General features: G+C 40.4%; 2 protein-coding genes and 1 pseudogene across 5 annotated transcripts; all 3 read left to right on the top strand.

Moving 5' to 3' along the window:
- The first annotated feature begins 33047 nt into the window (after nt 1–33047).
- On the top strand, nt 33048–226276 carry JADE3 (jade family PHD finger 3). Of its 4 annotated transcripts, XM_064278193.1 has the most exons (13): nt 33052–33179; nt 111877–111979; nt 122825–122881; nt 123602–123681; nt 146069–146191; nt 164245–164402; nt 178784–178974; nt 181929–182140; nt 187986–188153; nt 192364–192480; nt 218299–218772; nt 220667–220784; nt 223229–226276. In XM_064278193.1, the coding sequence occupies exons 3-13, from the start codon at nt 122833–122835 to the stop codon at nt 224134–224136; spliced, it is 2598 nt and encodes an 865-aa protein (XP_064134263.1). In that variant the 5' UTR covers nt 33052–33179; nt 111877–111979; nt 122825–122832; the 3' UTR covers nt 224137–226276. The 4 variants fall into 4 exon arrangements, with proteins under 4 accessions (XP_023413691.1, XP_064134265.1, XP_064134263.1 ...); XM_023557923.2 differs by lacking the exon at nt 111877–111979 and having other exon boundaries at nt 33048–33179; XM_064278194.1 differs by lacking the exons at nt 33052–33179; nt 111877–111979 and adding an exon at nt 33294–33468.
- LOC104846639 (transcription factor Dp-1-like) lies at nt 122855–146055 on the top strand (annotated as a pseudogene).
- A 13880-nt stretch (nt 226277–240156) lies between the features above and the next one.
- On the top strand, nt 240157–251193 carry RGN (regucalcin). The gene is made up of 6 exons (XM_023557922.2): nt 240157–240576; nt 243565–243747; nt 245144–245359; nt 247374–247505; nt 248038–248192; nt 249086–251193. The coding sequence occupies exons 1-6, from the start codon at nt 240414–240416 to the stop codon at nt 249134–249136; spliced, it is 900 nt and encodes a 299-aa protein (XP_023413690.1). The 5' UTR covers nt 240157–240413; the 3' UTR covers nt 249137–251193.
- Nucleotides 251194–288358: the final 37165 nt, after the last annotated feature.

Genomic DNA, 288358 nt, shown 5'->3' on the forward strand with positions numbered 1-288358 from the left:
GTCCAGTCCCTTTCATGTCTGATGAGTTGTCTTCGGGAATGGTTCCTGTCCTGGGCCAACAGAAGGTTTGGGGACCATGACCGCCAGGATTCCTCTAGTCTCAGTCAGACCACTAAGTATGGTCTTTTTATGAGAATTTGGGGTCTGCATCCCACTGATCTCCTGCTCCCTCAGGGGTTCTCTGTTGTGCTCCCTGTCAGGGCAGTCATCGATTGTGGCCGGGCACCAACTACTTCTTCTGGTCTCAGGATGATGTAGGCCTCTGGTTCATGTGGCCCTTTCTGTCTCTTGGGCCCTTAGTTGTCGTGTGACCTTAGTGTTCTTCATTCTCCTTTGATCCAGGTGGGTTTAGACCAATTGATGCATCTTAGATGGCCGCTTGTCAGCATTTAAGACCCCAGACGCCACATTTCAAAGTGGGATGCAGAATGTTTTCATAATAGAATTATTTTGCCAATTGACTTAGAAGTCCCCTTAAACCATGGTCCCCAAACCTCCGCCCTTGCTCCGCGGACCTTTGAAGCATTCAGTTTATCCCGGAAACTTCTTTGCTTTTGGTCCAGTCCAGTTCAGCTGACCTTCCATGTATTGAGTATTGTCCTTCCCTTCACCTAAAGCAGTTCTTATCTACTAATTAATCACTAAAAAACCCTCTCCCACCCTCCCTCCCTCCCCCCCTCGTAACCACAAAAGTATGTGTTCTTCTCAGTTTATACTATTTCTCAAGATCTTATAATAGTGGTCTTATACAATATTTGTCCTTTTGCCTCTGACTAATTTCACTCAGCATAATGCCTTCCAGGTTCCTCCACATTATGAAATGCTCCACAGATTCGTCACTGTTCTTTATCGATGCATAGTATTCCATTGTGTGAATATACCACAATTTATTTACCCATTCATCCGTTGATGGACACCGTGGTTGCTTCCAGCTTTTTGCTATTGTAAACAGAGCTGCAATAAACATGGGTGTGCATATATCTGTTTGTGTGAAGGCTCTTGTATCTCTAGGGTATATTCCGAGGAGTGGGATTTCTGGGTTGTATGGTAGTTCTATTTCTAACTGTTTAAGATAACGCCAGATAGATTTCCAAAGTGGTTGTACCATTTTACATTCCCACCAGCAGTGTATAAGAGTTCCAATCTCTCCGCAGCCTCTCCAACATTTATTATTTTCTGTTTTTTGGATTAATGCCCAACCTTTCTTGTTGGGGTGAGATGGAATCTCATCGTAGTTTTAATTTGCATTTCTCTAATGGCTAATGATCGAGAGCATTTTCTCATGTATCTGTTAGCTGCCTGAATATCTTCTTTAGTGAAGTGTGTATTCACATCCTTTGCCCACTTCTTGACTGGGTTGTTTGTCTTTTTGTGGTTGAGTTTTGACAGAATCATATAGATTTTATAGATCAGGCGCTGGTCGGAGATGTCATAGCTGAAAATTCTTTCCCAGTCTGTAGGTGGTCTTTTTACTCTTTTGGTGAAGTCTTTAGATGAGCATAGGTGTTTGATTTTTAGGAGCTCCAAGTTATCTGGTTTCTCTTCGTCATTTTTGGTAATGTTTTGTATTCTGTTTATGCCTTGTATTAGGGCTCCTAATGTTGTCCCTATTTTTTCTTCCATGAACTTTATCGTTTTAGTCTTTATGTTTAGGTCTTTGATCCACTTGGAGTTAGTTTTTGTGCATGGTGTGAGCTATGGGTCCTGTTTCATTTTTTTGCAAATGGATATCTAGTTATGCCAGCACCATTTGTTAAAAAGACTATCTTTTCCCCAATTAACTGACACTGGGCCTTTGTCAAATATCAGCTGCTCATATGTGGATGGATTTATATCTGGGTTCTCAATTCTGTTCCACTGGTCTATGTGCCTGTTGTTGTACCAGTACCAGGCTGTTTTGACTACTGTGGCTGTATAATAGGTTCTGAAATCAGGTAGAGTGAGGCCTCCCACTTTCTTCTTCTTTTTCAGTAATGCTTTGCTTATCCGAGGCTTCTTTCCCTTCCATATGAAGTTGGTGATTTGTTTCTCTATCACCTTAAAAAATGACATTGGAATTTGGATCGGAAATGCATTGTATGTATAGATGGCTTTTGGTACAATAGACATTTTTACTGTGTTAACTCTTCCTATCCATGAGCAAGGTATGTTTTTCCACTTAAGTAGGTCCTTTTGAATTTCTTGTAGTAGAGCTTTGTAGTTTTCTTTGTATAGGTCTTTTACATCCTTGGTAAGATTCATTCCTAAGTATTTTATCTTCTTGGGGGCTACTGTGAATGGTATTGATTTGGTTATTTCCTCTTCGATGTTCTTTTTGTTAATGTAGAGGAATCCAAGTGATTTTTGTATGTTTATCTTATAACCTGAGACTCTGCCAAACTCTTCTATTAGTTTCAGTAGTTTTCTGGAGGATTCCTTAGGGTTTTCTGTGTATAAGATCATGTCATCTGCAAATAGAGATAATTTTACTTCCTCTTTGCCAATCCGGATGCCCTTTATTTCTTTGTCTAGCCTAATTGCTCTGGCTAGGACTTCTAGCACAATGTTGAATAAGAGCGGTGATAAAGGGCATCCTTGTCTGGTTCCCGTTCTCAAGGGAAATGCTTTCAGGCTCTCCCATTTAGAGTGATTTTGGCTGTTGGCTTTGCACAGATGTCCTTTATTATGTTGAGGAATTTTCCTTCAATTCCTATTTTGGTGAGAGTTTTTATCATAAATGGGTGTTGGACTTTGTCAAATGCCTTTTCTGCATCAATTGATAAGATCATGTGGTTTTTGTCTTTTGTTTTATTTATATGGTGGATTACATTAATGGTTTTTCTAATATTAAAGCAGCCTTGCATACCTGGTATGAATCCCACTTGATCAGGGTGAATTATTTTTTTTGATATGTTGTTGAATTCTATTGGCTAGAATTTTGTTGAGGATTTTTGCATCTATGTTCATGAGGGATATAGGTCTGTTATTTTCTTTTTTTGTGATGTCTTTATCTGGTTTTGGTATCAGGGAGACGGTGGCTTCATAGAATCAGTTGGGTAGTATTCCGTCATTTTGTATGCTTTGAAATACCTTTAGTAGTAGTGGTGTTATCTCTTCTCTGAAAGTTTGATAAAACTCTGCAGTATAGCCATCCGGGCCAGGGCTTTTTTTTTGTTGGGAGTTTTTTGATTACCATTTCAATCTCTTTTTTTGGTATGGGTCTATTTAGTTGTTCTACTTCTGATTGTGTTAATTTAGGTAGGTAGTGTTTTTCCAGGAATTCATCCATTTCTTCTAGGTTTGCAAATTTGTTAGAGTACAATTTTTCGTAGTAATCTGAAATGATTCTTTTAATTTCAGTTGGGTCTGTTGTGATGTGGCCCTTCTCGTTTCTTATTCGGGTTATTTGTTTCCTTTCCTGTATTTGTTTAGTCATTCTAGCCAGTGGTTTATCAATTTTGTTAATTTTTTCGAAGAACCAGCTTTTGGCTTTGTTGATTCTTTCAATTGTTTTTCTGTTCTCTAATTCATTTAGTTCAGCTCTAATTTTTAGTATTTGTTTTCTTCGGGTGCCTGATGGATTCTTTTGTTGCTCACTTTCTATTTGTTCAAGTTGTAGGGACAGTTCTCTGATTTTGGCTCTTTCTTCTTTTTGTATGTGTGCATTTATTGATATAAATTGGCCTCTGAGCACTGCTTTTGCTGTGTCCCAGAGGTTTTGATAGGAAGTATTTTCATTCTCGTTGCATTCTATGAATTTCCTTATTCCCTCCTTAATGTCTTCTATAGCCCAGTCTTTTTTCAGGAGGGTATTGTTCATTTTCCAAGTATTTGATTTCTTTTCCCTAGTTTTTCTGTTATTGATTTCTAGCTTCATTGCCTTGTGGTCTGAGAAGATGCTTTGTAATATTTCGATGTTTTGGATTCTGCAAAGTTTTGTTTTATGACCTAATATGTGGTCTATTCTAGAGAATGTTCCATGTGCGCTAGAAAAAAAAGTATACTTTGCAGCAGTTGGGTGGAGAGATCTGTATAAGTCAAAGAGGTCAAGTTGGTTGATTGCTGTAATTAGGTCTTCCGTGTCTCTATTGAGCTTCTTACTGGATGTCCTGTCCTCCGAAAGTGGTGTGTTGAAGTCTCCTACTATAATTGTGGAGGTGTCTATCTCACTTTTCAGTTCTGTTAAAATTTGATTTATGTATCTTGCAGCCCTGTCATTGGGTGCATAAATATTTAATATGGTTATATCTTCCTGATCAATTGTCCCTTTTATCATTATGTAGTGTCCTTCTTTATCCTTTGTGGTGGATTTAAGTTTAAAGTCTATTTTCTCAGAAATTAATATTGCTACTCCTTTTTTGCTTATTGTTTGCTGGATATATTTTTTCCATCCTTTGAGTTTTAGTTTGTTTGTGTCTCTAAGTCTAAGGTGTGTCTCTTGTAGGAAGCATATAGACAGATCGTGTTTCTTTATCCAGTCTGAGACTTTCTGTCTCTTTATTGGTGCATTTAGTCCATTTACATTCAGCGTAACTATAGATAAGTGTTTTTTTTAAGTGTTTAGTGTTGTCATTTTGATGCCTTTTTATGTGTGTTGTTGACAATTTCATTTTTCCACTTACTTTTTTGTGCTGAGACGTTTTTCTTTGTAAATTGTGAGATCCTCATTTTCATAGTATTTGACTTTATGTTTGCTTGGTTTTTAGTCATTACGTTTTTCTTGGTTTGTATTTTGAGTTATGGAGCTGTTATACCTCTTTGTGGTTACCTTAATATTTACCCCTATTTTACTAAGTAAAAACCTAACTTGCATTGTCCTATATCGCCTTGTATCCCTCTCCATATGGCAGTTCTATACCACCTGTATTTAGTCCCTCTTTTTGATTATTGTGATCTTTTACATATTGACTTCAATGATTCCCTGTTTTGAGCATTTTTTTAATTAATCTTAATTTGTTTTTGTGATTTCCCTATTTGAGTTGATATCAGGATGTTCTGTTCTGTGACCTTGTGTTGTGCTGGTATCCGATATTATTGGTTTTCTGACCAAACAATTTCCTTTAGTATTTCTTGTACCTTTGGTTTGGTTTTTGCAAATTCTCTAAGCTTGTGTTTTTTGTGTTTATCTGTAAATATCTTAATTTCGCCTTCATATGTCAGAGAGAGTTTTGCTGGATATATGATCCTTGGCTGGCAGTTTTTCTCCTTCATTGCTCTGTATATGTCATCCCATTGCCTTCTTGCCTGCATGGTTTCTGCTGAGTAGTCTGAACTTATTGATTCTCCCTTGAAGGAGACCTTTCTTTTCTCCCTGGCTGCTTTTAAAATTTTCTGTTTATCTTTGGTTTTGGCAAGTTTGATGATAATATGTCTTGGTGTTTTTCTTTTTGGATCAATCTTAAATGGGGTTCGATGAGCATCTTGGATAGATATCCTTTCGTCTGTCATGATGTCAGGGAAGTTTTCTGTCAGCAGATCTTCAACTATTTTCTCTGTGTTTTCTGTCCTCCCTCCCTGTTCTGGGACTCCAGTCACACGCAAGTTATCCTTCTTGATAGAGTCCCACATGATTCTTAGGGTTTCTTCATTTTTTTTAATTCTTTTATCTGATTTTTTTTCAGCTATGTTGGTGTTAATTCCCTGGTCCTCCAGATTTCCCAGTCTGCATTCTAATTGCTCGAGTCTGCTCCTCTGACTTTCTATTGCGTTGTCTAATTCTGTAATTTTATTGTTAATCTTTTGGATTTCTGCATGCTGTCTCTCTATGGATCCTTGCAACTTATTAATTTTTCCACTATGTTCTTGAATAATCTTTTTGAGTTCTTCAACAGTTTTATCAGTGTGTTCCTTGGCTTTTTCTGTAGCTTGCCTTATTTCATTTCTGAGGTCATCCCTGATGTCTTGAAGCATTCTGTAAATTAGTTTTTTATATTCTGTATCTGATAATTCCAGGATTGTATCTTCATTTGGGAAAGATTTTGATTCTTTTGTTTGGGGGGTTGTAGAAGCTGTCATGGTCTGCTTCTTTATGTGGTTTGATATCGACTGCTGTCTCCGAGCCATCACTAAAATATAAGAAAAAAAAGATATAGTAGTGATTTATTCTATAATTGCTCACTGAGTCTTATCTTGTTTTGTTTTCTTTCAATATACGTGGATGGGCTACTAGATTGTGCTGTCTTGTTTGTTGTAGCCCTTGACTTACTTATGACCTATTACCAGCTGGTTTGGGCTGTTGCCAGATATATATGCCTGAGTCTATTCACTATTCTTGAGTAGAATCTGATTTTGGGTTATCAAGTGTGTGCTGCATCCTAACACCTATCCACCTCGAGAAGTAGTGGTGATAGTTGTGTGCACCAGATTCTATTAGCAGCTGGGGTTCATACTCCGGGGGGGGCAGGATGCTGATAGGCTTCCCCCAATTGTCAGTGAGGTAGGTGTGTCTCTATTCCTATAGCACCTGTGGGAGGTCTGCGCAGCTGTACCTTAGGCCCCCAATGCAAGTACCTCTACTGATTGGTAGGTGTCACCCTCCTTAGACCCCTAAGGCAAGAGGCTGGTCTGGGGGGAGCTTCAGCCCTCAGTTCCCTGTTGTGGGTCAGTTAGGGCTCTGTTGAATAAGCAGAGATATCAGACCTGGGGAACTTGTTTTTCCAGTAAATCCGCTAAAAAAAAATGCAGTCAGATCCCTGTCAGAACTGCCTTTGCATTATAACAGCCACCTTGTTCCCTGTAAAGATGAAAGCCCGAGATTTGGATCATATATGCTTGGCTGGAGCTGGTTCTGTGTTTTTAGTCCAATTAGGGAAGGATTTTTGGTCCCTGGGTTTTTTGTGGTTGCTTCTCTCAGGTCGGAAGAATGGGTTAGGAAAAGACCAAAAAAAAAAAAAAAGGGAACAGCAAAGCCGCAGAGCCAGAGCCGTTCTCCCTCTGGCTCAGGAAATTCCGATGTTAATGGAGCCGCCTGGGAAGGGGAGGGTAGGGTTCAGAAAAACAGCAGAGAGTAGCACCCCGGAATATAGCCAAAGTTGCTTGTCTTGCTTGGGATGACTATTTTATCTGAGATTCCCAAGGGGCGTGTCGCCTATGTGTGCTGGCTTTGTGGAGATTGTCCCCGAGGGTCTGGCCCGCTTAAGCCACGGTCAGATCCTCCGCTGCCAGTCCAAAGCCCAGCGTCAAGGTTCCCCTGCTGGGACGCTGCACTCCCGGCTCCAAAATCAGTCGCTGCCTCCCGGGAACTTTTCGTCCCGCCAGCCGCGTCGCCGCGCCGCCTCCGTGGTCTGGCTGGGCCCCCTCCCAGGGTTAGTTCAGGGGATTAGGGCTGCGCCCCGTCTTTGTGCCGTGACCAGATGCCACGTTCAGCTCCCTTGTGCCCAGTCCAAAGCCCGGCGCCAAGGTTCCCCGGCTGGGATGCTGCACTCCCGGCTCCAAAACCAGTCACTGCCTCCTGGGGACTTTTCCTCCCACCAGCTGCGTCGCCACGCTGCCCGCGCAGACCAGCTGGGCCCCCTCCCAGGGTCAGTTCAGGGGGGTAGGGCTGCGCCCCATGTTTGCGCCATCACAAGATGTTGTATTCAGCTCTCCTGGGCCCAGTCCTAAGCCCGGCGCCAAGGTTACCTGACTGGGACGCTGGCTCCAGGCTCCGAAAACAGTCGCTGCTTCCCCGTAGTTGTTCGTTCTCCGTCTCTGTCACTCAGGTCAACCCTTTAAATCTGTGTTTGTTGTTCATGGTTCGTAGATTGTCATGTATGTGATCAATTCACTTGTTTTTCCGAGTCTTTGTTGCAAGAGGGATCCGAGGTAGCGTCTACCTAGTCAGCCATCTTGGGCCCCTCTCCTGTGAAACATTTTATAACATGGAGGGATCTGGAAGGCATTATGCTGAGTGAAATTAGTCAGTCCTTCAAGAACAAATATTGTATGAGACAACTATTATAAGAACTCAAGAAGAAGTTTAAACACGGAGGAAAGTATTCTTTGATGGATATGAGGGTGGGGAGGGAGAAGGGTATTCACTAACTAGTAGACAAGAAATATTTTAGGTGAAGGGAAAAACAACACACAATACAGGCGAGGTGAGCACAACTGGACTAAACCGAAAGCTAAAACTTTCCCGAATACAATCAAATGCTTTGAAGGCCAGAGTAGCAGGCATGGGGGTCTGGGGACCATGGTTTCAGGAGACATCTAGGTCAACTGGCAAAACAAAATATATTAAGAAAAATTTCTGCATCCTACTTTGGTGAGTGGCGTCTGGGGTCTTAAACACCAGCAAGTGGCCATGTATGATGCATCAATTGGTCTCAGCCCACCTGGACCAAAGGAGAATGAAGAACTCCAAAGACACAAGGTAAATATGAGCTCAAGAGACAGAAAGGACCATATAAACCAGAGACTCCATCAGTCTGAGACCAGAAGAACTAGATAGTGCCTGGCTACCACTGATGACTGCCCTGACGGGGAATGCAACAGAGAACCCCTGATGGAGCAGCAGAGCAGTGGGATGCAGACCTCAGATTCTCATAAAAAGACCAGACTTAATGGTGCAACTGAGACTGGAGGGACCCCAGAGGTCATGTCCCCTGGATCCTCTGTTAGCCCAAAACTGGAACCATTCCTGAAGCCAACTCTTCAGACAGAGATTGAACTGGACTATGAGACAGAAAATGATAGTGGTGGGGAGTAAGCTTCTTGGCACAGGTAGACACATGAGACTATGTGCGCAGCTTTTGCCTGGAGGCAAGATAAGAAGGCAGAGGGGGACAGGAGCTGGTTGAATGGACATGGGAAATACAGAGTGGAGAGGAAGAGTGTGCTGTCATATTAGGGGGAGAGCAGCTAGGGTTACATAACAAGTTGTGTATAAGTTTTTGTATGAGACACTGACTTGTATGAGAATGACGACACATTGTGGAAAACGTAACCAATATTGCTGAACCGTTTTTGCAGGAGTTGTTACATGGAAACCTAATTTGGTGTGTAAAATTTCACTTAAAACACAATAAAAAAAATTGTAAATCATGTATGGGATACCAAATAGTGAAAAATTACCCTAAAGCAAAGATGAGAATGTAAAGGGGCAGGAAAACTAGAATACTGGAAATGGTACAACCAGAACAGAATGAGGGTGATGACACATTGTGGAAAATGTAACCAATATCGCTGAACAGTTTGCGTAGGAATTGTTAAATGGAAACCTACTTTGCTGTGTAAACTTTCACCTTAAACAAAATAAAATGTTATTTTTTAAAAAGTAAAAAAAAAAAAAGTATACACATATTTTTTTGTGACATTTGTTGCAATCCCTACATGTGACAGCATTCTCCCCCTTTCCACCCTGGCTTCCCTATGTCAGTTCATCCAGTTCCTGTTCCTTCTGCTTTATCGTCTTGCTTTTGGACAGAAGTTGCCCATTTGGTCTCATATACTTGATTGAACTAAGAAACATGTTCCTCACGTGTGTTATTTTTTAATGTACAGGCCAGGCCTATCTAATCTTTGTGTGAAAAGTGGGCTTCAGGAATGGTTTCAATTCTGGGTTAGGAGAGTGTCTGCGGGCCACAGTTTTGGGGACTCCTACAGAGTCTGTCAGGCCAATAAGTTTGGTCTTTTTTCGTGAATTTGAAATCTGTTCTAAATTTTTCTCCTGCTCTGTCTGGGACTCTGTTGTGATCCCTCTGAGAGCAGTCATTGGCGGTAGCCAGCACCATGTAGTTCTTCTGGTCTCAGGTTGGTGTAATCTCTGATTCATGTGGTCCTTTAGTCCTTTGAGCTAATCTTTGCCTTGTGTCTTTGGTTTTCTTCATTCTCCTTTGCTCTGGATGGGATGGGACCAGTAGATATATCTTAGATGGTCGCTTGCAAGCTTTTAAGACCCCAGAAACTACTCACCAAAATGGGATGTGAAATATTTTCTTTATGACCTATGTTATGCCAATTGACCTAGATGTCCACTGAGACTATGGTAGCCAGCCCCAGCTACTCAGTCCCTCAAAGTGTTTGCATATGTCTAGGAAACTTCTACGCTTTTGCTTTGGTGCAGTTGTGCTGACTTTCCCTATATTGTGTGTTGTCCTTCCCTTCACCGAAGTTGACACTTGTCTACTATCTAGTTGGTGATTTCCCCTCCTCCTCCCTCCCCACCCTTGTAACCATCAAAGAATGTATTTTTTCTGTGTAAACCTTTTCCTGAGTTCTTGTAATAGTGGTCTCATACAATATTTGTCCTATTGTGACTGACTTATTTCACTGGGCATAATGCTCTCCAGATTCATCCATGTTGTGAGATGTTTCACGGGTTCATCATTGTTCTTTATCGTTGCATAGTATTCCGTTGTGTGTATGTATTATAGTTTATCTATTCATCTGTTGATGGACATTTAGGTTATTACCATCTTTTTGCTATTGTGAATAGTGCTGCAATGAACATGGGTGTGCATATATCTATTTCTCTAGGGTATATTCCAAGTAGTGGTATTGCTGGATCTTATGGTATTTCTATTTCTAGCTTTTTAAGGAAGCACCATATTGTCATACAAAGTGGTTGTACCATTTTACATTCACACCAGCACTGCATAAGAGTTTCAATTTCCCCACAACCTCTCCAGCATTTGTTATTTTGTGTTTATTGGATTAGTGCCACTATTGTGAGGGTGAGATGGCATCTCAATGTAGTTTTTATTTGCATTCCTCTAATGGCTAATTTGATGCTTCATGCATCAAATTAAAGGGAAGCATCAAAAGAAGATGGAAGGAATACACAGAGTCACTATACCAAAAAGAATTCATTCATCTATGCCAAGAAATTTGGAAGACAGCTACCTGGCCAGCTAAGTGTAAGAGATCCATATTTATGCCTATTTCAAAGAAAGCTGATCCAAATGAATGCACAAATTATTGAACAATATCATTAATATCACATGCAAGTAAGATTTTACTAAAGATCATTCAAAAGTGGCTGCAGCAGTACATCGACAGAGTACTGCCAGAAATTCAAGTTGGATTCAGAAGAGGATGTGGAATGAGGGATATGATTGCTGATGTCAGATGGATCCTGGCTGAAGGCAGAGAATACCAGAAGGATGTTTACCTGTGTTTTATTGACTATGCAAAGGTATTCAACTGTGTGGATCATAACAAATTATGGATAACATTGCAAAGAATGGGAGTTCCAGAACGCTTAATTGTGCTCATGATGAGTCTGTACATAGATCAAGAGGCAGTTGTTCGAACAGAACAAGGGGATACTCTGTGGTTTAAAGTCAGGAAAGGTGTGTATCAGGGTTGTGTCCTTTCACCATACTTATTCAATCTGTATGCTGAACAAATAATCCAAAAAGATGGACTATATGAAGAACAGGGCATCAGGATTGGTGAAGACTCATTAACAATCTGCATTATGCAGATGACACACCTTGCTTGCTGAAAGTATAGAGGACTTGAAGCATTTACTGATGAAGATCAAAGACTACAGCCTTCAGTATGAATTACACCTCAACATAAAGAAAACAAAAATTCTCCCAGGTGGACCAATAAGCAACATCATGATAAACAGATAAAAGACTTAAGTTGTCAAGGATTTCATTTTACTTGGATCCACAGTCAACACCATGGAAGTAGCAGTCAAGAAATCAAATGACTGATTGCATTGGGCAAATCCACTGCAAAAGATCTCTTTAAAGTGTTAAAAAGCAAAGATGTCACCTTGAAGACTAAGGTGGGCCTGACTGAAGCCATGGTGTTTTCAATCACCTCATATGCCTGCAAAAGTTGGACAATGAGTAAGGAAGACTGGAGAATTGGCACCTTTAAATTATCGTGTTGGTGAAGAATATTGAATATAAATGAACAAATATGTCTTGGAAGAAGTACAGCCAGAATGCTCCTTAGAAGTAAGGATGACGAGACTTTGTCTCACATACTTGGAGAAATACATCATGCTTGGTAAAGTGGAGGGTCAATGAAAAAGAGGGAGACACACAACAACATGGGTTGACATGGTGGCTGCAACAATGGGCTCAAGCATAAAAATGATTGTGTGGATGGCACAGGACCAGGCAGTGTTTCGTTCTGTTGTACGTAGGGTAACTATGAGTGGACAGCACCTAACAACAATGGCTAATGATCGTAAGCATTTCCTCAAATATCTGTTAGCCACCTGAATCTCTTCTCTGATGAAGTGTCTGTTCGTGTTCTTTGCCCATTTTTAAACTGGATTATTTGTCTTTTTGTTGTTGAGTTGTTGCAGTATCTTGTAAATTTTAGAGATTAGGCCATTGTCAGACATGTTATAGCCCATTTTTTTTTCCCAGACCGTAGGTTCTCTTTTTACTCTTTTGGTGAAGTCTTTTGATGAACTTAAGTGTTTAATTTTTAGGAGCTCCCAGTTATCTAGTTTCTCTTCTGGTGTTTGTCCACTGTTAGTTATGTTGGTGAAGAATATTGAATAAACCATGGACTGCCAGAAGTATGAACAAATCTGTCTTGGAAGAAGTACAGCCAGAATGCTCCTTAGAAGCAAGGATGGTGAGACTGTCTTATATACTTTGGACATGTTATCAGGAGGGATCAGTCCCTGGAGAAGGACATCATGGTTGGTAAAGTAGAGGATCAGTGAAAAAGAGGAAGACCCTCAACGAGATGGACTGACACAGTGGCTGTAACAATGAGCTCAAGCATAAGAATGATTGTGAGGATGGTGCAGGACTGGGCAGTGTTTTGTTCTGTTGTACATAGGGCCGCTATGAGTCAGAACCAACTCTATAGCACCTAAAAACAACAATTTTGCTTATATAATTCTTGGTTGGCAATTTTTTTCTTTGAAGGTTTTATATATATTATCCTATTGCTTCCTTGCCTGCACGGTTTCTGCTGAGTAATCAGAACTTAGTCTTTTCAATGCCTCTTTGTAGGTGATCTTTCATTATTCCCAAGCTGCTTTCAGGAGTCTTTGGTTTTGGAAAGTTTGATTATGATATGCCTCGGTGTTCTTTTATTGGGATCTATCCTGTATGGGGTCCATTGTTGTGCTTCTCGTATGGTTATCTTCTTGCCTCATTTAGGGAGCTTCCTGTCAATATATCTTCAATGATCCCCTTTGTGCTTTTTGTTGACTCCTCCCCTTCTGGGATTCAGATCACACATAAGTTACTCCTCTTGATGGTGTCCTCCATAACTCAGGCTTTCTTCGTTTTCCTTCATTCTTTTTGTTTTTTTATTGTTCCTTGAACAGATTACCATCAAGGGATTGGTCTTCTGTTCCACTGATCATGTCTTACATTTTTCAATTCTACTCCTATGACTTTCCATTGAGTTGTTAATTTCTGCAATTTTACTGTTAAGCTTCTGGACTTCTAATTGCTGTTTCTCTGTCATTTCCAATTGTTTATATACCTTGTCATTTTGTTCTTGTATTGTTTTCCTGAATCCTACTAGTGTTTTTTCTGTGATTTCCTTGGTTTTGTCTGTGTTTTCCTTGATTCATTTGAGGACCCTATACATAAGCGTTTTGAATTCCTTATCAGGAAGCTCCGTTACCTTTTCTTCCTCAGGGAGGATTTCTGGTTCTTTATTATGGTCATTTGCTGGAGACACCTTGCCCTGCTTCTTTAGGTGGTTCGGTATTGTCTGTTGTCTCTGGGACATGAAGGGTTTGTTGTATTTATTTTTTATTTGTATAATTGTTTGCTGGGTCCTGTTTTTTGTTTTGGTGACTCCTGGCAGGCATGGCTGGAGTGGTGCTCTGGTCACTGGACTGGCCATGCTGGATCACTCCCTACCTATCTTTCGGGCAAGTGGAGTGGTGGGTAGGTGTGGGAGCTCAGGTCTCTGTTTACCGTTCTTGAGGGGCAGCTGAGGGTGGGTTTTTTGGGTTTAGGCCTCCATCTGTCTTTGGTTTGGTGGTCAGGAGTGGGGAATGGTGATTTCCATGCAGGTGGAGCAGCCAATGTGGTGGGTGAGTGGAGACGTGCTTGTCACCTCTCACTGTTGGGAGGGGCAGCGAGTATGGTAGAGGGGGCAGCAGGCAGACATTCACAAGTCACTCTACTTCTGCCTCTTTCTGGACAGGGGGTGGGAGGAAAGGATGGCAGTTGGATGTTCACTTAGTCTCACTGCATCTGACCCTGAGGCAAAGAGCTGCCGCTCCTGATCATCTCCGGTTCTAGATCTGGCATCCTCCCTGTCTCTGCTTCTTTCCATGTATGCCTGTACAGGTTCTATGTCCCTTTTGGGACAGTTGTGAAATTGCCTTGCTGTTTTCTTCATCCAGGGACACTACCGGTTTGTCCTAAGTTAGTCGCAGTGGGCTGGGACTATTGACTGAGCTCCATTCTATGTTACTCCTCTTCTGCCACTTATTCCTTCCAATCAGTGCTCAGTTCAGTTCTTAGACCTTCTTTTTTGATGTTCAGGGTTCTTGGATTGTTATTTGCTTCTGTTTCACTTGGTTTATTGGGTCTTTGGGGCAGGGGGACCTTATGGTGCATGTGACTAAGCCACCATCTTGGCTCTGCCTCCTTATCCTTCACTTTAGAAGGAACATCTTGACAAGCCCTACACCATTGGACCCCTGGAAATTTCACTGAGATAGAAGCTGCCTGAATTTTTGTCAGATTAATTTCCTACCCTCTAGAAAGCAAATGTTTTACCATAAGTCCAGAGTCACTGACACTTCTTCCTTACTAAGTCCATTTAGCATAATGTCACCAATGTAATGGACCAGTGTGACATCTTGTGAGAGGGAAAGATGATTAGTGTCCCTGTGGACTTAATTACGACCAAGGGCTGAAGAGTCGATATACCCCTGAGGTAGGAGAGGATCTGTTTTTTGCACAGGGCAAATAGGTGAGTTGAATGAGGATGTGGTAGAAATCACCACCCCCACATCCATCAAGTCCTTGATGGTGGCACTAATCTGCGATCCCTCCATGAATGCAATTTTGCTTTTGGTTTACTATTTTCCTAGGTAGGGGCAGATCTTATGGCTTCCACTTGGCTTTTCCTACCATAATATCCCTTACTCCACTTGTCAGGGATCCAATGTGGGGTCCTGCCAGTTGCCGAGCACATCTATTCTAATTATGCATTCTGGAACTTGAGAAATGGCTACATGATGTGTTTGGGGACCCACTGGACCCACTGTGAGCCAAACCGGAGCTAAGATTCCATCAGTAATATGACCTCCATACACCCCACTCTGACTGATGGGCCACAGTGACATTTTGGGTCTCCTGGAATTAGTGCCAGTTCAGAGCCAGTATCCAGTAATCCCTGAAAAGTCAGATCATTTCCTTTTCCTCAATTTAGTCACCCTTGTAAAAGGCCATAGATCCCTTCGGGGAAGGCTGGGAGAAAGATTAACAGTATAAATTTGTGGCAGTGTAGTGTGATCCTTCCTCAAGGGGACCTGGCCTGCCCTTTATTCAAGGGGTTGTGGGTTGTAAATTCCCTCAAGTCTGGGGTTTGATTGAGGAGCCGTGACTATTATTCTGGCAATTCAAGTTAGACTGATGTTCACTTGACCTAGAATTCTGCTTGTAGAGATAGGTAAATATTTAGTAGATTTCCAGTCTTTTTCACTCCTAGGGATACCATGACTAAGTAGCCAATGCCAAAAGTCCATACAAGTCAGACTATTCTGATTACCGCTTTGACTCCACTACCCATTATGGCAACCATTCCCACCTTGTCTTTGTTGACTGAGTGCCGCCACTTGGCCCCTACCACCACGGGGTCCAATCAGCCCCATTGTAGTTAGGTGTCTTAATTCAGTTAGGGCAGTTTCCACTGTCAAATCTGACTTACATAAAAAATAGCAATCACAGCAGTCTTCAAGGATGCTGGGGCTCCCTTCACAAATTTGTTCCTCACCATTGTGGTAAAAGGTGTGTCTGCTGGGCATTCCATGTGTGGGCCTGTGAGTCTAACCTGATAAATCCACTCTAACATGCCAATTTCCCTAAGCCTTTGGATTCTTTCTTCTACTGTATACCAAGGCAGTTCTGGCACTTCAACTTCATTTAGTGTGGGCCACTGCGTAATCCATGCTTCAGTGAACCAAGTAAATGATTAGATCCTTTCTTAACCTCTTGAGCTGAAACACTGAATGACGGATCTCTGCTTAGTGGGCCCATATCAATAAACTTGGACTGCTCCAACTTTATGTTCTTTGCACCGTTATTCCACACCCTTAATAGCCATTCCCACACATATTCCCCAGGTTTCTGTTAGTACATATGAGAAAACTCAAGTATTTTTTTTTTGGAGTGTAGTGTACCTCCTCCTGGGTCACACTTTGTACTTCACTTTTGGGGGCTCACTGGGACTTAAGTCTATTTATAGATCTAAAAGCAAAAATGGGTGGTATGGATGTGTTTTGAGAACATTCAGCAACGTCTTGTAAGGCGTCTGCCTCAAGCAATGCCCCAGGCAATGACTCTGACAAAGGCTCTTCAGACACACCTCGGTTAACCTCATCAGATGGGGGTGGAGGCGCTAATGGTTATACAGGGGAGGATGGTTTAGCAGACAAAGATGGAGTATACTCTTCAGATGGGCGTGAGCAGGCTTGTTCTGTTGGCACAAGTGATTCACTGGAATTTAGGGGCTCAGTGTCCCTGGCTTCCTGATTATCTGCCCATATGTTCCCATCCCAAGTTTCAGGACCCAATTTCTTCCCAGTCAACGCCCTCACTTTAACTTCAGACACGATTCAAGGTTGGCAGTTCAACTGGCGTTGGTATTCAGCCACTCTTATGATAAGCCTCTCGGTTTGGTTTTCAGCAATATCAGCTCTGTTACTACAAGAAATAAGGCTTTCTTTCAAGTCACAAGTGTAAGCTTTGAGGTCATTATGCAGCACTTGAGCTGTGACTCTGAAGCCCTGAGGTCATCTCTTTCATCACTTTGTCTAGCAAAAGTAGGATCAACCAGCCAGCTTCATTATACTTCCCATTCTGACAAAATTGTAGAAAGGTATCAAACATGTGATCACCCAGAGCCTCACCTCTCACCAATACCTGATCTATTGGTTAAGATATTTTGTGTATTTCTATTGCCTTCTCACACCATGAATTAGCAGTGCCCTCTTTACTACTAGAAGCAGAGTCATCAACATCTTTAAGACTAACCAGACTTGAGAACCAATTTAGAAAACTTTCTTATAATTTTGTTCCTTTAGAACCACTCTCAGTACCAAATATTTTAGGCTGGGCTCTCTACAGAAGCAAAACCAGTGAAGTGTTAAATATATATATATATATAGAGAGAGAGATTTATATCAAGGACATGGCTCATGCAGTTGTAGAGGCTGGAAAGTCGGAAGTCCGTGGGTCAGGCTGGAGGCTTCTCCTGACTCATGGAGCTGCAGGAGCTGGTGAACCCAAGATCAGCAGGTCAGACTGCAGGCTTCTGGCTCACAGGCTGTGAAGGATGACAAATCCCTAGATCGGCAGGTAAGCTGCTAGCTCAAGTCCCAAGAACTAGAGGTCAGATGAACAGGAGCCAGCTGCAGGATCCAGAGCAAGTAAAAGCCAGTGAGCTTGGCCAGAAAGTCCACCTATATTGGATGCAGGCTACATCCCCAAGCAAAATCCCTTTCAACTGATTGGCTGCTTATAACAGATCTCATCATGGAGGAGATTATATCAGATCTCATTATAGAGGTGATTACATTGTTACATAGCTGCCAAACGACATCATAACTGCCAAACCACTGAGAATCATAGTCCAGCCAGGTTGACACGCAGACTTAACTATCAAAATCACGTTGAATCTGTAGGTAGTTTTGGGTAGTACTGACATGTTAACAATATTGAGTCTTCCGGTCTATGAACACTGGATATCTTTCCATTTATTTAGGTCTTTTTTAATTTCTTTCTGCAATGTTACAGTTTTCAGTGTAGAACTCTTTTTAACCCCCTGGATGAATTTTTACTAGGTATTTTATTCTTTTAGCTGCTTTTGTAACTGGAATTGTTTCCTTAATTTCCTTTTCAGATTGCTCATTGGTGGTTTATAGAAAACCCAGCTGATTTTTATGTGTTGACCTTGTGATCTGCAACTTTGCTGAATTCATTTATTAGCTCCAGTACCTTTCTTGTGGTTTCTTTGAGAGTTTCTCTATACAGGATCATGTCATCTATAACTAGAGTTTTACTTCTTCCTTAAAATTTTTTTTTTCCTGATTTAGATTCCTTTTATTTCTTTTTCTTGCCTAATTGCTCTGGGTATAACCTCCAGTATAATATTGAATAGGACTGGTGAGATTAGGCATCCTTGTCTTCTTCTTGATATTAAGGGGAAAGTTCTCCATTACTGAGTATGAAGTTAGCTGTGGGATTTTCATAAATGCCCTTTATCATATTGAGGAATTTCCCTTCTATTCCTAATTTGTTGAGTGCTTTTATCATGAAACAGTGTTGGATTTTGTCAAATACCTTTTCTGCCTCAATTAAGATGATCATGTGGCTCTTTTCCTTCATTATACTAATGTGATGTATTACATTGATTGATTTTCTAATGTTGAACCACATTTGCATTCCTGGAATAAATTCTACCAGGTCATGGTGTATATATAATCCTTTTAATAGGGTGTTGGATTTGGTTTGCTAGTATTTTGTTGAGGATTTTGCATCTATATTAATAAGGGATATTGGTCTGTGAAAGGGCCCTGGTGGCACAATGGTTAAGTGCTCGGCTGCTAACCAAAAGTTTGGTGGCTCAAGCCCACCCACTGGCTCCACAGGAGAAAGACCTGGTGATCTCCTGTAAAGATTACAGCCATATGGGGCAGTTTTACTCTATCACATGGGGTCACTATGAGTCAAAATCAACTCAACATCACCTAAGAAAAACAACATTCGTCTGCAGTTTTCTTGTTGTATCTTTTGCTTTGGTATCAGGGTAATGCTAGCCTCATAGAATGAGTTAGGAAGGGTTCCCTTCTCTTCCTTTTTTTAAAGAGTTTATAAAGGACTGGTGTCAATTCTATGTTTTGTGGAATTCTCCCAGTGAAGCCACCTGGTCTTGGACTTTCCTTTTGGAGGAGGTTTTTGATTACTGATTCAAGCTCTTCACTTCTTATGGGTTTGTTGAGATCTTCTATTTCTTCTTGAGTCAATGTAGGAAGTTTATTGTATCTCGAAATTAATCCATTTAATCTAGGTCACCTAATTTGTTGACATACAATTGTTCATAGTATTCTCTTATAATCCTCATAATTTCTGTAGGCAAACTTGTAATGTTCCCACTTTCATTCCTGATTTTAGTTCTTTGCATCTTCTCTCTCTTTTTATTTGTAACTCTAGCTAAAGGTTTGTCAATTTTATCGATCTTTTCAATCAGCCAAATTCTGGTTTTGTTAATTCTATTTTATTTATGTCCACTCTAATCTTTGTTATTTCCTTCCTTTTGGTAGCTTTGGGTTTAGTTTGCAACTCTTTGTCTAGTTCCTCAAGGTGTAAAGTTATATTACTGATTTGAGATCTTTCTTCTTTTTTAATGTAGGCACTTACTGCCATATTTCCCTCTGAGCACTACCTTCACTGCATCCCATTAGTTTTGGTATGTTGTGCTTTAATATTTATTCTATTCTATTCTAAGTATTTTTTTTATTTCTCTCTTTGTTTCTTCCTTGACTCATTGGTTGTTCAATAGTATGTTGTTTAACTTCTACATATTTATGTATTTTCTAGTTTTCCTTTTGTTATTTTAATTTTTATTGTGCTTTAAGTGAAAGTTTACGAATCAAGTCAGGCTCTCATAAAAAAACTTATATACACCTTGTATATGCTCCTAGTTGCTCTCCCCCTAATGAGACAGCACATTCCTTCTCTCAACCTTGTATTTCTATATCCATTGAGCCAACCTCTGTGCCCCTCGGCCTTCACGTCTCCCCTCCAGACAGGAGCTGCCCACACAGTCTCATGTGTCTACTCGATTCAAGAGGGTCACTCCTCACCAGTATCATTTTGTATCTTATAGTCCAGTCCAATCCCTCTCTGAAGGCTTTGGGAATGGTTCCTCTCTTTGGCTAACAGAATGTCTGGGGACCATGACCTCCAGAGTCATTCTAGTCTCAATCAGACCATTAAGTCTGGTCTTTTTATGAGAATTTGAGGTCTGCATCTCACTGTTTTCCTGCTCCTTCAGAGATTCTCTGTTGTGTTCCCCGTCATAGCAGTCATCATTTGTAGCCAGGCAACATCTAGTTCTTCTAGTGTCAGGCTGATGTAATCTCTGATTTATGTGGCCCTTTCTGACTCATGGGCTCATCATTACCTTGTGTCTTTGGCATTCTTCATTCTCCTTTGCTCCAGGTGGGTTGAGACCAATTGATGCATCTTAGATGGCCTTTAAAACCCCAAACATCACTCCCTAAAATGGGATGCAGAATGGTTTCTTAATAGACTTTATGCAGAATCGACCTAGATAGTCCCTGAAACCACAGTCCCCAAACCCCTGCCATCAAAGCATTCGGTTTATTCAGGAAACTTCTTTGCTTTTGGTTTAGTCCAGTTGTGCTGACCTTTCCTGGATTGTGTGTTGTCTTTCCCTTCACCTAAATTAGTTCTTGCCTACTATCTAATTAGTCAATCCTTCTCTCCCTTCCTCCCTCCCTGCCCCCTCTCATAACCATCAAAGAATATTTTCTTCTGTGTTTAAACTATTTCTTGAGGTCTGATAATAGTGGTCTCATAAAATATTTGTCCTTTTGCAACTGATTAATTTCACTCAGCATAATGCCTTCCAGATTCCTTCATGTTATAAAATGTTTCACAGATTCGTCATTGTTCTTTATCAATGCGTAGTATTCCACTGTGTGAATATACCATATTTATCCATTCATCTACTGATGGGCACCTGGGTTGCTTCCATCTTTTTGCTACTGTAAACAGTGCTGCAATAAACATGGGTGTGCATATATCTGTTCATGTAAAGCCTCTTATTTCCCTAGGATATACTCCAAGGAGTGAGACTGCTGGATCGTATGGTAGTTCTATTTCTAGCTTTTTAATGAAGCGCCAAATCGATTTCCAAAGTTGTACCATTTTACATTCCCACCAGCAGTGTATAAGTGTTCCAGTCTCTCCACAGCCCCTCCAACATTTATTATTTTGTGTTTTTTGGATTAATGCCAGCCTTGTTGGAGTGAGATGGAATCTCATTGTAGTTTTGATTTGCATTTCTCTAATGGCTAATGATCACGAAGATTTCCTCATGTATCTGTTAGCTACCTGAATGTTTTCTTTAGTGAAGTGCCTGTTCATATCCTTTGCCCATTTTTAAATTGGGTTATTGTCTTTTTTTTGTTGAGTTTTTGCAGTAACATGTAGATTTTAGAGATCAGACACTGATCAGAAATGTCATAGCTAAAAACATTTTCCCAGTCTGTAGGTAATCTTTTTACTCTTTTGGTGAAGTCTTTGGATGAGCATAGGTGTTTGAGTTTTAGGAGTTCCCAGTTATCTAATTCTCTTCTGGTATTTGTACATTTTTAGTAATGTTTTGTATACTGTTTATGCCACGTATTAGGACTCCTGGTGTTGCCCCTGTTTTTTCTTCCATGATCTTTATCGTTTCAGATTTTATATTTAGGTCTTTGATCTATTTTGAGGTGGTTTTGTGCATGGTGTGAGGTATGGGTCTTGTTTCATTTTTTGCAAATGGATATCCAGTTATGCTAGCACCATTTGTTAAAGAGACTATCTTTTCCCCCATTTAACAGACTTTGGGCCTTTGTCAAATATCAGCTGCTCATATGTGGATGGATTTATGTCTGGATTCTCAATTCTGTTCCATTGGTCTATGTATCTGTTGTTGTACCAGTATCAGGTTGTTTTGAAAACTGCGGTGGTATAATAGCTTCTAAAATCAGGTAGAGTGAGGCCTCCCACTTTGTTCTTCTTCAGTAATGCTTTACTTCTTTCCCTTCCATATGAAGTTGGTGATTTGTTTCTCCATGTCATTAAAAAATGTTGTTGGAATTTGAATCGGAATTGCATTGCATCTATAGATCGCTTTTGGTAGAATAGACATTTTTACAATGTTGAGTCTTCCTATCCATGAACAAAGTATGTTTTTCTGCTTATGTAGGTCTCTTTTGGTTTCCTGCAGTAGTGTCTTGTAGTTTTCTTTGTATAGGTCTTTTACATCTCTGGTTACATTTATTCCTAAGTATTTCCTTATGGTTTTCTGTGTATAAGATCACATCATCTACAAATAGAGATACTTTTACTTTTTCCTTACCAATCTGGATGCCCTTTATTTCTTTATCTAGCCTAATTGCTCTGGCTAGGACCTGCAGCACAATGTCGAATAACATTGGTGATAAAGGGCATTCTTGTCTGGTTCCCGTTCTCAAGGAAAATGAATTCAGACTCTCTCCACTTAGGATGATGTTGGCTGTTGGCTTTGTATAAATGCCCTTTATTCCGTTGAGGACTTTTCCTTCTATTCCTATTTTGCTGAGAGTTTTTATCATGAATGTGTGTTGGACTTTGTCAAATGTCTTTTCTGCATCGATTGATAAGATCATGTGGTTCTTGTCTTTTGTTTTATTTATATTATGGATTACATTAATTCTTTTTCTAATGTTGAACCATCCCTGCATACCTGGTATGAATCCCAGTTGGTCGTGGTGAATTATTTTTTGATATGTTGCTGAATTCTATTGGCTAGAATTTTATTGAGGATTTTTGCATCTAAGTTCATGAGCGATATAGCTCTGTAATTTTCCTTTTTTTGTGCTGTCTTTACCTGGTTTTGGTATTAGGGATAAGCTGGCTTCATAGAATGAGTTTAGGAGTATTCCGTCCTTTTCTATGCTCTGAAATACCTTTATTAGTAGTGGTGTTAACTCTTCTCTGAAAGTTTCGTAGAACTCTCCAGTGAAGCCGTCAAGGTAAGGGCTTTTTTTTTTGCTGGGAGTTTTTTAATTACCTTTTCAATCTCTTCTTTTGTTATGGGTTTATTTAGTTATTCTGCCTCTGTTTGTGTTAGTTTAGATAGGTAGTGTGTTTCTAGAAATTCATCCATTTCTTCCAGGTTTTCAAATTTTGAGTACAGTTTTTTGTAGGAATCTGATATGATTCTTTTAATTTCAGTTGGGTCTGTTGTGATATCGCCCATCTCTTTTCTTATTCAGGGAATTTGCTTCCTCTCCTGTTTTTCTTTTGTCAGTTTGGCCAATGATTTATCAATTTTGTTAATTTTTTCAAAGAACAACTTTTGGTCTTGTTAACTCTTTGAATTGTTTTTCTGTTCTCTATTTGTTCAAGTTGTAGAGTTAATTCTTTGATTTTGGCCCTTTCTTTTTTTGTATGTCTTCATTTATTGATACAAATTGACCTCTGAGCACTGCTTTAGCTGTGTCCCAAAAGTTCTGATAGGAAGTGTTTTCGTTCTCATTGGATTCTGTGAATTTCTTTATTACATCCTTAATTTCTTATATAACCCAGTCGTTTTTGAGTAGGGTATTGTTCAGTTTCCAAGTGTTTGATTTCTTTTCCGTTATTGATTTTTCTACTTTTATGGCCTTCTGGTCAGAGAAGATGCTTTGTAATATTTGGATGTTTTGGTTTCTGTTAAGGCTTGCTTTATGGCCTAATATGTGGTCTGTTCTAGAAAATGTTGCATATGCACTGGAAAAGAAAGTATATTCAGCTGCTGTTGGGTGAAGTGTTCTCTATACGTCTATGAGGTCAAGTTGGTTGATGGTCGCATTTAGATCTTCAGTGTCTTTATTAAGTTTCTTTCTGGATGTTCTGTCTTTCACTGAACGTAGTGTGTTGAAGTTTCCTACTATTTATTGTGGAGCTGTCTATCTCACTTTTCAATGCTATTAGGGTTTGTTTTATATATGTTGAAGCCCTGTCATTGGGTGCATAAATATTTAATATGGCCTCCTGGTATATTGTCCCTTTAATCATCGTGTAGTGTCCTTCTTTATCCTTCGTTGTGGACATAACTTTAAAGTCTATTTTGTCAGAAATTAATACTGCCACTCCTGCTCTTTTTTGGTTGTTGTTTGCTTGATATATATTTTTTCCATCCTTTGAGTTTTAGTTTGTTTTGTGTCTCTAAGTCCAATGTGTGTCTCTTGTAGGCTGCATATTGGTGGATTTTTTATATCCATTCTGCATCTCTCTGTCTTTATTGGTGCATTAGTCCATTTACATTCAGCGTAATTATGGATAGGTATAGTGCTGTCATTTTGATGTCTTTTTGTGTGTGTTGTTGAGAGTTTCTTTTTCCCACTTAATCTTATGTGCTGAGTAGTTTATCTCTATATAAATTGTCTTTTCTTCTTATTCCTTGTTGTTGTTTTAGCTGAGTCTTTTTTTTTCCCGAATTGTATTTTGATGAGTAGGATTGTTAGTCTCCTTTGTGGTTACCTTAGTATTTACCCCCATTTTTCTAAGTTTAAACCTATCTTTCATTTCTTTACATTGCCTTGACTTCCTCTCTATATGAAAGACCTATGAGCGTATTTTTTAGTCCCTCTTCATTGTTTTAATGTTGTCCTCTTTTATTTAATGACACCACTCTTTCTGTGTTTTGACCATTTTTTACCTTGATTTTTTTTTGTGTGATTTCTGTATTTTGTTTGACATCTGTTTGCTCTGTCCTGTGTTCTAGTGTTGGGTTGACATCTGATGCTATTGATTTTCAAACCAGGGAACTCCCTTTAGTATTTCTTCGAGTTTTGCTTTGGTTTTTACGAATTCCTTAAACTTCTGTTTATATAAAAATTTCCTAATTTCGCCATCATATTTGAGAGATAGTTTTGCTCGATATATGATTCTTGGCTGGCAATTTTTTTTCCTTCAATGCTTTATATAAGCCATCCCATTGCCTTCTTGCCTACATGGTTTCTGCCGAGCAGTCCAAGTTTATTCTTACTGACTCTCCTTTATAGGTGACTTTTCGTTTATCCCTAGCTGCTCTTTAAATTCTCTTTGTATCTTCAGTTTTGGCAAATTTGATTATACCTTGGTGACTTTCTTTTGGGATCTACCTTATGTGGAGTTCGATGAGCATCTCGGATAGATATCTTCTCATTTTTCACAATATCAGGGAAGTTTTCTGCCAACAAATCTTCAACAATACTCTCTGTATTTTATGTTATCCCTCCCTGTTCTGGCACTCTAATCACTTGTAGGTTATTTCTGTTTATAAAGTCCCATATAATTTTTAGGGTTCCTTCGTTTTTTTTAATTCTTTTATCTGATTTTTTTCAAATATATTGATGCCAAGCGTTTTATCTTCATTCTCACTATTTCTGCCTTCCACTTCCTCAATTTTGCTCCTCTGACTTTCTTTGTCTAAATCTGTAATTTTATTGTTAATCCTCTGAATTTCTTATTGCTGTTTCTCTATGGATTCTTGCAATTTATTCGAGTTTTCATTATGTGCTTGAATAACCTTTTTTCATTTCTTCAACTGCTTTATTTGTGTGTTTCTTGGCTTGTTCTGCATACCGCCTGATCTCCTACCTGATGTCTTGAAGAGTTCTGTATATTAATCTTTTGAATTCTGCATCTGGTAATTCCAGGAAGGCACCTTCATCCAGAAGATCCTTTGATTCTCTGTTTTGAGAGCTTGTTGACATGATTATGTTCTGCTTCTTTTAAAAAAAATTTTTTTTATTGACTATTGTCTCCGAGCCATCTGTATTTTATTAGTTTATTTTATGTTTGCTTACTGTATCCTAGCTTCTTGCTTTGTTTTGTTTTGATATGCCCAAATATGCTGCTTCAGTGAGCTAGCTTATTTTTGTCTTTGAAGTTCTAACATCCTGTCACCACATGGTTAGAGCTGCTACTAGGTATATGAGTCTAGGCGTCCATCCACTTTTCTCGTATGGATTCAGCTCAGGTGTCCAGGTAGTTGGTCATCAAGTGTGTGGTACAGGCTCTGTTCTACAGTCTTAGAGGGGCAGGGGTGATTGTTGTAGGTACAGGTATCTGGTTACAACAGGGGGTCATGCTCTGAACAAGGCAGGGTGCTGAGAACTGTCCCCTGTGTGTCTGTAAAGAAAGTGCATCTCTGTTCCCAAGAGCACACAAGTGGGTGGGTTCTGCAGCTGGTCCGTGGGCACCCAGTGCTTTTGATTGTAAGGACTGAGAGGTACCACTTCTCCTTGGACCCCTGTCATGGGTGGGTAGGTGATGTGGGTGGAGCCACCAGTCCTTAGGCTCCTGATGTGGGTAGGTGAGGACCCTGTTTAATAGTCAAAGCGTTGTCAAACATCAAACACCCACCTCTCCATTGCACAGCTGAAACAGTTGCAGTCTGCCAACAAGGGCCTAGTCTCCTGAAATAGGCCTACACGTCCATGCAGGGGTGAAAGGTATTCAAAGTCCATGGATCTTTTGTATCTGGACAGGAGCCACTTCTGTCCTGAGCTCCCCAGCTTAGTGGAGCTGGCAGAGTATCTTTTCCCCCAATTGTGAACTTATTCCTTCTCAAAGGCTGGGGAATGGCTCAGTGCACGCTGCAGGACCTATCTCAGCCCCATGGACATTGACAGCCACTGGAGCTGGCTGGGGGGCTGTGGCCATGGTAAAATAAATGCAAGTACTTAGCTGTTTCTGAGAGTGCCATTCTTGTCTGGTTCCAGAGGTGTGAGTAGGCTACGTGACTCACTGTCTCTCCCTGAGGAAACCGCATCTGGAATGCTACTACCAGCTCCACTGAGGTCACTCCAGGGAATGGTGCCTGAGGGTTCCCGGCAATTCAGGTCCAGTAACTCCTCACCGCTTCTGAACCGTCTCTCCCTCCCCCTGCTGCTTAGTACGTTTTCCAACTTTGCCTTTGATGTTCAGGGCACCTGGCTTGTCATATATATAATTGTTTCACTTGTTTTTTCAGGTCTTTGTTGTTAGAGTCTGACTACTCCACCATCTTTGCCCCGCCTCTGAAGCCAGTCTATTTTGAGATATATAAGACAGAAGCGAGCAGAGAGACACGGAGACTTCATACATGAAACCAGCACGGGGAGCAGAGCGTGTCCTTTGGACCCAGGGTCCCTGTGCTGAGAAGGTCCTCAGCCAGGGGAGGATTGATGACAAGGGCCTTTGTCCAGAGCCAACAGAGAAAGGAAAGCCTTCCCCTGGAACTGATGCCCTGAATTTGGACTTCTAGCCTACTCAACTGTGAGAGGATACATTTCTCTTTGTTAAAGCCATCCACTTGTAGTATTTCTGTTACAGCAGCACTAGATGACTCAGACAGTTTATATCCTTTCACCATACTTATTCAATCTCTATGCTGAGCAAATAATCTGAGAAGCTGGACTGTAAGAAAAAGAACATGGCATCAGGATTGGAGGAAGACTCATTTAGAACCTGCAATATGCAGATGACACAAATTTGCTTGCTGAAAGCGAAGAAAACTTGAATCACTTAGTGATGAAAATCAAAGACCACAGCCTTCAGTATGGATTACACCTCAACATAAAGAAAACAAAAATCCTCACAGCTGGACCAATAAGCAACATTATGATAAACAGAGAAAATACTGAAGATGTCAAGGATTTCATTTTACTTGGATCAACAATCAATGCCCAGGGAAGCAGCAGTCAAGAAATCAAACAATGTACTGCATTGGGCAAATCTGGTGAAAAAACCTCTTTAAAATCTTAAAAAGGAAAGATAACATTTTGACAACTAAGGTGTGCCTGACCCAAGTCATGGTATTTTCAATTACCTCATATGCACATTAAAGATGGATAATGAAAAAAAAGGGCTGAAAAGAATTGGTGCATTCGAGTTATGGTGTTGGCAAAGAATATTGAACACATCATGGACTGCCGGAAGAATGAACAAATTTGTTTTGGAGGAAATACAGCCAGAATGCTCCTTAGAAGCAAGGATGGTGAAACTTTGTCTTGCTTACTTTGGACATGTTATCAGGAAGGACCAATCCTTGGAGAAGGGCATCATGCTTGGTAAAGTAGAGGGTCAGGAAAGAAAGAGGAAGACCCTCAACAAGATGGATTGGCACAGTGGCAACAACAATGGTCTCAAACATACCTACTATTGTGAGGATGTCTCAGGACCAGGCAACGTTTCATTCTTCTGTTATACATGCAGTCACTATGAGTTGAAGCTAACTCAACAGCACCTAAAAACAACAACAACATCTTTTTCCTCCTGAGTTGTTTTCAATCATGTTAGATTCTTAAAACAAAAATTATAACACCTTCTGATGTTGGGATCAATGTATGTAGAAGAAATAGATAAGGAAATTATATTTTAAAGTCACTCACACGAAAATGGATCAATGTCCTAAATATAAGAAACAAAACCATTAAATTCTTAGAAGAAAACATAGGGGTAAAGCTTCAGGACCTTGTTTTTGACAATGTATTTTTAGGTATGACACCAAAAGTATGAGCAACAAAAGACAAAACAGATAAACTGGACTTTATTAAATTCCAACTTAACATTAAAAACTTTTGAGCATTACAGGACATTATGAAGAAAGTAAAGAGACAACCCAGAGAATGGGAGAGGCTACTTGGTAACCACATATCTAATAAGGGTTTAATATCCAGAATATGTAAAGAACTCCTATAACTCAACAACAAAAAGGCAACCCAATGAAAAAACAGGCAAAGTACTTGAATAGACATTTCTCCAAGGAAGATATACAAATAGCCAATAAGGACATAAAAAATGTTCAAACATCATTACTCATTAGGGAAATGGAAATCAAAACCACAGTGAGATACCAGCTCACACCCACTAGGACGGCTATTATCAAAAAGAAAAAAAATTGGAAAATGACAAGTGTTGGTGAGGGTGCAGAGGAATTGGATCCCTGTAGCATAGTTGGTAAGAATGTAAAATGATGTAGCTGCTGTGGAAAACAATTTGGTGGTTCCTTAAAAAGTTAAACATAGAATTACCATATAAATCAGCAATTCCATTCTTAGGTATATACCCAAAAGAATTGAAAGCAGGACTCAAATATATACCTGTATACCAATGTTAGAGCAGCATTATTCATAATAGCCAAAAGGTGGAAACAACCCAACTGTCCATCAACAGATGAATGGATTAAAAAAAAAGTTATATATATACACACACACTGGAATATTATTCAGCCATAAAGAGAAATGAAATTCTGATACATGCTATGACATGGATGAACCCTGAAAATATTATGTTGAGTTAATTAAGTCAGACACAAATGGACAAATGTTATTTGATACCAGTTATATGAAATACGTAGAATAGGTAAATGCATACAGACAAAAGTTTATTGGTGGTTACCAGAGGGCGTGGGGAGGTGAGAATGAGGAGTTATTGCTTAAGGGGTACTTAGTTTCTGTTCGGGGTGATGAAAACCTTTTGGACACAAATAGTGGTGATGGTTGCACAACATGGTGAATGTAATGAATGTCACTAAATTATGACTCTGAATTGTGACAACCACTTAAAATAGTTGAAATGGCAAATTTTTGTTTTGTATATTCTACCACAATAAAGTTTTTTTTTTTAAAGAAAAATACAGTTTGAGGGTAAAGGGACCTAAATAAAAATAAGATTTCTACACTTTAATGGAAGTGGTAAAATGTCAAGAACAGTAAGCTGTGATAAATTCCATATGTATATTTTAATACCTACAGCAAACACTGAGAAAACTATACAAGGTGATTGTCTTAGTTATCTAGGGCTGCTATAACAGACATACCGCAAGTAGATGGCTTTAACAAGGAGAAATTTATTTCCTCACAGTAAAATGGGCTAAAAGTCCAAATTCAGGGCTTCGGCTCCATGGGAAGGCTTTCTCTGTCCACTCTGGAGGAAGGTCATTGTCCTCAATCTTCCCCTGGTTGAGAAGCTTCTCAGATACTGGGACCCCGGGGCCAAAGGATGTGCTCTGCTCCCAGTGCTGCTTTCTTGGTGATATGAGGTCCCCCGTTTCTCTGCTCCCTTCTCTCTCTTACATCTCAAGAGATTGCCTCAAGACACAATCCAATCTTGTATATTGAGTCCTGCCTCACTAACACAACTGTCACCCATCCTCATTAACATCATAGAGGCAGGATTTACAACATATAGGAAGATCACACAATACTGGGAATCATGGCCCAGTGAAATTGATACATACATTTTGGGGGGGACATAATTCAATGTATGACAGTGCTATTCTCAAAAACAGTATAAATAAGTCAAAATGAAATTCAGAAAACGTTCAATTAACCCATGGGAAGGAAAGAAAAGGGAAACAGGAGTATAAAAAACAGGGGAAACAAACAAAAAACAAATAATAAAATATCAGACTTAAGCCCGAACACATCAATAGAGCTAGGTGAAGATTTCTTTGTTATGATACCAAAAGCATTTTGCATTTTCATAAGTGCAAAAATTGACAAATTGTACTTCATCAAAATTATAAAATTTTGGTCTTCAAAATATCTTAAGAAGATGAAAAGACCAGCTACATACTGGGAAAAAATATTTCCAAAGCACGTATCTGAAAGAAGACTTACATCTATAAAAAAAAAAAAATTTCATCTATAATATATAAAAAATTCTAAAATGTAACAATAAAAAACAATCCAGTTAGAAAATGGACAAGCTACATGAACAGACATTTCACTGAAGAGGATATACAGATGGAAAATAAGCACTTGGAAAGATGTTTAACATCATTAGCCATTAGGGAAATGCAAATATTACTACACACCTATAAGTACGGCTAAAATAAAAATATAGTGATGATACCAAATGCTGGCAAAGATGTGGAGAAACTGGGTCTCTCATACATTGCTGGTAGGAATGTAAAATGGTACAGCCAGTCTGGAAAATTGTTTGGCAGTTTCTTATAACACTTACCATATGATCTAGCAATTGCGCTGCTGGACATTCATCACAAAGAAATAAAAATTATATTCACACAAAAACATGAATGTTTATAGCCACTTTATTCTTAAGCCAAAAATTGGAAACAACCCAAATGTCCTTCAGTGGATGAATGGTTAAATGAACTGTGGTACATCCATACCATGGATAGCAATATAAAGGCATGAACATGCAACAGCTTAGGTGGATCTTAAGGGAATCACCCTGAGTGAAGAAAAGCCAAACTCAAAAAGTTACATACTATATGATTCCATTTATGTGGTTTTCTTGAAATGACAAAATTATAGAGATGGAGAAATGTTAGGGGTTGCCAGGGGTTAGAGAAGAACATGGCTGTGACTTAGGGTAGCAGGAGGAATCTTTGTGCTACAGGAACAGTTGATTGTGGTAGTTACAGAAATCTACACATGTGATAAAATACAGAAACAGAAATGAGTACATGTACAACTGGCAAATCTGAATAAGGTCTGTGGATTGTACCAACATCATTATCCTGGTTTTGATGTTGTATTAAAGCTATGTAAGATATTACAATAGGGGGAAACTGTGTGAAAGGTACACAGGACCTCTCTGTAATATTTTTTGCAACTCTCTGTGCATCTATAATTATTTCAAAATAAGTTAAGTACAATGAAATGAGGTAAGTTTGAAGGACTATATTTTAGAACAGACACATTTGTGTATTATGAAAATAAAATTACATCTTTAATATGGAAAACAGGCAAAATACAAGAGCCTTGACATTATTTATCCTAGAAATGTAAATGAAATTGACTATATGAATTAATCATAACTGCACATAATATATTTCCAAACCCAGATAGGTAAATCAAGAAGGTCTGTTCCTTAAACATTTGCGTCAGGGTTCAACCAGAGAAGCAGAACCAGTAGGAGATAATAGAGAAATGTGATTTTATATATATCCCAAGCCCCTATACACACACGCATATATGAAACCCTGGTGGTATAGTGGTTAAGCACTACCGCTGCCAAAAGGTCGGCAGTTCAAACACACCTGGCAGTTCAAACACACCAGGCGCTTCTTGGAAACTCTGTGGGGCAGTTTTACTCTTCCTATAGGGTGGCTATGAGTCAGAATCAACTGGACGGCAATGGGCATATATATATATATGCATATATATTCATTCATATATTTATATTTATTTAATTAATTTATTCATTGCAAGCTACTGGTTTACACTACTGCGGTGGCTGGCTAAGCACATCCAAAACTTGTAGGGCAGGCAGGAAGGGAAGATCACGGGCAAGTTGTAAACCCTGGGCACAGACCAAAGCTGTCTGTCATCCATAGGCAGAATTTCTTCTCTTTTGCTCACATTCTTGGAAACCTCGCCCTGCTTTTAAGGTCTTCCAACTGATTCAGTCAGGCTTACCCAAATTATCAGAATACTCTCCCTTACTTTAAAGTAATTGATTAGGAGTTTTAATTATATCTGCAAAATACTTTCACAACACCTAGATTAGTGTTTGATTGAATAACTGGGAACTGTAGCCTAGCCAAGTTGACACATCAGAAAGCCACACAATATCATAAACCATTTGTACTTGTTTTATTCTGGTAAAAGCAACCTTGGCTGTATGATTATAGCTAATTAAAGCTCAAACGACCTAAATCAATAGTGGCTGAAAATAAGTTTCATATATGAGAGTCCCACTTATAGAACTTTAGAGCTGGGGGGGATGGAGAGCTGCGCTCGTATTTCAACACAACCAAAGCACTTCCACGCCGTGCTACAGCACGCGCAGCAGGAAGGGAGAGGAACCTACCTGGAGCATAGCGGAGCGGGTGCCGGCTCACAAAGGGGGCGGAGCTTCGAGACCCGTGGCGGTCGCCGTGGCGCCTGGCCCGCCAGAAGAGCGCCGCCCGCAGCCGGCGAGAGCCAGTAGCGGAGGGTGAACGCCGCCGCTGTGGGAGGGGGAACGGGGGGGGTGGCGAGGAAGGAAAGGGAAGAGGCGGAGCGTGGGAGCGCACAGTGTCAGGAATACAATAGTGCTCCGCGCCGCCTCAGCTGCCGCTGCCGCCGCCGCTGCCGCCGCCCAACGGCCAGCGCTAAGGCCCTGAGGGGCCGGGAGGGCGAGGGCCTGAGGGCGGGAGCTGAGGCGCGGGGGGCGGCCCCGGCGGATCAGGCTGCCGGGGAGGAGGGGAGGGGGTAGGGAGGGGATTAGGGGGCAGGTGCGAAGGAGGGAAGAGAAGAAAGCAAGCGAGTAGGGGGGCGGGTACCACCCTCACCAGACTCGCCGGCACATTACTGGCCCCAGCGAGGAGACGGGAAGGAGCCGCGACCCAGCTACGCAAAGGTAGGCGCCACAGACGCCGGACGCGGTGCCAGCGGGTTTGTGGGGCGTAGCGTCGGGCCGGCAGCGGGAGTGGAAGCGGCCGGAGCGGAGCGTCCCGGCCGGCCTCGCAGCCGCTCCAGCTCCACACTGCTGTCGCGGCCGGCGTCCCCAGTGCCCTCGGGCCGAGAGCGTTCGTTACCAGGATAAGGTGCCTGGCGGCCCTTCTCCCGGCCCGGGCAGTGCCTGTCGACCGGCGCGGGGGCGCGGAGGGAGGACGCTCGAGCTCGACCGCAGCCCCTGACTACTCCCGGTAGGAATTGAGCGCCATATCTGTTGTGGTTCCCTCCGGTGCTCCCTCTCGCGCCCTCTCCTTTCCTGCCCTCTGCCGGCTTTCAGAGCTCACAGGGTCAAACCCCCGGCGGGAGGACCTGCTCTGCCGGCCGCGCTGGGCCAGATGCTCTGATAAAGCCAGGGAGGACCGCCCTGGCTGTTTCGATATTGGGAGGCAGGAGGAACCGACTGCCTGGAGACGGGCGGACTGGTGGTGCGGGGAGCGGGCGGGGCCCCCAACGAGGCCCGGTGCCTACGGAGCGGGAACGCGGGCGCCCCGAACTTTCCCTCCCCCTCGCGTCATTGTTCGGACGCTGCCGTTCGGCTGCCGCCGCTTCCGCCGAGCGCTAGGCGGTCCTGGGAAAATCGTGAGGGCTTTCCAAGTCTTACGTGAAATTTTCCCACCTCTGGGCACGGCAAAGTTGTTAACTTTTCTGCAGCTATCAAGTTAGTTTTATTCCTTCTTCGTGGGGCAGTTAATTAAAAAGAAGAGCCTCTCTTCAATCTTTTTCTCTCGCCTTTTTTTTTTTTAAGTTGGATTTAAAACGCACAGGATAACCTAGGTTCATTATTTGTGAGGTGGGAAGGGGGCCGGATCTCGAATGAGTGACCGTAATGGTGGTATGTGAAGGCACGTTTAAAAGTTGATATTATTGTGTAACCCTGGGACATATGTAGCTCCTAGAGATTTGGCAGTATACTTGTTTGGCCGCTTCTTTGACTCAGAAGAGTTGCAAGGAAATCCATGGCCTTAGGTGTGCGTGAGCTTTTCTTGATGTGTGATCGGTTATCTGAAGCTGAGGATGAGACACCACCACCACCTCCGCCAACCGATTGTGTGAGAAATCAAAACCGTGTTGATGGTGATTCCAGTGGCTTGGAGGGAGAGGCGATCTCATTCCCTGTATTCAGTCTGATAAAGATGACTGTCTCCTCTAAACCCTGAAATTAACGAAAAATGATTTAGGTAAAAGCTGGTTGCACAACATCTTGGCTTAGTTTGAGCAATCCCAAAATTCACTTTCCCAGAGTAGTTCTTGTTTTAAATACCTTCCCTGCAGCCGCTTCTTGTCAGCCAGAGGGAGAGAGTGAAAGCGTAGTTGGCCTGAACAAAGCATTGCATTTTTATTTAGTTTAATACTTTCATAACATCTGTAAACAGAGGGAATGTGAATCCTGGCCTTTGTATCCTTCGAGTAGAGTAGTTCTCATGCTTTTATAGAATCATGTGATTACTTTTTGGATGAGTGAAAATAGAATTTTTCTTTTTCGTTTGGCCTAGGAGTGTTTTATCTCCATAACGTATCATTTTCTCTCTCGTTTAAGGAGAACTCTGAGCTTAAAAAAAGATCCCTGGGGGCACAGTGGTTAAGCGCTAGGCTGCTAACTGAAAGGCGGGTGGTTGGAACCCACCAGCCACTCCGCAGGAGAAGGATGTGGCAGTCTGCTTCGGTAAAGGCTACAGCCTTGGAAACCCTATGGGAGCAGTTCTACTCTGTCCTATAGGGTCGCTGTGAGTTGGAATTGACTCGATGGCAACAGGTTTGGTTTTTGGTTTTCCAAGCTTAAGTACCTGAGCTGTAAAAGGATATGACTACATGAGATCTTTGGGAAGTGCTTCTCGGTGCCGAGCACATACTAAGCTCTCAGTCAGCGTTAGCTCCAGTGATTGCCATGTTTTCTTCAACTTTGCTCTTCTGCACAGTTTTGTTTGCTAGAGAAGAGCTCTTAACCTAATATTGTTGCCTTGAAACAGCTCCTTGCATACTCCCTCCAGTCAGTTCTGGGGTGCAGGCCTGTTCTAGAATCCACACTTCCTATCTCCCCTCTTTTATGAGTCATATTGCTTTGGCAGTGTGGTAAGTGCCTTCTCACCTGTTGTTAGTTGCTGCGGAGTGGATTTAGACTCATGACTGTGACCAGTCTTGGTCACAGGTAGGGGAAAGTAGAGAAGGGCCTCCAACTCCTCCCTAAAGTGTTTGTGATTAGCTGGGAGCCAGCAGTGATTTGGAAGCAGACTTAGGGATGCCTGCTTTTGGGCCTGTAGAGGAGATTCCCAGGACCGGGACAGGTGATGGTACAGGGCTCTCATCATAGCTGAGAGCTGTGGATTGCAGAGTATTAAAATAAAGAACAAAGGATGTTGAAATGGGAGGTTGAGTATGATGCTCTCCTTTGATAATGCTTGTCTTTTCCCTCCCTTGTGATCCACCAGCCATAATGACCCATTTCTCCCCAAACCTGTACAAAGTCATCTCTTCTTTTTGCCTACTACTTTGAGGTCTGCCTGGATCTGGGCAGGTATTTATTTTTGGGGGGTGGAGTGGAGGAGGCAGGAGGCATCAGTGTTTGTGAAGACATAGCATTATAGACGACTCTTTCAAGCCTTGATCAGGGGTACAGAGATCAGGGCTAAAAATGAGGTTGAACATTATCATAGGACATAACACATCTACCTCCTCATCTACACCTCATGAAGCTCCCACAAAATAGGAGCAGAGGAAGGTAGAGGTCATATGCTGACTTATACTAAGAAAATCTCTCACTAGGGGATAAATTACCCTGATCTTTTTACTAGGTTAAGGGTAGGTGTTGGATCATGCACGTCTGGAGTGCTCCTGAAATAGCTTATATGGGGGGACTTGAGTGGCTCACAAGTTTCTCCCCGTTGTTTCAGTTACAGTGACTGGGAATGCTGAAGTATTCTGGGTTGGGGGGTGGGGAGGATCTGGGATGAGTGGGTAGAAGTCACGAATAAAAGGGTGCTAGCAAGTGGTCATTACAGACCAAGTAACTACCACTTTGAGTTTTCTGTTTTCTGGAATCTTTGTGACTCCCTCCTGGTTATTTTTGCCTCCTCTCTGTAGATCATTCCATAGACAATAACAGCAAAGCTCTTACCATCAGAACTACCTTTGTGCTTGCCTTGGGAAACAGCAAGAAAGAAAGGTCCTGGGGAGACCTGGCCTGACCCTATAGCCAGGCTTGGAAAAGGAGCCTTAAGCGCTCAGAGGACAGCAGACTAAAGAAAGGGGCCTGGTGTGGGGAGATGGTACTGGGACTTTGATCAATAGGAGACACCTATGAGTTTATGAATACCCTTTAGGCAGCAAATTAATCTCTGCCCCAGCCCAGAAGCCGTGCTGTGCCCTGCTACCCAAGGAGCTTCATTTCCACTCATACTAGCTGATAGTCAAGAAGTATATTTTTTTGGTATGCTGACAAGAGAATTATGATACAAGTATGGCCAGTAGACCAGGCCCTGTTCCTTGGAATCTTGGGCAACTTATTATTCAGGTTTTTAAAAAACTTTTTATTCTGGTATAATATTATAATTATAGAAAAATTAAAAGAATGGTACAAGAAACTTCTGTATTCCTTTTACCCACGGTCACCAATTATTAAGTTTGTTCCCATTTGCTTTATCATTTGCTCTTTCTGTTTCTTTTTCGGAACTATTTGAGAGTAACCCTTGAGAGATTGGTACTTTTCAAGGGCATCCTGTCCTGAAGAGTGGCTCAGGTGCAGCTGCCAGGCGTAACAGAGAACTGGGTGGTGAGGCAGGGCCCCAGAGGAAGAGCAAGTCTACCAACGTAGCTGTAAAGCACACATTAGTAAATCATGTGGAATCTCTGGTGCTGGATATAGAAATCATTATCAATTGTAAAAATGGTTAAAATAAACCCTCCTTTTCTTACTTTGGAAACCCTGGTGGCGTAGTGGTTAAGGGCAATGGGCTGCTAACCAGAAGGTTGGCAGTTCGAATCCACCAGATGCTCCTTGGAAACTCTATGGGGCAGTTCTACTCTCTCCTGTAGGGTCGCTATGAGTCGGAATTGACGTGACTGCAGTGGGTTTGGTTTGGTGGTTGGGTTTCTTACTGTTGTAAAGCTTGTTCCTACCTATGCCAAACTTTAATACTGTTATGAAAATTTACTCCACTGCACTCCCCAACGTTGCAGCCATAATACATTCTGCAACCTTTTCATTTGATTCATTAGAAAAAAAATACACTTAGTGCCTCCTATTTGCTAACGGTATAAGAGGTGAAAGATATCTGTCCCCTCAAGCTCCAAGTCCATTGGAAAGGAAGTAAGGAAATCCGTCACCATAATCGGGGGAAGAGTGTTGTGCTGAAGGAGTTCACAGAGGTGATGGAACACTAGCCTGGTTAAGGATCTAAAGCGTAGGTACCGGGGAGTCTTTTGAGATGGATGTAAATGTGAAGAATCATTTTCTCTGAGGCCTGTTCTTAGATGACAAGATTCATAAGTTAGGGAAGCCTTTGGTGTCACATACCCATCACATTCTGTGGGGTCAGGCCAACCTGGATTCAAATCCTGGCTCTACCACTTGATCTTGGCCAGTTACTTCTCTGTGCCTTAGTTTCCTCATCTGCCAAACCACATATCTGAGGGTGGTAATGAGAATTAAGGGGCTTTGCAAAAAGTCTGGTACATAATAGTTGGCTTGTAAATGTTGAGTTCATCTTTCCCTCCCAAAACGGAGTATGTGGGGAAATAACATACAGAGTATTACTAGGTCCTAGGGTGGGATCAAAGGGGGTTTCTATTTTTTTCAATAAATAAGTACTCAATTGCCAGTTAACTAAGAGCTGTGATGGAGATGACCTTATGGGATAACAACAGTAACAGCAGTGATAATTCATTAACCATTTCCTGAGTGCTGGGCACTGTGCTAAATGCTTTTACATAGGATATCTCTCTGAGATGTGAGGCTTAGAGAGGTGAAACAAAGGTAACTTGCCCAAGGTCATACAGCAAGTACGAGGGAGACTGCCTCTGTGAGGAAGACCAACAGGGTGCCCTGGGAAAAATGATTGCCAGGCAGAGGGAACAGCAGGTGTTGTGAGGGCACTGAGGTGGGAATGAGGTATGGAAAAGACCCACAGAGGTTTGGCTGGGGCCTGCGGAAAGAGAGCTGAGGTAGGCAGGGGCAGATTGACAGGGCCTTATGGGACCTCGTTAAGGAGCTTGTATTTTATTCCAGGGACAATGGGAAGCTACTACAAGATTTTTTTTTTACCTTTCCTTAACCCATGTGCACGTGTGTTGTATGCGTATGTGCATGCAGGCATGCGTGCGTGTTTAATCCAGAAAACCATTTAGTGAGGCCTAAACAAAAGTGGTTTTAAAAAGTCATTTCCCCTTTAGTGTCTCACCTTGCGATCCAACAGAGGCAACGTTGCTGGTGCAAATGTGGTCTTAAATGGTTTTTGCTGCCCACTATTAACATGACTAAAAAGAGTTGCTGAGATGCTGGAAAAAGCTGGTCCTGCAAAATGCTTCTAAAAGGAGCATATATAATACTCACATAAATGATGCTTTTTAGGCTGCATTAAGGGAGCTCTTTCAGCTTTCACTGAGCCCTGTCCAATGGGGAAAAAATAGAATTGGGAGAAAAAGTAATTCCTAGAAACTTAAGTTAGAAATGGAACTGTTGAGTGTAAGACTTTGGTTTAAATATATCCTGATAAAGATACTTCAGTTACTAAGTGGAAATTTTTTTTTTCTGTGTGCCATACGTGATGGCAGACAGTGCGTTTGTGATAATCTGGGAAGACTTGAGCATTTTTTAATACTTACGTATTTATTTATTCTTATCCAGGTATGAGCGGTTTTTATGTTTGAAACTATTTCTTATGTAGAGTGTAAACTTCATGGGAGGAAAACCAGTGTTCTCTTCCCCTTTGGATATGTACTGAGCTACAGACATGTTTACTTTAAAGTAGCTTTTGCCTGGTAGCAAAATACCCTGTTACTAGATTAAAACAACAACCATTTTCTTTGGCTCATGATTCTGTGGGTTGACTAGGCAGTTCTGGTCTGGGCACTATGCTGTGTTGGTGGTCACTTGGGGGGTGATGGTTAGCTGGTAGTTGGATGATCTAGGAAGGCCCAAATCTGGTGGCTTATCTTAAAAAAAAGAGAGAGAGAAAAACCCAAACTTATTGCTGTTGAGTAGATTCTGACTCATAGCAGCCCTATAGGACAGGGTAGAACTGCCCCCATAGTTTCCAAAACTGTAGTCTTTTTATTTTTTTTATCATGCTTTAGGTGAAAGTTTACAGAGCAAATTAGTTTCTTATTCAACAATTAATACACAGTTTCTGTGACATTGGTTGCAAACCACATGCTGTGTCAGTATTCTCCCCTTCTCTTCCTTGGGTTCCCCGTTTCCATTTGTCCAGTTTTCCTGTCCCTTCCTGGCTCTCATCTTTGCTTTTGGGCGTGTGTGCCCATTTAATCTCATGTACATGATTGAACTACCAAGCACGTTCCTCACGTGTGCTATTGTTTGTTTTATAGACCTTTCTAATCTTTGGCTGAAGGTTGAACTTACGGAGTGACATCATTTCTCAGCTGAAAGGGTATCCAGGGGCCATATTCTTGGGGTTCTTCCAGTCTCTGTCAGACCAGTAAGTCTGGTCTTTTTGGTGAATTTGAATTTTGTTCTACATTTTTCTCCCACTCTGTCCGGGATGCTCTATTGTGATCCCCGTCAGATCAGTTGGTGGTGGTAGCTGGGCACCATCTAGTTCTGGGCTCAGGCTGGTGGAGGCTGTGGCAGTTGTGATCCATTAGTCCTTTGGACTAATCTTTGCCTTGTGTCTTTGGTTTTCTTCATTCTCTTTTGCTCTAGGTGGGATGAGATTAGTAGATGTATCTTACGTGGTCACTGGCAGAATTTTAAGGCCCCAGACAGTACTCACCAAAGTCGGTTGTAGAACATTTTCTTTATAAACTGTGTTATGCCAGTTGACCTAGATGTCCCCTGAGACCATGGTTCCCAGTTCTCAGCCTAGTGACTTGGGCCCGCAGGGGATTTGGATGTGTCTATGAAGCTTCTGTGACTTTGTCTCGGTCAAGCTGTGCTGACTTCCCCTATGTAATGTAGTGTCTTTCCCTTCACCAAAGTTACCACTTATCTACTAGCCAGTTAGTGATTTCCCCTCCCCGCTCCAAAGATTGTTTTTTTTTACTGTGTGTAAATCTTTTTCTTGAGTTTTTTAATAGTAGTCTCATACAGTATTTGTCCTTTTGTGACTGACTTATTTCGCTGAGCATAATGCTCTCCAGATTCATCCATGTTGTGGGCTCTGTTGCAGATTTGTCATTGTTTTTTATCTTTGCATAGTATTCCATTGTATGTGTGTACCATAATTTTTTTATCCATTCATCTGTTGATGGACACTCGGGTTGTTTCTATCTTTTTGCTACTGTGAATAATCCTGCAGTGAATGAATATGGGTGTGCATATGTCTATTTGTGTGACGGCTCTTAATTCTCTAGAATATATTCCTAGCAGTGGGATTGTTGGATCGTATGGTATTTCTATTTCTGGCTTTTTAAGGAAGCGCCATATCATTTTCCAAAGTGGTTATCCCATTTACATTCCCACCAGCAGTGCCTAAGAATTCTAATCTGCCCGCAACCTCTCTAACATTTCTTATTTTCTGTTTTTTTGATTAGTGCCAGTAAAGTTGGGCTGAGATGGTATCTCAGTGTAGTTTTGATTTGCATTTCCCTAATGGCTAATGATGGCAAGCATTTCCTCATGTGTCCGTTAGCTGCCTTAAAAAGTCGTCTTTGGTGAAGTGACTGTTCATATCCTTTGCCCATTTTTTAATTGGATTGTTTTGTTGTTGTAGAGGTGTTGGAGTATCTCATAGATTTTAGAGATTAGACCATTGTCAGATATATTGTAGCCAAAAATATTTTCCCAGTCTGTAGGTTCTTTTTACTCTTTAGGTGAAGTCTTTTGATGAGCATAAGTGTGTAATTTTTAGAAGATCCCAGCTATCTAGTTTATCTTCAGGTGTTTGTGCATTGTTAGTTATGGTTTGTATCCTATTTATGCCATATGTTAGGGCCCATGGCATTGATCCAACACTGTAATGTTTGTGGAAGCAAACTGCCACATCTTTGTTCCATGGAGCGGCTGGTGAATTCGAACCGCCCAATCTTTCAGTTAGTAGCCAAGCCCTTAACCACTGTGTCACTGGGGCTCTTTGGTGGTGTTTGGTCTAGGAGGCTCTAAATTGAGATGGCTCATCTCCACTCCTCTGTTGTCTCCTCCTCCAGCACGTCTGGCCTTGTTAACATGGTGGTCTCAGAGTTACAAAGAGTAGCAAGTGAGGGCAAGCATCAGTGCACAAGTACTTTTCAAGTGTCTGCTTGTGTCACATCACCAAAACAGTTCTACAGCCAAGCTCAGAGTCATTGTGGGAGGGAACCATCCAAGGGTGTGAATATAAGGAGTTCTACAAAAGTGGGGGGCATTACTGCAATAATTTCTAGTAATGAAAGTAAATGCTTACCTTTGGTAACTCTTGTTTAACACCGTTTCTCAACGTAATGTATTCTTGAGACTAAGTAATATGATTGTGCAATTAGTAGCAGCTTTTCATCTATGAAGTGTGGGGCTGAGTGCTAGTTTTCCTAAGAGGAGGCTGAATGGAGACCATGTGGCCCTGCGTGTAGGTCTTTATCTTGTGAGTGGCCTGGCTGCTCACTGAGCTTGTGTTATTGTGGATGGGGCCCCTGGGTTTCCTTAGCCTCTCCTTCATGCTTCACAAAAAGCTTGTGTACTAGAATGTACTAGGTTTTGTAGTCAAGCAAAATAACTGTTACTTGGGAATTCACTGCTACCTGAAAGGTGAGAAACCATTTACAGCCCTTTCTATTAACCATTATGTGACTTAAAACTTTTTACTTAAGTGAAGAAATCTTTATTTGGGCATTGTTATAAGGACAAAGGATTCTCTGTAGATATGTTTTACTTGGTCAAAATTTTAAAATCTTCCTGTGGTTGGAGTGAAGAATCCAGCATTGTATTCTGACATGAGTAGCCATTGACTTCCAATTCTGGACATCGGCCTTTGGCCTTTGCTCATGAAGATCTTAGAAGTAACACCTTAAATGTAACTGAAATAAGGCTTTATTTACAAACAGCTTGTAGCCTGGAATATGTTACATGAAAATGCACCTGACTCCAAGTAACACGTGTGGGAAACTGAGCACAAGGCTGTAGGAACTGTCCCCTCCAGAATCTTGCCTGGGGAGGTGGGGCCAAGATGGCAGAATAGACAGACCCTTCCAGCGAGCCCTCTTACAACAAGGACCCGAAAAAACAAGTGAAACCGAGTATATTTATGACAAGCTAGGTGCCCTGAACATCAAAGGCAAAGTTAGAAAACGAACTGAGCGGCAGGGGGAGGAAGGGACGATTCAGAAGCGGAGAGGAGTTACCAGACCTGAATTGCCAGGAACACTCAGGCACCATTCCCGGGAGCAGCTGTGGCGGGCCGATACTAGCTTTTGGCTGCAGTTTCCTCAGGGAGAAGCAGCCAGCCACATGGCCTACTCACACCTCCGGAACCAGAGAAGTACAGTGCTCTCGGCAAGACCTAAGTACTTGCGTATATTTTTACCATACCCCCCCACCCCCAAGCTGGGTTCAGAGGCTGTTGATTTCCCTGGGCCTGAGATAGGCCCTGTTGAGTACCTAGAGCCATCCTCCCGGCGCTGGAGAAGAAATAAATTTGCAATTGGGGGAAAAGATAATTTGCAAGCTCCACTGACCAGGGGAGCTCAGGACAGAAGCAGCTTCTGTCCAGGCAAAAACGGTCCATGGACTTTGACTACGTTTCCCCCTTGCATGGACCTGTATGGGCCTATTTCAGGAGAATAGGCCTTTGCTGGTAGACTACAACTGTTTCAGCTGTGCGGTAGAGAGGTGGGTGTTTGATGTTTGACACCACTTTGCCTATTAAATAAGATCCTCACCTACCCACATCAGGGGCCTAAGGACTGGTGGCTCCACCACTCAGGTCACCTAGCCACCCACGACAGGGGTCCAAGGATAACTGGTACCTCCTAGTCCTTACAGCCAAAAACATTGGGTGCCCATGGTCCGTCTGCAGAACCCACCCACCTGTACGCTCTAGGGAACAGGGACATGTTTTCCTCAGAAACACTTGGGGGACGATTCTCAGCCCCCTGCCTTGTTCAGAGCATGATCCCCTGCTGCAACCAGATACCAGTACCTACACCAGTCACCCCTGCCACTCTAAGACTGTAGGACAGAGCCTGTACCACACACTTGATGATCAGCTACCTGGACACCTGAGCTGAATTTGTACAGGAAAAGTGAATGGACTCCTAGACTGATACACCTGATAACAGCTCTAGCCATCTGGGGACAGGACGTCAGAGCTCCAAAGGCAAAAATAAGCAAGCTAGCTCACTCAAGCAACCCATTTAGGCATATCAAAACAAAACCAAGCAAGAAGCTACGGCACAGCAAGCAAACATAAAATAAACTAATACAATAACTTAGAGATGGCTCGGAGACAACAGTCAATATCAAGTCACATAAAAAAACAGACCACGATTGCGCCAACAAGCTCTTAAAACAAGGAATCAAGGGATCGTCTAGATGAAAGTGCCTTCCTGGAATTACTGGATGCAGAATACAAAAGATTAATACACAAAACCCTTCAAGACATCAGGAAGGAAATCAGGCAATATTCAGAACAAGCCAAGAAACACACGGATAAAGCAGTTGAAGAAATTAAAAAGGTTATTCAGTAACATAATGAAAAATTGAATAATCTGGAAAAAGCCATAGACACACAGCAATCAGAAATTCAGAAGATTAACAATAAAATCACAGAATTAGACAACTCAGTAGAAAGTCAGAGGAGCAGAATTGAGCAAGTAGAAGGCAGAATTTGTGAACTTGAAGATAAAGCACTTGGCACCAATATATTTGAAGAAAAATCAGATAAAAGAATTTTTAAAAATGAAGAAACCTTAAGAATCATGTGAGACTCTATCAAGAGAAGTAACCTATGAGTGATTGGAGTACCAGAACTGGGAGGGATAACAGAAAATACAGAGAGTATTGTTGAAGATTGGTTGGCAGAAAACTTCCCTAATATCGTGAAAGATGCTTATTGAACTCCACATAAGGCAGAATCTTGCCTGGTGATACAATCTCAGCTTCTTTCCTTTCTTCCTAGGATAAAAATTAAGTCAGTAACTTGGAAATAATGATAAAAATTATAACTGTGTGTCACCTGACCCAGCAAACTCTTCCAGGAATTTATTCAGCAAATATTTGCATGTTCATTGAAGTATTTACTTGTAATAGCAAAAGATCGGTAATACGCTAAGTGTCAATGAAGGCCTGGTTATGCATTGAAATATTATGCTGATATTGTATGATTTCCAAGGTGCACAAAGTAAAAAAAGAAACAATAGTGTGTGTTCTGTGCAACTATTTGTGTAAAGTTATAGGCAATAATATGTGCATTTTTGCTCACATAGACATTTCTAGAAGGATATTCAAGACACTGATAGTTTTGGTGTCCTAAGAGCAAGCATGGTCAAAAGTAGGGGTGGGAAGGAGACTTAAACTGCATAAAATTTTATATATGTATATATATATATACCTTTTGAATTTTAAGCCATGTGAATATATTTCCATGTTATAAAAGTTAAATACATTTATTTAAAAAAGAGATGGTATGTGGGCATGGTGGTACGAACTTCCATGGACTCCCTCCCAAATTGACCTGGTCAGAGCTATCTCTGTTTTAAAAAAAAAAAGTCGAGCCATTTTTGTTTCCAAATGCTTCCGAATAGTGTACTTCTGAATTTTTAACTATAGTCTTGCCTTTTCCAGAATGTCATATCAATGGAATTATGTAATATGCAGTCATTTTACTCTGTCTTCTTTTAGCCAAGATTTATCCACGTTATTTGAATTAATAGCTTATTCCTCTTTATTGCTGAATAGGGTTCCATTTATTGATGTACCACAGATTGTTCATTCACCTGTTGCAAGGCAACTTGACTGCATCCAATTTTTGGTAATTATGAGTAAAGCTGCTATAAATGTTGTGTGCTGTTCAGTCAGTTCGACTCATGGCAAGCCTATAGGACAGAGTAGAACTGGCCCATAGGGTTTTCTAGGCTGTAATTTTTTTTTTTTAATCTTTACAAGAACAGACCGCCAGGTCTTTTCTTTTGCAGAGTGACTGGTGGATTTGAACCACCCACCTTTTGGGTTAGCAGCCGAGTGCTTAACGGTTGGGTGACCAGTGCTCTTCTTGCTATAAACATTAGCATACCGGTTTTTGTGTGAATGTAAGCTTTCAGTTCATTTAGGTAAGTACCTAGGAGTAGGATTGCTGAATTTTTGTGAGAAACTGCCAAACTCTTCAAAATTTTCTTTACCAGTTTGCATTCCATCAGCCATGAATGTGAGGTATGTGTCAAGGCTCATTTTTCTGCATATGGACGTCCAGCTGTTCCACCGCTGTCTGTTGAAAAGACTGTCCTTTTTCCATTGAATTGCCTTTGTACCTCGGTCAAAAATCAGTTGACTATATTTCTGTGAGTCTGTTTCTGGGCCCTGTATTCTGTTGCATCGATCTGTGTGTCTATCGTTTTGCCAATACTACACTGTCTTGATTACTGTAGCTTTATAATAATAAGTCTTGAAATTGGGTAATATGAGTACTCTCTTTTCTTCTTTTTCAGAATTGTTTTGACTTTTCTAGTACCTTTGCTTTTCCATCAGCTTTTTAATCAGCTCGTTGAAATCTACAAAAAAGCTTGCTGGGATTTTGACTGGTACTGCGTTGAATCTATAGATCAAATTAGGTAGAATTGACATTTATTGAGTCTTCCAAGACCTGAGGATAGTATATTTATCCATTTATTTAGATCTTCTTTGATTTCTTTCATCAGCGTTTTATAGTCTTCCACATGCAGATAGTTTGATTTATACCTAAGTGCTGTTGTAAACGGCATTTTTTTTTAATTTTAAATTCTAAGTATTCATTGCTGGTATATAGGAAAGCTCTCAGCATATTGACCTTTGTATCTTGTGACCTTGCTAAACTCACTTATTAGTTCCAGTTTTTTGTTTTTTTACTGATTCCTTGGAGTTTTCTACATAGAAAGTCATGTCATCTGCAATGAATAAAGTATTATTTCTTTCCAGTTTGTATGCCCTTTGTTCTTTTTCTTACCTTAATGCTCTAGCTAGGACTTCCAGTATGATTTCAAATAGTGGTGGCGAGAAAGAACATCCTTACCTTGTTCTGATCTTAGAGGGAAAGTATTCCATTTCTCACTATTAAATATGATGTTAGCTGTAGATTTTTTTAAATATTCCCTATTGTTCTACTCTGACCTATAGGGTCGCAGTGAGTCGGAATCGACTTGACGGCAGTGGGTTTTTTTTGTTGTTTTTTTTTTTTTGTATCGTGCAGAAAAGAGTTAACACTGCGGGCCTGAGGCTGCTATCCTTAGAAGACCTGATTGTAAGATTGGCCCTTGGCAGACATCTGGAAAATTGGCTTTTCAAACATTTCAAAAAAAAATACATATATTCTACTTTTATTTATTCCTTTTCCAGTGCTCTTCATTTTTTATGTTAATCCAAGTTTCTAACCTTAATCTTTCTGACCAAAGAATTTAATATTTCTTCTAAGGCAGGCCTGCTGGCAGTAAATTCTGTTTTTGTTTATCTGACAGCATCTTCATTTTTCCTTCACCTTTGAAGGACATTTCTGTTGGATAGAGAATTCTGAATTGACAGGTTTTTTTTTTTACTCTTCCAACGTGTTACTCCACTGTTGCCTTGATTGCTTGATTTCTGCTAAGAAGTCTGCGGTACAGTCGTCCCTCGATATCCACAGGGGTTGGGTCTCAAGTCTTTTATATGTAATGGCCTAGTATTTGTACATAACCTACACACATCTTCCAGTATACTTTAAATCATCTCTAGATTACTTATAATGCCCAATTGAATGTAAATGCTATGTAAATAGTTGTTATACTATATTGTTTAGAGAATGACAAGACGGGAGGCAGACAGTGCTCAGTGAGTGCTGGAGAGAGACTGAATATTGTGAAATGGTAGAAGGCTACAGCAGGGTATGCCTACATATCATTTCATTCACATGGATTCAGTGTAGTGCTTAGTACGAGGCAAATTCAAGTTTTGCTTTTTGGAACTTTCTTTTTTCTTTTTTCTGAATATTTTCGACCCACAGTTGGCTGAATCTGCAGATGTAGAGGGCCGACTGTAATTCTTATTTTTGTTCCTCCATAGTTACTCAATGTGTCCTTTTTCCTCTGGATGCCTTCAAGATTTTCTCTTTGTCTTTGGTTTTCAGTAATTTGAATATAATATGCATACATGTGGCATTTTTATTTGTTTGCACACCCACTTATCACTTATCAACATAGTTAGGTTCCAAAGACCAAGTTGTTATGCAAAAATCAGCGTTATGCAAAAATGGATTTTTTTTTCTATTTTTAAACCATCCATTTGTCCTTTTTTTTTTTTAGAAAATATCATAGAAATAATAACAGCTAAGATTTACTGATGTGGTCATCACTGCGACAAGTCCAGTTATGGATTATTCCTCTGCAGAAAATGAGGCTTGGAGGAAACAAAGCTGGATAAAACCAGGCTGTGTGACTAGAGGGCTCATGGCTTAACTGCTTCACCTTCCTCCTGTGCTGGGTCAGAGCTTCCCTTGCAGAGCCACCTCCGGGACTCTGCTCCCACCCCTGCAAGCCCTGTGTTTACCATCCTGGAGCCTACTCTGCCCTCTGAGCCTGGTGAGTCACTGAGGCTTGGGGCTTCCTGTGAAGGCATTGGGATCCTGGCTGTGCACTCGGCCCCACCAAGGCTGAGGCTTCAGGCCCAGTTCAGCTCACTTTGAGATGTCATTAAACTTGCACACATTTTTTCCAAACACCCTCTCCAATGCCTCTTTCTTTCCTGCTTTCCCAACCCACAGCAGTTTTGACCTGCAGGGCCTCAGGTCGCATAGGAGCTGGAAACCTAGAACAGGTGCCCGCTGGCTCAGTGTTGCCTGTGCGGCCACCCAGAGATCATGGTCATGGAGGAGGCCGGCTCCACCAGGCAGCTGGACGCGGCACCCCAACTGGTAGAGCGGAGGGCACAGGGCAGCACGGCCCAGCTTCCTGGGGGCCACCCAGAGACCCTCATAGTGGGAGGGGATGCTCCGCAGCTGTTGCCGCCATGCCCTCCACCTTATTAATACGCAAAATATCCAGATACTAGATTTTTTTTACTGTTATCGTAATGCATAATATTGGATAATGAGTTAGCTGATAAGTGAGGAGTAGGTGTATTTATCCAGCGTGGTGGTCTCTGAGTTTCTTGTATCTGTGATTTGTTGTCATTAATTTTGGAAAGTTCTCAGCCATTATTTGTTCAAATAATTCTACCTGTTCTCTCACTCTCTTTTTCTCCATCTGGGCTTCTAATTACAAATATGTTATATTGTTTGATATTGTCCCACAGTCATGAATACTGTGTTCTATTTTTTCCCCACTCTTTTGTCTCCTTTTGTGTTTCAGCTTGGTTGGTTTTTATTGACCTGCTCGATGAATTTGATCTTTAAGTTCACTGATTTTTTTCCCTTGGCTGCATCAAGTCTACTGTTGAGCCTTCTTAAGTCATTCTTGATTTTTTTTTTTACTTTGTTTTTATTTCTAGCATTTTTATTTGATTCTTACAGTTTCCATCTCTCTGCTGAAATTATCTGTCTGGTCTTACATGTTGTCTACCATTGCCATTAAAGTCTTTAATAATATATTAATCATAGCTTTTTAAATTTCATGCCTGATAGTACCAATATCTGTGTCAAAATTGAGTCTGAATCCAATGATTGCTTTGTTACTTGGAGTGGTTTCTTTCCTTTTGTTATGCTTCATAGTATTTTTTTTTAATTTTTACTGTGTTTTAAATGAAAGTTTACAAATCAAGTCAGTTTCTTATACAAAACCTTATATGCACCTTGCTATATACTCCTAGTTGATCTCCCGCTAATGAGACAGCATGTTCCTTCTCTCCACCCTGTGTTTCCGTGTCCATTCAACCAGCTTCTGTCCCCCTCAGCCTTCACATCTCCCGTCCAGACAGGAGCTGTACCCATGGTCTCATGTGTCTACTTGATCCAAGGAGCCCACTCCTCACCAGCGTTCTGTCTCATACTCCAGTCCAAGCCCTGTCTGAAGAGTTGGCTTCGGGAATGGTTTCTGTCTTGGGCTAACAGAAGGTCTGGGGACCGTGACCTCCGGGGTCCCTCTAGACTCAGTCAGACCATTTAGTCTGGTCTTTGTATGAGAATTTGGTGTCTGCATCCCACTGCTCTCCTGCTCTTTCAGGTATTCTCTGTTGTGCTCCCTGTCATGGCAGTCATCAGTTGTAGCTGGGCACCATCTAGTTCTTCTGGTCTCAGGCTGATGTAGTCTCTGATTTATGTTACCTGTTCTGACCCATACTTACCTTGTGTCTTTGGTGTTTTTCATTCTCCTTTGCTCCCTGTGGGTTAAGACCAGTCGTTGCATCTTAGATGGCCGCTTGCTAGCATTTAAGACCCCAGACGCCACCCTCCAAAATGGCATGCAGAACGTTTTCTTAATAGTTTTTATTATGCCAGTTGACCTAGATGTCCCCTGAAACCATGGTCCCCAAACCCCTGCCTCTGCTATGCTGGCCTTCGAAGTGTTTGGTTTATTCAGAAAACTTCTTTGCTTTTGGTTTAGTCCAATTGTACTGTCCTCTCCTGTATTGTGTGTTGTCTTTCCCTTCACCTAAATTAGTTCTTGTCTACTATCTAATTAGTGAATCCCCCTCCCTCCCTACCTCCCTCCCTCCCTCCTCTCATAACCATCAAAGAATATTTGTTTCTCTGTTTAAACTATTTCTTGAGTTCTTATAATAGTGCTCTCATACAGTATTTATCTTTTTGCAACTAATTTCACTCAGCATAATGCCTTCCAGATTCCTCCATGTTATGAAATGTTTCACAGATTCATTGTCGTTCTTTATCGATGCATAGTATTCAATTGTGTGAATATACCATAATTTATTTATGCGTTCATCTGTTGATGGGCACCTTGGTTGCTTCCATCTTTTTGCTGTTGTAAACAGTGCTGCAGTGAACATGGGTGTGCATATACCTGTTTGTATGATGGCTCTTACTTATCTAGGATGTATTCCAAGGAGTGGGATTGCTGGATCATATGGTAGTTCTATTTCTAGTTTTTTAAGGAAGTGCTTGATATATATTTTTTCCATCCTTTGAATTTTAGTTTGTGTCTTTAAGTCTAAGGTATGTCTCTTGTAGGCAGCATATAGACAGGTCTTTTTTTTTTTAATCCATTCTGTAACTCTCTGCCCCTTTATTGGTTCATTTGGCCCATTTACATTCAACGTGATTATAGATAGGTACATGTTTAGTGCTGTCATTTTGATGCCTTTTTTTGTGTGTTGTTGACAGTTTAATTTTCCACTTACTTTTTTGTGCAGTTTTTGTAAATTGTTCCTCTTTTTCATTGTAGTTGAATTTGTTTTTACTGAGTTTTTATGTTTATCTTGATTTTTATTTTGAAGTATAAGATTTGTTACTCTTCTTTGTGGTTACCTTAGTATTTTCCCAAGTTTGAACCTAACTTGTATGTCCCTATATTGTCTTGAATTCCTCTCCATATGGAAAATCTATGCCTACTTTATTTAGTCCCTCTTATTTTTGAATATCATCTTTTACATAGTGACATCGTTGATTCCTTGTTTTGAGCATTTTTTAAATCTTGACTCATTTTTGTGATATCTGGTTGCTCTGTCCTGTGTTCTAGTCTTAGTTGATACCTGATATTATTGATTTTCTAACCAGAGAATTCCCTTTAGTATTTCTTGTAGTTTTGGTTTGGTTTTTGCAAATTCTGTAAGCTTCTGTTTATCTGTAAATGTCTTAATTTCACCTTCATATTTGAGAGACAGTTTTGCTGGATATATTCTTGGCTGGCAATTTTTCTCCTTCATTGCTTTATATATATGTCATCCCATTGTCTTCTTGCCTGCATGGTTTCTGCCGAGTAGTACAAACTTATTGATTCTTCTTTGTAGGTGACTCTTCACTTATCCCTGGCTGCTCTTAAAATTTTCTCTTTATCTTTGGTTTTGGCAAGTTTGATTATAATACATATTGGTGACTTTCTTTTGGGATCTACCTTGTATGGGGTTCGATGAGCATCTTGGATGTATATTCTTCCATCTTTCGCGGTGTCAGGGAAGTTTTCTGCCAACAAATCTTTAATAATTCTCTCTGTGTTTTCTGTTATTCCAATCACTTGGAAGTTATTCTTGTTGATACAGTCCCACATGATTCTTGGGGTTTCTTCATTTTTTTTAATTATTTTATCTAATTTTTTTTTCAAATATATTGTTCCAAGTGTTTTATCTTCATTCTAATTCTGCATTCCAGTTCCTTTATTCTGCTCCTCTGACTTTCTATTGAGCTGTCTAATTCTGTAATTTTATTGTTAATCTTCTGAATTTCTGATTGCTCTCTATAGATTCTTGCAGTTTATTAAATTTTTCATTATGCTCTTGAATAGTCTTTTTAATTTCTTCAACTTTTATATCTGTGTGTTTCTTGGCTTTTTCCTGATTTCATTCCTGATGTCTTGAAGAGTTCTGTATATTAATCTTTTGTATTCTACATCTGGTAATTCCAGGAATACATCTTCATCCAGGAGAGTCCTTGATTCTCTGTTTTGGTAGTTTGTTGAAGCAGTCACGGTCTGCTTCCTTATGTGATTTGATATCAACTGTTGTCTCCGAGCCATCTATAAGTTATTGTATTAATTTATTTTATGTTTTCTCACTGTGTCCTAGTTTCTTGCTTTGTTTTGTTTGGAGATACCCAAATAGGCAACTAGTGTGAGCTAAGTTGATTATTGGAACCTTTGAAGCACTGATGTCCTGTTACCAGATAGCTAGTGGTGTTACCAGGTATATGACCCTAGGAGTCCATTCACTAGTCTTGTGTAGATTCAGCTCAGGTGTCCTGATAGTCAGTCACCTAGTGTGTGGTGTAGTCTCTCACCTACTATCTTAGAGGAGCAGTGGTGATGGGTGTATGCACTGATTTCTGGTAGCGGCAGGGAGTCACACTCTGAGGAAGGCAGGAGGCTGACAGCTTTCCCCCAAGTGTCAGTGAGGAAAGAGCATCCCTGTTCTCTAGAGCACTCTGTTGGGTGGGCTCTGCAGCTGTACTGTAGGTACCCAATGCTTACACCTGTAAGGACTGGTAGGCACCACTATCCTTGGACCCCTTTCATGGGTGGCTAGGTAGCATGGATGGCACCTCCAGACCTCAGGCCCCTGCTACGGGTAGGTGAGGGCCCTGTTTAATAGGCAGAGCAGTATCAGACCTCCAAAACCTGCCGCTCCACCACACAGGTGAAACAGTTACTGTCAGACCACAAAGAGATTCGCCCTCGCAATATAATGTCCGCCTGGATCTGTGCCTAGTGAAAGACAAAGTCTGTGGATCGCTTGTGCCTGGACTGGAGCTGCTTCTGCTCTGAGCTTCCAGATTAAGGGAGTCAGCAGAGTATTTTTCCCCTGTTTGTTAACTTGTTCCTTCCCCCAGGCCAGCAGAATGGCTCAGGGAGCACAGCAGGTCTTATCTCAGGCCCAGGGAAATCAACTGTTAACGAAGCTGACTGGGGCAGAGGGAGGAGGGATCAGATAGATAAGAGAGAGTTCTTTGAAAAGAAGGAGCTATTAGATCTGTTTACGGTAAATTAGACAAAACCACTTAATCGTGTGCCAAGAGCACTGTTTTATCTCAGATTCCAGAAGTATGTGCACCGGCTGGGTCCCTGCCAAGATTTCCCCAGGGTGTTAGGGCTGCATCCCTTCCCAACTCCCAAACGCCACAGCCAGCCCCACTGTAGACACACCACAGGGTCAGGGGTGCACCACTCTGCTTGCCTTCTTTCACTGAAGCTGCCATGTCCCGGGAAACTACCATCAGCCTCATCGCCATCACGCCAAGGAACGGGAGCTGAGGCGCTGCACAGGCTCCGCAACTTGTCGCTGCTTCTGCACCGTCTTTCCCTCCCCCATCACTCGGTCTGATTCCTTAACTTTGCCTTTGATGCTCAGGGTTCCTCGCTTGTCATATATATAATCAATTCACTTGTTTTTTCGGGTCTTTGTTGTAAGAGGGATCAGCGGAAGCCTCTGACTAGTTCACTGTCTTGGCCCCGACTCCTGCATAATATTTTTAAGGTTTTTATTTTTCTTTATTGTGATAAAATATCCATAACACAAACTTGACCACTTAAACCATTTTTAAGTGTATAATTCAGTGGCATTAAGTACATTCACAATGTTATATAACCAGCACTACTTTCTATTACCAGACTCATAAAATTTTGTTTAAAGCTGAACATGAACAGGAGATGCTGAGGTGAGTATCTGATGTGTTTGAAGAACACAGACTTCTTTCTGTTAAACCTTTAGTGTGGAAATTTGTGTTAATCTAGCCAGGAATTGGCCTGTTTTTGATGTTTGTTTTTGCTGTGGGTACCAGAGATTTCTGATTCCTTTAGTAATACCTTCTTTTTTGACTCCTGCTTGGCTTTGGATCTTTCCTTTGTGTTGCTTCCCAAGGGTTATCTCTTGCAACTCCCTCAGTTGTATTCCACTGTTACTAACCATCTAGCTGATTAGCAAGGTGGTTGGTGGAGGAGGAGATCTGATGGTCTGATTAAGCCTCAGACTCAGGTACTAGAACCTGGGCTTTGAGATGTGTCCTTCACAACATTTCCTGTCCCTCCTCTAGGGGTGGAGCTTCTGTTCTTTTCCCCTATTACTTTTGCCCAGATGAAGTGGGTATCCATCAGTGTCCTCAAGCCATGGCTTTTAAGCAGGGCTTCAAACTGGTTCTGCTTGGTTCAGTCATGGCCAATGAAGCGAAACTCAAATGGACCTGGATTTTTAAAATGTGGATGAAGTGGAATGGGAAAAATTAAGGGTAGAAGCCTTGCTAGAATCTTAATCTTCCTCTTAGAAAACAAGAGCAGCGTGCATGTTGCATAGCGACCAAGTCTCTTGACTGGCAGAGCCAGAAACAGCGGTGTTCCAATCAAAGATGGCGGCTGACCTCACTGCTTTGAATGTGTATCCCTCTCCACAGTCCTGGCAATAATCCAATCTCCTGCATCAGGCTCTTGAAAGGTCTCACTATACTGCTTCTGGGTCATGCATTCCAGGGCTTTGACCTGTAATTTTTCCCGTTCTGCTTCACTCAAATTTTAAAAATTACAGTCTGTTCTGATTTTGCTTCATCAGCCATGACTGAACCGATTCAAACTGGTTCAAAGCCCTGGTTTTAAGCCCCATTCCCTGCAGATTAAACCGTTTCATATGTACTGGAAATAAAGGAAAGGGATCTGGGCACATTTTACAGTGGATGCTGTTTTCCTCCTTCCCACCATGGTGGGAGCTTTCTCTGGGATTCTCCCTGAGCCTTCCTGTGAGAGCCTGGTGGAGTTCCTGTGGGAAAATCTTGTAAGAGGTTAGGAACCCTCCCCCTCCACCACCAAGACTGGTGCTCAGGAGCTTTACATTCTCATGGTAGCCCATACTCTGACCTCCAGTAATTCATCAAAATTTCTAGTTTAATCTTCCTACAGTCTTATGTGACTTCTCAAGACTTGTGCCCCAGGTGAGTATGTAAATGCTCGGATCCTCTGTCTCCCTGCAGCCACGCCCATCTCTCCAGATATGGACATAGTGGTTTGGCCTGCGACCTTATTTCTCTAATGGGTCCAAGAAGAGTGGTTGATTTTCAGTTTGTCCAGCTTTTATTCTTGTTTTAAGTGTGGGTGTGATGAGTTCCCAGCATTTTACAAGAGCAAGCTGAAACCAGAAGTCCTAAAATGAGTTTAAATATACATAAATGTCTAATGCAGTGCGTGGCATATAGAAACTCAGCACAGGTTAATTCTTTCCCCTTATTTTTCTTCTTCTCACCCCCTTGAATTGTATGGCTTTATGGCTAGGAAGCCAGGAATAATTGATTCTGGTTTTGGTTTTGCCTATTTCAGGCTTTAAAAACTTCTATACCACTGGCAATATATGTTTGTCTTGCTCCCTTCCAAAATTCTATGTATGCCTTTGTAATTACTGAGTGAATCATTAGCACTCAGTAATAATTTGCCTCAGTCAAAATTATAATGTTAGTCTATCTAGATTATAGACTTTGTTAGTGACCATATGTTTGTCACTCTTGTTCCCCTCATTGCCAGGTGCAGGTCAGTTCAGTTCAGCAAACATTTATTGAGTGCCCTTGTGCTGGGAGTGAGGCAGTAGGTGTGAGTAGACTATAAGCCTGACATGGCAAGTGGAGTAACCCAAGGGGTTCCCAAGGGCAATGGAAGCCCAATAAAGGGAGAAATACTGCAACTTGGGAAGTATTTCCATTTCAATTTAGAAGGATTTTTTTAAATTCTATTTTTAATTATACTGGTGGTACATGAATACATTCTAGTAAAAATTGAAAGAGCCAGGGTTGTCCTTGACACCATCATTCCATCACATTCTCCTTCCCAGGGTTAATTTTTAAAAATTAATTTATTGAAGTGAAATTCACGTAACATAAAGTTAACTATTTTAAAGTGAACAATTCAGTTGCAGTTAGTATATTCACAGTGTGCAACCACCACCTTTATCTAGTTCTTAGAACATTTCCATCATTTCAAAGTAAAACCTCTTAGACCTATTAAGCAGTTTCTCCCCATTCTTCCTTCTCCCAGACCCCAGGAACCTCCAGTTATGTTCTGCACCTATGGATTTACCTAGTGTCGATATTTCATATACAGTAAATGCAGTCGTACAATATGTGACCTTTTATGTCTGGCTTCTTTCACTCAGCACAATTTTTCAAGTTTCATCCATGTTATAGCATTTATCAGTAGTTCATGTCTTTTTTTGACTGAATAAATACCCCATTTGTGTATGCATGCATGTGTATCACAATATGTTCATCCACTCATCCATTGATGGGCATTTGCAGTGTTTCCACCTTTTGTCTCTTGTGAATAGTACTGCTATAAACATGTGTACATGTACTTGGTTGAATACTCATATTCAATTCTTTTAGGTGTATACCTAGGAGTGGAATTGCTGGGATATATGGTAATTCTATGTTTAACTTTTCTTTTTTTAATTGTGAAAATATACACGCCAAAGTATTTGCTGGCACAACTTCCACATTTACGATTCAGTGACATTGATTGCATTTTTCATGTCGTGCCACCATTATCACTATCTGTTCCCAAATTAACGTGATAAACTCTATGCCCCTCAACAAAAACTCCCCCTTTCCGCCTCCCTGTCACCCATGGTAACCATTCATAATCTATGGTTTCTTTATATTTGCTTATTTCACATAAGTGAGATCATGCAGTATTTGCCCTTTTGCAACAGACTTATTTCACTCAACATAATGTTTTCAAAATTCATCCATGTTGTGGCATGCGTCAGAACTTCATTTCTCTTTATGGTTACTTAATATTCCAAAGAGTCGGCAGTTCGAATCCACCAGGTGCTCCTTAGAAACTCTGTGGGGCAGTTCTGCTCTGTCCTATAGGGTTGCTATGAGCACTGGGTTTTTGATTTTGGGTAATATTCCGTTGTATATATATACCACAATTTTTTTGTTTTACAATGAAAATCCCTTTATCAAAAATAAGTAGTCATAATTAGCACTGAGACTTGAATAAACATTTCTCCAAAGAAGATATACAAGTGGCCAACAAGTACAGTAAAAACATGTCTAATATTATTTGTCACTGTTGTGTGCTGTCAAGTAGGTTCTGATTCATAGTGAATCAGAATGCCAGTACCACTTCACATCCAATAAGATATCTATAATTTAAAAAAAAGGGAAAATAATTAATATTGGCATGGATGTGGAGAAGTTGGAACCTTCTTGCATTGCTGTTCTGAGTGTAAAATGGTACAGTTTGGTGGGTCTTCAAAAAGTTAAACATCAGGAATGCAAATGGAAACCTGTACACCAATGTTCATTGCATCATTTTTCACAGTAGCTAAAAGTGGGAACAACCAAATGGATAATGGATGAATGAATAAGCAAAATGCAGTATACATTATATAGAAAAAAATTGCCATCAAGTTAATTCCAACTCATAGTGACCCTATAGGACAGAGTAGAACTGCCCCATAGGGTTTCCAAGGAGCACCTGGTAGATTTGAACTGCCAGCCTTTTGGTTAGCAGCCGTAGCTCTTAATCACTGTGCCACTAGGGCTTCCACATTATGGTGTAACTCTTTTAATTTTTAAATTCAAAAACTAATGTTAGTGATAGATAGGCTGTTATAGTCTACTGTAAATATCTGGGAAGTACAGAAATTAGTACTGACCGAAAAGAAGGCAATCTAGTACCTTTTTAAAAAAAATTATAGCAAAATTGACCTTTTTGGGTATGTATGGTTCTGTGAATTTTAACACATGCATAAATCTGTATAACTACCATAATCAGGGTACGTGACAGTTACATCACCCTCAAAAAACATTTTTGTGCTACCTCTTTAGTAAATACTCTTCCCACAGCAAACCTGAAAACCACTGATCTATTCGTCATCACTGTAGTTTTGTCTTTTGGGACTGTCATATAAATGTAGTCAGATTGTATGTAAACTTCTGAGCCTTTTTTTACTCAACATAATGCATTTGAGATTCATCCAAGTTGTATGTATCGATAGTTTGTTCGTTTTTATTGCTGAGTTTTATTCCATTGTATGGATGTACCACAGTTTATGTAACTGCTGAACATTTGGGTTGTTTCTAGTTTTTTTTTTTTTTTTTTTGGTGATATGGGTAGCACTCCTCTGAACATTCACATACAGTTGTTTGTGTATATAAGTTTGCATTTCTCCAGGGTAAAGATCCAGGAATGTGATTGCAAGAATTATACTACCATTCATGGTAAAGCTAGTTAGTCAGAGGTTGAATGCTAGAATAGAAAGAGTAGCAGAGACTAGAGTTGGAATCCTGCTTTTGTGTCTTATGGAGCTTTGGTAGTGCAGTAGTTAAGAGCTCGGCTGCTAACCAAAAGGTTGGCAATTTGAATCCACCAGCCACTCCTTGGGAACCCTATGGTGCAGTTTTACCCTGTCACTATGAATCGGAATCCACTCGATGGCAACGGGTTTTTGTTTTTGTTTTTTGCTTCTTATTGGCTGTGCAACGTTGCCTAAGTTTTCTCATTTGTAACATGAAGTTTGGAGTCTCTGGGTGGTGTAAATGGTTAAACACTCGACTACTAGCCAAAAGGTTGGTGGTTTGAACCCACGCAGAGGCATTCAGGAAGACAGGCCTGGCAATCCGCTTCCAAAAGGTCACAGCTCAGAAAACCCTATGAAGCACAGTTCTGCTCTGACACACATGAGGTCACCATGAGTCAGAACTGACTGGACAGCAGCTAACAACAAAAATGAAGTTAATAATAACTACTGAGATTGTGTAGAATGAATGCTATATTAGCACAATATTAAAGCTAAAATGCTGAGCAGTGTCTGGCTTACTGAATATATTATTATCTCATGTTTAATATAGTCTTTTCCTATCAGAAACATTAGTCTTTGATTAATAAAAATGGAGGACCTAATGAAGTAATCCATAAGTGTTGTGTGTTTAATAGGTAAGCCTTCAAAGCGTCATCTATGAGGGAAATTTCAAAAGTGGTTCTCTCTGTTGAAAAAGTTTAGAAACATAGGTGTATAGGAGTCTTATATAACATCTGAAGATTGGACCAGGTGCCCAATTTTGATGCTTTGAATTGCCCTCCCCATGTTAAAGAATCATGCCCACCACAAATTTAGTACAAGAAGCTGCAAAAAGTAGCTCATAATCAACTAACATTCCCTGAGTGCTTGTTATATAATAAGCCCTTAGACTAAGCACTCCTAAAGTGTATAAACCTGAGTACCTTGTCAAGAAGTAAGAGGAATAATCACTAAACACTTTATACATTTTTTTTTTTTAAAGCTAACTGTTGAGTGTGATGATGAGGCCTGCTTTCTTGGAGCACCCATGATGTAAACCATCTATGATTTCTCAGATTCTACCTTAAAACACATCTCATTATAGGAAACTTCCCCAACTGAGAACATTGAGGAGGGAATTTCAAAAACTAAGCATGCCCACCCAAACCTTTCCCTAAAACGCTGTATCATTAGAAAATGTGACTGAGGCGTCTTTCTTGCATAGCTGCTTTATAATATGGTCTGGTTCAGTCTGAGCAGGCATGAGGGTAGCGGGAATGTATTTTCCTCTAGGGAACTTCCCCTGTCATATGAGGTACATGCAGAGGGCTACCCATTCACCCATCAGCCAGAGGATGAAATCCTCTGCGTGTTGTTGTTGTTAGGTGCTGTGGAGTTGATTCTGACTCATAGCCACCACATGTGACAGAGTAGAACTGCCCGGTAGGGTTTTCTAGGCTGTAATCTTTACGGAAGTAATCACCAGGTCTTTCTCCCTTGGAGCAGATAGGTGGTTTTGAATCACCAACCTTTCAGTTAGCAACCAAGCGTTTAACTGTTGTGCCACCAGGGCTCCTAGTATGTGAACACCCACTGCCATCGAGTTGATTCTGACTCAGTGACCCTATAGGACAGAGTAGAACTGCCCCATAGGGTTTCCAAGGAGCGGCTGGTGAATGCGAACTGCCAACCTTTTGGTTGGTAGCAATAGCTCTTAACCACTGTGCCACCAGGGCTCTAGTGTGTATAAAACCCACTGCTGTCAAGTCAATTCCAACTCATAGCGACCCTGTAGGACAGAGTAGAACTGCCCCATAGAGTTTCCAAGGAGCGCCTGGTGGATTTGAACTGTCGACCTCTTGGTTAGCAGCTGTAGTACTAAACCACTGTGCCACCAGGGTTTCCCTAGTATGCGTAAAACCCCAAAACAAACCCACTGCCATCGAGTTGATTCCGACTCATAGCGACCCTACAGGACAGAGTAGAACTGCCCGATAGAGTTTCCAAGGAGCACCTGGTGGATTCGAACTGCCGACCTCTTGGTTAGCAGCCGCAGCACTTAACCAGTACGCCACCAGGGTTTCCACCCTAGTATGTATACCGTCCCCGTTACCCGTTGCTGTCGAGTCGATTCTGACTCATAGCTACCCTATGGGACAGGGTAGAACTGCCCAATACAGTTTCCAAGGAGCGCCTGGTAGATTCGAACTGCCAACCTTTTGGTTACCTAGTATGTATAAAAAAAATATAGAGGAACCTAAATAGCCTCTCTTTTCTTGTCTGTTAGTTCACTTGCTTTGTAATATTTTCACATGACACAATCCATTAACTGAGGATAGTTCTTCACCCGGGATTTCAGGATAGCAGGATGGAACAAGTCTCAAGCACACAGTCTTAGGGATGTTATCTCTGCCTCCCCTCCTCCAGGACCCCCAACAATCAAACACTCATGTTCACCTGGAACCTCTCCTAACACCTGGTAGACGTCTTTCCCTCTTTGCCCTGCCAATCCTGCTCAGGCCAATTCTTGCAAATTTTGCCCCCCCTAAATCCTGCTTTTTTGGATTCCATATCCCCTCATTAAGTCCTGTCTTTTCTATTACTTTGGCACATAATGCGTACTTTCTTGCCCTATGACCTCTTTTATATACACATGACCTAAAGTTGTATAACCAAACTGCCACTCCCAGAGTGGTAGGAAACCCTCAAATTCCCTACATCCTGTCTGCCACAAATACCTGAAGGAATATTGCTGCCTGCTACTTAATTAACAAACCAAACATTTTGTGTTTAAAAAAAAAAAAAGAATTAACTGTGACATGTTCTAATGGCCACACAAGTCCTTTGGGAAACAAGAGTCTGGAAAAGAAATACGCATTTTGCAGACTGTCAGAGAAAACTGCTTTGCCATGTTGCCACTGTGACAGGTGTAAAAGTGCAGCTGCATCATCTGCCTGGGCAGAGCATGTGGCTTCACAGCCTAGGTTGCAGTCAAAACTGCAGGCAGCTTTTCCTTGGCTCCATCGTGGTTTCTAGCCTTCCCCAAAGTTCTTTGCTCATTACAAATGTTAAAGAGCACCAGGGACTTTTCCTTTTCAAAGATAGACAAAATTTTGACTGCAAACAGTTGTATCCTACTTGTCTCACATGAAACTCATACAATAAATTTGTGTGTGTGTGTGTGTGTGTGTGGTGTGTTTTATGAGCCTAAATTTAGCTCTTCCTAGGATAACTCATAGTGTCCCTGGTGGCGTAGTGGTTGAGAACTCAGCTGCTAACCAAAGGTCAGCAGTTCGAATCCACCAGGCACTTCTCGGAAACCCTGTGGGGGCAGTTCTACTCTTGTCCTGTAGGGTCGCTATGAGTCGAAATCAACTCAGTGGCAACAGGTTTGGTTTTTTTTTGTTTTGTTTTGTAGGATAATTAACTTAAAAACTTTTTTTACACTTCCAAATAAACATTCTGTAAAAGCTCTAATTATGCCCTTTAGCCCCTTGAGGAGAATCCATGTAGGCATTTGCCTTTGGGAAACCATCTCTAAGCTGCTTTCTTGCCATAATATCTAGATCACAACACTCCAGGTCCAACTTAACTTCCTCCAGACTGCTGTCCACAAAGACACAGACCATAAAGACTTCTTCCCCATCCCCCCACCCCTAATTCTGCCACTAAGTCACCGCCTACCCCTGGCTGTTCACTTCACAGTAGGTACTGTCTATACTTCTGAAAACCTGGCAGTGGAGGTCCCCCATACCCAGTCAGAACCTTTCCCACCATCCTTAACCTCTTCTCAAATCCTCTTCTCTACCCTTCCACCCAGCACAGATTCGCTAGAGTCTAACCACACCATGAGTCATCCAGCCCCTCTGTGCTTATTCTGCCTAGAGTGTTCTCCACATTCCTCTGGGTTTGTCCCATCCTGTACTTGCCTCAGGACACCATCAGAAGCTCATCTTTTCCACCTCAATGGTTCCTCCTACGTCTGAAGACCAGTGGGACTAAATGTGCTCAACAGTCATTTACTCAAATGGGATAGCATGGTAGATTGCTTAATGCCCACAATGTCCTTTCATCTCTGTATGCACAACATTTACAATTTGACATTGCAGCTCCTCCCACCAAAAAAACCAAACCTGTTGCTATGGAGTTGATTCCAACTCATAGTGACCCTATAGGACAGAGTAGAATTGTTCCATAGGGTTTCCAAGAAGCAGCTGGTGGATTTGAACTGCTGACCCTTTGGTTAGCAGCCAAGCTCTTAACCACTATGCCACCAGTGGAGTGTTTTTCTATCCCTTGAATCTGGGCTGCCCTTATGACTTCCTTTGACCAATAGAATACATTTGGAGTAATTCTGGATGATTTCTAAGCTAGGTCTCATAGTTTCCCCACTGCCTCCCTTGGAACCTTGAGGCTACCATGTGAAGAAGCCTGGGCTAGCCTGCTGGAAGAAGAGAAATGATGTGGAGAGAGAGGCACAGTCAACAGACATGTGAGTGAGGCCATTTTAAAATATTCAGCCTCACATTGCCAGAGGACTGTAACCACATATGGGACCTTAGGCAAGACCAGAAGAAGAACCACCCAGCTCATCCTAGTCCAAATTGCTGACCCACAGAATTGTGAGCAGATAAAATTGTTGTTGTTTTAAGCCACCGAGTTTTGGGGTGACTTGTGCAGCAATAAATACCCAAGAGGGCAGAGTTTATACTGGTGTATCCTCAGAGCTTAGAGGGTGTGTGAGTGGCAGGTATTCATTAAGAAGTTGTTGTGGATCATTGTCATTGTGATGTCATTCCTCTCTTTGTTTACTAGACTGCCAAGCTTCCCTAGCCTCATGTCTTCCTGGCTTTCAAAACATTTCAAATTTTGGGCCCAACACAATCACCCAAAATAACATTTTGTAGTTTTTTAATCTGCTAGACCCATGTTCATCCATCTGCCCTTCACAACCCCATGACAGGTTGTACCTCTCCCTCAGCTCCATGCTGCATCTCTCACTACTTACCCTCATTCATTAATTCATGGTCCATCCCAGTGTCATAAAGTTTATCCCAATTTACCTGCCCTACTTCATGACCCTGAACCCTTAGTACCTGACTTACATGTGCTTATAATTAGGTACCTTAGAGGTTGTCTGGGACAATGCCTTCCAGTTACGCATGAGAAAAGTCATGCCCAGATAAGAAATAATAGTAAAGAATGGCTTGTTCAAGGTTACGTGATGATGATGCCAAGACTAGAACCCACATCTCCTAATCTCACACAGTTTGTTTCCACACAGTTTATTACCTAGTGGATTGTCTATTGTTTTCTTGTATCACCTGATTAGTCCATGTGTGTGAAGATGTGCCTTGCTGACTAGAGTGTGGAAGTTCTTCAGAGGCAGGCATAATGCCTTCTACATCTGCCTTCTCACCCTCCCCCTGCTTATTCCACTCAAAGATCGTAACCAGTGACTACTGGACACATCAGTAATCGATAAATACCTGTTCATTAATTGACGTTTAAGAAGCAATTATCTTAGAACATGGGGACATTGGTGGTTTGGTAGTAAACTTCTCGCCTACCATATAAGAGACCGGGGTTTGATTCCCAGCCAGTGCACCTCATGTGCAGCCACTACCCATCTGTCAGTCGTGGTTTGTGTGGTGGCGTAATGGTTAAGTGCTATTGGTGCTAATCAAAAGGTCAGCAGTTCGAATCCACCAGGCACTCCTTGAAAACCCTATGGGGCAGTTCTACCCTGTCCCGTAGAGTTGCTATGGGTAGAAATCAACTCGACGGCAATGGGTTTGGGTTTTTTTTGGTTTTATGATACTGGACAGGTTTCAGCAAAGCTTCCAGACTAAGATGGACTGGGAAGAAAGGCCTGAAGATCTACTTCTGAAAATCAGCTATTGAAAACCCTATGGGTCACAGTGGTTCGATCCACAAATGGTCATGGGGATAGCACAGGACCAGGCAGCACTTCATTCCGTTGTGCGTGGAGTCATCACGAGTTGTGGGGCTGTCTTGATGGCAGCTAACAACAACAATGCTTAGAACTGTTATGCGTCTTGTTTGTGGTGGTGATTACATCTGTATGCATTTGTCAAAACTGGAAGAACCATACATTAAAAAGGATAAATTATGCTATATATAAAATTTTTAAATGAGGGTATAATGCAAAACAATTATGCTGAAGAAATCCATTTATATGATAAATTTAGCTAAGTGTGTAGATAACATGTTACTGTGTGAAAAGAAATTCGGCCCTTTGAAAATAAACTTGAATAAAATAGGCACTCAGTAAATGTTAATTTCCTTCCTCTGTGCACATAAATGCTTCGTGATCACCTGTCAAGGTTGCTAAAGAAATCATTTCTACCCTAAGAAGAAGATGGCTGATCTCAGATGACCTCTAAGATCCTATGATTATTTTAAAAGGTAAATAAAAGACAGAATGCTTGTGTAAAGTAAAATATGTAAGCACTACCATGCTACTTTAAAGGCTGGCCCCGCCCCTGGACCTTAATTTTACTTACAAAGCCTTAGACTCAGGTACAAAGTAAACCATTTAACCTGTTGCTGTTGAGTCAGTTCTGACTCATGGTAACCCCATGTTTATCAGAGTAGAACTGTGTTTCATAGAGTTTCCAATGGCTGATTTTTCACAAGTAGATCACCAGGCCTTTCTTCCAAGGTACCTCTCAGTGGACTCAAACCTCTAACCTTTCCGTTAGCAGCCTGTTGCACCACCCTGTTAGTTGTCTGCACCACTTTGTTTCGTTGTTAGTTGGCCATCAAGTCGATTCCAACTCATGGCAACCCCATGTATACAGAGTAGAACTGTGCTCCATAGGGTTTTCAAGGCTATGGCCTTTCAGAAGCAGATTGCCAGGCCTGTCTTTTGAGGCATCTCCGTGGACTCGAGCTGCCATGCCAGCCTTTTGGCTAGTAGTCGAGTGTTTAACTGTTTGTACTACCCAGGGGCTTCCTTTGCACCACCCAGGAGCTACAAATAAACTATTGTTGTTGTTGTGTGACATCGAGCTGATTCTGACTCATAGTGACCCAGTGTGACAGTAGAACTGCCCCACAGGGTTTCCTAAGCTGTAATCTTTATAAGAGCAGATCGCCAGGTCTTTTCTTCTGAAGGGTGTCCAGGGTCTTACTCTTGGGTATTCTCCAGCTCTCATACCAGTAAGTCTGGTCTTTTTTTTGTGAGTTAGAATTTTGTCCCACGTTTTTCTCCAGCTCTGTCTGGGACCCTCTGTTGTGATCCTTGTCAGAGCAGTCAGTGGTGGTAGCTGGGCACCATCTCATTGTGCTGGACTCAGTCTGGTGGAGGCTACAGTAGATGTGCATTTTCAAAGTTTTTGAATCAAATTGCCAAACTAGTAGCAGGAAAAGCTTTTCAGTTTACTCCTCCCCCCCCCCCCCCCCTTTTTTCTCCTTTTGATCTTGTTCTCTTTATGTCTTTCAGGGTTTAAGTTCTTGGTCCTCCAGAGGTGAATTAGAATAGATGCTTTTGGTTCCATGACTGATCAAGTGTTAAAAACAATCTTAAGAATATGGTCTGTTCTGCCCTTTGGCAGGAAAAAAATTTCTACTCTCCACATATGTGTATGAAATCACACTGGTCAGTAGTAATAAAAGTCATTGATTTTTTTCCTTTTTTTGGCAAGCATATGTGGAGAGAAAACGTCTGCATTGTGGGCAGGGGAAGTCCAGAGATTTTTTTTCTGGGGCACAATTCCTTCTTTTAAAGTCCAGCCCTCTGTGTCTTTGAACATGAATGCTTTCCCCATAGCTAAAATAACAAAGGAAAAACCCAGGTAAAACCCCATTTCAAGTTCATAAAAATCCCTCATATAGGAGAATTAATTGTTTCTGTGTGAAGAGAGTAATTAGTGATCGGCTGATCCTCCAGAGAGCAAAAAAAAAAAAATCTATCCATAAAATACATTTGCTAGCTTCTTCATAAGTGGCTTTTTAAATACATGATACAATGGAAGACTTACTAGGTGAAGAATCAGAAGTCCTGGGGCCTAGTTCTTTCTTTGCCACATAAAGATCTGTGATCTTACGCAAATGATAGAACCCAGTTCCATTAAAAAATGCTCATTGAGTTCCTGTTGGGCGCCAAGTGCTCAGCCAGGTGGTAGAAACACAGAGACAAGATACTGCTTGCCCTCTAAGAATTTAAAGTCCACTGGGGGACATATGCAAGTTAATCAGACGATTACAAGGGGGTAAATATTATGGTTGAGGTTAGAATTTCCTAGCTGGGCCTGAGAGAAAAATTTCATATTCTCCCTTTTAGGGGGTTAAGGTAAATATAGAAGGCTTAAGGGTCAGCAGACAGAATTGGAGAGGGGGCTTCTCGTAACTTCATATCATCACCCAGCCCTTCCATGGAAGTAGCACAATGTAGTGGAAAGAAATAGCCTTTGGAATCAGTCTATGAGTACAAATCTCTGCTGCCTGATCTTTCACTGAGCCTTATTTATAAAAATAGATAGTATCATGTGGCTCATAAGATTAAATGAATTAAAAATATGTGAACCATCTACTACAGCAAATGATGTCCCCATGTATATAGTCTCCCTTGCCCACTTCAAGTCTGCAACAAATGGGTTTACCATGAGTCGGAATCAACTCAATGACAACTAGTTTGTTTTTGTTTTTTGCCCTTCTTTACATCTATTCTAGTCATGCAGAATTACAGGTTTTTGTTTGTTTGTTCATTTTATTTTATCATGCTATACCTTTCCATGCCATTGTGTATGTTTTGCCCTTCACCTTGGAGAACTCACCTTGGTGCTGAGCTGGCCTTCCACTTCGTGGGAAACCCAATATTGTTCATACTGAGGCTACCTAGCTCTTGTGGTCTGATTTGTATAAGCCAAGGCAGCAATTTATTGATAAAAAACCCACTGCTGTCGAGTCGATTCAGAATCATAGCGACTCTATAGGACACAGTAGAACTGCCCGATAGAGTTTCCAAGGAGCACCTCGCAGATTCAAACTGCCGACCTCTTGGTTAGCAGCCGTAGCACTTAACCACTGCGCCACCACGGTTTCCCAATTTATTGATGTATAGTGAAAATGCAACTCTGATTACATTTTTGTGTGACGAAGCCACTTCATACCAGCTTGTGAGAGCTGATCGTGTGCATCTCTGTCAAACTCCATGGTGAATGATATCATGTTCCATTAAAACTCGTTGCTGTGGAGTCAGTTTTGACTCATAGCAACCCTACAGGACAGAGTAGAACTGCCCCCACAGGGTTTCCAAAGGTATAATCTTTGCAGAAGCAGACTGCCACGTCTTTCACCTGCAGAGCGGCTGGTGGGTTCAAACCACTGACCTTTTGGTTAGCAGCTGAGCACTTAACCACTGTGCCTCCAGGGCTCCTTGATAATCACATTAAACCCATTGCTGTTGAGTTGATTCCAACTCATAGCAACCTTATAGGACAGAGTAGAATTGCCCTATAGGGTTTCCAAAGAGTGGCTGGTGGATTCAAACAGCTGCCCTTTTAGTTAGCAGCCGAACACTTAATCACTATGCCACCACGGCTTCGATATCATGTTAGTAGCTTGAAACTGACAATGGTAGGAGTATTTACACCACAGAAATCAGTAAACTACAAATCAGTTCTTTTTTTTTTTTTTCTGGAGAGCCTGTTGGTAAACATTTATCAGCATACCACTGATACTATTTGTCTGTTCTCTCTCTTTGGTTGAATTGTGTGGGAGGCCAACTCATCCTCACAAGATTAGATCATATATATACATACATAAAGGGACTTTAATGATGTGATTTTCATGTTTGATACCATCAGCATGAAAACATCTATTGGTCCTTGGTCCTTTTCTGAAACTAATGTTCCTATTCCTCAGTCCACATGGGTGGGTACTTGGACATGGGCTCCATTTCTCTGGGCTGTGCTTAGGTAGGAACCTCTGACTGTGTGGCTTTCCTTTGTTTTATCCTTCAGACAGATCCTGCTTTTATTCTCACAGCCCTTCCCATCCTAAGTAGAATATAAAATGTAATTGTTTAGTTTTTCATTTATTAAATTTTGGCCATATTTCATTTCCTGCCTCCTTGAAATGAAGTCAGACTCATTTTTTCTTTTTTGCATTCATGCCAGTCCCAAATTAATTTGTTTGTAGTTTTGGGTATTAAGCTTTTTGGTCACTTATACAGGCACAGTAATTAAGAGCTCGGCTGCTAACCCAAAGGTCAGCACTTTGAATCCACCAGCTGCTCCTTGGAAACCCTGTGGGGGCAGTTCTCCACTGTCCTATAGGGTTGCTAAGTCAAAATTGACTCGATGGCACCTAACAACAACAGGCAATATCGGTGTTTGTCACCATAGATGTCCAGTCACATCCAGTGAATGTGGATTTTACTAGTTAATCTCTCAGAGTGAACACTTGCATTTTGCTTATCTCCAAGTTCTTTAGGGGTGCCATGCTGTTTGGCCCACATCCTGATAATCGGTCACTTCCAACATGGAGCCTCCATTCCCTCTCTGGGCAGATTTAGTCACTATACTAACATGTTCCCAGGAAATTTAGAGCCTTCCTCTCTCACTCTGTAGTTACCTGTTCCGTATTTGTAGGAGCAAGCATGAAACGGTACCCGGTCCTACACCATTTTCATGACCATTGCTATGTTTAAGTCAGTTGTCCCAGTCACTGTGTTAATTCATCTCACGGAGGGCCTCCCTCACCTTTGCCAACCCTCCTCTTTACTAACCATGATGTCTTTTTCTAACGATTGATCTTTCCAGATGACATATCCAAAATAAGCAACCTGAAGTCTCGCCATCCTCACTTCTAAGGAACATTCTGGTTGTGTTCTAAGACTGAGTATCTGCGAGATAAATTTAATGTGAGGATAAATTAATAAGATTCTGTGAAATTAAAGGAAAGGTCAAAGTTAAGTTAGCCTGTGGGAGTTTTTAAGAGTAAGACTGCTAAGTGCAAATTTTATACTGTGAGTTAAAAATCAATTCCTAGATAGTCTTTTCACCCCTTTTATAATATTTCTCAGCTCTGGTGATTGCTAAAATGTGTGAAAGGGCCTTTGGACCGATTCCGTGTATAGGAAGGAGCATATAAAGGAATGTCACTGCAGGCCTACAGCTTTGTCCTGGAATTATGTAGGTAAATGAACTAATCCATGTATTTAAAAGATGGTTTCCTATCTGTGAATAGACAGGGGCCAGTTTCTTTGATGCTGTCTCATGGAATTCTGCCTGTGTAAAAGATGCGTGTGTTCTCCCTGCAGTTACTTTGTGGGCTCACTTTATTCTCTGCAGCTTTTACTTTTGAGTGTTCATAGTCACTGGCAACAAAAATGCAGGTTAAGTACCAAGTATTTTTTCTTTTTACTGTTTTTTGTTGTACTTTAGATGAAAGTTTACAGAACAAACTAGCACGTAAACTAGCATTAAACAGTACATGTACTATTTTATGACATCGGTTAACAAACAACCCCACAACACGTCAACACTCTCCCTTCTTGACCTTGGGTTCCCTATTACCAGCTTTCCTGTCCCCTCCTGCCCTCTAGTCTTTGCCCCTGGGCTGGTGTGCCCCTTTAGTCTCGTTTTGTTTTATGGGACTGTCTAATCTTTGGACGAAGGTACACCTCAGAGTGACTTCATTACTGAGCTAAAAGGGTGCCCAGGGGCCATACTCTCGGGGTTTTTCTAGTCTCTGTCAGGCCAGTAAGTCTGGTCTTTTTTTGTGAGTGAGAATTCTGTTCTCCATTTTTCCCCGGCTCTGTCCAGGACCCTCTATTGTGATCCCTGTCAGAGAAGTCAGTGGTGGTAGCCGAGCACCATCTAGTTGTACTGGACTCAGTCTCATGGAGGCTGTGGTAATTGCGGTCTGTTAGTCTTTTGGATTAATCTTTCCCTTGTATCTTTAATTTTCTTCATTCCCCTTTGCTCCCGAAGGGGTGAGACCAGTGGAGTATCTTAGATGGCCGCTCACAGGCTTTTAAGACCCCAGACGCTACTCACCAAAGTAGAATGTAAAACATTTTCTTTATGAACTCTGTTATGCCAGTTGAGCTAGATGTTTCCGGAGACCATGGTCCCTACAGCCCTCAGCCAAGCAATTCGGTCCCTCAGGGAGTTTGGATGTGTCTATGGAGCTTCCGTGATCTTGCCTTGGACAAGTTGTGTTGGCTCCCCCAGTATTGTTAAGTATCAAGTATTACTGATAGTTCACCAGACAAGAGTGCAGAGAGAAAGGCAAGTGTATGTGCTAAAGAAGGATAAGGGGATGATAGTAGTAGTGAGCACACAAAAAGAGAAGGCCTTAAAATATACTTACATATAGCATAAGGGACAGAATCTAAAATATAAGTGGAAATATAGTATACCATTTGTCCGTTTGTCATACTGTTGATGAACATTTGGGGATTGTTTCTGGTTTGGGGCTAGTGGTGCTCTGAACATTCTTATACATGTCTTTTGGGGAATATATGTATACATTTCTATAACTGAGAGTGGAGTAGCTGGGTCACAGGGTATGCATGTGTTAAGCTTTAGTTGATATTGTCAAACAACTTTCCGAAGTATTTATACCAGTGTATATCCCCACCAGCAGTGTATGAGAGGTACCACTGCTCCACATCTTTGTCAACATTTGTATTGTTGATGTTTTGAATTTTTGCTGTTTCGATGGGCAGTAGTGGTACCTCACTGTGTCTTTATTATTTCTTTTTTATTGAGTTAACATAACAGTAAAATGGGAGGATCTTAAGACTACAGTTTAAGTTTTGATAAGTGTGTATACCCATGTAACCTACACCCCAATCAAAATATAGAACATTTCTATGTCCCAAGAAAGTATCATCATGTCTTTTTTTAGTACATCCCCTCCAACCAGAAATAACCATTATTCTGATTTAGTCACCATAGATTAGTTTTGCCTATTATTGAATTTCATGTAAATGAAATCATACAGTATGTAATCTTGTGTCTGTCTTTTCTGGCTTGTTTTGCTCAACGTAATGGTTTTTGAGATTCATCCATGATGTTGTACCTAACAGTAGTTCATCTTGTTTTATTGTTGAGTAGTATTTCATTGTATGAACGTACCAAAATTTGTTTATCCTCTTGTCATAATGGACACTTTGTTTTTCCAAGTCTCATTATGGTTTTAAGTTATATTTCCTTGATGACTAATAATAATGAACATTTTTCATAAGTTTATTGCTGTTTGAATATCCTCATGTGAAGAGCCTGCTCAAGACTTTTCCCATTTTTCTATTGGGTTGTCTGTATTCTTATTAATTTGTTGGAATTCTTTATGTAGCCTGGATATTAGTCCATTCCAGTCTGAGGCTGCTTAAGTTTATCCTTTTCACACACACAAAAAAAAATCTGTACAGGAATGTTCATAGCAGCTTTATTTGTAGTAGCCAAAAACTAGAAACAACCCAAATGTCCTTCAGTGGGTGAATGGTTAAACAAACTGTGGTACACTCATACAGTGGAATAAAAAGAATGGACTATTAATATACAAAAAAACTTAGATAGATTTCAAGACCATTATACTGAATGAAAAAAAAATGCCGATCTCAAAAGTTTACATACTGTAGCATTTTCATTTCTATAACATCTCAAAATGATAACATTATTGACATGTAATTTATATGCCACAAATTCACCTGTTTAAGTACACAATTCAATGCTTTTTAATAAATTTACCAAGTTTTGCAACCATCCCCATAGTCGTTTTAGAATATGAATTACCCCATAAGACCCATTGTGCCCATTTGCGGTTACTCATACACTGCACCCCCACCTTCCATACCCTCACCCAAAGCAACCACTGATCTACTTTTCACTCCATATATTTGTCTTTTCTGGGCATTTCATATAAATAGAATCATACAATATGTATTTTTTTGTATCTGGCTGCTTTCATGTAACATAATGTTTTTGAGGCTCATCCATGGTGTGTTTGTGTGGATATACATTTTCGTTTCTCTTGGGTAGATTCCTAGGAGTAAAATTGCTCAGTTTAATGGTAAATTTGTGTTTACCATTTTTAAGAAATGCCAAACTGTTTTGAAGGTGGCTGTACCATTTTATATTCCCACCAGTAGTGTATGACGGTTCCACTTTCTCTACATCCTTGCCAATGCTTGGTGTTGTCTGTCTTTTGGATTATAGCCATTCTAGTAAGTCCATAGTGGTATCTCATTGTGGTTTTAATTTGCATTAAACTAATGACTAATGATGTCAAGCATCTCTTCATGCATCACTTACTAGCCATTCATCTAAGCTCTTGTGCCATTTATAATTGGGTTGTTTTCTTGAGTTATAAGAATTATTTATATATTCTAGATACAAGTCCTTTTTAAAATACATAATTTGAAAATATGTTCTCCCAGTCTGTGACTCATCTTTTAATTTTCTTATGATGTATTATGAAGTGCTAAAGTTTTTATTTTGATGGAGTACAATTTATAATTTTTTCTTTATGATTTGTGTTTTTGGTGTCATACCTGAGAAATATTTGTCTAACCCAGGGTCTCAGAGATTTTCTCCTATGTTTTCTTCTGAAAGTTTTATGTTTACCCCTTAAATGTAGGTTTCTGATCCATTTTGAATTTTTGCATACGGTGTGAGGTAAGGATTTAAATTCATCTCTCCGTTGTCCCAGCACCATTTGTTGAAAAGGTTACACTTTCCCCGTTGAATTGCTGTGGCATCTTTGTCAAAAAATCAGTTGACTATTAGTGTTGACACGTCTATTTCTTTCTTCAGTTCTTTGTCTTTAATTTACAACAGTTTTATTACAATGTGTCTGGGTGTGGATTTGTGTTTATTCTGTTTGTGATTCTCTCAGCTTCTTGGCAGTTTTTAGCTATTGTTTCTTCAAATATTTTTTCAGCATTACACTCTTTTTCTTCTCTGTATTGGACTCCAGTTACACCAGTGTTAGATCCTTTATTGCTATGGCACAGGTCCAGGAGGTTCTGTTGTTTTTTGTCCCATTTTTTTTCTTTCTGTTATTTAGATTGGATAGTTTCTGTTTATCTGTGTTCAGGTTCACTGTCTCCTCCATTCTGGTATTGTATTCCTCCAGTGAATTTTTTATTTCAATTATTTTATTTTCTAATTGTAAAAATTTCACTTGGCTACATCATCTCTTTACTTTGCTGATACTTTCTATTTTAACTTTTCTTTCAAGAGTGTTCAAGATTGAAATGCTACTTGGAACTTATTTGTAAAAGCTGCTTCAAAGTCCTTGTTAGATAATTTCAACATTCGTGTCATGTCATTGTTGGCATCTGTTGATGTCTTTTCCCATGTGAGTTGACATTTTTGTGGTTCTTTGTATACCGAATAGGAGCCCTGGTAGTGCAGTGGTTAAGCACTTGGCTGCTAACCGAAAGGTTTGTTGTTTGAACCCACCAGCCACTCTGCGGGAGGAAAACGTGATGGTCTGTTTCTATAAAGATTACAGACTTGGAAACCCTATGGACCAGTTCTACTCTGCCCTATAGGGTCACTGTGAGTTGGAATCGACTCGACAGCAGCGGGTTTGTATACCAAGTAATTTGGGATTTTATCCTGAACATTTAAAATATTATGTTGTGAAACTCCTAGATCTTGTTTCAGTTTCAATGGACAATGTTGATATATTTGTTCTAGCAGACTATCTACCTAGTTAGATTCAGGCTGCAAATTCCAACCCACTTTCTGTTGGCTGCAGTTCCAATGTCAGTTCAGTTTTTAGTGCCTTTGCAGTGCTAGTCAGACTGGTCCCATGTGTGTGCTACCCACTGGTCAGCCTGAGACCTGGGTTTTTGTATGTTAGCTCCATTCTCAAAGTCTTTGGTATGCTCATTAGGATAAAATCCACGTATGCACCAGCGGGGGTGAGATGATCCCAGGAGTTCATAAGCAACTTTATGTGTTTGCTTCCCTGAGCTCTTCTTGCCTCTTCATTATGTCCCTGGTACTTTCTGGTTTCACATGGCTTACCTTTTCAGTCCTATAGTCAGACACGACCTACTTTCATGATTGCACCTCCTCCAGACCCAAGGAGCAGAGGGACAGAGAGAAAGAGACTAAACAATGGGATCTGACCTCACCCTTAGAGTTTTAGGTCCTACAGTTTCCCTCTGCCAATCACTTTCGTTGCTGCTTCCACGGCTTCCACCATAGCATTTCCCTGGGGACTGTGCCATGAGAGAAGGGAGCAAAAGGGGAGAAAAATCCAGGGGATTTCCCGTAGTATTTCTGAGCTTTAGGAGTTCCCTTTTCTGAAAAAGCACCTCGAGCCAGAACATGTGCTCTAACCATAGTGCTCACTTTCAAGTTTAGTTGTGTTGCGTTCAAGCCAGAGGATACTGGAGAAAAAAAAAAGGGCTAAACTTACCACCACTTCAGTGGTACTTTGCACTCTGGTGCTTGTCCCTGATGTGCCTGCAGATAACTTTTCAGAGTCCCAGAATAGCTGCCCATGCATTCTGTACAGATTTTATAGTTGTTTTCAGTGGAGAGAAACATTGGTGTGTTTATTCCATCAAACCTGGGACTGGAAATCCTAACTGATATTTTATTGATGTTCTGAGTTGTTTTTTTTTTTCCTCTAAGGTTTTTATGCATCTTACATAATAGTTTCAGAGATGCCGTGTTCAGTGTAGTTAGATGGACAAAAGTTGCTAAGGGTAAGCAGAGGAGCTTCACTGTTGGCTGAGTAGATAATGACCCCCTGAAAAACATAATCCACTTTTCCTGAAAACATATATGGTTATTTCATCTGGAAGTGCAGTCCTTTGTCTTGCTTGTAGCATATCATTGACCTCCGTGTTTTTCTTGCCCCTGCCTCTCTGTCCCACTCTCTTTTCTGACCCACTGTTTTCCAGTAACCTTTACCCTCAGGACTTCATTCATGAACCTTGTTCTCCTTCCCAGTCCCCTGTTTGTTTCTGGTTTTCCCCCACACTCTCTCATCCCTAGCATTCCAATCTTGCATTTTATCACCACTGTCTTCCGAGGACAAATGTACTGCTCTGTGACATTTTAGAATGTTAAGTGCTTCCACTTTGAGGATGGAGAAGCTAAGACTAGGAGAGAGTGATCAGCTTTTGCTCATAGATTAAGGCTGAGCTAGAACCAGACCTGAGTCTCTGCGAAGCATTATGGTGGCCCAGCCAGCTGCTTTGCCAGCATATCAGGGCTTTTTCCTCTCTCACAATATTTCTGATGGGTAGTGGGATCCAGGCCAAGTGAATATAGATCTAGAAAGAAGGTAGTATTCAAGCCACAGTAACCTCATTAATTTAGGAATGTATCAGAGGCCTTTGGACTCTTTTTGGTTTTTGTTCTATTTGTTTTTAACCTTGAAATTCAATAGGAAGAAACTTAACTAAATAAGTTACTTTTATGCAAGTATTTCCTATTGTTAGTATGTGGTACAGAATCACTGCAAGAAGGAAATGCAAAAATACATGGGTAAAAACACACGTTTTTATGTTGCAGCATACTTTCAGTATTTTTATGGTAGAGATATGGATTCCTTAAAAACCACAGTGGGCTTCCTAAGTGTCTATTCAAATCCATCAGGTTCCAGGCTTGCAAAGGCTGCTCAAGTTATAACCTTCTGGGCACATATTAAGTATGTACAGATAATAAATAACTTGTTAACTGGTATGGTTCTTTTTGGAAAGAAAAGCCTCAGGTACAGCGTGTTGTCTTAGTGACTCTCATTAAAATCCTTTATCTTCTTGGCTGGGAGCAGGGCAACAGCAGGGAGCTGCCTGAGTTCTGACCCTACTGATCTTTATGCTAGGAAGGTCAGTAAGACTCCTTTTGTACTGCTAGAACTTATTTTTTCTTTTGGCAGTAGCCACAGTAACTAGTTTGAAAGAAAACATTCATTGTTACTTTTTCATTTACAAAGGAATGTTCATTTCAGTGGGATGTATTTCTGTGGAGCTCTCTTTAGCTGTGAGAGCAGTTTAACTTTGGTACTGGGAGAGCAAATAAGTTGCAGAAACAATGATTAAATAGGCAACAGTTCTACAAATAATGCTGATTTAATTATGTGTGTAAGGTTGACCAAGGCATGAGAATTAAAAGCTAGCTTTATTCTTGTTACCCCTCCTCCCACCTATAATAATTTTTAGGTTCAATTAAGTGAATTATTCCTTATCAATTGTGAAATATGCCCAGGTAACACCATTAAAGGATGGATTGAATTCAAACTGCATTATTTTTTTAATAATTTTTATTGTGCTTTAAGTGAAAGTTTAGAAATCAAGTCAGTCTCTCACATATAAGCTTATATACTCCTTACTACATAACTCCCACTTACTCTTGCCCTAATGAGTCAGCCCGCTCCCTCCTTCCAGTCTCTCCTTTCATGACCATTTTACCAGTTTCTAACCCCCTCTACCTTCCCATCTCCCCTCTAGACAGGAGATGCCAACACAGTCTCAAGTGTCCACCTGATACAAGTAGCTCACTCCTCATCAGCATCTCTCTCCAACCCATTGTCCAGTCCAGTCCATCAGACTGCATTATTTTTTAAAGCTTGTCTTGAGATAACTGTGCTACATTTTCTGGAGCCTGTGAGCTCTAAACTGAGAGGTTCTAATCCAAGGTTGAGGGAACCTGAGAGTTGGAAGGACCTTAGAGATCACCAAACCCAGGTGCCTTTCCCAGTGCAAGAATCTGCTCCACAGTATTCTGTCAGACATGTGGTTGTCTAGCTCTTGACCACATTTTCCCGAAAAGAGTACATATTTTATCTCCATGTATTTTTTGAGGCTACTCACTCATTCTTTCCCTGATAGGTTGTTCTTTATTCTCCCCACCCCCCACCACCCCGGCCAATATCTGCCATCCAGGAACTTTCACCATTGTTCCAGCTCTCCCCTTTGTGCCATATAGAGCAAATCCCCTTTTTCCAGTATATTAAAGGCATCTATTTTCCCTCTTCACATTCCTCTTTCACCTACCCATGGTCTTTTCAGGCTAAAATATTCCTGGTTCTTTCAACAGCTTCTCATTTCAGGTATTTTAATGGAATGTAAAATTTCAAATAATGTAATGAGCACTCATTCTCCATCAGTTGGAATGATCAACAATTAAGATTTTGTCATTTTCTTTTTCTTAAATAAAGGAATTAAAATAAAACATTACCAAAATAGGTGGTTTCCCCTTTGATCACCTTTTCTATTGTTGTTCTTCTGCCTCTTCAGTTTAATGCATATATAGGTATGTTTGGGTTTAAGCAATAAATATATTTGCTTTGGAGCTGTATTTTAATTTACATAAATGGAGATATTCTGAGTGTGTCTGTATGTTTTTTTTTTCCACACAGCAAAATGTCTTAGATATTTCCATATGTTTTATGTTATTTTCCATACCATATATTGTATTAATCGTTATATGAAATTAAACATTATAGTATTTTTAGCTGTCTGCTATCTGGACATATGGTGAGATTGTAGTTCCTGTTCCTTTTAAAGTTAGGTGTGACCATGTGCCTTGCTTTGGCCAGCGAAATATCAGCAGAAGTAATGTGTGTGTTTCCAAATGTAAGTTTTAAGAGCCAGTATGAGATTTGCCACCTAGCATTTCCCTGGCAGATAGAGATGGCACCTCTGTCAGCCTGGGTCCCAGAATAACTACAATGAGCTCTGCTGCCAACTCACGTTAAGCATGTCGCGTAAGAAATCAATAAACTTTGGTTGTGTTAAGCCACTCAGATTTTAGGTTCCTTTTGTTACCTTGGCAAACTTCTTGATTGGTACATAGACCTACTTCATTGTCTTTAACTGCTGCAAAGTATACAGAGCATGAATAGACCTTGTGTTAGTCGGGGGTTCTCCAGAGAAAGGAACCAATTTTATACACACACACACATACAGAGCACCTATTTTCCTTCTGGGAGTCTGCAGTTTTGGTCCTTGTCAGGCAGATGGTGCCTATGTGACCAGCCACCAATAAAACCTTGGACACTGAGTCTCTAATGAGCTTCCCTGGTAGACAGCATTGCACATATGTTGTCACAACTTGTTGGGGGGGATTAAGTGCATCTTGTGTGATGACTGTACTGGGAGAGACCCTTGGGAGCTTGTGCCTGGTTTCCTCCAGGCTTTGGCCCATGTACCTTTTCCTTTTGCTGATTTTGCTTTTGTTTCCTTTTGCTGTAAAAAATCATAGCCATGAGTAAAACTATATGTTGAGTCCTGCAAATCCTCCTAGTGAATCATTGAACCCGGGTGTGGTCTTGGGGACCCTCAGCACAACACCCTTGTGAATCCATCATAAAATATTTAGAAGAGAGAATGCGCCTGGTAAGGAACCAGGGCAGAGAAAGAGGTTCTTTGGTGGTGACACTGATTCTCCCTTTGAGCAGTCAGCTTTGGCTCTACACTTGCACATACCCTGCTCTGCCAAACTATAATCCTGCAGGGGTCTAGGCCTCCTCTCCACAGAAGGGAATCTGTGCATACTGGGGAGCAATGGAAGGGTTTTACACTAGGATATCATGATCAGATTTTCATTTTGGGAAGAATATATGCCCACTGAATCATCAGGAAGATTTGCAAGGTGAGCTTGCTTTACCAGATTAAAACTTACTAGAAAGCCACTATAAAAACAGTAGTATGGTAATAGAGTAGAAATTTGGCCCAACACCCAAAAAAAAAAAAAGCCAAACCCATTGTCATCAAGTCGATTCCGACTCATAGCGACCCAGGTTTCCCAAATTCCAGCCCAAGTTCCTTCAGCAAATCTTTATCAGGCTCTTCAGTGGGCCCTGTAAGAGTAAACATGAGACTCAGGTCCTCCTTGGCTTTACTTCTGAAACAAGTTATTCAGAAACAAGCATCATTTATTTATACCATGTACAGTGGAACTCTGTGAACACTTTTTTTGTGGTTGTGATGCTGTCAATTACCAAAGTAGGAATGTGGGGTTTTGAATTCAGAACCTAGGGGACACAGTAATTGAACAAAGAACTTCTTTACCAGTCTCCCAGGAACTGCTGATATTTCAAATCACCGCATACTAATAGCGTAGCAGTCATTCTGGCACTTTTTATTTTTATAGTTGGTAAAAAATGAAATATTCTTGTTTCTACAATCTGTCACTATTGTTTCGTCTTTCTTTGAGTATCAGGGGTGATGTTTCCTAAGGGAAAACTTAATTAGACTGTGCAATAGTCTTCTTGGAAAAATAGAGAAAACCAGTTATTTAAAACACACTGGATGAAAGGTCTTATAAAAACCTCTGAAGGAGGAAAACATCCTGTACTGAAGGAACAGAGGTGGATGATGGAGTTTTGCTGTCCCTGTTTTACATTTTTAACAGTAACTTTGAAAGCACAGTATCTTCTGATCATTGAAGCTGAAATTATGTATGCAGTGTTTCTCATGAAATAAGACCATAAAGAAAAAGTGCATTTATTTATACTTATTTTGGTTAATTCTGAAAATTTCAATGCAGAAAATTGACCAGCTCAAGACCCACACATGCACACTAAAGCATTATCCATTGACTGCATGTCTATGTATTTGCTGAGCTCTGAAATGGCATTTCAGAAGAATTAAAACTGAGCCTCTGTTCTGAGCATATGGTGTTGACTGTGGCCTGGGAATATGCCTGTTAGTCTAGCACCTGTGCCTCCTCACAGGGCCTTGTTGCTGCTACCCAGGAAGATGGGGGGGGGGAACTGCCTCACCACTCTGGCCACACATGCAGGACTAAGAGCTCTGTCTATCAGGCATCCCCTGGTCTGACTGACAAGAGACCCAGAGATGATAGTCTAGCCAACTGGCTCCAGCTCTGGGGCAGCAAAAGTAGAAAAAATTGGAATCAAATCAAGCTGCCACCTCCCAACTCACCCTGATAACAATGATCAGAAAGTCTTTTTGTCAACAACCTTTTGCATTAAACAACACTCAGGAATCCTGGGTCTGATGGCCTATTTGCAGTGTGAAAATGGAACACGGGAAGAGGGTGCTCAGATCTGACCTAGAAATTTGAGATGTAGGTGGAGAGACCTAATACCCCACTGGGGACCCACAGGCCAGTTACCTTGAGTCTGGTAAGTAGACTACAATTCCTAAAGGAAACTAGGTGTTTTGAACTAAGAAAAAATATATATTTATAGGTGATGCTTCATGTATTTCTTTTTTTGTTTATTATAATTCCTCAAAAGTTCATAGGAATTTAACTTCTCCAGAGTACATGAGGACTTTGGAGACAAAGGGAGAGAAGCAAAGGAGAGAGCCTTTTTGTTTATTTTTGTTAGCAAAATCTTTCAGTGTTAGGTTGAACCATATGAAATTGCTGATAATCAGATATTTTGACCTATATGACAGTGGCAATTTCATATGGTTCAACCTCATAAAAACTAAGTTCATCACACAAATGCTTTGAAAATATTCTGTTTATTGTTGTTATTGGGCTTAGCTTCGTTAGAGGAGGAATGACCTCATAAATTCTTGGAAAATATTTATTCTTTATAATAATTTGTGGCATGTCCATCTCTTTTCTACTTGGATATTCTTGTGAGAGATTCCCAAAGAAACCTAAAACCCCATGGCCTGCTGTCTTAAATACAATGGCATCGTGATCTATGGTCTTGGTAGACTGGAGTAGCCTGGAATTTTTAGTTCATTTTTGGCTCAGTACCTGGTATGAGTATAAAGCAGTTGTTAAGCCACATTTTATAACTTCATCCTCAAAATGCATGTTGGAAGCTAGCTACTTATCCCGTTGCTCAGAATGTTTTTGGAGTTCTCCTTTTTGGAATTACTTTCAGAGCCATTTATAAGCCACCTGAGGAATTAATTATTCAATCTGTTCATTCAATAAGTATTTATTTGAGTTATATACAATGTCAGGTACTATATAGGGTACAGAGATAGATGACATGGACAAAGAGGGTGATCGGGGGGGGGGGTGGACAAAGTACCAGGGCGTGTGAGTGGGAAATAGTGAGGGGCCCAGCTTCACAGGAGAAAAGAGTGTGCAGGGAAAATAAGACCAGAAAGGTGAGCTGTGGCCACATTGTGGAGTGCCTCAGATGCTAGGCTTAGGAGTTTGAAATTTGTGCTGTGAGCAGTAGGGAGCTATTGAAAGTTTTCCTGCTTTTAGGCTTTTAATCTGCCAGCTAATAACAGCAAGATAAGAAGTATAATCAGCCTTGTAATTTATTTTCCCAGCTTGTTTCTGACTAAAACTGGTTTTACACATCTCGGCTACGTGTTCACCTGAATGGGCTTTGAATAATATTTGATCGTTTGTAAAAATTAAATTCACTCTCAAAGGAAAAAAAAATTGCTTCCATTGACCTTATTCAAAGAAATATGATATGCCAAAGGATCAGAAGGCAAATTCGATCAAAGAATACCATAAGTATTTTGAGAAATTGCATTGTTGCAATAAACATTTGCTGCCCCGTAGGGTCTCTTGGAGGTCAGCCTGTAACTGGATGTACGTTCTGGTATATTTGTTTTTTAGAAATTAGTTCATTAGTTATATACGTATAATTAGTCATTTGAGTTGGTATCTGTGCTGCCTTTCCTAGAGTGTACCAAGGGGTAACACTGATGGAAATACAGAGGATGGGGGTTATAACTAAAAATAATAGGAATTCTAATAGCAATGCTAATTTCTCATTAAAGAGCTTAAAACCCTTTGGATGAAATATTGCTGGTGCTCAGGTACATTACTCTGACATTCTGGTTAACTGGTTAACCACTGATATAGGTACCACTTACCTCTGGTCTGGGGAGAAACCTTATTACTGCCTTGGCATCAGGTAGGATGTAAGACTTGCAGGTGGAGTGACATTTGCTTTTTTATGGCTGCTATTTTTTTTTATTGCAGTACGTAGACCAGGGGGCAGTTGTTTGAACAGAACAAGGGGATAGTGTGTGGTTTAAAATCAGGAAAGATGTGTGTCAGGCTTGTACCGTTTCACCATACTTATTCAGTCTGTATGCTGAGCAAATAATCCTAGAAGCTGGACTATATGAAGAACGTGGCATCAGGATGGGAGGAAGACTCATTAACAACCTGTGAGATGCAGATGACACAACCTTGTTTGCTGAAAGTGACAAGGACCTGACGCACTTATCAAGATCAAAGACTACAGCCTTCAGAATGAATTACATCTCAACATAAAGAAAACAGAAATCCTCACAACTGAACCAGTAAACAACATCATGATAAATGGAGAAAAGATTGAAGTTGTCAAGGATTTCATTTTACTTGGATCCACAATCAATGCCCATGGAAACAGCAGTCAAGAAATCAGATGACGTATTGCATGGGGCAAATCTGCTGCAAAAGACCATTTTAAAGTGTTAAAAAGCAAAGATGTCACTTTGAGGACTAAGGTGTGCCTGACCCAAGCCACGGTATTTTCAATCGCCTCATATGTATGGGAAAGCTGGACAATGAATGAATAAGGAAGACCAAAAAAGAATTGATGCTTTGAATTGTGGTGTTGGCGAAGAATACTGAATATACCATGGACTGCCAGAAGAACAAGCAAACCTGCCTTGGAAGAAGTACAGCCAAAATGATCCACGGCAAGACTTCATCTCATGTGCTTTGGACATGTTATCAGGAGGAGCCAGTTCCTTGAGAAGGAAATCATGCTTGGTAAAGTAGAGGGTCAGCAAAAAAAAATGAAGACCCTAAATGAGATCGATTGACACAGTGTCTGCAACAACAGACTCAAACATAGCAATGACTGTGAGGATGGCGCAGGATCGAGCAGTTGTACTGTTTCCTTCTGTTGTACGTAGGGTCACTGTGAGTCAGAACTGACTCAACAGCACCTAACAACAACAACAGCAATTGCAGGTTTCTTCTTTTGGGTCAGGTGCTTGACCCTGTGTGACCTTGGTATTAGCTACTGCCCTCCTCAATGGAACCCACCATTAGTGCCATCTTACTGGAGAATTATTCAGTGTCTAAAGAGTAATTCGGAAACCCTGGTGGCATAGTGGTTAAGAGCTACGGCTGTTAACCAAAAGGTCAGCAGTTCAGATCCACCAGGCACTCCTTGGAAACCCTATGGGGCAGTTCTATTCTGTCCTATAGGAGTTGCTATGAGTCGGAATCTACTTGACAGCAATGGGTTTGCTTTTTAAAGAGTAATTCAGTGTAGTAGGGCTGAATCATGTGATGAAATTTCTATTCAGTAGTTAATCATTAAAAACAGCCTTTCAGACAACACTCAATACATGGAAGGTCAGCTCAATTGGACTGGACCAAAAGCAAAGAAGTTTCCGGGATAAAATGAATGCTTCAAAGGTCAGCGGAGCAAGGGCGGGGGTCTGGGGACCATGGTTTGAGGGGACTTCTAAGTCAATTGGCAAAATAATTCTATTATGAAAACATTCTGCATCCCACATTGAAATGTGGCGTCTGGGGTCTTAAATGCTAACAAGTGGCCATCTAAGATGCATCAATTGGTCTCAACCCACCTGGAGCAAAGGAAAATGAAGAACACCAAGGTCACACGATAACTAAGAGCCCAAGAGACAGAAAGGGCCACATGAACCAGAGACCCACATCATCCTGAGACCAGAAGAACTAGTTGGTGCCCGGCCATAATCGATGACTGCCCTGACAGGGTGCACAACAGAGAACGCCTGAGGGAGCAGGAGATCAGTGGGATGCAGACCCCAAATTCTCATAAAAAGACCAGACTTAATGGTCTGACTGAGACTAGAGGAATCCCGGTGGCCATGGTCCCCAGACCTTCTTTTGGCACAGGACAGGAACCATCCCCGAAGACAACTCATCAGACATGAAAGGGACTGGTCGGTGGGTGGGAGAGAGATGCTGATGATGAGCGAGCTAATTATATCAGGTGGACACTTGAGATTGTGTTGGCATCTCTTGTCTGGAGGGGGGATGGGAGGATAGAGAGAGAGGGAAGCTGGCAAAATTGTCACGAAAGGAGAGACTGAAAGGGCTGACTCAATAGGGGGAGAGCAAGTGGGAGTACGGAGTAAGATGTATGTAAACTTATATGTGACAGACTGATTGGATTTGTAAACGTTCACTTGAAGCTTAATAAAAGTTAATAAAAAAAAAACCTGTGAAGGGCAAGAAAAAAAAAACAGACTTTCATACTCTACCAATTAACTATTGCTGTGTAACAAGTCATTTCAAAAGTTAGTGGCCTAAAATAGTAATATTACCTCATTATTTTGTGGGCCGGCCATTTGGGCTCCGTCATCTGAGCTGTTCTGCTGTTCTCATCTGGGCTCCCTTACGCCTATGGTTAACTACAGGTCAGCAGAGGGCTCTGCTTCTGGAATTGACTATCACTTGGGGCAATGGTAGGGGATAAGAACACTGGACTGCGTATCTCCCATTCTGCAGCAGGCTAGCCCAGGCTTGTTCTCATGGCAGCTGGACAGGTTTCCAAGGGTGAATAGAAGCTGCAAGGTCTCTTGAGGCCTAGGCTCTGATCTGGCACACTGTCACCTCTGCTACATTCTATTTCTCTAAGTCACAAAGCCAATTCAGATTCAGGGGTTGGGGAGGAACTACAAAATCACCTTGAAAGGGCACAGATACAGAAAAGGGTGGAAGATTGGGGCCATTTTTGCTGTCACAGAAATACAAATTACCCTTCTTGAAGACTACAGTTACTCTTGTAACCTTTAAAAATTCATATATGTTGTATATGTTCAGAGTTAAAGACAAATCAGAAGCAAGTAGGAAAGTATTAAAATTGTTCACAACTGAGGGCCTTGATGACAGCCCTTTTATGAAGCCTAAGTTTTTGGGAACTTGGGTGCTCTGATGACTGGATGTGCCTCACATTTTAGATCTAAGTCATTAATTCTGGATCATTGCTACTAAATGATGTGACATTCATAAATAAAAGTTTAAAACATGGCTGCAAATTCTTCGATACTCCTCGGATCAGGAGACAGGGTTTCTGTCTTGCACTTAAATCTGGGTGGACTTGTGACTGCTTCAAGTAATAGAGTCACATACAATGAAGTATGTGATTTCTGAGGCTATGTCATAAAGGGCAACACAACTTCTGCCTTGTTCATTGAAACATTTCATGCTGGGACCCCTGAGCTGCTAAGAAGTCTGGCAACCCTGAGGCCACTCATGCATGCTGTAGAGGCCTCATGTAGGTGCTCTGGGAACAGTCTGTACCAAGTCCAGCCATCCCTGCTAAGATGCCATGTAAGTGAAGTGAAGAAGCCTCCAGATGATTCCAGTTGTTTGAGTCTCCCCAGTTGAGGACCCAGACATTGTGGAATGGAAACAAGCCATGCCTATTGTACCTTGTCTGAATTCCTGAGCCACAGAATTTGTGAGATAATAAAATGGTTATTGTTTTATACCACTAAGTTTTGTAGTGGTTTGTTACTTAGCAGTGGATAACCAGAACAGTATAAATGAATGGGCATGGCTTTATTCCAATAAAACTTTATTTATAGGCACTGAAGTTTGAATTTAATACAATTTTCACATGGCACTAAATATTATTCTTTTAGTTTTTTTCAACTATTTAAAAATGTAAAAACCATTCTTAGCATATGGGCCATATAAAAACAGGCAGTAGGCTAGATTTGGCCAGTGGGCCATAGTTTGCTGACTCTTGATCTAAAAACATATGTAGTACAGTAAAACCCGTGGAAGCCAGAAGCTATGTAAGGTGGAAACCTGTTAGAGAAGGAAAACTCAAATATTTTCTACTAATAGAGAGCTGTAGAAAAAATGATAAGACTGTACCTTGTCAAAGGGAAAAAAACTTGTGAGACCCAGAAAAACAAGGCAGTCTCATAAAGTTCCGGCTCTCACAGATTTCACTGTACTTGTAAAATTTAAATATAAAGGCTTCTGGCCAAGATGGTTCTGATTTCATACTTTAAACTCATATCTCGTTCCTAAAAGTGATGATAAAAACCAAAACCCATTGCTGTGGAGTCAATTCTGACTCATAGTGACCCTACAGGACAGAGTAGAACTGCCCCATAGAGTTTCCAAGGAGCGCCTGGTGGATTTGAACTGCCGACCTTTCGGTTAGCAGCAGTAGCAGGGTTTCTATATAAAGTATAGGGGTGAAAAACAGTATGGGGATGCTGGAAACTAGAGGTTCAGTGTTGTTAGAGCATAAAACCAGGGCAGAGCGTGATGAGGGATAAAGTTGCAGACATAGGTGTGTCCCAATCGTGGAGGACCTTGATAAAGATCCTAGGAGCAAAGGACAGCCATTAAGTCTCAGCAATGGTCAGATTTGTGTTTTAGATCAGTCTCTGGCAGCTGAGTGGAGGGTGAATTTGATGGCAACAAGATCTGGAGTCCCAAGACCAGTTAGGAAGCTGCTATTGTATTCTAGGTTGGAGGAGATAATTAGGTCCTAAACAAGGGAAATGATGGCTGAGATGGGAAAGGAACATTGATTTAGAAGATTATTTCAGAGGTTAACTTGGTGGGATTTGATGACTGAATGTCCCAGGGTGAGAAAAAGGAAGGAGTTAGAGATTTCCTAGATTTTGTGACTGTATAGAGGAGGGTGCCAACTGAGACCGATAGAAGAGAGGAAGTCAGTAGAGAAGAGAAGATGTTCTCCTTGGTGTTGATCATCTTCCAGGTTGATGTGTCTGGTTGACAGAGTTTTATTCTTTTTCTTCCTCTTCTTTTTTTGAGTCTGAAGCTCTAGGAAAAGCTCTAGACTGGGGCCCCTGTTCTGAGAGCCATAAGTGTATGGATGGTGTAGTAGGGCACTTTGGGGAAGCACCAGCACTTACAAGATGGTTGGAGGAAGAAAAGGATATTAGAGAAAAGAGAGCCTGGAAAAGCCTTTGGAAGCCAAGGGAATTGTTTCAAGAGGAATGAAGAAAGTGATCAGCATGTCACACACTGCATATAGGTACTTAGAGATGGGCTGGAATGTATGTGCAAACTGCAGTGACCTTTCCAAGAATTCTGGCATGGGAAAAGCATTTGAGGAGTGACTGAGAATAAGGAAGGGGAGAGACAGAGTGAAGACTACTTTTTTGAGGAGTTTGCAAGAGAAAGGAAAGAGAGAAATTGGATATAAGCTGGTAAAAAATGAAGTAGGGTCAAGAGATGGTTTGGGGATAAAGGTACAGAGAGATTAGAATTAGTTAACAGGTACAAATCCAGTATAGAGGCAGAATTAGGAAGTTAAAAGGCAGTTTTATTTGTTTTGTTTTGTTTCCTGTTCATAGAAAATTCCTTCTTCATTTAGAGCTCTCATAAAAATTGGAATGGGTTACCTTGTTAGATAGTGAGCTCCCTGTCACTGGAGTAATCAAGTAGATGTTAGATGTTTTTGGTTAGTTGGGTAGAAGGATGTATTGGTGAGTGTCTTCAAGAGTTTTAGCCTGTGCTTTTAATTTCCAACAGTTTGCCCCAAGTTACTTTTAATCATTATAAACTAATGAGTTATTCTGTGGACCTACATTGCCTGGCAGCTCTCCCTAGATTTGTTGAATCACTGGGCCAAGTTAACTTATTTGCCTTTGATCTTGTAGAATGAAATTAAATTGCAGATTCTCAGATAAGAAAATTTTGAGGCTTTAGTGTCCAGGAAAGTTTCATCATGATGAACAATCAACCATGGTCTGGGCTCACAGGTATTTTTGACAAGGTTGTCACTTGCCACACACTCAGCTCACAACAACTATGAGCCTTTGTTTCAAATTTTTTAGAGTTTTATTTTTTTATAATTATCGCTGAGATGATAGGAGAAATAGGAAAAACCTGCTTTCTTTTTTCTGTATTTCATATTCCTATATGGACACTTTTAGTTTACACAGAATTTTTGTTTTTCAGGAGCCATGAAGAGATAATTAGCTTTCATCCATGCTCTCTAGTCTTCATCTTAGATCTTTTAGTGATCTCTTTGGTTAACGTTTAAAACAGTTCAGGGGTAAACTTTTACTGTTTTTCTCAAATGACTCAGGTACTTATCTGTATCCAAATCTGGCTTCCTGGGGGTAATAGAGCATGAGCAGCATAAATGACTGAACTCAACTAATTCTCGGAAAGCCACATTTTAGTCAGTACTCTCAGCCTTCTCACTCATTTCTTTTACAGACCTAACATGTGATATAACTAATTGATTAGAGATTTTATTTTGTCGTTGTTGATAATATACACAGCAAAACAAACACCAGTTCACCCCTTTCTATATGTACAACTCGGTGACATTGATTACATTTTTCAAGTTTTGCAACCATTTTCGCCCTACTTTCCTGAGTTGTTCCTCCCCCATTAACACAAACTAAGGTTCCTATCTAATCTTTTGAGTTGTTGTTGTCACTTTGATCCTATATAGTTCTTAAAAGGGCGTAATGCACCTAATTTGATTAGAGTTTTATTTCTTCTAAAGTTATAAAATTTAAATTCTATTTGTTAACCTTTTGAAAAGTGCTAATAAACATAAAATGACTAAAATCCATGCAGGGGAACTAGAAAATGCAAGTGCTGGAAAAGCAGCACCTCTTCAAAAACAAGACAAAAAGAAAAAAAAAACCTATGAATAACTGTTTGCTTTAAGCCCAGGTGTGGTGAATATTTATCTTTTAAGGAAAAATAAATAGATCCTTGTTACCAACTGACTTTCCTTCTTTCGGGCCCACGGATAGGCTCCCAATTACTCCCAGGCCTGTAATTTTTACCTGTTTCTTAACCTGTTTGTTTCCTTGCTCTGGGAGAATGCAGTAAGTAAAAGTCTCACAGACTATAGATTGATTCTTTTCCATTCTCAATTTAATACTTTATAAATATGTTAGTAACATGAATAAGATGCCCTTTTAATCATATATTCTTTTTTATCAGTAAATTTTTTTAATTTTGAGATTTTAAAAAATTTTTTGAGATAGTTTTAGACTTAGGTTATAAAGAGTGAACTTCCAGTTACAGACAAGATGGAGTAGACACATTTCACTCTGTTCTGATTAAATGTAATGATGTAGGCAATTCAAAAGTAAGTGTATAGAAAAAGATATGCCATGCTAAGAACAATAAAAAGAAAGCTGGAGTGGTTATGCTAATATTAAATAAATTAGAAGTGAGAGCAAAGAAGATTACCAAGGACAAAAAGGGGCACTACATAATGATAAAAAGGGTCAGTCCACCAAGAAAACATAGCAATCCTAAATGTGTATGTACCAAATAACAGAGCTTCAAAATACAAAAAGCAAAAACCAACAGAACTGAATTGAGAAATAGACATAGCCACAATTAAAGTTGGGAACTTCAATACCCCTGTTTTAGTAAACCAGTAGGCAGAAAATCAGTAAGGCTATAAACAAAATAAACAACAATACGATCAATCAACTGGATCTAATTGACATTTATAGAATGCTCCACCCAACAACAACATAATTTCTTTTCAAGTGCCCCTGCAACATTCACCAAGATAGACCATATCCTGGGTCATAAAACAAACCTCAACAAAATATAAAAGCATTAAAACCATACAGAGTATATTCTCTGACAGTAATGGAATCAAAGATAAATAACAGACCACAGGAAAATCTCCAGACACCTGGAAACTAAGCAACACACTTCTCATTAATCCATGAGTCAAGGAGGAAGTCCCAAGGGAAAAAAATACATTGACCTGAATGAAAATGAAAATACAGCACATCAAAACTTGTGGGATACAGCTAAATCTGTGCTGAAAGGGAAATTTATAGCACTAAATGCATAAATGAGAAAAGATGAAAGATGCCAAATGAATAATCTAAGCTTCCACTTCAAGAAACTGGTAAAAGAAGAACCAAATAAACCCAAGCTAGCAGAAGGAAATAAAGAGCAGAGATCAGTGTAATTGAAAACAGAAAAACAATGAATCCAGAAGCTGGTTCTTTGAAAAGAGTTTCTAATTTAAATGGTAATGGCTGCAGTTTTGGCATTGGGATTTTTACAAGTTCCCCAGATGATTCCATTGTGTATTGGGGGTTGAGAACCTCTGCTGAGGAAGCCAAATACATGAACCTGACCTTGGCATCAATCCCCCAACCCCTTTCATTTCTCCTGAGGGAAATTTGTAGCCATTTCACTTTCTCTCATTTTTTGTTGACCTCGAAGTTGGTGCTCTTTCCCTTGTGTGTTAACTTCCGTGTCTAACTGCTTCTTTGCCATGAACATTTCTCTGAAGTGAGTGTTTAACTCTCCCTCTACTTCACACCCACACCTGCCTTGATGATTTTGGGATTAACTTTGAAACCCTCTCTGATTGGTTTGTCACACATCATTGGTTACCAGTTTTAGACTGTGATCACCCAAGCTGTAGTGACAGTGTGTCTGGTGCACCTGGTCCTGTGACCCTGGCTCTGAGAAGTCGAAGGACTTTGTTTCCCGGTTTTTTGTTTCTCAGTCTGTCTTCTTTCTGGTGGCCAGTGCAGTGCCTGCTCTCTATTAGCACAGCATTAACAGTTGATGTTCTGGTGGATTTGAGCTTGCTGAGTAAGTTTGGGGTTATCTCTGTTTATTTGACCTTATGTGTAAGGCTTACATGCCAGTTAATGTTACTAAAACACCTGGGATAATGTTTTAATTCCTCCTAGTTCTCATGATCACTTTAAATAAGATAGATGTTATTGTAAATGTATTACAGATATATGTGGGTAAAAAATTCAACGTGGAAGCAACTCACAGCAGCAGATAAGAACTGATTGAAATCATTACTTAAAAAATACTTGGAGTCTCTATTATAGAAAAAAATTTATATTCATAATAAAAGCAGTTCTTGATGACTTACTGTATTAAGAAGTTTTTTCTGCAAATGATATTTTATCTTAAAAGGTTTTGTTTTGTACATATTATCTTTTTTATTCTTAAGATGTCAGACCTACTTATTTATCTCAGTAGTTGAAATTGTTGGATATATGTACAAAAATTAAAAAGAACATGTACTGCTAGTGTGTGTGTGTATGTTTTAATTGTTGGAACTGGAGTCCTCTTTAAAAGACCTAAAACATTTTAATTTAGAAAGGGCTAGGACCATTAAAATCTGTCAAGATAATATCACAGAAAAGGCCACCCAGACAGAGACCTTACAGTAAGGTCTGTATCATCAGCTAAACAGTGGGCTGAGAGATTGGGGGTGTTGGGTGCGTGGTAATTCAATTATATGCTTCCAATTTTCAGTGTTCTTTCTCTCATTAAAAAGAAAGGTTTCTTGTAGTTTAGACCTGGCAAACTATGGCCTGTGAGCCCAATCCAGCCTCCTGCCTGTTTTTGCCTGAACCGCAAGCTAAGAATGGTTTTTACATTTTTTAGTGGTTGAAAAATAATCAAAGGAAGAATAATATTTAATAACACATGAAAATTACATAAATTCAAATTTCACTATGATAAAGTTTTGCTGGAACACAGCCATGCTCATTTGTTTATGTGCTGTCTATGGCTGATTTCACGCTACAATGGCCAAGTGGAATAGTTGCCTGCCATATGGCCTGCAAAGCTGAAAAATATTCACTGTCTGGTCCTTTACAGAAAAAGTTTGTTGACCCCTGGTTTAGATGCACTTCCTAACCTGGCCTTCTCATGCAGGGTGATTTCTACTCAGGGCATTTGAAATTACCAAATAAATTGTTAACAAGCTTGTATGTTAAAGAGGCAGACTCCTCATCTGGTCACAGGGGACTCATGAGTCATATGATGTGTCTCATTTTTTAAAAATAAGTTATAAAATGCTGAGATGAAAGTGGTATTTATTTAGAAAGTACAGAATAGTTCATCTACTCCTTCTCTCCTCAGCTCTTTTCTAAAGCCCTCAGCATTAAAGAAAAAGAAAGAAGAAAATACGAATTTACCTAAGTAGGTTCCTGCCACTGAGACAGGCGTTTCTATGTCAATCCCTGTTATCCCTGTCGCCAGGAAGAGGGCCTACTCTCTTTAATATATAGACTTGTTAACAATTTATTGTAGTATCTTTTTTTCAAGACAAAGGTTGTTGGGGTGAAGAGAAGCTATAAAATATATAGGGTTCTTTTTTTTTTCTGATTCTTTTCTGCTTGCTGAGTCTCTACATAGATATTGTGGCTTTAGTCACCGGGCTACCAAGATGTGGTAGAGATGAAAGATACGTGAGGGCAACAGACTTGAAGGGAAGAGTTTTGTTTGTTTCTACAACACCGAAGCAGTGATAGATTGAATTGTTTGTAGAAAGGGGTGAATTTTGCATTAAAGCATAGGGACGGGCCTCTGTGTGGAAAAGGGTTAGCATTGCTTACCCCAAAGCAGGGGTAATCAGCTGCTGTTAATCATTACTTCTGTTAAGGAATAGTTTGGGAAGTTCTTTGCCCACAGGGCAGGAATCGACCCTTATGGATATAAGAAATGTGCTGCTCTGGTCTGACCATTGGCCTGTCCAGTTCAAATGTCTGTCTCTGATAACAGCTCTGAAAGATATTTTCCTGAACACCGAAGGGAACTGGACTTTCAGATGCCTTCTTTACTTAAGGATTACTCTTAAATGCCATTATGGATTTATCCTCCCTGATTTTATTGCAGTCCTCCTTGAGCTTGTTTACATTTTCATCCTCTTCTACTTCATGAGCTGAAAAGTTCTCTAAGTTCCCTAAGCATTGCATAAAGTCTTGCTTTCCTTTTGATAAAATTGCTTTTAGGTTTCATAGGGTGCCCCTTTGTTATGAATTCTGTGACTGGGTAAATAATCTCAAGTGGATTATTTCTATACTCTTCCTGATTTCTGCTTCATCCCTTTAAAGCAGAGTTTCTCAACCTTGGCACTATGACACTTTGGACCAGATAATTCTGTGCATTGTGGGGAACATCCTGTGTATTGTAGGATGTTTAGTGCCCCCCGCCCCCCGTTAGCTGTGATAACAAAAAAAATGTCTCCACATATTGCCAAATGTCCTGGAGGGGGTGGGGTGGGGCAGAATTATCCTTGGTTGAAGACCACTGCTTTAGATTTTTGGCTTTTCCAAACTGCAAAGTTTTGAGCTTTTTGGACTACCTATGTAATTATGCTTTCCAGGTTTTTTTTTTTTTGTCCAGCTCGGGTTAATGTCCATCTTGAGTAACGGTGACAGCTACTTTTGTAATTTCAGTGTTTCAGATGCTGCATCATTTGGGGGTGGTATAAGGGCAGGTACTTTGAAATCTTAAGTATTTTTCTAATTATAAATGTCCTATATGTGTACTGTAAAAATGTACAGAATGGAAATAATTGGAAAGAATGTTTTTACCACCCAGAAATTCATCACCTCGGTACAACTAATGTTAGTATATTGGTTTATAGCCTTCATCTGTTTTGTATATATTTTATTTCATTGATGTAATCTCACTATAAACCAGTTTTTTTATTAACTTTTATTGAGCTTCAAGTGAGCGTTTACAAATCAAGTCAGACTGTCACATATAAGTTTATATACATCTCACTCCGTACTCCCACTTGCTCTCCCCCTAATGAGTCAGCCCTTCCAGTCTCTCCTTTCGTGACAATTTTGCCAGCTTCCAACTCTCTCTATCCTCCCATCCCCCCTCCAGACAGGAGATGCCAACACAGTCTCAAGTGTCCACCTGATATAATTAGCTCACTCTTCATCAGCATCTCTCTCCTACCCACTGTCCAGTCCCTTTCATGTCTGATGAGTTGTCTTCGGGGATTGTTCCTGTCCTGGGCCAACAGAAGGTTTGGGGACCATGACCGCCGGGATTCCTCTAGTCTCAGTCAGACCATTAAGTCTGGTCTTTTTATGAGAATTTGGGGTCTGCATCCCACTGATCTCCTGCTCCCTCAGGGGTTCTCTGTTGTGCTCCCTGTCAGGGCAGTCATCGATTGTGGCCGGGCATCAACTAGTTCTTCTGGTCTCAGGATGATGTAGGTCTCTGGTTCATGTGGCTCTTTCTGTCTCTTGGGCTCTTAGTTATCGTGTGACCTTGGTGTTCCTCATTCTCCTTTGCTCCAGGTGGGTTGAGGCCAATTGATGCATCTTAGATGGCCACTTGTTAGCATTTAAGACCCCAGACGCCACATTTCAAAGTGGGATGCAGAGTGTTTTCATAATAGAATTATTTTGCCAATTGACTTAGAAGTCCCCTTAAACCCTGGTCCCCAAACCCCCGCCCTTGCTCCGCTGACCTTTGAAGCATTCATTTTATCCCGGAAACTTCTTTGCTTTTGGTCCAGTCCAATTGAGCTGACCTTCCATGTATTGAGTGTATAAACCAGTTTTTATGCTGGTCTTTCCACTTAACATTTTAACATAAATGTTTCCCTGTATTAATAAGATCTTATACCATATTTAAGGAGCCCTGGTGGCACAGCAGTTTGAGCTCTCAGCTGCTAACTGAAAGATTGGCAGCTCAAACCCACCAGCCACTCCTCAGGAGAAAGATGTGGCAGTCTGCTTTCATAAAGATTACAGCCTTGGAAATCCTGTGGGGCAGCCTTGGAAACCCTGTGGGGCAGTTCTCCTGTGTCTCATAGGGTCTCTGTGAGTCAAAATCGACTTGATGGCAACGAGTTTATACCATATGTAAATGACTGAATGATATTCCATAATAAAGTACTTTAATCATTCCTCTTTTGTTCAATAGCTAGGTTTCATTTATTGTTTTTATTATGGAGTTTTGATTGATATTTGTATTCATGAATCAATTTCTGTGTTTTAGATTATTTTTCAGAGATGAGTGTTAGAAGTAGAATTCTTGGGTCAAAGCATGTGATTATGGTTAAAGTAGAGACTTAGATTATTTTTAAGCTACTGCATGGCCCTGCAAAGGGCAGTGGGTAGGGGCTTCTTACACTGACCATGCATTTCAGAAGGGTGTCTCGTGGGGATATAGTAGACTAGGAAAGGGGTGTGTTTGAGTTTATCACTTTTTCTTTCCCTTGCCTGCCTTCCTGTTCTTCTGTGGGATTGTTAATGGAGTGTCAAGTAACCACCAAACCACACGCTTAAACCCCAGTACCCAGTGCCGTCGAGTCGATTTTAGGTTCCCAAAAACCCAAACCCACTGTCGTCGAATCGATTCCGACTCTAGCGACCCTACAGGACTGAGTAGAACTGCCCCATAGAGTTTCCAGGGAGTGCCTGGTGGGTTCGAATCAACAATCTCTTGGTTAGCAGCAATAGTACTTAACCACTACACCACCAGGGTTTCCATTTAGGTTTCAGTCTCAAATAATTCCAGCTGGATTGACTTCCAGACAGTGTTCCTTTAAAAGGATGTTTCACCTAAGGAAGATATTTACTTCAGACATTTGTATTTTGCCTGGCTTACAGTCACTTTTAAAATAAATCAGTGTGCTGTTAATCATTGCGATCAAGATTATAGTAGCAATAAGACCTGAAAACTGCCTTCGAATTACCGGTCCCAAGGGTGCAAGGTGAGGTCTGGTGCGCATTTCATTTCTGCCAAAGCAAAGGAATACTCACTGTAGGAAGCAAGGAGGAAAAGAATGCCTTTATTAAGTCTGTACCCCAAATATAGAACTAGAAAATAGACAGCTGAATAATAATGTACCCAAACGTGCAACATTGAGGCACATCACAAAGTTACTCTGTGATTGTACCGTACTTATGGTTTTGCTTAACAAAACATTTTATTCTAAGTCCATGTTAAAAATGTACCACTTAATAAAGATTCACATGTTGTCTTGAGTAGGGGTCCCTAGAAGTAGAACCTGAAACAAAACTTGAATGTACATGATTTATTGCGGGACTGCTCTCAGGAGAAACCTATAATGGAGGGAGGGAAGAAGGGGAAGCCAAGGAAATATATGGTCTTAGGAAACTCTAGCCTTAACCTATTTGGAAAGGGGTATGTGTGAAGTAATTATTGGCTTTGGCTGCCCCTGGGAGGGGGACAGGGAAAATACTAATTTCCTTGGCAGGAATGCAGTTCTTAGGAAGAGGGGCAGCTGTGAGCTGTTAGCAGCTTACAGGCAGTAGCTAGGAGATGGGTACACTAGCTGGGTAAAGGGGATTTTGGTGGGACACCACAGCATCTATTACTCTTTAGCATGTGTACTTTGTGCAGGACACTGTGCTAAGAGCTGAGGGGTAAGAGATGAATGTGACACAATCTCTACTTTCAAGATGGTTGTGGTCTAGTGGCAGGGCTGGCCATGTAAAGAATATTTACAGTACAAATGAGGTACTTTTTACATGGACAAAAGTACCTGCAGAGAGTTGACTAGAAAACAAAGGAGCGAATAATTGTCAGGGAGGGGTATCTGAGCAGCTTCATTGAGAAGAGCCAATGAGTGGGACCAGGTTTTGGGGGGAAATGTCAGGGTAAACAGGGAGAGAATTATAGTTGGAAGAGCCCTGTGCAAAGGCAGGCAAGTTTAAAACAAGATGTGTTCATGGAATCACATTATGGGGCATGGCAGGATGGCATGTGCAGGAGATTAGGGGAGGCAGGGGAGCAGCAGCTGATGAAACCTGACAGACTGGAGCCAGAATATTGTGGTTCTTGTAGGCCATGCTGAGGAGGCTGGCAGTTGTCCTTCCACCTTGCCTCCCTGTGTCAGGGTCCCCTTGGAGTGCACGTTCTCAGTGTACCTGCCAACTCTGCCCTCTGGTGGCCATGTGGCTCCAAGCATGTCACTTAAAATTTTCTAAGCTCCAGGTTCCTCATCTGTAAAATGCCTGATGATGATATTTAAAAGACTGTTGTTGTGATTAGAAATAATAACGGCAGATCTAAAGATTTACCATCATGGAATCATTCCGCTGATATTTACTGTTCTGTCATTTTCCTGCAGTAATTAAAACAGCAGTGCTGTCACAGAAACAAACAGATCAATGGCCTATAACAGCCCAGATCCAAAAATTGGCTTGCTTTGTTTTCTTTTCTAAAAATCATTGGCAAGTTGGTTTCTTATTTCCTATGACTGATGTTACTGGTATTAGATGTTTCCTGGGCCCTTGACTTTTTTTTCCATCTATAGTAAAAAATGATTTGTACTGTAATAGTTTGAAGAACACCAAATTTTGCAGATTCTTAAAAACCTGTTTTCAGCCTTGTGACGATTAGTTTTATGTGTCACCTTGGCTGGGTTATGGTTGGCCAAGCACTAGTCTAGTTACTGTCATGCAGTAGTTACATGGGATTAAATCAGTTGGCCTTGGGTAACCCGTTGCCGTAGAGTCGGTTCTGACTCATGACGACTCTACAGGATAGAGTAGAACTGCCCCATAGAGTTTCCAGGGAGCACCTGGTGGATTCGAACTGCTGACCTTTTGGTTAGCAGCTGTAGCACTTAACCACTACGCCACCAGGGTTTCGGTACAGCACGTTATCTTCCATAATGCAGTCTAATGTAATGTGATCAATCAATCGAGGTCATACCAGAGTAAGGTGGATCCTGAACCTAATCACGTCTGAGTTATAAAAAGCCCAGAATAGATGTGTGCGCGCGCGCACGCACACACGCACACACACACGGGAAGACAGACACCATGTGAGGATCATCTACAAGCCAAGGAACCAAGGAACACCAAGGGCTACTGTCAAGGAAGGAATCAACATGGCTAGGACCCCGATTTGGACTTTTAGCCTTCAGGACTGTGAGAAAATAAATTTCTGTTCTTTAAAGCTACCCAAGATGTCACTTTGAAGACTAAGGTGCACCTGGCCCAAGCCATGGTGTTTTCAGTCACCTCATATGCATGTGAAAGCTGGACAGTGAATAAGGAGGACCGAAGAAGAATTGACACCTTTGAATTGTGGTGTTGGCGAAGAATATTTAGTATACCATGGACTGCCAAAAGAAAGAACAAATCTGTTTTGGAAGAAGTACAAGCAGAATGCTCCTTGGAAGTTAAGGATGGCAAGACTGCATCCCACATACCTTGGACATCTTGTCAGGAGAGGTCAGTCCCTAGAGAAGGACATCATGTTTGGTAAAGTACAGGGTCAGCAAAAAAGAAGAAGACCCTCAATGAGATGAATCAACACAGTGGCTGCAACAATGGGCTCAAGCATAGCAACAATTGTGGGGATGGCACAGGACCAGGCAATATTTCGTTCTGTTGTACATAGGGTCGCTATGAGTCAAAGCCAACTCGATGACACCTTACAACAAAGCTACCCACTTACAGTATTTTTGTTATAGCAGCACTAGGTAACTAAGACACCCCCAGGGTCATGAATAGTTCAGTAACTTGTTCACTTACATAATGGGATATTATAGAAAATGGAAAAACTTTTATCCAAAGTTCATAAGCCCAGAATTTCAGATAAGAGTAGTATCTGTCTCACAAGAAGTCTTGTGTCTCCTTAAACTCTCAGGGAGGTAAGATGAGAGGATCCATGCTCAGTTGTCTTTCTCCACTGAAAGTTTTTAGAGAATAATGCTATTTGTTGCCTTTGATCCCACTATGAGTCATCCATATGGAGGTTATATTCAATAGACAGAAATTTTCTATTGCTACTCTTCATGGCTCTGCCTAAAAATTTCCCATTGGTAAGGTGTTATGATAATTTAAATGTGAAAGGTAGGGAGATGATTTTTTTAAGCTTTATTGAAGTATAATTTACGTACCATAAGGTTTACCCGTTTTAAGTGTACAGTTGATTCAAAGGTTTTTACTATGTTTACAGAGTTGTGCAACCATCACCACAATCCAATTTTAGATAATTTCCATCACCCCCAAAAGAAGCCTTGTGCCCATTTGCAGTCAGTGCCCATTCTCATACCCAACCCTAGACAATGACTAATCTACTTTCTGTCTCTATAGATTTGCCTATTCTGTACATTTCCTATAAATGGAATCACACAATAAGTGATCTTGTGTGTATATCTTCTTTGACTGAGCATAATGCTTTTGCTAAGTGTTTTTTTACATGTTTTACATTTGTTCTACATGATATAGCATGTAGCAGTACTTCTTTTCATTTTATTGGTAATATTCCATAGTATAAATACACCACAGTTTGTTTAGCCATTCACCTATGGAAGGACATCTGGATTGTTTCCAGTTTGGGATATTACAAATAAAGCTGCTATAAACATTTGTATGCGGGCTTTTGTGTGAGTATAAATTTCCATTTTTCTGGGATGAATGCCCAGGATGGTAATTGCATGTTGAATTTTTTTAAGAAACAGCTGAACTGTTTTCTGGAACAGCTGTGCCATTTTACATTCCTACCAGCAGTATGTATATATGAGTGATCCAGTTTTTACACATCTTTGCTAGGATTTGGTATTTTCAGTGCTTATTTCAGCCTTCTAATAAGTATGTAATGATATCTCATTACGGTTTTAGTTTGTGTTTCCTTAATGGTTAATGAAGTTGAACATCTTTTCATGTGCTTATTTGCCATATGTGTATCCTTTTTGGTGAAATGTTTGTTCAGGCCTTTTGTTCATTTTTAATTTAGTTGTTTATTACCCCACTGCTAAGTTTTGAGAGTTCTTTGCATATTCTAGATACAAGTCCATTGTTGGATTTTCTCCTAGTCTGTAGTTTTTTCATCCTCTTAATGAGGTCTTTTGCAGAGCAAAAAAAAATTTTTAGTTTTGGCGAAGGCAATTTTTTTCTTTTATGAATCACTCTTTTGATGTCAATTCTAAGAATGCTCTGCCTAGCCCTAGCCCCTGAAGATATTGTCCTGTTTTTTTCTAAAAGTTTTATAGTTTCACATTTAAATCTGTGATCAATTTTGAGTTAATGTTTGTGTATAAGGTATGAGATTTAGGTTGAGGTTCTTTTTTTTTTGCTCCAACACTATTTATTGAGAAGGCTACCTTTCCTCCATTGAATCACTTTTTCACCTTTGTCAAAAAACTGTTGGGCATATCTGTGTGGGAATATATTCACTTTTAATAAGGCAAAAAATATCGTGGTAGGCAGAATAATGCCCCCAAGATATCCATGTCCTTATCCCTGAAACCTGTCAGTATGTTAGGCTACCTGGCTACTTAAAATAGGAACACTATCCTGGATTATCTGAGTGGACCCAGTATAATCACAGGGTCCTTAAAAGTAGAAGAGGGAAGCAAAAGAGAAGGATCAGAGAAGGAGATGTGATGACAGATGTAGTGTCAGAGAGATGTGATGTTGCTGGCTTTGATTGTATCTCACATAATTCTCAGGGTTTTCTTTATTTTTCTTCATTCTTTTTTCTGATTTTTCCTCAAATAGAGTTGTATCCAAGTGTTTGTCTTCCACTTCACTGATCCTGTCTTCCATCATTTCGAACCTGCTCCTCAGCCCTTTCTATGACGCTGTCCATTTCTGAAATCTTGTTGTTTATTTTTTGGATTTCTAGCTGTTGTTTTTGTATGATTTCTCATTGTGAATTTATTTTGGCATTTTGTTCCTGTATTGTTTTCCTGAATTTTTCCCTTTTTTGCCTGTATTTTCCATGGATTTGTCTGCCTTTTCTATGAACTTGTCTATTTTTTCCTCATTTTTGTCTGTTTTTTGCTTCAACCCTTGGATAGCTCTGAATATTAGAGATTTGAATTCCCTATCAGGTAGTTCTAGTACCTTTTCTTCTACTGGAAAGTCATCTGGTGGTTTTTTGGACACCTACTGGAACTATCCTGTCTGTTTTTTTTTTTATATGTTTTGATATTGTTTGCTGTCTTAGGGACATTCAGCAGTTATTTTATTCATTTATTAATTGTAGATCTGTTTGTTTCGTCCTGTTTTTTTTGTTCTATTTGGTTACGTCTGAGCAGGCAGGCTGTGTGTTCTTTGTTGTTTACTCATCTGTGGTCATGATACTTTTCACCTCCTTGTCCAATGGGCAGGTCCAGTGGCTCAGCTATGGTGCAATAGGGCAGGTCCAGCTGAAGAGGAGGGGCTAGGATGGGTTGTTTGTGTCATGTACTAGGGCCAACAGGGCAGGCCGGGAATCAGGGCTGGACAGGTTCTAGTAGGCCGTGCCCGTCCTGCTTGGGGGTGTGATGTTCAGCGCACGGTGCAGGTAGGCAGGGAGGAGGGGGGGAGGTTGTGATGTGTGGAGCAGGTACTCTGTCTCCTGCTGAAAGCTTCATGAAGCTGCTTTCCCGTGTTCCCTGTCCGGTGATCTACGACAGGAGCCCAAGATGGCGAATCCATGCATTAGATCATAGGGGACCTCCACAATTATCTCGCTCTCTGTCCTTTGTCAGTTTCTTATTCTTTTTGGTGCTTGGCCGAGTTCTTTCTCTCTTCATTTGACACTTTGAGTTCCAAGACTGACATTTGTCTCTGTTTTACTTAGTTTTTTGGGTCTTTGCTGTGGAGGGGGTGGCATGGTGCTTCTTTGTATGGTGCCATGTTGGCCAGAAATCCGATGTTGCTGGCTTTGAAGATGGAGGAAGGGGGGGCTAGGATCCAAGGCATGTGGGTGGCTTCGGGAAGCTGGAAAACGCAAGGAAATGAATTCTTCCCTAGAGCCTCCAGAAGGGAACACGGTGCTGCGACACCTTGCTGTTAGCCCATTGAGAACCGTGTCAGACTTCTGACCTTCTGAACTGAAATAAATCTGCATTGTTTTAAGCTACTGAATTTGTGGCAATTTGTTACTGCAGCAGTAGAAAACTAATAAGTAAATGTTTTGTAATAACTCTGTTAATAGTAGTTATGATTTTAAATGCTTGGGCATATCATTTATCTGGAGAGTTTACGTATGTGGAACATCCCAGTGATATTAGGTAAATGAAGTGTTACTCTAGGCACATGTATGCATTCAATAGGGAATAATTAAATGAATTGCTATTAGAATAACTAGAAAATAAAAGTAGAAAATAATTAGAGTAATTTTTTATTAGAAAATATATTTTGTTTCTGTTTAAATTTCTACACTGAGTGTGACTTTAAATTACTCATTTATTTTTGATGGGAAGTGTTTATTGTTGTTGTTTGCGTTTCAAGAGTGTTTGAATGCCTTAAGTTTTGCACCAAGGAGCCAAACATAGCCCCAAAAAATTACATAGTGGGAGGGTAACATTTAAAGAAATATTTAATTTAATTAAACTAGACAGTAAGATAAAAAAAAAAAAGATAAACAGAGTCTTAATTTATGGTCCTGGTACTTGTGTTAATCCTCTTAATTTTTTAATAACAGTTTTATTGAGATAATTCACATAACATACAATTCACGTGTTTAAAGTCTACACCTGGTTTTTAGTATATTCACAGATACGTACAACCGTACTATAAAGTTTTTTTAATATCTTATCCCACTGCCTTCTGGCTTCCGTTGTTTCTATGAGAATTCAGGTGTTAATCTTATTGTGGCACCCTTGTAAGTGATGAGTTATTTTTCTCTTGCTGTTTTCAAGATCTTCTCCTTATCATTGGCTTTCAGCATTTTTACTGTGGTGGTCTGTGAATCTTTTAGCATTTATCCTACTTGGAGTTTATTGAAGTTCCTGGATGTGTAGATTGTTTTTCAATAAATTTGGGGATTTTTCAGCCATTAGTTCTTTGAATATTTTTTCCGCTTCTTTCTTTCCTTTCCTTCCGATAGTCCCATTATGTTTATGTTGGTATGTTAAATGAGATGCTCTTTAAGTTTTCTTTATTCATTTTTTCTTTCTGTTCTTCGATCTATCTAATCTGTCAATCTATTTTTAGTTTGCTAATTCATTCTTCTGCCAGTTCAAGTCTACTGTTGAGTCCCTGTAGTGAATTTTTTAATTCATTTATTGTACTTTTGAATGCCAGAATTTCCATTTGGTTCTTTTGTGTAATTTCTGTCTTTTTATTGATATTCTGTATTTGATGATACATTGTCATCATGCATTCCTTTACTTCTTTAATCGTCATTTCCTTTAGTTCTTTGAACATATTTGTATGGCTACTTTGAAGTCTTTCCCTGTGAAATCTGACATCTGGTTGCTCTCACAGGCAGCTTCTGTTGGCCTGTTTCCTTGCTAGTGTGTGGTTCATACATTGTTTCTTGGCATGTCTAGTAATTTTTGTTGGGAACTGGACATGTTAAATAATACAGCAACTCTCTGGAGCTTGTTTACTTCTTTAGTGACTGCCTGGATTGTTTTAGTGAAGCCTATCCTTTCCCCCTACCCTCAGTGTGAAGCCTCAGATTTTGCTCCTTGGGAGCGCAGCCTTGGATATGCCCACAGTCACCCTGGGTTTTACAGTGGTCTTCACAGGGCTCCCCTTGACTTCCATTTTCAGTGACCACACCTGGCTTTTAAGCTTTGCTATTTGCTGGCCGATAGCTCTATTGTTTTTAGCAATGCCCAGGGGTGGGGGTGGGGCATAAATTGTTCCATAAAATGATCCAGTCAAATTAGGGCTCCCTTAAAGGCACTGGGGATCAGTATTTGAGATTTTTTCTGACCCCAGGGGAATTTCTTCTAGATGTCTCTCCAGCAAACTAGCCAGGTTAGGCCTGAACTCCACAGTCTGTTGCAAATGAATCAGTTCCTTTGGGGAAAGATTTGAAGCCCTCTGTCTATGGCCTACTTCTCCCCCTGGGCAAAATCTCTGAGTGATAACCCCTGCTTTAAGAGCTGACTGCTCTGTTGGGGGTGGGTTGGTGTATATTGGCCCCAGGTCTCCTAGGCTTGCCTCTCCTAGTATTATTAGTGGTACTGTATCCAAAGTAGAATCTCCATATCACTAGTAGGGGCAGAGCAGAAGAATAGAGCCCCCATTTCTCAGCTACATTCACCCAGAGTTTAGCCTTAGCAACAGATAGCTGAGGGCAGATGAGAAATGCCGATATCCTCCTCCCAAGAAGAAAGCCCTCCAACTGGAAGCTTCAGGGAGAGGTAGCCCTGTGTTTTTGACTGTAGCAGTCAGAAGTGAGGTTTCTCTTACTAAGCTGGGAAGGAGGAAAAAGAAAGCTTCCCAAATTTTAGTAGATTTTCTTGAATAAGTGTTTCTTCATTTGCTGTATGCCATTAGAACCATTTCCGGAGACTTTAAATGGTGGTTGTTTTAATAATTTTCACCAGTTTCACTGGGGAGTGGGTCCTCAGAATTTCTCACACTGTGTTATGAGAAGTAGAAATCTCTATTTTTTTTAGATGTATTTTTGGTGAAAGTTTATGCAGCAAATTAGGTTCCCATTTAACAATTTCTATACATACCGTTCAGTGACATTGGTTACATTTTCCACGTTGTGTCAACATTCTCATTATTCCCATTGTAGTTGTTCCATTTCCATTTATCTAGCTTCCCTGCCCCTCCTCCCCCTGCCAGTGACCTTCTCATCCTTGCTTTAGGGTGATGTTGACCATTTGGTCTCTTATAGATGATTTATTGTTGTTGTTATTGTTATTAAAGGAACACAGTACTCACAGGTGATATTGTTTATTTTATGAGCTAGTCTGTTATGTAGCTGAACAGTGACTTCCGGGAGTGGTTTCAGTTCAAAATTTAAAAGTATCTCAGGGGGATTCATTTCTTCTTTAATCATGGGTTTCCCTTAGTTCTTTGAACATATTTATAGGATTACTTTGAAGTACCTCTAGTGTCTACTGGTCCAGTAAGTCTGGCCTTTTTTTAGGAATTTGAGTTTTGTTCCACAATTTTCCCCCATTCTATCTGGGACCATCTATTGTGTCTCTAGTCAGAACAGTCGATAGTGGTAGCCGGGCACCATCTAGTTCTGGCTTTAGGATAGATGAGGCTGTGGTGGTTTGTGTAGGCAATTAGTCCTGTAGATTAGTTTCTTCTTTGAACCTTTGATTTCTTTCTCTTTTGCTCCAGACAAGTAGAGACCAATAGTTATATCTTAGATGGCTGCTTGCAAACTTTCAAGACTTCAGATGCTGCTTACCAAACTAGAATGTAGAAAATAAACTCTAAGGACTATGTTGTGCCAGTTGACTGAGTTGCAAGCCTTCAAACCAAGTAAACCAATCCTGTGAAATGTTTGCTTAAAGTGTCTGTGACTGTACCCCTTATGTGCTTTATTTTATATATGTGTGTGTGTGTATGTATATAACACACACAAATGTGTATATGCATATGGCTACAGATATGCCTATAAATGTACATGCATATACTTTCATATATATATGCATACATATATACCTGTGAAACCACTCTTGTATTTCTTAGTTGTTACAAAATTATATGTTATAGCATTTACCAATAACATCCCTTATACTTGTGTACTTCTTAGTGTTATCATCTATTAGCTTTCTTTTTTAAATTTTATTTATTTTGTTTTTGTTGAGAATATACACAGCGAAACATACACCAATTCGACAGTTTCTCCATGTACCGTTTAGTGACATTGATTATATTCTTCAAGTTGTGCAACCATTCTCTCCCTTCTTTCTGAGTTGTTCCTCCCTTATTAAGATAAACTTACTGCCCCTAAGGTTCCTATGTAACCTTTCAAGTCACTGTTGCCAGTTTAGTCCCATATGAAACCTGTTGCCGTTGAGTCAATTTCGATTCATAGCGATCCTATATAGATAGATCTTAAAAGAGTATAATGCTCAAGGTAGAATTTTTTTTTTTACTAGTTAAACTAAACTATTATTTGATTTTTAAGAAGACTTCAGGGGATTTTTTGGTTTAAGGTTTAAAGATTAGGGCAATAGTTTCAGGGATTCATCCATCCGCCATGGCTCCAGGAAGTCTAGAGTCCATGAGAATTTGAAATTCTTTTCTGTATTTTCCCCCTTTTGATCAGAATTCTTCTATCGAGTCCTTGACCAAAATGTTCAGAAGTGGTAGGCCAGGCACCATCCACTTCTTATGGTCTCATGGCAAAGGAAGCAGTTGTGCATGGGGGCAATGAGCCACACATTCCATATCCTCCTCCTATTTCTGACTCTTCTTCCTCTGTTGTTCCAGGCGAATGGAATCCAATTGTTGTGCCTTGGGTGGCTGCTTGCAAGCTTTTAAGACCCCAGGTGCTATGCAACAAACTAGGAGATAGAACAGAAGCACGTTATTAGGCCAACTAACTATGATATCCCATAACATCATGACCTTAAACAAAGGAAGCAAATCCAGTGAGGTGTTTGCTTGTATATAAGCAGCCTCTATTTTTTTGATCATTCTTGTAAATATATCTATTACACAACTTTTGCCCGTTCAACTTTTTACACATGTACAACTTATTGACAGCAATTACAGTACTCAGCTCTTCAACCCTACCCTTAATCAATGTTATATTTCCATCACCATTAACCCCCCTTTTTCCACTCCCTCCTACCCCTGGTAACCACTAATAAACTTTGGTCTCTGTACATTTGGCTTTTCTTATTTTTTTATATAAATGACTTCGTACAATATTTGTCCTTCTGTGACTGATTTATTTTACTCAGCACAGTGTCTTCCAGCTCCATCCATATTGTAGCAAGTATCAAGACTTCATTTCCCCTACTGGGTGAGTAGTATTCCATTGTATTTACATGCCTCATTTTGTTTATTCATTCATCCACTGATGGGCATTTGGGTTGTTTCCACCTTGTGGTTATTATAAATAGTACCGCAATAAACATTGGTGTACAAGTCTCTTTGAGTCTCTGTTTTCAAGTCTTTTGGGTATATACTTAGGAGTGGAATTGCTGGGTCATATGGTATTTCTTTTTTTTTATGGTATTTCTATTTTTAGTTTTGTTTTTTAGGAATCACCACCGTGTTTTCCATAACGGCTGTACCATTGTTCATTCCCACCAGCAGTGGATAAGGGTTCCACTTTCCCCACATCCCTGCCAACATTTGTTATTTTGTGGGCTGTCTTTTATCTTAGCCATCCTAGTGGGAGTAAAATGGTATCTCATTGTGATTTCAACTTGCGCCTTTCTGATGGCTAATGATGCTGAACATCTTTTCATGTGTTCAGTGGCCATCTGAATATCCTCTTTGGTGAAATGTCTACTCAAGTCCTTTGCCCATTTTATGAATGGGTTATTTGTCTTTTTGTTAAGTTCTTGAAGTTTTATATATATTCTGGTTATTAGATTCCTATCAGATATATGGTTTCGGAAGATGTTCTTTCAGTTGATAGCTTGTGTTTTTACTTTTTTGGTAAAGTCTTTTGATGAACAAAAGCTTTCAGTTTTTATGAGGTCCCATTTATTTATTTTGTCTTTTGCTGTTTGTGCTTTTCTTGTATTAAATAATCCATTCTTGAAAGCTAGGCCTGACAGTGTTGCCCCTGTATTTTCTTCTAAGAATTTTATGGTTTTAATTTGCACATTTATATCCTTAATCCATTTCAAATTTGTTTTTGTGTATGGTGTGTGTCATGCATCCTGTTTCATTTTTCTACATGTGGAAATCCAACTTTTCCAACACCATGTATTGAAGAGACTCTTTTTCCACCCTCAAATGGACTTAGTTAACCATAGATGTGTGGGTTTATTTCTGGACTCTGAATTCTATTCCGTTGGTCTGCGTGTCTATTGTTATACCAGCTGTTTTAAATACTGAAGCTGTGTCCAAACCAAACCAAACCCAGTGCCGTCGAGTCGATTCTGATTCATAGCGACCCTACAGGACAGAGTAGAACTGCCCCGTAGAGTTTCCAAGGAGCACCTGGTGGATTCGAACTGCCGACCCTTTGGTTAGCAGCTGTAGCACTTAAGCACTACGCCACCAGGGTTTCCTGAAGCTGTGTAGTATGTTTTAAAATCAGGAAGTGTGAGTCCTACTTTGTTCTTCTCTTTCAGCATTGCTTTAGCTGTTCAGGGCCTCTTGCCATCCCATATAAAGTTGAGGATTGGCTTTTCTGTTTCTGTTAAGAAGACTGTTGGTATTTTGATGGGGATTGTGTTGAATCTATATGTCAGTTGGGGTAATACTGACAATCTTAACAAATTAAAGTCCATTAATTAATCTATGAACATGGAACATCTTTCCATTTATTTAAGTCTTCTTTAATCTCTTTCAACAGTGTTAAAAGCTTTCATCATACAAGTCCTTCATGCCCCTGGTTAGATTTATTCCTAGGTATTTTATTTTATTATTTTATTCTGGTAGATGCTATTGTAAATGGAATTGTTTCCCTAATTTGCCTTTCAGATTTCTCATTGCTGGTGTATAGAAACCCAACTGATTTTTGTTTGTTAACCTTACACCCTGCAACTTTGCTAAATTCCTGTATTAGCCCGAGAAGTTTCCATGTGGATGTTTCTGGATTTTCTATATATAGAATCATTTCTTCTGCAAATAGAGATAATTTTACTTCTTCTTTTCCAGTCTGGGTACCTTTCATTTCTTTTTCTTGTCTTATTGCTCTGGCTAGGACTTCTAATACAATATTAAATAGAAGTGGTGAGAGCAGGCACCCTTGTCCTGTTCCCAGTTTTAAGGGAGAAGGCTCTAAGTCTTTCCCCATTAAGTATAATGTTAGCTGTTGACTTTTCATATATGCCCTAAATCATACTGAAGAATTTCCCTTCTATTCCAATCTTCTTTAGAGTTTTCACCAAGAAAAGGTGTTGGATTTTTTCAGATGCTTTTTCTGCATTCATAGAGATGATCGTGTGGCTCTTTTCCTTTGTTCTCTTGATGCAATATATTATGTTGATTGATTTTCTAATGTTGAACCATCCCTGCTTTCCTTGAATTAAGCCTGCTTGGTCAGAGTGTTCTGTTCCCTAGTATTTTGTTGAGGATTTTTGCATCTATATGTCTGGTTTTGGTATCAGGGCTATGTTTACTTGACAAAATGAACTAGAGTGTATTCCTTCCTTCTCTATCTTTGGTATGAATTTAAACAGTATCGGAGTCAATTCTCTAAATGTTTGGCAGAATTCTCCAGTGAAGCCATCTGGTCCGGAACTTTTTTTTTGAGAGGTTTTTGATCACTGATTCAATTTCTTCACTTGTTAATGGGCCTATTGAGACTTTCTATTTCCTCTTGAGTCAGTTTGGGTAGGTTGTATGCTGGTAAGAATTTGTCCATTTCATGTAGGTTATCCAGTTTGTTGCCATAAAGTTGTTCATAATATTCTGTCTTTATTCCTATCTGGTCAGTTGTAATGTCCCCTTTCATTTCTTTATTTTGCTTACTTGAATCTTTTCTTTGTCAGTATAGCTAAAGGTTTGTCAATTTTATTGATCTTTTCAAGCAACTACCTTCTGGTTTTGTTGATTCTATAGCTTTTCTGTTTTCTATTTTATTTCTGCTCTGATCTTTATTTCCTTTCTTCTGGTAGGTTTAGGCTTACTCTTTCTAGTTCCTCAAGTTGTCAAGTTATGCTGTTGATTTGAGATCTTCCTTTTTTCATGTAGGCATTTATTGCTGTAAGTTTCCGTCTGAGTACTGCCTTGGCTGTATCCCTTAAGTTTTGGTATGTTGTGCTTTCATTTTCATTTGACTTTAAGAAATTTGTGATTTCTCTTTTGATTTTTTCCTTGACCCATTGATAGTTTAATAGTGCGTTGTTTAATTTCATATGTTTGTGTATTTTTCAGGCTTTTTTCTGTTATTGATTTCTACCTTCACTCAGTTGTGATCAGAGAAAATACTTTGTATGATTTCAATCTTTTTAAATTTATCAGGACTTGCTTTGTGACCTAAAATGTGATCTATCCTGGAAAATGATCCTTGTCCACTGGAGTAGAATGTTTAATGTACTGTTGTTGGGTGGAGTTGAATGAAGTGTTCTAGATATGTCTGTTAAGTCCAGTTGGTTTATAGTGTCATTCAGGTCTTCTTTTTCCTTGTTGATGTTTTTTCTAGGTGTTCTGTCCAATATTGAAAGTGGTATATTAAAAACAAATATTATTGTAGTGCTATCTATTTCTTCCTTCAATTCTATTTTCTTTATATATTTAGATGCTTCAATGTTGGGTACATATGTATTTATGATTGTTAAATCTTCTTGACTAATTGACTGTTTCATCACTATATAATGTCCATCTTAATCTCTTCTAACAGATTTTATTTTAATGTCTACTTTGATATTAAGATTACAACCCCAACTCTCATTTCCGTGGAATATTTTCTTCCATCCTTTCACTTTCAACCTATTTGTGTCCTTGGGTCTAAGGGTTGTCTTTCGTAAACAGCATATAGTTGGATCGTGTTTTTTTTTTTTTTAATTCAGTTTGCCACTCTCTGCCTTTCAATTGGATTATATAGTCTATTTACATTCATTGTAATTATCAATATGAAATTATTTACCTATGCCATTTTGTTATTTGTTTTTTGTGTGTCTTAATCCTAATTTTGTCTTTGTCCTTTACTGCTGCTTGCTTTTGTGTTCTGTTGGTTTATTGTAGTGAGCCATTTTGGTTCCCTTCTCCTTTTCTTTTGTGTGTGTATTTTTAGGTATTTCCTCAGTAGTTACCATTTAACAGATTGTATTTATAACATTCTGGGGTAATTTGGTACCAATTTAACTTCAGTAACATATAAGAAGTTCTATATCTATACCATTCTTCTCACCCCTCCTTTTGTTGTTGTTACCACTAATTACATCTTTATATTTCAGGTGGCTGAGCATAATTTTATCCCTCCTTTTTTTACATTTGTTGTTAAGGAACATGAAGGACAACACAACTAGAATTGCCAAGAGTGAATACCTTATCACTAGCCTTTATACTTGTCCGTGTATTTTCCTTAATTAGGGATCTTTCTTTTTATGTATAAAAAATATATATATAGCTTTGAATTATACATAAATTATATAAAATTCTGGTACTTAGTCTTATTGGGGATCCTTTTATGTGACTGTTTCTCACTGTTTTCAGGATTATCTTTTTCTTTACTTTTTTAGAGCCTAATTATGTGTCTTGGTGTAGATCTCTTTGGTTTTATCCTGCTTGGGTTTCTTTGAACGTCTTGGATTTGTAGATTCATGTCCTTCATTACATTGGTGAAATTTTCTTCAAATATTTTCTGTCTCTTTTTCTTTCTCATTTTCTGAAATTCCCATGATGCGTGTATTAGGTCTTTTGTTGTTGCATAATTCCATTAATCTGTGCTCAGTCTTCTTGAGCCTCCATTCTTGTTGCTCTTTAGCCTCTGTAATTTTAAGTATCTTATCCTCTAATTGGCTGATTCTTTCTTCTGCCTGATTAAATATGTTGCTAAGTTCTTCTGTTGTGTTTCTCATTTCAGTTATTGTCCCTTTCACTTGTAATATCTCTTTTTATTAGATTACCATTTTGTTCTTGCATTGTTTTCCTTATTTCTTTTAGCTCTTTGTCTTTTTTTCCCTTAGTTCTTTAATTATGCTTAATGTTGTATTATATTCTTCCTTTTTTTTTCATTGTTTGGTCATCCTTAGGTGCACTTTCACTCCCTTTGTCATGTTCATTTGAATGTGTCTTTGTTTCTGTGTATCTTGTGGTTTTTTTTTTGTTGGGGCATTGAAATTTTTGAGGGTGTTACCTTGCTCAGTTCCCCCAAGTACTTGGAGTTTTTGCCCACACTGCTTTCTGCAAAAAAAATCTTGTGTGGACAGAGCCTTCAGCCTTTATCATTTCCTCTCCCTCTCTGTGATAGCTCCTTTTACCTCCTTGATTAATTAGGATTCGGAAGTTCCAGATCTCAGTCTTCAACTTCCAGTCTCTCCCAAACACACCAGAAAACATGCTGTGATCAATCTGTCCTCCAGCCAGCATCACCACGCAGGTGAGATATTGTGTACTAATCAGTCTGTCCACCGGGGACAGTCCTCTCTGGTTATTACTCCCTTCCCTTCACTGTTTCTGGAACCACATTTTCAGTCAGAGAACCCACACCTTGCGAACCCCCTTTGGGGCTTGGTGTTGCCCTCCGGTTTTGCCCCAGGCTTCCTTCCTTTCTCTGTGGGGACTGCTTCTCTCTGAGCTTTTCAGGGAAAGCACAAGCAGAATTTTCTCTGTTTCAAAAGGAAGAAGGGGCTGGAACTCCCCAGAAGGACCTCCAAGAGATCTGTCTTGTTTTTAGAGCCCTAGTGGCCCTGTGGTGGTTGGGAGGGGCAGTCTTCTCTTAGGTGACCCTCCTCCTGACTCCACTGTAGGGGATCTTATATAGTGCTTGTATCAGTTCAGCAGCTGACATTTACTGGTTGGGGGAGGGATTGTCACACTCCGAATGGACCCCCAAGGAGGTCAGCCTTGTTGCTATGAGAGCCCGCCCCATAGTATGTTGGCTGTGAGTGTAGCCTCCACCCAAGATGCCTGCTTCCTAGCACACAGCAGCCTTAGTCAGCAGCCCTCAGTGCCACCCAGAAGGAGAAGCAGACCCAAGTTGATCCCCAGGGTGGTGTGTCCTGTTGATTTCAGAGGCCTGAGCTATGAGGTACACAGGGAGGCAGGTAGAGTGCTGACTATGGGAGAAAACTCCACTGCAGGGGCCTTCTGTAGCAATTTGCAACTACCTGGCAACCAACAGTTACCTGGTGGAGGAAGGAGGTGTCACATTCCAATGATAGCCTCACAGAGGTCTACGTTATTGCTATCATTACCCCCCTCCCCGGTAGACTGTAGGCTGTGAATGCAGCCTCCACTCAAGACACCTGCTTCCTAACACACAGCATCCTCAGACAGCAGTCCTCGGTGCCAACTGGAAGTAGGGGCAGACTAACCCAAATTGACCCCCAGGGAGGTTTGTCCTGTTGGCTTCAAAAGCCTGAGCTATGGGGATACCCAGAGAGGCAAGTAGGGTGGTGACTGTGGGTGCAGAGTCTACTACAGGGGCCTTCTGTAGCAATTCATTGCAGGCTTGCAAGTGACAGTGTCCAGGTGGGGGAGTGGTTGTCATGCTCTGAACAGATCCTCAGGGAGGTTTGTCTTGTTGCTCTCAGAGCCTCCCCTGTAGTATGTTGGCCATGGGTGTAGCCTCTACTCAAGATGCCTGCTTCCTAGTACGCAGCAGCCTCAGTCACCAGTCCTCAGCACCAACCAGAAGGGGGAGTAGGCAGACCAAAACCAACTCCCCAGGAGGTCCATCCTGTTGGTTTCAAAGGCCTGAGCTCTGGAGTACACAGAGAGGTAGGTAGAGTGTTGACTATGAGAGCCAATTCCACTGAAGGAGGCCTTCTGTAGCAATTCATGGTAGGCTTGCAGCTGACGGTGTCCGGGTGGGGGAGGTGCTGGCACACTCCAAACTGACTGCCTCCTTGGGAGGTCTGCCCTTTTGATTTTAGAACAGGAGCTTTGGGTCCTGTTTCATTGTACAGATGCAGAGTGTGGTGGTTAGGGAAGCAGGCTCTTTTTCTGAGGCCACGTTCCCAGTCCACAGCAGCCAGCGGCCTGTGTGGCTAGAGGGAGGGTCATAGACAGTGGGGAGAAGGTGGTTTCCAACCATATGCATCTCTTGATTTGTTGATTCTTGCCTGTTTGCAGTTGCTAGCTACTTTTCTCTGTTCCCCGATTCAGAGTCCATCAAAGCTGAGTAGTTCTTGTTCTTTTTGTGGGGGAGGGTTGGAACGATGGTCTGTTTACACCTCCAGATTCCCCAAATTCAATCTATTACCTTTTGACATAAATTTTTCTTGCTGTTACTTGAATTTCTACCGTCTCAGTAGATTGTAAGTGGTTTGAAGGCAGTAGCCCTGACCTTTATTCCTTGTAGTATTGTGACAGCCCCGATAGCATTTTGTATGCTGTGGCACATAAAAAAAAGCCACCTGCGTCACTATCTTTCTAGTTTATGCTTTCAACACTTCCTTTGTGACTTAAAGTGCTTAACTGTGTCTTTTTTCCCTATGCATTACTGCTGGTGTTTCCCAGAAGGATGATACTTCTTTTTATCTGTCATTGACCACATTCAGAGAAGAACATTTGGGCTTTTAGAAGTTTTAGTTAGTCAAAGCATCCTTTAAACCTTGCCGTCGGACAGCTCTGATTTCACAACTACCTTTTTCTTCCCTTAAAAAAAAAAAAACTACCATGTGTCTGTCCGTTTGACATACTGTGGTGGCTTGTGTGTTGCTGTGATACTGGAAGCTTTGCCACTGGTATTTCACATACCAGCAGGGTCAACCTTGGTGGACAGGTTTCAGTGGAGCTTCCAGACTATGACAGACTAGGAAGAAGGACCTGCCACCCTACTTCTGAAAAAAATTGGCCAGTGAAAACCTTATGAATAGCAGCAGAGCCAGAAGATGAACCACTGAGGTTGGAAGGCACTCAAACTACAACCAGGAAGAGCTGTCTCCTCAAAGTAAAGTTGACCTTAATGATGAGGATGGAGTAGAGCTTTCAAGACCTTCATTTGCTGATGTGGCATGACTCAAAATGAGATGGAACAGCTATAAATATCCATAAATAATCTGAATGTGGAAAGTACGAAGTATGAATCTAGGAAATTGGATGTTGTAAAAAATGAAATGGAACACATAAACATTAATATCCTAGGCGTTAGTGAGCTGAAATGGACTGGTATTGGCCTTTTTTTTTAATTGAACTTTAGGTGAAGGTTTACAAAACAAACTAGTTTCTCATCAAACAGTTAGTACACACATTGTTGTATGACATTGGTGAACTGACCCACAACATGTCAACACTGTACCTTCTCAACCCTGGGTTCCCTATTACCAGCTTTCCTGTTCCCTCCTGCCTTCCAGTCCCTGCCCCAGGGCTGGTGCACCCCCTTAGTCTTGTTTTGTTCCATGGGCCTGTTCAGCCTTTCGCTGAAAGGTGAACCTCAGGAGCGACCTCATTGCTGAGCTGAAAGGGTGTCCCGGGCCATACTCTCAGGGTTTCTCCAGTCTCTGTCAGGCCAGCAAGTCTGGTCTTTCTTTTTCAGTTAGAATTTTTTTCTATATTTTTCTCCAGCTCTGTCCAGAACCCTCTATTGTGATCCCTGTCAGAGCAGTCAGTAGTGGTAGCCGGGCACCATAAAATGTACTGGACTCAGCCTGGTGGAGGCCGTGGTAGATGTGGATCATTAGTCCTTGGTACTAACCTTTCCCTTATGTCTTTAGTTTTCTTCATTCTTCCTTGCTCCCGAAGGGGTGAGACCACTGGAGTATCCTAGATGGCTGTTCACAGGCTTTAAAGATCCCAGACACTACTCACCAAAGTAGAATGTAGAACATTTTCTTTATAAACTCTCTTATGCCACTTGAGCTAGATGTTCCCCGAGACCATGGTCCCCACAGCCCTCAGCCCAGCAATTTGGTCCCTCAGGGAGTTTGGAAGTCTCTATGAAGCTACCATGGCCTTGCTTGTACAAGTTGTGCTGGCTTCCCCAGTATTGTGTATTGTCTTACCCTTCACCAAAATTACCACTTATCTTTTGTCTATTAAGTGTTTTTCCATCCCTATCCCTCCCCTCCCTCATAACCGTCAAATACTGTTTCTTTTTGTATGTAAACCTTTTCATGAGTTTTTACAGTAGTGGTCTCATACAATATTTGTTCTTTTCTAAATGACTTATTTCACTCAGCATAATGTCTTCCAGATGCATCCGTGTTATGAGATGCTTCACAGATTCATCTAACGTTTTCTTTGTTCCTCTTACTCTCCTGTGCTGAGTTCCTGTTTGTGGATTTCTTTTGTTTCTGCAGATTTTGTTTTTATTGAGACTTTATGTTTTTCACCTTTATTTTGATGAGTAGGTTTGTAAACTTTCTTTGTGGTTACCTTGAATTCACCCATATCTTTCTAGGTTTGAACCAGTCTGTTATTACTTGGTATCGCCTTGCCTTCCTCTCCATTAGAAAGTTCTATACCTATATTGTTTATTCCCTCTTTTATTGTTCTGATGTTGTTGTCATTTACAGATTAACCTCTCTGCTTCCCTGTTGCAAGTGTTTTGGTTTTGGATAGTCTTTGAGAGTTCATTTCCTAGGTTGGGATCTGGCTGCTACAGTCTTGCCTCCTAGATTCAGGCTATGGTCTGATGTTGTTTATTCTAGGACTGAAGGACTCCCTTTAATAATTCTTGTAAGTTTGGTTTGGTTTTTACGTATTCCCTTAATTTCTGTTTATCTGGAAATGCCCTAATTTCACCATCATATTTGAATGAAAGTTTTGCAGGATATATTATTCTTGGTAGGAATTTTTTTTCTTTGAAGGTTTTATGTATGTCATCCCATTTCCTTCTTGCCTGCATGGTTTCTGCTGAATAATCAGAGTTTAGTCTTATTGTTTCTCCTCTGTATGTGACTTTTTGTTTTTCTCGAGCTGCTTGCGGGATTTTTTCTTTGTCTTTGGTTTTAGCAAGTGTGATTATGATATGCCTTGGTGTTTTTCTTTTGGGGTCTGTCCTGTATGAGGTTCGTTGAGGTTCTTGGATGGTCAGCTTTTCATCATTCATGATATTAGGGAAGTTTTCTGTCAGCAGTTCTTCAATGATCTTCTCTGTGTTTTCCATTTTCTTTCCCTGTCCTGGAACTCCAGTCGTTCGCAAATTTTTGCTTTTGATTGTATCCCACAGAATTCGCAGGGTTTCTTCATTCTTTTTTCTGATTTTTCCTCAGAGTTGTACCCAAGTGTTTATCTTCAGTTTTGCTGATTCCGTCTTCCATCATTTCAAACCTGCTCTTCAGCCCTTCTATGACACTGTCCATTTCTGAAATCTTGTTTATCTTTTAGATTTCTGATTGTTGTTTTTGTATGATTTCTAGTTGTGAATTTATTTTGGCATTTTGATCCTGTATTACTTTCCTGAATTGTTCCATTTTTTTGGTCTGTGTTTTCCTTGAATTTGTCTGCCTTTTCCAAAAATTTGTCTATTTTTCCTCATTTTTGTCTTTTTGCTTCAACTCTTGGGTTGCTCTGAATATTCGAGATTTGAATTTCGTATCAGGTAGTTCTAGTGCTTTTTCTTCTACTGGAAAGTCATCTGGTGTTTTATTTTGCACACCTAGGGGACCCATCTTCTCCTGTTTTTTTTATATGTTTTGATATTGTCTGCTGTCTTCGGACCATTCAGTAATTATTTTCTTCATTACTTGATTGTAGATTTGTTTGTTCTCCTCCTGCTTTATTGTTTTATTTGGTTATGTCTGAGCAGGCGGACTGTGCGTTCTTTGTTGTTTGCTTGTCTGTAGTCACAATACTTTTCCCTGCCTTGTCCAATGGGCAGGGCCAGTCATTCAGCCATGGTGCAGCAGGGCAGGTTGAGCTGAAGGGGATGGGCTGGGATGGGTTGTTTGTGGCATGTACTGGGCTGACAGGGCAGGCCAGGAATCAGTGCTGGGCAGGTTCCAGCAGGCTGTGCCTGTGCTGCTCGGAGGAGTGGTGTTAAGTGCACGGTACAGGTAGGCAGGAAAGAGGGGGGAGGTTGTGATGGGTGGAGCAAATAGGTGTATGGGAGAGAGGAGAGAAAGAGGAGTGAAAAAAAAAGAAGAGTGCTAAGGGAGCTTGTCATTGGACTGGAGAGATGAGAAACTGAGAAATGGAGAAAAGGAAAAAGAAAAAAAAACTAGATAAAAATTTGGAAAAGAAAACCCCTCAGGAGTCCTGGAGTCCCACTGGTGGGGCTGCTAAAACCAGGAAGTGGGTCCCCGGCTGCCCAGCATAGCCTGGCTAGAAGGGGTGTAGATGTCACACAGCACCAGGTATTCAGGAGACAGGAAAAGAAGATAAGCGTAGAGAGATGAGAACTGAGAAGTAAAGACAAAAAGGGAAAAAGAGAGAGAGGAAAAAAAAAAGAAAGAAGAAAAAGATGCCCCCAGGGATCCCACCTATGCGGCTGCGCAGATTGGGGGAGTGGTTCCTACGCGGTGCAGGTAGCCTGGCTAGAAGGGGCTCCCAAACTGCGAAAAGAAAAAACAAACAAAACAGAACAAAGGAAAACAAAAAAGCCCCAGATATCCCACCAGTGTGGTGTTGCAGGCCAGGGGAGTGGTTCCCGAGTCAAGCATGGCTTCGTAGTCTTTCAAGAAGAAGCAAAGATGGCACACAGAGCATGTATTCCAGAGAAAGGAGGGGTAGGTTGTAGGAGGCACAGAAGAAACCAAAAGAAATGGGAAGAGCCAATACCAGCCAAGGGGCCCGGCCAGTGTGGGCAGGGTGAATCCAAGCAGCCTGAAACCAGAGCAGTTGCCTCCTGACCAACAGACTTTGGCTGGCGGGAAGCGTAGGAGGCCAAAGTGGGGGGTGGTGGAGGCTAGGAAAACATGTATTGCTTGTTACCGGGTGCTTTGTCTCCTGCTGGGAACTTCGTGAAGCTGCTTTCCCCATACTCCCTGCCTGCTGATATCTGACGTGGGGGTGGGGGAGGGGGCGAGTCCAAGTGGCATGGATGCTGCACTTCCCATCCTGCCGAGCCACCGCAGCCAGCCAGGAAGCTCAGAGGTAGAGCAGTGGGGAGAGAATGGGGGGTGGGAAAGCATGTATCGCTGGTTACCAGGTGCCCTGTCTCCTGTTGGAAGTTCTGTGAAGCTGTCTTCCCATGCTCCCTGTCTGTTGATCCCCGACAGGAGTCCAAGGTGGTGGATCCATGCTGCATTAGCTGATGGGGCCCTCTGCACGTATCTCTCCTCGCCCTCCATCCTCTGTCAGTTTCTTATTCCATTTGGTGCTTGGCTGAGTTCTCTATCTCTTCATTTGGCACTTCAGGTTCCAGGAATGACGTTTGTCCTGTTTTACTTAGTTTTTCGGGACTTTGCTGTGGAGGGACAGCTTGGTGCTTCTGTCTGTGGTGCCATATTGGCCGGAAGTCGGTATTGGCCATTTCGAGTCAGACAATCATATGGTCTTGTCTTAGGCTGGGTTCTCTAGACAAGCAAAAACAGTAAAGCGTATAAATATATACAGAGAGATTTCTATCAAGGAAATAGTTCACATGATTATGGGGGTTAGAACTTCCCAAGTTCTTAGATCAAGATAGAGGCCTTTCCCAATTCAGTGGAGCTACAGAAGCTGGTGAACCCAAGATGAGCAGGTCAGAGAGCTTGGCTCCTGCTCACGGGCTGTGATGGTCAAGGAATCGCCAAGGTCGGCAGGCAAGACCGCAAGGTTTCTTCTGAGTCACCTAGCTGCAGGGAGTGGCAAACCCCAGATAGGCAGGTCAGGGAGCAGGACTCTTGCTCGCAGGCTGTAAAGATGGGCGAATCCCAAGAAGGGCAGGTAAGCTGCTAGCTCAAGTCCCAAGAACCAGAGGTCAGACAGGAGACAGCTGCTGGAACCAGAACAAGCCAACAACCTTTTAAAGGCAAGCAGAAAGGAAGTAGGCAGCAGAAGGCAGAGAGATGAAGGCTGAGGGGAGGCGGTGAGCCACCACAGGCCCCGCCCCTGCTGGTACCACTCAGCAGATTCCATCACAGGGGTGATCACATATCAGATTTCAACAGGGAAGTGATCACAACATTATACAACTGCCAAAACATTGAGAATCATGGCCCAGCCAAGTTGACACACAGTCTTAACCATCACAGGTCTACTGTGCTGGGAATGACAAATTGAAGAGGAATGGTGTCACATTCATCATCAAAAAGAGTATTTCAAGATCTATCCTGAAGTACAGTGCTGTCAGTGATAGGATAATACCCATACACCTACAAGGAAGACCAGTTAATATGACTATTATTCAAATTCATGCACCAACTACCAAGGCCAGAGATGAAGAAATTGAATGTTTTTACCAACTTCTGTAGTCTGAAATTGATCAAACATGCAATCAGGATGCATTGATAATTCCTGTTGATTGAAACGCGAAACTCAAGAACAAAGAAGAGGGATTGATAGTCGGAAAATATGGCCTTGGTGATAGAAACGACACCAGAGATCGCATGATAGAACTTTGCAAGACCAATGACTTCTTCATCGCAAATACCTTTTTTGAACAACATAAACGGCGACTATACACATAGACCTTGCCGGATGAAATACACAGGAATCAAATTGACTCTATCTGTGGAAAAAGACGATGGAAAAGCTCAACATCATCAGTCAGAGCAAGGCCAGGGGCCGACTGTGAAACAGAGCATCAATTGCTCATATGCAAGTTCAAGTTGAAGCTGAAGAAAATGAGAACAAATCCACAAGAGCCAAAATATGACCTTGAATATATCCCACCTGAATTTAGAGACAGTCTCAAAAATAGATTTGATGCAGTGAACAGTAATGACGGAAAATCAAACCAATTGTGGAACGACATCAAGGACATCATACATAAAGAAAGCAAGAGGTCATTAAAAAGACAGGAAAGAAAGAAAAGACCAAAATGGATGTCAGAAGAGACTCTGAAAGTTGCCCTTGAGTGTAGAGTAGCTAAAACGAAAGGAAGAAATGATGAAGCAAAAGAGATGATCAGATTTCAAAGTGCAGCTCAAGAAGAAAAAGTAAAGTATTATAATAATATGTGCAAAGAGCTGGAGATAGAAAGCCAAAAGGGAAGAGCACACTCGCCATTTCTCAAGCTGAAAGAACTGAAGAAGAAATTCAGTCCTCGAGTTGCATTATTGAAGAATTTTATGGGGAGAATATTAAACAACACAGGAAGTATCAAAAGAACATGGAAGGAATACAGAGTCACTGTACCAAAAAGAGTTGGTGGATGTTCAGCCATTTCATGAGGTAGCGTATGATCAAGAACCAGCGGTATTGAAGAAAGAGGTCCAAGCTGTACTGAAGGCATTGGCAAAAAGCAAGACTGCAGGAATTGACAGAATACCTACTGAGATGTTTCAACAAACAGATACAGCACTGGAGGTGCTCACTCATCTATGCCAAGAAATTTGGAAGACAGCTACCTGGCTAACCAACTGGAAGAAATCCATATTTGTGCCCATTCCAAAGAAAGGTGATCAAACAGAATGAGGAATTATCAAACAATATCATCAATACCACACACAACTGCTGAAGATCATTCAAAACTGGTTGCAGCAGTACATGGACAGGGAGTTGCCAGAAATTCAAGCCAGATTCAGAAGAGGACATGGAACAAGAAGTATCATTGTTGATGTGAGGTGGATCTTGGCTGAAAGCAGAGAATATCAGAGAGATGTTTACCTGTGTGTTATTGACTATGCAAAGGCATTTGACTGTGTGGATCGTAACAAATTATGGATAGCATTACGAAGAGTGGAAATTCTGTAACACTTAATCATGCTCATGAGGAACCTGTTTGAACAGAACAAGGCAACGCTGCGTGATTTAAAGTCAGGAAAGGTGTACGTCAGAGCTGTATCCTTTTTACCATTCTTACTCAGTCTGTATACTGAGCAAATAATCTGAGAAACTGAACTATATGAAGAAGAACATGGCGTCAGGATTGGATGAAGACTCATCAACAGCTTAGCGATATGCAGATGACGCAAACTTGCTTGCTGAAGGTGAAGAACACTTGAAGCACTTACTGATGAAGATCAACAACCACAGCCTTCTGTATGGATGACACCTCAACATAAAAAAAAATTAAAAAACAAGTCCTCACAGCTGGACCAATAAGCAACATCGTGATAAATGGTAAAAATATTGAAGTTGTCATGGATTTCATCTTACTTGGATCCACAGTCAGTGACCATGGAAGCAGCAAAGAAATCAAATGATATATTGCATTGGGTAGATCTGCTGCAAAAGACCTCTTTAAGGTAAGAAAAAGCAAAGTCACTTTAAGGACTAGGGTGTACCTGACCCAAGCTATGGTGTTTTCAATCACCTCATACGCATGTGAAAGCTGGGCAGTGAATAAGGAATACTGAAGAAGGATTGATGCCTTTGAATTATGCCGTTGGTGAAGAATACTGAATATACCAAGGATTGCCAGAAGAATGAACAAATCTCTGAAAAAGTACAGTCAGAATGCCATTAGAAGCAAGGATAGCAAGAGTTGATTTCACATACTTTGCACCTGTCATCAGGAGGGACCAGTCCCTAGAGAAGGACATCATGCTTGGTACAGTAGAGGGTCAGCCACAAAGAGGAAGGCTCCCAAGGAGATGGACTGACACAGTGATTTCAACAGTGGGCTCAAGCATAACGATTGTGAGGATGGCACAGGACCGAGCAGTGTTTCGTTCTGTTGTACATAGCAGTCACTATTAGAACCTACTTGACAACAACTTAACCACAACAACAACAAAAATCAAATTCGTTGCCATCTTTACCTATTCCAACTCATGACACCCAATGTATGTCAAGAGGAGAATTGCACTCCATAGAGTTTTCAGTGGCCGTAACCTTATGGAAGTAGATCACCAGGGCTTTCTTCTACAGTGCCCCGGGTAGATTTGAGCCACCAACTTTTTGGTTAGCAGCTGAGAGTAGACTGTGCCACATTAGGGACCTCTGGCTAGTGACAGCCACATGGCTGCCTCCTTCGTTTAGGTGGATACTACATGTGTGACTCCAACCATTGCTATATCACTCATGCTCTGTGGTTTGGGCTCTCTCCTGAGGCTAATGAGTGACCTTGCCCAGTTTTTTATATACTTTCTATTGGAAGATTTGGTAGTACCCTTCTCCTGTCACTCTAGTTCATTTGAGAATATGCTTGACAGAAATCATTTGATTTATGTAATTTGCCTGCTGCTACCTTATGGGATCTGTGGGACATTGTTGATTTTGTTTTATTCAGTATGGTTGTCTTTCCCAGGATGCTCCATGATGAAACGCCACAGGCGACTCAGCAGCAGTGACAGTTCGGATGAGAGTGAGTAAACAGCAACTGGTAACATCTGCATTTTCCCCCTTGTTGTTTGCTTCTTTGACTTGAGCAGTCAAAAAATAATTTTCTAAGGAAGAAAAGTGTGGTTATCATTTCTTTTACTCATTTTATTTCATCAGAGATAGATAGGTGGAAGAATTGGTTTTGGGGGGCACGTAACATTTTGTTTTTTACTTTTCGCTACCTAAACAATAAAACCAAATCCAATAGTGATTTACAGTGCTTTTCTAGGAAAGAAGAAAAGCATGAGAGCATAAAATGTAGGCCCTGATTCTAATTGTAGCTCAGGTACTAAATGTTTGATTGTGGGGGAGTAGTCATCATTCATAAAAGGCAACAACCTTATTAACAGAGACCTTTTGGGGAAATGCACAGATTACCTGCTCTACACTTTGAGTTTTTTACAGTTTTTACAGAAGATAACTTTTTCTCTGAGTAGAGCAAAATGTTACGAGGCATGATTACATCAAATTGAATCATCTTAGCCTTAGCATTGTTGAAGCTTTTGCATGCCGGGAGGCCACATGCAAATGTCATTAAACTCCATCATGAGGTTCTCTTGGGTACAATTTAACTGTTTTCTCCAATTGTAAGAGATCTCTGTGGTTTTCTCCATCATATCTTTGATATTCTCTTGGGGACATTTGCTTATTTGACATTAGTGTGTAATAAGTCTCAGTATTCTTTTCTAATTTTCTTTTGCAGGTCCTTCCACTTCCTTTACTTCTGGCTCAATGTATAGGAGCAAGTCAAAAATCCCAAATCAACACAAAAAACCTGCTGAGGTAAGAGTATATTCTCAATTTTTAGACTTAAAAAATTATACAAATATCTACTGTATATATGTGCTTTTCAAGAAAGTCCACTTTCTCCTTTAGGAGAACAGTAATCTTCACACTGTGGTTTAATTTTGGCAACGCTACTTAAGTAATGGCTTTAGAATACAAGGCCTCCCCTATCCAGGAAGTCAAAGGGAGCCAGACTTGGGGGATTGAGAAGGACCCACAGATCTCCTAGGCTATGATTGGAAAGAGCTAAGTCGGCAGGTAGGAGGCAGTGCGAGAAGGAGTGAGATTGTGAGGGACAGGTTGGCGATCTGGATTATTTATCTGTGATGAATTCTCACAGACTTTGAAGCACTGCAGGCGCAGAAAGAATGGATCATTCCTTGTGAGGCTGATCATTTTTTGCCCCAAGGCTACTGAAGTGCCAAGGTTGTACTTGGACTTGGTGATAGTTTAGTGGGTCCTCAGACTTTTCTCTGTGATGATTGTAACTGGCCTTGAGTAGCTTCACTACTAGAAGTAGACTTCCTTAGCTGGAAAGAAAGAGAGAGAAATATCAAAAAAAGAAAAAAAGAGAGAATATAAAAAAATGTCATGTTGAAAACTACAGAGATCTCATCTTACTTGTTATGAGAATCTCCTTGGGCACTTGTTGAAAATACAGATCCCAAACCTACCGCATACGTACCAGATTGTATTTCTAGGGAAGGTGCCTGGGATCTGGTTTTTAAGAAGTGACTCAGGTGGTTTTTATGATCGGGCACTTTGGGGAAATAATATACTCTCATTTTTATTCCCCTAAAAGCATTGTGAAGTAGGTACTCTTCTTTCTGCAGGTGATGAATCTGAGGCTCACAGGAGTTAATTATCCAAGGTCACAAAAATAATAGTAGAACTGAAATTCAAGTTTTGATGCACCCTGAATCCTATGCTATTAACCACCCTGTACTTGGTACCTTGTTTGAAACTTTGATAGTTAAGAAATATGGGACAGCATCAGTGTTTTTTCATGAGCAGTTATAACCAAGATTTCCATAATGAGGGGGTAGCAAAAGTTGAGAATGGGGAGAACAAATGCCTGGAATTGAACGATGGCTGAGAACCCAGGCAGTGAGGAGAACACAGGATCCTTGGTGGAAGAAGAGAAGTAGAAGAGGTACATGAGAATTGGTGGAGATGACAAGTGTACACTGATCACAGGTGAGGCTGAAGGCAGTCCCTCAAGGAGTCAGGTGGGACCGTTGTGAACTTCTGTGTTCCTTTTTGGATCTTGAAACTGAAGCAAGATCACCTTTTGCTGCTTCTGTCAGAACATCAGCTCATGGCCCGTATTTAATACCAAAGTATCACCTCTCTGTCAATTTCTGGTTTTCCTGGTTCTACTTCCTGCCCCTTTGCTTCAAATAATTGTTTTAAGGTTCACTTAAGTGGAACAACCCTATTAAAATATAGACAAAGAATTGACTTTTATCCAAAAAAGATACACAAATAGCCAATAAGCCCATGAAAAGATGCTCAGTGTTATTAGGGAAGTGCACATCAAAACCACTAGGATGGCTATGATCAGAAAGACAGAAAATAATAAGTGTTGACAAGGATGTGGAGAAATTGGAACTCGAAATGTAAAATGATATAGCCTCTGTGGAAAACAGCAGTTCCTCAAAAGGTTAAACATTGAATTACTATACGACTCAGCAATTCCACTCCTAGGTATATACCCAAAAGACTTAAAAGCAGGGGCTAAAACAGATACTTGTACACCATTGTTCACTGCAGTGTTATTCACAATAGCCAAAAGATGGAAACAACCCAGTGTCTATCAACAGATGAATGGAGAAACAAAATGCGGTATATACATACAATGGAATATTATTCAGCCATAAAGAAAAATGAAATTCTGATACGGGCTATAATATGGATGAACCTTGAAAACATACTGAGTGACTGAAATGTCAGATACAAAAGGAGAAATATTGTATGATCCCACTTATATGTGCTATCTAGAATAGACAAATATATAAAGACAGAAAGTAGGTTAGTGGTTACAGGGGCTGAGGAGAGGGTGAAGTGGGGAGTTATTGCTTAATGGGTACAAAGTTTTTGTTTAAGGTGATAGAAATTTCTGGAAATAAATGATGTTAATGCTTACCAAAAAAAAAAAAAAAAGGCTGAAGGAGGTCAGTGAAATTGGATTTTTTTTTCTTCTTTAATTGTGCTTTAGGTGAAAGTTTACAGGGTGAATTAGTTTCTCATTCAAAAATTTATATACAAATTCTTATGTGGCATTGGTTGCAAATCCCGCATTATGTCAGCATTCTCCCCCTTTCCCTTTCCACCCCAGGTTCCCCAGTTCCATTTGTCCAGTTTTCCTGTCCCTTCCTGCCTTCTCGGCTTTATTTTTGAGTAGGTATAGCCCGTTTGATTTCATGTACTTGATTGATCTAAGAAGCACATTCTTCACGTGTTATTGTTTGTTTTATAGGCCTGCCTAATCTTTGACTGAAACGCGAACTCTGGGAGTGGCTTCAATTCTGAGTTAGAAGTGGGGACCAGGGGCCATAGTCTTGGGGGTTCCTCCAGTGTTATAAATTGAATTGTCTCCCCCACCCCCAAAATGTGTGTCAACTTGGCTAGCCCATGATTCCCAGTGTTCTGTGATTGTCCACCATTTTGTCATCTGATGTGATTTCCCTATGTGTTGTAAATCCTGCCTCTATGATGTTAATGAGGTGGGATTAGTGGCAGTTATGTTAACAACGCAGGGCTCAATCTACAAGATTAGGTTGAATTTTGAGCCAATCTCTTATGAGATATAAAAGTGAGAAGTGAACAGATAGACATGAGGTTCCTGTGCTAAGAAGCTCCTAGTCCAGGGGAAGATTGATGACAAGGACTTTCCTCCAGAACCTACACAGAGAGAAAGCCTTCCTCTGGAGCTGATACCCTGGACCTGTAGCCTACTAGACTGTTAAAGAATAAACTTTTTGTTGAAGCCATCCACTTGTGCTATTTCTGTTATATCCGTTATAGCAGCAATAGGCAACTAAGAAATTTCAGTCTCTGTCAGACCAGTAAATCTGGTCTTTTTCATGAATTTGATCTTTGATCTGTATTTTTCTCCTGCTCTGTCTGGGACCCTCTGCTTTAATCCCAATCAGAGCAGTTGGTAGTAGTAGATGGGCACCATCTAGTTCTTCCAGTCTTAGGGTCATGTAGGCCATGCTTCATGTGGTCCATTAGTCCTTTATTTAGACTGATTGTTCCCTTGAGTCTTTAGTTTTCTTCACTCTCTTTTGCTCCAGACTAGAAGAGACCAATAGTTGTATCTTAGATGGCTGCTGACAAGCTTTTAAGACCCCAGGCACTACTCATCAAAGTAGGGTATACAACATTGTCTTTAAGAACTATGTTGTGCCAGTTGATGCAGCTGTCCCCCAAGTCTATGGCCCTTTGCTTTCGAGCCTAGGAACTTCATCCCATGAGGTGTTTATGTCTAAGAGTTTTCCCGGAATGTGCTATTTGTGTGCTCTATTGTCTGTATTTTTTTTTATTGTCTGTATTAATATAGAGGAGCACCTACAGTAATGTATTTAGAAATTTCCACCACCAAACCTGTGTCTGCCAGTGGGTGTGCTCCTTTACCCCTTCCCACACCTCTTGGCATATCTGTCTGTCTGTCTGTCTATCTAATCTTTCTAACAATTATTGTTTGTTGATTCTGTTGTTGCAAGATTATCTGTGCTATAATAGTTAACCATAAACTCAAATAAACCCATTGCCATTGAGTTGATTCTGACTTATAGCAACCCTATACGACAGAGTAGAACTGACCCATAGGGTTTCCAAGGAGCAACTGGTGAATTTGAACTGCTGACTTTTTGGTTAGCAGCCTAGCTCTTAACCACTGTGCCGCCAGGGTTCCAGTAGTTACTAGAGTTGTCCCTTAGTCCTGCATTCCTCTCAGTGTCCTCTCTTCCCTTGATGGTGTTGTGTTGACTTCTCCTATATTGTGTATTGGCCGTTCCTTTCACCAATATTAACATGTGTCTAATATCCCTTTGATAATTTCCCCTCCCTCCCTGTCTTGGTTATCTAATGCTGCTGTAACAAATAGCACAAGTGGATGGCTTTAACAAAGAGAAATTTTTTCTCTCATAGTCTAGTAGGCTAGAAGTCCGAATTCAGGGCGTCAGCTCCAGGGGAAGGCTTTCACTGTCTGTCTGCTCTGGAGGAAGGTCCCTGTTGTCAATCTTCCCCTAGGAGCTTCTCCACGCAGAAGCCCCAGGTCCAAAGGATGCGCTCTACTCCCGGTGCTTCTTTCTTGATAGTATGAGGTCCCCAACTCTCTCTGTTCATTTCCCTTTCCTTTTATCTGTTGTAAGATAAAAAATGGTACAGGCCACACCCCAGGGAAACTCCCTTTATGTTGACTCATAGGGATGTGACCTGAACGACAGTGTTACATCCCATCCCAATCCTCTTCAGTATGATCCAATCTTGCCTCATTAACCACAGGCAGAAATTAGAATTTACAGCATATAGGAAAATTATATCAGTCACAAAATGGAGGACAACCACGCAATACTGAGAATCATGGCCTAACCAAGTTGACACATATTTTTGGGGGACTCAGTTCAATCCATGACACTACGCCTCCTGTCCCTAGTAACCTAATAATGACTCATATTTATAAAAAATCAAAACTAAAATGAGATACCATCTCACCCTAATAATACTGGCATGAATAAAATAAAAAAAAAAATAACAAGTGTTGGCAAGGTTGTGGAGAGATTGGAACTCTTACGCATTGCTAGTGGGACTGTAAAAATAGCACAACCACCATGGAAAACAGTATGGCGCTTCCTCAAAAAGCTAGAAACAGAAATACCATAAAAAAACCCAGTATCTAGCAATCCCTCTCCTAGGGATATGCTCAACAGCAATGGTTTTTTTTTTTTTTTTTTTTGATTGATGATAATCTCAAGCATTTCTTCATGTGTTTGTTAGCAGCCTAAATGTCTTCTTTGGTATAGTATCTGTTTATATCCTTTGCCCATTTTTTTAATTGGATTATTTGTCTTTTTTGTTGAGGTGTTGAAGTTTCTTTAATAAATTTTAGAGATTAGGCCCTTATCAAATATGTCATAGCCAAAATTTTTTTTCCCAATCTGTAGGTTGTCTTTTTACTCTTTTGGAAAAGTCTTTTATTGAGTTTAATTTTTAGGAGGCCCCATTTATCTAGTTCATTTCTTTCTGTGTGTGCATTTTTTGGTTATGTTTGATAATCAATTAATGCCATATATTAAGGTCCCTAGCCATATATTTGGAAACCGTAGTGGCATAGTGGTTAAGTGCTACAGCTGCTAACCAAGAGGATGGCAGTTCAGATCCACCAGGCGCTCCTTGGAAACTCTATGGGGCAGTTCTACTCTGCCCTATAGGGTCACTATGAGTCGGAATCAACTCGACGGCAGTGGGTTGGTAGTGGAGCCATATATTAAGGTCCCTAGCATTACCCCTAATTTTTCCTCCAACCTATAGTTTTAGGTTTTATGTTTAGGTCTTTGGTCCATTTTGAGTCAGTTTTTGTATATGGTGTAAAGTATGGATCTTGTTTCATTTTTCTACAGATAGATATCCAATTTTGCCAGTACTATTTGTTGAAGAGACTGTTTCTTCTCCATTCAGTAACCTTTGGTCTTTTGTTGACGATCAGCTACCCATAGGAGGATGGGTTTACATCTGAGTTCTCAATTCCATGTGTTTGTTGTACCAGTACCAGGCTGTTTTGACTACCGTGGCTGTATAGTAGGTTCTGAGATCAGACAGTGTGAGGCCTCCTACTTTGTTCTTCTTTTTCTTATACAGGGCCTCTTTCCCTTTCATAGAAAGTTAGTGATTAGTTTTTCCATCTGGATGAAGAATGCCTTTCAGATTTGTGTCGGGGTTGTATTATATCTAAATCGCTTTGGGAAGTATTGACATTTTCACAGCGTTAAGCCTTCCTATCCAAGAGCATGGTATGTTTTTCCATTTACGTAGGTCTTTTTTGGTTTCTTGCCGTAGTATTTTGTAGTTTTCTTTGTGAGTCTTTTACATCCCTAGTTAGATTTATTCCTAGGTATTTTATCTTTTGGGGGCTATTGTAAATAGTATTGTTTTCCTGATTTCCTTATCACAGTTCTCTTTGTTGATGTAGAGGAATTCAACTGATTTTGTATGTTGATCTTGGATCCTGCCACTTCGCTGAATGCTTCTGTTAGTTCCAATAGCCTTCTTGTGGAGTCCTTAGGATTTTCTGTATATAGGATCATATCATCTGTAAATAGGGATGGTTTTACTTCTTTCTGACTAGTGTGAGTGCCCTTTATTTCCTTTTCTTGCTTTATTGCTCTCACTAGGACTTTAATACAATGTTAAATAAGAGTGATAATAAGGGGCATACTTGTCTGGTTCCCGTTCTCAGGGGGAATGCTTTCAGATTCTTTATGTTGAGGATAATGTTGGCTGTTGGTTTTGTATAAATTCCCTTTATGATGTTGAGGGATTTCCCTTCTATTCCTATTTTGCTGAGAGTTTTTATCAGGAATAGGTGTTAGACTTTATCAGATGCCTTTTTTGTATCAATTGATATATGATCGTGTGATTCGTTTCTTTTGTTTGATTTATGTGGTGGGTTACGTTGATTGATTTTCTAATGTTGAACCAACCTTTCATGAATCCCACTTGGTCATGATATATTGTTGTTTTTCTTTTTATATGCTTTTGTATTCTTTTGGCTAGAATTTTGTTGAGAATTTTTGCATCTACATATTCATGAGGGACATTGGTCTATAGTTTTCTTTTTTAGTGGTATCTTTGCCTGGCTTTGGTATTAGGGTTATGCTGGCTTCATAGAATGAATTCAGGAGTATTCCTTCCTTTTCTGTGTTCTGGAATAGTTTGAATAGACTGGGTGTCAACTATCCTCTGAATGTTTGGTAGAATTCTCCAGTGAAGCCATCTGGACCAGAACTTTTTTGCTGGGAGTTTTTTTTAATGACCCCTTCAGTTTCTTCTTTTGTTACAGGTCCGTTCAAATTTTCTACCTCAGTTTGTGTTAGTTTAGGTAGGTGGAGTGTTTCTAGCAATTTGTCCATTTCCCTTAGGTTTTCACATTTGTTAGAGTACAATTTTTTGTATTATTCTGTTATGATCCTTTTTATTTCAGTTGGTTCTTTTGTAATGTCACCCATCTCATTTCTTGTTCAGGTTATTTGCATCTTCTCTTGTTTTTCTTTTGTCAGATTGGCCAGTGGCTTGTCAATATTATTAATCCTTTCCAAAAAAACAGCTTTTAGTCTTGATTCTTTCTGTTGTTTTCCTGTTCTCTGTTTCATTTATTTCTGCTGTAATTTTTATTATTTTGTTTCTTCTAGCAATTGTGGGCTTCTCTTGCTGCTCCAGTTGTTCAAGTTGTAGGGTTAATATTTTGATTTATGTCCTTTTTTTGATATGTGCATTTTTTGCCATAAATTGACCCCTGAGCACTGTTTTTACTGCGTCCCAGAGGTTTTAGTATGTTGTGTTTTCATCCTCATTTGGTTCTAGGAATTTTTTAATTTCATCTTTGATTTCTTCTGTTACCCAGTAGTTTTTAAGCAGTGTGTTATTTAGTTTCCACTTATTAGGTTTCTTTCTTTTCTCTTCCTGTTACTGATTTCTACTTTTATAGCATTGTGATCAGAGAAGATGCTTTGTATTTTGAATTTGTTGAGGCTTGCTTTGTGGCATATAATGTGGTCTTTTCTGGTGAATAATCCATGAACATTGCAGAAGAATGTGTAGTCTGATGCTGTTGGGTGATGTGCTCTGTGTATGTCTATTAGGTCCAGTTGGTTGATTGTGATATTTAGATCTTCTGTGTCTTTGTTGAGTTTCTTGCTAGTTGTTCTGTTCTTCACCAAGAGTGGTGTGTTAAAGTCTCCTAGTATTATTGTGGAAGTGTCTGTTTCTCTTTTCGGTGTTGTTTATGTATTTTAGAGCTCTTTCATTGGGTGCATATGTATTTATTATGGTTATGTCATCTTGGTGGATTGACCCTTTAATCATTTTATAAAGTCTTTCCTTTTATAGTAGATTTTGCTTTAAAATCTGTTTTATCAGAGATTAATATTGCTGTTTCTGCTCTTTTTTGGTTATTGTTTGCTTAATATGTCTTTTTCCATCCTTTAAGTTTTAGTTTATCTATATCTTTGTGACTAAGGTGTGTCTCTCGTGGATAGCATATTGATGGGTCATACTTTTTTTATCCATTCCGCCACTCTCCGTCTCTTTCATGGTTTATTTAGACCATTTACCTTCAGTGTGATTATCAATAGGTACAAGTTTATTGCTGTCATTTTCTTATGCTTTTTGTGTGTGTGTGTGTGTGTGTGGTGTTGATGGTTTCTTCGTTCTGCTTAATTTTCTGTACTGATTTTTTTTAATTGTGGCTTGTCTTTTCATTTCCTTTGTAGTTTTTAGTTTTGTGTGTACGGAATCTTTATGATTTTGTCCTTTTATATTTTGATGAGTAGGTTTGTTGACTTTCTTTGTGGTTACCCTGAAATTTACCTTTACCTTCCTAAGTTTAAAGTGGTGATTTATTTCTTGATATTGCCTTGGCTTCCTCTCCATATGGACGTTCTAAACCTATACCCCTTGTTATGGATTGAATTGTGGCCCCCCAAAATATGTGTCAACTTGATTAGGCCATGATTTCCAGTATTGTGAGGTTGTCCTCCATTTTGTTATTTTCCTATGTGTTATAAATTGTAATCTCTGCCTGTGGTTAAAGAGGATTAGGGTGGGATGTAACACCCTTGCTCAGGTCACAACCCTGAGCCAATGTAAAGGGAGTTTCCATAGGATGTGGCCTGTACCACCTTTTATCTTACAAGATATAAAAGAAAAGGAAGCAAGCAGAGAGTTGGGGACCTCATACCACCAAGAAAGAAGTGCCGGGAACAGAGCGCATCCTTTGGACCTGAGGTTCCTGTGCTGAGATGCTCCTAATCCATGGGAAGATTGAGGACAAGGACCTTCCTCCAGAGCCTACAGAGAAAGCCTTCCCCTGGAGCTGACGCCCTGAGTTTGGACTTCTAGCCTGCTAGACTATGAGAAAATAAAATTCTCTTCGTTAAAGCCATCCATTTGTGCTATTTCTGTTATAGCAGCACTAGATGACTTAAAAAAAAAAAAAAAAAGATGACTAAGACACCCCTTATTCCCCCTTTATGTGTTGGAGTGGTCATCAGTTACAGATTGACATCTCTGGTTCCCTGTTTTCTGTCTTTTAGCTTTATTTTATTCTTTAGAGTTCTTAATCTGGGTTGATACCTCTCTGGTGTTGTCATGTGTTTTAGTCTCAGGTTGTTGTCTGGCGTGTTGTTAGTTTTGTGTCCAAAGGACTCCTTGTAATGTCTCTTTTAAAGTTGGTCTTGTTTTTACAAATTCCTTTAATTTCTGTTTATCTGGAAATATCCTAATTTCACCTTCATATTTGAGTGAAAATTTTACTGAATATATAATTCTTAGCAGTTTTTTCTTTCATGGTTTTATATGTATTATCCCATAGCCTTCTTGCCTGCATGATTTCTGCCGAGTAATCAGAATTTAGTCTTATTGATGCCCCTTTGTAGGTGATCTTTTGTTTTTCTCAAGCTACTTTTTTCTAGGATTCTAACCACACGTAAATTATTCCTCTTGATGGCGTCCCACATAACTCTTAAGTTTTCTTCTTCTTTTTTTTTTTTGATCCTCGCACAGATTAGTGTCAAGGGATTAGTCTTCTATTCCACTGATCCTGTCTTCCATTGTTTCAATTCCACTCCTATGACTTTCCATTGAGTTGTCAATTTGTGCAATTTTATTGTTAAACTTCTGGATTTCTAGTTGCTGTGTCATTTCCAATTGTCTGTTCTGTCATTTTGTTCTTGCACTGTTTTCCTGAGTTCTCCTAGTGTTTTTGTCTGTGCTTTCCTTGGTTTTGTCTGTGTTCTCCATAATTTTGTCTGTGTTTTCCTTGATTCTTTTGAGGACATCTATGTAGCCTACTAGACTCTGAGAAAGTATATTTCTGTTATAGCAGCACTGGATAACTAGGACAGAAGAGAATATTTGCAAATGATATATACCAGATAAGGGCCAAATAGCCAGAATATATAAAAAAAAGAAGTTTTACAACTCAACAATAAAGACAAATAACCCAATTAAAAAATGGGCAAAGGATTTAAATAGACATTTCTCCAAAGAAGATATACAAATGACCAATAAACAATATCATTAGCCATTAGGGAAATACAAATCAAAGCCATAATGAAATATCGTACCACCTCACACCTACTAGGCTGGCTATAATTAAACAAACAAACAAAAACTGGAAAATAACAAGTGTTGTCTAGGATGTGGAGAATTTGGAAACTTCATAGATTGCTGGTGGAAATGTAAAATGGAGCAGCCACTTTGGAACAGTCTGACAGTTCCTCCAAAAATTAAATATAGAGTTACCATTTGATACAGCAATTCCATTCTTGTGTATATAACCAAGAGAATTGAAAACATATGTCCACACAAAAGCTTGTACACTAATATTCTTAGCAATATTATTCACAATAGCCCAAAGACTGGAAAAACTCAAATGTCCATCAACTGGTATATGGATAAAAAAATGTAGTATGTTCTTACAGTAGAATATTATTCAGCTATAAAAAGGAGTACGGTACTGATACATGCTGTAATTTATGGATGTACCTTGAAGCCATTATGCTAAGTGAAAGAAGCCAGACACAAATGACTACGTATTTCATGATTCCATTTATGAAGTGTTCAGCATAAATAAATCCATGAAGAGAGAAGTAGAACTGGTTGCCATGTGCTGTAGGGAGGGCAGAATAAGGAGTGATTGTTAATGGGTATGAGATTTCTTTTTGGGGTGATGGAAATGTTCTGGAATTAGACAGTCGTAAAATGAAGAGGACTTGAAGCATTTACTGATGAAGATCAAAGACCACAGCCTTCAGTACGGATTGCACCTCAGCATAAAGAAAACAAAAATCCTCACAACTGGACCGATAAGCAACATCATGATAAGTAGAGAAAAGGTTGATCGATGTTATCAAGGATTTCATTTTACTTAGATCCACAATCAACACCCATGGAAGCAGCAGTCAGGAAATCAAAAGACATATTGCATTGGTCAAATCCCCTGGAAAGATCTCTTTAAAGTGTTAAAAAGCAAAGATGTCACCGTGAGTGCTCAGGTACACCTGACCCAAGCCATGATATTTTCAATTGACTTACATGCATATGAAAGCTGAACAATGAATAAGGAAGACTGAAGAAGAAAGAATGCCTTTGAATTATGATGCTGGTGATGAATATTGAATATACCATGAACTGCCAGAAGAATGAACAAGTCTGTCTTGGAAAGAAATACAACCAGAGGGCTCCTTGGAAACGAGGATGGTGAGTCTCCATCTCATGTTCTTTGGACTTGTCATCAGGAAGGATCAGTCCCTGGAGAAGGACATCATGTTTGGTAAAGTAGAGGGTCAGTGAAAAGAAGAAAGACTCTTGATGAGATGAATTGACACAGTGGCTGCAACAAGTGGCTCAAACAGCAAGGATTGTGAGGATGGCGCAGGACCAGGCAGTGTTTCGTTCTGTTGTACATAGAATTACTATGAGTGGGAGTCAAGTGGACAGCACCTAACAACAACAACAACGATTGTACAACTTTGTGACTATACCAAAAAACAGTGGATTGTATGTTTTAAAAGGATAAATTTTATGTTGTATGAATTAAATCTCAATAAAAATATTAGGAAAACATTGATTAATCTGATGATATTAAAACTTAAAGCAATACCATAAAAGTACATATAAATAGCTAAGGAACTTTATCTAGGATATATAAATAATTCTTACAAATGATAAAGCAAAAGTAAAATGTCTATCAAATGGGTGTATAAGATAGGAATGTGAAATTCATAAAAAAGGAAAACAAAATAATACACACATAATAATCAGTAATAAGCAACTTAGGAAAATAATGATGGACTTTCCCACATGTATTCAAGGGGTCATATATGAGGATGTGCTGTTAGCAAAACTTGGAAAAATATATGTGCCCAACAATGAAATAATTGAGAAATAAATTATAGTGTATTCATACAATGTAATACAGTGCAGCTATTAAAATGAATAAACTGGACATCTACGTGTGGATAAATCTCAAAATTATATGAGCACATTGAAAACAGTTCATCAAAAGATATGTACAGTATTACAACATTTATGTGAAATTTTAAATTACATTAATATACCACGTGTTATATAGCATATTGTTTTGGGTACCTTTAGTAGTAAAAACATAAAGATTTAGACAAAGAGGATTCACCTTTTGAAATCCTCATCAGGAAGCTCCATTGTCTTTTCTCCCTCAGGGAGATTTCTGGCTCTTTATATGGCCACTTTCTGGGGCCATCTTGCCCTACTTCTTCAGGTGGTTTGCTATTGTCTGTCGTCTCTGGCACATTAAGGAGTTATATTTATTTTTTATTTTATAATTATTTGCTGGGTCCTCTTGTTTTGGTGATTCCTGGCAGGTGTGGCTGGAGTGGTGCCCTGGCATTGGATTGGCCATGCTGTTGCTCTCCCTACCTATCTTTGGGTGAATGGAGTAATGGGTAGGTGTGGGAGCTCGGGTCTCTGTTTACTGATCTTGTGGAGCAGCTGAGGGTGGGTTGTTTGGGCTTTGGTCTCCATCTGTCTTTGGTTCAGTGGCTTAGGAGCAGGGAATTGTGCTCTCGATGCAGGTGGAGTGGCCAGTGCAGTGGGTGAGTGGAGCCATGCTTGTCACCTCTCACTGGTTGAAGGAGTATGGGTAGTAGAGGGGGCATGGTGGGCAGGTGTTCACATAGTCACTATACCTCTACCTCCTCCCGGGCAGGGAGAGGGAGGAGGGGAACGGTGGGCAGATGTTCGCTCGGTCTTGCTGCTCTGTCCCTGAGGTCAAGGGCCACCACTCCTGAGTATCCCTGGTCCTGAATCTGGCACCCTCCCTTTCTCTGCTTCTTTCCGTGTGTGTCAGTAGAGGTTCTCTCTCCATTTTGGGAAAGTCACGAAATCGCCTTGCTGTTTTCTTTACCCAGGGTTGCTGCTGGCTTTGTCCTAAGTTAGTCACGGTGGGCTAGGACGGCTGTGAGCTCTGCTGTTTCATTTTCCTCCTCTTTCACTGCTTTCTTATTCCTTCCAGTCAGTGTTCAGTTCAGTTCTTAGACCTTCTTTTTTGAAGTTCGGGGTTACTGGATTGTTATCTGCTTCTGTCTCACTTGTTTTTGGGGGAGTCTTTGGTGTAGGGGGACCTTATGGTATGTATGACTAAGTTGCCATCTTGACTCCACCTCCTGAAAATAATTTTAATAATGCTTTTATTTAACCCAATTATTAAAAATATTATCACTTCAACATGTAATCAATAGAAAAACTCATTAATGAGATATTTTACATTTTTTGTTCTGAAAAAAGACAAGAAATGGAAATAATGTCTTCTAATGGGTTTAATGGGTAAATGGAGCCCTCATGGCACAGTGGTTAAGAATTGTAGCTGCTAACCAAAAGGTCGTCAGTTCAAACCCACCAGCAGCTCCTTAGAAACACTGTAGGTCAGCTCTGTCCTACAGGGTCGCTATCTGTTGGAATCGACGCCAATGAGTTTGGTTTTTTTGGTTTAATAGGTAAATGGGGCCAAAACAAAATTAGGTTGAATTTGCTTTGTTCCATAGCCTTAAGAGACGGACAGAATCTTCAAGGTCTAATCTAGTCTAGCCTTCAAGCTACATACAACCCATATGAGCCCTGATACAAGAAAACGTATTCCATTTTTAAAAAGCACTCTAGATAAGATACTTAAATAACCAAACATAGTAATCATTTCTGGTATTTCTTCGTGTTCAAAAATTCTTATTTCTATTTAACCTCCATTTATATGTAAATTTCTCTTTGTATAGAATACTTAGGGGACTTGAGGGTTAGCTACTTCTTTTACTCAGTATTTCTGAAAACCATTTTTACCATCCACAATCCTAGTAGTCACCTAGATTAGCCTTATGAAGTTTTTAATAAATGTTTTACTTTGGAAAGTTGCAAAGATAACACAGAGAATTCTTGTATACCTCACATCCAGTTTCATTTTCTCCCATTGTTAACATCTTACCTTACTATGGTACGTTTATCAGAATTAAGAAGCCAACGTTGGTACATTAATATTAACTAAACTCCAGACTTTATTGGGATTTTACCAGTTTTTCCATCAATGTCTCCTTTCTGTGCCAGGATCCACTCTAAGGTACCACATTACACTTAATTGTCATGTCTCCCCAGTCTCCTCTGGACTGTGACAGTTTCTCGACCTTTGCTCGTTTTTCACTATCTTGACAGTCTTGAAGAGTACTGGCCAGCTACCCTGTAGAATGTCCGCCAGTGTGCATTTGTCTGATATTTGTCTCATGATTAGACTGGGATTATAGGTTTTAGGAAAGAATACAATAGAGATGAAGTAACCTTCTCATCACATCATATTGGGGAGGTCATATCCACAAGACATCACTGGTGGTGATAACCTTTATCATTTAGTTAAGGTAGTATTTGTGAGGTTTTTCCATTGTAAAGTTACTAATTTTTTCCCATTCCCTATGCCATTCATTAGAAGTGAGTCACTAAGCCTAGTGCACAATCAGGGGGTGGGTGTGAGGGAAGGATTAAGCTCCGCCTCCTGGAGGAGACAGTAGTTACATGTATGATTTGGTAATATTCCTTTTTTATTGTAATTTAGATGAAAGTTTACAGAACAAACTAGTTTCTCGTTAAGTAGACAATATTGTTTTATGACACTGGTTAACAACCCCACAACATGTCAGCACTCTCCCTTCTCAACCTTGGGTTCCCTATTACCAACTTACCTGTTCCTCCTGCCTTCTAGTCCTTGCCCCGGGCTGGTGTGTCCCTTTAGTCTCGTTTTGTTTTATGGGCCTGTCCAATCTTTGGCTGAAGGGTAAACCTCTGGAGTGACTTCATTACTCAGTTGAAAGGGTGTCCAAGGGCCATACTCTCAGGGTTTCTCCAGTCTCTGTCAGGCCAGCAAGTCTGGTCTTTCTTTTTGAGTTAGAATTTTGTTCTACATTTTCTCCAGCTTTGTCGGGAACCCTCTATTGTGTTCTCTGTCAGAGCAGTCATTGGTGATAGCCAGGCACCATCTAGTTGTATTGGACTCAGTCTGGTGGAGGCCATGATAGATGTGGTCCATTAGTCTTTTGGACTAATCTTTCCCTTGTATCTTTAGTTTTCATCATTCTTCCGAGCTTCCGAAATTTTGTAGTATTCTATAAAGAAAATTTATATCTTCTCCATTTTTAAATTTGTTTAATCACTTATTTATATCAGTATGGACTGATGTATATTTATTTTATACTTTGAGTTATAATCCAATATTATATAATTGTGCTTTTCAAATTGTTCCTGCTTTGGCCATTGGTATGTCCCATTTACATACCTCCATCCTTTTGTTTCTTGAGCACTTTTTTTAATTTATGGCTCAAGGTCCTCTAGGCTTATCTTGTATTTTCCCTGTCCCAGCCTTAGAATCAGCCATTTCTTCAGGAAACCCTGGCTCTTTTTATTGGAGATGGTATTTAGAAACCAGGATCTAGGCACTGGTGTACTCATTGCTATTGAGATATTGTTGCTTTAGCCCTTCTTAAGGAGTCCCTGGGTGGTGCAAATGGTTAAGCACTCGACTGCTAGCCAAAAGGTTGTCACCTAGAGGTACCTCAGAAGACAGGCCTGCTTTTGAAAGGTCACAGCCTTGAAAATCCCGTGGAGCAGTTCTGCTCTGCACACATAGGCTTGCCATGAGTCATAATCGACCCAGCAGACAGAGCTAGGTAATACGTATATTTCATACATACATATGTAAGGTACCACATTATGGTACTAATAATGTGTATATACTAACCTACATATACGTATACATACCTATCTGTAATTATTTCTCTAACAAAGTTTGCATATATATTAAGCTAAACATGAGTTCGTATCAGTGTCTCCTAATTTAATCCAGTACCACATGGTTTGTTCTAGCCCTCCTTCTTTGCTTATTTGTAACTTCCCAGTCCAACAGTAAGAGGTCTGGCTGCAGTCATCCACCACCCATTTACACACTTGTTTTACTCCAGTGTACGTATAAAACAGTTTTCAGAATTGTTAACCTGTTCCCCCATGACAGTCAAATTTCCCAACCAGAGTACAGTGTTTATATATAGTTACTTTTGTCTTTTGCCTTATAATTTCCAGTCAAAACATTCTTTTCAAAAGTTACTTAGACCATCTCCTTTTTTTTAACCTCACCCCTTCAGTGCAGTTATGTACATACATTTGTAATACAGTTATATTCATTTGTCACAGTCTGCATTCCATCCTAGGATCTGCCAACATCTTGGTTAATATGGGTGTTTTGTTTTTGTTTTCCTTTTTTTTTAGTTTGCATACATTAAAGTTTATTCTTGGGTAATGTAAAGTTTTATGGGTTTTAGGTTTATACCCAAAAGACTTGAAAGCAGAGACTCAAATAGAGGCTTGTACACCAATGTTCATTTTTGCACTATGTACAATAACCAAAAGGTGGAAGCATCCTAAATGCCTATCAGCAGTTGAATGGATAAACAAAACGTAGTACATACATACAGTGGACTACTACTCAGCCAGTAGGAGAAATGAAGTCTTGATACATGTTATAATATGGACAGAGCTGGAAGACATTATGCTGAGTGAAATAAGTCAATCACAAAAGAGCAAATATTTTGTGACCTTGCATATAAAAAGACAAGAAAAGGCAAATGTATAGAGACCAAAGTTTATTAGTGGTTACCAGGGGCGGGAGGGAAGAGGAAAAGGAGTGATATTGCTTATAGAGTACTGAGTTTTGGCTTACAGTGGTGGAAAAAAATCATGTTGATTAAGGGTAGAGTTGCACAGCTGATTATTTTAAGTGCTGTCAATAAGTTGTACATCTGTAAAAAAGTTGAATTGGCGAAAGTTGTGTGATAGACATATTTGCAACGGCGGCCAAAAAAAAAACTACTGAGGCTGCTTATGTACAACCGAACACCTCACGGGGTTTGGTTCCTTGATTTGGAGGTTAAGGGTCATGGTTTCCTGGGACATCCCAGTTATTTGGCTTAACAGTGTGTTTAGTGCTTATGTTCTACCTTCTAATTCATTGCATAGTTCCTGGGGTCTTAAAAGCTTTCAAGCAGCCATTCACATTAGAACAACTGGTCTCAATTCGCCTGGAGCAACAGGAAGGAGAATCAGGAATAGAAGGAGGATATGGAATGTGTGGCTAAATGCCTGCTTTGCTATGAGACCAGAAGAACTGGATGTGCCTGGCTACAGTTACTGATTTAAAGTGGGGAAATACAGAACAGAATTTAAAATTCTCATGGACTCCAGACTTTCTGGAACCATGAAAGCTGGATGAACCTTTGAAACTATTGCCCTGAAGATAGTCTTTAAACCTTAAACCAAGAATATCCCCTGAAGTGTTCTTAAAACCAACCAAACAGTAGTTTAGCTTAACTGGCTAGAAGTCTTCCAGAGGAGAGTGATGTTAACAAGGTGGTGGAATAAGAAGTTCCATGCACCTGTGCCCCAACGAAATATCAAAAGCAAAGTAGAAACTGTCAGACTTAACTTTGTCAGAACTCTGGTAAATAGAGGTTCATAGCAACCAAGTGAATGCTGAATCAGGAAAAAAGGCAATGTCAAGAAAATTGTAGGAGGGCCAGTCTCTATGGGGCCACTCGTGGCCACATGCCACTGCACTGCTGGCACATCATGCCGGTTTGACGCATTGTTTCTTCTCCGGAGGGAGAACATTTATAGAATTGATTTCACGGATCTGGGAACATGGCAAAAGATGCCGATCTAATTGAAGCCAATGACGACCTAAAGGCCTTTATAGACCAGAATCTTATAGTACTGGAAAAGCTTTATAAAGTCTTCGGAGTTCTTGGGTGACGCAAATGGTTAAGCACCCGGCTGCTAACTGAAAGGTTGGTGGTTTGAACCCACCCAGAGGCACCTTGGAGAAAAGGCCTGGTGATCTATTTCCAAAAAATCAGCCATTGAAAACTCTATGGAGGACAGTTCTACTCTAACACAAATGGGGTTGCCGTGATTCAGAGTCAACTTGACGACAGCTGGTTTGGTTTTTGGCTTCTTTTTATAGTGTGGTATCATTAGTAGCTGTTCATTCTACAGTAAATACACTTGGGAAACAACAACTGCCAAAAACTTTTGGATGGTCCAATGTCAACATTGCACAGCAAGTGGCAATTGGTACACCTCAGAGACCTGCAGTGCCGAATACTATCCTGGTAGCGAGTCCACACACCCCCCTGACACACATTTTGTATCACAGAACCAGGCTTCAGACTCCTCACCTTGGTCTTTGGGAAACTCAGCAGAAAAGAAGAGAAGAATGGCAAGGATCTGAGGCATTTTTCAATGAAAGTTTGTGAGAAGGTTCAGAGGAAAGGAACCACTTTATGTAATGAAGTGGCAGATGAAGTGGTCGTGGAGTTCAGTGCTGCTGATAACCATATTTTATCAAGTGAATCAGCTTGTGGCCAGAAGAATATAAGACGAGTCTATGATGCCTTAAATGTCTTAATGGCCATGAACATCATCTCCAAGGAGAAGAAAGAAATCAAATGAATCATCTGCCTACTAACTCGGCTCAGAAATATCAGGATTTAGAGGTAGACAGACAGAGAAGACTTGAAAGAATAAAACAGAAACAATCTCAACTTCAAGAACTTATTCTGCAGCAAATTGCCTTCAAGAATCTAGTGCAGAGAAACTGTTAGGCAGAGCAGCAAGCCAACTGGCCACCTCCCTCCAACTCCATCATCCACCTACTGTTTTCATTGTGAACACGAGCAAGAAGACCATGACTGACTGCAGTATTTCTAATGACAAATTTGAGTAGCTGTTTAATTTTGACAACACATTTGAAATCCATGATGACACAGAAGTATTAAAGCAAATGGGACTGGCTCGTGGACTTGAATCAGGAAGCTGTTCAGCCGAACACCTTAAAATGGCAAGAAGTTTGATACCTAAAGCTCTGGAACCTTATGTGACAGAAATGTCTCAGAGATCAATCAGCAGTGTATTTGTCACATCATCAGGTTCAACTTCAAATGGCACAAGGCTTTCTGCCAGTGACGTGGCCAATGGAGCGGATGAGATGTTGGCCGTGAGCTTCAGTGGATCTCAGTTCAGTGGCTTCAGGGTGGAGATGCCAGTGTCTTATGTTGGGGAAGATGACAATGATGATGACTTTAACAAAAATGATGATGAAGATTGATTTTCTTGACTTATAAATTTCCCTTTTCCCCTTCAAAATCAGCTTCAGGGAAAAAAATTGTTTAAGGAAGAGAAAATTTTTTTTTAAATATGGGTTTTTCTGTTTCTTTTTGGCCTTCCCCCAAGAAGATATTGGTAAGCTATTGAATTTAGATATGCACCTCCAATAAGCAAGCAAGGATTGTTTTTAGTAGGATTTTTTTAAATGTGGTATGGATGTGTTTGAGTCGGAATCAACTCGACGGCACTGGTTTTGGGTTATGGATGTGTTTTGTTTTGATACCAGTGTGCTAATGCAGAATCTCTCTTCCCTTTCTAGGATTTGTGTTTGCATTTTCTAGTTTTTTTTTATTAATTCAGAGTTTTTCTTTTTGTTTTTGGCCCCTTAATAATTCTTGCTAAGTTTGCTGAAGAAATTGTACTTTGTCCACACTAATGAAAATAAAATGCTATCCTTTCATTGAAATCAACTCGACGGCACTGGTATATCCTTTCATGGAAAATGGTATGCCAAATGGCCATTTATTTGCAGTGTGTTTTGAATGGTGCCAGTAACTGATGGATAGCGAGATTACATCGTGAGTTTTTATTCTATTAAATCATGCAGTGTCCAAAGAAGAACCAAGCAGAATACCAAAGCTATACTTTAAAAAAAAATTAAGTGCCATAAATTTCATTATGACTTTATTTTCCCTTAAGTTATATTGACTTGTAATTCCATTGAGTTTATATCCACCCCCCTTTTGGCTCTGTGTTACAGCATACAAATTGCAAAGTTTTTTTGTTTGTTTTTATTTCGTTTTGTTTGGTAAAAGTTTACTGCCATGCTGGTGCAGCTATATAAACTATCTCGAACACTTTTTTTTTTTTGAACACTTGGAGTGATTTATTGCTTATGGTAAAATTTGTCTGACTTCTTACAGGCAGAATTTGGAAACTTTTTATCATATAGTTGTTTACATACTTTTAAGTCTATCATTTAAAGACATTTTTTATTTACTGAAACAAATGTTTTATTTGTTTTGTAAGCATCTTCTCATAATGTATTATAAAGTTAAAATTAAATATAGAGAATGTTTTAACGGTTTTTTGACTCAAAATTTGTCATTTTTAATAGTCCTTTTTTTCATAAAAAGTAGTCTCTTTTAAAATTTATTCACAAAACCATTAACTGCACAGCTGCTGTTAGTTGCCAATTCTCAAATGATAGTCTTTCTATTCAAACACAAATAAACTTTTCTGTAATATTTTATGGAATATAAAGAGACTTTAATTGTTTGACTTGTTTAACTTGGCACTGTTAGTTTTTATTAATAAAATGTGCATTGACATTTTAAACAAAAAAAATGGTAGAAAAGCTCTGTAGTCTTTTGTTACTAAACCATGCCCCTCCCCTTCCCTGGCTTGAAACGACAGCCACATTTCTAGCTTGGGTTCCTGTTTTTGGGTTCTCAAGGGGGCGTACCACACCTTATACATTGTTGTGTTTGTCTCTTTGACGTCCTTCAATGATTAAAAAAAAAAAAAGAACCAGCAGACCCTGAGGAAGCAGGAAAAGCTGATTTCCAGAGTTACCACATTGTATTACTCAAATGTCCCGTTTTCAACAAAAAACCACATGGTATACAGGGAAACAGAAGAATGCCCCACTCAAAGGAACAGAAGAGACAGATACGGTCTCTGAGAAAGCCAAAGCATTGTACTTACTTTGGATACTTTAAAACAACTGTCTTAAATATGTTCAAAGAGCTAAAATAAAACACATACAAAGAAGTAAAGGAAATTAGGAAAATTATCTATGAACAGAATGAGAATATCAATAAAAAGAAACTATTAAAAGGAGCTAAACAGAACTTCTGGAGCTGAAAATACGATTAACTGAAATGAAAAATTCACTAGAGGGACTCAACAGCAGACTTGAGCTAGCAGAAGCAAGAATTAGTGAACTTGAAGATAGGACCATCAAAATAATCCAGACTGAGGAACAGAAAGAAGAAAGAAAATTGAAGAGTTTAAGTGACCTATGTGACACCATCAAGTAGATCAATAGATACATTATGAGAGTTCCAGAAGAGGAGAGTAGGGTGAACTGAAAGCCCAGTAGGTGCATGGACAGAAAGTATATTTGAAAAAATAATGGCTGAAAACTTTCCAAATTTGATAAACAAAATCAATCTACATATCCAAGAAGGTCAGTAAACTCCAAGTGGGAGGAACCCAAAGAGATCCACACCAATATAACATTATTATAATCAAATCGTTGGAAACCAAAGATAAAAAGAGAATCTTGAAAGTAGGCAGAGAGAAGCAAATCGTCACATACAAGGGATCTTAAATAAAATTAAGGGTAGATTTCTCCCCAGAAACCCAGGCCAAGAAGGCAGGGGGGTGACATACATAAACTGCTGAAAGAAAAAACTGTCAGCCAAGAAATATGTATACAGCAAAACTGTCCTTAAAAAATGAGGGTGAAATTAAGACATTCCAAGATAAACCAAAGCTGAGGGAGTTTGTTACCATAGACCTGCAAGATATGCCAATGAGAGCCCTTCAGGGTGAAATGAAAGGACACTAAATAGTAACTTGAAGCTGTGTAAAGTAATGATCTACAGTAAAGGTAATTTCATGGATAAATATAAAAGTCAGTTTTACCATATTTGTGGTTTGTATCATAGCTCTACTTGTTCTATCCCACATGATGTAAAAAATAATTATAAATTTGTGTTATTGGGTACGCAATGTATACAGATATAATTTGTGACAACATAAGAAGGGGGAGGAGCTGTATAGGAACAGAATTTTTATATACTATAATTTTTTTTTCCACTGAAGTTAAGCTGATATCAATTTAAACTAGATTGTTACCAATTTTGGATGTTAAGTGTAATCCCCATGGGAACTGCAATGAATATATCTTTTACAATTTACACAACAGGAAATGAGAATCAAAATGGTTCACTACAAAAAATCAACTAAACCCAAAAGAAGGCAGTATGGGAGGAAACGAGGGACAAAAAAGGTACAAGACACATGGAATATAAATAGCAGAATAGCAGAAGTAAGTTCTTCTTTATCGGTAATTGCTATATATACGAGGTAATGTTGTTCAGCCATAGGGAGAAGTGAAGTTCTGATACATGCTGTGACGTGCATGAGCCTTGAGAACATTGTGCTGGGTGAAATAAGTCAGACACGGGGTAAAGTATGATCTCATTTATATGAAGTCTCTAGTAATAGGTAAATGCATAGACAAAAGTAAGGTCAGTGGTTACCAGGGACTGGGGGAAAGGGAGAAATGGTGAATTATTGTGTAACAGTTAATGATTTTCTGTTTTGGGTGACAAAAAAAGTTTTGGAGCTGGGTATGGTGGTGGTGGTTGTACAACATTGTAAATGTAATTGATGTCACTGAATTGTACACTTAAAAATAGTTAGGGTGGCAAGTTTTATGTTATATATATTTTGCCATGATAAAAGTTAAAAAAAATAAAGCGTTCCATTTTTTTTCTCAAAAGCCAAGATATTTTTACCTTATGGTCTGACTAGTCTATAAAACATATCAATCTAAAGGATTGACTCCATATCCTCTGTAGGTCTGGGGTCTCATGTATTATATCCAGGACTTCTATAGCAACAAAGTAAAAGCTCATATATTTCAACTCAGTGGAGAGCACTGATACCCTCAAGTAAAGCCTGTTCACATCACCTTACCTATATTTCTAATGAGCTTGATTATTTGGTTTTCTGTCCCACAGCAGATTAACTCCAAGCTGCAAATGCACACTTAGTGCACAAAAAAGGGACTCTGAGGGAAGGGAGAAAAACTTGCAAAGCAGACTTCAAATATCATCTTGTATGAAAACTATTCGGATCTCTAAGTCAGACTCGATTGTTCCCCCCTTCTCCATTACCAGGCTACATACACCTCTGTTTGCTTCACTCTACCGTGTTCTGTGGTTATTTATGTCTTCTTCAGGTCAGAGGACTTCATCTTATAATCTTGACAAGTCCAGAATAGTGCCCTGACTGTAATAGGTGCTATATGTTGAGCAGTCAGGAATTCAGTGCTAGGCTGCTAACCAAAAGGCTGGAAGTTCAAATCCAGTGAAGCATGTCAAAGAAAGGCCTGGCAATCTACTTCTGAAAAATCAGCCATTGAAAACGTTATGGAGCACAGTTCTACTCTGACACATGTATGGTTGCCATGAGTCAGAATTGAGTCCGTGGCAACTGGTACGGGCAGTTCAGTGTAAAACCCATTGTCATTGAGTAGATTCCGACTCATAGCGACCCTATAGGACAGAGTAGAACTGCCCCATAGGGTTTCCAAGGCTATAAATATTTAAGGAAGCAGACTGCCACAGTGTTTCTCCCATGGAGCAGCTGGTGGGTTCAAACTGCTGACCTTTCAGTTAGCAGGCGAACACTTAACCACTGTGCCACCAGGGCTCCTTCAGTTTAGTGTACGGAGAGATAATCCAACCTTACCTAAGCAGCCCAAAAGTACATTGCTTTGTAGTAATTGATATTCCACTTGGTGTCAGCCCATAGCCATGAAGAATATTCTGTTTATTCTTTATGAGAAACCTAAGAATTATTTTAAACTATTTGAGAAATATTTCCATGAAGAATGTTCATAAGATTTTTAAAGTTTTAAACTTCAAAATTGAATAAGTTTTGCTTCATTGGAAAACTCACTTTGGAACACAATGTCTTGACTATACTGGGTACCTTTGTTATCAAATAAGAACGTTCTTTAAGGGTCTTAAGTATTCTTTGCTAGGTTTTCTCTGCTCCAAGTGACTGATTCTTCTAGATAACCTGAAAATCTTTTCTTAAAATTCTATAATGCTAAGAAAATCATTTAACGTTAATTCCTTTTGATTTCAATATTGTTACCATTAAATCATGTTTGCAGCTGTTTTGCGCTTTTCAGTGACACACCTGCTTGTGGTCAGTTATGTGTATTCTCAGATTGAAGTGAATATGAGTCAGAATCGGCCAGTCTCTCTGGTTCATTCACATGGACCAGACAGTGTTCCCCTTTGTGTCATACAGAAAGTAAATGTTTTGTCATTTTCTCTGAAAAAAATGTCACACAAGTGTTTGGGCTAGCTGTTCTTTAAGAAACTGCCCTCTGAGAGACGTTAATTAGAGCAGTCCAGAACCCTGTAAAAGCCAGAGTGACTAGCTCAATGGGAGTGGGAACTGTCAGTGAAGTACATTTCCATTTTGTGACTCTGACAGGTTAAGCATTGATGTTTTAATTGAAATCATAGTAAGGCTTCCTTTATTTATGCAAGTATCTGAGAGGCCAAGATATGCATACACTGTTGGATTTGGCCATAGCTTCTGGGCTGTATGTTAGCCTGTGAATCTCCTCTTTGATCTTAAGTGAACAGATACCAGGGTAAGTACAAAACCTTTTTGTTTCAAGAACTTTTTTTTTAATTTTTATTGTGCTTTAAGTGAAAGTTTACAAATCAAGTCAGTCTCTCACACAAAAACTTATATACACCTTGCTACATACTCCCAATTGCTCTCTCCCTAATGAGACAACCCGCTCCCTGCCTCCACTCTCTCTTTTCATGTCCATTTCACCAGCTTCTAACCCACCCTACCCTCTCATCTCCCTTCCAGGCAGATGCCAACATAGTCTCAAGTGTCCACCTAATCCAAGAAGCTCACACCTCACCAGCATCCCTCTCCAACCCATTGTCCAGTCCAATCCCTCTTTGAAGAGTTGGCTTTGGGAATGGTTCCTGTCTTGGGCCAGCAGAAGGTCTGGGGGGCATGACTACCAGGGCCCTTCCAGTCTCAGTCAGACCATTAAGTCTGGTCTTTTTACGAGAATTTGGAGTCTGCATCCCACTGCTCTCCTACTCCCTCGGGTTCTCTGTTGCGTTCCCTGTCAGGGCAGTCATCGGTTGTAGCCTGGCACCATCTAGCTCTTCTGGTCTCAGGCTGATGTAGTCTCTGGTAGTTTCAAGAATTTTGGGGGTAAACTACCAGTGCATATAAAAATAGGCACATCATTAGAAATTTGTAAGACTTCTCAACTTCATTACCTAGAAGGTCAATGTCACCATCCAGATCTCTCCTTCATAATCTTTAAAACAGCAACAAATAGCCGTCTTTTGTTTTGCAAAGTTTCTGCATTACCTTGTGGCGTCTAGAATGTTGGTTATAGTTCTTGATGGGGCTCTTGCTTGGGAATCCTGTCTTTGGAAGCTAAACCATGTACGTTTTAGTTGGGCTGTGAACTCACATCTTCCCTTACCCCATCAACTTTATGAACTAGATAGGATAGCTCAGACATATAATTCTTTTTGAGACTATGATGATGATTAAAAATAATAATAATAAATGCAGCTAACATTTAGCAATTACTGTCTGCCCAGTACCTTGCTAAGTCTTTTATATAAGTTTACCTGTTTATTACAACAACCCCTATGTGGTAATTGTTGTTATTATCATCCCCATTTTACAGACAAGGAAACTGAGACACAGAGAATTTAGTTAACTTGTCAAAACAACCCAGGTAGTCTGTCCCTGAACCCATATTCCTTTCTTTAAAATTTAATTTCTTTTGTAACTGTATAAAACATTTGCCTGGTTCACCAAAACTATAAAATACATTCAGAGATATCCAGCTTTCATCCCTCTCCCCTCTTTACCATTTTCCAGAGTTAACCTTTTTTTTTTAAGTTTCTGATTCGTCCTTTTATTGTTTCTTTGTGAAAATATATACAAATTTGTGTGTATGTGTATGCCACCATATATATATATATATATATATATATATAAAATTCACACCCCTTACCAGGATATACCATAAGCATTTTGTTTGCCTGAATTCAATTTTAAAACCTAAAAAAAAAATCCTTTTCTTATCAGAAGTAGACTCATAAGACCAGTCTGGTAAATATATTCCATAACACTTTGCAGATATTTGCCTGAGAACTGAACTTACATTCCTGTCCCCTCTACAGCATTTTACATTCTCCCTCATACTTGAGGTATTTGACTTCTGTGACAAGATAAGGCATACTCTTGCGCTCTGTCGTAAGTAAAAATGCTTATCTAGAAAACTTGGATCTGATGCTGTTTAAGCTGGCTGCTGCTGTTGCTAGGGAAACCCTGGTGGCGTAGTGGTTAAGTGCTACAGCTGCTAACCAAAGGGTCGGCAGTTCGAATCCGCCAGGCACTCCTTGGAAACTCCATGGGGCAGTTCTACTCTGTCTTATAGGGTCTCTATGAGTCAGAATCGACTCGACGGCACTGGGTTTGGTTTGGTTTGGTTGTTGCTAGTTGCCATTGAGTTGATTCTGACTCGTGGCGACCCCATATGTGCAGAGTACAACTGCTCCGTAGGGTTTTCAGAAGCAGATAACCAGGCCTTAATTCCAAGGTGCCTCTGGGTGGATTTGAACTACCAACCTTTCGGTTATTAGTCTAGTGCTTTACCTTTTGCACCACACAGGGACTCCTTAAGCTGGCTAGCTTGTACAATTGAAATCAGATTTAAAAATCTGCCTTTTTTTTTAAAGGGGAAGGAAAAATTATTATAGTCATTAGATTTGGGTTTCATTTGCTTAAGAAAAATAGGTGGGAGTTGGTTGGTATTCCTGCAGCCTGTGATTTCACAGACTTCACAGAGTGCCTGCTCCCTAGAGGTTTGGTATTCCTGAAGCCATGGACAAGCACCAGGTTTCATTGGCCTCTGCTTTTATATTCTCTTTGTCTAGAGTCTTCAAGTTAGTCTACTGTTAAGTACATATGTATATTAGTTTCTTAAGGCTGCCATAACAAATCACCACAAACTGGATAGCTTGAAACTAAAATTTGTTCTCTCACAGTTGTAAAAGCCAGAAGTCTGAAATCAAGGTATTGGCAGGACTGCCCTCTCTCCAGAGTCTCTAGGGAAGATTCCATTCTTTGCCTCTTCGAGCTTCTAGTGGCTGTCAGTGCTCTTTGACTTGTGGCCACACACTCCAGTCTCTACCTCCATGGTCACATTGTCACTTCTTCTGTCTCAAATCTTCTTCTGCCTTGCTCTTATAGGGACACCGATCATTGAATTTAGGGCTCACCTGGATAATGCAGGATGGTCTCTTCATCTCAAAATCCTTAACTTAATTACATCTGTAAAGATCCTTTTTCCAAATAAAGATTACAGGAATTAGGACATGGACATATCTTTTGCAGGTCCACCGTTCAATCTACTGTAATGTTTCCAGGATACTTAGGAAACTGTGCAGAGATTTTCATAAGCAGTTATGTCAGCTGTGAAGACATAAGACATTATCCGCTTACACTCTGTGATTGGAAGGTATGGCGTTATTAAGCCCAACACTTGATTCTGCAGTCAATTAATTTATTTTGTGAAAAGTATGGACCTAAATTTCAATTTTTCTTGCTGTTATGCTCCCTTGTAATGCCTACCACATTAGTTGATTTTTTTTAAACATGTTAACAATTTTTCAATATCTTGTATTTTGTAATGAGCCCATCACTTGGAAAATAATGAAATGTTTTTGGAGGTTGAAAAGTACGTGACTCTATTATTCTTTCCAGATCCCACAGTACTGTCTTTTCCCAAAGACAGTAATTTAGCACAATTTTAAATGTCCACCACAACTTTTAACCACTGTCTCATTAAAGATATCTGCAAAATGGTGATTCAGGTGCTTCCTGGTAGCCACCTAGGACACTGAGCTTGCATATATCTGTATCCCTTATATAAAACATTAATTAATAAACCACCAATTTTTGTTTCTTGTAGGCTTAGCTCCCTCCCTGTGCAGCACTCAATTAACATTAATTGGTCAGTATTCTTGGTAGGAAGTTCATTTTGTTGCCACCTGGGCACCAGCTTGTTTCCTTCTCTACTTTGCTCAGGTCATATTATTAATTCTAAATCCTCCCTTTGTGAAACCAACAGTCAGTGGCAGAGTTGTTCCTGCAGAGTAGCTAATGGAATGAGCCCTTATTTAATTTAAATGGCATCATTTGATTACATGATTGTTCAGTCCTATACTCTGAAATGTTGTCAGTTTAAATAGAACTAGACCCACTGAGAATTGTTTTATTAGATCATGCTCTGTGCCTCTACTTTCATGTTATACAGAACTTCGACATTGTTTTCCCTCAGAGAATCTTTTATGAGCATTAAAGGCTAAAATGTTTGTTTGATAGCATCTCTTCTTTTGATCTTCCAGAAATGTGAACGCATTTATCTAACCTGCAAGTGGCTGGTTGATTTTTTTCAGAAGTACAGGTTAGTGAGGTATAGACTAATGTATGTGTGACTTTACGTGAAATTGAACTCCCTCATTACTTAGATGTTAACTGGGCTCTCATCACTGAAATCGTTGCCAGTTTTACTTGGTATCCTTTTTTATATTGTTGCAAAGGCAGAATCACAAAAGCTGAGGCTGCCACAACCATTTTAGTCATATTTCCAGGCTGGTGAGCACATTCCTGTGCCCCTTAGTCACTCAGGCGCCCTTTGAACCAGAGGAAAACAGGGCCTCAGACTTTAGATGAATTCCTCGTTCCTATATTGGCAGTACTTAATGGGGCTTCAGATGCAGAAAGTGGGCTATGGGGAATCTCTTCCCTACCTTTGAACTTTTCACACGTCTAGGGCTTCCTTGGAAACCCTGATGGCATAGTGGTTAAGTGCTACAGCTGCTAACCAAAGGGTCAGCAGTTTGAATCCACCGGGCGCTCCTTGGAAACTTTATGGGGGCAGTTCTACTCTGTCCTATAGGGTCGCTATGAGTCGGAACCGACTCGACAGACAGCACTGGGTTTTTTGGGTTTTAGGGCTTCCTTGTCAAGGGTGGGGTTAGAGCTCATACTGGGAGCCTCTTGAATGCCACAGTAGGCATATCATCCCTGACCTCCTCACTGCTGAGGAATTCATTGATATCAGTAAAAGCAGACAAACCAAGTAGTAAAAGATGAAATAGGAAAATGAGACTGAGGACATTTTTAAAAGTTCTGAGTACAAATATAACAGCTATAATAAAAATACAAATTTTCCTTAATACCAAAAAAATATTTTTCTTTATAAATAAAAACAAAGAATATATATCTGGTAGAGAAAGAAGCATTGGAAATATAATACAAGTAATTAAAAATATAATTAAGATCAAACATATGAGTTGTACCAATAAATATGAAAGGACTTAACATCTATTAAAATATTTTCATTTTGGCTCACAAAATGAGACCCAACTATATGCTGTATGCAAGAGCACACCTAAAATACCTATTCAGAAAGGGTACAATGAAGAGAGGCACAAAGGTATACAAGGCAAATGGAAACAGAAATAGCAGGGGTAGTGATCCTGATATCAGACAAAATTCAATCCCAAAGACAAAGAGACTTTTTAATGCTAAAAGCTATAATTCACCATAAAGATACAATACTTTGAATATTTATGTACCAAATAACAAAGAATCACCTTTATAAAGCAAAAACTATAGGAGATGCAAGAAAAACATAGATAGAAACACGCTAATCATAAGAGACTTTAAAACATCTCTCTCGGTATCAGATTAAGTGAACAAAAGATAAATGAGACGGAAGATCTAAACAACATAAACAGTAAAGTAGATCTGATGAATATATGTCAAAAACTCTACCTTGATAATAGAGAATATACCCTTTGCTCAACACTGATGGTACAGTCACAAAATTTAATCATATATTAAATCACAAAGAAAATATCAATAATTTCCATTGAGTAGAAACATTATAGACAATGCAGTAAAATCAGAAAAACAAGCCCTTTCACTTAGAAATTGAAAAACCTTCTGTTTAACAATTCTTGGTTGAAAAGGGGAAGTACAAACCGAAATTACAATCTATTATTTTTTTAATGACAAAAGAAACTACATCTCAGATGGTTACTTCATATCATAAGTTATCTGATGAGAAGAAGGAGGCAAACGTTGTTAAACCTACTCTTTCTTTTTTTTTATTAACTTTTATTGAGCTTCAAGTGAACGTTTACAAATCAAGTCAAACTGTCGCATATAAGTTTATATACACCTTACTCCGTACTCCCATTTGCTCTCCACCTAATGAGTCAGCCCTTCCAGTCTCTCCTTTCGTGACAATTTTGCCAGCTTCCAACTCTCTCTATCCTCCCATCCCCCCTCCAGACAGGAGATGCCAACACAGTCTCAAGTGTCCACCTGATACAAATAGCTCACTCTTCATCGGCATCTCTCTCCTACCCACTGTCCAGTCCCTTCCATGTCTGATGAGTTGTCTTCAGGCATGGTTCCTGTCCTGGGCCAACAGAAGGTTTGGGGACCATGACCGCCAGGATTCCTCTAGTCTCAGTCAGACCACTAAGTATGGTCTTTTTATGAGAATTTGGGGTCTGCATCCCACTGATCTCCTGCTCCCTCAGGGGTTCTCTGTTGTGCTCCCTGTCAGGGCAGTCATCGGTTGTGGCCGGGCACCAACTAGTTCTGGTCTCAGAATGATGTAGGTCTCTGGTTCATGTGGCCCTTTCTGTCTCTTGGGCTCTTAGTTATCGTGTGACCTTGGTGTTCTTCATTCTCCTTTGATCCAGGTGGGTTGAGACCAATTGATGCATCTTAGATGTCCGCTTGTTGGCATTTAAGACCCCAGACGCCACATTTCAAAGTGGGATGCAGAATGTTTTCATAATAGAATTATTTTGCCAATTGACTTAGAAGTCCCCTTAGACCATGGCCCCCAAACCCCTGCCCTTGCTCCACTGACCTTTGAAGCATTCAGTTTATCCCAGAAACTTCTTTGCTTTTGGTCCAGTCCAGTTGAGCTGACCTTCCATGTATTCCTACTCTTTCTTTTTAATAATTTGTTTTTATTGTTGTTGAGAATAAGGAGCCCTGGTAGTGCAGTGATTAAGAGCTTGGCTGCTAACCAAAAGGTCGGCTGATCAAACCCACCAGACACTCCGCAGGAGAGAGGTGTAGCAGCCTGCTTCTGTAAAGATTTATAGCCTTGGAAACCCTATGGGGCAGTTCTGCTCTGTCCTAGAGGTTGCTATGAGTCAGAATCTACTCAACAGCAACTTTTTTTTTGAATGGGTTGTTGAGACTACATACAGCTGAACATACACCAATACAATTCAGTGACATTGATTACATTCTTCAAGTTGTGCAGCCATTCTCCCCCTCCTTTTCTGAGATGTTCCTCTTCCATTAACATAAACTCACTCCCCCCTAAGTTTCCTGTCTATTCTTTTGAGTTGCTGTTATGAGTTTGATCCCGTATATATAGTTCTTTAAAAGAGCACAGTACTGTTTACAATAGCAAAAACATGGAAGCAACCAAGGTGCCCATCAACGGATGAATGGATAAATAATTTATGGTATATTCACACAATGCAATACTACACATCGATAAAGAACAGTGAGGAATCTGTGAAACGTTTCGTAACATGGAGGAACCTGGAAGGCATTATGCTGAGTGAAATTAGTCAGTTGCAAAAGGACAAATATTAGATAAGACCACTATTATAAGAACTTGAGAAATAGTTTAAACTGAGAAAGAAAACATTCTTTTGTGGTACGAGAGTGGGGAGCGAGGGAGGGTGGGAGGGGGTATTCACTAATTAGATAGTAGATAAGAACTACTTTAGGTGAAGGGAAAGACAGCACACAATACAGGGGAGGTCAGCACAATTGGACTAAACCAAAAGCAAAGAAGTTTCCTGAATAAACTGAATGTTTCAAAGGCCAGCGTAGCAGGGGAAGGGGTCTGGGGACCATGGTTTCAGGGGACATCTAAGTCAATTGGCATAAAAAAATCTATTAAGAAAACATTCTGCATTCCACTTTGAAGAGTGGCGTCTGGGGTCTTAAACACTAGCAAGCAGCCATCTAAGATACATCAATTGGTCTCAACCCACCTGGATCAAAGGAGAATGAAGAACACCAAGGACACAAGGCGATTACTAGCCCAAGAGACAGAAAGGGCTACATGAACCAGCGACTCCATCATCCTGAAACCAGAAGAACTAGATGGCGCCTGGCTACAACCGATGACTTCCCTGATAGGGAACACAACAGAGAACCCCTGAGGGAGCTGGAGAGCAGTGGGATGCAGACCCCAAATTCTCATAAGACCAGACTTAATGGTCTGACTGAGACTGGAAGGACCCCGGTGATCATGGCCCCCAGACCTTCTGTTGCCTCAGGACAGGAACCATTCCCAAAGCCAACTCTTCAATGTGGATTGGACTGGACAATAGATTGGAGAGGGATGCTGGTGAGGAGTGAGCTTCTTGGATCAGGTGGACACTTGAGACTATGTTGGCATCTCCTGCCTGGAGGGGAGATGAGCGAGCGGAGGGGGTTAGAAGAAAAGGACTCGAAAGGAGAGAGTGGAGGGAGAGAGCGGGCTGTCTCATTAGGGGGAGAGTAATTGGGAGTGTGTAGCAAGGTGTATATGGGTTTTTGTGTGAGAGACTGACTTGATTTGTAAACTTAAAGCACAATAAAAATTATTTTTAAAAAAGCACAGTGCTAAAGGCAGACTTTCCTTAATAGTTAAACTATTGTTTGGTTTTAAGAAGACTTCATGGGATATTTTGGTTTAAGGTTTAAAGATTATCTTCAGGGTAATAGTTTCAGAGGTTCATCCAGCCTCAGTGGCTCCATAAAGTTTGGATTCCATGACAATTTAAAATTCTGTTCTACATTTTCCCCCTTTTGATCAGGATTCTTCTATAGAACCTTTTATCAAAACTTTCAGGAATGGTAGCTGCTGGGCACCATCTTGTTCTTCTGGTCTCATGGCAAAGGAAGCAGTTGTTCACTTAGGCAATTAGACCTACATTCCATTTCCTCGTCATTTTCCTGACTGTCCTGTTGCTCCAGGTGAATATAGACCAATAGTTGTGCCTTAGATGGCTGCTTGCAAGTTTTTAAGACCCCAGGCACTAGACAGCAAACTGGGAGGTAGAACAGAAGCAGTGAACACATTATTAGGCCAGTTAACTGGGATGTCCCAGTCAACTATGACCCTAAACCTCCAAATCAAGGAACCAAATCCCGTGAGATGTTTGGTTGTACATAAGCAGCCTCAGCTTCTGCTCTTTTGTTATTGTTTAAGTATATCTATTACACAACATTTGCCAATTCAATTTTTTACAGGTATACAACTTACTGACCATTAGTTGACTGTGTGACCCTTAACCTTAATCAGTGTGATTTTTCCATCACTGTAAACTGAAACTGAGTGCCCCATAAGCAATAATCCTCCCTCCCACCCCTGGCAACCACTTAAACTTTGGTCTCTGTACCTTTCCTCATCTTTTTATGTAAGTGAGGTCATACAGTATTTGCCCTTTTATGATCGACTTGTTTTGCTCAGCATAATGCCTTCAAGTACCATCCATGTTGTAGCATGTATCAGGACTTCATTTCTCTTTCTGCCTGAGTAATAGTCCATTGTATGTATGTACCACATTTTCTTTATCCATTCACTTGTTGATGGGCATTTAGGTTATTTCCACCTTTTGGCTGTTGTAAATGGTGCTGCAGTGAACATTGGTGTATAAGCCTCTGTTTGCATCACTGCTTTAACAATGGATTATCTAATATAATAACAAAAACACAAACAGCAAAAGACAAAATGAATAAATGAGACCTCATAAAAATTAAATGCGGAAGGTCAGCCTAATTGGACTGGACTAAAAGCAAAGAGGTTTCTGGGATAAAGTGAAAACTTCAAAGGTCAGCGGAGCAGGGGCTGGGGTCTGGGGAACTTGGTTTGAGGGGACTTCTAAGTCAATTGGCAAAATAATTCTATTATGAAAACATTCTGCATCCCACTTTGAATTGTGGCGCCTGGGGTCCTAAATGCCAACAAGCGGCCATCTAAGATACAGCAATTGGTCTCAACCCACCTGGAGCAAAGGCAAAGGAAGAACACCAAGGTCACACAACAACTAAGAACCCAAGAGACAGAAAGGGCCACATGAACCAGAAACCTACATTATCCTGAGACCAGAAGAACTAGTTGATGCCCGGCCACAATCGATGTCTGCCCTGTCAGGGAGCACAACAGACAACTCCTGAGGGAGCAGGAGACCAATGGGATACAGACCCCACCATACCTAATGGTATGACTGCGGCTAGAGGAATCCCAGAGACAATGCTCCCCAGAACTTCTGATGGCACAGGACAGGAACCATCCCCGAAGACAACTCATCATGCATGAAAAGGACTGGTCAGTGGGGGGGAGAGAGATACTGATGAAGAGTGAGCTAATTAAATCAGGTGGACACTGGAGAGTGTGTTGGCAACTCTTGAGGGGGGATGGGAAGATAGAGAGGAAAGATGGCAAAATTGGCACGAAACGAGAGACTGAAAGGGCTGACTCAATGGGGGAGAGCAAGTGGGAGAAGGGAGTAAGATGTATGTAAACCTACATGTGACAGACTGATTGGAATGGTAAATGTTCACTTGAAGCTTAATAAAAATTAATTTTAAAAAATAATTAAATGCATTTGTTCATCGAAAGACTTTGCCAAAAAAAGTAAAAAGACAAGCTACCAATTGGGAGAATACCTTTGTAAGCCATGTATCCAGTAAGAATCTAATAAGCCAAAATATGTATATAAAACTTTGACTACTTAACAACAAAAAGACAACCCGATCCTAAAATGGGGAAAGGACTCAAATAGGTATTTCACCATAGAGGATATCCAAATAGCCACCAAACATGAAAAGATGCTCAGTATCATTAGCCATTCACCCAAGCCAAGCCTACTGCCACTGAGTGGGCTCTGACTCAATGATCCTATAGGACAAAGTGGGACTGCCCTATAGTGCTTCCAAGGCTGTAAATCCTCATGGAAGCAGGCTACCACATCTTTCTCCCACTGGATGGCTGGTGGATTATAACCTTTGAGCTTATGGTTAGCAGCCAAGCACTTTAACTACCGTGCCACCCGCGCTCCTTCATTACTCATCAGAGGTATGCAAATCAAAACCACAATGAGTTACCATTTCATTTCCACTAGAATGACTAAGGAAAAAAATGGGAAATAAGAAATGTTGGCAAGGATATGGGCAAATTGGAACCTTTATCCATTGCTGATGGGAATGCAAAATGGTACAGCCATTGTGGAAAACAGTGTGGTGGTTTCTCAAAAAAATAAAAGAACTACTATGTTGCCGTTGTTAGATTTTGACTCATAGCAACCATATGCACAATAGAATGAAACACCGCCAGGTCCTGCGCCATTGTCACAATCATTGTTATGCTTGAGCCCATTGTTGCAGCCACTGTGTCAGTCCATCTCGTTGAGGGTCTTCCTCTTTTTCACTGACCCTCTACATGCATATTACCTCCTCGTAATATGTCCATAGTACTTGAGAGGAGCTCTTGCTGTCCTCACTTCCAAGGAATGCTCTGGCTATACTTCTTCCAAGTCAAATTCATTCCTTCTTCTGGTAGTCCACGGTATATTCAGTATTCTTCCACAACACCGTAATTCAAAGGCATCATCAATTCTTCTTTGATCTTCCTTATTCATTGTTCAGCCTTCAATGAATATGAGGTGATTGAAAACACCATGTCTTAGATCAGGCGCACCTTAGTCCTTAAAATGACATCTCTGCTTTTTAACACTTTAAAGAGGTCTTCTGCAGCAGATTTGCCCAATGCAATGCGTCATTTGATTTCTTGACGGCTGCTTCCATGGGTGTTGATTGTGGATCCAAGTAAAATGAAATCCTTGACAACTTTAGTATGTTCTCCATTTATCATGATGTTGCTTATTGGTCCGGTTGTGAGGATTTTTGTTTTCTTTATGTGGAGGTGTAATCAATACTAAAGCCTGTGGTCTTTGATCTTCATCAGTAACTGCTTCAAGTCTTAGCTTTCAGCAAGCAAGATTGTGTCATCTGCATATCACAGGTTGTTAACGGGTCTTCCTCCAATCCTGATGCCTTGTTCTTCATATAGTCCAGCTTCTCAGATTATTTGCTCAGCATACAGATCGATTAAGTATGGTGAAAGGATACAACCCTGAAGCACACCTTTCTTGACTTTAAACCACAGAGTGTCCCCTTGTTCTGTTCGAATGACTGCGTCTTGGTCTAACTACAGGTTCCTCATGAGCACAGTTTTAATTAACTGTTCTGGAATTCCCATTCTTCGCAATGTTACCCATAATTTGTTATCCACCCAGTCAAATGCCTTTGCATACCCAATAAAACACAGGTAACCATCTTTCTGGTATTCTCTGCTTTCAGCCAGGATCCATCTGACACCAGCAATGATATTCCCTTGTTCCATGTCCTCTTCTGAATCTTGCTTGAGTTTCTCGTGGTTCCCTGTCAATGTACTGCTGCAACTGTTTATGAATTATCTTTAGCAAAATTTTACTTGCACTTGCTATTAATGATATCTGATAATTTCCACATTCTGTTGGATCACCTTTCTTTGGAATGGGCACAAATATAGATCTCTTCCAGTCGGTTGGCCAGGTAGCTGTCTTCCAAATTTCTTGCCATTGACAAGTGAGCTCCTCCAGTGCTGGATTCATTTGTTGAAACATCTCAGTTGGTATTTTGTACATTCCTGGAGACTTGTTTTTCGCCAGTGCCTTCAGTGCAGCTTGGACTTCTTCCTTCAGTACCATCGATTCTTGGTCATATGCTACCTCTTTAAATGGTTGAACATCGACCAATTCTTTTTGGTGCAGTGACTCTTTGTATCCTTTCCATGTTCTTTTGATGCTTCCTGTGTCGTTCAATATTCTCACTGTAGAATCCTTTAAAATTGCAACTCAAGTCTTAAATTTTTTCTTCAGTTCTTTCAGCTTAAGAATTGCCAAGGGTGTTCTTCCCTTTTGGTTTTCTAACTCCAGGTCTTTGCACATTTCATTATAGTGCTTTACTTTGTCTTCTTGAGCCACCCTTTGAAATCTTTTGTTCAACTCTTTTACTTCATCATATCTTCTGTTCACTTTAACAAGTCTACGTTCAAGAGCAACTTTCAGAGTCTCTACTGACATCAATTTTGGTCTTTTTTTTTTCTTTTGGCTTTTAATGATTTTTTTTATTGTGCTTTAAGTGAAAGTTTACAAATCAGATCAGTCTCTCATACTAACATTTATATACACCTTGCTATATACTCCTCGTTGCTCTCCCCCTAATGAGACAGCACACTCCTTCTCTCCACTCTCTGTTTTCCTGTCCGTTCGGCCAGCATCTGACCCCCTCTGCCCTTTCATCTCCGCTCCAGACAGGAGCTGCCCACATAGTCTCATGTGTCTCCTTAATCCAAGAAGCTCACTCCTCACCAGTATCATTTTCTATTTTATAGTCCAGTCCAATCCCTGTCTGAAGAGTTGGCTTTGGGAATGGTTTCTGTCTTGGGCTAACAGAAGGTCTGGGGACCATGACCTCCAGGGTCCTTCCAGTCTCAGTGAGACCATTAAGTCTGGCCTTTTTATGAGAATTTGAGGTCTGCATCCTACTGCTCTCCCGCACCCTCAGGGATTCTCTGTTGTGTTCCCTGTCAGGGTAGTCATCAGTTGTAGCCGGGCACCATCTAGTTCTTCTGGTCTCAGGATGATGTAGTCTCTGATTTATGTGGCCCTTTCTGTCTCTTGGGCTCATAAATACCTTGTGTCTTTGATGTTCTTCATTCTCCTTTGTTCCAGGTGGGTTGAGACCAATTGATGCATCTTAGATGGCCGCTTGCTAGCATTTAGGACCCCAGACGCCACTCTCCAAAGCGGGATGCAAACAAATAGATTTTATTATGCCAGTTGACCTAGATGTCCCCTGAAACCATCGTCCCCAAACCCCCACCCCTGCCATGCTGGCCTTTGAAGTGTTCAGTTAATTCAGGAAAGTGCTTTGCTTTTGGTTTAGTCCAGTTGTGCTGTATTGTGTTTTGTCTTTCCCTTCACCTTGAATAGTTCTTGTCCACTATCTCATTAGTGAATACTCCTCTCCCTCCCTCCCCCATCTCATAACCATCAAAGAATATTTTCTTCTGTGTTTAAACTATTTCTCGAGTTCTTATAATAGTGGTCTCATACAATATTTGTCCTCTGCCAACTAATTTCACTCAGCATAATGCCTTCCAGATTCCTCCATGTTATGAAATGTCTGACAGATTCATCATTGTTGTTTATCGATGTGTAGTATTCCATTGTGTGAATATACCATAATCTATTTATCCATTCATCCGTTCATGGGCACCTTGGTTGCTTCCGTCTTTTTGCTATTGTAAACAGTGCTGCAGTGAACATGGGTGTGCATGTATCTGTTTGTGTAAAGGCCCATTTTGGTCTTTTCTTTCTTTCCTATCTTTTTAATGACCTTTTACTTTTTTTATGTATGATATCCTTGATGTCATCCAACAACGGGCCTGATCTTTGGTCATTAGTGTTCAGCATATCAAATCTGTTCTTGAGATGATCTCCAAATTCCGGCGGAATGTAGTCAAGGTTGTATTTTGGTTCTCATGGACTTGTTTTAATTTTAATTTGCAGATTATATGGTAGTATATCTAAAAAACCATAGTGAATCAATGATAAAACTAACTCAAGCAATAAAAGAATTCTGTAAGGTAACAGGATATGAAGTTAACATATAAATTGTAGAAGGAATAAGGAAAATAGAAAATCACCATTAGAACATCACAGTAATAATTGTTGCATATCCAGCAATGGATGCTAACATTAATCTACAACAGTTTAAGGAGAATCATAATTGTTTTGTAGTTCTCTAAGTATCTCCCCCAAGATGTTTGTTAATTGCAAAGGGAAATACAGTAACAGAAAAGTAGGGAAACCCAGCAAGACACTACTTTAACCAAGTGATGGAGTTTAACATCACCAGTAATAAGACACATCAGTATCATATATCCCCTGATATGATGGAATGAGAAGGCTACAGCATTACTTGTATAGTATTCTTGCCAAAATGCACCAGCTTAATCCATTCATGGGAAAACATACAAACCCAAATTGGAGGGACATTCTACAAAATACCTGATCACTACTCATCAAAGTATTAAAGTCCTTGAAAACATTATGCTGAATAAAATAAGTCAGACATAAAAGGACAAATATTGCATGATCCCACTTATATGAAATATCTAGAATAGGCAAGTGCATAGGGACTAAAGTTTTTACCAGGATTAAAGTGATCACCAGGAGTGGGTGAGAGGGGAAAGGGAAAGTTATTGCTTAAGGGACACTGAGTTTCTGTTAAGGGTAATGGAAAATTTTGGAAACTTACAGTGGTGATGGTTGCAAAACATGGTGAATGTAATTATTGTCACTGAATTGCACATGTAACAATGGTTGAAGTGGCAAATGTGGTGTTATATATCTGTTACCACAACAAAAATTTTTAAAATGTGTCAATACATAAAACCCTGTCATGAAAGACAAAGGAATATTGACAAAGTTTCACAGATTAGACGATACTAAGGGGTCATGACAACAATATGCAACATAGGATCCTAGATTGAATTCTGGAATAGAAAAAGGACATTAGGTGGAAAACTGGTATAATTTGAATAAGGTCTGTGGATTAGTTAATAGTATTATAGCAATGTTAATGTCCTAGTTTAGACCATTGTACTCTGGTATATAAGATGTTAACACTCGAAGAAACTAAATGCAGGCTATATGAGAACTCTGTACTATTTTTGTAACTTTTCTGTGAGTCTAAAATTTTTTCTAATCAATTAAAAAATAATGTGATGGCTAAATAAACAGTTATAAGTTATGAGTGGATACTTCTTAATTTAATAGAGTTAAGGATTATTTGTTTTATGCAAACTTTAGAGTAGCCTGTATTGTTGATTTAAATTCAAGGAGCCCAAGAAAATAATTTGGGAAGGACCCATTTACACTTTATTAAATGCAGAATGAGCTGGCTTCCCTGTCACTACTACAAACCCTTTCCAAAGAGTTGATCTGACTGTTCATGAAGTAAAAGATGTTTCTCTTGCTGGTAGTAGAAAATGGGTGGGGGTGGTCTTTTTAAAAGGAGAACATTAAGTAGTGTTAGTTCCATAGTGATAGTCTTCTCAAGGTGTATGCAATATCTTCCCAGGTATTCCGGAAGGACCTCATCAGTGCCATGAAAATTCCAGATTCTCACCACATTAACCCTGACAACTATTACCTCTTTGCGGATACATGGAAGGAAGAATGGGAAAAGGGAGTCCAGGTACCAGCCAGTCCAGACACTATTCCACAGCCTTCCCTCAGGTATTTGCATGCTTGCACCTTTGACTTAGGAAATGAATGCTCTCGTGGTAATCTGTGTGCTGCTTGGGAAGAAGTTTTGAGTGCTTAATTATACATTTAGAATATAAAGTCACATACCGTGTTCACTCAGACCAGTGGCAAATTACGCCAGGCTAGGATTCCACCGCCCATCTATAAGTTTGTCATACTTTGGTTGCTTGTGTTACTTTGATGTTGGAAGCTATGCCACCAGCATTTCAAATACCATGGTGGAAAGGTTTCAGTGGAACTTCCAGACTAAGACTAAGAAGAAAGGCCTGGCAGTCTACTTCCAAAAATTAGCCAATGGAAAACCCTATAGATCACAACAGAATATTGTACGATATATTGCTGGAGGATGAGCCCCCTAGGGTAGAAGACACTTAAAATGATAGCCAAGGGTAGCTGCAGTGAGTACTGGGGCTGAGGACACTAGGTATTCCAAACACAAATCTGACATGAAATAAAATGCCTGAACTAGTAGCATCAGCATCATGTAGGAACTTGCCCAAACCAAACCGAACCCGTTGCTGTCGAATCAATTCTGACTCATAGCAACGCTATAGGACAGAGTAGAACTGCCCCATAGGGTTTCCAAGGCTGTACACCTTTTTACGGAAGCAGATTGCTACATTTTTCTCCTGTGGAGCAGCTGGTGGGTTTGAACTGCTGACCTTTCGGTTAGCAGCTGAGTGCTTAACCACTGTGTCACCAATGGCAATGGGTTTGGTTTGGTTTGGCTTGGTTTGAGCAAGTTCTACATGATGCAGGTGCTTTTAGTCCAGGGTTAACACTTTGTGAACAATTGCTGTGGAATATTTTTATCTTATTTTCCAAATTTATTAGAAATCTTCATACTTTTGTCAAGCTGCTTGGATTTCCCTTTTGACTTTTTTTATGGATCAACCATGTTGGAGGCTCAGTGATTTAGCATTAAAACTTTATGTTTGGAATACCTAGTCTCCTCAACTGCAAGTGCTCATTTTAGCTACCCTTGACTGTCATCATTTTGCAGGGGTCAAACTATATCTTGTGATTTTTACTTTCTAGATTTTGTAGATTATCTTAAAAGTTAAATCTTTGTGATTGGAAATGACATTGGAACATTGATGAAGAAATAGATTTTATGTCATTGGTCAAATTTCCAAAATTAAATGAGCTCAGTTAATATTTTTAGGTACTGTATAAATTCAAGCTTATTTATTTAGATTTAGGTCCATGGTGTGAAGTTACTCCCAGACTGGCCCTTTACTTAGGACCTAGCCTTTAGGTTTTTTTGGATAGAGCTTTCCTACTTGCCATCCAAATACCATCTTTGCCGAGATGTCTGTTCATGTCTTTTGTCTGTTTTCTTACTGAATTGTTTGTTTTCTTTACTATTGCGTTTTGAGAATTCTTGATATATTTGAGATAACAAGTCAAAGGACATATGTTTGACCCTGCTCATTAGGCTCCAGTTAAGGTGTATTTGGAATTTGATGCTCAGCCTGATCATAAGATGGAGTAAACAGCTAAACTTGATATTGCAAGGATAAATAGTATTCCTAGATTTAAGTTAATTAGTGGGTAGGGCAATGGGAGAGGAACTCACATGGCCAGGGCTAGGGTTAGGGCTAGAATGGAGGCAATGGTAAATATTAGTTTTTAGGAAGTTAGGGGTCATAGTGGTTCTTTAATAAAAAGTTTGACTGCATCCACAATAGGTTGAAGAAGACCATATGGTCCTGTAATATTAGGACCTTTGTGAAGTTGCATATATCCTAATACTTTTCGTTTAATCAGGGTGAGAAAGGCTACTGTTAGGAGGATAGGTACGATTAATGAGAGGGGTTAAATTAAGAACACTATTAAAAAGAGGAATTGAACCTCTGGTTATAAAGGTTTAAGTTTTACACAATTACCGGGCTCTGCCATCTTAACAAGCCCTGATCTTGCGCAGGGTAGAGTTACTTATTTAAATTAAGATTAGTTCATAAATTTAGTCGAGGGCACTCTAGAAAAGTGGGCCCTGTTTCTCTTATTCTTTTGTACTGGCAGAAATAGTTTATAGATAGAAACCGAGCTGGATTACTCCGGTCTGAACTCAGATCACATAGGACTTTAATCATTGGACAAAGTAACCTTTAACAGCGGCTGCACCACTGGGATGTCCTGATCCAACATCGAGGTCGTAAACACTATTATCGATAAAACTAAAACCAAACCCATTGCCGTCAAGTCAATTCCAACTCATAGCGACCCTATAGTACAGAGTAGAACTGCACCATAGAGTTTCCAAGGAGTGTCTGGTGGATTTGAACTGCCAGCCTTTTGGCTAGCAGCCATAGCTCTTAACCACAATGCCACCAGGGTTTCCAGTTATTGATAAAAAAAAAAATAGTTATTGATAAGGACTCTAAAATAGGATTGCATTCTTATCCCTAGGGTAACTTGTTCCGTTGATCAAAAATTGGGTCAATAAGTGATTTGTAATTTTTTTTATTCTCTAAGGTCACCCCAACCAAAACTGTTAATTCAGTAGAATAATAGGTTATGCCTTGTAGGGGTTATAGTGTTATAGTTGAATTAATTTAAGCTCCATAGGGTCGTCTCGTCTTATGAATGTATCTCCACCTCTTCACAGGGAGGTCAATTTCACTGATTAGAAGAGACAGTTAAACCCTCGTGTGGCTGTTATACCAGTCCCTATTTAAGGAACAAATGATTATGCTACCTTTGCACGGTCAGAGCACTGTGGCCATTTAACATATGTCATGTGGTTTGCAAATATCTCCTGCTTGTCTGTAGATTGCCTTTTCATCTCTCAACATAGGTTTTCACAAAGCAAAGTTTGTAATTTTGACGAAGTTCAATTTATTGATTTTTTCGTTTTTGTTTTTTAATTGTGCTTTAGGTGAAAGTTTACAGAGCAAATTAGTTTCTCATTAAACAATACACAAATTGTTTTTTGACATTGGTTGCCAACCCCATGATGTGTCAACACTCTCCCCTTCTCCTCCCCAGGTTCCTCATTTCCATTCATCCAGTTTTCCTGTCCCTTTCTGCGTTCTAGTCTTTGCTTTTGGGCTCTGTTTCCATTTAATTTTGTATACATGGTTTAACTACGAAGCACGTTCCTCACGTGTTATTGTTTGTTTTATAGGCCTGTCTAATCTTTGGCTGAAGGGTGTACTTCAGGAGTTACTTTAGTAGTGAGTTATAAAAGGGTGTCCAGGGGCCATACTCTCGGGATTTCGCCAGTCTCTGTCAGTTTGTGAGTTAGAATCTGGTTCTACATTTTTCTCCCACTCTGTCCAGGACCCTCTATTGTGATCCCTGTCAGAGCAGTTCATGGTGGTAGCCGGGCACCATCTAGTTGACTGGACTCAGTCTGGTGGAGGCTGCGGTAGTTGTGGTCTCTTAGTCCTTTGGACTAATCTTTCCCTTGTGTCTTTGGTTTTCTTCATTCTCCTTTGCTCCAGATGGGATGGGACCAGTACACGTTTCTTAGATGGCCATTCACAGGCTTTCAAGACCCCAGACACTACTCACCACAGTTGGATGCAGAACATTTTCTTTATAAATTGTGTTGTGCCAGTTGAGCTGGATATTCCCCAAAACCATGGTCCCCACCCCTCAGCCCAGTAACTTGGTCTCTCAAGGTATTTGGATATGTCTGTGAAGCTTCTATGACTTTGTCTTAGTCAAGTTATGCTAACTTCCCCAGTATTGTGTGCTGTCTTACCCTTCACCAAAGTTGTCACTTATATATTTAGTGTTTTTACCTCCCTTGTAACCATCAAAGACTCTTTGTGTAAACATTTTCTTAAGTTTTTATAATAGTGGTCTCATACAGTATTTGTCCTTTTGTGATTGACTTATTTCACTCAGCGTAATGCCCTCCAGATTCATCCATGTCATGAGGTATTTCACAGATTCATCGTTGTTCTTTATCATTGCATAGTATTCCATTGTGTTTTTGTTTCTTTTGGATCGTGCTTTAAGTGGCGTGTTTACAAACTCTTCACCTAACCCTACGTCCCAAAGGTTTTCTCCTATATTTCCTTCTAAAAATTTTGTAATTTTACGTTTAAATGCATGGCCCATTTTGAATTTTTGTGTAAGATGTGAGGTTTTGGTTGAGGTTCAAATTTGGGTAGGGTAAGTCCTCCATTTTATTCTTTTTCAAAATTGCTGTAGCTATTCTAGTTCCTTTACCTTTCCATATGAATTTTATAACAAGCTTGTCTGTAACTACAAAAATCTTGCTGGTGTTTTCGTAAGAATTGCATTAAAGCTATAGATCATTTTGGGGAGAATTGACACATTTACTATGTTAAGTCTTCCAATCCACGAACATGGTACGTCTCTACTTATTTAGAGCTTTGTTTTTTTCTTACCAATGTACTTGTAGTTTTCAGCATACAAGTATTGTACTTGTTTTGCTAGATATATGTATAAGTGTTACAATCAATTTTTGAGCAACGTTAATGGTATTGTGTTGTTAATTTTGGTTTCCACAGGTTCATTGCTAGTACATAGAAATCTAATTGATTTTTTAATGTCGATCTTGTATTTCTGCAACCTTGCTGAACTCAGTTATTTAGTTCTGGCAGTTCTGTTTGTTTGTGATTCCTTGTGATTTTCTATGTAGACCATCATGTTATTTGCAGATAAGGACAGCTTTATGTCTCTTCCCTATTTTTTTTTTAATGTGTATACCTTTTATTTATTTTCTTGCCTTATTGGATGTGGAGAACCCGGGGTGGAAGGGGAAAGGGGGAGAGTACACATTGTGGGGATTGCAGCCATCATCACAAAACAATTTGTGTATAAATTTTTGAATGGAAACAAATTAGCGCTGTAAACTTTCACCCAAAACACAATAAAGTTTTTAAAAAAGAATTTAAAAGATGAGTTGGAAGTGTTCCCTCCTTTTCTATTTTTTGGAAGGTATTCTGTAGAATTGGTAGTAATTCTTCTTTAAATGTTTGGTAGAACTTTTCAGTGAAACACTGGACCTCAATACTTCTTTTGGGGTTTAACTACAAATTTAATTTCTTTAATTGTTACAGGGAGTTCCTGGTGATGCAAACAGTTAAGTACTTGATTACTAGCCAAAAGATTAGCAGTTCAAACCCAGACAAAGGCGCCTTGGAAGATAGGCCTGGTGATCTGCTTCCAAAAGGTCACAGCCTTGAAAACCCTATGAAGCAGTTCTATTCTGCATACATGGGGTTTCCATGAGTCGAAATCAATTTGATGGCAACTAACAACAACAGTAGTTACAAGAATATTTAAAGTATCTATTTCATATTAGGTGAATTTGGTAGTTTGTGCTTTAAGGAATTGGTTTGTTTCATCTAAGTTGTTTAATTTATGTGTGTAGAATTGTTTGTAGTATTTTTTCTGATACTTTCATTTTAAAATTCAGCAATCTTGACCAGACTTCTGCTTTCAGAAAGATGGGGTAGATTTACGTTTCCCCATTGCTCCCACTAAGTACAACTAAAAACCCTGGACATTTTATATAAAGCAAACATAAGACTTCAGTAGATCATGAGAAAAAGGCAGAATGAATAGGGACCTCAAGACCTGAGGAACGACACAGCTATGTGTTCCCTGGGATTTCTTTTGCTCTCAGACTTAGTTCTGGAGGAGTTGGCAACCTGGAAGCACCAATGAGTACAAACAAAAAAAAAAACCCAAGCAAAGCCTCTTCTCTCTATCCAAATGACTAAGTAAGGAGAAACCTAGCAAGACATAAAACTTTTATATAATAGCCCCTCTACTCTAGCCAAACGCCACAGAAAAATACTTTGGACCACCCCTGCCCTTTCCAGCAAAGACAGGAGTAGGGAGCCAGGTTCCTACCCTCCCTAGGCTATAATGAGGTCCCCCAGCCCCCTTCCCCTCACCAGGGTGGTGTCAGAGAAGGCCAGATGGAGAGGTGGGACTTTCATCCTGTTGGGTGGTAACAAAACCCACCCTGTGATGTCACTGGAGACCACATGGGAAGCCTAGACTTCCACCCCAACCTGGCAGTAATGAGTTGCTTCTCCTACTCCTGGCTGGAGTGGTGTCAGATGGGTGGAGAGTCAGGACCTTTACTACTGCCCGGCAGTAATGAGGACAACTCCTCCCCCCGTGGAAAGTAGTAATAAGGCACTCTTACCAAGCCCAGCCAAGGAGACATCCGTGGAGCCCTAGTGCAAAGACAGAACTCCTAACCCCACCCAGCAGTAATGGGGAAACCTTGCCCTTGGGTGTCAGCAGAGGCTAAGTGGTGAACTTGGACTTCTGCAACCATCTGCAAGTAACAAGGTAGCATCCCCCCTGCTATCTCCATCCAGAGCAATGTCAGAGGAAGCCAGCTAAAACAAAAGGTTTAAATAAGATCTAGAGTCTCATAGCATAATACTCAAAATGTCCAAGTGTCAATTTTAAAAAATCACTTATCATACCAAGACCAGAAGAATTTCACCTTGGTCAAAGACCACAAACAGATGCTGACAGAGGTATTAGAATGATCTAACAAAGATTTTAAAGCAGCCATCATAAAATTACATCAATGCACAATTATGAACACACTTGAAGTAAATGAAAAAATAGTAAATCTCAGCAAAGAAGTAGAAGAGATAAGAAGAACCAAATGGAAAATTTTAAACTGTAAAAGACAAGAACTGAAATTTAAAAAAACTCAATGAGGCTCAACAGCAGAATAGAGAGAGCAGAGAAAGAAATCAGTGAACTTGAAGATAGAACAATAGAAATTACCTAATCCAAACAACAGAAAGAATATAGACTGAAGAAAAATGAACAAAATTTCTGGTACCTGCCAAACTGTAACAAAAGATCTACCTTTCGTGTCATTGGAGTCCCTGAAGCAGAGAAAGAGGGAGGGTCTGAAATTTTTTTTGAGGAAATAGTGACTGGAAATTTCTCAAATTTGCAAAAGATATTAAATGTCCAGATTCAGAAATGGCACCATACCTGTAAGAGAAAAACAATTCAAGTGAAACAGAGGAGTTCAGACCAAGAGCTCTTACAGGATGAGGAGAGATTTCAGAAAGTAACCTCTGTCATTAGAACAGAAGTGTTTTACAAGATTTTAAAAATAGTTGTTCTGGTTTCTGTTGCTGCATAACAAATTAACCCAAACCTCAGTGGCTTAAAGCAACAATCATTTATTATATTTCACAATTTTGGGGGTCAGGAATTCAAGAAGAGCTCAGATAGGTGATTCTTCTGCTGTACGTGGCATCAGCTGAGGTCAGTTGGTGATACTCACCTGGTAACTGGGCTGGTTTGGAAAATCCAAAATGGCTTCACCCACATGTCTCTAGTTTTGGCAGAGACAGATGGACGTCTGAGTTCATTTGGGCTCCTCTTCCTCTCCGTATAGTCTCATGTCGTCTCTCAAGCAGGATAGTCTGACTTCTTACATGGCAGCTTAGGAATCTGAGAGTGACTATTCCAAGAGATAAGAAGTAGAAGCTGCTAGTCTCAAGGCCTGGGCTTAGAAACTGGCACAGTATTACTTCTACCATTAGAGCAGTCACAGATTCGAGGGGAGGGAAATAGACTCCATCTCTCAATGGGAGGAGTGTCAAAGAATTTGTGACCATCTTCAGTCTACCACAGTAGTAATTTTTTTTCAGACTGATTCAATAAGTGTTTATTGAGCACCATCACCATGCTAGACAATGGGGATACAGACATGAATAGACATAGTCTCAGTCTTCAAAAGTTTCCACACCAGATGGGGAGAGATTCCTATAAATATATAATTGTCGAAACAGTATAGTAATTATTATAACTTGGTAAGCTCCATGCCATCAGGCAAAGGTCATGACTATATTTTTTGACCATAGTATAACCAGCATCTACCACCACACCTGGCATAGACCATCAACAATATCTGTTAAATGATTGAGGCACAGAGATAAGAGTAGAATTTTGTGGAATAAGTGGGTAAAAGTCTTAAGAAAAAGGTGAAGATTGTCCAAAGTTGAGAAATCAGTGAGAATTCTTGAAGAGTAAGGAGAGGAACTCATATTTGTAACTTTGTTCCAAAATTATGATGAAAAACAAAATAAACTAATGCCCCTCCATTGGTTCATCGATAACAATTACTCACCTCCCAAATGATTTTAAGAGAGTGCTTAATGGATGTACAAAGTGACAGAAATATGTTCTCATCAAACCTATTGTTTTCCATCTTTAGTTGCTATAGATACCCTAACTGGAACAGAAACAAAACCCATTGCTGTCGAATTGATTCTGACTCATAGTGACCCTGTAGGACAGGGTAGAACTGCCCCATAGGTTTTCCAGGGTAGTAGTCTTTACAAAAGCAGACTGCCACATCTCCCACTGAGTGACTGGTGGGGTTCAAACAGCCAGCATTTTGATTCACAGCTGAGCGCTTAACCACTGCACCACCAGGGCTCCTATAGATACCCTAAACCCACTGCCGTTGAGTCGATTCAGACTCATAGCAACCCCATGGGGTTTCCAAGGCTGTAAATCTTTATAGAAGCAGACTGCCACGTATTTCTACAGCAGAGCTGCTGGTGGTTTTGAACTGCTGACTTCTCAGTTAGCAGTCATAGCCTTTCAGTTAGCAGTCATAGATACCCTAGAAACCCCAAATTCAACACTGCTTCCAGATTCCACCAGGGTACATGCTCTCAGGGTGATCTTTTATCTGGTTTCTTTTTGTGGAAAACTAATTAAAGTCAATTAGGGTGACATGTCAGTGTCTGGCCTGGTTTTATCAGTGCATAACAAAGAGACAGAAAAAAAAAAGACTTGAGGGGTTGTAACATGGCTCTTGTTTTTACTCCCTAAATTGCAGATGTCTTTTTCTACTGGATGAACAACTGAAATTTCAAAGCACTTACTTCAAGCATAATTAAATGTCTTACATCAAGCAGCTATATTAGAGATTTGACTAACATTATTTCTTCTTCAAATATACTTGAAAGGATTCTTTCCTGATCTTTTTCATGGAGAATATGTTCAGTCTTCCCTATCTTTGAACCTTGATAAGACTTACAGTGTATGTCCCCACCCTTTTGTTCTTCATTATATACTTTCTTGTGTTGTACGTTAATCGGTTTATGTGTGCTAAATCCTTTGTGTCCAGCCAGCTCATAAGACCAAGGCACACATAAATAGAAAGAAGGGGGGTGAGAGAGAGGACAAAAGAGGAGAAGGGAGGAAAATAAACAAGGGAAAAGAGAGGAGAAAACGAAGAAAAGAAGGATAAAATGTGCTCGTATTGAACCTATTCCATTCATGGTGTTGTGTGCTTTACATAACATATGCCAGTTAGTCCTTATAATAACCTTGCAAAATAAGCATCTCTTTCTCCTTTGGGGGATAAGGAAACTGAAGCACAAAGAGGTCACCAGCTGAATGGCAGAGGCAGGACGAAACCCAGATCTGGCCCTTCATGCTCACTTCTCCTTCTAAAGGAAGTTGTCCTGCTTAAAGCCCTTCTCAGAAAACAGCTGTGAGCATCCATGGTATAATATGATCAGGGCACAGTGATTGGATTAGATTTTGACATTTGAGCTATGGCGTGTCCTGGTATGAAAAGATTAAGTAAGCAAAACAGTATTTTTACCATTCAACCTAGGAAATAACCGAGAGACTGAGTTAGGTGCAGGAGACAAAAAAAAAAAAATAATGAATTAAGAAAATCCCTGTCAAGTCACAGAGTAGACTATAAGCAACAAAGGACTTATATCTAGATTATATAAATAAAACACAGATGACCCAAAAGAAAAATGATCAACAGATTTAAACAGACACTTCCCAAAAGAGGATATGCTATGCAGGGTGGCTGTGTAATGTATCATCCAAACTGGTACCACTTTTAAGAGTGAAAGGGAGCCCCATTCATAATTATACCAGGGTAACAGTAGTTAACAGTAGTAAACCAGGACCGACCCAGGCAAACTAAGATATGTGGGTCACCATACTGAAATGGAATCAAACATATGAGAAGATGGTTAACCTCATTGGTCATCAGGGAAATGCAAACTAAAACCAGAATGAGATACTTAAACACACACCCATTGAAATGACTAAAATAAAAAAAGATTGACTATGTCAGCTGTCAGTGAAGATATGGAGTACCTAGATCTCTAATATATTGCTGGAGGGAGTATAAATTGATGCAGTCACTTTGGAAAATTCTTTGGAAATATTTACCAAAGTAAAACATATATGTATGACCCAGCAAAAATAGTACAAAAATACACCAAAAGACACTATAAAAATTTGCCTGGCAGCATTATTCAGAACAGCCTCAAAATGGAAATAACCTTGTAAACCTTCATCTAAAGTACAATTAAAATAAAAAATAATGGAAAAAACCGAAATGTTTATCTATAGTAGAATGGATAAATAAATTGTGGCATATTCATACAAAAGATGACTATACTGCAATTAAAATGAACCACTTCTGCATAGAGCAAAATGGATATATATCACAACTATAGTGTTGACTGGTAAGAAGCAGACAGAAGAGAGTAGATACTGTATGATTCCATTTTTATAAAGGTGAAACTAATTTATGATGTTTAAAACCAGGTTACTAGTTACCTTTGGGAGCCCTGGTCGCATAATGGTTAAGATCTCAGCTGCTAATTAAAAAGTCAGCAGTTCAGATCCACCAGCCACTCCATGGAAACTTTGGGGCAGTTCTGCTTTGTTATAGGGTCATTATGAATCAGAACCGACTCAACAGCACCCAACAACAGTACCTTTGGGGAAAGGTTAATGACTGGGAAGAAGGAGGGGCTTCGGATGTTGGTCATGTCTTCTTTCTTCATCTGGTTGGTGGTAATTTGAGTATGTTCACTTTGTGAAAAATCGTTGAGCTCTGCTCTTAAAATTAGTGTAATTTTCTGTATGTATGCTATACTTCAGTAAACAGGTGTACTTATAAAGAAATAAAGACACAAGAAAAGAAAGAAAAAAGTTCCTGAAGTAAAACAGGACCTTTATTGACCACACACAAGCCAGAGTTAGGAGCAAAAACAGTAGTAAACAGAGGAAGCCAGTCAGTAGAAAGAGTGGACTGAGGGGACGGCAGGAAGAGGCAAAGGAGCCATAAGATAAAAATGATGGGTTAATGGGAGAAATGCAAAGAAATAACCAATACCTTGTGTTGCCTCTAATCTTGATTTTCTCTCTCCTGTTCCATTTCATGTGTATCTTTACAATTATCTTTTATCTTGAGGCCATATGAGTGGCTATCACTTCTCTAAGACAAACAAGGTTAAAACACCCAACTACGCTTTCTTTCTGAGATTTCCCAAAAGTGCTGTCTCTGCATTTTGGGATTCTTCATCAAAAACTTTTTCTGTGATATAAATGACACCAAAATAAAGTAGGCCAAATGGACAGTGAACCCTGAATACATTCCATGATGAGGATTAGATGATTTCCAAAATACATTACAAATAGAGAAATATCTTGGTTCAAACTTAGTCTGTCCTGACTGGCTAGATGGTAAGTGGTACTGGAATTACAGATCTTATGCTATTCTATGTTGATCTGTTCTTTGAACTATACCATGTGCCAGATGCTAAGCATTCAGGGTTCGGCGGTGAATATGACATGATCTGTCCTCTCAAGAAACTCTTGGTTTCGTGAGGTTTGTTCCTTTTCTTTGTTGCTGAATCTTCACTACCTGTAACAGTGCCTAGGCTACAATAGATGTGCAATTAATATTTGTCAAATAACTTATTACATAGGTAATGTCGATACACAAAAAAAGCACCATTCAATGGAATGTTGTTGGTTGTTGCCGTTGAGTTGATTCCGACTCATGGTGACCCCATGTTTGTAGAGTAGATCTGCTCCATAGCCTTTTAGAAGCAGATTGCCAGGCCTGTCTTCTGAGGCGCCTCTAAACCAAAAAAAAAAAACCAAACCCACTGCCATAGAGTTGATTCCAACTCATAGCAACCCTATAGGGCAGAGTAGAAATGCCCCATAGAGTTTCCAAGGAGTGCCTGGTAGATTTGAACTGCTGACCTCTTGGTTAGCAGCTGTAGCACTTAACCATGCCACCAGGGTTTCTGGGGCGCCTCTAGGTGGGTTTAAACCTCCAGCCTTTCAGCTAGTAGTCCAGCACTAGCTGACCACCCAGGTATCCATGCAGTGGAATATAGTAAGCCTATACAGAAAAGCTTTGGTGATGAAGGGCAAGAAATAATTATTTCTCTGGTAGAGGTGAGGAGAGGCTACATAGAAAAAACTATTCACTAACATTTCTGGCACCTGAGCTAGTTTGACCTGAAGACTCCATGTGACCCCTTCATATGGTTTGGCTTCCTCACAGCATGACAACCTCAGCTTCTTATAGACTGAGGTCTTAGGCTTCTTACAGGGCTTAGACTCAGGGCTCCGAGTGCACGTGTTCAGTGAACAAGGTGAAAGCTGTATTCCCTTTTATGACCCAGCAATCTCCTAGCATCACTTCTGCCATGTTCTTTGACCAAAACAGTCACCAAAGGGTAAGACAGTATACAGTCCTGGGGAAACCAGCACAACCTGTACAAGACAAGGTCATGGTAGCTCCACAGACATATCCAAACTCCCTGAGGGACCAAATTGCTGGGGTGAGGGCTGTGGGGACCGTGATCTCGGGGAATATCTAGCTCAATTGGCATAACATAGTTTATAAAGAATATGTTCTACATTCTACTTTGGTGAGTAGCATCTAGGGTCTTAAAAGCCTGTGAGCGGCCATCTAGGATACTCCACTGGTCTCACCCCTTTTGGAGCAAGGAAGAATAAAGAAAACTAAAGATACAAGGGAAAGATTAGTCCAAAGGACCAATGGACCGCATCTACCATGGCCTCTACCATACTGAGTCCAGCACAATCAGATTGTGCCCAGCTACCATCGCCGACTGCTCTGACAGGGGTCACAATAGAGGGTCCCAGACAGAGCTGGAGAAAAATGTAGAGCAAAATTCTAACTGAAAAAGAAAGACCAGACTTCCTGGCCTGACAGAGACTGAAGAAACCCTGAGAGTATGGCCCCTGGACACCTTTCAGCTCAGTAATGAAGTCACTCCTAAGGTTCACCCTTCAGCCAAAGATTGAACAGGCCCATGGAACAGAACAAGACTAAAGGGGCACACTAGCCCAGGGGCAGGGACTGAAAGGCAGGAGGGAACAGGAAAGCTGGTAATAGGGAACCTAAGATTGAGAGGGGAGAGTGTTGACATGTTGTGGAGTTGTTAACCAGTGTAATAGAACAATGTACTAACTGTTTGATGAGAAACTAGATCTGTAAACCTTCATCTAAAGTCTACTTTAAAAAGAAAAAAAAGTCACCAAAACTCCCATGAATCTGGAGGGGAAATATAGGTTACCACTTGATTCAAGAGTGGCAAAGTCAAATTGTAGATGAGCATATGGAATTGGGAGATAGTGTTGTGGCCAAATTTGGAAAATACCACCTGTCACAGAGGTTATAATTGTTCTTTGTTTCAGACATGAGTCGTGGCAACTTGGAGAGAAATGGTCTGCCTAGAGTGGCAGGATTAACAAGAGGCATTTTGGGAAACTGCTCATAGAGATAATATTGCAAGGGGATACTATTAAGTTTTTAAGACATTTATTTCAAGCCTTTTAAAAACCTGTGATGTTTTGGTATTATTTGTGCAGTTTCTGTGCTTTTTACAAATGATTCTAATCTCATTAGGAAATGTAGCATAGTTTATACCTGCCAGAATTTATGTCAGCTGAAGAGACATTGAGGACTCACTGTATATGTGATACTTTTTAGCTAACAGAATCTTATAGAAACTAAATAATTGCCCAAGATCACAGTATAAGTGAAAGGCAGAAAAAGCAGGCCCATATGAGTCTAAAGCCTATACTGTTTACCACCATCCAATATTGCCTTCATGGCAGGAAGTCATGAGTTTGGCTGAAATATTTCTTTGGTATGAAATCTGGCTGTGCCTTTGAGCAGTATCAAACCACCCACCACCAGGCTTCCCTTTCTAAGTAAAGTTGGGGGTCATTACATTAAGAACACATAATAATGTAACAAAATTTTATTAGAATGAATGGCAGTAGGGACCCAGGATACATGAGGGTGAGTGAAGCAAATTGTTAGCAGAGAATTCACAGCAGTTGATGAAACTACTGATTTTTTGAACTATTTGCATTCTAAAAAAGAATCTGCCATACCTACCAGAGGGCAGATTAGGGGATTGACCCAGAGTGGAAAGGGAAAGCATCTAACTTCACTGTATGGCATGAGTACTGTTAGGCCTATCTCGTCAGTGCCTGGAATCTGTCATTTGTTCATTCTTAGCAATATCATTCTCTTGCTTTTCTAGGATTATAGCCGAGAAGGTAAAGGAAGTTCTGTTCATTCGGCCCCGGAAGTACATCCACTGCTCCGGCCCAGAGCCAGCAGAGCCTGGCTACATCAACATCATAGAGCTGGCAGCATCCATGTGCCGCTATGACCTAGATGACATGGATATCTTCTGGCTCCAAGAACTGAATGAAGACCTTGCAGAAATGGGTATGTTTTTTCTTAAGTAAGTTGTGCCTTGACTCAACTCATGATTCTTTTTTTTTTTTTAAGTTGTAGGAACCCTTTAACTTATTTTCATCTTGTCATTTCCTTTCTTTTCTGGCTTTTTAGTTTATTTTTTCCTTTATCATATTTTAGTTAGTTATTCTTCAGATGCATAAATATGTTGAAATAGAACAACCACATTTAAATCTGTTCTCATTCGTGCTGAACAACACAAATCAGGGATGGCAAGTAGGTTTGACAAGGCTGCGTCCTGAGTGAGAATGTTCCCGGCTGATTGGACTTTTGGTTGAAAAGGATCCTGAAGCTGGTTCCTGGCTCAGCCCTGAGGAGCAGTCTGATCAGTGAGCAGGGTAAAGGTAGAGGCACCTCTGCCAGGGGTTTACCATCGCCACGTGATGGAGAGACTCCAGCTTCAGCATTGGGCAGCACCACTGCAACTGAAAGGTTGCTGTGACTAGCACCGTTAATGCAGGACTTGTAATTTTGCTGCCTGGATGAAGAATGGCAGGGGCCATGGATTAAAGGCCTGGGGCAAAATATCCCCAAAGCAGTTCTTTGCTACCTCCAGCAAGTTGTAGAGTTGTTGTACAATTCTCAAACAAAAAACAAGCAAACACAATAATTTTAAAGTAAATGTATGCCAGCAATGCTAGAACGTGCTGGGCTTAAAGGAAACTCACTTTATGTTTACACACACCTCCTTTTAATGTCTTTCTTCTGAACAATGTTTAGGTCCAAGTGTTGCTGTGGAACTGTGGGTGGTTTTTAAGTCTCCCATATAAGGTATCGTGAAGGATATATTTGATTTTGTTTTTCTTTCAGTCATTTGTTCATTATTAGTACAATAAAGACTAGTAGTTTTTCTTTTCTTCCCTCCCTCCAATCCTTGCTTTCTTTCTTTCTTTTGAGTCTGGTACCTCAATGCATGTGAATAAAAAATTAAAATTGTATTAAGTCCAGTTTGGCATGGTGATGTTAGTTATTCTGCCAATAACTCTGCTTGTTCCTTGCTTTTCGATTTGGGAAAATCTTTTTAGCCTGGCCTGTGCCTTCTCTTGTTCTGCTCTCTACAGGGAGAAGGGGGTCAATTTATGGTGGGAAACACAAAGAGAATAAAAGACTGATAGAGAAAGAAAATCACAGTATCAGGGCATAATCAAGTGGATTGATGGCTCAATGTTCCGTTATGTTTATGAGTAGCGTCTGTACACATTACAGTCATTACAGTGCTGCCTTCAGCATGAAACCATCTTATTCATATTTTGTAACTAATTCCCCTTGGATGAGGTTTTTAAAAAAAAAAAACTTTTTATTTTGGAACAGTTTTCAATTTACAGAAAAGTTGCACATTTAATACAGAGTTCCCCTATACCCTTCACACAGTTTCAGTTTTCCCTAATGTTAACATATTACATTACCATAGTACATTTGTCAAAACTAAGAAACCAACACAGGTACACTAATGTTAACTAAACTCCAGACTTTATTGGGCTTTCATCAGGTTTTTCCATTAATGACTTTTTTTCTGTTCCAGAATCCCACCCAGGATACTATGTTTAAGCTCGGACAAGTTTTAAAAGAGGATTAGCTTATCTCAAGTTTTCCTTTAGGGTGAATAATACTGTAGTAAGGCTTCTAAGAGCTTAAACTTTAAAAAACAAAATTAAATTAAACGTATTTTGTTTAGTTTGAAAACAAAATTAAATTAAGCAATTTCCTGATATTTCAGATTAGGAAATTTTTTAATTGAGTGCTTACTACATACCAGGCACTGTACTAAGCTATGTATGAACATTATCTCATCTCAACCTCACAACAAATTGATGAGTTTGGCTTTATTATCCTTATTTGATAGGTAAGGGAATCAAGGTCAAAGCTTAACAAGCCAATATGAAGGCAAAGTTGGAATTTGAATCCAAGTGCTGTAGTAACCACAGCACTATACTCCTTCACTCCAGAAAAAATAATCTATATTTGTGTGTAATTTGTCTTGAAACATAAGGCCTGGGAAGGTATTGCTTTCATAATTAGCTACAACATTAAGAAAGGTAGTTTATGCAAAATTCTAAAGTTCCTTAGGACACCATATTTTACAACTGAAATGGAATACTTTGGTAAACTAGTTTTTTATTATTTTGAGAATTATTCTTGGAGTTTACAAACTGTTAGAATAAATATATAAGTGCTTTCATAAAATCGTTAGTCTTCCTAAGAAGAAAAATGTTTTGTTGTCACCAACATCCACCATATGAATCCTTTAGTTGGGTCATTAAATGTGGAATGCTAAGAAAAAAATAAAAGTATAGAAGGAAAAAGGAATCAAGACACAAAAACGGTAATTTCAGAAATGGCAGTTAGACCTTTTGAATGCAAATAGGTTTATATTATATTATGGTTTCCCATTGGAAAATACTGTATTGGATTTTGTTAAAGTCAGGTTTGAAAACAAAGTATTTCATATGTATAACATAGTGCCTAGAAGTTTCTTTGAGGGCTTAATGCCTTTATGTATGAATATTTCCTTGTATAACCAGTGGATGTGCTCATTGGGACTAATTTGCCAAGAATGAATTATTATTTATGTCCAAATAGTTATGTGAGTTTAATTATTGTATTATCCTATGTATTAAAGTGTTCAAAATTACAAAGTTTAGTGAAAACCCCTTTCTCAGTGGGAGTAAGAGAAAATGAAGAGAGATTTAGGAGGAGACAGGCTAGGATTTAGGCAGAAAATTGAAAGGGTCAGTAATATATCTCTAAAGGAATGTGATGAAATGTATTTCTCCTTTCATGTGTCAAATACTGATATGTGATTATAGGTAAATATAGAATAACTCTAGCAAAAGATTCTTTGGAATCTGGTTGTGTCAGGCTCACAGTAGGTGATTTGGGAATGACACCCGACTGATGCGTTGATTGATTGTATTTCTGTGCAGGTTGTGGGCCAATTGATGAGAATCTTATGGAAAAGACAGTAGAAGTCCTGGAACGCCATTGCCATGAAAATATGAACCATGCTATTGAGACAGAGGAAGGGCTAGGCATAGAGTATGATGAAGATGTGATCTGTGATGTGTGCCGGTCTCCAGACAGTGAAGAAGGGAATGATATGGTATTCTGTGATAAGTGTAACGTCTGTGTACATCAGGTTAGTGAGAATGGGGGCCGCTACCTCCCCACAGTCTGCCTTTCTGAAGCTCAGTGATGAACTCCAGCACTCATGTTTGGGTAGCAGCTTGCATTTAAGAATGAAAATAAAAGATTTGTCCTGGTTGTTCTTCAGTATTTCCTCTAGAAACAGTACCTCTTATGATCCTCAGGGTGACCTATCTACTAACTTTATCCCAGGGAGGGTGGCTAAACCCAGGTCTTTATTGCGTCACTTTATGCCTTGTTCAATACTTTTTACACTCCCCCCTCCCCGCCCCCCGGTTGTCTCCCTGCTGCCTGTGTGGGAATCTTCTCTCTGCCTTTGAAATCCTTTTGCATCATCAGGTTATGCCCATGGCGAGTTTACATTCATACAAATGGAAGTCTGTACTCCTTATCCTGGTTACCCAGGGGCTTCCCCATTCCCAAAATCTATCACTCCTGGGAAGCTAGGTCTACCCCACTTTTGAAGGTCATAAAATTTTAGGACTGTAAAGGACTGCTGTCTGGTTCCCCAATTTTACAGATAATATCAGGAGGGATAAAGTGACTTATCCAAGTTCTTACAGCTAGTTATTTGTCATTCTTTCTAGCACTCTGCCTTTTTAATTAACAGTAGTAATGATGATGATATTAATATTCTTTTTGGCTCTTTCCTGTTCCCCTGCCCTCAGCCCTGTGCTCTAGCTAAAAGGATTATAAAGGTCCAGTGATAAATATTCCTAACATTGTCTTGTCGCCATGGTTCAGCTACACCGCAATTTAAAAATGTCTTCTTCTATCTCCAGCTCCCAAGAATCTACATGTCTTCCAAGATCTACTTCAAATCCTTTTTTGAACTTCCCTATCCTAAGCAATTTTTACTCTTCTGAACTTATCCTGTATTTCACTCATTTCATTAATTTATCTAGCAAATAGGTAGGTACTCAGCTCCATCTGTGTGCTAGGACTGTGCTGCATGCTGAGGACACAGTCAAGGGGCAGACACGTCTCTACCCCCAGGGAGATCCTAGTCTGCAGTAGGAATTACAAATGAACTCTTCTTGTACACAATTCCACACTGCTGTGGAAGTGCATGGGAGGGATAGGGTCAGGGACAACTTCCAGGGAGGTGGCATCTGAGCTGAATCTTAATGGCCAAAAGGAGATGCCAGGGAAAACAGCAGGGTTTGTTCAGGCAGAGAGGAGAACCTATTCGAACAGGGTAGTAAGAGCAGGCAAAGTATGTCAGGGGTAACTCTCAGTGGTTCCTAACTAAAGAGAGTGGGGGGTGGGATAGGAAAGCATGAGGGTAGAGGGGGATGAAGGAACTTTGGTTTTGTCCCATCAACCCTGAAGGATCTGGTTTGTCTTTTAGAGAGATTATTCTGGCTACAGAATGACTGGAATGATTAGAATAGATAACATAGGAGATAGAAAGGAACTGGGGCTTAAAACCTTTTTAATTCCATGGGCCACCTCTGTATGTAAAAGGTACTCAAAATTATTCTGTGACCAATTGAGTCTTTTGTCTTTCTTCATTCACCTGTGTCCTTTAAAATAGTGAATTTTGAAAATTTCCTCCACTCTACCAATTACTGCCATTTATGTCATAACCTTTGGAGCCCTGGTGGCGTAGTGGTTAAGTGCTCAGCTGCTAACCAAAAGGTCAGCGGTTCGAACCCACCAGTGGCTCCCTGGGAGAAAAGATGTGATGATCTGCTCCTGTAAAGGTTACAGCCTTGGAAACCCTATGGGGCAGTTCTTTTCTGTCCTATAGGGTCACTGTGAGCCAGAATCAACACAACGGCAGTGGATTTAGTTTGGCTTTTTTATGTCACACCTTTAGTGAGAGCAGAAAATCTTCAGTATTTAAATATGGACTTAAGTAACTGACAGTAGAGGTCCACAATTCCTTCTCTGTAATTCCAAAATTATAAAAGTTCTGAAAAGTGGAAGTTTTTACTTAAGCTTAGCACCAAACCTAATTTGGGGACAACACGGGCACTCACTTAATATGAGGCTGTTTATAGTCTTTATCCCATTTTGTATAAATACTCATATGTTCTTTTAGAGAAATATTAATATGTTTGATTATATGGAGCCCTGGTGGTGCAGTGGTTAAGTGTTTGGCTGCTAGGCAAAAGGTCCACAGTTCGAATCCACCAGCTGCTCCTTGGAAACCGTATGGGGCAGTTCTACTCTGTCCTATAGGGTCGCTATGAGTCGAAATCGACTCAACAGCAATGGGTTTGGGTTTTTTTTTTCGGCCCACTGGTCCCACTGTGGGGTTAGGTAATCTACCATATATATGGTATACTTTATTACTTTCCTAATATCTGAGCAATTCTGAATTTCTTAATGTTTCTCATCCTAGGGGTTTTAGATAAAGAATTTGTAGACCTGTAGTAGATTTGAGGAAATCCTGGTGGCGTAGTGGTTAAGTGATACGGCTGTTAACCAAGAGGTCAGCAGTTCGAATCTGCCAGGCGCTCCTTGGGAACTCTACGGGGCAGTTCTACTCTGTCCTATAGGGTCGCTATGAGTCAGAATTGACTCGACGACAGTGGGTTTGGTTTTTTTTAAGTAGATTTGAAGGCAGTGGTGCAAAAGTCATCTGTATACCTTTTCTACATTTGTCCTTTACACTTGGCACAAAATGTTAAGGAATTTTTTTTCAGGTTCTGTGACTAACAAAATTAAATGGAGCAGGATAATTCTCCCCAAGGGTCTTTTTATTTGATTTGCAAACATATCTAGTAATGTTCTTCCCCGAATAGAAAGAGATGACATTAACAACTAACAAGGCCTTGCTGAGTGCAAGCTAGTATGCATTAAAGCTGGGACGTTTGTGCCACAAATTTTATATAAAAGGAACTCTTCCCAAAGTGGGAACATTCAAGGCTTCGTTGGATGCTAAAGGGATCCTTGGGCTAGAGCTCCCTCTGTTGACTGAAGTGACTTAAGTGATTTGGAAGATATGGTTTATTCCTTAACACAATGAGGATAGGTTAATATGTGATCTGAATTTATTAAACATAATTTTTCTTCTTTACTGTCACCATATTATGTTCAGTGTTTGTTCTTCAGTGATGATAATACATTTATGGTCAGTACTTTCCAAGAGATATTTACATCAGTAAACTTCAGATTTTAGCAATGAACTTGAATTTTCATTGAAAAATGTAAAAGTTGGCACCATTCCAAGTCCCTTCATGTGTATACATTTTCTGCTTCTTAGCCCAGATATTGAACACTGAAATTGAGGCCTGAGTTAATTTTCCTGAAGGTACAAGGTGCATATTCTTATATCATTTATGTCTGTCATGCATATAATTTTTGGCACTGACTTTATTAACCCACTGAAATTATATGTAGAACATATGTAAATTCTCAGGAGGGTCCACAGCCTTCATTTTTTTGTGGTCAGGAAAAAGTTGAGAGCCACTGCCATGGAATACAGGCTTCTACCATCTTATGACCATAAATAAGTCTACAGAAGGACTAATTAAATGGTTTTCTTCCAAGTAGAATGGCCAAGAGAAACAGGCATTCCTGGAACTGGCCACTGGCCTTTCTTCTGCTGGTCTGAAAAGGGCTGTATCTTAGTGAGGAAGCTTGCTTTTATTTCCTAGCAAAAATTCTGAGCTTCAGAGAAAAAAGCTTTAAAGGCTAGGAATCTTATAAATGGTTAGTGTCGTAAGAACAGCCTGATTGATTGGAGTCCAGCTTCAGTTCTTAAACTGAATTAAATTATTCTACCATCAGAGGAGCCTGGGTGGCATGAGCAGTTTGGAATGGCTGCTAACTGAAAGGTTGATGGTTCAAACCCACCCTATGGCAATCTGCATCCGTAAAGATTACAGGCAAGAAAACCTTATGGAGCAGTTCTACTCTGTCACATGGGGTCACCATGAGTCAGAGGCTGATTTAATGGCAGGTTATCAACAATAACAATCAAACCACCTCATCTACTCAAGCTCGGTGTAGGGGGTATTCCAGATAAATTGATGATAAAGGCCCTCTGCCCTCTCCTTACAGTCTCACTGAGAAGATAAAACATAGACAACAGCAAGAGTAGAGAAGAATTTGTGATGCTAACTACACATGTGGCAAGGGAAATCGCATAGAGTGTGGCAGTGGTAATGGGGTTCAGGAAATGGAGCAGATGCAAGGGGCTACAGTGGCCTGAGAAAGGTTCTTAGAGGGGCCTGGAGTTTGAGCCAGGTCTTAAAGAGTGAGAAGGGTCTGACTGCAAAGAGCAGCTGACAGCGAAGAGCAGGGGAACTTCTTAAACAGACATATGGAGGTAAGAATTAAAAGATTGGTTGTGGGAAAACGAGGAAGCCTGCCCGTCCTAGTCAAGGGCTCTGTGTTTGGGTGTGGTGGGGCATGAATAGCAGAGTTTCGATCAGGCCAGAGAGGCCAGAGAGTAAATATTTAGACTTTGCCAGCCACATATGATCTCTGTCATATATTCTTCTTTGTTTTTATTTTTTACAACCCTTTAAAAATGCAAAAACCATTCTTAGCTTGTAAGCCTTACAAAAACAAGCCTTGGGTGGTAATTTGCCAAACCCCATTTTAGATTTAGAGAGAGGAGATGCAGAAGGAATCCCTGGAGAGCTTGCCACTGTGCGATGATGTGAAATCTTTGTCTTAGTAAGAATATGGAAGTGAAATAGAGAAAGAATTGAAGGTGTGTAGGAGGAAGATGAGAATTTAGAAGTAAATTCATCCAAGCAAGGGGTGATGAGAGCTTGGATGGGGCAGTTGTGGTAGGAATGGAGAAGGTCAGAGGCTGAGGGCCACTCTGTAGGGAGGAATAGCAAGCCCCCAGGATGGAGGAGATGAAGTAGGTCATATGAGTCCAGGAATTTGGATCTGGAAGGTGGGAAGCATTGTGATGTGGACAGGAGGAGTTTGGGAAAACAGCCTGGTCGGGGGAACATAGTGAGTAACTGTTAGTAACTTGAATATGAGCTAAGGGTGAATCTCCTAAGCCAGGCAGAGACCCTGAAGCTAGAATAAAGAATCATTCAGTGGTGGAACGTGTGCCAGGCCACATGGGAAGCCAGGTGTCCCTGGGTTTAGGTTCTAATAGTGAGAGGGGAGCAGCAAAAAGGGGAGAGTGGGCAAAATTGGAGGTAGTGAAAAGGAAGGCTAGAATGTTTTCCAAACTAGCATCCCCCTCCCCTGCCAGCAATTCATTTATTTTTCCAACTTCATTCCATAAAGGATTTGAAGCAGCTTCCAGAGCTCATTATGGAGTACTGTGATTAATGTAATATTCTGTTCAATTCAGGATTCATTCACAAGTTCTCTTTCAACCCAAGCAAATAATTGTTGCGATTTGCTGAGTGCTTTTTATGCGCCAGGCACTCTCTTAGGCACTTTATAAACACTAGCTCATTTGCTCCTCAGAAGCTTCGTTCTTTTTTTCTAACACTTTTTTCTTGATTACAACAGCACGTGGCATGTAGAAGTTGTTCAGCAAATAATTGACTGACTAATTGCATAGTCCTTGAAGTAGCTTTAGAAAACAGGCACACACACACACACAAATCAATAACCCCAGCACTCAAATAACAATTCAGCTAGTCTTTGGGTATATTTCCTTCTAGTCTTATTCCGTTGTCTTTAAAGTCAGTACTCACAGACAAAGACAAGCTGATCCCATAACAGGTGCTGAAAGTTGCCTTTTTTTTTTTAAGTGTTTTTAAATTACTAGATCCTGGATATGAGTTTGTTTGACTTTATTTGCCTCTTTCGCCTAAAAGCAGGGAATGCTCTGTGACTGTACATCAGAACACGTGGTGAGAAGATGTTGACCATTCTCCTTCCCGCCCTCCTTGTGCCTCCAGGCCTGCTACGGCATCCTCAAGGTTCCAGAAGGCAGCTGGTTGTGTCGCTCTTGTGTCCTGGGCATTCATCCACAATGTCTCTTATGTCCAAAGAGAGGTGGGGCCATGAAGACCACCAGGACAGGGACTAAATGGGCTCATGTCAGCTGCGCCCTGTGGATTCCAGAGGTAAAAATTCATCCCGGTCTGCAGTCACAGTGTTCATACTGACTCAGGCTTAGCCTGAAGATGCTTCATGCCTGCCCATGTTTCTGAAGTGATAATGCTTCCATTTAAAGTACCTCAGATCCTTCTTGAATACAGGTGTGCATGTAAACCTGTGCAGATTCATTCATAGGTGGTACTACCAGTGGTATTTAGTAAATTTGTATGAGAGTAGAGACACAAAAGATCAGTGTAAGCAGCAGATTTTTTTTTAATTGTAGAGTTTCATAAATGTTTACATGTGTATTTATCTCTAACCACAGCCCAGACCAAGACATGGAACACCCCAAACATAAAGAGCACCCCAGAAGGCTCCCTCATATCTACTTCCCAGTCCCTATCCCCCAAGAGTAACCACCGTTTTGGTTTCTATCACCATAGATCAGTTTTGTCTGTTTTTGAATGTCATATACATGAAATCATACAGTATGTACTCTTTTCTGTCTGGCTTTTACTCAGCACTCCATGTTCTTATATCGCTGTTCATTCCTTTTTATTGCTAAGTATTAGTCTATTCTACTGATATAGTATCATGATTCATTTACCCCTTACATTTGTGTTGTTTCAAGTTTTAGGCTTTTACAAATAAAGTAGAGTGCCCTTTGATTTTGGAAGCTCTTTTCAGAGTTTAGACTAAACATTTGCCTAAGAGCTTCTTTATTCAAAACTTTATTCCTCATTATTTAAGCTGTTCCGTCAGTTGCTGGTATTTTCTCAGGGGCTGCATGCACACTAAGTTGGTTAAAACAGGCTTCCAGGCATTTTGTCTGCTTGGGTATCCCACTCACACCCTCCCTCCCCAACCCCCATCCAAGCCAAAAAAAATTGTGAAGTAGTTTAACTGCATGAGGAGAGCAACTACAGAAATTAGTTGGTGAGGAGCCAATAACACTGTATCAGTAATTCATTCTCCTTTAAAACTCCCTTCCTTTATTCTTGTTAAAGTTGGTTCTGGGGCAGTTACTGTCTAATAATCGAGTTCACAAAATTACACTAAAAGTCCTAGATAGATACTTTTGTATTCTTAAGTATGTATATAGAAGTCAGAATTTTTTAAATTTTTTGAGTAGTAGTTTTTTTTTTCCCCTCCCTAAGAACTTTCAACTTACAGACATAAGAAATGAGCTCTCAGATTTCTGACGAAAGAGTGACTGATTTCCTGAGCAAGTCCCCAAGCAGGCTCTCTCAGCACATAAAAGTCTGAAGAAAATGACTTAGGAAGAGTTCTTTAAAAGTAAAAGAAGCTTTCTCACCTGCTGGCATTTTCTTATGGACTGTTCAAGCTCTCCCTGATCTTTTACTGTTAGTCTCCTGATGCAGGTAGAGCATATACTAGTTTGACTATCATTATTCAACAGTCCTTTACTTTTTCAAATTGTATCTCTCTTAGAAACTCATGTATATGTTTGTAAAAAAAATGTTTTTAAACACTTTTTACTAGGACTTGCTTCACTCCTTACTTTAATATGGAAAAAAATTCCATTTTTTTAAAGTACCCCTTTCAGCATTATCCCAAAAACTAATTTCACTTTGAAGCTACTTAGGATGAGGGAGTAGGGCAGGCTGGTGATAGTTATGTGGTTTTAAAGACTTTGGTTTAAAAATGTTATCATCCTCAGCCTTTCTACTGACATGTTCTAAAATCTCATCATTTCCTGAATTGCTACTACTTTCCAACAATAAGCTGAACTGAAAGGCTTATCACTGGCTCTGTTTTTTATCCTTAGTCAATTAAGTGAAATAACAAAGCATCTAGCACTATTTCTCTAACATAAGATAGGTGCTAGATTTTGTGAAGTTTAATTCCTTTCCTTAGTAGTTTTCTTTGTTCCTGATTTATTAAGATAACTATTCCCAAAAGTGCAAAGACAAGCTACTGACTGGGAAAATACCTTCGGAAACTATGTATCCGATCAGAATCTAACAGCCAATATATATATATAAGAGTTCGACAGCTTAACAGCAAAAAAAGACAAATAACTCAATCATAAAATGGGCAAAGGACTTGAATAGACATTTCACCGAAGAGGACATTCACCAAACACCTGAAAAGATGCTCAGCATCATAAGCCATCAGAGATGCAAATCCAAAACCACGATGAGATACCATTTCACTCTAGGATAGCTAAAATTTAAAAAAACAAAATAACAAATGTTGGTGAGGATGTGAGGAAATTGGAAACCTTACCCATTGCTGGTAGAAATATAAAATGGCATAGCCGTCATGGAAGACAGTGTGGCAGTTCCTCAAAAAACTAAAAATAGAACTACCATATGACCCAGCAATTCCGCTCCTAGGTATATACCCAAAAGACTTGAAAGGAGAGACTTATAAAGAGACTTGTATACCAATGTTCATTACAGCACTATTATAATAGCCAAAAGGCGGAAACAACATAAATGCCCATCAGCAGATGAATAGATAAACAAAATACAGTACATATATAAAATGGAATACTACTCAGCCAGTAAGGGAAACAAAGTCTTAATACATGCTACAATATGGATGGAGCTGGAAGACATTATGCCGAGTGAAATAAGTCAGTCACAGAAGGACAAATATCGTATGACCTCACATATAAAAAGACGAGAAAAGGCAAATGTGTAATGACCAAAGTTTTTAGTAGTTACTAGGGGCAGAAGGTCAGGGGAAAGTGAGGGGTTAACGGTGATGGAAATACCAGATTGATTAAGAGTAGGATTGCATAGCTGATTATTGTAATTGCTGTCAATAAGTTGTACATCTGTGAAAAGTTGAATTAGCGAAAGTTGTGTGATATATATACGATGACCAAAAAAAAAAAAATGTAGCTGCTGAGGCTGCTTATGTACAGCCAGAAACATCCTAGGATTTAGTTTCTTGGTTTGGAGGTTTAGGGTCATGGTTTCATGGGATGTCCCAATTCAGTGGGCTAATAACATATTTAGTGCTTCTGTTCTATCTCCTAGTTCATTGTGTAGTACCTGGGGTCTTAAAAGCTTACAGGGGCCAAGGCACGACAATTGTTCTCTTTTTGCCTGGAACAACAGAGGAAGGAGAGTCAGGAATTGAAGGAGGGTATGGAATGTGTGGCTTAATTGCCTCCACAAACAACTGCCTCCTTTACCGTGAGACCAAAAGAACTGGAATGGTGCCTGGCTACCATTACTGAACATTTCAATCAAAGATTCCATAGAATAATCCTGATCAAAAGGGGGAAACTGCAGAGCAGAGTTTTAAATTCTCATAGAATTCAGACTTTCCTGGAACCATGAAGGTTGGATGAACCCCTGAAACTATTACCCTGAGATAATCTTTAAATCTTAAACAAAAATATCCCCTGAAGCCTTCTTAAAACCAAACAATAGTTTAGCTTAACTAATAAAAAAGTATCTGCCTTCAGCATTATGCTCTTTTAAGAACTATCTATATGGGATCATATTGACAACAGCAACTCAAAAGATTACATAGGAATCGTAGGGGAAGGTGAGAAAGGTTGCACAACTTGAAGAATGTAATCGGTGTCACTAAATGGTACATGTAGAAACTGTTGAATTAGTATATGTTTTGCTGTGTATATTCTCAACAACAAAAAAATTAAAAAAAGACTAAAACACTAAATGATAGCAATAGTATGGAGCAACTAGAATTCTCACATTTTGCTGGTAGCAGTAGATAACTGTAGAAAAGTTTGGTAATTTATTATGAATTAAACATATACAACCAGCAATTCTGGGAATTAAATTACTCAAGAGAAATGACAATATTCATTCATAAAAAGACTTGTGTAGGAATGTTCATGGTAGCATTATTTATAATTGCCAAAAACTGGAAACAATCCAAATGCCCAATCCAATAAACAAGAGAATGGATAAATAAATTGTATTACGTTTATACAATGGAATAACAGAAATTTATAAAGGAATAAATTCTGATTCACACACACACACATACACATTCCTAGTCTATACTTCTGCCCTCTCACCCCATATATGAATCACATCACTGGAAATGATTGAAGATCTGAGCAGTGGGTTTTATTTATTTACCCATGGTTCCACATTAACCTTAAGAGATGTGGCTCACCTCACTGTTTTTATTTTCTGAGCTTCATATAACATCATTAATGGTTTGTGGAATGTACTTCTGGAATGCCTTGGTGCCTCTGCCTTACAGGTGGTGTTTTATCTATAGGTCAGCATTGCTTGTCCTGAGAGAATGGAGCCAATCACAAAGGTCTCCCACATCCCGCCCAGTCGGTGGGCCTTAGTTTGCAACTTGTGTAAGTTGAAGACAGGGGCTTGTATTCAGGTAAGTCTCCATGAGAAGTAGTGGAGTGGACTAACACCAAATTGAACAGATTCACTCTGCAGTGAGAGTACCCTATGAACCAAGAAAGTCACTCAGGAGGCCACCTGCTCACTTCTGGGACTCTGCTTTATACAGACCATTTCTGGAACTTTTTTTTTTTTTTTTGGCATTGTCTCTGGACCCTTCAGCTTAATCTTTTGATATCCATAAAAAAGAATCCATAGTAGAAGTTAATTTCCATCCTCGTGATGTCAGATCTGATGAATAAGGTGAGTGCAGAAGCTGGATGATACCATCCTGTCTGGAACCAACACCCTGAGTCCTTGTGTGGCTTACCAACTGACAGTGGTTTCTGGGGTTCTAGGATGATTTGATGAATGGCCTTGTTGCTAGACTAAGTGCAACTCATTTTGGTAGTGAAAGATGGAGTTCGATGGATAAATTCTGGTAGATAAATTTGAAAGTCATTCTTGTAGGCACAATTATTACATCTAGCAGTACAGATAAAGGTTTCTGAGACATCTGAGGACCAGAAATTCAGCTGCTCAAAGTAGAAGTAGTGGCTATGGGGCACATGCACTACTACATTCTACCCTCTAATATAGTTATTTATCTATGAGTTTTATATTCCCTAGTAGGCAGTAAGCTCAGGCTGTTTCATCCTTAGATCCCCTACCCTACTGATGGGGCAGACAGACAATAAATAATAGATTGATGGATGAAAGATGAATGGAAAGATGGAGGTACATAATGTTTTGAAGTAAATTTCTCATTTGTAGAACAGTAGTACTTATTTTCATTACCTAGAGTTTGGATTCTGCATTTTCTAAAAGCCTTACAAAATGAGACTTTTAAAACTTTTATTATAAGGAATTACATTGATTTAACAAATATTTGAGTGCCTAATTCTGTGTCAGGCACTGTTCTAGGCGCTTTGGATTCATGGATGAGCCAACAAAGAACCTTGCACCATGTACCTTACATTTTAGTTGAGAGAGAGAGATAGATAGATAATAAGCAATATATATTAAACAGTGTACTAGAAGATGTTAAGTGCTATGTTGTTACATGCCATCGAATCAGTTCTGACTCATAGCAACGCTATGTGTAAGCCCATTGTTGCACTCACTGGGTCAGTACATCTTGTTGAGAGCCTCCCTCTTTTCCGCTGACCCTCTGCTTTACCAAACATGATGTCCTTCTCCAGGAACTGATCCCTCTGGATAACGTATCCAACATAAGTGAAACAAAGTCTCGCCATCCTTGCTTTTAAGAAGCGTTCTGGCTGTACTTCTTCCAAGACAGATATGTTTGTTCTTCTGGCAGCCCATATTCTTCACCAAAACATAATGCAGAGGCATCAGTTCTTTGGTCTTTCTTATTCATTGTCTAGCTTTTGCATGCATATGAGGTTATTGAAAATACCACGGCTTCCGTTTTTCCGTCAGGTGTACCTTAGTCCTCAAAGTGACACCTTTGCTTTTCAACACTTTAAAGAGGTCTTTTGCAGCAGATTTGCTCAATGCAGTATGTCGTTTCATTTCTTGACTGCTCCTCCCATGGTGGTTCATTGTGGTCCGAGTAAAACGAAATCCTTGATAACTTCAGTATTTTCTCCATTTATCACGATGTTGCTTATTTGTCCAGTTGTGAGGATTTTCTTTTTTTTTTTCTTTTTATTGTGCTTTAAGTGAAAGTTTACAAATCAAGTCACTCTCTTATACAAAAAATTATATGCACCTTGCTATATACTCCTCGGAAACCCTGGTGGCATAGTGGTTTTTGGGTTATATACTCCTTGTTGCTCTCTCCCTAATGAGACAGCACACTTCTCTCCACCCTCTATTTCCGTGTCCATTCAGCCAGCTTCTGACCCCCTCTGCCTTCTCATCTCCCCTCAAGACAGAAGCAGACCACATAGTCTCATGTGTCCACTTGATCCAAAAAGCTCACTTCTCACCAGTATCATTTCCTATCCCTATCTGAAGAGTTGGCCTTGGAAATGGTTCCTATCTTGAACTAACAGAAAGCCTGGGGACCATGACCTCCAGGGTCCTTCCAGTCTCAGTCAGACCATTAAGTCTGGTCTTTTTATGAGAATTTGAGGTCTGTATCCCACTGCTCTCCTGCTCCCTCAGGGGTTCTCTGTTGTGTTCCCTGTCAGGGCAGTCATTGGTTGTAGCCAGGCACCATCTAGTTCTTCTGGTATCAGGCTGTTGTAGTCTCTGGTTTATGTGGCCCTTTCTGTCTCACGGGCTCATAATTACCTTGTGTCTTTCATGTTCTTCCTTCTCCTTTGCTCCCGGTGGGTTGAGACCAATTGATGCATCTTAGATGGCCGCTTGCTAGCGTTTAAGACTCCAAACGCCAAGGTGGGATGCACAATGCATTCTTAATAGATTTTATTATGCCAGTTGACCTAGATGTCCCCTGAAACCATGATCCCCAAACCCCCACCCCTGCTAAGCTGGCCTTCGAAGTGTTCAGTTTATTCAAGAAACTTCTTTGCTTTTGGTTTAGTCCATTTGTGCTGACCTCTCCTATATTGTGTGTCCTCGTTCCGTTCACCTAAAATACTTCTAGTCTGCTATCTACTTAGTGAATACCCCTCTTCCTCCCTCCCTCCCTGCTCTTGTAACCATCAAAGAATATTTTCTTCTCTGTTTAAACTATTTCTTGAGTTCTTATAATAGTGGTCTCATACAATATTTGTCCTTTTGCAACTGACTGATTTCACTCAGCATAATGCCTTCCAGATTCCTCCATGTTATGAAATGTTTGATGGATTCATCGTTGTTCTTTATTGATGCGTAGTATTCCATTTTATGAATATATCATAATTTATCCATTCATCCGTTGATGGGCACCTTGGTTGTTTCCATCTTTTTGCTATTGTAAACAGTGCTGCAGTGAACATGGGTGTGCATGTATCTGTTCCTGTTAAGGCTCTTACTTCTCTAGGATATATTCCAAGGATTGGGATTACTGGATCTTATGGTAGTTCTTTTTCTAGCTTTTTAAGGAACGGCCAAATCGATTTCCAAAGTGGCTGTACCACTTTACATTCCCACCATCAGTATATAAGTGTTCCAGTCGCTCCACAAACTCTCCAACATTTATTCTTTTGTGTTTTTTGGATTAATGTCAGCTTTGTTGGAGTGAGATGGAATCTCATTGTAGTTTTGATTTACATTTCTGTAATGGCTAATGATCATGAGCATTTCCTCATGTACCTGTTAGCTACTTGAAGACATTAATGAAGTGCCTGTTCATATCCTTTGCCCATTTTTTAATTGGGTGATTTGTCTTTTTGTTGTTCAGTTTTTGCAGTATCGTGTAGATTTTAGAAATCAGACGCTGATCAGAAATGTCATAACTAAAAACTTTTTCCCAGTCTGTAGGTAATCTTTTTACTCTTTTGGTGAAGTCTTTGGATGAGCATAGGTGTTTGATTTTTAGGAGCTCCCAGTTCCCAGTTATCTAGTTTCTCTTCTGGTGTTTGTGCATTGTTAGGAATGATTTCTATACTGTTTATGCCATGTATTAGGGCTCCTAACATCCCTATTTTTTCTTCCATGATCTTTATCGTTTTAGATTTTATATTTAGGTCTTTGATGCATTTCAAGTTAGTTTTTGTGCATGGTGTGAGGTATGGGTCTTGATTCATTTTTTTGCAGATGGATATCCAGTTATGCCAGCACCATTTGTTAAAGAGACTGTCTTTTCCCCATTTGACGGACTTTGGGCCTCTGTCAAATATCAGCTGCTCATATGTGGATGGATTTACGTCTGAAGTCTCAGTTCTGTTCAATTGGTCTATGTATCTGTTGTTGTACCAGTACCAGGCTGTTTTGACTACTAGCTTCTAAAATCAGGTAGTGTGAGGCCTCCCACTTTGTTCTTCATTTTCAGCAGTGCCTTACTATACAGGGCCTCTTTCCCTTCCTTATGAAGTTGGTGATTTGTTTCTCCATCTCATTAAAAAATGTCATTGGAATTTGGATCGGAATTGCATTGTACCTATAGATTGCTTTTGGTAGAATAGACGTTTTTACAATGTTAAGTTTTCCTTTCCATGAGTAAGATATGTTTTTCCACATATGTAGGTCTCTTTTGGTTTCTTGCTGTAGTGTCTTGTAGTTTTCTTTGTATAGGTCTTTTATGTCTGTTAAGATTTATTCCTAAGTATTTTATCTTCTTGGGCACTACTGTAAATGGTATTGATTTGGTGATTTCCTCTTTGATGTTCTTTTTGTTGGTGTAGAGGAATCCAGCTGATCTTTATATGTTTATTTTGTATCCTCATACTCTGCTGAACTCTTCCATTAGTTTCAGTAGTTTCCTTGAGGATTCTTTAGGGTTCTCCGTGTATAAGATCATGTCATCTGCAAATAGAGATACTTGTACTTCATCCTTACCAATCTGGATGTCCTTTATTTCTTTATCTAGCCTAATTGCTCTGGCTAGGACCTCCAACACAGTGTTGAATAAGAGTGGTAATGAGGGGCATCCTTGTCTGGTTCCCGATCTCAAGGGGAATGCTTTCAGACTCTCTCCATTTAGGATGATGTTGGCTGTTGGCTTTGTATAAATGCCCTTTTTTCTTTTGAGGAATTTTCCTTCTATTCCTGTTTTGCTGAGAGTTTTTATCATGAATGAGTGTTGAACTTTGTCAAATGCCTTTTCTGCATCAATTGATAAAATTATGTGGTTCTTGTCTTTTGTTTTATTAATGTGATGGATTACATTAATTGTTTTTCTAATGTTGAACCATCCCTGCATACCTAGTCATGGTGAATTATTTTTTTGACGTGTTGTTAAATTCTTTTGGCTAGAATTTTGTTGAGGATTTTTGCATCTAAATTCATGACGGATATAGGTCTGTAATTTTTTTTTTCTGGTGTCTTTACCTGGTTTTGGTATCAGGGATATGCTGGTTTCATAGAATGAGTTTGGGAGTATTCCATGCTTTTCTATGCTCTGAAATACCTTTAGTAGAAGTGGTGTTAACTCTTCTCTGAAAGTTTGATAGAACACTCCAGTGAAACTGTCCAGGAAAGGGCGTTTTTTTGTTGGGAGTTTTTTAATTACCTTTTTCATCTATTCTTTTGTTAATGGGTTTATTTAGTTGTTCTGCCTCTTTTTGTGTTAGTTTAGGTAGGTATTGTGTTTCTAGAAATTCATCCATTTCTTCTAGGTATCCAAATTTCTTAGAGTACAATTTTTCGTAGTAATCTCATACAATTCTTTTAATTTCAGTTGTGTCTGTTGTGATATCGCCTGTCTCATTTCTTATTTGGGTTATTTGCTTCCTCTCCTGTTTTTCTTTTGTCACTTTAGCCAATGGTTTATCAATGTTGTTAATTTTTTCTGAGAACAAACTTTGGGTCTTGGTAACTCTTTCAATTGTTTTTCTGTTCTCTATTTCAGTTAATCCTGCTCTAATTTTCGTTATTTCCTTTCTTCTGGTGCCTGAGGGTTTCTTTTGTTGCTCTCTTTCTATTTGTTTAATTTGTAGGGGTAGTTCTTTAATTTTCGCCCTTTGTTCTTTCTGTATGTGTGCATTTATTGATATAAATTGACCTCGGAGCACTGCTTTTGCTGTGTCCCAAAGGTTCTGATAGGAAGTGTTTTCATTCTCGTTGGATTCTATGAATTTCTTTATTCCATCCTTAATATCTTCTTTAACCCAGTCTTTTTTGAGCAGGGCATTTTTTATTGTTAAGTTTCCAAGTGCTTGATTTCTTTTGCCTGCATTTTCTGTTACTGATTTCTATTTTTATGGCCTTATGGTCAGAAAAGATGCTTTGTGATATTTCGATGTTCTGGATTCTGTTCAAGCTTGCTTTATGACTGACCTAATATGTGGTCTATTGTAGAGAATGTTCCATGTACACTAGAAAAGAAAATATAGTTGGCTGCTGTTGGGTGGAGTGTTGTGTATATGTCTGTGAAGTCAAGTTGGTTGATTGTGGCATTTAGATCTTCCATGTCTTTATTGAGCTTCTTTCTGAATGTTCTGTCCTTCACCAAAAGTGGTGTGTTAAAGTCTCCTACTATTATTGTGGAGCTGTCTAGCTCACTTTTCAGTGCTGTTAGAATTTGTTTTATGTATCTTGCAGCCCTGTCATTGGGTGCAGAAATATTTAATATGGTTATATCCTCTCGGTATAACTCAGTATATTGTCCCTTTAATCATCATATAGTATCCTTCATTATCCTTTGTGGTGGATTTACCTTTAAAGTCTATTTTGTCAGAAATTAATATTGCCACTCCTGCTCTTTTTTGATTCTTGTTTGCTTGATATGTTTTTTCCATCCTTTGAGCTTTAGTTTGTTTGTGTCTCTAAGATGTGTCTCTTGTAAGCAGCATGTAGACGGATTGTGTTTTTTTTACCCATTCTGCCAGTCTCTGTCTCTTTATTGGTGCATTTAGTCCATTTACATTCAGCGTAATTATGGATAGGTATGAGGTTTTTTTTATGAGTTTAATTATGGATAGGTATGAGGTTTTTTTTATGAGTTTAGTCCTGTCATTTTGAAGTCTTATTTGTGTGTTGTTGACAGTTTCTTTTTCCAACTTAATTTTTGTGCTGAGTAGTTTATCTTTATATATTGTCTTTTCCTCTTATTTGTTGCTGTTTATTTTGTTTCTGCTGAGTCTTTATTTTTGTCTCTTATTTTGATGAGAAGGATCGTTAGTCTCCTTTGTGGTTACCTTAATATTTAATCCTGCTTTTCTAAGTTTAAACCTAATTTTTATTTCTTTACAATGCCTTGACTTCCTCTCCATTTGAAAAATCTATGACTACATTTCTTAGTCCCTCTTTATTGTTTTAATGTTGTCTTCTTTTACATAATTACATTGCTGATTCCCTGTTTTGATCGTATTTTTATCTTGCTTTATTGTGGCCATTTCCCTATCTGGGTTGACATCTGGTTGCTCTGTCCTATGTTCCAGTTTTGGGTTGATACCTGATGTTATTGATTTTCTAACCAGAGAACTCCTTTTAGTATTTCTTATAGTTTTGGTTTGGTTTTTATGAATTCCCTATACTTCTGTTTATCTGGAAATGTCCTAATTTCACCTTCATATTTGAGAGACAGTTTTGCTGGATATATGATTCTTAGCTGGCGGTTTTTTTCCTTCAGTGCTTTATATAAGTCATCCCATTGCCTTTTTGCCTGCATGATTTCTGCCGAGTAGTCCGAGCTTATTCTTATTGACTCTCCTTTGGATATATGATTCTTAGCTGGCGGTTTTTTTCCTTCAGTGCTTTATATAAGTCATCCCATTGCCTTTTTGCCTGCATGATTTCTGCCGAGTAGTCCGAGCTTATTCTTATTGACTCTCCTTTGTCAGTAACTTTCTTTATCCCTAGCCACTCTTAAAATTCTCTCTTTATCTTTGGTTTTGGCAAGTTTGATTATAATATGTCTTGGTGACTTTCTTTTGAGATCTACCTTGTGTGGAGTTCTGTGAGCATCTTGGATAGATATCTTCTCACCTTTTACAATATCAGGGAAGTTTTCTGCCAACAAATCTTCAACAATACTCTGTATTTTATGTTATCCCTCCCTGTTCTGGTACTGTAATCACTCTTTGGTTATTCCTCTTGATGGAGTCACACATGATTCTTAGGGTTTCTTTATTTTTTTAAACACTTTCATCTGATTTTTCTTTGAATATATTGGTGCCAAGTGTTTTATCTTCAGTCTCACTAGTTCTGCCTTCCACTTCATCAGTTCTGCTCCTCTGATTTTCTATTGAGTTGTCTAATTCTGTAATTTTATTGTTAATCTTCTGAATTTCTGATTGCTGATTCTCTGTGGATTCTTGCAACATATTAAATTTTTCATTATGTTCTTAAATAACCTTTTTAATTTCTTCAACTGCTTTATCTGTGTGTTCCTTGGCTTTTTCTGCATTTTTCCTGATCTCCTTCCTGATTTTGTTCCCGATGTCTTGAAGAGTTCTGTATATTAATCTTTTGTATTCTGTATCTGGTAATTCCAGAAAGGCACCTTCATCCAGAAGATCCCTTGATTATTTGTTTTGAGAGCTTGAAGTGATCATGGTCTGCTTCTTTATGTGATTTGATATTGACTATTGTCTCCAAGCCAGCTGTAAGGTATTGTATTAGTTTATTTTATGTTTGCTTAATGTATCATAGCTTCTTGCTTTGTTTTGTTTTGATATGCCCAAATAGGCTGCTCAAGTGAGCTAGCTTGATTATTTTTGCCTTTGAAGCTCTAACATCCTGTCACTCGATGGCTAGAGCTGTTACCAGGTATATGAGCCTAGGACTCCATTCACTTTTCTTATATGGATTCAGCTCTGGTGTTCAGGTAATTGGTCATCAAGTGTGTGGTACAGGCTCTGTCTTACAGTCTTAGAGGGGCAGGGGTGATTGGTGAAGGTACAGGTATCTGGTTGCTGCAGGGGGTCACACTCTGAACAAGGCAGGGGCTGACAACCATCCCCGAGTGTCTGTGAGGAAAGCGCGTCCTTGTTCCCTACAACACACAGGTTGGTGGGTTCTGCAGACAGACTGTGGGCACCCAATGCTTTTTGTTGTAAGGACTGGGAGGTAGCAGTTATTCTTGGGCCCTTGTCACAGGTGGCTAGGTGACGTGGGTGGAGCCACAAGTCCTTAGGCCCCAGATGAGTTGAGTTGACAGATTATCTTTTCCCCCAGTTGTGAATTTATTCCTTCTCCAAGGCCGGGAGAATGGCTTAGGGAGCTCAGGAGGGCCTATCTCAGGCCCAGGGAAATCGACAGCTGCCAAAGCCGGCTTGGGGGCTGGAGGTGCGGTAAAATATATGCAAGTACTTAACTTTTGCTGAGAGCACCATTCTTCTCTATTTCCGGAGGTATGAATAGGCTGTGCAACTGGTTGTCTCTCCCTGCAGAAACTGTGTCCAGAGCATCACCGCCAGCCCTGCCACGGTTGCTCCAGGGAAGGGTGTCTGAGAGTTCCCAGCAGTTCAGGTCCGGCAACTCCTCTCCGCTTCTGAACTGTCTACCCCTCCCCCTGCTGCTCAGTCTGTTTTCTAAGTTTGCCTGTAATGTTCAGGTCTCCTAGCTTGTAATAAATTTAATCATTCCACTTGTTTTTTCGGGTCTTTGTTGTAAGAGGGATCACTGGAAGCAAATCTGACTACTCCGCCATCTTGGCCCCCCCTCCTCTGAAACCTCTTTTAATGTGCAGATTCTTTATAGGTGGTTAGCACTATCCGTCTTCACATCTCAAAGTGAATGAGTTTATTGCAAAATTTGTGGAGTACTCCAGGTCCTGAGGAGATAGGAATTACTTAGCCAGGGAAGGAGCAAAAGGAACAGGAACCCTGAAGCCTGGAGCAACGTCTGGATGGGACTGATTTTTGTTTTCTTTATGTTAAGGTGTAATCCATACTGAAGGCTATAGTCTTTGGTCCTCATCAGTAAGTGTTTCAAGTCCTCTTTGCTTTCAGCAAGCAAGGTTGTGTCATCTGCATGTCACAGGTTGTTAATGAGTCTTACTCCAGTCCTGATGCCACGTTCTTCATATAGTATAGCTTCTCGGATTATTTGTTTAGCATACAGATTGAATAAGTATGGTGAAAGGACATAACCCCGATGCACACCTTTTCGATTTTAAACCACGCAGTATTCCCTTGTTCTGTTCGAATGACTGCCTCTTCTAGGTCTATGTACAAGTTCCGCATGAGCACAAGTAAGTGTTGTGGAATTTCCATTCTTCACAATATTATCCATGTCTTCGTTACCTATTGCTGCTGTCACAGAAATACCACAAGTGGATGGCTTTAGCAAACAGAAATTTATTCTCGCACAGTCTAAGAGGCCAGAAGTCCAAATTCAGGGTGCCAGCTGCAGGGGAAGGCTTTTTATCTCTGTCAGCTCTGGAGGAACGTCCTCGTTATCGATCTTCCCCTGGCGTAGGAGCTTCTCAGTGCAGGGACGCTGGGTCCAAAGGGGACACACTCTGCTCCTGGCATTACTTTCTTGGTGATAAAATGATGTCCCCCTGTCTCTCTGCTCAGTTCTCTCTTTTATATCTCAAAAGAGATTGACTTAAAACACAGCCTAATGTTGTAGACTGAGTCCTACCTCATTAACATAACTCCTGCAAATCCCACCTCATTAACATCATAGAGGTAGGATTTTCAACACATAGAAAAATCACATCAGATGACAAAATGGTGGACAATCACACAATACTGGAAATCATGGACTAGCCAAGTTGGCACACATTTTGGGGGCCTCAGTTCAATGAATAACAATCCATAATTTGTTATGATCCACACAGTCGAATGAATGCCTTTGCATAGTCAGTAAAGCCCAAGTAAACATCTTTCTGGTATTCTCTGCTTTCAGCCAAGCACCATCTGACATCAGCAGTGATACCCCTCATTCCACATCCTCTCCTGAGTCCAGCTTGAATTTCTGGGAGTTCCCTGTTGATGCACTAGTGCAACCATTTTTGGATTATCTTCAGCAAAATTTTACTTGAGTGTAATAGTAATAATATTGTTCGTTAATTTCCGCATTCTGTTGGATCACCTTTCTTTGGGATGGGCACGTATATGGATCTCTTCCAATCGATTGGTCAGGTAGCTGTCTTCCAAAATTCTTGGCATTGACAAGTGAGCGCTTCCAGCATTGCATCCGTTTGTTAAAACATCTTAATTGGTATTCCGTCAATTCCTGGAGCTTTGTTTGTCATCAATGCCTTCAGTGCAGCTTGGACTTCTTCCTTTAGTACCATCAGTTCTTGATCATATGCTACCTCCTGAAATGGTTGAACATCGACCAGTTCTTTTTGGTACAGTGACTCTGTATATTCCTTCCATCTTCTTTTGATGCTTCCTGCGTCATTCAATGTTTTGCCCGTAGAATCCTTCAGTATTGCAATTCAGGGCTTGAATTTTCTCTTCACTTCTTTCAGCTTGAGAAATGCTGAGCATGTTCTTCCTTTTTGGTTTTCTAACTCCAGGTCTGCACATTGCATTATAATATTTTACTTTGTCTTCTCGAGCAGCCCTTTGAAATCTTTTGTTCAGCTCTTACTTCATCATTTCTTCTATTTGCTTTAACTACTCTACATTCAAGACCAAGTGTCAGAGTTTCCTCTGACATCCATCTTGGTCTTTTCTTTCTTTCCTGTCTTTTTAATGACCTCTTGCTTTCTTCATATATGATGTTCTTGATGTCATCCCACTACTCATCTGGTCCTTGGTCATTAGCGTTGAATGCTTCAAATGTATTCTGGAAATAATCTCTGAATTCAGGTGGGATATACCATATTTTGACACAAATAATGCAGGCCTTCTGCATTCGTTTGCCAGCCATGCCCTCCCGCCATGAGGTATTTTCATAAGTACTCTATGCTGATTTTTTTTTACAGCAACACATGGAAGAGGATTGGCATGGTAGCATTTGTAAGGGTTTCTTGCAGGAGGAGGCCCGGCCGGCAAACAAATGCAGAAGGCTTGTATTATTTGCATAAAAATACGGTACTCAAGGTTGTACTTTGGCTCTTCTGTACTTGTTTTAATTTTCTTCAACTTCAGGTCGAACTTGCATATGAACAGTTGATGGTCTGTCTACAGTCGGCCCCTGGCCTTGTTCTGACTGATGATATTGAGCTTCTCCATTGTCTCTTTCCACAGATGTAGTCAATTTGATTCTTGTGTATTCCATCGGTGAGGTCCACATATATAGTCATTGTTTACATTGTTGAAAAAGGTATTTCCAGTGAATAAGTCATTGGTCTTATAAAATTCTATCATGTGATCTCCGGCATCATTTCTGTCACCAAGATCATATTTTCCAGCTACTGAACCTTCTTAGTTTCCAGCTTTTGCATTCCAATCACCAGCAATTATCAAGGTATCTTGATTGCATATTTGATCAATTTCAGACTTCAAGAGTTGGTAAAAATCTTTAATTACTTCATCTTTGACCTTAGTGGTTGGTACATAAATTTGAATAATAGTCGTATTAACTGGTCTTCCTTGTAGGCATATGGATATTATCCTATCACTGACAGCGTTGTACTTCAGGATAGATCTTGAAACATTCTTTTTGACAATGAATGCAACACCATTCCTTTTCGAGTTGTCATTCCCAGCATAGTAGGCTATATGATTGTCCAATTCAAAATGGCCAATACCAGTCCATTTCAGCTCACTAATGCCTAAGATATCAATGTTTATGCATTCCATTTCTTTTTTGACGATTTCCAATTTTCCTAGATTCATACTTCGTACTTTCCAGGTTCCGATTATTAATGGATGTTTGCAGCTGTTTCTTCTCATTTTGAGTCGTGCTTTGGAAAGGAAAAAAATGTGGAGTAGAGTAAGAAGATAGGGAGTGCAGGGCAAGGGGCATGAGTTGCAAATTTAAATAGAGTGGTCAGAGTAGGAACCATCGTGGAATTGACAATTGATCAAAAGCTTGAAGTTGAGAGAGAGAACTCTGCAGATATTTGAGGTAAAAGTGTTCCTGGCAAAAACGATTTGGTGCTTCCTTAAAAAGCTAGAAATAGAAATACCGTACAGTCCAGCAATCCCAACTCCTAGGAATATATCCTAGAGAAATGAGAGCCGTCACATGAATAGACATATGCACACCCATGTTCATTGCAACATCGTGTAAAATAGCAAAAAGATAGAAACAACTTAGGTGTATGGTGCATACACACAATGGAATACTATGCAGTATAAAGAACAATGATGCATCTGCAAAACATCTCACAACATGGATGAATCTGGAGGGCAGTATGCTGAGTGAAATTAGTCAGTCACAAATGAACAAATATTGTATGAGCCCACTATTGTAAGAACTCAGGAAAAGGTTTATACACAGAAAAAAGCATCCTTTGATGGTTTTGAGGGTGAAGAGGAAAGGGGAGGGGAAATTCACTAACTAGATAGTAGACAAGATCAAATTCCATGAAGGGACTGACAACACACAATACAGGGTGACTCAGCACAACTGGACCAAAGCAATAGCTAAGAAGTTTCCTGGACACATCCAAACACTTTGAGGGACAGAGTAGCTGGGGCTGGGGCCTGGGGACCATAGTTTTGGAGGACATCTAGGTCAGTTGGCATAACAAAGGTTATTAAGAAAATGTTCTGCATCCCACTTTGGTAAATGGCGTCTGGGGTCTTAAAAGCTTGTGAGTAGCCATCTAAGATGCATCAATTGGTCCCATTCCACTTGGAGCAAAAGAGAATGAAGAAAACCAAAGACACAAGGAAAATATTAACCCAAGAGACTAAAGGACCCCATAAACCAGAGACTCTACCAGCCTGAGACCAGAAGAACTAGATGGTGCCCAGCTACCACCAATGACCGTCCTGACAGGGACCACAACGAGAGTCCCAGACAGAGCAGGAGAAAAGTGTGGAGCAGAGCTCAAATTCATGTAAAAAGATCAGACTTAATGATCTGACAGAGACTGGTGAAACCCCCAAAACTGTAGCCCGTGGAGAACTGAAACCATTCCCAAAGCCCACTCTGCAGACAAATATTACACAGGACTATAAAACAAAAAATGATACATGTGAGGAGTGTGCTTCTTAGTTCAATCAGGTACATAAGACCAAATGGGAGGCTCCTGTCTGGAGGCAGGAGGAGAAGGCAGGAAAGGACAGGAACTGGTTCAATGGACATAGGGAACCCAGGATGGAGAGGAGGAGTGTGCTCTCACATTGTGAGGGTGACAACTAATGTCACAAAACAATGTGTGTATAAATTTTTACATGAGAAATTAACTTGAGCTATAAACTTTTACCTAAAGCACAATTTTTTTAAAAAAGCTTTTGTTAAAAAAAAAAAAAAAAAAAGATCCAGGCAGAGGGAATAGTCGGTGCAAAGGCCCTGAGGTAGAGTTTGTGTGGCCTGTTTGAGCAACAGGATGGAGGCCAGTAAGACTAGAAGGAAGTGTGTGGAAAAGAAGCTTAGAGAGATTATAAAGGGACCTGATCAACTAAGGGCAGAAGCTGGCAAATTTTTTCTGTAAAGGGCCAGATAGTGAATATTTTAGACAGCCGTATAGTCATAATTACTCAACTCTGCCATTGTAACGAAAAGCAGCTCTAGATAATACGTAAACAAAACAGTAAGGCTCTGTTTCAATAAAACTATTTATGGACTCTAAAATTTAAATTTCATAGACTTTTCACGTTTCACAAGATGATATTGTTATTTTGATTTTTTCCCCACCATTTAAAAATGTAAAAACCATTCTCAGCTTTCATTCTTAGCTTGTAGACTACATGAAAATGGCTACTGACCACATTTGGTTTGCAGGCTGTAGTTTGCCAGCCCCTGTTATAGGGCTTTCAGGGAAATTGTAAGGTCTTTGCTTTTACTCTGAGTTTAAGGGGGAGCCATTGGTAGGTTTTAAGCAAATGAGTGATGTGATATGACTTATATTTTTAAGACATCACTCTGTGAAATGTTGTCTAGGATTTGCTTCAAAATAATCTGCAGGACAGTATACTATGGGGGGTAAAGATGATATAAGATTGGCTATATATTAATGATTGCTGAAGCTGGATAATGGGTATGTGAGGGGTTCATTATAGTAGTCTCTCTAGTCATATATGTTTCAAATTTCCACAGTAAAAGATTAAAAAATAAGGCACTCTGGCTGCTGTATTCAGAATAGAGGTAATAGAGAAGGAAAGGGTAGAAACAGGAAAAGCAATTTGGAGGCTATTACAATAATCCATGAGAGAGATGATGGTGGCTTGGCGAGAGTGGTGGCTTTGGAGGTGGTAAGAAGCAACAACTGGTTGGATTCTGGATGGATTTTGAAGGTGGAGCCAACAGAATTGACTATGGATCAGATGTGAGGTATGAGAGAGATAGGCACTAAGGATGACTCCAGGTTTTTTGGTCTGAACAGTGAGACAGGTGAAGTTGCCATAAACTGGTTGGAGATATCTGCAGGCAGAACTGATTTTAGGGGCAAAGATCAGCAGTTCAGTTTCGGACATTTAAGTTTGAGCTATCATATATCCACTGGAAATGTCAAACTGGCAGTTGGCTATGTGAGTCTGGAGCTTGAGAGGAAATTTTGGACTGAAGTCATTAGCCTTTAAAGCCTGGACTGGTAAGATCACTGAGTCAGTGAGTGTAGATACAGAAGAGTATCAAGGATTGGGCCTTGGGACATTCCACAATGTGGCTATTGGTAATCTGGAAAAGCAGTTTAGTGGTAATGGCAAAAAGCTACATTGCCATGGGTCCAGCCAAAGAAGTGGCGTAGTAGCAACCAGGAAAAGATGGAAGAAATAACAGCAAAATATATATGAAGGGAGTGATCCAGTAGGGAGGGAACACTGTTGGATCAGAGAATGGGGTGAAGGGTGCGAGTGGAGGGGACTTTAGACGAGAGCAGAAATAGTTCATCCCTGGTAACAGGCTTGAAGGCAGAGTGTGTGGGTGCAGTTTGGGGTAGGCATGTTGGTGGGAATCTGCAGAAGTTCTATTTTGATTGCTTTAATTTCCTCAGTGAAATAGGAAGCAGTATCATCAGCTGAGAATGAGGCCCAGAGGTTTGACGAGAAAGGAGATGTGAGATAGTGTTATGGTATGGGAAGCTCATTATGCCAAGCTACATTAAAGACATCCCCCCCCAGGTGTGGGGGAATGAACTTCAGGTGAAACTCTTAAGTGTGGTTGTGTTTTTCCCCACCTGTTTTGCTTATAATAATGGAGTGGTCTTTGTTTTCCACAGTTAATACCTAGTTTTCCTATGGGAAAACAAAATCCCTGAATTTTTTTTTCCTTTTAAATCACCACGAAGTAAAGTTAATTCCAACCTCGTTAGTAATTTAGCATATTACTTCCTGTACCAAAATCAGAAACATAGTAAAACATAGTAATTGAGTAGGTGTCAAATTTTAGCTAATCATTGTTCTTTGGAGGTTCATTTAAGAGTCTTTGTGATTAGTAACATATCTTCGGTCTTTTGCTTTATAAACCATTTCTGGAAGTTTCTTAACTGTGTCAGTTCTGTCAGCTCTGGCTTCCTGTCTCTCCGTCTCCAGGCAGTGGGAATGCCCCCATCTCTCCTCTTCTGTTTAGTTTAGGAACATCCACTAGGAAAGAACAGAATCTAGCATCAGTGGATTTGAGTTCTAGACTAGCCAATATGTATAGCCTCCCTGCCTGGAAACTAGAACCTTTCTCATGAGCACAAAGGTTTCTGATAATCCTGGAGCAGACCCTAAAGACTTGTTTCAAATCAGGTGCCCCAGGCAGCTTTGCATTCTGCTTAGGCCCTGGAGCATAGTCCCCCAAACTTGCCAGCTTTCTAGAATTCCTGTAGGCCCCTTCTAGATCTTCTGTTCAAGTCTCCATTCAGCCTAGACCCAGAAACTTTAAACCTTCCTTGAGAGGAAAGAAAGAAAAGTGGTTAAGAATATGGCCTTTGAGAAAAACTAGAGGGTGCCCAGCTACAACCGATGACTGCCATGACAAGGAACACAACAGAATCCCTGAAGGAGCACGAGAGCAGTGGGATGCAGACCTCAAATTCTCATAAAAAGACCAGACTTAATGGTCTGACTGAGACTAGAAGGACCCCAGAGGTCATGGTCCCCAGACCTTCAGTTAGCCCAAGACAGGAACCATTCCCAAAGTGAACTCTTCAGACAGGGATTGGACTGGACTATAAGATAGAAAATGATACTGGTGAGGAGTGAGCTTCTTAGATCAAGTAGACACATGAGACTATGTGGGCAACTCCTGTCTGGAGGAGAGATGTGAAGTCCGAGGGGGACAAAGCTGGCTGAGTGGATACGGAAATACGGAGTGGAGAGAAGGAGTGTGCTGTCTCATTAGGGGGAGAGCAACTAGGAATATATAGCAAGGTGTGTATAAGTTTTTGTATGAGATACTGACTTGATTTGTAAACTTGCACTTAAAGCACAATAAAAATTAAAAAAAAAAAGAATGTGGCCTTTGGAGCCAGCCAGACTGCCTGGGTTCAAATCCTGGTTCCACCACTTGCTAGTTATGCAGTCTTGGGGAGTTACCTAACATCTCTGTGTCTCAGTTTCCACATCTACAATTGGAGATGATAATACAAAAAAAAAAAAAGAAACCATGGCCATCAAGTCAATTCTGACTCATAGTGACCCTGTAGAAGAGACAGAGCTGCCCCATAGGGTTTCCAAGGCTGTAAATCTTTTACAGAAGCAGACTAACACATCTTTCTCCTGTGGAATGGCTGGTGGTTTTGAACCAGTGATCTTTCAGTTAGCTGCTGAGCAATTTAACCACTGTGCCAAGAGGGCTTCTTGGAATTGATTTAAAAAAAAACCAGTTGCTGTCGAGTCGATTCTGACTTGTAACGACTCTTTAGGACAGAGTAGAACTGCCCCATGGGGTTTCCAAGGAGCAGCTGATGGATTCAAACTACCATCCGTTTACTTAGCAGCTGTAGCTCTTAACCAGTGCACCACCAGGGCTCCAGAGATGATAATACTACCTGCTTAAGAGGTTAGCACTGTGCCTAACAGATAGTAAATACACAGTAAATATCAGTGGTACTAGTAATAATAGTTGTTTATATTGTTTGCTATTATAATTTTCTGGAGTCACTCTGACATTGCTGATGGGAAGCCGTAGCACTCATCCATCCAAATGAAATGAATCATCAAACATTTGGGACTGGGGTAGGTCCCCCTTTTGACAGTAGAGAAGTGTGGGCTTGTCTTGTAACTGAATGAGGGTTCTTGTCCTGTCCTATTAGCCGATCAAAATATGACGGATGCCACACCACCAGTTGCAAGGGAAACAGAAAGTGGAAATTTATTGTTTACACAAACAAGGAGCAACTTGGGGCTTAGCAGCCGAAAGACCTCGTGCACCCTGTCTGAGGGGGTTGGGGAGCTTTTTATTTCTGGTGGCGTCTGGGGGTTGGGTTTGGTGCCTGGAACTCTCCACCCTTAGCCCTCCCATGTCCACATTTGGAGGTCCGGATGTTAAATCGTGTTGGTGATGTCCAGGTCCAAGGACAGATTGAGGACACAGCTAGGTCTTCAGGTCCTGCGCATGCTCTAAAATCCTGGTTCGTGCATGTACAGGATTCTGGCACCAAATTCAAACTGCAGTTAGGGCCACAGTGCGGTTGGGCCAAACCACAGTTAGAAGCGTAGCTTGGCGGGCTGCGAGGGTGGGAACCACAACAGAGCAGGGGGAAGTCTCGGGGGAGGCTTCAGTCTGAGTTCACACACAAGTATATTGAAGTCAGGATAAATCAGTGGGCCATCATGAGTTTACTGTGAGGCTAATATGAGTTTGGCTATGAGGGAAGTGAACTTCTTTTTTAAAAACAAATGAAAATGTTCATCACATAGGGAAACGGTAAGCAAGCACATCCACTCAGTGACTATTAAAAGTGGTAGTAGTAGAGAAGGAAATGAAATGTTGAGATAGAAGGGCATTAAAAAAAAGAGAGGAAATACCTTAATATTTTTCTTATGTTTTTCAATTTTTATTTAATGAACACATACCAATTTTTTTATTTTTCTTTTTAGTAAAGTGAAAAGAAAGGTTTTATTTGGCATATGTTCAAAGAGGCAAAAGTGGGAAATGGACACAATATCAAATTTTATAATTAAAATATGTCAAAACCTAGTCTATTGGGGGAGAGCAACTAGGAATATATAGCAAAGTGCATATAAATTTTTGTATGAGAGACTGACTTGACTTGTAAACTTTCACTTAAAGCACAATAAAAAATTTCTTTAAATGCTAACAGTATTTTATTCAGGTATATTTTATATACAGTAAAATGCTCAAATGATAAGTGTACAGCTGGATGAGATTTTATACATGTAAAATAAATTTTGTTCTCTTCAAAAAAAAAATAAGCCTAGTCTATTAGAAGATTAGGCTGGGTAGTAAGTAACATGTCAATACAAATTTTTCTAACACAGTTCTGGTCCCTGCCTTCAGGAGATTATAGAGGCCAGATATAAGTATAAAAAAAATTTTTTTTTATAGCAAAAGTTAAATAATACTGCAGTGATATCTGCCCAGTATATTCTTCAGACCTTGCAGACTCTTAGGGATGAGAGATCAGAAGGGGTAGCAATCACTGTTGGTGCTAGAGTTCAAGTACACAGTGGTTGAAATAGGTTTGGTGGGCTATCTTTAACCGTTTATGACATTGTTTCAGTGACCAAGTTTTAAGCAAATTACTCTTTTACCACCCATTTGTCTGTTCACAGATTTTTGGGAATTGAGGGCAACCAAGTGAACACTGTCTTTCTGAAAGCATATGCACCAAGCCTTTGGTGTTTCAGGCAGGTGTCTCCTTTTGAAGAGGGCACACTTTTCTGTTTTGGGGTGGCAGAATATTTCTCTAACAGGGAAAGAAGTGCCTTAATTCCTAAGCCAATCTACAGTGTTCTGTTTCAAGACTTGTTTTAGCCACCCTATCTGATCCAATTTCCATCCCATAGAAACTCCTCTTACCTAAGGGTCCAGGAAAGAACCAGGTGCAAAGCTTCCAGTTGTCCCCTCATAGTGGTGCTGTGTGGACAGCACTTATTTCTCCTAACAATAGTGTATGACAGTACACATGGAGTATTGCCAACCAGGGAAGCTCACCTGAGCCTTGGTGTCCAGAGTTTTCAGTAGGGGTCATCCACATAGATGCAGCTCATCGGCCACATAGACACAGCTTACTGGCCACATATACACAGCTGACCACCTGTGTTATGGCTGACCTTAATCTCTATCCCCTCCAGAGACTGAGCTGATATCAGTAGCCCAGGCCTCCACCATAAATCACATTGTTAGCATAGACTACCTGGTGTGGCCCAAGGTAAACAAAAATACTTTTATCAGGCAGGACGTTTCAAGGCTGTAGAGGTTACCTCCCAGGAGACAGGGGCAAAAGACCAAACCTTTCTTTGGGCAAGGTTCATCCTTTACTGCATAATATCCAAGAGAAATGAAAATGTATGTTCACACAAAAACTTACACACAAACTTTCCTAGCAGCACTATTTACAATAGCCAAAAGGTGGAAACAACTCAAATGTTCATCAACAGATGAATGGTTAAACAAAATGTGGTGTATCCATGCAATGGAATATTGTTGAGCCATGAAAAGTAATGAACTACTGATACATATTACAACATGAACCATGAAAGCATTATGCTAAGTGAAAGAAGCCAGACACAAAAGGCTATATATTGTAAGATTCCATTTATATGAAATGTCCAGAGTAGGCAAATCTATAGAGACTAAGTAGATTAGTGGTTGCTTAGAGCTGGTGTTGGGAGCAGAGAATGACTGCAAATGGGCACAAGATTTCTTTTTGGGATCATGAATTAGATGGTGATGGTTGCACAACTCTGTGAATATACTAAAAACCACTGAAATGTACACTTAAAACTGATAAATTTTATGGTGTGTAAATTATATCAGTAAAGCCGTTGAAAAAACAGGCATAATAACTCCTTTCCTATTACGTTTAGTGATTACAGTGGAGATGAAGGAGATGTATGCAAAGGCATTTTGATACATCTTACTCCTTACTCTCACTTGCTCTCCCCCTAATGAGTCAGCCCTTCCAGTCTCTCCTTTCGTGAAAACTTTGCCAGCCTCCAACTCTCTCTATCCTCCCATCCCCTCTCCAGACAGGAGATGCCAACACAGTCTTAAGTGTCCACCTGATATAATTAGCTCACTCTTCATCAGCATCTCTCTCCCACCCACTGTCCAGTCCCTTTCATGTCTGATGAATTGTCTTCGGGGATGGTTCCTGTCCTGTAGGCATGTTTTTTAAATAAATATTTGATCGGCACCAAAATTCAGTTCATCTCGCTTCTACCTACCACCAAAATATATAGACTTCCAGCTATAAACATCACAGAATTGACTTTATTTGAAACTAGATAGATTTCATGGCAGAGTTTGCTAAGAGACATTTCATTTTTCATCTAAGTACTCAATTTTATTTATGTATTGTGTTTTATTTTCAGTAATTTATATTTATGTCTCTACATTCTATAAATTTGACCTGGGAGATAATAAGCTCTTTTTAGTTTTCTGTTAGTAGTTTTATGTCGCCCATTCATCCCTTTGAATAAAAAATAATCCTTTTGCTTTCTCTTCCCATGTTTTCATTGGTTTAAACAAACAAAAAAACTACCCATTGCCATCAATTCCAACTCACTGCCCCATGGGGTTCGAACTGCTGACCTTCTGGTTAGCAGCAGAAAACTTAACCACCGCACCACCAAGGTTCCTTTTGTTGTTGTTAGGTGCCATCGAGTCGGTTCCAACTCATAGCGACCCCATGCACAACAGAACGAAACACTGCCCAGTCCTGAGCCATCCTCACAATCGTTGTTATGCTTGAGCTCATTGTTGCAGCCACTGTGTCAGTCCACCTCATTGAGGGTCTTCCTCTTTTCCACTGACCCTGTACTCAGCCAAGCATGATGTCCTTCTCCAGGGACTGATCCCTCCTGACAACATGTCCAAAGTATGTAAGACGCAGTCTCCCCATCCTTGCTTCTAAGGAGCATTCCGGTTGTACTTCTTCTAAGACAGATTTGTTCATTCCTTTGGCAGTCCATGGTATATTCAATATTCTTCGCCAACACCACAATTCAAAGGTGTCAGTTCTTCTTCCATCTTCTTTATTCATTGCCCAGCTTTCACACGCATATGATGTGATTGAAAATACCATGGCTTGGGTGAGGCACACCTTAGTCTTCAAGGTGACATCTTTGCTCTTCGACACTTTGAAGAGGTCCTTTGCAGCAGATTTACCCAATGCAATGCGTCTTTTGATTTCTTGACTGCTGCTTCCATGGCTGTAGATTGTGGATCCAAGTAAAATGAAATCCTTGACAACTTCAATCTTTTCTCCATTTATCATGATGTTGCTCATTGGTCCACTTGTAAGGATTTTTGTTTTCTTTATGTTGAGGTGCAATCCATACTGAAGGCTGTGATCTTTGACCTTCATTAGTAAGTGCTTCAAGTCCTCTTCCCTTTCAGCAAGCAAGGTTGTGTCATCTGCATAAAGCAGGTTGTTAAATAGTCTTCCTCCAATCCTGATGCCCGTTCTTCTTCATATAGTCCAGCTTCTCGTATTATTTGCTCAGCATACAGATTGAATAGGTATGGTGAAAGAATACAACCCTGACACACACTTTTCCTGACTTTAAACCAATCAGTATCCCCTTGTTCTGTCTGAACAACTGCCTCTTGATCTATGTAAAGGTTCCTCATGAGCACAATTAAGTGTTCTGGAATTCCCATTCTTCGCAACGTTATCCATAATTTGTTATGATCCACACAGTCGAATACTTTTGCATAGTCAATAAAACACAGGTAAACATCCTTCTGGTATTCTGTGCTTTCAGCCAGGATCCATCTGACATCAGCAATGATATCGCTGGTTCGACGTCCTCTTCTGAAACCAGCCTGAATTTCTGGCAGTTCCCTGTCGATATACTGCTGTAGCCATTTTTGAATGATCTTCAGCAAAATTTTGCTTGCGTGTGATATTAATGATATTGTTCTACAATTTCCACATTCGGTTGGGTCACCTTTCTTGGGAATAGGCATAAATACGGATCTCTTCAGTCAGTTGGCCATGAAGCTGTCTTCCATATTTCTTGGCATGGACGAGTGAGCACCTCCAACACTGCATCTGTTTGTTGAAACATCTCGATTGATATTCCATCAATTCCTGGAGCCTTGTTTTTCACCAATGCCTTCAGAGTAGCTTGGACTTCTTCCTTCAGTACCATCGGTTCCTGATCATATGCCACTTCTTGAAATGGTTGAACATCGACTAATTGTTTTTGGTATAATGACTCTGTGTATTCTTTCCATCTTCTTTTGATGCTTCCTGCATAGTCTAATATTTTCCCCATAGAATCCAGGTTTCTTTTAGTAAATAGCAAAAGAGCACTTTGTCCAACACGTTTAGTCTTTTGCTAAAGAATGCCTTTTGCTGCTTGTTTTTTAAATAGTTAGCTAGTTTCTTAGCCAAGTAGATAACAAAAGGTACCTAGATAAAAGTACATTTTGGGCTTTCCTTATCCTGATCTTCAGGCTTGTTAAATACATGGAAGTTAAGGTTAAGGATTTCAGTGCAATGCAAGAAACTTTTCCAGTAGAGCCTTTCAGAGCTGGAGTGGGCTGTCTTGAGAGATTCTGAGCTTCTTGTCAGGAGAAGAATTCAGGAAGTGGTTAGATTACCACTTAATTGGAAGGTGGGAGTGTGCAGTGGTGGTGGGGGTATAGAGGTAGAGAAGCAGATACTGTAGAGGAAGTTTAAGCAATAATAAATGTGAGATTCCTACTAGGAAGTCTATCATCAGAAAAACAGGAAATAATAACAAGTGTTGGCAAGGATGTAGAGAAATTGGAACCCTCGTGCATTGCTGGTGGGAATGTAAAATGGTACAGCTGCTATGGAAGACAGTTTGGCAGTTCCTCAAAAGTTAAACACAGAATTGCCATATGACCCAGCAATTCTACTCCTAGGTATATATCCAAGAGACTTGAAAGCAGGGACTCAAACATGTACTTGTATGTCAGTATTCATTGCAGCATTATTTACAATAGCCAAAAGGTAAAAACAACCCAATTTTGGTATGTGTATTTTTACCACAGTTAAAATGTTTATCAGTAGATGAATGGATAAACAAAATGTGGCACATATATACAATGGAATGTTATTCAGCCATAAAGAGAAATGAAGTTCTGATACATGCTATGACAATAATGAACCTTGAAAACATGCTGAGTGAAATGAGTCCGACACAAAAGAATAAATACTGTATGATCCCACTTATATGAAAATCTAGAATAGCAAATGTATAGAGACAAAAGTTTATCAGTGGTTACCAGGGGGCTGGGGGGGGAGGGTGGAGTCCTAGTGGCGCAGTGGTTAAGAGTTCAGCTGCTAACCAAAAGGTTGGCAGTTCAAACCCACCAGGCACTCCTTGGAAACCCTGTAGGGCATTTCTACTCTCTCCTGTAGGGTCACTATGAGTTGGAATCGACTTGACAGCAACAGGTTTGGTTTTTTGGTTTGGGGGAGTTACTGCTTAAGGAGTAGTGGGTTTCTGTTTGGGGTGATGAAATACTTTTGGAAATAGTAATGATGGCTGCACATAGGGTTAATGTCACTAAATTGTATGCTTAAGAGTGGCCAAAAGCAAAATTTTTTGTGATATGTATTTTACCACAATTTTAAAAACAAATTAAATATATGTGAGGCTGGATTAGATGATCTTAGAGAATGTTAGAAGTGTCTTCCATCCCTGGAATTCTGGATCCTATGAAATAGTTTAAATGGAATCTGTCCCATTAACGTTTTGATGGCTGCCAGCATTCTCTTAGGTGTTGAATTTCTCAGTCTATAATAAGGAGACCTGTCTGTGTTCAATTATTTTAGTCTTTATTGGTATCCAAGGTTATTCTCTATGTTTAGTTATTAAAAACCCAATTGAGCAATCTGCCCTCCAATTGCAGTTTTCCAAAAGAGTTCAGACTTGGCTTTAACCATGAGAATTCCCAGTTTCCTCAGAAACGAATCCTCCCTTGCTTTCCACTCCCTTCATCTGCATAAACGTACCAATACGCCCATTTATCTTTAGAAGGAACGCAATAACATAACCCTAACACATGGCAATTAAGGCTGGACAGTGAAGCGCAGGACTATAGCAGTCATGAACCAGGCGCTTCCTGCTCTGCTTCCCTATGAATCTTTAGTGCACGGTACATAGTGATACTTAATAAATGTGTTAAATCTATGAATGAATGGCAGGATACAATAAACTTAATTTCAAATTGTCTATAACCATACTGTCCAATAGAACTTTCAACAATAATAGAAGTGTTTACATCTTCTGATTACATCAGTTGAGATGTGGCTACTGTGACTGAGGAACTGAATTTTTAGTTGTATGTATTTTAATAAATTTAAATAGCTACTTGTAGCTAGTGGCTATCATGTTGTACAGCACAACTCTGTTTTAAGAACATTTTCAAGAAATTAGGTTACTTCTTGAAATATATTGGAGTTACTGTGACCTTTTTAGAACTTGTGGATGCTCTAGCAATAAGATTGACTTTGCTTTTCCTTTCATTTGTTCAAAATCATTTTTTAGCATCTACATGTTCAGTGGAAGCCCTGGTGGCGTAGTGGTTAAGTGCTACGGCTGCTAATCAAGAGGTCAGCAGTTCAAATCAGCCAGGTGCTCCTTGGAAACTATGGGGCAGTTCTACTCTGTCCTATAGGGTTGCTATGAGTCAGAATCGACTTGACCGCAGTGGGTTTGGTTTGTTTTTTTGTTGTTGCTGTTGTTCAATAGGTGATGGTGATGCAAAGATGAATGCCATAGCTTCTGTCTTTAAGAACTATGACCAGGGATTTGACGATTATTATACTGTAGATACAGTATGATGGTACCATTATATAAGCATGTATAAGGTGATGTGAGGACAGAGAAAAGGGACCACAGGACTGTTTATTGAGGGTCAAGGAAGGCTTTTTGGAAAAGCTTAATGCCTAAACCAAAACCTTAAAAGGGAATTTGATTTTTTTTTTAACCTCTGTTTTTGCTGTTTTCTATGAGAGCAGGTTTCCTGGGTTACTTGTAAAGTAGCTGTCAGTGGTCAATTTAAGAGCAACTTTTCCCATTTTTCCTTTGCTTCCTGTAAGCTTTCAATTTAAACCTCCAGAACATAGGCCTCCCCACCATCCTGCCCTGCTGCCTTGACACATGTTTTCTTCCCGCAGTGCTCAGTGAAAAGCTGCATCACTGCCTTCCATGTCACCTGTGCCTTTGAGCACAGCCTAGAGATGAAGACCATCCTTGATGAGGGAGATGAAGTGAAGTTCAAGTCGTACTGCCTCAAGCACAGCCAAAACAAGCAGAACCCCCTGGTAGAAGCTGAGTACCCCACACACAGGGCTGCAGAGCAGAGCCAGGCCAAAAGCGAGAAGACCAGCCTGCGGGCACAGAAGCTTCGGGAGCTGGAGGAGGAGTTCTATTCCCTGGTCCGTGTGGAAGATGTGGCCACAGAGCTGGGGCTGCCCACACTGGCTGTGGACTTTATCTACAACTACTGGAAACTGAAGCGGAAAAGTAACTTCAATAAGCCGTTATTTCCTCCAAAAGAAGATGAAGAAAATGGCCTGGTGCACCCAAAAGAGGAAAGCATTCACACCCGCATGAGAATGTTTATGCACCTCCGACAGGATCTGGAAAGGGTAAGGTGACCAGCAGTGACTAGTCTGTAGACCTAGGTCTGCATAAAAATGGAGGTCTCATATCCACTTAGAAGGTCAGCTTATTATATAGTGGGCTTCTGTGTCTTAGTTAATCTTCTGATTTCATTGTGGCGCCAGACATTGAGCTCCATTTAGATTTTGACAAGCACATTCAAGGAATTGGAGAGGCCTCGCTTATATGCTCTATGGACTTTAAATTTAAAATAAATTCTCATTTGATTTACTTTTTATTCAATATTGAGCCTAAATTGGCTCAGATATATTTTACTGACATGAGACTGAAGCAAGAATGAATTTTGTTCGGGAAAGTACTGTTGACATTTTGGACTGGATATTTCTTTGTGGAAACCCTGGTGGTGTGGTGGTTAAGTGCTACAGCTGCTAACCAAAAGGTCAGCAGTTCGAATCTACCAGGTGCTCCTTGGAAACTCTACGGGGCAGTTCTACTCTGTCCCATAGGCCCGCTATGAGTCGGGATCGACTCAGTGGCAACAGGTTTGGTTTTTGGTTTTAATTCTTTGTAGTGAGGCAGTTGTCCTGTATATACAGTGTTTAGCAGGATCCCTGGACTATCCACTAGATGCCATTAACAATCCCTCTCCAGTTGTGACAACCAAAAGTCTTCAGACATTGACAAATGTCCCCTGAGGTCAAAATCATCCCTGGCTGGGAGACACTGCACTACGTAATTCATTTTAACTCATGATGTATTTATCAGGTGCCTAACAAATTAGGAGATACAGGAGTTCAAAAATAAGCCAGGTCTGTCATTGCAACAGTGTAAAAATATGTTTTTAGAAATGAGGTCATCTGAACAAATAAATATCCCTGTGTGACAAGGATGGCATTATAGGTGTTTTTACCGTTAACTATTTTTAAAATTAAAAAAAAAAGCCAGGTACTATGTTTACCCTAGAGAATATTATAATCAAGTATAATTATAGAAATGGCTTGTCTTCTTTCTTCTACTGTCATTTGAAAAAGAACTAATGGATTTGACTTACTCTTTAAAATTTAGGAAACCCTGGTGGTGTAGTGGTTAAGTGCCATGGCTGCTAACCAAAAGGTCGGCAGTTCAAATCCACCAGGCACTCCTTGGAAACTCTATGGGGCAGTTATGCTCTGTCCTATAGGGTCACTGTGAGTCGGAATAGACTCAACGGCAATGGGTGGGTTTTTTTTTTAATTTAACATACGTGCTAAATATAAAAAAAATATACATATCACTTATTATGTACCAACACTGTTCTAAGCATTTTATACATGTTAACTCATTTAATCCTAACATGGCCATGAAGAAAGTCCTATTATTAACCTCTTCACAGATGAATAAACTAGGACACAGAAAGGTTGAGTAATTTTTTGTCCAGATGAGAATTTCACCCTTGTGGCTATGGAAACCTGGCTAAGCTGAAAGTATGAGCAAAAAAGTTACTTCCAGTCTTTCCAACAGACCTATATTCGGCTGATCCAGCACTCATCAGAAAATTGTACTGGATCCAGCATTGCCATTGTTTGTTCACAGGATCTAAAATAAAGGCAGAAATGTTAAACCATTATTGGACCTTCCCAGCCTGGCTGTGCAAATAAATATTGAGCCCCTAAAGAGTTATGGGAGAATAGGTTTCAGGAGGTGACTTTGGAGCATTTTGCTTGTGCTGCTGGTTTATATGGAAACCATGATCCCATGACCAGCTATGCTGCATGAATCCCTGTGCAGCAGGTCGCATTATGCAGCTCTTGGGTTCTGTCTTCTCTCCTTATCCCCCAATCCCACTGGACTTTAGTTGTCTTAATTTTAGCTATACAATTTCAATTGTCAGGTTTGCTTAACATGACAAAAATCTCTCTTTGCTGGGGATTGGGCTTTCAGGTCCGAAATCTGTGCTACATGATAAGCAGGCGAGAGAAGCTAAAACTGTCACACAGCAAAATACAAGAACAGATCTTCAGTTTGCAAGTCCAGCTTGTTAACCAGGAAATTGCTGCAGGTAACCTGCATATTAAAAATGTTCTAACAAATATATAGACTGTTTACATCCTATTTTAACTATTTAAGCTTTATGTCAATTGTCTCACTTAAAGATCCTAAAAAGTTCTTATCAAATATCTCGTTTACGCTAGTATGACCCATTTCACTGTTGATTCATGAGGCAAGAAATTCCAGGGTGAGTGTGGCGGGGCTTTGAATCTAGGGCAGATAATCTAGGTCTCAGAGAGATATTAGGAGCCATTAGTTGGAACCATGAAATTATTCCTCCTTTGCAGCATAATCATTGACTTCATTTAAAAATCAGTAGGATAGAATCATCCTAGTTTCCAGAAAACATATCCTTGCAGGGTTATTCGTCTTAACAATAGTCTGTTAAAAATAAATCCTTAGCCAGAAATTAGGCAATCTGGATTCTTGCCTTTTCAATTATCATTCAGTAATATTTGTTGAGCACCTACTGTGGACCAAGAGTTGAGCTAGAAGATAGTCAATAAGACACAGTCCCTACCTGCAGGGTGCACTGCCCACTTGGTGAGAGAGACAGGTGAGCAGAATTACAGTGTCCTAAGCATGATGAGGAAACTCTGGCGGCATAGTGGTTAAGCGCTATGGCTGCTAACCAAAACGTCAGCAGTTCTAATCCACCAGGCGCTCCTTGGAAACCCTATGAGGCAGTTCTGCTCTGTCCTGTAGGGTCAGTATGAGTCGATCAACTCGACGGCAATGGGGTTTTTTTTGGGGGGGGGGGTTAAGCATGATGAGGAAACCCTGGTGGCGTAGTGGTTAAGAGCTATGGCTGCTAACCAAAAGGTTAGCAGTTCAAATCTACCAGATGCTCCTTGGAAACTCTATGGGGCAGTTCTGATCTGTCCTGTAGGGTGGCTATGAGTTGGAATTGACTCGACGGCAATGGTTTTTGTTTTTTGTTTTGTTGGTAAGCATGATGTGGAGCCCTCGTGTTGTAGTGGTTAAGCGTTTGGCTGCTAACCAAAAGATCGGCAATTTGAATCCACCAGCTACTCCTTGGAAACACTGTAGGGCAGTTCTACTCTGACCTGTAGGGTCGCTACGAGTTGGAATCAGCTCGATGGCAATGGGTTTTTTTTTTTTTAAGCATGGTGAGTTTGGCTGGAACGATGACAGTCATACTCAGTGACACTTTTAACCTCCCTGTGCCTCATTTAACACAAGTTGGTGCCAGAGCCTGGGCAGCTAGGGGTCACTGGATAGGTAGAATCCAGCTCATGCCAAGGGTCAGCCGTAGAGCAAGGGAGACACCTAGAAGTGAGGTATCAGATAGGCATCAACGGCTACTACCTGCTGATACGTATCACAGGTCACAGCAGAGTGGTATAGCAGGAGGCAGCAGGGCTGCTCAGCCACAAGGGCGGTGTGACAGGCACACCAAGGAGAACCAAAGGACAGCAAGGAAGAGTACCTGGCATGTCAAGGAAATTGGTCTCTAACCCAGGCAGCTTCTGATTGGTAGGAGCCAGCCTCAGTATGGCTTGTGTCATCAGCAGGTGGCAGCCCCTGGCAGAGATGGTGGCTGTAGGCATTCAACGTGAATCCTAGAGAATAAATTCTGGCCATTGGGATTCTTAAAAGCTGTCTTGTATATATGCCATTTTTGTGGGGTTACTGTAAGATAGTAATGGCAAAGGTCAAGTCTGTCAGCAAGGAGGAGTTGTTTGGTAGTGGTTTTTGAATTTCAGAGCACTGAAAATAAAAGAGAGAGGAAGACTTTTCAAACTTTGATTGTACGGTGACATACCCAGGTAACTGCTTACCAGTACTCCCCGAACCAAGCCCATAGCAGGCCATGGATGAGAACATCATCATTCTCTTCTGCTGACCTTACCACTACAAAACCTCCCCTGCACCTCCAGAATGGTCATTCATAGTCAGGAAATTATTCTACGTTAAGAACATAAAATACACGGAAACTACCCACTACCACTTCTACTAACGCCAGTTTAAAACACCTACTCCCATACTCTTCGCTCACCAAAAACTGCTACATTTCTGAGGGTTTATATTTAATTAGCTTTGGGAAGACCAGGAGAGATTGGAGGATGGAGTCCAAAAGGTCTACATTTAAGGCACATTCTAAGTGTTGTGCAGTACCCACACTTGCATGCGCGTGCACACACACACACACAGATATGGAGACCCTGTTCTAAACCATTGCTAGTGATACTCTTTTCAGAAACGGAAAGGGTAAAGGTAGGGATGCAGAAGGCAGCACAATATCTTTGTGATCATTTTATAGATTGGGAGAACAGAGGTGAAGAGGCTGGGAGTCGTATGGCAAACATACATATCAAATACATGTGCTTGTTAAACACTTGGGAAGAGTGGGTAGATGAACTCACTCTGCCATAAGGCTGTGCACCATTATTTAACTCAGTTGTTAAAATGAATCTTTCTTTTTGATCTCAGGACTTCCTTTGACAAGTGCGCTAGAAAACTCACTATTTTACCCACCACCAAGGATTACCTTAAAGTTAAAAATGCCCAGATCAACCCTGGAAGACTGCAAAAACAGCTCCACAGAGCCTGATCAAGGACCCCTCTCAACTGATAGCGGCTCCCCTGTTGTCAATAGAAGGAGCATGCAGGTGCCTCAGGAGTCACTAGGAATTAGAGTGAAATCATACCCAAGGCATCCACTAGAGAGCAAGAATAACTGTTTGCTGGCCAGTCTCAGCCATTCTAGGAGTGAAGCAAAGGATTCCAGTCCTGCTTGGAAAACTGCATCTCCAGAGTTCTATCGTGGGCAGTCGCTGGGTAAGCCTCTGGTCCTTCAGGCTGCCCTGCATGGACAGTCTTCCATTGGGAACGGGAAAATTCAGCCAAACTCCAGGCTTGCCAAGTCCAATGGCCTGGAGGGCAGTTTGTCTGGAGAAGTCACCCAAAAAGACAACTCAAGTGAGATGTCCTGTGGCCAGGAGTCCATGCTCAGCTCCCACTTGGCCAGTCAGGGCAGCTTTAGAAAATCTACCATAGAACACTTTAGCAGGTCCTTTAAGGAGGCCACCAACAGGTGGGTGAGGACCACAGAGGACCTCCAATGCTGCGTGAAGCCAACCAAGGTTAGCCCCAAGGAGCAGCTCTGGGGTAAGCAGCTTCTCAGGCGGTCTGCAGGGAAAGCTCCATATCAGGAAAATGACGGGTATTGCCCAGATTTGGAGCTGAGTGATTCGGAAGCAGAAAGCGAAGAGAATAAAGAGAAAGTGAAGCTAAGGAGAGACAGCTCAGACAGGGAAAATCCTCCCCGTGACTCCAAACAGGATTGCCATGGTAAAAACAAGCCTCGTCTGCTTTCCCATAGTTCAATGCAAAGGTGATTAGAAACTTTCAAGGATAACACGACCTTTGCCTTTGGGGAAAACCCACACACCAAAAGGACTCTAGCATATGTTAGGAGGAATTGCAGTTTAACTTTTCCACAGTACATTGGCTTGCAGTTTTTCAAGTCTAGTTTTCACAAGCACATGGTAGGAATTGCAGATTATCTGGTTTGTTTTTGTTTTTGTTTTTGTTGTTTGTTTTTTGGTCAGAGGCTATGGGGATTTGCTGGGCCCAGAGTATTTACTCACTAAATACTCTGGGGCTGCTTTCCAGTTATATTAACATATTGGTGAGCATATGTATTAAGAGTCCTTACATTATTAGTGGGATTTGCAAGGGACTATGATTATCAGACACTAAAACTACTTATCTTTTGAAGCTACAGCCCCTATATACAGGAAGCTTCTAACTCCACTGGTATCTGTAAACCTTCTTCAGGGAGACACCAGGAGACCAGTTATCTGACATACTGTTAAATTCACTACCCCCTTCCTTTGCTCTGCACAAGGTTGGGTTCCTTTCACAGTTATCTTAACTTACTGAGTCAATACTCTACTAATGCTTATAGACATCCAGTGCCTGTGCCTAGACTTTCTTGTCGGGGACGCACTTGTAACTATTTGACCCAGCTAACAAGCATAGAAGGTTAACTTGTGGATAGTGTTTACCAAAGTAGATGTTCTACTTCCAAGGAAAATGCTCTCATTCTCTCTGTTTAGGCAATTGTAAAGGATCCCAGAGCCTTTCCCAAAATGAGACTATCTCTGGGGTATTTGTACCAGGTCGGGGTTTTTGTGTTGTTGTTTTCAAATACATTTGACTAAAATAAGTTTGGCTGTCAGTTTTGTATACCTGTTTTAATGTTTATATGATTTTTAATGAGGTATAATTAAGATATACTAAAATCGACAGAGGTTAAGTATTCTTACCTGCTTAATTTTGAGACAGATTTTTATTTTCAAACAATTTGAAAGCATGTGATTAACCCATGAATATAATTTAGCTTTGTATCGACCTTGAACCAGAGGCAGTTTCCCAAACAAAAAAGGCTGAAGCTGTTTTTTAGAAGTTGCGTATAGCCTGTTCCCAAACTGTCAACCTTGGTTAATTTCTGGGAGGAAGGGAATAAGTGCATTTTAGGGAAATAGAAACCTGTCTGCTTCCCGTTCAAAGAAGGGGAAAATGTTGCAATTTTAAACATGTGACACAGACTGTAATTCTCAGCTTTCTTGTCTTCTTAGCCTTAAATTAATATTCTCTTTCTTCTGGTTTGGGAAAGAGTAGAGAGAATTTTTGGATAAAAGTGGCCTGTTTTAGAATTTTCTAAGTTTCTTACTGGTGAAACAGCCCAGCTGCAGTAGATGCCGGTTAGTAAGGACAGGAGATCCTCTCTTGATCGATATGGAAAACTCAGCAGTTTTCCATTCCCTTGCCTTTGCTCTTGTAGCCTTGATAATGATTTCCTTTGCTTTTTGTTTGCTCCTTTTCTTGGCTGCTTCTGTATTTCACCTCTCCTTTGGCTGCATCTTCAAAATGTTTCTTTTGTGCCTGTATGTATATGTGAAGATGCCATAGCATGTGTGGTGGGTTTCCTGTATTTTGTTTGAATGGAAAAAGCTATGGATCATCCAAAATGAAGGAGAGAATTCCCTCTACTTGCACATAGATTTCTGTGCTTTTTCTTTGAGTTCTTTTTGAGTAAACAATAACTTGACACCCTCATGGTAATGAAACTATGGTGGAGCTGTATCGTGAACTTATGTTAGAGGCCAGTGCAGTAGCCTTTATCCTTTCATGCCTTTCCATTCTGAGTGAGTGGGCAGAAAAACAAACATTGAAACAGTGTTTCAGCCAAATTTCATATGTAATGCCATTGGGAGAGTATTGACTAAAATAATTCCAGTCAGGGAAATATAGTTGTGATATTTTTACAGAATTTTCCTAGGTAAATGAAGGAGCCTTCAGTTGTGTAAATTTCAATTGTCCCAAAATGTATTTACTACAGTTTGCTGTTGTTTGAAGAATTACCTCTTAACCTTGTTTATTAATTTGTTTTTCATTTTGTCTTATATAGTCCAATTTTCCAAGATAAACTCAGTCTTTTTTTAATGTCACCTTTTTACCAGTACTTTTTTTCATTAAATTATGGAAACTGCTAACTACTGTCAATTGTGGTAATTTTTTATTTTGGCATTTTGGGTTTTGGAAAATTTTATATATGTTCCTTCTATATTTAAAAAATCTTAGTCATTAAACAAAACAAATAGATTGTTGGGGGCGAAGAAGAGGAGGAACTGAATGTCCTGTCACATATCAAGGACCAAAGATAACTCTGGGGACTTGGGCCCTACCCAGAAGTCACCATTTCATCAGGATAATAAGATAAAGACCTCAGAATCATCATAATAATCACCAGGGAAACAGAGCCTATCTAAAGTCACAAGGTTCAGAAGACATCACTTCAGTATTCCTTATAGTACTCATTCGGTTTGGAGTCATGTGAGTATATTAATGTTTTAGAGGTTGTACAATATCATGGGGGAGACTTTGAGGACATTACAAACATTTTTCATTATATTTGAGAAATGTATTTGCCAAAGGTCAGTGGGTAAATCAGTAGTGAAGATAGGTAAAAGGTGCAGTGGTTTTTCTCAGACTCTCCCTCTCTCTTGTTAATGGATGACTGTTTGAATCTGGTAAATTTTTAGGCAAAATGTTGGAGAACTGAAGCTAAAAATATACCTGGTATAGCCAACAAAAGCTGTTAGGTTTATACTGATGTATATATTTGCACTGGGAAGTGAACCTTTGTGTTGAAGAAACTTAAATTCAGAGAGGAAACCAGAAGAAGCACAGTCCTGGGGTTTTTTCTGTCCCAAACCTCACAATTCTAAGGATGCATGCTGACCCTTAAGAATTGAGGAGAAATAATAAGGGTAAAAACTTATTTATCACTGAGTAACTTTCATGTGGTACTTTTTAAAAATGTATCTTATTTATAATGATTTTATTAGACTTTCACAACCATAGTCAGCTATTTTCAGGTTTTCTGGGAAAGCAACCATTGTGTAGTGATTAAAAAAAATAACTTTTAGTTAATAAGTGAAGGCCCAACCTGAGGCCAGCAATCCTGTTCAGGGAGCTCTGTAACACTCCATCTGGCACTGTTAAATGAGGCTTCTGTGAATTCAGTTGATTTCATTTCATGGATTGGAACAAATTTCATGACCTGAAGAAGTGAGGCAGTTGTCCTTGAAATGAGTCTGGGGTAGGAGAGAGGCTCAAGCCCAAGACTGGTGTCTTCTGCTCTGTCTAGTCACTCATGAGTTCTTTAATCTGATACTCCCTAAATACATTGATTATCTTGATAAACTCAAGTGCATCCAGCATTTCTCATCTGAAGATGAATTAGAGTGTGAACTGTCCAGCATCAAGATCTGGACACCCTAAGCTTTCAATTTTCTTCCCCTCCCCCACCACTCCTCCCCCCACCCCACCTCCTCAATTTCATTTATTGTAACTGAATGCCAGGTTATAAACAAGCTGAAAAGATGGAGTTGGGCTGATTAAACTGTACTCATTATAGCGAGGTATCTGAATTTGGGAACCATTTGCAGAACCTCCTTTTGCTCAGCATTACTTTCTAAAGTATTGCCAAGATGTAATGAAGTTGTGTCCACAAATTACACGTGGAAATGGGTCATTTCTCACACAATAAAAAACTTTAAGAATTGTTGATAGTTTGAAAATTGTAATCTCATTGAATTAATCACCTCAGCCTCAAAACAGAAAGACACTTCAGATTAGGCAGTTGCCATTTTAGATCATTCAGTTGTTGAGTGCGACGAGTCAATTCCAACTCATAGCAACCCCATGTGACAGAGTAGAGCTGCCACATAGGGTTTTCTTGGCTGAAATCTTTACAGGAGCAGATCACCAGGTCTTTCTCCCGCAGAGCCACTGGGTGGGTTTGAACTGCCAATCTTCCAGTCAGCAGCTGAGCACATAACCATTCCACTACCAGGACTACTTATTACTCAGGGAAAAAAACATTACTTTTTTCTGTATCAGGAAAGCCTAGCGTATGTACCAAGGTTCTAATAATAAACTTTTTCTCTTTTCATTCTAACTTTTCTTCTGCTTTCCAAGACAGGATCTCTAGTTAATTCAGCCCCACACCAAATAAACCGAACCCATTGCTGTCGAGTCGATTTCAACTCATAGTGACCCTATAGTACAGAGTAGAACTGCCTCATTGAATTTCCAAGGAGCGCCTGGTAGATTCAAACTGCTGACTTTTTGGTTAGCAGCCGTAGCTCTTAACCACTATACCACCAGGGTTTCCAATTCTGCCCCACATATCTGCAAATGGAGGTGGCCATGGGGGCAAAACCAACAGTGGTGTTCACAAGGCTGTTGTTGGCTGTGTACAGTACTGTGGCCACTCATGAGTCTTTTTAGTCATATGTGCCCACAGATAACAGTTAATAAGAAGTAATCAGTGAGTAAGAACAAACAGGGTTGTCCACATCTTTGGTGCAGTGTTCTCATCCCCCAGTCTTCAAAGATGGACCGAGAACCACATGGACAAAGACCAGGCTAAAGGTCAGTTTCAAGACATCTACTCAAGTCCCTTAGTGAAGCCAACCAAGAACAAAATCCTTGGTAGGTCAGACCAGGAAACTCATTTGGAACCAATCAAGCCTTCAGATAATAAGAATGACAGTATTCATCGAGCCTTTACTGTGTGTCAGGCCCTTTGCTAAACTTTTTACGTGAACTACCTTATATTTAGTTCTCATGACAACCATATGAAGATGGTACTATTAGCTCCATTTTACAGATGTGGAAACTGAGGCCAAATGGTTAAGACAACTGTTCAAGCCCCTAGAGCTAGTATACAGCAGGGTCAGGACTAGAACCACGAGGCTGCCTCTACAGCTCATACTCTTAGTCACTTTGCTTGACTGCTGTGCCCAAAGCCCCCTCTTTAAGCATTTCTACCGACAACTTCCTCCTGAAGGAAGCAACCTGAGTTGGGGTTTAGTCATATGGGTTCTGTACCATTTGGCCCTTGCCATCTTGGACAGAGCTGGTTGGATCAAAATTGGAGTTATCTAACACAAAGGCGACTAATTGAAAGGTTCATATCCAAATAGTGTGATAATTCAAACAAATCTGGACAGGTCAGAGCTAGATATGGTGGAGCTACAACTCTGGGACCTGGTGAGTTTGCCTTCTCCGTAGCTAGTCTGACCTGGCACTGGGTGTAGTAGGCTCAATAATAGCCCCCCATGGATGTCCACATCCTAATCCCTGGAACCCGCGAATATGTTACCTTACGTGGTAAAAAGAAACTTTGCAGATGTGATTAAGTCAAGGATCCTGAGATGGGGACATTATCCTGAATTGTCTGGGAGGGCTCAGTATAACACAAGGGTGCTTTTAAGAGGGAGACAAGTAGGAGGATCAGAGTGATTAGGAGATGCGACATTGGAACCAAGAGACTGGAATGAGCCAAGGAACGCAGGCAGCCTCTAGAAGCTGAAAGGAAACAGATTCTCCTCTGAAGTCTCCAGAAGGAATGCAGCGCAGCCCACACCTTGGTTTGAATTTCTGTTGCTTTAAGCCACTAAAGGCAATGTGTTAGAGCAACAACAGAAAGCTAGTACGCTAGTATGGAGCAAGTGTTCCTTACTCTTTCGGGGGAGGCTTCCTCCTTCCCAACAGGCCGAAGTGGACTATGCTACTTTCAACTGATCCTGTCCTTTTGCTCTTAGTTGAAATGGTTTCTTGAAATGGGAAATAAGAGATTTTTGAATCAATAAAATCGTCCCCTGTAGAAACTAGTTTTTTCCTGCTCTCCACACCTTTTCCAAGGTTGCCTTGGGTACTTCTCAGTTAGCCTTGGGTAATCCTCAGTGGGCCTGCTGAATCCACTGTGACTGGACCTGGCACTGCCTGGGGAGTTCCTGTTGTCTGGAACTCTGTCCTAGAAAAGTGGAAATAATTCCCTGAGTGTTACTCCAGGGTGGGAAGGTGAAGGAAGGTAGGTGTGTCTCATTCTGAAGAACAATGCTCTAATTACCAGAGGATCCTACAAGGAAGTGGGAAGCAGCCTAGAGGATTCGGGGTTCTTGAAGACCCAAGTACCTGAGCAGAGCTTGGGAATTAAAGAATCCAACTATGCTGCCTACAAGAAACACTTTAAAGACATACTCTTATGACTCATGGAAGTTCTCATGGGGTCTTCTGAATCTAAAACTGCAACTTTTCTATACAAAACACTCACCTAAGCACCCTCTGCACGATCTCAAACCTGAAGGTTTGGTTTTCTGAAAAGGACATCAGAGAAAAACTACCCTTGGGCCTCAGGGAAAAAGATCTTATCAGGTACTTAGAGCCTCAGTGGAAAAGACCTCATCAGGTACTGTTAACAACTCAAAAACCAAACCCATTGTTGACTCATAGGATCCTATGGGACAGAGTAGAACTGCCCCCATAAGGTTGCCAAGGAGCACCTGGTGGATTCAAATTGCTGACCTTTTGGTTAGCAGCCATAGCTCTTAACAACTGTAAAGTATTGATATTTAAGTTCATTTTTTCCCAGCTTAAAACCTATACATCACTTTATCCTGACTGCTGGAAGTCCATTCCATCAGGACGCTAAATTTATGTTTCTTAGGAATCCTCCAGAAACTGCTGACTGCAGAAATGGACAGCTTCTGTCCAAGATTAATTTTCTGATTCTTCGGCAACTTTTTTCCTTTACTGCTCACATTGCCTATTATTGTACTTTATACCCTCCAGTAACTAAAAGCCTTTCAATATGATCCCCCTTATCCTTATTCTGTTAACTTAACAAAACCCTCTGATGTTTTTCTCAGACCATAGCTACTGCTCTGAATTTAACTGTTAGCTGACAAAAATGTAATAGCTCTTCCTTTAAATACTTTAGAAGGTACATTTCCTTTTATAGGCTCCTGGTTCTTAAGTTTCTTTCACATTATCAATCCCAAACTTTGGTCTTACAAAAATTGTTCCTGGCATACAGAGTTTATAAAGAATATGTTCTACATTTTACTTTGTGAGTAGCGTCTGGGGTCTTAAAAGCCTGTGAGCAGCCATCTAGGATATTCCAGTGCTCTCACGCCTTCAGGAGCAAGGAGGAATGAAGAAAACTAAAGACATAAGGGAAAGATTAGTCCACAGGACTAATGGACCACATCTACCACGGCCTCCACCAGAGTGAGTCCAGTACAACTAGATGGTGCCCCGCTACCACTGACTGCTCTGACAGGGATCACAGTAGAGAGTCCCAGACAGAGCTGGAGAAAAATGTAGAACAAAATTCCAACTCAGAAAGAAAGACCAGACTTGCTGGTCTGACAGAGACTGGAGAAACCCTAAGAGTATGGCCCAGGACACTGTTTCAACTCAGTAATGAGGCCACTCCTGAGGTTCACCCTTCAGCCAAAGATCGAACAGTCCCATGGAAAAACAAGACTAAAGGGGGGCACCAGCCCTGGGGCAGGAACTGGAAGTTAGGAGGGAACAGGAAAGCTGGTAATAGGGAACCCATGGTTGAGAAGGGAGAGTGTTGACAGGTCATGGGGTTGTTAACCAATGTCATACAACAATGTGTGTACTGTTTGATGAAAAACTAGTTTGTTCTGTAAACCTTCATCTAAAGTTCAATTTAAAAAATTGTTCCTGGACCTCATGTCAACAAAATGCTTCTGCTGAGGTCATTACAACACTATCAGCAAAACGTAGCCCATCCAAAATGAGAAGTAATATTGAGGCTGTGCCTGGCTACAAGCATTTGTTCTCTTCAGAGACACTCTAGCCTGCTTTGCAGAAACTAACTCAATCAAGGAATCTGCCTATTTTAAGGGATATAACATTAGCTCATGCTAACTGATAAAGTCTGTGCCCCATGAGAATACCATTTAATATGTGGACATCAGACTTGCATCCACCTCCACACACTAATGTATCCAGGATATTTGGGGTAATTGTAGGAAACCCTGGTGGTGTAGTGGTTAAGTGCTACGGCTGCTAACCAAGAGGTCGGCAGTTCAAATCCACCAGGCACTCCTTGGAAACTATATGGGGCAGTTCTACTCTGTCCTATAGGGTCGCTATGAGTCAAAATTGACTCAACAGCAGTGGGTTTGGTTTTTTTGGTTTGGTTAGATTTTTGGATATTTAAAACCACCCCCCCCCCGGTGGATTATGTCTTCCTAAAAAGAAAAGGCAAGTACAAGCTAATTTGGATAACTCCCAAGAGAGATAGCTGACTCTGCCTTCGTGCATACTCTGTGCATGAAGTATTGCAATTCCCACAGTGGTGAAAAAGTGGTTGAAAACTTTTCTCTGACTCTAAAAGAAAAAAAAAATTGCCATCGAGTCAACTCTGACTCATGGCAGCCCTACTGTATTCCATAAAGTTTTCAATGGCTGTGATCTTTTGGAAGTAGGTTACCAGGCCTTTCTTCTAAGGTGCCTCTGAGCGAATTCAAACCACCAGTCTTTTGGTTAGTAGCAGAGCACTTAACCATTTGCACCACCCAGGGACTCTGACACCAGCAGATTCAATAAATGGCTCATCTTCTACTCTAGAAGCCCAACAAACCAGTTTAGATTCATTAGTCAGAGTTGTCATGAACAATCACATAGCTCTTGATTTCCTTTTAATAGTCAAGGGGAGTTTGTGCCTTAGCAAATACTTCTTGCTGCACCTATATAAATACTACAGGTCAAGTAGAACAGTCTTTGACAAGTCTAAAAGAAAAAGCCACATGGATCTCTAAAATAGGCCAGCTGGACTTTGGGACATGTTTCATTGCCTGGGTGTGGTAATCTAGGCCTCTGTCTTCAGAGGCTATTACATGGCCTAATAATCATCTTGTTCCTGGTAATTGCCTGTGTTGCATTTGGCCAGTGTACTTTGTCCAGAATCTTAAATGCTACTGCGCAGCCACTGTCACATCAGAGGATTCAACAAGCCACCCTATAACAAACGGAGCATGAGAGACTAACCCTGAGCCACCTCCAGATCGGCAAAATCTTGGCAATGGTGAAGATCAGAATACCATAGATTAATGTCCCTATGGCCTGACTTTTGCCTTTGCACAAAAGGTGGGACTGAGAAGGAGAAACACACATCCAGCACCTTAGTGTTCTGTTGAACATAAATAATTTCACAGAACACCAACATCAGACAATGCCACTCTGTGACTGTGATGGATGAAGACAAAAATAAGACTAATCATAAACATTGTCCAAATCACAAAAATGACCTGACTTATATGAGTGGCTGCTGCTTTATCAATCGCTCCATTCTTCTCACATTCTAGATAAGAATTAAGATAATCATACTGTTGCTTCTTGACAGCATCCAATCCTTGAGCCCTCCCCAAAATCACCTAATACAAGGCCAAATCCTATAAAGGTTCTTTCTAACACCATCTGTCCTAGTCATCTAGTACTGCTATAACAGAAATACCATAAGTGGATAGCTTTAACAAAGGGAAATTCTCTCACAGTCGAGGAGGCTAGAAGTCCGAATTCAGGGTGACAGCTCCAGGGGAAGGCTTTCTCTCTGTTGACTCTGGGGGAAGGTCCTTGTCATCAATCTTCCCTGGTGGAGGAGCATCTCAACTCAGGGACCCCGGGTCCAAAGGACACACTATTCTCCTGGCCCTTGTTTCTTGGTTGTATGAGGTTCCCATGTCTGCTCGCTTCTCTCTTCTATATCTCAAAAGAGATTGACTCAAGATACAACCTAATCTTGTAGATTGAGCCCTGCCTCATTATCACAATTGCCTCATAACACACAGGAAAATCACATCAGATGACAAAATGGTAGATAATCACACAACACTGAGAATCATGGCCTAGCCAAGTTGACACATATTTTGGGGGGATATAATTCAATTCATGACACCATCTTACTGAGATGTCCTATAGTTCCACAAGGTGTGTGTTCCCTCTCTGTAAGGAGTCAGCAAACCCAGATTTGTTCCCTTAGAGTTGTCTTTGAAGGGCATTTATATTGTAATAAAAGATCCAGTATATACCCTCAGAGAACTCATAATGTAGCGAGAGAGAGAGAAACCACCAGTTCTCAATCGGTATGATGATTATTATAAAAGGTAAAAACAGGATGCTATAAGAGTGATAGGTTGGAGAGCCAGGTGGGTCAGTGAAGGCCTCCTGGGGGAAGGGACCCTCAGCTGAGTGTTGGATAGCAGCCTCATGCAGAGGTAGAGGAGAATTTGTGAGAGAAGAAAAGAGTTCTAGGCAGAGGGAGAGTAGCAAGTTCAAAGTCAAGAAGCAGAGAGATGTGGCTTGACCAAAAGCTGCAAGCTGCTTCAAACAACTAAAGTCAAGAAGGGACTCTTCAGCAAATTTGGAAAAATAAGAGCCAGGTTATAAAGGGCCTTGTATGCCCTTGGGTCCATTAGAGGGTGGTGTGATTAGGTTGCATGTTATAAAGATTCAATAACCACATATTGTAATCAAAGTTAACACACTGCTTCGTTTGCCTCCAGATGCTGAGGGTACAGCATTACTTCTTTAGCATTGCCAAAAGGCATAACCTGAATTAATCAGGAGGACTGTCCCAAGTTAAGGGACATTCTACATTTTATACTCTTCAAAAATATCAGTGATATGACACGAAGAGAGGCTCAGGAACTGTTCCTGGTTAAAGGAGACTCCAAAAAACCAAACCCATTGCCTTCAAGTCCAACTCATAGCTGTGACCTGTAGGACAGAGTCGAATTGCCCCATAAGGTTTCCAAGGCTGTGATCTTTACAGAAACAGAATGTAACTGGTGGGCTGGGACCCCCAATCTTTTGATTAGCAGCCAAGCACTTAACCACTGCACCACCAGGGCTCCTTTAAAGGAGACTAAACACATCTGAATGCACTGCTTTCCTCAGAAACAAAAGTTTTTCTCTTTTGTTATAAAAAGGACATTAGTGGGTAATTGGCAAAATTTTAATAAGGTCTGTAAATTAGATAATAGTGTATCAATAGTCATGCTATGATTTTGATAGTCATGCTATGATTGTGTAATTCCTTGTTTTCAGGAAATGCACACTAAGTATTTAAGGGTAAAGGAGTATCATGTCTGCAACTTACTCGCAAACTGTTCAGAAAAAAAAGAGAAAAAGATAAAACAAATGAGGTAAACTGTTAACATGTCAGGAATCTGGGTGAAAGGAAATCATGGATTCTTTGTATTATTTTGAAACTTTTCTGTAAAACTGATTTTTTTTTTCCAAAATAAAGTTACCCCCCTCCACACACACACACACATAAAAAAATACAGTTGAACAGCCTCTATGTGTCAGCACTGTGGTGGGACCTAGGGAGGTGAGAGTGAATAAGACACACCCCCTGCCCTATAGGATTCACCACCCAGCGGGTCATTCTGGCAACAGATCCAAAGGAATGAGATAGGGTCCCTAGGAAGATGGCCATTACAACAATCTGGGCAAGAAATGGGGAAGGCCTGAACTAAGGCAGTGCCAATATAATTGGAAGGATATTAAAGGGACAGTTTCTATGATCTGGTGACTAACTGGACTTGAGTTATAGAACAGAAGTCTGGTGAGGTGTCCTGGCTTCTCGCAAAGGTCCATTGGTTGGACCATGGTCCCATTCACTAAGACAGAGTGCATAGGAGGTTTGTGGAGAATAATGGTAAATTTGGTTTTGGACAGCTCAGTGGTGCTGCCGAGGAGAAGGTTTGATCTACAGCCCTGTAGCTTGGGGGAGAGATCTGGGCCTAGATACAGTTTGGGGAGTCATCAGCATTAAGGTAGAGGAAACCATGGGTTAGGAAGAGACTGCTTAGCAAGAGGGTAAAACTGAACCCCATCTTGGGACAGGAGGATGGATAGCAGTCCCACTCTTCGACTCACCCAAGGAAGTATCTGTGTCCATGTCCTTCAAATTCTTATTTTTCTACTGATGGTCTGGGCTATTTGGCAGATGTTTCCCAGCTGGATGTTTAACTTTGGGAGTCTCTTCACTTGGTAGGGAGCCCTGGTGGCACAGTGGTTAAGAGCAATGGCTGCTTACCAAAAACGGTCAGCAGTTCGAATCCACCACCCGCTCCTTGGAAACCATACGGGGCAGTTCTACTGTGTCCTATAGGGTCGCTATGAGTCAGAATCAACTTGACGGCAATGGGTTTGTTTTGGGGGGGGTTTTTCACTTTGTGTTTTCCCATCTGTGAACGAAGATATGGGAGAGTAGTTTTCTTAAGTATCTCACAGGGTGAAAGGAAAATAATTGAGGCCATAAATGCCAATTATTCTAAGTTACTAGGCTGAAACTTTTGAGTTGAGATTGTTCCAACCCTGTCCTGCTTGCCTTGAGCTTTCTTTTGCCTTTGGTTATTGGTTTCTGGCCATTCTTCCTTAGTGAATTAAAAGTATTAGGATGCCAAAATGATTGTGATTTAAGTGTACTCTAAGGTCGCTGGGTGGCGCAATTGATCTGTACAACAACAACAAAAAAAAACCAAACCTGTTGCCATCGAGTCGATTCTAAGGAGCACCTGGTGGATTCAAACTGCCAACCTTTTGGTTGGCAGCTGTAGCTCTTAACCACTACACCACCAGGGTTTCCATCTGTGCAGTGGTGGATTATCCAATAAGCAAGGTAAGCACAGTGCTTGCCTTGTTTACAAGATCATTGCTCACTACAGATTAGTAAATAAGCACAAGTAAGCCCGTACTCAACCTTGCTTACTGGGTCATCCACCCTTGTCAGGGATTGTAACTTTAAAAAGAAGCTTTGATTCTGCAGGAAGGTGCTGTGGGGTTGGGAGAGAGACAGATGCAAGCCATACCTAGAAGCAGAATCTTTGATATGGTAAAAAATGTGAAATTGCTCACTACAAATGATCTGGTAAGCAAGGTAAGCACCACGCTTAAGCAAAGCAAGGTAAGCGCGGTGCTTACCTTGCCTATTGGATAATCCACCCCAGGTCTGTGATTGGCTGCTAACCGAAAGGTTGGCAGTTCCAACCCATCCAGCAGTTCTGTGGAAGAAGGGCCTGGCAATCTGCTTCTGTAAGGGTTACAGCCAAGAAAACCCTATGGGACAGTTCTACTCTATAAACACGTGAGGTCTCTATGAGTCACATTCAACTCCACAGCAACAGGTTTGGATTTTTTTGGTTAAAGGGTTTTATGATAGTCCAGATCGCAAGGAATGGACACTAGACTGAGAGATATAAGGAGGTAATACAGACCTTGGATTCAATGTTGGTGGTGGTTGTTGTGTGCGGTCAAGTGGATTCTGACTTATAGTGACCCTATAGGACAGAGTAGAGCTGCCCCATAGTATCTCCTAGGCTGTAATATTTGTGGGAGCAGACAGCCAGGTCTTTTCTCCCATGGAGCTGCTGGTGGGTTTGAATCACCAACCTTTCCATTAGCAGCCGAGCTCTTAACCACTGCACCACCAGGGCTCAAAATGCATGAAACTCTAGTATACCATTGAGCCTGGCTGCTAACCAAAATTTTGGCAGTTCGAATCCACCACATGCTCCTTGGAAACCCTATGGACCAATTATATTCCATCCTATAGGGTCACTATGAGTAGGAATCCACTAGACAGCAACACCTTTATTTGTTTTGGTTTATACCTATGAAAGGCAAACCTTCATCAAGATACAAAACATTTCCATCACCCCAGAAAGTTTCCTTATTCCCCTTCCCAGTTAATCTTTGTTCCCATTCCCCCAGGGGCAACCACCATTCAGTTTATCTCCCACCTTCAAAGTAAAAAAAAAGTTTTAAACTTAGGAGTCATTTAGAGAAAGTATGGATGGTCAGATGGCATGGCCAGAATGTGAAGCTGAGCACTGCTTGGAGTCGTTCACTTCACATGATTTTAAAAATCAAATCAAATCAGGCCCTTCCTCCTCCACCACCAAAAACATTTTGCAAGGGTTGGCCTCCAGCCATCAGAGTCCTCCAGGTTAAAGAGAGTGTTGAACTGGACCGTCAGAATCTCAGTTAGGCATTTTAACTTTTTTTTTTTTAAGTAGGAGATAATCTGTAGATATCCGTCCGAACTCCAAAGTTATGTTCACTGGACCCCAGGCCTCTGCCCCCTGGGTGGCTTTGCAGGATTCTTCTAGCCTCCTGAGAGAAGGGGCACAGCAGTATTGGGGGAGGGATGCAAGTGGAGGCAGGGGCGGATTATCCAATAAGCAAGGTAAACACGGTGCTTACCTTATTTACCACATCATCTGTAATAAATAATTTCACATTTTTCAACAAAGATTCTGCTTCTAGGTATGGCTGGCATCTGTCTCTCTCCCAACCCCACAGCACCTTCCTATAAAATCAATGCCTCCTTTTTTTTAATTTACAATTCCTGGCAGGGGCAGATGACCCAGTTAGCAAGGTAAGTACAGGTTTAAGTGTGTTTACTTACTAATCTGTAACGAACAATTTCACATGGGTTCACTACATCTTTGGAAAATCCGCGTGGGGGGATGCAGCCCCTCCCCCCATCTGCGGCCCTCTCTCGGCTGAGCCCAGGTGTCCCTTCTCCTCCCCGCGCTCTGCTGCCTGACCTTTGAGCCGCACTAGAAGTTGCCAGCCCGTTCAGTACCCGGGTCGGGCCGGCCTCCCCGCCCTTGCTCAGGAGAAGAAATGCACCGGCCACAGCGAAGCAAGACCTGCTCGGCCTTGTCTCGCGACCAGGGGCGGCTGGAAGGAGAGCGACTGCCCCCTGCCCACCCGGAGTCCCGCAAGCCGCACCGGCCAGGAGGCGGGCTCTACCCTCAGCTGCAGCAGCAGTGGTGATACCGGATTGTGCGGAGGCCCCTCACCAGCACAGGTACCCGAGATGTGGCGCGGGCACCTAACGCCGCATCCCCGCCCCACTTTCTGCCACAGCCCCTTTCTGGGCCACGCTTTCTGGAGCCCAGCCAGAAATGGGACATTTGCTAATCCCCCGGCTTGCACGAGGGGGCGGGGGGTTAAAAATCGCTATTGCAAAATCAGGCGTCTGCTCTTGGGCCTTATCTAAGATTGATAACAAGAAGGCCTTTGATGCCTGTGTCAATTTTTAACAAACAATAAACAAACATTCCAAAAGCTGCAACGCTAGCAGTGTTTGAGGCTGATTTGAGCTGTGTGCATACATGTTTCTAAATATATATATGTGGAAAATATTATTCTCCTTTTTTTTTTTTTAATCTATCATTCATTTGCCCATGAGTGTGTGGGATCACTTACTTCAAAGCAGATAGCTGCCCTGGAAGACTGATGAAGATGAAGGCAATTTTTTATCTTTAACTTACTCCAGGCAGTTTGGGAAGGAGAGAAGACTCTTGAAAGTTGCCTGTTTTCCTTTTCCTCTCCTACATAGATTTGTTAGGTAATGTTTGTTGTTGTTTCTGATAGCTTTTTGTTTTGTTTTGTTTTTTGTTTTGTTTTGTTTTGTTGCCCTCCCATTTCTTTGGTCACAGTCTCTACCCTGCAGTCCCAGCATAGAATAGCCCTGTCTGTGAAGTTCAAGACTTCTTGCCAAACTGGCACAGTGCCTTCCTAGGCAGAAAAAAATAGCTGAGGGGCTGTCAGTTCCTAAAAGGTGCCCAGACATGACCCTTCCTCCAACCCATGGCATTGCCTGAATTTTAAAACGGATGTTAGTTCTAATTAGATGTATTATTACCGGTTGAACATATTTCTAAAAACACAGTTCTGCATTTAAAATGATCAGGAAAGCCAGCCCTAGTAGTCAGTGGGAGAAGGGAACCAACAGATGGGCAGGGCTGCAGGAGAAGGTGATCTGCAGACGCCCAAAGGGGCCACCAATGAGGGAGCTGCCTGCCCCCAGACTGGCCTTGGGAGCTAAGGTGCAGGCATAAAGGGCAGCCTTACATTGTCTGAACCACTCACTCTCTGAGGGTCAGCCACGCCAAGGTGTGGGTGTTGGAGTGTGGCTTTTTTTTTTTTCCTTTTTTAAAGGTATCTTTAAAAAGAATCACTGGTAAGTGGACTGAAGATGTCTCATGCTATCTTTTTTCTTTTTCATACATGTCTCTCTTGGCACATTGCATAGCTTGTCTTGTTCTGCTTTTGCAAAAACAGCCTTTCCAGTTCTAATAAAATAGTTCGTACTGGGATCTTACCAGGGTGTTAAGCCAGGCGTTTTACTTAATTTGTTACATGCAATTGCATTTCATTTTATCTTTGTTACATTCAGTAGATTTCCACTCTGACAATGTCTTCCGTTAAGATCGAGTGCATTTTGCCAAAGAACTGCCGGTGTGGTGAATCTCCAGTGTGGGAGGAAACATCCGACTCTCTGCTCTTCGTAGATATTCCTGCAAAAACGGTTTGCCGGTGGGATTCGCTTACCAAACAAGTGCAGCAAGTGACCTTGGGTAAGGATGAAGGCTGTGCTCTGATCTTCGCAGACAGCCATCTCTTCCTAGTGCAGGAACAGTCACCTAGTGTTTGCCATTCCCCCTGAGATCTTCTTGTCAAAACATACACAATATGCTTTAAAATTTGGGGGTGGTTAGGCAATCTGTCTGCACTCCATGTACTCCCACTTTGATCCAGGAGTAAATTATGGGTGGTCATTACTTTCTTCCTCCTCTGTGGATGAGGGGCAGCATTCCCAACTATTTTTAGATGACAAGGCACTATGGTATCTTTCCTTAACAACTTCAGATAACAACGTTGAAAGCTGTAGAGCCAGTTGGTGGCACAGTGAAAACTATCTGCCCTGGTTCAGGCTAAGACCTTACTTTTCAAGACAATGACAAATATATCTCTTCTTTAAATGTGAAAAGAAGAGCTTCTGGACTTCTAAAGCATCAACCAGGGACTATCTGTTGAGGGTACAAAAAATGATTCATGACTGAAATTCAAGTGCATTTGAGTGTGATTCAGTTTATGATCATGTGCGTTCCCCCCAGAGGAGTGGTTTATCAGATTCTATGGACCAAGGGAATGAGCTTGATGTGATTAGTGATAGTGAAAGAAGGTCCTTGGTTTCATTGTTGTGGTCACAGGAAGGGATAACAGGAATTCCCATAACCTTTAAAGAGGGGACACTCTCTTAACCTAGAACTGCAGACCATAAACTTTTTTTTTTTTTTAATGAGAGGGAACAACTTTTTAATTCTGCCAGGGTTGTAACTGTGACTGGAAGGCAAAGTGACTGTGACCTCTGAGGTAAGAGTGGAGGAAGAGCCATTGCCTTCCCTAGTCTCTTTTCCAGCACTCACACATGCCTATCCCTGCTCTGTTGTTGCTGTTGCCCTGGCTCCTGGTGACCCCATGCACAAGGAAATAAAACTGCTGCCTGGCCCTGCACCATCCCCATGGTCAGTTGCTGATCAGACAGTTGGGATCCATAGGGTATTTTTTCTTTTTTGTGTGTGAAAATATATACAACAAAACATATGCCAATTCAACAATTTCTACATGTATCATTCAGTGACATTGAGTACATTCTTGAAGTTGTGCAACCATTCTCGCTATCCTTTACCAAATTATTTCACTACCGTTAACATAAACTCAATGCCTCCTAAGCAAAAATTCTCCCTCTTTCCCTCCTCCCACCTCTGGTAACCACTAATAACTTTTGGTTTCTATAAATTTGCTTATTTCATATAAGTGAGATCATATAGTGTTTGTCTTTCTGCGACAAAGACTTATATTGCTCAGCATAATGTTTTCAAGGTACATGTTGTGGCATGCATCAGAACTTCATTTCTCTTTATGGCTGAGTAATATTGATCCATAGGGTTTTCACTGATTTCAGAAGTAGATTGCTAGGCCTTTCTTCCTAGGCTGGCTTAGTCTGGAAGCTCAGCTGAAACCCATTCAGCATCATAGCAACGCCAGGTCTCCACTGACAGATGGGTGGTAACTGCCCATGAGGTGTATTGGCTGGGAATCGAACCTGGGTCTTCTGCATGGAGGGTGAGAATTCTACCATTGAACCACCACTGCTCTACAAAGACCCCCCAAAACATGGAAAAGGCTTGTGGGGTCAGCAGCAGCTTGGAAAGCTAACAAGAGAAGCAGGTCCCAGGCCACAGGTTGGGACTCTTGATGAAAGTAGAACCCTTCTGCTGGTGTCCCACACATTCCCGCGACCTCTATTGGCTCGAAGCAACTTCTGAGCTACTCCCAGAGCACCTAGCACCCTGCACTGAATAGGTGCTTAGGAAATATCTTCAAAATAAGTTCTGATACATTTGTTTCCTGTGACTGCTCACCACAGTAGTCAATCTCTCTAAAAAAAAAAAAAAGTTTTCTTATACATGGAAAAATATTAAACCCAGAAAACTTATAAAATTTTAAAAATATAAAATGTAGTAATATAATGAAGAGATGCATCTACATTTCTATTTATTGCTTTTACCATGTTTACTTCCAAAAAGGATTCGAGAAACAATTTTCAATTAAATACATACAAAATGGGGCTCCTTAAAAAAGGCAAGCCATTTATTGGAGGGAAGACCCTTAGGTAGTGCAAATCGTTTGCGCCCGACTACTAGCTGAGAGGTCAGCAGTTTCAGCCCACCCAGTAGCACCATGGAAGAAAGGCCTGATGATCTGCTTCCGTAAATATTACAGCCAAGAAAGTCCTATGGAGCAGTTCTACTCTGTGAACTACACATGGTGGGGTCGGAATCGACTAGATGGCAACAGTTTTGGTGGTTTTGTTTTGTATTGAAGTGCGGAGAGAGGTATTCAGAAAACCTAGTTGCTGTGGCTAAACACAATTTGTGTGTCTGAATTTCCTGGAGGTCAGGCACATTGAGCATCTCTGAGTTGCTCTGGCTGCCCCTAGCTTAGGAACCCGTCCTGTGAACTTGATACATTCCTCTACTGGGCCTCCTGTCTCAGTGTATTATTCGCTGCTTCTCCCACTAGACTGGGGGCTTCCAGAGGAGTTGGGTTTTATTCACCTTTCTATTCTTGCCGCCCAGAGCAGCACACAGAGTTCATGCTCGACAAATACATACTCGGCTACGTAGCTCTCAAGGAGCTCTGGTGGCACAGTGGTTAAGTGCTCAGCTGCTAACCAGGTGGCGGTTTGAACCCGCCAGCCCCTCCGCAGGAGAAAGATGTGGCAGTCTGCTCCTGTAAAGATCCCGGCCTTGGGAACCCTATGGGGCAGTTCTATTCTGCCCCATAGAGTTGCAACGAGTCGGAATCAACTTGACGGCAACGGGTTTGGATTTTTTGGTTTATGTAGCTCTCACCATTCAACAGAAGGAAGATAACACTCACATTGTTGAAAGAGCAGGCCTCCTTCTCTGAGAGATGCCAAGTGGGTGATGGACTCGGTGTGCTGCTCGGCTACTGGCCCACTTGCCGCATTCTGACTGCTGCATTTGCCTTTGTAGATGCCCCCGTCAGCTCCGTGGCCCTTCGCCAGTCAGGAGGCTATGTCGCCACAGTTGGAACAAAGTTCTGTGCTTTGAACTGGGAAGATCAGTCAACAGTTGTCCTAGCCACGGTGGATAAAGACAAGAAAAACAATCGATTCAATGACGGGAAGGTGGATCCCGCTGGGAGATACTTTGCTGGTATGATTAATCTTTTACTGAGCTTTGCAGGAAGCCATAACATGACTAATACAGGGCTCACTGCTATAGTGGTAAAAGCATATCACTTTTTTTTTTAAATGAGAAAATCTTCCTAGTAATCCCTTTCAATTTCTGTCTCTAGCAAAGACTAATATGTATGGTAGTTTTGTAGTTTAAATGAGCTTTAAATACAAGGATTTTGTGTTGTTATTGATGTTGAAATTAGAAATCATTTCAAATTTACAGAAAAAAATGGAAGCCTAGTATGAACAACACCTGAATACTCCTTACCTAGATTCACCTATTGTTAACATTTTGTTCCCTTTGTTTTACCGTTTGCTCTCTCTCTGTATTTAAAAATGGAGTCTCTGGGTAGTCCAAAATGTTAACATGCTTGGCAGCTAACCAAAAGGTTCGAAGTTCAAGTCTACCAGTACATACCTTGGAAGAAAAGCCTGGCGATCTACTTCTGAAAAATCAGCCAATTTGAATCAGAGCCATGCATATGCAAGTCCAGGATGAGCCCAGGAGATCATAAACAGCTGTATGGGGTCGCAGTCCTGAGCTCCTCCCTCTCCACTCTCTCCTGGTACTTACAAGTTTCCTGGAGTCCCCTTTCCATTTCTTCAGCCAGAAATCACCCACTTCTATGATTGTGCTGCCTCTGGGCCACGCAGCGAGATGACACAGAGAGAAAACTTAAAAGCGACAGTTTGGTTCTGCCCTTTTGGAGCTGCAACTTCACCAAAAGGAGAGGAAGCTTTTGCTCCTGTCGTTTCCTGTTGCTGTCCACCTCTCTACTGTTTCTACCCCTGACACAGATTTGTCTGGGTACTGGTGATTGTGAAAATGGATAGTAAAAAAAAAAACGGGGGCTTTCTCCCACTCTCTCTGAGCTTCAGGAATTTCCTTTTCTGCTTCTTGAGCCAGATCTAGAGAATTTCTCTCAGATCTCTGTCTGCACCACTTCTCACTTCTGGGTTTCAGGCTGCATTGAGTTCTGGCCCAGAGATACTAGAGGAGAAAATGATGAACTTACCACCAGTTCAGTGGAACTGCAAATTCCGGTGTTCTTCCCTGATCCACCTGCCGATATTAGTTTTCAGAGCTCTCAAAGAGCTGCACCGTGCATCCTGTCTAGGTTCTATAGTTGTCTTTAGTGGGAGAGTAAGGCTGGTGTGGGTTTACTCCGTCTTAGCTGGAACCGGAACCTCTCATTATAGTTCTAATTTAATTTGCAAAGGTAGTTATCGTTAAAAAAAATAGAACTCAGATTGGGATTGTATAATAATTTTCTTGATTTAAACACACTGGAAAGAATCTTTGGAGAGAAAAAATGGTGTAGTGCATGGGACAAGATGCGTAGGCTAAGCTCAGTTCTCTTTGATTTTTGTAGGCACCATGGCTGAGGAAACAGCCCCAGCAGTTCTTGAGCGGCACCAAGGGTCCCTGTACTCCCTTTTTGCTGACCACCATGTGGAAAAGTACTTTGACCAGGTGGACATCTCCAATGGTTTGGACTGGTCCCTAGACCACAAAATCTTCTATTACATCGACAGTCTATCCTACTCTGTGGATGCCTTTGACTATGACCTGCAGACAGGACAGATATGTATGTGCTTCTTAAATTATTTTTATCAATACTGCTGGTATTTTTTTCATATGCATGTGACTGGTAAGCCACCTCTCCCTCAACACCAAGTGAAAAGGTCCTTCTTTGTCAAATAGAGAGCTTTCCAATGCTATTATTCCAATATAGTCATTATTACAGAGACTTGACTATGCTGCCAATCAAACCGTGACCCTCAACACAAGTAAACATGGCCATAGTTGGTGGCGCAGTGGTTAAGAGTTCAGCTGCTTCTTGGATCAAGTAGACACGTGAGACTATGTGGGCAGCTCCTGTCTGGAGGGAAGATGAGAGGGCAGAGGGGGTCAGAAGCTGGCCAAGTGGACACGAAAAGAGAGTGGAGGGAAGGAGTGTGCTGTCTCATTAAGGGGAGAACAATTAGGAGTACATAGCAAGGTGTTTATAAATTTTTGTATGAGAGTCCAACTTGATTTGTAAACTTTCACTTAAAGCACAATAAAACATTTTTAAAAATTTCAGCTGCTAACCAAAAAGGCCGGCAATTCAAATCCACCAGCCGCTGCTTGGAAATCCTCTGTCCTTAGGGTCACTATAAGCCAGAATCGACTCGACAGTAATGGGTTTGGTTTGGTTTTTGCCATAATATGGATACATCCTTAATCCCCTTTCTTGCCACCAGCACCAGAAAGGAACTCACTATAAAATGGATCGGGCTTTACCAGGAGGTGCTTAAAGACATGATATACAGCAGAATGGGATGAAATAGCAGAAAATTAGAATTTTGGGTTGATATTTCTTATTTGTATTTTAGTTAACCATAGGCAGGTACTCAGAGACAAATTAACCCAAACCAAAACCAAACCCAGTGCCGTCAAGTCGATTCCAACTCATAGCGACCCTTTCAAAATGGAGACGTAAAAAAAGTGGTTGCAGTTCAGCTCCATCAATGTGCTTAAAACGAACCATGGTTAGAAAGTGGGAGGGAAGGAATCATTTAGAAGAATTTAGAAGGGAGTACTTGAAAACTGTTTCATGAAAGGTACCTAACCAAAAAGGCAAAAACCTTGAAAGAAATCACAAACCACTTCATGCAGATTTAATCAGGGGCAAAATATTCCAGTACACTGTTCTTTTTTATGACAGTTTTTACACATTTTACTTATACATGGTTTTAATATTTTTTTCATTGTACCTCGATCTGATTACTATAGTGACCCGGTTTTTATAATGTAGAGTTCCTCTGGAATTTTTTTTTATTTTATTGTGGTCAAGTAGATATTATTAAAAAAAAACTTTGCCATTTTAACCATTTTGAGGTGTATAATTAAATTAAAAAAAAAAAACAAGAATTACATTCACCATGTTGTGTAACCATCACTCTGCATTTTGATACTTGGTTTTTGTATACTATGAGTCACCTCTTAAGGCCAGTCAGTTGCTTTCCGCGTGCCCCTCCTTTTGGAAATAAGTGCTTCTAATACTTAGTTTTGATAAGGTGATTTTGGAGCGTTCGTTTAGGCAGAATAAGAACTCGTACATTTTACTAGTTTTTGTGCTGGAACTGCTCCCATGGCCATTAAATTGCCTTCTACATCTTGGAGTAAATCAAGTAGGCATTTTTTGTGACTAAAACAGCAAAAATCCATCCACAGACTGAAGTTTATCTGAGATGGGCGTGCAAGGGCTTCAAGATCAGGTCATCCTCAAAAGAACTCTGGTATTTTAGTAAAGATTCTATTTTCTTTTTTCTCTTCTCCTTTGTAAGCCTTTGACAGACATGTTTGTGCCCAACCCAAAGGGAGTGAATCCAACCCAAATCATGTGGGAAAGATTCTTTGTTGAGGGCTGCCCACTCATGTTTCTGGACATTTTTGATTTAGAGTTTGGAATCCTTCTCAATATCCCGTCTGTGGTTCCCACATGCCTGACATCAGATAAGCCGAAGTGACCAGTATCTATGATCAAGCTTGAAGGCTCACTATTTGATGGTCAGTATTGAATGGCCTGTTTTTTGTTTGTTTTGTTTTTACCATAGTCAACCGCCGAAGTGTTTACAAGTTGGAGGAAGAAGAACAAATCCCAGATGGAATGTGTATCGATGCTGAGGGGAAGCTTTGGGTGGCCTGTTACAACGGAGGAAGAGTGATTCGTTTAGATCCTGAGACAGGTAGGCCCACAGCAAAATGAAAAGTCCCTGCTATGTCTAGAAAACACCAGACACTAGGGACTCAAGAAACCTCATTACTGATGGAGTTGGGGATATAGTCAAAGGTTTCGATTGGATGATTTTGGATAACGCCCAAAGATAGAGTCCAAAATTTATAGTCAGAACTTCTTTTCTTGTGGAGATAAGTTTCTTTTATTTTTTTGCAGTATTTTTTATTGTAGTAAATGACAAACATATTTAATGATACATCTCTCTCTAAATATATAGATAGCATTTGCCATTTCAACAATCTTCACATGTATAGTTCAGTGGCATTAGATATGTTCATCATATTGTTCAACCATCACTATTAACTGTTTGAGATAAGTCTTCTTGCTCAAAATAAATTGTCAGAGAAGGTAGGCTAAATGCATGGATGAATTCTGACCACCAGAGTCTTCTTAGAACTTCCTTATTACTTCCCAAGAGATTCAGAAACATGGTTCAGGTTGGAAATGTGCTAGAACTAATGTTTAAATATTTGGTTACCTAGGGAAAAGACTCCAAACTGTGAAGTTGCCTGTTGATAAGACAACTTCATGCTGCTTCGGAGGGAAGGATTATTCTGAAATGTATGTGACCTGTGCACGGGATGGAATGGATCCTGAGGGTCTCTTGAGGCAGCCTGAAGCTGGTGGGATTTTCAAGGTGATCTGGCTATTTTACTTTATTTGGGGCATGAGGTAGAGGATCCTTGGTTAAGTAACTGAGTGATTAGTGCTTTTGCATACTTTCAAAACATACATAATGGTACAGTGAAACCTGTGAGAGCCGAAACTCAATGGGATTGCCTTGTTTTTCCGGGTCTCACAAGTTTTCCACCTTTGACAAGGTGCAGTCTTACCACTTTTCTATCACTCTCTATTAGCAGAAAATATTTGAGTTTTCCTTCTCTGACAGATTTCCACCTCACACAGGTTCAGGCTTTTGCAGGTTTTACTATATTTAGCATTTTAAGCTCGTCATGCTAGACTTAAAAACATTTTATTTAGATTTTCTAGATTATAGGCTATCCAAATTCCAGGACAATGTGTTTAGTCTACTTTAAGTATAGTACTTAAAGATATTTTTTTGCCTTAAGTAGCATTTGTTGAAATTCTTCAAATTGGTAGAATGAGCTTAGAAAACCAGTGTTTGAAACATGTTTACAAGATCAGCTGATTGTTTTGATGTCACAAGAATATTTTCATAATTTTTTGCAACAAAACAAACACTAACAAAATCATAGACCTTTTGAGCTGAAAAGAAATGTAGAAATCATCTGACTCAAACCCCTTTCTTAACAGATGGAAAGATGATAGGAAATGGAAAAGAAATAAAATCAGTTTTAAATTCAAGTTAGTTGTAAATAGTTGCTAATTGAATTATTATCTGTGTGAATAATAAGGTTTGACCATAAACACCTAGCCAAGTCATTCCTTTTTATGACAGGGAATAAAACAAGGATAATATGTGGCTAAATGTATTATTATGAATCATAAAAATGCTTTCAAAGAATACTAGTGAATTACCTTTTACCAGAATTTCTCTTCTTTCAACAGATAACTGGCCTCGGGGTCAAAGGAATTTGCCCCTATCCTTATGCAGGATAAATGACAGGATTTCTTTCCTGATGGAGGAAACTTTGAAGACAGCTAGAATTCTGGGGCTGTGATCTCAATCTAGTTAGAAAAATGAAGCAATGATATTATTAATAAGCTCAAATTTTTATTTACAATACTTAAAAGGTAGAGCATTTTTAACAAGGGGTGACGGGTGGTTTTGATAACATACTATAAACCCTTCTGAAAAAGGTAAAAACTACAGAAGAAATGCGAAGAATTGTTCAACTGTCAACCAGCCTCTTGACTGCAGATTGCTTGGGAAAAAGGGACCATATCTGTTCTTTATTCTGCTTTATACAGCTTCAAAAAAACAATAAACAATAGCCTGTTAGTAACTCATTGCTTATATGTTCATTTTTATTTTCATCATACTCTTGTAAAATATACCACGATGCTAATCTACCTTGATATTACTCTTCCAATGTTATTTTACAAGCTAAAATACTGCTGGGGGTCAAAGGAATTTGCCCCTATCCTTATGCAGGATAAATGATAGGATTTCTTTCCTGCTGGAGGGAACTTTGAAGACAACTAGAATTCTGGGGCTGTGATCTCAATCTAGTTAGAAAAATGAAGCAATGATATTAATAGGCTCAAATTTTTATTTACAATACTTAAAAGGTAGAGCATTTTTAATAAGGGGTGACGGGTGGTTTTGATAACATACTATAAACCCTTCTGGAAAAGGTACTACAGAAGAAATGGGAAGAATTGTTCAACTGTCAACCGGCCAGGTAAGAATTAAACACTGGCAACATCCATGGTTCCAGCTACCACCATCTGGATGTATAAGTAGTATATCACTTTGGAAAGAATACTTTTTTAAATGTAGCTTATTGAGATATAATTGACCTGCACATATTTAAAGTATACAATTTGATGTTTGACATATATACACATTCATGAAACCAATACCACAATCAAGATAATAAACATATCCACTACCCCGAAATTTTCCTTGTACCCCCTTTGTAACCCTTTTCTTCTGCCCCTCTATACACCCACCCGCTTCCATCCCCAGGAAACCACTACTGATCTGCTTTCTGTCACTATAAGTGAATCTGCATTTTTGAGAATTTTATGTAAATATACCCTTTTGTCTAGCTTCTTTCACTCAGCATAAATATTTTGAGATTCGTCCATATCATATATAGCAATAGTGCATTCCTTCTTAGTGTGAAGTAGCATTCCATCTTATGGGTATATCCCGATTTGTTTATCCATGTCAGTGGGTATTTAATAGATGTCACTGTTAATGGACATTTGTTCCCAATTTTTCACTACGGCAAATGAAGCTTCCATAAGCATTCATGTACAAGTCTCTGTATGAGCATGTGCTTTCATTTCTCTTGGGGAAATACCTCGGAGTGGAAGGGCTGGATCTTACTGTAGGGCGTGTTTATATTTGTAACAAACTGCCAAACTGTTTCCAAAATGGTTGCCATTTTATATTGGTACGAGCCATGTGTATATCAAAGTTCAGTTCTTCCACATCCTTGCCAACACTTGATATGGTGAGTCTTTTCAAAAGTAGCCATTCTAATAGAAGCGTAGTAGGTATTTAATTGGAGTTTTTTTTTTTGATAATTTTTATTGAGCTTTAAGTGAACGTTTACAAATCAAGTCAGTCTGTCACATATAAGCTTATATACACCTTACTCTATACTCCCACTTACTTAATTGTAGTTTTAATTTCTATTACCCTAATGACTAATTGGAGCTCTGGTGGCACACTGGTTAAGAGTTTGGCTGCTAACCAAAAGGTCAGCAGTTCAATCCACCAGCCACTCATTGGAAACCCTATGGGGCAGTTCTACTCTGTCCTATAGGGTCAATATGAGTCAGAATTGACTCAACGGCAAAGGGTTTTAATGACTAATAAATTTGAGCATCTTTTCATGTGCTTATTTGTTGTCCATATATTTTCCTTGGTGAAGTGTCTGTTCAAATCTTTGCCCATGTTTTATTTGTATTCTTAGAATTCTGTATGTATTTTAGATATATATCCTTTATCAGATATGGGATATGCTAATACTTTCTCCCAGTCTGTGGCTTGTCTTTTCTTTTTTTTTTTTAATTATTGTACAGTACAGTGCATTATCAGATATGGGATATGCTGATACTTTCTCCCAGTCTGTGGCTTGTCTCTTCTTTTTTTTTTTAATTATTGTACAGTACAGTGCATTTTTTCTTTTGGTGTACAGTTCTATAAAATTTAGCACACGTATCAGTTTCTGTTAACACACCATAATCAGGATACAGAACAGTTCCATCACCCACCACCCCCCCCGAAGGAAAAAAAAAAAACCCTCATGCTGTTCCTTTATAGTCATAGCCCTCCCCCATCCATAATCTTTGGAAACCACTGATAAGTTCACCATCAGTAAAGTTCTGTCCTTTAAGAATGTCACATAGGGACAAGAAATACTTCATACCTAGAATCTTTAATATCAGGTATCTGAAGCAATTTGCAGGTTAATTTGCCTAAAAAAGTTCAGAAATATCCTAAAGCTATAAACCAGGTTTAGGCTTATTTCCTATTCATATGCCCAATGAATACCCGGTATACTGCACTACCTCCCATCCCTACATCAACCCTGGAAGCAATCACGATGTCCATTTTATATTGAAATAGATCTAAAGTCTCACAACTCAAGCATGATAAACCCGAGATGCAAACTTGGGTTTAATATAATCACATATAGTACAAGCATTTTTACTGCAACACTAAATGTATTAAAGGGGAAAAACTAGAAACAAAATACCCACCAATAGGAAATTTGGTGTATAAATTTGGGTACATTCATTCAGTGGAATAATGTGGAAGCCTTTAAAAAGGTTGAGATAGAGTTGTATGTGAGGGCCTCTAAGGTAATCATTAAATGAAAAAAGCAAGGTTCAAATCAGTACGGAAAATCGTATCAGGTGACAAAATGGTGGACAATCACACAATACTGGGAATCATGGCCTAGCCAGGATGACACATATTTTGGGGGGACACGATTCAATCCATAACAATGAGCCAATCTGTTATTTAGCTAAAAAGTGACCTCAGGGGGTAGTTTCGGTTCAAGGTTTATGGAGTATCTCAGGGTGATAGTCTCAGGGAGTCCTCTAGTCTCATCTGGTCCAGTAAGTCTGTTCCACACTTTTCTCCCCTTCTATCAAGATCCATCTATTGTGGCCCTGATCAGAATGGTTGGTGGTGGTAGCTGGACACCATCTAGTTCTTCTGGTCTCAATGTAGATGAGGCTGTGGTTTGTGTAGACCGTCAGCCCTGTAGACTAGTTTCTTCTTTGAGCCTTTGGTTTCCTTTTTTCTCTTTTGCTCCGGACGAGAAGAGACCAATCGTTGCATCTTAGATAGCCGCTCACAAGCTTTTAAGGCTCCAGACGCTACTCGCCAAACTAGACATAGAACATAAACTTTGTGGACTATATTATGCTAATTAATCGAGATGTCCTATGAGACTATGGTCCGTAAATAGAGATTTAAGAACTTTAAATGATGTCGAAGGCACCAAAGCTAATAAAGTTGGAGGCCAGTTCTCTTGAGCTACAAATATTTTAAATACTCTTTAAAAATGGTTTATGTCTTTAAATGTGATCAGCAGTGACAGGAAAAGTTAACGGGAAAATTTAAGTTAAATATTCTGGTAGCTTCTCTTAAAATCTCTCTAATATATATGACTTACACTTTTTTTCCTCTTAATTTTAGAGGAAGAGAGTCAGTTTATAACATGTTTAGAGTGATTATTCTCCTTATTAAGGATGAAGAGTTGGGGGAGGAATGCTGAATGCAGTACTCTGAAATTACTGTGTACCTCAGAGTAAGTATGAGAAAATAGATACCGAAAGAGATATTTTTATTTCGTTGTCATAATGACCACTAAAATCCTATGTAGTATTTTGTTACTGTTAAACTAATCCTGAGATAAGAAAGTTCATCAAAGTTCATTCAAAAAATTAGTTTTGACTAATTGAAAGACTAGTAAATGTCAGCCAAAGTGCCATACACTAGAATACAGCTGTGCGCAAGAGCGGTGGCACGGTACAAGCCCTCACAGTAGGCATGGAGACAATAAACTGTCAATTACAACAGTAGTCTGGCAAGAACCAGGATGGAGGATGCATACAGTGTCAATTAGGGGTGGTTTTGGGGAAAGGATTGAGATCCTTTGGGGGCAAATGGGAGTGTAACCTATTCCAGATGCAGGGCAGAGAGGTGGGAGTGATTAGGAAGGCTTCTTATGTGAGGTAACATGTAAGCTGAGACCTGAAAAACAGTCCAGGCTAATATTGGAAGGACAGAAGAAAAGTGTGCCACTAAGGAAAAAAAAAACCTAGTGAAGAAGGTTTGAAGTGAAAACTTCATATTTAAAGAACTGATTGGAGTGGATGTGGGCGGGGGTAAGGACAGCGTGCTAGGAAAAGCCAAGCCTATTAAAAAAGTAAGAGCTTTATCCTGAGAATAATGGGGTATCAATGAGATATTCTTAAATAGATGAGTGACATGTTGAAATTTTCCCACTTTGGCTACAGTGTAAAATGGAGAAAAGCAGGATGAGAGGCTGGAAGACTAATTTAGACAGTGAAAGATTATGGTGACTCAGACTAGGATGGTCGCAGTGATGGTGGTGGTCTTACTCGGGACATTTAGGAGATAGAATCTACAAGATTTAGTGGTTTCTAGATTTTTTATTTGAACATCTGGGTGAATAGAAACTTAGTAAGTTGACATTAGAAAAATAAACTTCTAATTAATTACTGGCTTTCCTGTTTTAGAAACTCTATGGGGAAGTTCTACTCTGTCCTATAGGGTCGCTATGAGTCGGAATCGATGGCAATGGGTACGGGTTCCTGTTTACGATGCCTCCTTTTTCTTCCACCGTTTCTTAGTTTTGTGGCAGTTTGCTGGTTTTTGAGCTAGTGGCCATCACACTTTTCTGTGGCCAGTTCTTTTCTACTCCGAGCTATTCAATGGAAAAACGGGTCACGTTCTACCTTAAGAATATGATGTCTACCAAGGTATTCTTTGGAGGAGAGGGTATCCAAAGCCTGGAGAGTCAAGGAAGTGCTCATTGAAATAAATGTGACATTTTAATACCAAGCTAGAGGTATAAAAAAAGAGCATAATGTAGGAAGTAAATGTTTCCCTTTCTTTCTCCAATGCCTGGCTTCATTTTCTAGTGGTCACTTCCATTAACAATTGTGTCTTTCTATTAACTTTCTTATTTATCTTACTTCACATACAAGCTGCAAAAAGAAAACAAACAAAACAGAAAGCAAAACAAGCAAAAAAATAAGCCCCAAGGATCCCACCAGTGTGCTGTGGCAGGCCAGGGGACTGGTTCCCCAGTCAAGCGTGGCTTCATGGGTTTTCAAGAAGCAAAGATAGCACACGGAGCCAGGTGTTCCCAGAGAAAGGAGGGGGAGGTGGTAGGAGGCACAGAAGAAACCAAAAGAGAGGAAAGAACCAACACCAGCTCAGGGGCCCAGCCAGCGTGAGCAGGGCAAATCCAAGCAGCCTGAGGCCAAAGCAGTTGCCTCCTGGCTAAGAGTCTGCAGCTGGCAGGAAGCAGGGGGAGCCAAAGGTGCGAGCAGAAAGGGAGGCTAGAAAAGGGTATATCACTCTTTACCAGGAGCTCTGTCTCCTGCTGGGAACTCCGTGAAGCTGCTTTCTCTTACTGCCTGTCCACTGAACTCCGATGTGGGTGGGGTGATTACAAGCAGCACAGACGCTGCACTTCCGGGACAGCCAAACCACTTCATCCAGCCAGGGAGCTGGGAGGTAGAGCAGCAGGGAAGAGAATGGGGGGTGGGAAAGCATGTTTTGCTGGTTACCAGGTGCGCTGTCTCCTGCTGGGAGTTCTGCAAAGCTGCTTTCCTGTGCTCCCTGTTTGCGGATCCCTGACAGGAGTCCAAGATGGCAGATTCATGCTGCATTAGCTGATGAGGCCCTCTGCACGTATTTCTCCTAGCTCTCCGTCCTCTGTCAATTTCTTATTCCATTCGGTGCTTGGCTGAGTTCTTTATCTCTTCATCTGGCACTTCAGGTTCCAGGAATGACGTTTGTCTGTTTTACTTAGGTTTTCGGGTCTTTGCTGTGGAGAGACAGCATGGTACTTTTGTCTATAGCACCATGTTGGCCAGAATCTACTTGATTTTTGATAGAAGAGGTCAGGATACAGTCTATGGAGGGAGAGGTCAAAGTCTCTGGAGAGAAAGGTGGGGACATAGCCTCTGGAAGGGTAATATGGGCATAGTCATTGGTAGCAGTGGTCAAGAGTTGATTCCCGTGAAGGAAGATGGAACTTAGTGACAGGGCCAAAGAGTATGGAATTAGTGCCTGAACTGAAGTCTCTGGATCTCATTTCTGGAACAAGGACCTTAGACATAGTGCCTTTCAAAGGTAGGTGTGGGTCAACCCATCATCTAGGGGTTGACTACATGGTCATTTGGTAAGTCAGATCAACCTGGTGGCCTGATTTGCAGGTCAACAGATAACTCAAAGTTAACAGTTTACCAGATGATTCATTTTGCAAGTAGACCACTTGACCCGTTTTGGGCATCAACCAGATGTCTCAATTTACTGGTCAATTAGATGGTGTTTTCATAAGCAAGGTTGACCAAATGGCCTTTTCAAACAGCTGACAGGGAAAGGCTCAGATAAATGTAAAATAAAAAAAAACAAACCTGTTGCTGTCAAGTCAAGAGTAGAACTGCCACATAGGGTTTACAAGGAGCACCTGGTAGATTCAAACTGCTGACCTTTTGATTAGCAGCCATAGCTCTTAACCACTATACCACCAGGGGTTCCCAGATAGTGTAAGGGCCTTAATTTTTATCATGAGTGGAGCTTCTTAGGGCTGGGGGAAGTGATTGAAAACCTCAATGTCACTGGGTTGAGCTCCCTTGGCCAGTGATCTGGGAGGGAGGAAACTTTCCAGGGGCTGGGGATCACCCATGAACTTCAGGGTGTCCCTCCTCAAAGTCCTAAGCACCCTGTGAGTTGGCCGTTGAGGCTCCCACTTTATGACCTCTTTTTTTCAGAAAGCCATCTGATCAAGAGACTAGCTTGCCGTGGCAGAGGGTAGCCCTGTCTGGTGCTTCACGTAATCCCTGGACTCAGAGGAAACTCTAAACCTTTTGAAGAGGTCCTCCAGGGCTCCAGGTGTTGGTTCTGCCACTCCTTATCCTCCCCATGCTGAGAACCAAGGTGAAAAAGTGACCAGGATGATTTCAGGCAGCTAGCTGACTCTGAAGGGGGAGCCTAGTCTGGTGCTTCACATAGATCCTGGTCAAGGAGGTCCCCAAAAGGCTTCTTTGCCCGAAGAAGCTCCTCTGGTTGAGCTAGCTGCAGCTTTCTGACCTTTCATGTCTGAGAAACAGGGTTGGGAAGCTACTACCTGGGTAGAGGTCATATAGCTAGATAGGTACAGAACTCATATCTTGGTCTTGGACTTATGATCATGTCTAGCCCCTAAAGGGTCCAAATTAAATGTCTCTGTATCCACTAGCAAGCCCATAGGTCCACCTTGTGCCAGACTCTGTTGAATCTCTCCTCCTTTCTCTGTTGTCCCAACACCTGGCCCCAGGTACAATTGTAAAAGTGGGCAGTTTCTGGACGGAGAACCAGGAAGAATAACCTAGGGAGCCCAGAAAGTATCAGAGAGACGATGGAGAAAGAAGAACTGAGAAAAGCAATTTCATAAAGTTGTATGAACACCTGGGCTCAAATCTGACCTGTACTTGCATGGATCACATCCTGATTAGCATACCAAAGACTCTGAGTTGTTGTTGTTAGGTGCCATTGAGTCGGTTATGACTCATAGCAACCCTATGTACCACAGAATGAAACACTGCGCCATCCTTACGATCATTGTTATGCTTGAGTCCATTGTTGCAACCACTGTGTCAATCCATCTTGTTGAAGGTCTTCCTCTTTTCCACTGACACTGTACTTTACCAAGCATGACGTCCTTCTCCAGGGACTGATCCCTCCTGACAACAAGTCCAAAGTATGTAAGGTGCAGTCTTGCCATCCTTGCTTCTAAGGAGCATTCTAGTTGTACTTCTTCCAAGACAGATTTCTTCGTTCTTTTGGCAGTCCATGGCATATTCAATATTCATTGCCAACACCACAATTCAAAGGCATCAATTCTGCCTTATTCATTGTTCAACTTTCACACACATATGATGCGACTGAAAATACCATGGCTTGGGTCAGGCGCACCTTAGTCTTCCAGGTGACATCTTTGCTTTTCAACACTTTAAAGAGGTCCTTTGCAGCAGATTTCTCCAATGCAAGTGATTTCTTGACTGCTGCTTCCATGGATGTTGATTGTGGATCCAAGCGAAATGAAACCCTTGACAACTTCAGTATTTCCTCCGTTTATCACGGTGTGGCTTATTGGTCCAGTTCTGAGGATTTTTTCTTTCTTTATGTTGAGGTATAATCCATACTGAAGGCTGTGGTCCTTGGTCTTCATCAGTAAGTGCTGCAAGTCCTCTTCACTTTCAGCAAGCAAGGTTGTATCATATGCATAATGCGGGTTGTTAATGAGTCTTCCTCCCATACTGATGCCCCGTTCTTCTTCATATAGTCCAGCTTCTCGGATTATTTGTTCAGCATATATATTGAATAGCTATGGTGAAAGGATACAACCCTGATGCACATCTTTTCTGACTTTAAACCACTCAGTATCCCCTTGTTCTGTCCAAACAACTACCTCTTGATCTATGTAAAAGTTCCTCATGAGCATAATTAAGTGTTCTGGAATTCCCATTCCTTGCAATGTTATCCATAATTTGTTAAGACCCACACAAACGAAAGCCTTTGCATAGTCAATAAAACACAGTAAACATCCTTCTGGTATTCTCTGCTTTCAGTCAGGATCCATCTGACATCAGCAATGATATCCCTGGTTCCACATCCTCTTCTGAATCCATTCTGAATTTCTGGCAGTTCCCTGTCGAAATGGCACTGCAGTTGCTTTTGAATGATCTTCAGCAAAATTTTGCTTGCATGTGATATTAATGATATTGCTTGATAATTTCTGCATTTGGTTGGATCACCTTTCTTGGGAATAGGCATAAACATGGATCTTTTCCAGTCGGTTGGCCAGGTAGCTGTCTTTCAGATTTTTTGGCATAGACGAGTGAACACTTCCAGCGCTGCATCTCTTTGTTGAAACATCTCAATTGATATTCCGTCAATTCCTGGAGCCTTGTTTTTTGCCAATGCCTTCAGCACAGCTTGGACTTCTTCTTTCAGTACCATCGGTTCCTGATCATACGCTACCTCTTGCAATGGTTGAATGTTGACTAATTCTTTTTGGTGTAATTACTGTGTGTATTCTGTCCATCTTCTTTTCATGCCTCCTATGTCGTTTAATATTTTCCCCATAGAATCCTTCACTTTTGCAACAAGAGGCTTGAATTTTTTTCTTGAGTTCTTTTAGCTTGAGAAATGCCAAGTGTGTTCTTCCCTTTTTGTTTTCTATCTCCAGCTGTTTGTGCATGTTATTATAATACTTTACTTTGTCTTCTCGAGCGGCCCTTTGAAATGTTCTGTTCAGTTCTTTTACTTCATCATTTCTTCCTTTTGCTTTAGGTGCTTGATGTTTGAGAGCGAGTTTCAGAGTGTCCTCTGACAACCACCTTGGTCTTTTCTTTCTTTCCTGTCTTTTCAATGACCTCTTTCTTTCTTCATGCATAATGTCTTTGATGTCATTCCACAACTCATCTAGTCTTCGGTCATTAGTGTTCAAGGCGTCAAATCTATTCTTGAGATGGTCTCTAAATTCAGGTGGGATATATTCAAGGTCATATTTTGGCTCTCATGGACTTGCTCTGATTTTCTTCAGTTTCAACTTGAACTTGCACACGAGCAATTGAGGGTCTGTTCCATGGTCAGTGCCTAGCCTTGTTCTGACTGATGATATTGAGCTTTTCCATCGTCTCTTTCTACAGATGCAGTTGATTTGATTCCTGTGTATACCATCTGGTGAGGCCCATGTGTATAGTCACTGTTTATGTTGGTGAAAGAAGGTATTTGCAATGAAGAAGTCGTTGGTCTTGCAAAATTCTATCATTCGATCTCCGGCATTGTTTCTATCACCAAGGCCATATTTTCCAACTACCGATCCTTCTTTTTTGTTTCCAACTTCCCCATTCCAATCATCAGTAATTATCAATGCATCCTGATTGCATGTTCAATCAATTTCAGACTGCAGAAGCTAATAAAAATCTTCAATTTCTTCGTCTTTGGCCTTAGTGGTTGGTGTATAAATTTGAATAATAGTCATATTAACTAGTCTTCCTTATAGGCGTGTGAATGTTATCCCATCACTGACGGAGTTGTACTTCAGGGTAGATCTTGAAATGTTCGTTTTGATGATAAATGCAAAGCCATTCCTCTTCAAGTTGTCATTCCCAGCATAGTAGACTATATGATTGTCTGATTCAAAATGGCCAGTACCAGTCTGTTTCAGCTCACTAATGCCTAGAATATCAATGTTTCTGTGTTCCATTTCATTTTTGATGATTTCCAATTTTCCTAGAATCATACTTCATACATTCCAGGTTCCAATTATTAATGGATGTTTGCAGCTGTTTCTTCTCATCTTGAGTTGTGCCACATCAGCAAATGAAGGTTCCGAAAGCCTTACTCCAACCACATCATTAAGGTTGACTCAACTTCGAGGAGTAGGCTCTTCCCCAGTCATCTTTTGAGTGCCTTCCAACCTGGGGGGCTCATCTTCCGGCACTGTATCAGACAATGTTCTGCTACTATTCATAAGCTTTTCAATGGCTAATTCTCTTCAGAAGTAGACTGCCTGGTCTGTCTTCCTAGTCTGGAAGCTCAGCTGAAACCTGTCCTCCATGGATGACCCTGCTGGTATCTGAATACTGGTGGCATGGCTGCCGGCATCACAGCAACATGCAAGCCCCCACAGTACCACAAACTGACAGACACGTGGGGGAAGACATTGAGAACTGAGCTAAAGCTATACCTCTGACCAGGTCCCAGACTGACTCCTGAGTGGTGCACACATGGGACAAAACTTAGTAGCACTGCAAAGCCTGTGAAAACTGAGCTGACATTGGAATCATATGACAGAAGATGGGAAGAAACTTGTGGCCCAAACCTAAACCATATAGATTCCTTGCTAAAACAAATATATCAACATTCTTCATAGGCTTTAAACAAGACCTTTAAACAAGAGTCTTAAATGTAACACTCGAAATGTCCAGGACAGAATCCAAAATTACTCTGCATACAAAGAATGACGAAATGCTCAATTTGAATGGGGAAAGACGATCAACAGATATCAAGAATGAGATGACACAGATGTTGCAATAATCTGACATGCATTGATGCAGTGGTTAAAAGCTCAGTTGCCAACCAAAAGGTCAGCAGTTGAACCTACCAACCACTCCTTGGAAATCTTGTGGGGCAGTTCTACTCTGTCCTATAGGGTCACTATGAGCCAGAACTGACTCCAGCCAGTGAGTTTTTTGGTGGTTTTTTATTATTAAAATACTTGAATGAGCAATCGTGAGAATTCTAGAAAAGAGAAGACATCAAGACTAACCAAACGGAAATTATAGAACTAAAAAATAAAATAATCAAAACTTAAAAATCACTAGATGGATTCAGTAGCAGAATAGACATGACAGAGGAGTCAGTGAACTTGGAAACAGGGCAATAAAACTTATTCAACCAGGGAGGCGGGGCCAAGATGACGGAGTAGTCAGACACTTCCAGTGATCCCTCTTACAACAAAGACCCAATAAAACAAGTGAAACAAGTATATTTATGACAAGCTAGGGCCCTGAACATCAAAGGCAAAGTTAGAAAATGGACTGAGTGGCAGGGGAAGGGAGAGACGGTTCAGAAGTGGAGAAGAGTTGCCAGACCTGAATTTCCGGGAGCCCCCAGGCACCATTCCTGGGAGTGGCTGTGGCAGGCTGATGGTAGCATTTGGCCACAGTTTCCTCAGGGAGAAACAGCCAGCCGCACAGCCTACTCACACCTCCAGAACCAGAGAACAACAGCGCTCTCGGCAAAAGCTAAGTACGTGACTATATTTTACCACACCCCCAGGCCCCAAACGGGCTTCAGTGGTTGTCGATTTCTCTGGGCCTGAGATAGGCCATACTGAGAGCTCTGAGCCATTCTCTCCACCTTGGAGAAGGAATAAATTCACAACTGGGGAGAAAAGATAATCTGCTAGCTCCAATAAGCTGGGAGCTCAGGACAGAAGTAGCTCCTGTCCAGGAATAAACAGTGCATGGACTTTGAATACCTTTCCCCCCTGCATGTACATGTGTGGGCCTATTTCAGGAGAATAGGCCCTTGTTGGCAGACTACAGCTGTTTCAGCTGTGCAGTGGAGAGGTGAGTGTTTGATGTTTGGCACTGCTTTGCCTATTAAACAGGGTCTTTTTTTTCACCTAGCCACATCAGGGGCCTAAGGATTGGTGGCTCCGCCCACGTCACATAGCCACCCATGACAGAGGTCCAAGGATAACCTCCCAGTCCTTACATCCAAAAGCATTGGGTGCCCATAGTCCATCTGCAGAACCCACCCACCTGTGCGCTCTAGGTAAGAGGGATGCACTTTCCTCACAGACACCCAGGGGATAGTTGTCAGTCCCCTGCCTTGTTCAGAGTGTGACCCCCTGCTGCAACCAGATACCTGAACCTACACAAATCACCCCTGCCCTTCTAAGACTGTAGGACAGAGCTTGTACCACACACTTGATGACCAACTACCTGGGCACCTGAGCTGAATCAATACAAAAAAAGTGAATGGACTTCTAGGCTCATATACCTGATAACAGCTCTAGCCAACTGGTGACTGGACGTTAGAGCTTCAAAGGCGAAAATAATCAAGCTAGCTCACTCAAGCAACCTATTTGGACATATCAAAACAAAGGAAGCCAGGATACAGTAAAACTAAAAAAAAAACCAAACCTGTTGCCATCAAGTTGGTTCTGACTCATAGCGACCCTACAGCATGGAGTAGAACTGCCCCATAGAGTTTCCAAGGAGCGCCTGGTGAATTTGAACTGCTGACCTTTTGGTTAGCAGCCATAGCTCTTAATCACTAGGCCACAGGGTATCCAGGATATGGTAAGCAAACATAAAATAAACTAATACAATAACTTATACATGGTTCAGAGACAACAATCAATATCAAATCACATAAAGCAGGCCACAATTGATTCAAGAAGCTCTCAAAACAAAGAATCAATGGATATCTGGATGAAGGTGCATTTCTGGAATTACCAGATGCAGAATACCAAAGATTAATATACAGAACTCTTCAAGACATCGGGAACTAGATCAGGAAGGCAGTCAATCAAAACCCAGAACAAGCCAAGGAACACACACATAAAGCAGTTGAAAAAATTAAAAGGGTTATTCAAGAACATAATGAAAAATTTAATAAGCTACAAGAATCCATAGAGAGACAGCAATCAGAAATTCAGAAGATTAACAATAAAGTTACAGAATTAGACAACTCAATACAAAGTCAGAGAAGCAGAATTGAGGAAGTGGAAGCCAGAATTCATGAGATGGAAGATAAAACACTTGGCACCAATATATTTGAAGAAAAATCAGATAAAAGAATTTTAAAAAATGAAGAAACCTTAAGAATCATGTGGGACTCTATCAAGAAAAATAACCTACAAGTGACTGGAGTGCCAGAACAGGGAGGGATAACAAAATACAGAGAGAATTGTTGAATATCTGTTGGCAGAAGACTTCCCTGACATCGTGAAAAATGAGAAGATATCTATCCAAGATGCTCATCGAACTCCACATAAGGTAGATCTCAAAAGAAAGTCTCCAAGACATATTATAATCAAACTTGCTAAAACCAAAGACAAGGAGAGAATTTTAAAAGTGACTAGACGAAAAGTCACCTACAAAGGAGAGTCAATAAGAATAAGCTCAGACCGCTCGGCGGAAACCACACAGGAAAGAAGGCAATGGGATGACTTATGTAAAGCATTGAAGGAAAAAAATTGCCAGCCAAGAGTCCATATCCAGCAAAACTGTCTCTCAAATATGAAGGCGAAATTAGGACATTTCCAGATAAACAGAAGTTTAGGGAATTCATAAAAACCAAACCAAAGCTCCCAGAAATACTAAAGGGATTTCTCTGGTTAGAAAATCAATAATATCAGATATCAACCCAAGACTAGAACACAGGAGAGAGCAACGAGATATCAACCCAGAGAGGAAAATCACAAAAATAAATCAACATAAAAAAAATGCTCAAAACAGGGAAACAAAGATGTCATTATGAAAAAGAAGACAACATTTAAACACTAAAGAGGGACTAAGAAATGTAGTCACAGATATTTCACATGCAGCAGAAGACAAGGAGCTATAAAAAAATAAAGGGTAGGTTTAAATTTAGAAAAACAGGGGTAAATATTAAAAAAAAATATTAAGGTAACCACAAAAGAGACTAACAAGCCTACTCATTAAAACAAATTCAAGAAAAAAATAGAGACTCAGCACAAACAAAATCAACGACAACGAATAAGAGGAAAAGACAATACATAAACATAAACTACTCAGCACAAGAAATTAAGTGGGAAAAGTAAACTGTCAACAACACACAAAGAAAGACATCAAAATGACAGAACTAAACTCATCAATTATGCTGAATGTAAATGGACTAAATGCACCAATAAAGAGACAGAGAGTGCCAGAATGGATTAAAAAAATCACGATCCATCTACATGCCGCCTACAAGAGACACCCCTTAGACTTAGAGACACAAACTAAACTCAAGAGATGGAAAAAAAAAATCAAGGAAACAGCAATCAAAACAGAGCAGGAGTGGCAATATTAATTTCTGACAAAATATACTTTAAAGTTAAATCCACCACAAAGGATAAGAAAGGACACTATATAAAGATTACAGGGACAATTACTGGGAAGATATAACCATATTAAATATTTATGCACCCAATGACAGGGCTGCAAGATACATAAACTCTAAAAGCATTGAGAAGTGAGATAGACAGCTCCACAATAATAGTAGGAGACTTCAACACACCACTTTTGGTGAAAGACAGGACAGCCAGAAAGAAGCTCAATAAAGACACGGAAGATCTAATTACTACAATCAACCAACTTGACCTCATAGACATATACAGAACCCTCCACCCAACAGCAGCCATGTATACTTTGTTTTCTAGTGCACACGGAACATTCTCTAAAATAGACCACGTTATGCAATAAAGCAAGCCTTAGCAGAATCTAAATCATCAAAATATTACAAAGCATCCTCTCTGACCATAAGGCCATAAAAGTGGAAATCAATAACAGAAAAATCAGGGAAAAGAAATCAAACACTTGGAAACTGAACAATACCCTGCTCAAAAACGACAGAGTTATAGAAGACATTAAGGATGGAATAAGGAAATTCAGAGAATCCAACAAGAATGAAAACACTTCCTATCAGAACTTTTGGGACACAGCAGAAGCAGTGCTAAGAGGTCAATTAATATCAGTAAATGCACACATACAAAAAAAAAGAAAGGGCCAAAATCAAAGTATTATCCCTACAACTTGAACAAATACCAAGAGAGCAACAAAAGAAAGAAAGCAAATAACAAAAATTAGAGCAGAATTAAATGAATAGAGAACAGAAAACCAATGGAAAGAGTTAACACGACCAAAAGCTGGTTCTATGAAAAAATGAACAATATTGATAAACTATCGGCCAAACTGACAAAAAAAAAAATGAGAGAAAGCAAATAACCCAAATAAGAAATGAGATGGACGATATCAGAGCAGACCCAACTGATTACTACGAAAAATTGTACTCTTAACAAAAATGAAAACCTAGAAGAAATGGATGAATTTCCAGAAACACACTACCTACCTAAGGTAACACAGAGGTAGAACAACTAAATAAATTCATAACAAAAGAAGAGATTGAAAAGGTAATTAAAAAAAAAACCCAACTGAACCACAAAAAGACAAACAACCCAATTAAAAACTGGGCAAAGCATATGAACAGGCACTTCACTAAAGAAGACATTCAGGCGGCTAACAGATACATGAGGAAATGCTCTCGATCATTAGCCATTAGAGAAATGAAAATCAAAACTACAATGAGATTCCGTCTCACTCCAACAAGGCTGTCATTAATCCAAAAAACAGAAAATAATAAATGTTGGAGAAGCTATGGAAAGATTGGAACACTTATACACTGCTGGTGGGAATGTAAAATGGTACAACCACTTTGGAAATCGATTTGGTGCTTCCTTAAAAAGCTAGAAATAGAACTAACATATGACCCAGCAATCCCACTCCTCGTAATATATCCTAGAGAAATAAGAGCCTTTACACAAACAGATATATGCACACCCATGTTTACTGCAGCACTGTTTACAATAGCAAAAAGATAGAAGCAACCAAGGCGCCCATCAATGGATGAATGGATAAATAAATTATGGTATATTCACACGATGGAATACTACGCATTGATAAAGAACAGTGAGGAATCTGTGAAACATTTCATAACATGGAGGAACCTGGAAGGCATTATGCTGAGTGAAATTCATCAGTTACAAAAGGATAAATATTGTGTAAGACCACTAGTATAAGAACTTGAGAAATAGTTTAAACTGAAAAGAACACATTCTTTTGTGGTTACAAGAAGGGGGAGGGAAGGAGGGAGGGTGGGAGAGGGGTATTTACTAATTAGATAGTAGGTAAGAACTACTTTAGGTGAAGGGAAGGACAACACTCAATACAGGGGAGGTCAGCTCAACTGGACTAAACGAAAAGCAAAGAAGTTTCCTGAATGAACTGAATCCTTCGAAGGTCAGCATAGCAGGGGCAGGGGTTTGGGGACCATGGTTTCAGGGGATATCTAAGTAAATTGGCATAATAAAATCTATTAAGAAAACATTCTGCATCCCACTTTGAAGAGTGGCGTCTGGGGTCTTAAACGCTAGCATGCGGCCATCTAGGTTGCATCAGTGAGTCTCAACCCACCTAGATCAAAGGAGACTGAAGAACACCAAGGACACAAGGTAATTACGAGCCCAAGAGACAGAAAGGGCCACATGAACCAGAGACTACATCATCCTGAGACCAGAAGAACTAGATGGTGCTTGGCCACAACTGATGACTGCCCTGACAGGGAGCACAACACAGAACCCCTGAGGGAGCAGGAGAACAGTGGGATGCAGACCCCAAATTCTCATAAAAAGACCAGACTTAATGGTTTGACTGAGACTAGAAGGACCCCTGTGGTCATGGCCCCCAGACCTTCTGTTGGCCCAAGACAGGAACCATTCCCGAAGGCAACTCTTCAGACATGGATTGGACTGGACAATGGGTTGAAGAGGGATGCTGGTGAGGAGTGAGCTACTTGGGTCAGGTGGACACTTGAGACTATGTTGGCATCTCCTGCCTGGAGGGGAGATGGGAGGGTAGTGGGGGTCAGAAGATGGCAAAATGGACACGAAAAGAGAGTGGAAGGAGGGAGTGGGCTGTCTCATTGGGGGGAGAGTAACTGGGAGTATGTAGCAAGGTGTACATAAGTTTTTATGCGGGAGGCTGGCTTGATTTGTAAACTTTCACTTAAAGCACAATAAAAATTAAAAAAACAGAAAAACATATGGAGTACAGTTCTACTATAATACACATGTAGGGTCACCATGAGTCGAAGTCTTTTCTATGGCAACTGGTTTGAAGCTGAAATACAGAAAAGATTATTCAACGTGAACAACAGAGAGAAAAGAAGATTGAAAAGAAAATTAACACAACCTCAGGAACTTGAGGGAGAACAACAAAAGGTGCAATATTCATGTTGCCAGAGTCCCAGAAAGAGAAGAGAATGAATGTGAGGCAGAAAAAAATATTTGAAAAAATAATGACCGAAATGTTCCAAGTTAGGTAAAAGACATAAACCTACAGATTATAGAAACTGAGCAAACTCAACAAAATTGCTAAAAACTAATGACTAATAAAAATCTTGAAAGCAGTCAGAGAAAAATGACTCATTATCTGTAGGGGAACAATGATTTTAATGGCTGCAGATTTCTCATGAGAAAGCATGAAGCCCAGAAGGAAACAGCACATTTTTTAAGTGCTAAAAGAAAAGAACTCCCAACCCTGAATTCCACATCTAGTGAAAATAACCAAAAAAAAAAAGACCCAGTGCCGTCGATTCCGACTCATAGCAACCCTATAGTGAAAATAGCTTTCAGAAATGAAGGCGAAGTGAACACATTCTCATATGAAGGAAACCTAAGAGAATTAATAGTCAGCATACCTGTTCTAAAAGAACTGCAAAAAGAAATTCTTATACAATTAAAAAAGGATACAAGAAAGAAACTTAAAACATTAGGAATGAAGGAAGAACAAGAGAAATGGTAAATGTCTTGGTAAAAATAAGAGACCATTCTCTTTAGTTCTTTAAAACATGCTTGACAGTTGAAAGCAAAAAACTTTACACTAACAATTTCAATGAATATAGACAGTATATAATACAATTATCTTATACATCTTTTCATAGATATATGTGTATTTCATTTTTTGGAGCTATTATAAATGTTATTAATTTAATTTTTAGTTTTCAACTCAACATTGCTTGTATATAGAAGTATGATTGATGTTTGTATGTTGGCTTTGTATCTGATAACTTTACTACACTCACTCATTAGTTCTAAGAGTATTTCTGTAGATTCACTGAGGTTTTTTAATAAATACATTCATGTCCTCTGTGAATAGGAACGGTTTTATTTCTTCCTTTCCTATCTGTGTGCTTGTATTTCTTTGTCTTGCCTCATTGCACTGGCTAAGACTGCCAGCACTATGTTGAATAGGAATAGCGGGAGTGGATATCTTTGTCTTGTTCCCCATCTTGGGAGAAAAGCATACAGGCTTTCACCATTAAACATAATGTTAGCTGTAGTTATTATTATTATTTTCGTAGATGTCTTTCCTCCTTGGGTTGAGGGAAGTTACCTTCTAGTGCTAGCTTGCTGAGAGTTTTCATCATAAATGTATTTTGTCAAATGCCTTTTCTGCATTTATCGATGTAATCATGTGATTTTTCTTCTTATGACTGTTAATGTGATAGATTTTTGCATTCCTAGGGTAAACTCCCCTTGGTTGTTCTGTATTAATTTTTTTATATATTGCTGGATTCAATTTTCTAATAGTTTGTTGAGGATTTTTGCATCTATGTTCATTAGGGATATTGTTCTGTAATTTTCTTTATTTCTATTGCCTTTGTCTGGTGTGGAAAGCCTGGTGGCTTAGTGGTTAAGTGCTGTGGTTGCTAACCAAAAGGTCAGCAGTTCAAATCCACCAGGTGCTCCTTGGAAACTCGATGGGGCAGTTCTACTCTGTCCTGTAGGGTTGCTATGAGTCGGAATCAACTCAAGGGCAATTGGTTTGGTTTGGTTTTTCTGGTTTGTCTGGTGTTGATATCAGAGTAATGCCGGCCTTATAAAATTAGTTGGGAAGTATTCACTCCTATTATCTGGAAAAGATTGTGCATAGTTATTGTTATTTATTCTTTAAGTATTTTGCAAATTTGCCAGTTAAACCATTTGGACTGTAGATTTCTTTTTCAGAAGGTTTTTTTTTTTTTAACTTTCCTTAATAATTATAGGTGTCATGGATTGAATTGTGTCCACCAAAAATATGTGTCAACTTGGCTAGGCCATGATTCCCAGTATTTTGTGATTTTCCTCCATTTTGTGATCTGATTATTTTCCATTTTGTGGTATGTTGTAAATCCTAGCCTTTATGTCTGTGGTTATGATCCCATTTGGGAGCGAGCAGTCCGTTACGTTAATGAGGAAGGATTAGGTCATGATAATGAGGATTAGGGTGGGATGCAACACCCTTACTCAGGTCACAGCCCTGATCTGATGTAAAGGGAATTTCCCTAGGGTGTGGCCTGCATCACCTTTTATCTTACAAGCGATAAAAGGAGAGAGAAGCAAGCAGAGTGAGGAGGAACCTACTACCACCAAAAAAGAAGAACTGGGAGCAGAGCATGTCCTTTATACGCAGGGTCCCTGTGCTGAGAACCTCCTAGACCCAGGGGAAGATTGATGTCAAGACACACGGAGATTTCCAAGGAAAGCCAGGTCACAGATGATGAAAGGAGGCAAGGACCTTCCCCCAGAGCGGACAGAGAGACAAAGGCTTCCCCTAGAGCTGGCACCCTGAATTTGAACTTCTAGCATCCTAAACCATGAGAAAATAAATTTCTGTTTGTTAAAGCCATCCACTTGTGTTATTTCTGTTATAGCAGCACTAGATAACTAAGACAATAGGTGACGCTCAGGTTATCTACTTAATCGTATGTGAAGTGTGGTAGTTTGTGGCTTTTGAGGAATTGGTTCTTTTCATCTGAGTAGTCAAATTTATGTGCATAGAGTTGTTCATAGCATTTCCTTATTTTCTTTTTAATGTTTGTGAGGTTCATAGTGACATCTGCTTTTCCCCCTGCTATTGGTTATTTGTGTTTTCTCTTTTTTGTTTGTCAGTTTTGTTAGAGATTTATCAGTTGTATTGATCTTTTCAAAGAATCAGCTTTTGATTTACTTGATTTTTCCTATTTTTGGTTGCCAATTTCATTTATTTATTTATTTGTGTTGTTGTTAGGTGCCAACAAGTTGATTTTCCACTCATAGCAACCCCATGTGATAGAGTAGAACTGCCCCATACGGTTTTCTAGGCTGTAATCTTTATGCAAGCAGATCACCAGGTCTTTCTGCTTTGGAGCCACTGGGAGGGTTTGAATTGCCAACCTTTCAGTTAGCAGCCGAGCTCTTAATCATTGCATCACCAGGGATCCTATTTTCTGTTGTTAGTGGATTCCGATTCATGGCGAACACATTTATGCAGAGTAGACCTGCTCCATTGGATTTTCAAGGCTGTGACCTTTTGGAAGCAGATTGCCAGGCCTGTCTTCCAAGGTGCCTCTGGGTGGGTTCAAACCCACAAGTTTTTGATTAGCTTAGCCCTTTGCACCACTCAGGGATACCTGTTAGTAAATAGGTTAATACAAATTAAAACCACAATGAGACACTACTACACACCAATTAAATCAGTTGTGGGACTTCTGGCCAACATGGCACCATAGACAGAAGCACCATGCTGTCCCTCCACAGCAAAGACCCAAAAAACTAAGTAAAACAGAGACAAATGTCCTTCCTGGAACCTGAAAAGCCAAATGAAGAGATAACGAACTCAGCCAAGCACCAAATTGAATAAGAAACTGACAGAGGACTGAGAGCAAGGAGAGATACTTGCTGAGGTTCCTTATCAGCTGACACAGCACGGATTCGCCATCTTGGACTCCTGTCCGATATCAGCTGACAGGAAGCATGGGAAAACAGCTTCACAGAGCTCCCAGCAGGAGACAGAGCACCCGGTAACCAGTGATACACACTTCCCCACCCCCCATCCTCTTCCTGCTGCTCTACCTCGGAGCTTCCTGGCTGACTGCAGTGGCTCGGCCAGCCAGGAACTGCAGTGCCCGTGCCACTTGGATTTGTCCCACCACAAGCAGCTTCACGAAGTTCCCAGCAGGAGACAAAGCACCCGGTAATGAGCAATATATGCTTTCCTAACTCCCACCCTTCTTCCCCTCCCACTTCAGCCTCCTCTGCTTCCCGCCAGCCACAGACTCTTCGCCAGGAGGCAATCGCTTCCACCCCAGGCTGCTTGAATTTGCCCTGTCCACGCTTGCCGGGTCCCTGAGCTGGTGAAGCTTCTTTCTGTCTCTTTTGGTTTCTTCTGTGTCTCCCACCACCTCCCCTTCCTTTCTCTCTTACACATGGCTCCGTGTGCCATCTTTGCTTCTTATTGAAAGGCTGTGAAGTCCTGCTCGACTGGGGATCCACTTCCTCGGCCCATGACACCATGTTGGTAGGATCCCTGGGGCTTTTTTTTTTTTTTTTGGCTTGATTTTTTTTTTTTTTTTTTTTGCTTTGTTCTGTTCCGTTTTGTTTGTTTTCTTTCTCTTTTTGCGCTTGGGAGCCCCTTCTAGCCAGGTTGCACTGCGCAGCCTACAGGCCACTGCCCCAATCTGGCAACCTGGTAGATAGGATCCCTGGGGGCATTTCTTTTCTTTCTTCCTTCTATTTCCTTCTCTGTCTTTCTTCATTTCTCAGTTCTCGTCTGTCTATACTTACTTTCTTTTGCAGTCTCCTGAATACCTGATGCTGTGTGACATCTATACTCCCTCTAACCAGGCTGTACTGCACAACCTGGGAGACTTCCCCAGTCTTCGTGGCTGCACTGGTGGGACAACTGGGGGCTTTTCTCTTCTGCTTTTTATTTCTTTTCCAAATTTTTATCTAGTTTTTTTTTCCTTCCCTTTTTCTCTTTTTTTCATTTTTGCTTCTCCCCATTTCTCAGGTTCTCATCTCTCCACTCAAGTGGTAAGCTCCCTTTGCACTTTTTTGGGGGGGGTGTTTTTCCCTTTGTTTGTTTTTGGCTCCTGTTTATCTCTCTTCTTTCCCATACCCATACTAACTCCATACATCAAAACCTCCCCCTTCTTGCCTGCCTAACTGCATGGTGCACTGAACATAACACCTTCAAGTGCATAAGCACGACTTACAGAGCCTGCTTGGTGCTGACTCCTGGCCCGCCCCATCGGCCCTAGTACTTGCCATAAACACCCCATCCCAGCCCCTCCCCTTCAGCTGGACCTGCCGTGCTGCACCATAGGTGAGTGACTGGCCCCGCCCATTGGACAAGGACGTGAAAAGTATCGTGACTAGCAAATAACAAAGAACACACAGTCCGCCTGCTCAGACATAACCAAATAAAACAAAAAATCAGGACGAAACAAACAAATCTACCATCAAGAAACGAAGAAAATAACTACCGACTGTCCCAAAGACAGCAGACAATATCAAAATATATTTAAAAAAAGGACCGATGGTTCCAGTTGGTATCCAAAATAAAACACCAGAAGGCTTTCCAGTACAAGAAAAGGCACTAGAAATACCAGGCTGGGAATTCAAATCTCTAATATTCAGAGCAGTTCAAGAATTGAAGCAAAAACCAGACAAAAATGAGGAAAAACTAGACAAATTTATGGAAAAGGCAGACAAATTCATGGAAATCACAGACCAAAAAAATGGAAGAATTTAGGAAAATAATACAAGAACAAAATGCCAAATTAGATTCACAACTAGAAATCATACAAAAACAACAATTAGAAATCCAAAAGGTAAAAAACAAGATTTCAGGAATGGGCAGTGTCATAGAAGGACTGAAGAGCAGGTTTGAAATGATGGAAGACAGGATCAGTGAAATTGAAGACAAACACTTGGATACAACCTGTTTGAGGAAAAATCAGAAAAAAGAATGCAGAAAAATGAGGAAACCCTGAGAATTATGTGGGATACAATCAAAAGCAAAAAATTACAAGTGATTGGAGTTTCAGAACAGGGAGAGAAAATTGAAAACACAGAGAGGATCGTTCAAGAATTGCTGACAGAAGACTTCCCTAATACCATGAATGATGAAAAGCTGACCATCCAAGAAGCTCAGCGAACCCCATATAGGATAGACCCCAAAAGAAAAACACCAAGGCATATCACAATCACACTTGCTTAAACCAGACAAAGAAAAAAATTCTGCAAGCAGCTTGAGAAAAACAAAAAGTCACATACAAAGGAGAAGCAATAAGACTAAGCTCTGATTATTTGGCAAGAAACATGCAGGCAAGAAGGCAATGGGATGATATATATAAAACAATAAAAGAAAACATTGCCAACCATGAATAAAATATCCTGTAAAACTTTCGTTCAAATATGATGGAGATATTAGGACATTCCCAGATGAACAGAAATTAAGGGAATATGTAAAAACCAAGCCAAACTTACAAGAATTATCAAAAGGAGTCCTTTGGTCTGAGAACAAACAACATCTGACCACAGCCTGAATCTAGCATGCAAGATTGTACCAGCTGGATACCAACCTAGGAAATAAACTCTCAAGGACTATCAAAAACCAAAACAATTGCAACAGGAACCAGAGAGGTTAATCTGTAAATGACAACAACGTCAGAACAATAAAAGAAAGAATAAACAGTATAGGTACAGAACTTTCTAATGGAGAGGAAGGCAAGATGATACCAAGTAATAATAGACTGGTTCAAACCTAAGAAGATAAAGGTAAATGTCAAGGTTACCACAAAGAAAGTTAACAAACCTACTCATCAAAATAAAGAAGAAAAACATAAAGTCTCAATAAAAAAAAAATCTGCAAAAAAAAAAAGAAAAAGAAAGAAAAATCCACGAACAAAAGGAACTCAGCACAGGAGAGTAAGAGGAACAAAGAAAATGCTAGCACCACGAAAATGAAAGCACTACAAAATGACGGCAATAAATTCAAACCTATCAATAATTACACTGAATGTAAATGGCCTAAATGCACCCATAAAGGGACATAGAGTGACCGAATGGATTAAAAAAAATAGGATCCATCAATATGCTATCTAAAAGAGACACACCTTGGAAACAAAGATGCAAATTTATTAAAAATCAAAGGATGGGAAAAAAAAGGTATCAAGCAAATAACTACCAAAAAAGAGCAGGAGTGGCAATACTAATCTCAGATAAGACACACTTTAAAACAAAATCCACCATAAAAGACAAAGAAAGGCACTATGTAATGATTAAAGGGATGATCCATCATGAAGACTTAACCATAATAAACATCTACGCACCCAATGACAGGGCTCCAAAATACATAAAACAAACTCTAACAGCACTGAAAACAGAAATTGACAGTTCCACAATAATAGTAGGAGACTTCAACACACCACTCTCAGTAAAGGACAGAACACCTAGAAAGAAACTCAGCAAAGATACAGAAGAGCTAAAGAGCACAATCAGCCAACTTGACCTCATAGACACCCAACAGCTGCAAAGTACACATTCTTTTCCAACACACATGGAACATTCCCCAGAATAGACCACATCTTAGGCCACAGAGCAACCCTCAAGAAAATCCAAAACATTGAGATAATACAAAGTAACTTCTCTGACCACACTGACATCAAAGTAGAAATTAACAACAGAAAGGGTAAGGGAAAAAAAAATCAATTACATGGAAACTGAATAACACCCTGCTTAAAAACTGCTGGATGATAGAAGAAATCAAAGATGGAATCAACTTCCTAGAATCAAACAAGAATGAAAACACATCATAACAAAACCTTTGGGACACAGCAAAGGTCAATTTATAGCACTAGATGCACACATCAAAAAAGAAGAAAGGGACAAAATCAAAACATTTGTTACACAACTTGAACAAATAAAAAGAGAACAGCAAAAGATGCCCACAGCCACCAGAAGAAAGGAAATAATAAAGATCAGAGCAGAAATAAATGAAATATAGAAAAACAATAGACAGAATAAACAAAATCAAAAGTTGGTTCATTGAAAAGATCAACAAAATAGACAAACCACTGGCCAAATTGACAAAAGAAAAACAGGAGAGAATGCAAATAACCCAAATAAGAAGTGAAATGGGGGGACATTACAACAGACTCAACTGAAATAAAAAGAATCATAACAGAGTATTAGGAAAAACTGTACTCCAACAAATTTGAAAACCTAGAGGAAATGGACAAATTTCTAGAGACACACTACCTACCCAAACTAACATAAAATGATGTTGAAAATCTGAACAGACCCATAAGAAGAGAAGAGATTGAAAAGGTAATAAAAAAAAAAAAAACTCCTGACCAAAAAAAGCCCTGGCCCAGATGGCTTCACTGGAGAATTCTACCAAACATTCGGAGAAGAGCTTACACCAGTACTACTCAAACTATTTCAGAACATAGAAAAGGAAGCAATAACTTCCGAATTAATTCTATTAGCATAACCCTTATACCAAAACCAGGCAAAGACACCACAAAAAAGAAAATTACAGACCACTATCTCTCATGAATATAGATGCAAAAGTTCTCAACAAAATTCTAGCCAATAGAATTCAGCATCATATTAAAAAAATAATACATCATGACCAAATAGGATCCATACCAGGTATGCGAGGATCGTTTAACATTGGAAAATCAATCAACGTAATCCACCACATAAATAAAAGGAAAGAAAAGAATCACATGATCATCTCAATCAATGCAGAAAAGGCATTTGACAAAGTCCAACGCCCATTCCTGATAAAAAAAAAAAAAAACTCTCAATAAAATGCATATAGAAGGGAAATTTGTCAACATAATAAAGGACATCTATGCAAAACCAACAGCCAACGTCATTCTTAATAGAGAGAGGCTGAAAACATTCCCCTTAAAAACAAGATCAAGACAAGGATGCCCTTTATGACCACTCCTATTTAACATTGTGTTGGAAGTCTTAGCTAGAGCAATAAGGCAAGAAACAGAAATAAAGGACATCCAAATTGGTAATGAAGAAGTTAAACTCTCCCTATTTGCAGATGATGTGATACTAAGAAAATCCAAAAGACTCCACATGAAAACTACTGGAACTAATAGAAAGATTCAGCACAGTGGCAGGATACAAAATAAACATACAAAAATCACTTGGATTCCTATACTCCAATAAAGAGAATGATGAAAAGGAAATCAGGAAAACAATACCATTTATAATAGCCCCTAAAAAAAATAAAATACTTGGGAATAAATCTAACCAGGGATGTAAAAGACCTATACAAAGAAAACTACAAAACACTACTGCAAGAAACCGAAAAAGATCTACATAAATGGAAAAACATACCATGCTCATGGATAGGTGGACTCAACATTGTGAAAATGACAGTTTTACCCAATGCGATTTACAAATACAATGCAATACCAATCCAAATACCAACATTCTTTAACGAGATGGAAAAACTTATCATTAACTTTATATGGAAAGGGAAGAGGCCCTGGATAAGTAAAGCACTATTAAAAAAAAAAAGAATAAAGTAGGAGGGCTCTCACTACCTGTCCTCGGAACCTACTATACAGCTACAGTATTCATAACAGCCTGGTACTGGTACAACGACAGATACATTGACCAATGGAACAGAATTGAGAACCCAGATGTAAATCCATCCACCTATGGTCCCCTGATCTTCAACAAAGGCCCAAAGTCCATCAAATGGGGAAAACACAGTCTTTTTAACAAATGGTACTGGCAAAACTGCATGTCCATCTGCAAAAAAAAAAAAAATGAAACAGGACCCATACCTCACGCCATATACAAAAACTGACTCAAAATGGATCAAAGACCTAAATATAAAGCCAAAAACCATGAAGTTCATAGAAGAAAAAATAGGATCAATGCTAAGGGCCCTAATACACAGCATTAACAGGATACAAATCACAACCAACAGCGCAGAAGCTCCGGAGGATAAGCTAGATAACTGGGATCTTCAAAAAATTAAACACATGCTCATCAAAAGACTTCACCAAAAGAGTAAAAAGAGAACCTACAGAGTGGGAAAAATTTTGGGGGCTATTACAAATCAGGTCTAATCTCTAACATCTATAAGAAAATCCAACACCTCTACAACAAAAAGACTAATTAATAATCCAATTAAGACATGGGCAAAGGAAATGAACAGATGCTTCACCAAAGAAGATATTCAAGCGACCAACAGGTACATGAGGAAATGCTAACGATCTCTAGCCATCAGAGAAATGCAAATCAAAACCACAACGAGATACCATCTCAACCCAGCATTACCGGCACAAATCAATAAAATGGAAAATAGCAAATGTCAGAGAGGCTGTGGAGAGATCAGAACTCTTATGCACTGCTGGTGGGAATGCAAAATGATACAACCATTTTGGAAAACGATATGGCACTTCCTTAGAAAGCTAGAAATAGAAATACCATATGATCCAGCAGTCCCACTCCTAGACATATAAACCTAGAGAAATAACAGTCATCACATGGAAAGCCATATGCACACCCATGTTCACTGCAGCACTGTTCACAACAGCAAAAATATAGAAACAACCTAGATGCCCATCAACAGATGAATGGATAAACAAAATGTGGTACATACACACAATGGAGTATTATGCACCGATAAAGAACAACGATGAATCTGTGAAGCATCTCATAACATGAATGCATCTGGAGGACATTATGCTGAGTGAAATAAGTCAATCAAAAAGGACAAATATTGTATGAGACCACTAATGTAAGAACTCATGAAAAGGTTTACATACAAAAAGAAACAATATTTGATGGTTACAAGGGACGGGAGGGGTAGGGATGGAAAAACAATAGACAATATAGATATGTGGTAACTTTGATGAAGGGTAAGACAGTACACAATACTGGGAAAGCCAGCACAACCTGTATAAGGCAAGGCCATGGTAGCTCCATAGACACCTCCAAACTCCCTGAGGGACTGAATTGCTGGGTTGAGGGCTGTAGGGACCATGGTCTCAGGGAACACCTAGCTCAACTGGCGTAATATAGCTTATAAAGAAAATCTTCTACATTTCTACTTTGGCGAGTAGCGTCTGGGGTCTTAAAAGCATGTGAGTGGCCATCTAGGATACTCCACTGGTCTCACCCCTTCGCGAGCAAGGAAGAATGAAGAAAACTAAAGACTTAAGCGAAAGATTAGTCCAAAGGACTAATGGACCACTTCTACCACGGCCTCCACCAGACTGAGTCCAGTACAACTAGATGGTGCCCAGCTACCACCACTGGCTGCTCTGACAGGGATCACAAAGGGTCCCCGACAGAACTGGAGAAGAATGTAGAACAAAATTCTAACTCAGAAAGAAACACCAGACTTGCTGGCCTGACACAGACTGGAGAAACAACAGTATGGCCCGGGACACCCTTTCAGCTCAGTAATGCGGCCACTGCTGAGGTTCACCCTTCAGCCAAAGATTGAACAGGCCCATGTAACAAAACAAGACTAAAGAGGTGCACCAGCCCTGGGACAGGGACTGGAAGGCAAGAGGGAACAGGAAAGCTGGTAAAAGGAAACCCAGAGTTGAGAAGGGAGAGTGTTGACATGTCATGGGGTTGTTAACCAATGTCATACAATAATGTGTGTACTGTTTCATGAGAAACTAGTTTGTTCTGTAAACCTTCATCTAAAGTTCAATTAAAAAAAAAATCAAGTAGAGGTCTCTCTCTCCAAAGGCTAAGTCCTGACCTAGCGAACAGTGCTGCAATAACCACTTCTCTCTTCTGAGACCATGTCCTCATTCCTTCTCCAGATGCTAAGTACCATATTGGCTCCAGAGTCTAAGTCTTCGCATCTTGCTACTGAAGCTGAGTCCCCACTTTTTTACAGCAGAAGATAATTCCCAACGTTTACAAGTGGTTACCAGGGTAAGCCTGACAACCAATGAGAATAGAGTGGACCCACAAGTGACATAACACCAATGCAGTCTCTTCCTGGCCAACTTTCTGAGCCAAGGGAGGTCAGAAAGTTGTTGGACCTGCCCAGGGAACACCCAGAGGCCTCTGTGGAGGGTGCAGAGGAGTTCTGGCAGAGCCTTCCAGGAATAACAGAGATCCCAAGCCCTAGGCAGGGCTCCCCTTATCAGCCAACTAGCCCATCACCTCTACTTGGTTGCTTCCTAGCTCAGAATCTCAGATTGAAGGAGGAAGGGACCAGCTTGCTGGGCTCATATGGGCCCACTCAGAGGCTGAAGAGACCTTTTCACTGGGGCCTTCCAGGGATGGTGTATCTGAAGCCCCAGACCTCCCTCCTCCCAACTCCCACCACAGTTGCTAGTTGTCCGATCTCTACTGGGTCACTTCCTGTCCCAATTTCTCAATTGAAGGAATGTAGAGGGCAACAGGGCTGGCATGGGAAAACCCCCAGGACTCCAAGGAGGGTGTAGAGACCTTTATTGCATATCCTCAAGAGACCAGGGATGATATGAAGCTCCAGACCTGGGTCCTTCAGCCACAGCTGGCTGGACTAAAACCATGCTCTGGTATATTCCCAGCCCAGGTCCTTGGAAATGGAAGGTCAGAGAGTGGTGGGACTGACTTGCTGGTTCTCCAGGGACCTCTGCAAAGGATTTAAAGGCATTTCAGGGGGCCCTCCATGGAAGTGGTCTATCTGACTCCCCAGTTCTGACTCCCCCACCCCCCTTCATGGCTTACTAGCCACTTGTCATCCTGATATACTCTCCAAAATGGCTTCTCAAACTGGGGAGTGTGGGGAGGTGAGACCAGCACCATGAGCTTCTAAAGTCTGGGAATGATCTGAAGCTCTAGATGTGGCACCCAGCCCATCCTACTACAGCTGGTTAGTCTCCTAACTCAGTTGCTTCTGGCCCATTTCTCAATCAAAGTCAATCGGAGAGTGGTGGGACAACCGAAGAGCTCCAGAAGCCAAGGTGGAGTGTTCTGAGAGCTTTGAGGAGAGAATCTTTAGGAATTGTGGGTAATCCAAACACCCACTGTGGCTCTCTCACCCTCTCCAGGACCCCTGGGCCCAGGAACTCAACCCAGTGGAACCCAGGCTCTAGCCCTTTCCCTGGCTGCAGAAGCCTTGCCCACAACAAACATTAATCCCTTGCACTATCTGAGACTTTCCTGGCCAATTGCCCAGTAGCCCATCTGGTCAATCACACTTCTAAAAAGGATATCTGGTTAACAATGAATCCAGTCCACAAACCCAGATATAAGGTTAACCTCCAAATCAGAACATCTTTCAAGTCATGAAGCAGGCCATCTGGTTGGCCTGACTTATCAAAAGGTCATCTGATAGATCTCCAAGACTGGTCAACTGGTTGACTGTTGGAAAACACAATCTTCCATTGGCTCTGAGTGTCCCTCCGCATTATTGCTAGGCATGCCAAGAATGCAAGGCCATGACCATTCTTTACACAGGTCATTTCTCAGTGTTGTGTTTGCAGCAAGTTCCCTTTTGAAATGAGGTAACATCTCCTTCCAGACAAAAAGTAGGCTTTTTAACTGCTCATTATAAAAGTGATAAATTCCCCCCCCACACAGTGTTCCTCTCCTGTAATACAACCCACTACGTGTACAGGCATCCATCTGGGCCCACCTGAATTACCCCTGTGGGACCTGGAGGGCATAGAGAACCAGCCCAAACATCATGCCGACATTCTTACTATTGCTTTTGCTGTGAATAATGAAGTCCTTTATCTTTGACTCAGGAATCTTATGCCTTCTGATATTATCCATGAAACAGGCTAGCTTGTCAGCTTACAAGTAGGGTAAAATTTCAGACCCTTTACAGTTCTGGACATTGACCCATACCCACCAGGCACTGAGTCCAAGGTCCTCAGGCCAGGCACTAACACCAGACTCCTCATACCAGGCACAAAATGCTGTCCTCCCCCTGCCAGATACCAACTCCCAAACTATGCTGCCAACTACTACTTTTCCAACCCTCGCCCCCAGAGGCTAACTCCACACTAATAGTTCCAGAATTTAAGTCCTCATTTTTGCTTCAAAGGCTAAGTTCCAACCTTCCTCTCCAGAGACTGAGTCCTGACCTCTTCTGCCAGAAATCAAGTTAGGAACTATTCCTACAGAGGATAAGTCCCAATACATGCTGCCAGCAGCTAGGTTCCCACTCCCCACTCCAGAAGCAAAGTCCTGATTTTGGCTCCATAGTCTAAGTCTCCACTTCTTAGTCCTGATATTAAATTCCAATTTTCACTGCAGAGGCTAAGTCCCAACTTTCACAAGCAACCACTAAAGCTGTCTAACTGCCTGACTTCAACCCAGACATTTCATGGTCCCACTTCTTATGCAGGAGAGAATGGAGAGAGTAGGCGCTGGCACTGGGGGTTCCTGGGATTTTCCACAGAGGGTGTAGAGTCCTTTTAGGACAGACCCTAGGGAAACCAGGAACAATAAAAGGTCCTGAGCAGACCCCCCCAGCCTTCTGTGGCTGGCTGACTTTTAGATAATGACTCAGATAACTGGTGACCCCATTTCTTAGGTAGGGGAAGTTGAAGAGCAGGGAGACTGACATGGGATGACCCCAGGGGCCAACGCTGAGGGTGCAGAGGCCTTTTAGGAGGAGCCCACTGAGAACAGGGGGAATCCCAAATACCAGCACATGCTCCCTCAAACTTCTCCAGAGTCAGCTAGGCATGTGACCTGAACCTGGACATGTGACCTGCCCATCTCTTGGGAAGGAAAGTAAAGAGTTAGGGGAAATGGCATGGGTCACCCTGGGCTTCTCTGTGGTAAGTGCAGTGGACTTTTAGGAGGGGCACTAAAAGAACTGGGAGGATCCAAACTCCCCAGCAGATCCCCTGCCTCCTCACTCCCTGCAGCTGCTATAACTACCAGGAATTTATCATGTGGGAGAGGTTGGAGAGCAGTAGAACCCCAAGGGACCACCCCAGGGGCCAATGCAGAGGGTGGCCTCTGTGGAACAGGAGCTGTCTGAGACTACAGCTGGGCTCCACCCTCTTTGGTTAGCTAACCACGTAACATTGTCCTGGTTACTCTCTGACCCTATGGTCAGAAAGGTTGGAGAATGGCTAGATTGACTTGCTCAGCCTCCAGGAACCTCCATTCAGGTTGCAAAGACTTTAAAAGGGCTCCTCCAGGCACCTAGCTCTAGCAAAAACCCTAGATCAAGCTCCTTATTCCACAAGAGGCTAACTGTTCAACCTCAACCTCATTGCCTCCCAGCCCCTGTTCTCAGCTGGGAAGACTGGAGAGAAGTAGGACAGGCTCAATGGTTTCTTGGAGGATTCCATGGAAGATAGGCTTGGTGGGCCCCTGGATTCCTTGTTCTGCAGCCAGGAGTGTAGGGGTTTCTGCAGAGTAAGGAGGCCTTTATTGAGGGATGCCCCAATATCCAGGACTGATAGATAGCTCCAGACCACATTCCCCCAACTGCATCATTGAAGTCATTGACTTCAACCCAATGAATTCCTGGCCTTGGTTCTCAGCTGGGAAAAATTAGATAGCAGCTGGACTGGCTTGAAGAGTCCCCAGTGGTCTCCACAGTGAAGGCAGAAGCCTTTTAGGGGACTTCAGGAGATCAGGGGCAATCTGAAGCCCCACTTTGCTCCCCCTTCTGCAGATAGCAAGCTGTCTGACAGTTCTGGTTGTCCTCTAACCTCTGTTCTCAGTCTGGAGAGAGCACCAGGAACCCCCATGGATCTCTGTAGAGGGTGGAGGCTCTTTGTGAGTGACATCTCTGAAAAGCCCATAGGGGTCAACACAGAGGGTTCAGAAGCCTTTTAGAAGAGGTCTTCCATGGAACTTGGGGTAATCTCAATCCCCAGAGTGTGCTTCCCCCATCCCAACTGCAGCTAGCTAGTTAATCAATCTCAAGCAGCAAACTTATTGGCCTGTTTCTAACATACCTAACCCTGAACCTAACCCTGAAATCGAACAATCAAATATTGACCTCAACTTAAACTGAACCCTAACACTAACCATAACCATGATCCTGACCCTCACTCTAATCATAACCCTAAACCTGATTCTAAAACCTGACTATAAAGCCTAACCCTAAATGTCACCATTAACTAGATCCTAAACATGACTGCTATGAGTCAGAATCAACTCCACAGCAACAGGTTTTTTTTTTCTCTTTAAGTATGGCCTGATCATGACCCTGACTCTGACCCTAACCCCTAACCTAACCCTAAACTTGAACTTTACTTTAAACCTATCTCTAACCATAAAGTTGACCCTGACCTAAACCTAACCAGAATACTATCACTAAGAACCTGACTCAACTCTAAACCCTAATCCTGACCCTGATACTAAACAACCCTAACCCTAATCCTGAGACTGCTCCTACCAGCCAGACTAGAAAAAAACACATAATTCATGTGGTACTGGGTAGAGTACTCAGGAAGGTCTTGCCTCAGTTTTGGGGAATAATTAGCCATAGACTGAGTTATGCTCAAGACCCCATATAACAATCATAAAAGCAAGACCTAAAAGAACCAAAAGGTTTCCAAGAAACTTAACTTCACCCCAGAACAAATTTCAAGAAAATTATAAGAATACAAAAATATCCATAACCCAACAATGTCTGGCATCCAATCAAAGATTACCAATTATTCAATGAGACAGGAATGTTGACCCCTAACAAGGATAATAATCAATCAATCAAAACCAACCCAGAAAATTCTGGGAAGATGGCAGCAAATCTAGGTTCTCAATCCTCCTAACACATACACCAAGAAATACAACAAAAGATCTGTGCTTGGCTCTAGGGACCCCGAGCCAGTGGGCAGAGGACAGCAGCAATGATCTGCAGACAGACCCAAGTCAGTGACAAGTCTCATAGGTAAGAAAAGCACTTTGTCAACTGTCTCTGCACCTCCCCATTCCAGCACCATGGATTGTCAACTAAACCAGACAACAGCAGTGGTACCTGCAATGGAGCCTGTTCCCCTAGCCAACACAGGGCTTGCCTGTGCACAGAGAAAGGCCTGGAGTTCCAGCTCTGAAATTAATAGGACAGATCTCCTCAGTGGTCTATTGGGTATGCCCACCTCCCCACCCCCACAGCACAGTGCAAAGATGGCTGGGGCAATCACAGTCAACCTACAGCTTGCCTGAGAGCAGGAAAGGGAGCCAATCTCTGCCTATAAGTGGGCCCCCACAGACCAGGAGAGGGAGCTTCAAACAAGAAAGAAAGGGCTGTTCATTCAGCATGGGCTTCCTTCCTGATCAGTCTGGAAGCCACAGAGACACGGAATGCATCCACACAGAGCAGGGGAGAGAGTGATAACCAAGTAAAGGAGGTTGCGCCCCCTGGTGGACGGATTGATTAGCACGTACTCTTGGTTCTATTTGGGAGAAGCTAAAAGTTGGCAACTTTCCTCTGGACTTTCACAGAGCAGGGAGAGGCAGTGATAAATAAAGTCTGAAGGCTTTATTTAAAGTAAAACTGCCTCACAGGGTTTCCAAGGCTGTAATCTTTACAGAAGCAGACTGCCACATCTTTCTCCCACAGAGCAACTGGTAGATTCAAGCTGCCAAACTTTCAGTTAGCAGCTGAGTGCTTAACCACTTCACTACAAGGGTTCCCCAAACTAGAAGGTAAGGTAATCAAAATGATAGAAACTGAACAGTAACAAAGGAGAAGGCTTAAGACTGCTAAGCACAGTTTAATGGAATTATGGAACAACATCAAGTGCATCACAGGAATTCCAGGAGATAAGAGAAAGGGACAGAAAGAATATTTGAAGAGATAATGGCAAAAAAACTTTCCAAATCTGATGAAGAACATAAACCTACAAATCAAAGAAGCTCAGTGAACTTCAAGTAGGATAAACCCAAAGAGATCCACACAGAGTCACATAATCAGACTCATAAAAACTAAAAATAAACAGACTCCTAAAAGGAGCAAGATAGAAGCAAATAGTCACATACATAGGATTCCCAAAACAATTAAGTGCCAATTTCTCCTCAGAAACCTTGGAGGCCAGAAGTCAATGGAATGACATATTTTAAATGCTGAATGAAAAGAACTCTGAACCAAGAATATTGTACCCAGGGAAACTGCCCTTCAAGAATGGAGGCAAAATTAAGATATTCTCAGACAAACAAAATCTGAAAGAGTTCATATACACTAGACTGGCCCTACAAGAAATGCTAAAGGGAGTCCTTCAGATGGGAAAGGACACTAGAAAGTAACTCAAAGTTCTTAGAAAGAAAGATCTTCAATAAAAGCAACTGCATGGGCAAGCATAAGGGCAAGTTTTAAGATATCCTTCCTTGGTAATTCTAATTACGTCCTTCATGCTTTATAGTGATAAATACATAAAAATAAGTATAAATTTATGTTAAAGTGCACATGATGTATAAAGAGGTAACTGGTGATAACAATGTAAATGAGGGGAGGGAGAGGAATGGTATAGATATAGAGTTTTTTATGTCACTGAAGTTCAGCTGGTATCAGTATAATGCAGATTGTCATAAATGCAAGATGTTAAATGCAATATTCATGATTACCACAAAGAAAATATCTTCAAAATACATACAAAAGGAAAGGAGAAGAAAATCAAAGTGGCTCACAACAAAAAAGCAACAAAATACAAAAGTTGATAGTATTTGAAGAAATAAGGGGCAAAGAAGGTAAAATACAAAATACACATAGACACACACACACAAAAATAACATTTCAGAAGATGGCGGACTAGGCAGACGCTACTTCGGATCCCTCTTACAACAAAGACACGGAAAAACAAGTGAATCGATCACATACATAACAATCTACGAACCCTGAACAACAAACACAGATTTAAAGACGGAGAACGAACTAATACAGGGAAGCAGCGATTGTTTTCAGAGCCTGGAGCCAGCGTACGAGTCAGGTACGGCACAAGCACAGAGAGCTGCTCCACCCCCCTGAACTAACCCCAGGAGGGGGACCAGCCGGTTCCACGGGCGGCGTGGGACGCAGCCGGTAGGAGAAGTCCCCGGGAGGCAGTGACTGGTCTTGGAACGGGGAGAGCAGCGTCCCAGCCAGGGAACCCTCCCGCCGGGATTTGGACTGGACGCAGGTACGGCATAAACACGGAGAGCTGCTCCACCCACCTGAACTAACCCCGGGAGGCGGCCCAACTGGTTTTCCGGGGCGGCAGGGCAACACGGCTAGAGGGACGAGAAGTCCCCGGGAGGCAGCAATTGATTTTAGAGTCGAGAGTGCACCGTCCCAGTAGGGGAGCCTTGACGCTGGGCGTGGGACTGGAAGCGGAGGATCTGACCTTGACTCCAGCAGGCCAGACCCCCGGGGGCAATCTCCACACAGCCAGCACACATAGGCGACGCGCCCCGCAGGAATCTCAGATATAATAGTCATTCCAAGCAAGACAAGCAACTCTGGCTATATTCTGAGGTGCTACTCTCCTATCTCTCTGTTCCCTCCCCCACCCTCCCCAGGCGGCTTCATTAACATCCGAATAGCCTGAGCCAGAGGGAGAACTCTGATAGGGATCTGACTGCATTTTTTTTTTTAGTGGATTTTCTGGAAAAACTAGTTTCCCAGTGATGGCTCGGAGACAACAATCCATATCAAACCACTTAAAGAAGCAGACCATGACAGCTTCTCCAACCCCCCAAACAAAAGAATCAAAATCTTTCCCAAATGAAGATACAATCCTGGAATTATCAGATACAGAATATAAAAAACTAATTTACAGAATGCTTCAAGACATCACAAATGAAATAAGGCAAACTGCAGAAAAAGCCAAGGAACACACTGATAAAACTCTTGAAGAACTCAAAAAGATTATTCAAGAACATAGTGGAAAAATTAATAAGTTGCAAGAATCCATAGAGAGACAGCATGTAGAAATCCAAAAGATTAACAATAAAATTACAGAATTAGACAACGCAATAGGAAGTCAGAGGAGCAGACTCGAGCAATTAGAATGCAGACTGGGACATCTGGAGGACCAGGGAATCAACACCAACATAGCTGAAAAAAAATCAGATAAAAGAATTTAAAAAAATGAAGAAACCCTAAGAATCATGTGGGACTCTATCAAGAACGATAACTTGCGGGTGATTGGAGTCCCAGAATAGGGAGAGGGGACAGAAAACACAGAGAAAATAGTTGAAGAACTCCTGACACAAAACTTCCCTGACATCATGAAACACGAAAGGATATCTATCCAAGATGCTCATCGAACCCCATTTAAGATTGATCCAAAAAGAAAAACACCAAGACATATTATCATCAAACTCGCCCAAACCAAAGATAAACAGAAAATTTTAAAAGCAGCCAGGGAGAAAAGAAAGGTTTCCTTCAAGGGAGAATCAATAAGAATAAGTTCAGACTACTCAGCAGAAACCATGCAGGCAAGAAGGGAATGGGACGACATGTACAGAACACTGAAGGAGAAAAACTGCCAGCCAAGGATCATATATCCAGCAAAACTCTCTCTGAAATATGAAGGGGAAATTAAGATATTTACAGATAAACACAAGTTTAGAGAATTTGCACAAACCAAAGCTACAAGAAATACTAAAGGATATTGTTTGGTCAGAGAACCAATAATATCAGATATCAGCACAACACAAGGTCACAAAACAGAACGTCCTGATATCAACTCAAATAGGGAAATCACAAAAACAAACAAATTAAGATTAATTTAAAAAAATACACATAACAGGGAATCATGGAAGTCAATAGGCAAAAGATCACATAATCAAAAAGAGGGACTAAATACAGGAGGCATTGAACTGCCATATGGAGAGTGATACAAGGCGATATAGAACAATACAAGTTAGGTTTTTACTGAGAAAAATAGGGGTAAATAATAATAAGGTAACCACAAAAAGGTATAACAACTCTATAACTCAAGATAAAAGCCAAGAAAAACGTAACGACTCAACTAACATAAAGTCAAACACTATGAAAATGAGGATCTCACAATTTACTAAGAAAAACGCCTCAGCACAAAAAAGTATGTGGAAAAATGAAATTGTCAACAACACACATAAAAAGGCATCAAAATGACAGCACTAAAAACTTATCTATAATTACCCTGAATGTAAATGGACTAAATGCACCAGTAAAGAGACAGAGAGTCACAGACTGGATAAAGAAACACGATCCATCAATATGCTGCCTACAAGAGACACACCTTAGACTTAGAGACACAAACAAACTAAAACTCAAAGGATGGAAAAAAATATATCAAGCAAACAATAAGCAAAAAAGAAGAGGAGTAGCAATATTAATTTCTGACGAAATAGACTTTAGACTTAAATCCACCACAAAGGATAAAGAAGGACACTATATAACGCTAAAAGGGACAATTGATCAGGAAGACATAACCATATTAAATATTTATGCACCCAATGACAGGGCTGCAAGATACATAAATCAAATTTTAACAGAATCGAAAAGCGAGATAGATACCTCCACAATTATAGTAGGAGACTTCAACACACCACTTTCGGAGAAGGACAGGACATCCAGTAAGAAGCTCAATAGAGACACGGAAGACCTACTTACAACAATCAACCAACTTGACCTCATTGACTTATACAGAACTCTCCACCCAACTGCTACAAAATATACTTTTTTTTCTAGTGCACATGGAACATTCTCTAGAATAGACCACATATTAGGTCATGAAACAAACCTTTGCAGAGTCCAAAACATGGAAATATTACAAAGCATCTTCTCAGACCACACGACAATAAAACTAGAGATCAATAACAGAAAAACTAGAGAAAAGAA

This window comes from Loxodonta africana, chromosome X, assembly GCF_030014295.1.
Source record: "Loxodonta africana isolate mLoxAfr1 chromosome X, mLoxAfr1.hap2, whole genome shotgun sequence".
In the NCBI taxonomy this organism is placed as follows: Eukaryota; Metazoa; Chordata; class Mammalia; order Proboscidea; family Elephantidae; genus Loxodonta; species Loxodonta africana.

Excerpts from the sequence above, each read along its gene's own strand:
- JADE3 (XM_023557923.2), top strand. The coding sequence starts at position 122,833 with ATGATGAAACGCCACAGGCGACTCAGCAGCAGTGACAGTTCGGATGAG. Across the intron at positions 178,975-181,928 it reads TGAAGACCTTGCAGAAATGG|GTTGTGGGCCAATTGATGAG; the intron begins GTATGTTTTTTC and ends ATTTCTGTGCAG. Across the intron at positions 220,785-223,228 it reads TAACCAGGAAATTGCTGCAG|GACTTCCTTTGACAAGTGCG; the intron begins GTAACCTGCATA and ends TTTTGATCTCAG.
- RGN (XM_023557922.2), top strand. The coding sequence starts at position 240,414 with ATGTCTTCCGTTAAGATCGAGTGCATTTTGCCAAAGAACTGCCGGTGT. Across the intron at positions 243,748-245,143 it reads CGCTGGGAGATACTTTGCTG|GCACCATGGCTGAGGAAACA; the intron begins GTATGATTAATC and ends TGATTTTTGTAG. Across the intron at positions 248,193-249,085 it reads AAGCTGGTGGGATTTTCAAG|ATAACTGGCCTCGGGGTCAA; the intron begins GTGATCTGGCTA and ends TTCTTTCAACAG.